Genomic DNA, 247,724 nt, shown 5'->3' with positions numbered 1-247,724 from the left:
TTGAAGAATCCTCTACAGCTAAGATCTGAAGACAAGTGAGGGGGAGCTTTTAATAAAAGATAAAAGAATAGAGAAGAAAATGGATTTGCTTATAAATGGTTTGGCTTCTTTCCAGCCTGGCAGTTTTATTTAAGATGGTGAAGAGCAAGCTCTGTTAAGAAAGAATGTAAATCCAGAGAAAACAAAATTTTTTTATCTCACACACACACATCTAAGGACACTTTCTTCTCCTCCTCCCACCCCCATATTTCCTAATATGACATTAGAGCCTCACAGGGAGCAGTGCAAACCCCATGCTATTCCCTTCTGGGTCAGGCTGCACCCTAAAACCACAGGTACATAAGATTTTTCATCATTAACTGTTTCACCTTACCTAACAGTTCTGATCCTGAAAAATCATGTGGAAATGAAATCTGGTGGATCATATCAGATTGTAAATGCACCAAGACAGCTTGATGATTTAAATAATCCATTTTGTAAATAGTAGTATTGATATTGGATACAGAATAATCATGCTTTCACCCCTCTTTACTCCCTCCCCCACCCAAACACACTGTGCTCTCCACAACATACACACACACTAGTATTTTCCTTTCTATAAACCCAGAATTTTATTTACTTACAGTTGAAATAGGGGAACATCATCACGAATTTTCATCTTCCTTGATCATCTACTTACTTTCGTTTACTCAATCGTTCAACAGACACTTCTTGAATCACTATGTATCCCAAGTATATGCCACTGTTACCAAGTGCTAGGAGTTGAAGAGACAAAAAGCACTAATAGCACAACTTTGCCCTGAGAAAGCTCATGACCCAGTGGGGAATCCTATATTAAAATGACCGCAAAATAGCAAGTGAGAGAGGTTGCAGCATCACTGAAAACAAATATGAACTCAGTCCCTGAGCACTGGGAAATTTTTGATAAAGGAGGTAAAATCCTTTTTTCTAATTGAAGTAAAAGTGGCATGTAACATTACAGAAGTTTCAGGTGTACAACATTATAATTTGACATCTGTATACATTACAAAATGATCAACACCAAAGGTTTACTTACCATCCACCACCATACAATTGACCCTTCACCCATTTTGCTGATCCTCCAACCCCCTACCCCTTTGGTAACCACCAATTTGTTCTCTGTATCTACAAATTTGTTTTTGTTTTGTTTTCTTTGTTCATTCGTTTGTTTCAGATTCCACATATAAGTGAAATTGTACAGTATTTGCCTTTCTCCTTCTGAGTTATTTCACTTAGAATAGGACCCTCCAGGTCCATCCATGTTGTCACAAGTGCCAAGATTTCATTCTTTTTATGGCTATTGCTGAGTAGTATTCCATTGTGTGTGTGGTATATACATATATATGGTATATATACCACATATATATATATATACACATGACACCTTCTTTATCCATCCATCCATGGATGGACATGGGTTATATTCACATCTTCACTATTGTAAATAATGCTGCAACAAACATAGGGTGTATATATTTTGAATTAGTGGCTCCGCCAATTTACAGTCCCACCAGCAGTGTAAGAAGGATCCCTTTTCTCCACATCCTGGCCCACACTTGTTAATTGTTGTCTTTGAGAACAGCCACACTAACAGGTGCAAGGTGATATTTCATTGTGGTTCTGATCTGCATCTCCCTAAAAGTGATGTTGAATATGTGTTCATGTGTCTGTTGGCTATTTGCATGTCTTCTTTGAAAAATGTCTATTCAGATCCTCTATTTTTTGAATCAGGTTGTTTGTTTTTTGTTGTTGAGTTGTATGAGATCTTTATATATTTTGTATATTAAGCCCTTATCAGACATTTGATTTGCAAATACCTTCTCCCATTCAGTAGATTACCTTTTAATTTTGATGATGGATTCCTTCACTGTGCAGAAGATTTTTTGTTTGATATAATCCCTTTTGTTTACTTTTGCTTTTGTTTCCCTTTGGAGTCAAAGCCACAAAAACATCGCTAAGACTGATGTCAAGGAGCTTACCTCCTATGTCTTCTTCTAGGAATTTTATTGTTTCAGGTCTTACATTCAAACCTTTAATCCATTTTGAGGTAATTTTTGTGTGTGGTTTAAGAAAGGGGTCCATTCTCATTCTTTCCATGTTGTTGTCCAGTTTTCTCAAACAACATTTATTGAAAAGACTGCCCTTTCTCCATTTTGTGTCCTTGGATCCTCTGTCATAAATTAATTATCCATATATATGTCCATTATCTAATGCCAGTACCATACTGTTTGATTACTATTGCTTTGTAGTAAAATTTAAAATCAAGGAGCTTGGTAACTCCAACTTTATTCTTATTCTCAAGACTGCTTTGGCTTTTGGGAATCTTTGGTGGCTCCATACAAATTTTATAATTATTTGTTCTAATCCTACAAAAAGTGCCATTGGAATCTTAATAGGGATTGCACTGACTTTCTAGATTGCTTTGGGTAGTATGGATATTTTCACAATATTATTTCTTCCCACTCACGAGCATGAAATATCTTTCCATTTATTTGTGTCTTCTTCGGTTTCTTTCATCAGAGTCTTATGGTTTTCAGTCTATAGGTCTTTCACCTCCTAGGAAGAAGGTGGTCTTTCACCACCTTCTTCCTAGCCACCTTCTTCCTAGGTATTTTTATTTGTTTGTTTTTGATTGAACTGGAAATGGAATTGCTTTCTTGATTTCTTTCTCTTGTTATTAGTGTATAGAAACACCACAGATTTCTGTATATTGACTTTGTGTCCTGCAGCCTTACTGACTTTATTAGTTCTAATAGTTTTTCGGTGTAGTATTTAGGGTTTTCTGTATATAGTATCATGTCATTTGCAAATAGTGATGGTTTTACTTCTTCCTTTCCTATGTGGCTGCCTTTTTGTTTGCCTAAACAAGACTGCTGATACAATATTGAATAAAAGTGGCAAGCGTAGGTATCCTTGTCTTGTTCTTGATCTTAGTGGAAAAGCTTTCAGCTTTCACCATTAAGTATGTTAGCTGTGGATTTGTAATATATAGCCTTTATTACGTTGCGGTATGTACCCTCTATACTCACTTTTTCCCCTCTATACCCACTTTGTTGAGAGTTTTTATCATAAATGGATGTAGAATTTTGACAATTTTTTTCTGCATCTATTAGATGATGAGATGATTGTGTGAATTTTTTCCCTTGCTTTGTTAATATGATATATCATGTAGATTGATTTACAAATGTTGAACCATCTTTGCATTCCACTTGATCATGATGTATGATCCTTTTAATGTATTGCTGAATTCGATTTGCTAATATTTTGTCAACAATTTGTGCATCTATATTTGTCAAAGGATATTGGTCTGTAATTTTCTTTTTTTGTGGTTCTTTGTCTAGTTTTGGTATCAGGGTAATGCTGACCTCATAAAATGAGTTTAGAAGCATTCTTTCCTCTTCAATTTTTTTGGAAGAATTTGAAAAGGATGGATATTAAGTCTTCTTTGAATGTTTGGTAGAATTCACCAGTGAAGACATCTGGTCCTGGACTTCTGCTTATTGGAAGAGTCTTGATTACTGATCCAATGTCCTTACTTTCTATCAGTTTATTCCAATTTATTTTTCTTCATGATGCAGTCTTGACAGATTGTATATTTCTAGGAATTTATCCATTTCTTCTAGATTGTTCAATTTGTTGGCTTATAATTGTTTATGGTAGTCTCTTATGATCCTTTCTATTTCTGTGGTATCAGTTGTAACTTCTCATCTTTCACTTCTGATTTTATTTGTGAAGTCTCTCTTTATTAATTTGTCTACCTAAAGGTTTGCCAATTTTGTTTATCATCTTTAAGAACCAGCTTTTAGTTTAATGGATCTTTTCTACTGTCTTTTTAGTCTCTATTTCATTCACTTCTGCTGTGATCTTTATTATTTCCTTCCTTCTACTAACTTTGAGCTTCATTTGTTCTTTTTCTAGATCCTTTAAGTGTAAAGTTAGATTGTTTATATGAGATCTTTTCATGTTTCCTGAGATAGGCCTGCATTGCTGTGAACTTCCCTATTAGAACTACTTTTGCTGCATCTCATAGATTTTCCCATGTTATGTTTCTGTTTTCATTTTTCTCTAGGTATTTTTTAATTTCTCCTTTGATTTCTTCAATGACCCATTGTTTAATCTCCACATTTTTTTCCAGTTTTCTTCTTGTAATTGATTTTTAGTTTTATACCACAGTAGTCAGAAGAGATACTTGATCAATTTCCTTGAATTTATTGAGACTTCTTTTATGACCTAACATGTGATCTATCCTGGAAAATGGTCCATATGCACTTGAGAGGAATATGTATTCTGCTACTTTGGGATGGAATGTTCTGTGTATATATATTAAGTCCATCCGATTAATGTGTTGTTTAAGGCAAAAGTTTCCTTAGTGATTTTCTGTCTAGATGATCTCTATCCACTGATATAAGTGTGGTGTTAAAGTCCCTGACTATTATTGTAGTGCTGTCAATTTCTTCCTTTAGGTTCATTAATTTTTTTAAATATATTTTGGTGCTCCTATGTTGGGTGCATATATATGTATAAATATTATATTTTTTGCTGAATTGAACCTTTATCATTATGTAATGCCCTTCTTTGTCTTTTATTACAGTCTTTGTTTTAAAGTGTATTTTGTCTGATATGAATATACCTATGCCAGCTATTTTTTTCTTTACATTGTCATGGAATATCTTTGTCCATCCTTTCATTTTCAGTTGAGTGTGTCCTTACTTTTGAAGTGAGTCTCTCATAGGCAACATATAAATGGGTCTTGGTTTTTTATCCATTTAGCCACTTTATGTATTTGATTGGAGAATTTAATCCATTTACATTTAAAGTAATTATTGATAGGTATGTATTTACTGCCATCTTATTTTTTTTTTTTGACCATTTTTGTAGTTCCTCTCTGTTCCTTTCTTCTTTTTCTTTCTTCCCTTGGGATTTGATGGCTTTCTTTAGTGTAATGTTTAGGTTCCTTTCTCTTTTTCTGTGTGCATTTACTATACATTTTTGATTTGTGGTTACCATGGGGTTCATCTATAATATCCTATGTGTATAATGGTCTGTTTTAAGTTGATAACAACTTAAATTTGAACACATTTTATAACTTTACATTTTACTTCCCCCACCACAATTTATATTTTTGACATCACCTTTTACATGTTTTCATTTAATGCATCCCTTAACTAAGTATTGTAGTTTCAGTTTATTTTACTACTTTTGTCTCTTAAGCTTCATACTTGTTTTATAAGTGACTGATTCATTACCTTTACTATGTAATTATCTTTTCCAGTGAGATTTTTACTTTGGTATTTTTTTTTGTTATTAATTAGCACCATTTCTTTTTAATTTAAAGAAGCCCCTTTAACATTTCTTGTAAGACCAGTTTAGTGGTGATGAACTTCTTTAGCTTCCACTTATTTGGAAAACTCTTAATCTCTCATTTAATTCTGAATGATAACTTGCTAGATAGAGAATTCTTGGTTAAAGGTTTTTTTTTTTTCTTATGGACACTTTGAATATATCATGCCATTGCTTTTTGGCCTGCAAAGTTTCTGCTGAAAAATCTGCTAATAGTCTTATGGGGTTTCCCTTGCACACAGCAAGGTATTTTTTTTTTCACTGCTTTTGAGAGTCTCTTTTTATCTTTAACTTTTATCATTTTCATTATAATGTATCTTAGTGTGGATCTCTGTGCGTTCAACTTGCTTGGAACTCTCTGGGGTTCCTGGACCTTGATGTCTGGTTCCTTCCCAAGATTAGGGAGGTTTTCAGCCATTTTTTTCTTCAAATAAGTTTTATGGCCCTCTGTCTCTTTTCCATTTGGGACCACTAAAATGTGAATGCTATTCTGCTTGATGTTTTCCCAAAGGTCCCTTAAGTATCTTTACTTTTTAAAATTCTTTTTTTTTTCTTTCTGCTGCTCTGAGTTCCATTACTTTGTCTTCCAGCTCACTGATCCATTCTTCTTCTTTATCCAGTCTGCTGTTGAATCCCTCTAGTGTATTTTCCAGTTCAGTTATTCTTCCACTCTGTAACTTCTGTTTGGCATACTTTCTTATATTTTCTGTCTCTTTGTTGAAATTCTCACTATGATTATCCATTCTTATCCCAAGCTGAGTTAGTATCCCTATGATGAATAGTTTGAACTCTTCATCAGGTAGATTGCTGATCTCCATAGTAATAAGATTTTTATCTAAGGTTTTGTCTTGTTCTTGTATTCAAAACATATTCCTCTGTCTCCTCATTTTGCCTGACTCTCTGTGCTTGTTTTTATATATTAGGCAAATTAGCTACTTCTCCCAGTCTTGAAGAAATGGTCTTGGGTAGATGTTCCATGGAGCCCAGAAGCACACTCTCCCCTGGCTACCAGAGCTGGTGTGCAAGTGGTGTCCCCTTTGTGGTCTGGGCATGCCCACTTGCTGTGGCATGGGTGTGGGTATGGGGGGGGTGCTCTCACTTAGCTTGGCTGTGACATGCAGCTGTGGCATGTGTATGGGTGGGGCTCTCAACACGGTCCACCTCCCAGAACTAGCACATTAGAAGGAGAGTTACAAAGTGGCTCCCACCAGCACTGGCATTAGTAGGTAGAATAAGATCACAAAATGGTACCCACCTATGTCTCTTTCCCAGAGAGAGTCCCAACAGGGCCCTGCCTCTCCAGCTGATGCTTTAAGGTTAGTAAGTGGGTCTCCTTCAAGTACAATCCAGGCACTTTTCAAACCGGTGTTTTTTGCTCTGGATCCCAGGGTGAGTGAGTCCATGCATGAGCCCTTTAAGAGTGGATTCTTCTTCCCTTACATTACTATGGTTTCCTTGACCATAATCCCCATTGTTTTTCAAACCCAGGCATTTGGGGGCATCATCTCTCCTGTGCAGGACCTAAGGGTTGAGATTCCTGATGAGGAAAACAAACCCCTCACTCCTTAGGGGAAAATTCCATGTTTTTTAAGATAACCTCTCTATTTTGAATCACTGCTTCTGGAGTGAGGTTGTGTGTGTGTGTGTGTGTGTGTGTATGACTGCTTCTCCTATCTGTCTCAGTGCTGCCCTTTTATCCTTTGTTGTGGAGTCTCTGTTCAGTCTTCAGGTCTTTTTCAGAGGAAACTATTCCATGTATAGTAGTAGATTTGTTGTGTCCAACAGAGGAGGTGAGCTCAGGATCTTCCTACACCACCATCTTGAACCAGGAACTCTCAAGGAGGTAAAATCTTAAAGGATGAATAGACACCTACCAAGAGAACAAACAGGTACAGTGCATTTGGAGCAGAAAAGACAACAGATACCATGAAAAAAGGTAGAGGAGAATATTTCAGGAACCATAAGTTTAGTTCTGGAACTCTTTCACTTTGCGAATATTCATTGGTGACTTTTCTACCACAAGCCCTGAACTGATCTCAGCACATAACTATGGCAGAGCAAGACCAGGTCCCTGCAGCCAGGATCTTACATGCTGCTGGGGAGACAGATACTAAATATGTCTACAAGAATAAATGGTATAATTTCAGTTGGAATTGTTATTTTAAAAAATACAAAAGAGAGTAAACTGTGCTAGAAGAAGGGAGAAGTGGGTTTAGAGGCTGATGTAGACCAAGGGGTCAGAGAAGGCTTATCTAAGATGGTAAATTTTGACTCAGACAAGATGAGAATGAAGAGGTAAGATTGATGGGTGGTACATTAGAAAAGCCTGATGGGGAAGTTGAAGCTTGAGTAACTGAGTAAATGGTGATACTTTCTAAAATGTCAATTAGGAGGACCATGGGGGAGGTGATGAGTAGAGGATTTTGAAAATCTTTGAAAGAGTTTGGAATTTACTCTGGCTGTTAAGCAAATGAGTGAAGAGTTTAAGGCCAAGAATGACTTTTTAGATGTGTCTTCAGAAAGATGAATCTGGCATTTCTGGAAAGATGGATTGATGGATTTGATAAATATGCGTACATATATGCATACAACTGAGACAATCATTTCAGAAGACAGTACTTACCCATGTAAGTGTGGTGCAGTCCATTTTCTGTTTCATTCTATTACATTTTTTAGTGATGTGATCAATAAAATAAACTGACTTCAGGACCACCTAATGGGTTGCAACACATGGCTTGAAAAACATTGGATTAGAATATAGTAGGCACTAGAAATACCAAGAGATATCTTTCCTCTTATTTCCTGATATGGGGCACAATAGTTGGGATGCCCATAAAACTCATGAATGGTAGAACAAGTTCCTTGCTTTTAACACAACTATTTTTTTTAGAGAGTATTCTTTTGAAGGGAAGTTCCTGTTAACTGACAACATTAATTAAAGGTGCCATGACTCCCATATTTAATTACGTTATAGTTTAAAATGAAGAAGAGGCAGTTTAAAAACTAGTTTCCTAATAGTATCTAGGTTTAAGTTTTCTTCCCTCTCTCCTGTCTTTAAAAATAAAAGACCCAAAATGCCTAAGAGCACATATCAGTTGTGTGAGGATGCCGCACATTAGCCACCGCAAGAGCCTGAGATTTATCCCAGAAATCTGGCTGAGAGGCTGATTAACAATCAGAGAGTTGCTAAAACTAGGACTCCCACAGTTTTGCATTGGGTTCAGTTTTTACTGTAAAGAAGTTTCACCACAATCAAAGTTCTATTTTTAATCTGCTTATTTTGGTTCTATACTTGTAATCATAGTCTAATCAGATATAGCAAGCAAATAGAGCCCCAAGATGACAGCCATTTCTCTCTGAAATCACTCACAAATAAATATGTTCTTGCCGTGGACCATTAATACAAGAATGTGTTATTTAACATAAACCCTAGCCCCACCCCCAAGCCTTTCAGTGTCTTACTTTTGCTTCCTCTAAAATATGAGCATTTCCATTTCCCCAAGAAGGAGAAAAATCAATTCTCCTTCATATATGTGCTTCCAACACATATTGCTGCATCTGCCGCCTTGTGGGTCTTTAGTTTGTCGCAGCTGATAGGTGTCCTGAGCCTCTTCTTCTAATTTCAAGAAACTTCACATTCTGGTCCCTCAGCATGTTTTTCTACATACCATAATCTCCTTTTCTAACAGCTGTTTCCAAAGCTACACCATTCCCATTTCTAACAAGCTTCCGGATGCCGCGGGTGCTACTGGTCATGAAAGGCTGCGCGTGAAAGTAATGTTTGCAACCCCATTAAGCTACCCCTGTCTTTTACAGCCGACATTGATTGTAAGCATTTAATAAGTAACTGCAGAATAAATTTTTCAAATAATTATCAGTTGAACTCAGAAGACCTACAGGAATTTTCATGCTCGTGAATAAAAAAACTGTACTAATTTCCTTATTGGATATGTATTAAAGTAATTTACTTGAAATTAAATGAAGTACAGGAACCCAAGCTTTCCCTTCTGTACTATTATCAACTATCAACCAAAAAATAGAAAGTGCTTTCCTGAATTCCATGTTACCTTTTATCAATAATATGTAGAAAGATTCTCGGTTCTGAAATTGTTCTTTCTCTTGTATGAAAGAAGCCTTAAATAAACATTGTTTAATGTTACATCCCACAAAATTTTATATGCATTCACTCATTTCCACAATCTGGGAAAATGTTTTGTCTGCACTAGATGGCAGTGTGATCCTGAAATCTGAAACCTAAGCTAAGGCATCAGACTAGAATCTGATTTCCAGTCTTTAAGCAGACAACTTTGATTTCATGCAAATATTCCATTCTCGGTTATTTTCCATAGGTATATATTGGAGTATTATAATTGATTCCATGTGGGGTTGCTCTCAGAATAAATGTGTATACACAATGCGCTCTGATTATTCAGAAAGTCTTTTGAAGGAGAAAGACATTAAATGAACAATTAGGTTTAACTCTGCCCCAAGAGGTGAGCCATCCACTCTGTCCCCCTCACCACCACCCAGCTGAGCCTTACAACTAAGCAGGCCATCCCCAAGGTTAAGAGTGTGTGGGCTTTGGAGCCAAACTAGTTAGGTTCAACTCTCAGCACTACCCGTTTCTAACTGGGAAACCTCGCAGAGCTCATTAATCTCCCCGTGACTCAGTTTCCTCATGTGTAGATATGAATAATAAAAGCATCCACCTTATAGGTATATTATGAGTTAAGCTAGAATTTAACATGGTGCCTGGAACTCAATAAATTTCAGCTACAAATGTTTTTGTTACTGTAACTCACTCTCCTTAATTCTCCCACTCAGTCCCACTCTGCTGGGGCAAGCGGTGGCTCTGGCTTGCTGAGATCTCCTTAGAAAAGCTTTCCTTGTGTGGGTCCTGTGGTTGTGCTAGAAGCTGAAAACTCCTAGACAATATACAACTACTGGAAAGCCCACCTACAGCTATCAAAGTAAACCCATTAAAAGCCCCCTCTCCCCCTCCATACTCACATCTTTGGCTGTTTGCTACACTTTTATGATTCTTCCTCCTACAAAACTGCCCTTAATAAGCCCTTTAAGCTCACTTCAGCATCAGTAAAACCTTCTCTATCATAACGCTCTGTGGTTTTTCGAGAATGTCTGTCATCATAACCTCCTTTGTATCTCACAGCAATCCAACAAGACAGAGGTGTCAATTCTGTTTTCCTGGTGAAGAAACGGGTGAAGACAGAAGAGAGCTGCCTGAGTCCATGGTGACAAAAGAGGTACCCCAGTCTATGGACTAAATCTTGAATAGATACAAAGAAAAGGCAATGCCACCCATCACTGTAAAAACAGTGACATTGCTCTTTACCCTCACTATGTATAATCAGTTTCTCATTTTAGAACTAATATGTGATCATTGCAGAAAAATAGAAAGTAGACATAGAGAAAGAAAAAAGAAAAAAATCACTCAGTGAGACAACTCACTATTACCATTTTAGGACGTTTTTTCCAGTTCCTTTTTCAAGCGCAGGCTGTGATCATATTCTACAGTTTCACAACCTCTGTAAATGCATGTCACAAAGAACTTTCTTTCCCAAAATTTAAATGAAATGATGTGGCATGTACAGAACAGAATGCGAAGCCCAAATGTAAGAACACAGCCCCGAAGTCAAGATTACAGCTTTTAATTCTAACTGCTGTAACCTGGAAAGAGAAGACAACTGCAGAGAAAGGAACATTTGAGTAACTGGGACAGATTCCTCCAGCAGCTCATGGTTTTTGAAATACATTCCTTTTCTCACCCAAAGCCATGTGAAACCATAAACTCGCAACCAACCGACTAACCACCAAGCAGCAGAGGCGTGGCAGACATTCCAGAGGCACCCGAGGGCCACCACAGGGAAGCCTTGCCTCCTGCTGTCCCTGCATTTCAAATATCCCTGAAGACACAACTGATGCCAGGAATAGCAATGGCAACTCACACGTGGGCAGGTGATAAAGAGTCTTTGTCCTTAAGGGCTGACCTTAGAGTCCCCACAGGCTGAAAGGGCTCTAGCATTAGCGCAGTCAGTGATTCCAGGCACTGGTCCATCCAGGGTGGACCAGCAGGAGTGAACGGGTGGGAAACGAGTGCAAGGATGCTGACAAAGGCTCAGGATCAGGACCACTGGTGTCATCAGAGTCTGTCTGGACCAAGGGCTTCTTCCCAGGCTTCTGGGGCTTTTTCTAGAAGTGCAATATAAGAACGATGTGGGAGAAGGGATCTCTCTACTATGCCAGGAACTGCTTCATGCTTTAAAAGGACATCATCCCCTTCAATCTACACAACCCATTGCCATTTTATAGGAGAGATAAGTGAGGCTCAAGGTGTTAGAAAACTTGCTAAGGGACACAGATGGCATGCCAACCCTAAGTTTGGTTTATCTGACACCAAAGCCAATGTTCTTCATCTAATTTGTTGTTTCTAAGTCCATACACATACACACACACTCACACACATGCACAATGAGCTTAAGTACATTTTCCATCTCACTCTGCATCTAATCCTGTACGATTATTTTCCTTTCTTCATCAACCCCCAAGCTAACATGGTGATACAATTATTTCCCAGTTTCCCTCATTTGTCCACATTTTTAAAAGTAAAAACATAGTCTGTATTTATTATTTTTGGCTGTGTTGGTTCTTCATTGCTGCACACGGGCTTTCTCTATTTGCAGCAAGCGGGGGGCTACTCTTCATTGCAGTGCATGGGCTTCTCATTGCAGTGGCCTCTCTTGTGGAGCAGAGGCTCTAGGCACTCGGGCTTCAGTGGTTGTAGCACACAGGCTCAGTAGTTGTGGCTTTTGGGCTTAGTTGCTCTACGGCATGTGGGATCTTCCCAGACCAGGGATCTAACCCATGTCACCTGCATTGGCAGGTGGATTCTTAACCACTGTGCCACTAAGGAAGTCCCTGGAAATTTTAAAAATGAAAAAATAAACCCTGAAGCTAAGAAGTCCTTCAAGAGCTGATAAAATTTGCCCTAGTACAGGTCACCAACTTGGTGCCCCAATTGAGTGAGCTGTGTCCAAAGGTTTACCTCACCGGTGCTTTGCTAAAAGCCACAAAAAGTAGTGGTAAAGGTCTTTTCTATATTTTCACGTGGTTCTACTCATATCCAAATTTGTCTCAAATTTTAAACTCTCACAGGTTAGGGACCTCGATGATTTACATCTCTCTTCCTTTCTGGCCTCCTGTAGCCAACATCCGTATACTCCTCAGCAGTCAGAACTTCAGCCAGCACCATAGTTACCACACATTGCTGGGCACTAAGGGAATTTCAGAGCCAAATAACACCTTATCTGCCCTCAAGGAAGAAGGACACACACACACATGCAACACATACACCCCAAAACAGAGCAAGGCACACTCTGACCGAAAAGGACCCCTGAATGAAAATAAGTAGAACCACAAAGTAGTCTAGAGACAGAAAGGCAAAAGTAACTGATGCTGTCCAGGAGATTCAACAGCATTTCAGAGATAGATAGATGGTGATGATAGATAGATGATAGATAGATGATAGATAGATAGATAGATAGATAGATAGATAGATAGATGATAGATAGACACTTTTTTAAATATTCTATCTCTGAATCACTTTGCTGTACAGCAGAAATTAACACAACATTGTAAATCAACTATACTTCAACGGAAAAGGTAGAAGTAAGAGTTTCCATTGTAGGGTGGTACGGTTCCAGGAGACACTTTTTGTTGTCTGCTAAGGCTTCTCAGTTTGAGAATTCCATCAAGACATAAGGACCAGCAGGAGCCTGATACCAGGAGCAAGGGTAAAGGGAGCTCAATGTCTTCACTGGGACACAGAAGTTATTTGCTACCACTTAAGTTACAAGTTATTTTTTCCCTTTAATATCAATATCAGGCTACGAAGCCTGCCGTAAGTCAGGGGCTAGGAAGGGTCAATGGCATAACCAGTTAGCAATGCTTTCACTTCCTTGGGGGAAAGCTGATCAGTAAATAAAGATCTACGTTACTTTGAAAAATAACGGTCCAAGAGAATCCCAGGTACATACTAAGCGATGGCCTCAGGCTGCAAGAGGGAAGGCACACAGCCAAGAACAGATGTCCTGTGTGCAGGGAAAAGATTTGAAATTGAAGTTGCTCTGAACAGTGAAATGGGCTCTGGAGTGAAGCTCGAAAGGGAGATGGGGAAAATGCAGAGTGTAGCCGGAGCAACCCAAATGGAAATCAGCATGACCCTGGCGGATCTCCTAAAGCATATTCAGTCAAGTAGAACAAAATAGTAAAGAAGCAATAAAAGAATAAATGACCTGGAACTATTGGCCTCTCTAAGCAGAACTTGCTAGAGAGGGTTGGTTTCAGAAGCGGATATGGAGAAATTGCAGCCCCACAAGGCTGGCATCCCTGTCGATGTTCTTATAAGTTTTGTTATCTGACAGGACGCTGTTGAAAGCCAGAAGAATGTGCAAAACATTATTACAAGAGTCACAGGAGTAACCACTAGAAATCTGTCTCTTGGTACAATACTGGGAAATGTCATTTGGCTACAGATTTGTACCATAATAAAGCTGTCCGTAAACATACACTATAAACACAGAAGGCAAGAAATAAATAACTTTGATGTTATGTCCAGAGGCTAAATGATAGCTCCTTGGTGTGTTATTGTGAGCATTTATTTTAAAAGAAAAAGAAAATCCACGAAGTTAGGTGACCCTCACTGGACTATAAATAACCAGAAAAAGATTTTTTTTTTAAGAAATTGAAAGATTATAAAAAGCCTCAGGGTTTTGCTGTGTTGCCCACAAAGTAGACCGTATTCATTTCCGTCACTGTGTCCAGAGTCACACTGGCAACAGATTCAACTGTAATTTGTACAGTTGCCATTCACGTGTTTCCTTTAAAAATAAATGTTTCCTGCCAAGCCTGAGTACCACTGTTTTCTCAAATGAGAAATAGTGGAAGTAATTTTAATACAAGACTTTTCCCTTCATGGACTACATTTTCCCTCTGAGCGTCCTTCCATCACACCCTTCAGAACTCTTCTCAGCAAGTCCCACCCCCTCCGCAAAGCTCTTCCTACCCCGAACCTCCAGCTGGGTGTTCTGCAGGGTTTTTTGAGGGTTTTTTTTAAATTGAAGTATAGTTTATTACAATGCTGTGCTAATTTCTGCTGAACAGGAAAGTGATTCAGAGATATAGTTACATAGATAGATGATAGATGACAGATGATGATAGATGATAGATAGATAGATGATAGATAGATAGATAGATAGATAGATAGATAGATAGATAGATGATAGATGATAGGTAGATAGATAGATGATAGATAGATAGATGACAGATAGATAGATAAACATTCTTTTTTAAATATTCTTTTCCATTATGGTTTATCACAGGATATTGAATACAGTTCCCTGTGCTCTACAGTAGGACCCTGTTGTTTATCCATCCTATATATACTAGTTTACATCTGCTAACCTCCAACTCCCAATCCATCCCTCCTCCACCCCCCTCCCCCTTGGCAACCACAAGTCTATTCTCTATATCTGTGAGTCTATTTCTGTTTTGTCAATAAGTTCATTTGCGTTCATTTAGATTCCACATATAAGTGATATCATATGATATTTGTCTCTGTCTGACTTACTTCACTTAGCATGATAACCTCTAGGTCTATCCATGTTGCCACAAATGGCTTTATTTCATTCTTTTTTGTGGCTGAGTAGTATTCCATTGTATATATGCACCACATCTTCTTTATCCGTTCCTCCGTTGATGGACATTTAAGTGGTTTCCGTGTTCTGCATTCTGATTGCTCATGGGAAAAGCTATTTTCACAGAATGATGTCACACCCCGTTCCCTAAGCAGGAGGGTATAGTGGAAAAGGCAGGGGCGTCTAAAATCAGGAGACTTGGACTTGAGCCCCTCCTCCTTCCACCAGTGGTGTTCTTCACTGGTCTTGAAGCACTGAGCTGGTTTCCTTTTCTGTCCAGTGGAGACACCCTTAGAGGTTCACTGTGGAACCCAAGCTCGTTCATTCGGGAAAGCTTTTCAAGTGTCAAGTACTCTGCAAAGGTAATTATTGTTTCAGAAGTATTTAGGGAGCACCTATGATGTGCAGGACCACCGATCCAAGCACTGAATAGTAATCATGATGAAGACGGCAAACTCCCAATTCTCAAGGACCTTAAAATGGAGCACAGAAGTGAAGACATATATGCCTTACAGGGTAGCAAACAGTAATTTCCCTAAGCAATACCCCAAGACTTCAACTCATTTTGACAAACATCCATGAAACAGGCTCTTGAGATACAAAAGTAAACACAGTGCGTCACTGTCACCTGTCTGGCAGGAAGGACAGACCCACAATGATGGTGTCAGTACAAGCAGATGGTGATAAACTCGGTAAAGAAAGAGCTTACTGGGAATGGGTTATGTCTGGGTAGACAGGCAGACAGGGAGGCTTAAGCCTAGATGCCCACAGGTAAAGTCTGATGGAAATGGCAGAGTGTGGAGTGTGTTTCCAAAGACTGGGTTTTTATTTCCAGAAAAAGTGAAAAGACCAGACGTGGCATCGGATGGACCAGCGCAGTAAGGCAGGCGGATGCTGGCAGGGGGCGTGGAGGTGGCCATGGAGACTGGGCGGCTCTGGGGAAGCGTGGAGGTGGGTTCGCACCGCCTCCAGCAGGAGGCTGACCACCCCCGGGAGGGAAGAGAACAGTGTCGACAGAGGTCAGGGAACCAGGGATGGGAGAACAGGGACAGTGGGTCCAGGAGAACAGGATCTACCGAACGGTTTTCTTGTTTCTTTTTTAAACATAGCAAGTGTATGGTGTTTGCTACATGCTGGGCATTCGTCTAAGCATTTTATCTATGTTAACTCATGTAATTGCACAGCAACCGAGAGTGGCAGGCGCAGGTACCCCCGCTGGAGGGATGAGGAAACTGAGATGCCAGGAGTCTGACCACATTTGTGGGCTGAGAAGAGGGAGCCAGCACCCAGACAGAGAGCGAGGATGCTATCTCAACTCAAAGGAGGGGTTGCTCTGGGATTAAGGATGATGGGTATGTTCCCTTCCACGTTTTTTAACTCCTAACTTCTCTACCACAGGCATTATCATCTTTGCGATCAGAAAACTAAACCACACCAAAATAGGCAATCACTTTAGTGAATTACATGGTTTTTAAATTAGTCCTTATGTCTTCTACGTAAAAATAAGCTATCTAATAAGAGAGTTAGCATCCCAAGGGTAGGAATGGTCCCTTATCTCTCCTTCCCCACCCCCACCACCTGCACCTGGGACGTGTGTGTGTGGCTTTTAAAGGGAACAAAATCAAACCCAGCCAAACTCAGACCCTTGTTAATAATGCCACACGCTAACTACCCTATGTTACTGTCCTTAAGCACCTTTAGGATGTGCTTCAATTCTTTTTCCTTCCCCCTTCCATTATCCTATCTCCCGCCACCACTACCTAAGGACCTTAGGGAATAGACACACTCCTCTGGGCTTGTCCAGATGGCAGATGTGTCCTGACATTGGCTCTTGTTGTCGTGTGTTGGGGATTCACAACTTCCCCCTGCAACATCACCTGGATACCCGAGTGAGAACTGGAACATACTATCATATTTGTTTCCTTGTCATTTTCATAAGCTGAGTTATAAATTACATTGCAGTCTTTTACATCAATCTTTCTTTCTTTCTTCCTTTTACAGTAGATTCTTGTTGGTTACTTATTTTATTTTTTATTTTTTTATTAGTAAATTTTTTTCATATCTTTATTGGAGTATAATTGCTTTACACTGTTGTGCCAGTTTCTGCTGTACAACAAAGTGAATCGGCTGTATTTATACACATATCCCCCTACCCCCTCCCTCTTGAGCCTCCCTCCCACCCTCCCTATCCCACCCCTCTAGGTCATCACCAGTCATCTAGTTGATCTCCCTGTGTTATGCAACAGCTTGCCACTAGCTATCTATTTTACATTTGTAGTGTATGCATGGCAATGCTATTCTGTCACTTAGTCTCAGCTTCTCCTTTCTCCCCTTCTCCCTCCCCCACCCCCCGTGTCCTCATCTATTCTCTACATCTGTGTCTTTATTCTTGCCCTGCCACTGGGTTCATCCCAGTGTGTACATGTCAATCCCAAACTCCCAATCGGTTAAGTTACACTCAATCTTAATGTAACTTTCCTTCAAATTATTGATTTTTTTAAGCTTGTTGTTATTGCTGATCTTGTTGTTTTTGGAGAGAAGAGAAAGCAAAAATGTCATTTTTCCTATATTTTGATATTCCTTCCTTTCTTCTCCTTCCCTCTTAGCAAACCCACCCCTGAAGTTCATGTTTCTCTTCTTCCTATGAAAACTCTTCCCCTTGGTTCCCTCAGTGGTATACCTTAAAACTTCAAGGGAGGAAGCCTGAACTCCTAGGTCCATTCATGAGAAGCACTTCCTCCCAAGTTCAGCGCAGGTCCTGTAGGGCTTTGTCGGGTAAGGGGACAGTCGCAGGGGAGGAAGAAAGGTAAGTATCAGCCTGTCTCTGTGCACCGGCCTGTGTGGACCTGCATTCAGCACATTACAAAAGATGAAGATGTTGTCTCCAAGCAGGAAGAACTGCTTCCCACTTCTTCCAGAAGTGCAGTCAAGAGAGGTCCCAGGAGGAGGGTGAAAAGAGAAGCCCCTTAAATCCTTAAACAGAATGCAGGTTCTACTCAATAAAAAGAATATGTGTGTGTGTGTGTGTGTGTATCACTTAGCTGTAGAGCGGAAATTAACACAATATTATAAATAACTATACTTTGATTAAAATAAAAGATTAAAAAAAAAAGCTGTCACACAATGCCTGATATTCTGGAACTATTTATCCTCTGAATATTTGATCCATTAAAGACATTATGGCTAGTGAAGGCTGCTGCCATGTCTTGCTTGCTGTCAGCTACACATGGTGGGGTGTAGCTCCAGGACCTTGCTTCAGACATGAAACAGTTGGCATCATCCACAAAGACATGTTAACCAAGAAGAAAGACAGCTTTTAACTTCAAGTCCATGTGTGGACCTCTTTCTGCAGAGACTGAGAAGAGGTTGATCTTTGCCAACTTAAAAAACTAAGGGACTAGAGAGAAAAAGATGGCGGCGAAGTAGAGAGACGTGGAGTGCATCCCTCTCCACAGATGCATTGGGAATGCACGGAAGGACGCAGTCATTCCCACAGAGAACCAGCTGAACACCAGCAGACGGCCTCGGACACCAGAAAGCACTGCGGGGAGCCCGACATAGCCGACTGAATATTCGTCTAATCCAATACTTGGACATTAGTCTGAGGCTTGGACAGTCTTCTATAAACACCTCTATCACCAGGACAAGCAACCCCAAAAGCTTGGACAACCATGAGGAAACAAAGAAACACCATGCAGGCAAAGGAGCAGGAAAAAAACCCACAAGACCAAATAAATGAGGAGGAAATAGGAAAAATGCCTGAAAAAGAATTTAGAGTAATGATAGTAAAAATGATACAAAATCTCGATAACAAAATAGAGAAAGTACAAGAAACAGTTCATAAGAACTCAGAAAAACAAACAGCAATGGATAACAAAATAACTGAAATTAAAAATACTCGAGATGCTCTAACCAGCAGAATGACTGAGGCAGAAGAACGAATAAGTGAGTTGGAAGATAGAATGGGAGAAATAAACACCACAGAGCAGGAAAAAGATAAAAAAATAAAAAGACTAGAAGACAGCCTCAGAGACCTCAGTGATAACCTTAAACGTACCAACATTCGAATTATAGGCATCCCAGAAGAAGAAGAAAACAAGAAAGGGTCTGAGAAAATATTTGAAGAGGTTCTAGTGGAAAACTTTCCCAACATGGGAAAGGAAATAATTCACCAAGTCCAAGAAGCACAGAGAGTCCCATACAGAATAAACCCAAGGAGAAATACACCAAGACACATATTAATCAAACTAATGACAACTAAACACAAAGAAAAAATATTAAAAGCAGCAAGAGAAAAGCAACAAACAACATATAAGGGAAAACCCATCAGGATAACAGCTGACCTTTCTACAGAAACTCTGCAGGCCAGAAGGGAATGGCAGGATATCCTGAAAGTCCTGAAAGAGAGAAACCTACAGCCAAGAATACTCTACCCAGCAAGAATCTCATTCAGATTTGAGGGAGAAATCAAAAGCTTTCCAGACAAGCAAAAGTTAAGAGAATTCAGCACCACCAAACCAGCCTTACAACAAGTGCTAAAGGAACTTCTGTAAGTAGGAAACACAAGAAAAGGAAAACACCTACAAATACAAACCCAAAACAATTAAGAAAATGGTAATTGGAACACACATGTCAATAATCACTTTAAATGTAAATGGATTAAATGCTCCAACCAAAAGACACAGACTGGCTGAATGGATACAAAAACAAGACCCTTCTATATGCTGCCTACAAGAAACCCACTTCAGACCAAGGGATACATATAGACTGAAAGTGAAGGGATGGAAAAAGATATTCCATGCAAATGGAAGTCAAAAGAAAGCTGGAGTAGCAATACTCATATCAGACAAATTAGACTTGAAAGTAAAGACTATTACAAGAGACAAGGAAGGGCACTACATAATGATCAAGGGATCCATCCAAGAAGAACATATCACAATGGTAAATATCTATGCCCCCAATATAGGAGCACCTCAATACATAAGGCAAAAGCTAACAGCTATAAAAGGGGACATCAACAGTAACACAATTATAGTGGGAGACTTGAACACCCCACTTACATCAATGGACACATCATCCAAACAGAAAATAAATAAAGACACACAAGCTTTAAATGACACATTAGACCATCTCGACTTAATTGATATTTATAGGACATTCCATCCAAAAACGACAGACTACACTTTCTTCTCAAGTGCACACGGAACATTTTCCAGGATAGATCACATCTTGGGTCACAAATCAAACATCAGCAAATTCAAGAAAATTGAAATCATATCAAGCATCTTCTCAGACCACAACGCCATGAGACTAGATATCAATTACAGGAAAAAAACTGCAAAAAATACAAACACATGGAGGCTAAACAATTCACTATTAAACAACCAAGGAATCACTACAGAAATCAAAGAGGAAATCAAAAAATATCTAGAAACAAATGACAACGAAAACACAACAACCCAAAACCTATGGGACGCAGCAAAAGCAGTTCTAAGAGGGAAGTTTATAGCAATACAGTCCTACCTTAAGAAACAAGAAAATGATCGAATAAACAACCTAACCTTACACCTCAAACAACTAGAGAAAGAAGAACAAAGAAACCCCAAAGTGAGCAGAAGGAAAGAAATCATAAAGATCAGAGCAGAAATAAATGAAAAAGAAAGGAAAGAAACCATAAGAAAAATAAATAAAACTAAAAGCTGGTTCTTTGAGAAGATTAACAAAATTGATAAACCATTAGCCAGACTCATCAAGAAAAAAAGGGAGAAGATGCAAATCAACAGAATTAGAAATGAAAAAGGAGAAGTCACAACGGACACCTCAGAAATACAAAACATCATGAGAGACTACTACAAGCAACCATATGCCAATCAATTGGATAACCTGGAAGAAATGGATACATTCTTAGAAAAATACAATCTTCCAAGACTGAACCAGGAAGAAATAGAAACCATGAACAGAGCAATCACAAGTACAGAAATTGAGTCAGTGATTAAAAATCTCCCAACACACAAAAGCCCAGGACCAGATGGATTCACAGGCGAATTCTATCAAACATTTCGAGAAGAGTTAACACCTATCCTTCTCAAACTCTTCCAAAATATTGCAGAAGGCGGAGCACTCCCAAACTCATTCTATGAGGCTACCATCACCCTGATACCAAAACCAGGCAAAGATGTCACAAAAAAAGAAAACTACAGACCAATATCACTGATGAATATAGATGCAAAAATCCTCAACAAAATACTGGCTAACAGACTGCAACAGCACATTAAAAAAATCATACACCACGATCAAGTGGGGTTTATCCCTGGGATGCAAGGATTCTTCAATATACGCAAATCAATCAACGTGATACATCATATCAACAAATTGAAGGATAAAAACCATATGATCATTTCAATAGATGCAGAAAAAGCTTTTGACAAAGTTCAAGACCCATTTATGATAAAAGCTCTCCAGAAAATGGGCATAGAAGGAAATTACCTCAACATCATAAAAGCCATATATGACAAACTAAAAGCCAACATTGTTCTCAATGGAGAAAAACTGGAAGAATTCCCTCTAAGAACAGGAACAAGACAAGGGTGTCCACTCTCACCACTGTTATTCAACATAGTTTTGGAAGTGTTAGCCACAGCAATCAGAGAAGAAAAAGAAATTAAAGGAATCCAAATTGGAAAAGAAGAAGTAAAATTATCACTCTTTGCAGATGACATGATACTATATATAGAAAACCCTAAAGACTCTACCAGAAAACTGCTAGCACTCATTGATGAGTTTAGTAAAGTAGCAGGATACAAAATTAATGCACAGAAATCTCTTGCATTCCTATACACTAACAACAGAAGAGCAGAAAGAGAAATTAAGGAAACTCTCCCATTCACCATTGCAACCAAAAGAATCAAATACCTAGGAATAAACCTGCCTAAGGAGGCAAAAGATCTGTATGCAGAAAACTTTAAGACATTGATGAAAGAAATCAAAGATGACACAAACAGATGGAGGGACATACCATGTTCCTGGATTGGAAGAATCAACATCGTGAAAATGACCGTACTACCCAAAGCAATTTACAGATTCAATGCAATCCCGATCAGATTACCAATGGCATTTTTCACAGAACTAGAGCAAGAAATCTTACGATTTGTATGGAAACGCAAAAGACCCCGAATAGCCAAAGCAATCTTGAGAAGGAAAAATGGAGTTGGTGGAATCAGGCTTCCTGACTTCAAACTATACTACAAGGCCATAGTGATCAAGACAGTATGGTACTGGCACAAAAATAGAAAGGAAGATCAATGGAATAGAATAGAGAACTCAGAAGTAAGCCCAAACACATATGGGCACCTTATCTTTGACAAAGGAGGCACGAGTATACAATGGAAAAAAGACAGCCTCTTCAATAAGTGGTGCTGGGAAAATTGGACAGCAACATGTAAAAGTATGAAATTCGAACACTTCCTAACACCATACACAAAAATAAACTCCAAATGGATTAAAGACCTACATGTAAGGCCAGACACTATAAAACTCCTAGAGGAAAACATAGGCAGAACACTCTTTGACATACATCAAAGCAACATCCTTTTTGACCCACCTCCTAGAATCATGGAAATAAAATCAAGAATAAATGAATGGGACCTCATGAAACTTAAAAGCTTTTGCACAGCAAAAGAAACCATAAATAAAACTAAAAGGCAACCCTCAGAATGGGAAAAAATAATTGCCTATGAAACAACGGACAAAGGATTAACCTCCAAAATATACAAGCAGCTCATGCAGCTTCATACCAAAAAAGCAAATAACCCAATCCACAAATGGGCAGAAGACCTAAATAGACATTTCTCCAAAGAAGACATACAGATGGCCAACAAACACATGAAAAGATGCTCAACATCACTCATCATCAGAGAAATGCAAGTCAAAGCCACAATGAGGTATCACCTCACACCAATCAGAATGGCCATCATCACAAAGTCTGGAAACAACAAATGTTGGAGAGGGTGTGGAGAAAAGGGAACTCTCCTGCACTGTTGGTGGGACTGTAAGTTGGTACAGCCACTATGGAAAACAATTTGGAGGTTCCTTCAAAAACTACAAATAGAACTACCATATGATCCAGTCATCCCACTCCTGGGCATATACCCAAAGAAAACCATAATCCCAAAAGAAACTTGTACCATAATGTTGATTGCAGCACTCTTTACAATAGCCAGGACATGGAAGCAACCGAAATGCCCATCAACAAATGAATGGATACAGAAGATGTGGCATATATATACAATGGAATATTACTCAGCTATAAAAAGGGATGAGATGGAGCTATATGTAATGAGGTGGATAGAACTACAATCTGTCATACAGAGTGAAGTAAGTCAGAAAGAGAAGGACAAATATTGTATGCTAACTCACATATACGGAATCTAAAAATGGTACTGATGAACTCAGTGACAAGAACAAGGAAGCAGATACAGAGAATGGACTGGAGAACTCGAGGTATGGGAGGGGGCGGGGGGTGAAGGGGAAACTGAGAAGAAGCGAGAGAGTAGCACAGACATATATATACTACCAACTGTAAAATAGTCAGTGGGAAGTTGTTGTATAACAAAGGGAGTCCAACTCGAGGATGGAAGATGCCTTAGAGGACTGGGGCAGGGAGGGTGGGGGGGATTCGAGGGGGGGGGCGTCAAGGAAGGGAGGGAATATGGGGATATGTGTATAAAAACAGTTGATTGAACCTGGTGTACCCCCAAAAAAATAAAATAAAATAAAATAAAGACATTATGGCTGTTCAAAACAGTATATCAAAATTACTTGGGGACTTTTGTAAAAATTGAAATGCTTGGATCTACCTACAGAAACTCAGGGTGGATTTAATTGCCTGGGCATCAGTATTTTCTTAAATCCCCTCTCCCTATCCCCTCTCATCCTCCACACCCACCCCCAGTGATTCTAACATGTAGCTGGGTTGGAAGCCACTGTTATACAGCCAGTCCCAAAGCCTAAATATTTTACGCATGGTTGAACATCTATGTATTTCACTGGATCTTGAAATACATTCTAGATCTAGTTCTTTTTAATTAGATAAAAATTACATCTGAAGTTGGAGTCAAAGCTCTTCACCAAATTATCTTTTCTTTTCCTACAAACGTGCACAGAAATATTAAACCAGAAAAGCACCCCCAGGGCTGCTCAGGGGACTAACCAAGGAACCTGACCTCGTTATCTTCACACCAGCTGCTTGTGACATTGCTAAACTTGCTAACGAGACAGCAAAGTCATTCGGGAGGGAAAATTATCTTTTCAGTCTAGTAAGACTCTAAGCCAAGAAAGCAAAGAAGCATATTCTGCTGAAAGTAATTAGGGCAAGACATCACACTCTTAAATAAACATCTAGTCAAAGAGATTGCAAAACTCCAGCCTTGAACATCAGAATATATGGGAGTTTGGGGATGTGGAGAGCCATTTCCTGTTGCAATTCCTAATTTCCAAGTCTGGAATACAGCAATATTCAGGTGCTCTAAATACAGTCTGTTCATATTCAAAATAACAGCACCTTTCACGTTTCAGTTACTAGTGAAACCTGAAGAAGCGCACCCCAATGTAGAGGACAGAAACTATAAGAAACCACGCATCAGTTTTAACTACGAGCAACTGCAGCCGTGGTCTCTCCTCACTTCATTCCTGGTTGGTTTCATTTTCAAGTTAGGCAACTAGATTGAGACCCTCTCCTCAAAGGGCAAGAACTTTTTTCCTGCAACATACAGAGGACAGTGAAACACGATTCTCCTGACACTCAGTTTGAGAGGCTCTTTGTCTTATGAAACATCTAAGCTCAGTTTCATGTCACACACACGACATTGTCTTTGCAAAGATTCCACAGTTCATCCTCAATAATATATAAACCAAATATCTAGGGTGACCAACTCATCCCACTTTGCCCAGGACTTTCCTGGTTTTAGAAAACCTGGCGTCCTAGGAACCACCCTCCCATCCCAGTCCCAAGCAAATCAGGATGGTTGGTCACCCTGAAAACAACCAAAATCAGAATCCAGCCTGGAGTGGACTTTGAGCTGTTGGAGCCATCCTTCAAGCCAGTGGTTCTTTCCTGATAACAGTCAACAGGACATGCGGAAGAAGGTCGATTGATCCACCAGCCCCCACATGGAAGCTGCTACCACGCTCTGTATATATTATATGGAATCCTCCCAACAATGTAGAGAGTAATTGTCCTTGTCCCAATATTATAATATAAAGAAATAGAGGCTCTAGTAAATTAAGTGACCTGACCAAGACCACACTAGTGGTACCTGATAGGGCTGAAGCCCATCACCCCGAATACATTTGAAGAACTACATAGAGCAGATTTTATAAGAGCTAAAGCAAAACTAAGCAATAAAACATGGGGGAAGAGTGGAAATAATAAAATATCAGAATGTATATGAATTCAATCAAGTGCGAGGCATAAACAAGACAATCTGCAGCTAATTGATGGATCACAAATCACCCAAAGCCAAATTCATAAGCTTCTTTATAATATCCTCCCAAGTATTCAAATAAATACCATGACCTTAGGCAAAAAAAGATTTTTCTATTCAAATGTATGAAATATTTTGTTCCTAATTATATCTCCTTAGAGTGAAGAATAATGTCTAGTATAAATAGGATTTGTTGCCTAAATTTTTGTATTTTGATTTATCCTATATGTTTACAAAGAAAAATAGGATCATAAAGCTGCTATGTAAGAACTGTCTAAAAGGGGCAAAAAACTGTTGATTTATAATTATCTTAGCTGTGTGTATTTGTTCTCAGCATATATTTAAATCTGATTTAAATCAGCACATGTTTTGGGACCAACATAATTGCAAGGATATTCCTAAAGCAGTTCATATCTGCTTTTACTTGACATCCTTTTACACCCCTAATTTTCCCTATATGTCAGTCCTATTATCGGCCTCCTTACAGTGGATCTTTGGAGAAGCACAAACCAAAGGAGATTTCATTCTAGTAGCTACACATAGAGGAAAGTAACTGCCACCCATCAGTGGTAATGAGAGCAAGTCTTGATGATGTGTGACAGCCAATGGCAGGGTCCCCGTGTGAATCTCTCAATAGAATGGCAGAGAGGCAGATTTTTGGCTCTGACTTTTCATTAATATTTTTATGTGTGCTCCTATGTTATGCCATCTTAAGGTTGTTCAGCAGCTTAAGAAAATTAAAATACTTTTAACTGTGGTCAAACAACCAGATTTACAAGTGGCAGAATCAACAACCAGACCTAGAATTGTCAGGGTCTCAATTATTTCCAAAGTCACCAATATTGTGGGTTATCAAACACTGCTGACATCTGGAAACGTTTTATATGTCTTTACGATACCATTTCCATTCATCTTTAGGGTATCTTTTTTTTTTTGGCTGTGTTGGGTCTTCGTTACTGCAAGCGGGCTTTCTCTAACTGTGGCGAGAGGGGGCTACTCTTCGTTATGTGCATGGGATTCTCAGTGCAGTGGCTTCTCTCACTGCAGAACACTGGCTCTAGGTGTGCAGGCTTCAGTAGTTGGGGCTCGCAGGCTCTAGAGTGCAGGCTCCCTAGTTGTGGCACACGGGCTTAGTTGCTATGCGGCATGTGGGATCTTCCCCGACCAGGGATCAAATCCATGTCCCCTGCATTGGTAGGCAGATTCTTAACCATTGTGCCACCAGGGAAGTCCTGGGGTATCTTTTTTTTGAGGTATAGTTAATTTACAATGTTGTGTTAGTTTCGAGTGTACAGCAAAGTGGTTGAGTTATACATATATGTGTTATATATGTGTGTGATGTGTATATATATATGTTATATACATGTGTGTATATATATGTTATATATGTGTGTGTATATATATATGTTATGCAAGTATGTGTGTATATACACTTTTTCATATTCTTCTCCATTACAGTTTATACAAGATATTGAATATAGTTCCCTGTGCTGTACAGTAGGTCCTTGTTGTTTATCGATTTTATATATAGCAGTGTGTATTTGTTAATTCCAAACTCCTGATTTATCTCTGCCACCCCCTTTCCCCTTTGGTAACCTTAAGTTTGTTTTCTACGTCTGTGAGTCTATTTCTGTTTCATAAATAAGTTTGTTTGTATCATTTTTTTAGAGATCTTTCGCTGAGGAAACCCTGTAAAGCCTTTATGTTGGCATGGAAATGAGAGCCCACTGAAATGCCACGCTCTGTCAAAAATGGACTCAAGTACTACATGCCGGTTTTTATCAACTGGCCGCGATAGAGCAGAAGGCATGTAATGTAGCCTCTCTGAATTAGATAGTCTCTAATCTAACGTAGGATGTGCAGGCGGTGAGGATGGCTTCCTTTGGACTTTCTGTGTAAACTTAATGGATTCTGCCACGGACTGAATTTTTGTGCCCACCTCCTCCCCCCCGCCCCACCCCCCCACCACAACTCACATGTTGAAATCTTCACCCCCAGGGTGATGGTATTAGCCGGTGGGGCCTTTGGGAGGGGATCAGTCATGAGCATGGAGGCTTCGCAGTCGGGATGGTGCCCATGAACTAGAGGACCAGAGCGCTCCCTGGCCTCTTGCACCACGTGAGGTCACAGCCAGAAGACCACAGTCTGTGAACCAGGAATTAGGTTCTCACCAGACATCAAATCTCCTGGCACCTTGGCCTTCCCAGCCTCCAGAAAGGTAAGAAATAAATTTCTATTGTTTGTAAACCACCCAGTCGGTAGTAACTTGTTATTACAGTTTAAACTGACCAAGACAGGCTCTCACAGCCTCTTTTTTTTTTTTTTTTTTTTTGCTGGTTTTCTCTTTGAAAGTTTATTATCATTAAAAAAAAAAAAAAACCCTCTACTTGTTACATTCACCTCTCAGAACATGTAATGTACCAGTTAATGACATTATATAAAAAGCCCACTTACATTCACCTCTCAGAACATGTAATGTACCAGTTAATGACATTATATAAAAAGCCCACCAACTGCTTGAAATGGCTGTAAGTTACCATTATTATTTTTTGCCATGTTCTGGTATTAAAGTGGTTTAAACTCTTTGGAAAAAATAGTGTAACATTAAGTACCGAGATCTCAAATTCCCAGATTAGAAACAAAATTTTTATATCAGGAGGGATTTTTGTAAAAAATCCAAGGTTAAAGGAAGCAATAGAAAAACAAAAACAAAAATATTGTAAAAAATAGGTCTCACAGCCTCTTAAACTCCTATTTGTGAGCGTGAAGAGTCAGGACTGGGAACTCTTTGACCAGCTAATGAGGAACATAAGAGAATTAAGAGTAAGAGAAAAAGATTTAGCTGCTTTTATTTTAAATTAGGTACCATATGGATTTAGCATAATCTAATAGTGTGGCCAGATTTTCTAAAAAAGAAAAAAAAATTCTTATAACTGCTTCACCTACACTATCAAAGGAAAAATGGAAAAGAATAATCTGAAACAAAAGCAAATCAAATTTTATTATAATTGTAATACCTGTAAGCTCCTGAAAGTCTCAGTGGTTGTATTTTTTTAATTTGCCTGATAAATATGCAGATGACTTTCTTCTTTGGTTATATTCTGTTTTATCATCAATGGGAAAAAAGTAACAGGCAAGCTTCACTTTACTCTCCAAACTCATGAAAAACAGATGGACATTCGGAATTGTGATACCAATTGAGTCATAAAAGCAGAAAGACCCCTCAAATAAGTAAATAATGCTTTTGCACAAAACCTCTAATCAAAGGTTAAAAGCTTGGCACTGTTTCCGAATACGAATTCAGTACCAGCCAGCAGAAGTGTAATTATCAATTCCAGGTAATGTTTACTATTTACATATACTCTGCTCTTTCCTGCACCAATCACTATACATTAGCAAGACAAGATTGAGCACAAATGGACAAGTTAATTGACAGTACCATTAGGATTCCTGTAGTTCTGTAGTGTGAGTGAAATTGCAAATTAAAACTACTAATTTGTGTATTTTTTGAAAGGTCATGTTGTTATACAGGAACTTGAAAGCAGAGAGAACTGAAATAACTCTCAAGGTAATTGTTGAGTGGGGAAATTGGCTTTTACAGTTTCCATTTTGTAGAAATCTTTACACACATCTTTTTTTCCCCAGAAATTTAGACATTGTGTGAAGCTGCAGTGGCATGAGGTAGGGGAGGAGGTGATCTGGAGGAATCCTGGGTCAAGTGTTTCGGAATTCTCACCAGTAGCAAAACTAGCCAAAACTAGGTTGAAAGATTCTCAAAATCATCTTATATCTGCTAGCAGCAAACTGTGAGTCACGTCTATTTTTTGATCCTCTGCAAGAGTACAAAACAGGAAATAATTTTAGAATCTAATGTTTCTTTCCTGTTACTTAGAGAGTTTTGACTTTAAAATTCCAATCTTTTCCAGTTTCACATAAATACCTTCTCCATATCCTGAATATGAACTGTGTCATAACGATCGCCTAGGAGAGACTCATTAAACAAAGGGTCACCCCCAGGCAAGCCATATAACACGTATGACATGATGACTCACAGCAGCCAAATCTAAGGAAGCCCAGAAAGACTCAAACCTAATTCAAAGTAGGTTTCAGTATCCATGTGAGATGGTAGCAGCCACTAATGACAAAAATTATGCAATCTAAACAAAAAGATAAAATGATGATATAGTGACCCCACCTAAATGTACAAATGTGACAAAAAAGATTAAAACTAGGCACTACTATTAACACAAAATCCAGTTATTGATACACGTGTGCATCTAGAGATTTTATCGCCCCATCCTTTATCCTAGAGACATTGGGAAACAAGGCAGCGAGAGATGCCAGAGACCTAGTCAAAAAGGTCAGGGGCTGTTCCTCCTCCAGCGCCCCCTGCAGTGAGGAGAGCATGGAGAGGCTGAGGCCGTGCTTGCTGGTGCCTTAGGTGACAGTCGTATCTTTTAAAGTACTTCAGGGCTCAAGCTGAGGAATATGAAGAGCATTTCCAAACCATACTGACTGTTGAGACCTGTCAAGGTTCTAAAATTCTACCCTCCTTATAAGCTAACCAGAAAGGCTGCCGTGTATTCACAGATGCTGGCAGAAGACACGAGATTCCTGGGTCGGAGACAAAGGACAGTTTACTATTCATAAACAGCAGCTCCTGGAGCCAGAGAATCAGCTTCTGCATCAGGGCCCTGAGCTCCGGCTCCCACAGGGGATGTGAAGAAGGCCAGGTGATGCCTGCACGTAGAGTGGGGCGTGTTGCAGGAGAGCTTAGGAAGCCCCGATCTTTTAGAATGAGCAGTCAGCCAGGCAGACCTTGCCCTGGAGGGAGACAAACCTATTATACTAGAGAGTAAACAGACCTGACCTTCCTCCAGGTAGAGACACTATCTCTACCTTCCAAGGTTGCTCAGCACGGCACCCTCCTCCTCAGAAACTACTTCACCACCCCAGTCCCAAATTGCCCATTTTTCCTTCTCCTTCCCAGTGGTTTCTCCATATTCAATCCAGTCCTTGCTTTTGCTCTGGTGCCTGGACTACCTGCTCCCAGCCCTGGCTCTTAAATTCACCTCTGAGCCGTGTGCCTGAGGCAGAAAAGACAGGGTGAGGCCCAAGGACAGCCTCCTGCTATACAGGCATTAAGCAGAAGGCAAAGCCACCTCCTTGTTTTGCACTTAATGAGGCCCCGATGCACAGAGGAATGGCATCTGAAACAGAGACTCTGCAGCATCTGAGCAAGAAACTCTGTCCTTGAAAACTGTGAAACAAGCACAAGTGAAAATGCACAGGTTGTTGATGATTTGGGTAAGAGACAAAGCAATCCACCGCAGCCCCTTATTTTTGTGGTCAAGGAGACTTCCCAGCCTGACACATGCGCAGAGGGGATCTCAAGTTGTCTTCTAGTAACCTTGACCCCATTGTAATATCATTATAATATCACTAGCATTGCAGTTTTGACCCCCTACCCCCAGCGGGGGGTTTTGCTTAGGTGCTCACAGGAAAAATTCCAAATGGTGCCTGGTGGAAGCCCAACTAAGGAATTGCAGACAACTCAATTGTAGGGGAGGGAAAGGGGAGTCACCCTCATCCAAACCTCAGAAAGTTAACCCCATGCTAACAACCTAAGCTGCCCCATTGGTTAAGATGCCCACACTCTTCTCTGAGTGTATAACTTTCAGTTCTGCCCTAAACAAACTGCTTCTTTTGTGTGCTTCTAATAAACTCTGTGCCTGCTTTCCAATCTTGGTCTCTTTGTGGAGTTCTTTCTTTAAAGGAGACAAGGAATGAGGCCCTACAACCCCCCGAAATCATGCCTAGCTCATGCTCCTGGCCAGATGATCTCACAAGTAACCTGCCAGTGACAGCTTCCTAACCTCGCTCGTACTGGCACTCAAGGACAACCCTGATAAGGAACCCCGTAACCCTCAGAGAGCACATACTGGCCATGAAATTGCTTATTTCTAGGGCTGGGTAGGACGGACAGCCTGTAGGTGGCTGGATAATTGGGTTCAGTCTGCTCTAGGTTTTATTTTTTTCTTTTAATGAGCTTTCCAGGGAAGGCGGGGACTCATCTCATGCATATGCAATTTTAGTTAATGCTATTTGGAATAGGCTTTCAGTCTGTAAATCCAATATGTTGCCATAGAAACAGATCTCTATCTGAACTGCATCCAGTCAATTCTGAAATTATCATTCAGAACACCATTATAAACTGGAACAAATCCAACAGGTACCCAGAATATCAGTATTTAGGCAGTGAGCTGCATTGTCTCATTTTCAAGTCAAAAAAATGAAGAGAGAAGAACCCAACTTAGATATCCATAAAAATTCAAACATATTCAAAGTAAGAACATTTCTTCTTTATTATTCTTGAAGCAGCATTAAAATAGAGCTATGTATACCATTTGGAAACAACAGGTATGTTTCAAATGCCTAAATAGAATGCAATATGGGGAAAATGGTTCATTTAAGCAGCATTATTCTTCTTAGCAAAGAAACCTGTAAATTTATTTATTGGAAGAACTCCAATTTTCAGTAAATTTTTAATAATCTCTTGCACCTATTCTCTCCTTGAAAATATTTTAACCACTTAATACTCCCAAATGGAAACATTGTTATGTAGCCCATGACAAGGGAGTCACAGATCTGAAATAAGGATCCAAAATTTCCAGAATTTAGGGACAAGATCAGAAATCTTTCCCATATGGAATTTATGATAAAAAGAATAAAAATAAAATTAATTAAATGATCCTTCAGTTAAATTAATCTATCCCAAATGATTGTAAGCTCATGTGTTGGCAGTTAAGTGTTTCCCAAATCTCTTCCTGGAGTTTATGTTAGTCTACTAAAATTTCGTCAGAAAAACACTGGTATAGTCTGTAGAGCAGCACTGTTCTAGGGAATTTTCTGTGGTGATGGAAGTAAGCTGTACGCAGTGCTGTCCAGGATGGTCGCTGTGACCACATATGGCTATCAGGCACTTGAATGGGGCTAGTGCGACTACAGAGCTGAACTTTTAAGAAATGTTAGTTAATTTACGTTTGAATTGTGACATGTGCCTAGAGGCAACCGTAATAGACAGCACACCTTTATATCTTAATAGTCACAGTTAAATACTCAGAGTAGGAGTCATACTGACAAGGTTCAAACTCTGGCTTCACTCCTTATTCTTATTACTTTTCTCTCCCTCATTGCTGGGTGGATGTGAAGATTCAATGTGTTACGTGACACGCTATATAAATCTAAGCAATTGTGTTTTTTTTTAGTTTGTTTTTATTGAGGGATAGTTGATTTACAATGTTGTGTTAGTTTCAGGTGTACAGCAAAGTGATTCAGTTACACACACACACACACACACACACATTCTTTTCCAGATTGTTTTCCCTTATAAGTTATTACAAGATATTTTGTATAGTTCCCTGTGCTATACAGTAAGTCCTTGTTGGTTATCTACTTTATATATAGTAGAGTATATACGTTAATCCCAAAATCATTCGAAAAAAATGATACAAATGACCTTATTTACAAAACAGAAATAGACTCACAGACATAGAAAACAAACATATGGTTACCATAGGGGATGGGGCAGGGAGAGATAAATTAGGAGTTTGAGATGACCAATTATTATTATATCCCAGTTCGATGATTTACTAGCCTTATGGTCAAGTTACCTAAACTCACAGTACATGAGTAATTTCATCTGCAAAACAGGGTTAATAATCCTGCTGCCTAGGGTTGTTCTGAGGATTAAATGAAATAATGCATGAAAGTGCTTTGCACACGCCCATCACGTGGAAGCACTCAATACGTGTCAGATGCTATTATCCAGTTGTGATTGAAGTCGTGATTTAATAAGGGAAATTTTTATAACTTGTAGAAAATAGGAGGGAAAACAGGGTGAGATTATAATGATTTACACTGGGTGAGCCAATCACAGGGAGGGAAATCAAATCTGTTCACCATCAAATGTAAGACTTTAAAGCTGGAATGAGTCCACCAAGATTTAAAAGACACATGAGATTCACCCCAACACAGTCTGTCAACTTTTCTTGTTCATGGTTGCAGCCTCATTAGCAAAGGAAAAAAGGTACATTATATATATATATAATATGTATATTATATATATTTATATGTTCTATGTATGTATATTCTATATTATGTATATTATATGTCTATTATATATATATATATATATATATAAAATACTTATTCCCCTCATCTTTCTTAGTATGGTGTTACTCTTTCCTTATTTCCACTACCTGGTAGCACAGGAAAATTAAGTAGAAGAAATATATCACAGCAGGAAATCCTGTTTCAAATTATTTCAAGATGTGCAGCCCCCACCAATGACATTCCCAGCTCCAAAAACAACATATTTATAGCCACGGCTTTACACATCTCAAAAGATTTCTTAACATGATGTTCAAATAAACCAGTAACTCCCACACACGTGTTAACTCTCTCTAATTATATCTTAACTACAGTACCAAATGATAAAACGGCTAAAATTTAAGAATTTAGAGAATTGTTTAACACATTTAAAAAAACGTTTCTTCAAATGTTGCAGAAGTACATGAAGTCTGGAAAATCCATGTAGGAATGCTGCTAGTTGTGGCTTAAAACACTTTTATCATATAAATGGACCTAGTGTGCCTGTCTCATCATTTTTCTGGCATCTCCACAGCAGACAAGGAAAGTTCTTGTTTGTCCGGCAGCCTCCTTGGTAAAGTCTAAGTAGGTCAGGGCAAGAAGCAAAAAGCTTTTCTTTCAGTGAGAAATTAACAACTCAGAACCCCCTTTATATTTAAGACGACTTTGACTGTACAGTTGCTTAAAAGCAAACACGGAGCAGACCCCTTGCTCCCAGATGTGTGCTCACAGATCCTAAATACACTACAAACTTTCAGTGTTGGAATTACAGAGTTCCTGGAATATTCCGGACTCTGCTGATCACAGTTTGCGAAACTGTCACTGCCGTGTCAAAGGCGTGGCCACGTGTGCTGATGCTCAGCCGTGGCCCCTGAAGGAGCAGTTAGCTGTAATTCAGACTCCACCTCTGGGAGACAAGGCAATCTGGCTTCATGTAATTTTCAAGTACAGATTGGAGTAACAGGACAAAGGTATGAGGGTTGGAATTCGATTCAGAGGCAGCAGGGGGATGATGTGAGTCTGAGTTTCAAAGTCCTCCCAGATTGGACCACAGTGTCTGGAGCTGACTGTCAGGATAGGCAAGGAACACATCTGTGCTGAGTCCTTTCACAGGGACGATGCTTCTGCTGATCTGAACTTTTGACTTACACCAGTGTCTGATGATATCTGTTCTGACAGTGACGTTTAAACACTTTATTGTGTTAACAGGCATAATACAGATGGTAACTGGGGTCTCTCCACTCCCTGAGTTCCTGCTGAAACTGCCCTGCTCTGCCCAAGGCCAAAGCCCTCCCCAAGGACATTGCTGATTAGGCGGCAACTATATTCCCAAGCCTCCTCTGCCTTGGCTTCCTGCATCCACAGATGTGTCTCTACATCACTAGGCATCAATCTGGACAGAAAATACAAACCTTTCATCAATTTCCACCCCAAAAAAAGACTCATTCACAGAGAACATTCACATGATTCGTAGAACAGACTGAAGGTTTCCATGGCAGGGGTGGGGGCGGGGTGGGCTCATCCGAGGAACGATCACCTCAAAATTCAAGGCCATCATTTTAGGTAAGCAAAAAGATAGACTCTCGCCCACTCCCCAGCCCCATTCCACACTGTCCTAGGTGATCACGGCACAATGAAGAAACGTTACTTCCACATAAGACTAAATGGTATTCTGGGATGGAGTTCAGACACAAGATTCCGAAAGTATGTACAAGCATATATAAGCATTAAGTACTGCATCTTTAAGAAAAACATAAATGAGAAAAATGGCCAATAAGCTCCCCGCAAGCCCCCCCCACACACATAACTTTATTACCACACCAGTCTTTATTTCACCACCAAAAACAAAAAAGAAAAGAAACCTTTCAGTAACTACTGTGGCCCAAGACCAAATTCTTGATAATTGGAAATTCTTTTAAATTTAAGATTTAGTTTCATGATTAAATGCATTGTGTGAAGTACCTGATTCTGACTTGTTTCAAATTTTAAATTGCTTTTCTTTCCCACTATGTAAGGGATTTGGAAAGAATCCCATTTAGAAAGCAAGCCATCAGGGCAGAGGAAGGAGTAGTAACTCACTAAAGTCACTACATATTCTTAAGAGGGCCTGTAGCCTTGATTTAAGTGCTAAACTAAATATGGTATCTCATCCTACTTCTGTGCTTGCCAGCCAATGACGCAGAAAAGCAAACGGACATGAATGAGGTTCTTTGATTAATTTTCTAGTATGAGAAAGTTTAAATATCACACTGGAGATGTAATTTAAATTAAGCAGAAGGAAATGGCAGAGTCCTTAAATAGATTCCTGCACACTCGTCCAGGATTCAGGAGTCTTTTGTTTGAGTACCAGAGCCTGTCTTAATGTGAGTTACTTGTAGATATCAGCTACTCCTATTGAGCTGCCAGGTCAGAGGGAGGGTGACTCCCGTGACCCAGATGAATGATTCTACTGCAGAAAAAATCCATATGCAACCACCATACGGCTACTCTGACAGGCGGTGGTGGCTGTTATGGCTGTGTTCTAACCAGGTAACGTTTTATCTGACACCCTAACAGGAGTTCTCCCAGTGAATGTTTTCTGGGAATTTGATGCTATTGGTTTATGACCCACCCATACCCCCACACTCACGAGAATGTCTGCAAGATGAGACAAGCATGCCTAGACTCTTACCACAGAACTAAATTAACACACTGAGTTACCGTAACACAGCGGGGTTCAGTGTTAGTCTGTGAAGCCGACCTCTCTCTCTGATCTCACACTGTCCGACTCATGATCAGACTTGCTCGTGATGACTAAAGATATGGGCATTATTTTTTCTACTTGGACTTCCTTGCTGCCTACGTTGGCCTTCCTGGTTCAAACCAGAAGGGCTTTCCTGGGTTTGTCAGATGCTGAGCAGCTGCTCGTCACCCCCAACCTACATAGTTGCTGTGACACCTGTGGTCCATACGATGCTGGATGAGTTCCAACTTCCTCTGGTTCCCTGGAGCTGTTTCCTCTTCAGCTGCCATCTCTCCCCTCTCTTATTCCTATCTGTGACTTGATAGATACATCGGGTTACACTCTGTTGGGAGGCAGAATAATGGTCCCCCAAAGACTTCCGTATATTAGTTCCCAGAACCTATGAATGCTATGTTACATAGCAAAAGAGATGTTAGAAATGTGATTGAGGGTATGGATCCTAAAATAGAGAGGTTATCTTGGATTAGGAAAGTGTGCCCATTCTAATCACTTGAGAGCTTAAATGTAGAGAGATTTCTCTGGCTGGGGTGAGTCTGAGAGATGAGACAGAAAACAAGAGGCAGAGGGGAGATGAGACAGAAGGGGAGGTGAGAGAGATTCAAAACCTGAGGAGGGCCTGACCCACTGTGGCTGGCTTCGAGGAGATCCTCTTGTCATGAAGACACGTATAGAGAAAGAGCCCAGGTGTGTCTGTAAAACCATTTTGCTAATACCTTAGCTCCAAAGGTCAGAATAGTCAGTTGCACAAAGGACTATTTGAAGAGACTGAAGGTGTGACTCATAGATCCCTTCAGCCATACCAGCAGAAGCCAGAAACAGAGACGACATGATCTAGCAAAGATGTGCATACAAGGTGAATACCCATGACACGCATGGGAGACGCACAAAGTTCTTGAGAATGTTACGACAGCAGAAACACTGCCACCTAGGACCAAAAGAGCCAGAGCGAGTCCAAAAGGAAAACCACGCAGGTGCAAACATGTGCTGCCTTTCGTGAAAAAGAAAGCATGACTCAGAGGAAGGAAGCAAGAGCACAGAGGGTGTAACCCAGAACCACAGAGGGTATTGTTTTCCCCAAACCTTGAAGTCTAATGGAATTTGCATGGCTGGATTTCAAAATTGTTTGGCACCAGTGACTCCTTTTCTCCCTTTTAAGCAGAATGTCTAACTGTTATTCAATGCCTGTCACATCACCGTAGGTTTGGAGCAAATAACTTGTTTGTTTAGTTTCACAGGTCTAAAGATTGAGAGGAATTATGCTCCAAGAAGAATTGTAAGAAGAGTTGTACTCATACTTGATTTAGATGAATCAGGTGATTAGATCTAGGACCTTAGAGGAGATGAGATTTTGAATTTAAGTTGATGCTGTAATGGGAAAAGATCATTGGTGATCTTGGTATGAAATGAATGTATTTTTTTAGGTGGGATGGACACGAATCTTTGAGCACCAGAAAGTTGCCTGTGTAAGCAGAATAGCAATCTCCCAAGGATTTCCATGTCCTTATTCCCAGAACAGTGTTACTCTACGTGGCAAAATGGAAGGCAATTTTGTCAATGTGATCCTGCTTATGGACATTAAAATAGGCATACTATACTGGATTATTCAGCTGGGCCCAATATATTATCAAGCAAGAAGCTTAAAAGTAGGAGAGGAAGGTGGAAGAGTTAATCAGAGAGATGCAGCAGAAAAGAAGGCAGGAAAGATGAGGCAAAAGGAAAAGTCACAAGAGATAAGTATGAGAAGGACAGGACCACCATTGCTGTTTTAAAGATGGAGAAAGAGGCCCACAACCCAGGGATGCAGACTGGAGCACACTGATGCTTTAAGGATGGAGAAAGAGGCCACAAGTCAGGGAGGCAGGCAGCCTCCAGAGGCAGAGAACAACCCTCAGCCAACAACCAGCTCAGAAATGAGGAACTCAGTGCTGTACCACAGGAAGCTGAATTCTGCCAATGACCCAAATGAGCGTGGAAGTAGATTCTCCCTCCAGGTAGTATCCTAGGCTGACTGGCACCTTGATTTCAGCCTATAGCACCTATAACAGGGAAACCAACTGAGCCTTCCAGTTCCTGTAAAATAATAAATTTGTGCTATTTTAAGCTGCTGAGTTTGTGAAATATGATGAAGAGCTGCTCAGTTTGAATCTGCAGATCTGGTAGGCATCAATGAGGTATGAGAGGTGGGCGGATGCTGGGAGGAGAGTGGTCCAGCAGGCTCAGCCTGTCATGTTCTATATGCCACGTGCTACGGCATCACTGTCCTGATGAACTCGGTGACCTGATGAACAATGGCCCACAATGGTCCATACATGGGCTTAGGAGAATTCACACCACTTGCTGGCAGTGTTACCTCTGAGGAGGTTTATCTGGAAAGAGGGGGAGCTGAGAGAAGCTCATAGAGTTTAAGGGCACGGAGGTTCTGGTTAAACTTAAATCAAGTCCTGACTCTGCCACTTGTTGGCGGTGTGTTTTCTCTAGATGCCTCGTTTTCCTCATCTGTAAAATGTGTATATGTGTCCAAATGCTTCTCAGGACAGATCTTGGCACACAATACACATTATATAAATCAGCAAGCACTGTACCAATGTTTATCAATGTTATTGCTAAGGACTGAATTGTGTCCCCCCTCCCCCCCACCCCACAAAGTCATACAGTGAGGCCCTGACCCCCGTTGTGATAGTAACTGGAGATGAAGCCTTTGAAGGCACTTGGGTTTAGATGAGGTCATGAGGGTGGAACCCTCTTGATGGGATTAGTGTCCTTCAAGAAGAGACACCAAAGAGCTTGGTCTCTGTGTCCACCCCGCAGGCACCCAGCAAGAAGGCGGCCACCTACACGTCAGGAAGGAAGCTTTCGCTAGAACCCAGCTGTGCTGGCAGCCTGATCTCAGACTTCCCGCCTCCAGAACTGTGAGGAAACAAATTTCTCTTGTTAAGTCTATGGTATTTTGTTATAGCAACCTGAGCAGACGAAGACAAATATCAAGGAAGAACTTCAGTTTTTGCTCTGTAACTACTATTTTACTTAACTTTCTTATGAGACTATAGTAACGTATTTTTTTATAATTTAAAATAAAGTCACAGGAGGGAGGGGATATGGGGATATATGTATAAATACAGCTGATCCACTTTGGTGTACCTCAAAAAGTGGTACAAGAGTGTGAAGCAATTATAGTCAATAAAGAGCTTAGAAAAAATAAAAAATAAAAAAATAAAACCAAATCAAGAAAAAAAGCCCGATAGCCCATTTACAGTGATACTTTCGGTTTTCTCTTAGACTCAGAAGCAGATCAGCTGCAGGTTGAACGAGCCACCAGTGAAAGACATCAACTGTCCATTTCATCAATACTCACTCTCAATTTGGAAGATGCCTCATTGATCCACTTGTCTGCTTTAAAGCAATGCAATTAACAAATACTGCAGTGAAGAGATCTTTTAGAGCAATGTCAAAAATTCAAGAGAACACTAAAATGTGGCTCTTCTGATAACATTTAGAAACACATATAAAGCTCAGGAATTACTTTAAAGGATGACTTTATGAAAAAGAAACGTTCATAAAGTTCAAGAAATTCAGACCTTGTAAATTATCTGTAGAACTGCTCATATAATATTAGAGAAAATACTTAGAGTGAAATTATAAGTTGCCAAATTAAATATCTCTTTTAAAAAAGACAACTGTATGCCTGTTATCAAAATATAATTTAAAATGCTCCTCAACAAGAGAAGCTACTGCAATGAGGAGCCCACACACCACAACGAAGAGCAGCCCCTGCTTGCCGCAACTAGAGAAAGCCTGTGCACAGCAACAAAGACCCAATGCAACCAAATTAAATAAAATTAAATATATATATATCATGTACATATAATTTAAAATGTAATTGTTGCTGTCTTGGTGCTTACAACTTAGCGTGCCAGACAGGTATTATTAAATAATCAAATAAATTAGCATACAACTACAAACAATAATATGGATTTTATTTTGTCTATACTCTCTAAGCAATTTGTCCACAGTACTTTTTAGCTATTGCTACTAATCTCGCTTGCTTAGACCCTACATCAGCCTTTCAACCTCTCTGTGTACATAAAGAGTTGTACACAATGGAAAAATTATTACATAAGGCACAAAGCCCCGGCCTGAAAGTCAGTTGAGTCCCAGCTCTGCCACTAACCAAGTGAACTTGCAGAGCCCTTTAGACTCTGTAAAATTAGGCCATGCCATAGACATCCCAGAAGGGTTCTTTCAATTTTAAAATCACATGAAAAATATCTTTCCAATCCCAGCGTTATTTTATATTCCAACAATTCATTGTTTCATAACAAATAAAGGCTGTATCGTCCAAAGGGAAAAGGACTTGAAAATATTCATGTATAAAGAATTCACACAAAGAAGGAATAAGAAAAACTGTGAGAACACAATAGGCTTGGCTTTAAGGAATATGAAGTAAATATGTTACACTACCAACTGTAAAATAGATAGCTAATGGGAAGTTTCTGTATAACAAAGGGAGATCAACGTGATGATGGGTGATGCCTTAGAGGGCCGGGACAAGGAGGCTGGGAGGCAGTCGCGGGAGGGAGGGCATATGGGGATATATGTGTAAATACAGCTGATTCACTTTGGGGTACCTCAAAAGCTGGTACTAGAGTGTAAAGCAATTATATTCCAAAAAAGAGCTTAAAATATATATATATAAAGTAAAGAATGTTCAGTATAATCAATAATGTACAGGTTTAGTTGTGACCAGAGGATGGTTGACCTGTGTGATGTTAACATCTTTCTCTGGAGGTCTTTAGAGACAAAGCAGTCGCAGTGGGATGGTGTAGGAAGGAAGAGGGCTGGGATGACATGTCCGGCATGTCCCACACCTCTGAACAGTATCTGAGTCATGTTCTTCAGAACTCAAGTATTTTTTTCTATAAAGGAAGAGCTCTTTTTAATTATCCATGGACGTACATTATTAATCAAACTATCTTTGAATCATAACTCATGCTAAAGTCCCTAGAAGTTAAGAATGTGTATAAGAATTTGAGAATTTGAAAACTCCACACAGAGGTCATTGCAAGGACATTAAAAGGCATTAACTTTGTTTAAATGGAATGTACTTTATGATTAGGGCTGATTCACACCCTCTGCAATACTCCAGGGGAATTAAACACATTAATCTAATTATGAAAGTTTCACTGCACTCTTAGCAGAAAGGCTTTCACCAAACATTTTTTAGAAGATCTATCTTTGAATTTAATTTAAAATGTGATTAAATTTTCTTTTATCTAAACTCATGTAAAGTCATTGTTTAAGCTTATTCAAAACCAAATGAATATCTTTATTAGCTTTTGGTTCCTTCACGTAGCCCACATTTAACAACAAAGCATTGCAGTTTTATTTATACCTGATGATATTATTCTCCAAACTAAACACAGGTTTTATATTGGACAGTCTTGAACCCAATAAGGTACAAACATTAAATAGTTTTTTTTCCCAGTCATTGTTAACAAACATACTTTGTCAAAACTTTATTTCCTGACCCTTAATAACATCTCAGGCAGAACCCATAGCTTTATGGTGACTTTGAATATTAAAATATCTACCCCAGTGTAGGTCAGTTTAAAATTTCAAATCTTTATAGCACAGGGAACTATAGTCAATATCCTGTGATAAACCATAATGGAAAAGAATATGAAAAAGAACATGTGTGTATACACACACACACACACAAACACACACACATATATATGTATTTATAACTGCATCACTTTGCTGTACGGCAGAAATTAACAGAACATTGTAAATCAACTATACTTTAAAATTTTTTCAAATCTTTTATTCAATTTAGTATTCACAGCCTCACCTTCCAAAGCACTGCCAGGTGCAGCCTGAAGGCCATGGCGTGTACCCAGGTCATGATCTGCTTTTTTCTCTCCTTCAAAGACATGCAACAGCAACACAGCATTGAGGAACTGGGGATACGCCACCCCCCGTCAGCCCTCATGGTTTCCCAGCCCTTGTGCATCAGGGTGGGGACGGTGACTGGTTCTCACCAGCGGAAACTAAGGGGAGTGAGGTGTCTCTTCCCACCTGGGCAGGGACAATCAAGGGTCTCTCCCACACATACACTCTCTCCCTTGGCGGTGGCGACTCTAACAGGGCCAGGTGGAGCTAGATGCAACCGAGGTCTCTGGGTCAGACACGGGGAGACTGGGGGCGATGCGTCAAACTGTGCCATGGACGGACGCCCGTCTCTGTTTTGCTAAAGCCACGGAGAGCTCACACGTATTTCTTTTCACAGCATAACCTGTCCTGCATCCTGATTAATACAAAGTTAGACTGGGAGGTGGGGCAAAAAGAGTAGGTTACACTGGGTCTGACCCAAACAAAGAAGAAGAAAGAGAGGGTGATTGCGTGAAAAGACAGTGAGCCCCTTCGAGTCCACTGGAGCTTGTTTGTACCCAGGAGAGAAGAAGCCAACAAAGAGAGACTCTGGCAATGGACATAAAGAAGACAGGATGCAACGGAGGGACCAGCCTTCACGAAGACAAGTGAAAGACTGAGATTCAAGTCACCAAGGAAGAGAGAAGTCTTGGAAGGAAGGTTTGCTCAGAGACAAGAGCAAAGGAAAAAGTAAGATGGGAGAAGAAACAAAGAAATTAGAAGGGAAATAAAAGTAGAAAACCTAATAATGGTAAAACCTTTTCATCTCCTGATAGAGATGTAATCAAAGAAATTTCCAAATGACTGAGCTTGTATTAATCTTCTCTCACATACTTAAATGTATTCAGCTTCAACCCCACAGACTACACTTAATATACCTAGTTTAATTTACTCCAAGCCTGATGTCTCTGAACTCTTACACACTTTTCACGCATTTCTGGGCAGTCACTCATGCTCTGTGGCCACTAGCAATCTCACACACTTAGATGAGGAGCTGCAGGATGGGAGGAGAGTTTACCAACCCGACTCCGTGGAAGCACAAGATCGTTACGCACAGGTTTTACAGGCAGGCATCTTGTTTGAATTAAACACCAAACATAAGAAAAAGATACATTTCATTTTTTTTAAGTGGTTGGAAAAATGTAATTTACAGAAAAGTGTGTTCTGCTTTATATTAAAGAGACGGGAAGAAAGGGAGGGAGGGAGGGTTGCCGTTCTAAAATTCTGGAAATTTCTGCTCTCTCCCACTAAGTTCCTAAACCAATAATGTCCAAGTCAGCAGATAATTGGGCGTGCAAATCTACTACTCCCAACAAATGAGGCAACAGATTTGGAAATACTCATTTATTTTAAGTGTGCCAGTATCACTCTTTAAAGATAAGTGATGGTTATTGTGGCAGTCTGTCTAGAGCACAGAATCATTATTGGCAGGTTCCTCCGTATAGGTGATAATCAAGCCCCCCTAGTCTTCCTTTCCTGGGCCTCCTTCCTCATCCACCCTGCACCACACTCTCTCTCAGCCCCTCCTCACCTTAAACCCAGACCCTCCAGCTCCTCAATTCCCAGCTTCCAGTCCACCCTGAACCTTAATCCATCATCTTCAACCGCGTGTTTTCCAGACCTAAAAACTTTCAATGTCTCCTCATTGTGTGTTACATTACAAATGCTATTTTGTGGCATTCATGCACGGGCTTCAAAGGGAGTTTTGAAGGCACTGAAATTCTGTGCTAACTTTTGTATGCTGTGCATTATTTTGCTGGTAAAAATATCCAGTTTTTTTCCCATGCTCCTTGAGGTCCAAAAAAAGGTTGAGAACCTCCAATTTTTAGGGCAAAATTCAAACTCCATGACCAACATGCAAGAAATGAGATCAAGCCTGCATTCTAAGTGGGTAGGATCTTCTGCTAGATCAGTTCTCCTCACCCTATCTGTTCATGTATTCACTCAATAAACATTCACTGAGCACTTCTGTGTTCCAGACATGATGATAAACACTGAGGATACATAAGTGAAAAAAGTTTCTTCCCTAAAGCATTTCCAAGCTCTCATGAGAACTCCGTGCTCAGGCAGGTAAGGAATTAGGTCTGCAGCCAGGCTTGGAACTTCAGGAATTGAAACAAGGTATGGACGTGGAATAACGGAAATAGCCCTTGGGGTCAGGGGCAAAAGGGGAAGCAAAGTAACATCCAAAGGGCTCCCATCAAGTCCAAAGGGGCGTGCTGGGCAGAGAAGTGAAGATCAAGCAGTAGCTGAATCCAGAGCTCACCCAAGCTAAATGGAGCACATGAGCTCAAGAGCATAACATGGCAGATGGACCAACAGAGACCTTGGAGGACCCTCACCTGCAGCCAGGTTTCCTACGCATCCTCCAGCCATGCCAGGCAGAGGGCCGTCGGGACCCTGAGAAGCAGCACAAGAGGGTGCCGGAGGGTACTGAGAGCCATGGAGGGCCTTACAGTGGTGTTCACACCCGAGCTGACCCTTCAGAGAGGAGCAGGGTGGTGTCAGACGGACAGACAAGAAAGCAGGGTGATCCACAAAAAGGAACATTAAACACAAAGCCTGTTTGGGGGAACAAAAATTGGTTTAGTACAAATATAGGTTTGGGGAAAAAAATTTAGAGATGATGACTGATAACCCTAAGTGTATTGATACTCAGAGAGCCATGGAGGGCCTTACAGTGGTGGTCACACCCGAGCTGACCCTTCAAAGAGGAGCAGGATGGTGTCAGACAGACAGACAGGAGAGCAGGGCAATCCACAAAAAGGAGCATTAAACACAAAGCCTGTTTGGGGGAACAAAAAATGGTTTAGTACAAATATAGGTTTGGGGGAAAAAACTGAGAGATGATGACTGATAACCCTAAGTATATTCATACTCAGAATTCCAAAAGAAAATTAGATTTGTAATTCAGAATGCAAGAGCAGGGATAATGAGAGTTTGCTAGACCAAGCCCCTTTATTGTACAGACCAAGAAACTCAGGTTTGGTGGGGCAACTGTCTCACCCACGTTAACCAAACTGCATCCTCGTCTGCTGGCCCCAGCTTTTTTTTTTAAGTAATTTTTTTAAGCTCTTTATTGGAATACAATTGCTTTACACTGTTGTGCCAGTTTTTGCTGTACACCAAAGTGAATCAGCTGTATTGATACACATATCACCATATCCCCTCCCTCCCGTGATGGCCCCAGCTTTGATGTCACTTCTACGCGGCACAGCACAGCCCCGTGACCTGCACAGCACAGCCCCAAACCATTTAGCTTCACACCCAAACTGGGGTATTCAGAGAAAAACCATCCACACCTGCAAGGTCAGAGGGTAGGTGGGAAAATGGTAATCTTTCACTTTTGTGGTTTATAATACTGGGCAGCTTTGGAGAGTCTAATAAGAAACTACGTAGAGAAGACCTGACAAGGGCGCCGAGATCTCACCGTCTCTGCCCGCCCGGACCAGCACGAGGACCAGCCTTGAGCCTGGCATGGGGGCGGTGGTGTGCTGGCAACTGTTTAACCACCAGCATTCAGGGCAAGAAGGCAGGTGGCTCATCTGTAAAGTCTTCCAACTTCTGTGCTGTAAATATTCCCTTCATGGCCAGTTTCAAGCTACCAGTGTGATGTAACTGAGATGCTGACAGTCGGCTCTCGGGAGTCAGAACAAGCTGGTTCAAACACAGCACTACACGTAGACCTCAATAAGCCCCTCATCAGTCCATCCACAGCCAACCAACCACCACCTGCCGGGCCCCCAACCTCCTTGGCTTCAGTCAGTGGTTGAGCCAAGGCTGCCCACACGTGGCAGACAGTGAAGCAGTTCACCTATCTCGGTAGCTAGTGATGCGCTTCCGAGAAGAATAGAAAGAAACTAAACCCTGCCTTCCTGGCACAAGAGCACTAGCGGCTCCTCCCGACTCTGGCTCTCAAGCTTGAACTTGACCTCGGTCCCCCCAGTGGTGTGCCCATCACACTCCAGGAACCAGAGTGACCAAAACATAGGCCAAAATAGAGTTGGGAAATCATCCCCTTACAAATTTTCAAACAGCCTCCATGGAAGTTACAGGGTTTCCACTGCTTCTGGAGTACTTACATTGTCCTGAAATTATCAGCACCGAAATCAAGTTGCGATCAGGCAGATGGAGTTCAGCGGCCATCAGGCAGAAATCAAGGTAAAGTGTGACACCTGGGGACTGTCCTGAGCCATGATGGGCCATAGGGAAGCGTGGCGACACCCACCAGCCATGGTGAATACCACTGCTGGCTTCGTGCCCCTAACGTGGCTGAATGTGACTTACGAGCGCCAGGTGAAGCCTGGCGTCTCTTAGGATCTGGGCCACGCCTTTGCAGCCACATTATAGTGGGTATTTGAAAGGTCCTTTAAGGCCTTCTAGGCTAGGGGACCGTACAGGAGCGCCCCCTGCAGGCCTTCCCCAGTTAGCCCGCCCAGCTGGAGCTTCTGTAACTGGAGCTTCTGTAATGGCAGGGAGGCTTTCTGGCCCTCCTCCCCACTTCTCCCTGCATTCCTGGCTCCTAAATTGACTTTGATTCAACCAGGCCCCCCTGTGGCTCTCTGCTGCCCCCTCCTGTCGCCAAGTGGTAATGACTCCAGCGGCCCCATCCTTTGGACCAGAATCCAAGGTCACCCGAAATCTGTTCTTTCTCCTCCAGCTTCTGCATGTTCCTGTGAACTGTCAGCAGCTCCTTTCCCTCTCTGTACTCAGGCCTGGCTTCATAGATAACTGTCCTCCTGGATTCTTTCATAACATCTCTGTTGACACTTGTGAGTCCTTTCCTGAATTTCCTCTTCTTCCTTATTAATAATGAGCATCTTCAAAGAGACAGTTCAAGGACATCTGCTTCTTTTCTCACATACTCACTCTTGGGGAAAACCATCCCCTTACAGATTTTCAAAGAACAGCCTCAATGGAAGTTGTAGATTTCCATTACAAGACCAACATTGCGTTTTCTCTCCACCCCTGCGTTCTCTCTCTTTTCACGATCTTTATTTGTAGATTTCTGGGCTGGAGTTAATGGTTTAGCTGGCTGTCTGGTCCTGGCACTTGAATGACAAGCGTATAAGATCCAGGCTTTAAGGGACAAATCGTGTAGAGCTTTCTGAGAAAATTAAAATATTTCTTCCCATGTGCATATCCAGCAAACTTCTGCTGGAAATTCATCAGCACTGGAAAAACAATGGTTAATTAGACCCAAAGAACAGTCAAATGTGCACACAAACGAAGACCACAGGGTTTTGGTTCTTGTACATATCATGAACCATCAATGCCACCTGGGCAGGAAAAAAATGCACTAGTCATGTGGTTTTCACTAGCCTCTGCTCCCGCTCCCCTGTGCAACCCCGTTAAAAATGAACAATTTTATAATTTACAAACACATGCACAAGCTAATTGTTCTACTTTCTAAAGAGATGGAAAGATTCACAGCATGCCAGTGTCAGTTCCAGACTGAATAATCTATTGAGGATTAAGTTCTAAGCTTATCCTCTCTAAATTCATCCATAATAATGAGATTTTGGTTCAGACTCCTACGTGTCTGATGAGATTTTCTTTTAAAAAAAGTTAACATTTACTCCGAAGTGAGCTAAAATGAGACCATAAGGCAAACAAATCACCTCATTTCTATTTTAAATAATTGTACTTTATTTAACTTTTTAAACTAATCTTGGGCGTTTTCCACTTTTAATAAAGAAGTATTTTTCTGTCATTGAATAAAATCAGCTGATCTAAATCAAACTTTTGCCACCAATTTTATAAAAGCAGTCCACTCTGAAGTAAGCATAACTTATCATGAGTAATGTAATATACTTATTATAAAATGGCTTTTCAAAAGCTTCATTATAACATTGCCAATAAAGACATTACCAGCACTGAATTTTATATACCCTAAGGAATGAGACTTCCTATCTTTGACTTTCAACGTGACAAACATAATGTTATCCATCCTACAAATAACGCATGATATAGAGATCCATCGCTATCACAGGTGGGGAAATATAGCCAATCAATTAAGGCTTAGTTTAAGATAGTGAACATAACCCACATTTAATATGTGTGTGTGTGTGTGTGTATAACAGAACTTAAGAACGTAACTTGAATGCAGTTAATACAAAAACTGACAGAAACTAACAAATTCTTCAATTATCTTCTATTTACAATGCAAATAGAAATGTTTCTGTAAAATTCAGTTTGCCTCAATTATAAGTGGTTTAAAACTAGTAATAAATTAGTAAGTCCTAGGGTCTTGTATTTCAGGCAGTTACCATCAAAAAATAGAAGACTGATAAAGTCATAAAAATTTTGTATAAACATATAGCTTGGTACTTTGAACTAAAGAGTAAACATAAAGATTAGTCATTAACTTGCCAATGGTTCTTAACAGTTTCTTGGGCATCTACCAATGTCTGTGCACTCAGAGCTGTGCAGGAAACCAGTATTTCTTCAATGTTGCCACTAGATGGCAGAGACTTGGAGACTCAGCCTTGCTCTAAATTTAAACAAAACAAAACACAAAACACAAAACCCTGTGGGAATGGTAGGCATAGAGAAAAGGTGTTTATAATACTTTGGGTCAAAGAATAAAGGAATTTATAAGGAGTCTTTCTTTATACCAGATTCAGGTTTCCCATATGAACATTTAGGATACTAGAATTTTGTAATTTGGCACACGTAGGATAAGGGAAGAAAACTGGTGGTGAAAGAGAAAAATATTTTCCCTAAAATTTGTCTGTTTTTAGCTATGATAAATATTACAACAGAATAGCAATAAGGGAGAACTACAGAGGTTAAAACCTATGATTCTCCCCTCTACCCACTTTGGAATGAACTCAGATAAAAATATATCTGCCAACTATTAGGAACATACACTTACAGATTAGTAAATTAGTTGAATTTAAATTGAAGCCATCTGGTGGCGTATTGAACAATTTAAATGTCTTTAAATGTAGCTCCTTATTTATAAATCCCAATGGTAAATTTCACAAAAAAGCAACATTTTTTAACAGCTTATTGAGATAAAATTCACACACCATACAATTCAACTATTCAACCTGTACAATTCAATATTTTCCAGTATGGTCACAAAGTTACACAACCATCACCACAATCTAATTTTAGAACATTTTGTCTCCCTTAAAAGTAACCCTGTACCCACTGGCTGTCAATACACATCCCCTCCACCACCCCCACTCAGCAAACACGAATCTGCTCTGTGTTTTTATGGATTTGCCTGTTTTGGATATTTCATATAAATGGAATCATACAATATGTTGTCTTTCCAGACTGGCTTCATAAATTTAGCATAATGTTTTCAAGGTTCATCCATGTTGTAGCATGTATCAGAACTTCATTCCATTATATTTATTACTGAAAATACAAGATATTTTATATACCACTTTGAAAATATTATATAACAATAATATGTAGCCCATTTTCTGTATCCATTCATCAGTTGATGGACATTTCAGTTGTTTCCACCTTTTGGCTACTCTGAATAATGCTGCTATGAACATTGGCATACAAGTATCTATTTGAATCTCTGTTTTCAAATTGGGGTGTTTATACCAAGGGGTGGAGTTCCTGGATCATATAATTTTATGTTTAACCTTCTGAGGAAACGGCAATGTGTTTTCCACAGTGGCTACACCGTTTTATGTTCCCACTAGCAATACACAGATGTTCCAAGTGCTGTTTTCTGAAGGTTGTTTGTTTTTTCTGGCCATCCCAGAGTGTGTGAAGTGGGATTTCGTTGTGACTTTGGTTGTGTTCTCCTAGTGCTTAATGATGTTAAGCATCTTTTCATGTGCTTATAAGCCATTTGTGTATTTTCTTTAGAAAAACATCTATGTTCAGATTCTTTGCCTATGTGTAATTGTAGTATTTGTCTTTTATTATTGAGTTCTATGAGTTCTTCATATATACTGGTTATTTGTCCCTTATCTGATGTATGATTTGCAAATATTTTTCCATCATGAGGGTTGTCTTTTCACTTTCTTAATGGCACCCTTTGCAGCACAAAAGTTTTTTTTTAACATGGTTTAAATTTCCACCTTTTCATTTGTCACTTTTGGTTTTGGTGTCATATTGTCTAACTCAAGGTCACAAAGATTTACTCCTATGTTTTCCTCTAAGAGTTTGGTAGCGTAGGTCTTACATTAGGTTGATGACTCATTTTGAATGAACTTTTGTATGTGTGAAGTATGAGTCCAACTTCATTCTTTTGCATGTGAATATCCAGTTGTCTCAGCACCATTTGTTGAACAGACTATTATTGCCCAATTGTTGAAATGTCTTCGTCCAAGTAACATATTATATCTTAAATAACTTGTATGTGTTTGAAAGCAAAATTAAGAGATATTGCTCCAGATGCTTTACTGAGGCTTGAACAAAGGTTATTCATTTATACATTTCAAAGGAATTTGTGGTTTCAACATAGCACCATGCCTAGCCTCAACAGACACTCAAATTTTTTTGACAAATTAATGAATAAACATACAAACCTCTTTGTCATTTTCTATTTTCAAAAACCAATTTATGTATCTCTTCCTTCATTTCGACTTTGTACATTTTACCTACAAATTATAAAATTTTCAAATTGTATAAGACATGACATCGTTAAATTCACTAAATTCTTATTTGTATCTATTTATTTTGCCTCTTGATAAAGGTGTTACTATAAAGAAGTTTGTTTAGAAGACCACCTATATTGAAACAGCACCTGACTTCAAGTTTGCTTGAAATTTTATTTTTATTTCTCACGAGTGCTATTTCTCAAACGTGACCCCAATCTTCTCGTAGCAACTGCAGATGACACGCAAAATGCCTATGAAGTTACTCAACAAAAATGATGTACAATGTGTTGAGGACAATTACCATCCTTTAGTGAGCATTGGACCAGGCATTTTTACATATGTTAAGCCACTGGCCTAAGATGGCAAAGGTAGTAAGCTACTGAACTTGGATTCAAATCTAGATCTGTCCAACTCCAAGGACAATATGCTGGCCTCTTTATTGGGTCCTTTGGAGATAGCAGTGATTGTGTTAAATTTCCCCATGAACATTTAATACATGTGTCTCTAGACATATGTACATGATTTAGATTTATAACGGTAACACTGAGGAGACCCAGGGACACATAAAACTTCCTATTTTAAATGTAGGCCCCACCCAGTATTGTAATACAAATATAACTATAAGAAACATAACAGAATGTGAAACACGACAAAGTTTATTCATTTATTCTTCCTTTTAGTCACTCATTCAGCAAATACTTAGAGGTTGATGATTATACTCTAGACATTACCCTAGGCACTAAAGGTACATCAGTAAACAATACAAAATTCCTGCACGCATGGACCTTCCTTGCAGTGGATAGATAGAGATAAGAAATGCAAGCGCCTAAAAATAAACTTTTTTTGATGGTGAAAAAAGGTATAAAGGAAATTCAAAAGGATGATGAAATAAAGAGTTATGAGGGGGAAGGGCTGCTTTGGTTCAGAGAGTCAGAAAAAGGTCTCTGTGTGAAGGTGACATTTGCACTTACGCCAAAAAAGATGAGAAGGTGCCAACTATGCCAAGATCCGGGAAGAGAGAGCTCCAGGCAGAAGGAGCAAACACAGCAAGTGAAAACACATGGAGGTGCGAGTGAGCTTAGCTGCTGGAGGAAGAGGGAGATGGCTCCGGGGATGGGATGCAGCAGATGGGAATACGTGGTGAAGCCTGGAAACAGGCTGCCTCGGAGTCGTGTAGGCTCTTGCTGGCTGTGGTAAGAAGTGTAGGTATGAGCCCAACAGCGGTGAGAGAACATTACAGGATTAAAAGCAAAGAAATAACGGCCAGTGGATATGGTAGAAGTGGTCAGATTCAGGGCATATTTTAGAGGTAGAACCAGAAGATCTTGCTGAAGTTTCACCTGTACAGGTAACAGAAAGAAAAGAGTTAAATTCAGGAAATAAGGTCTCAAATTGTAAAACATAATTCACACTTGTATTTTTGTAAAACAGAAGAGAAAAAATGTAAATTTCCTAACAGAATTGAAATTAAAATAAAAGAAAAATTCTGTTCCCCTCTTTCCTCCTCTGAAGAATGTTACCATTACCACATCTACCACATCCGACTGAGCATTCCAACAATTTTAGTTTCACCATGTGATTCTAGGTACAGAACATTGTTCCACAAAAAAAGAAAAGAATGAACTATTTTGTCATATTCACCGAAGGGCTTCGCCTTTAAATAGTTGTGCTCCTAATGGCCGATGTGTCAGGGGGTACCTACCCTATCCTCAGACTTTGTCTCTGCAAACTACCTTTACCTATAAGCCCACCCAAAGAACTAGCCCAGATATCCATGTTTGTACCGTGTAATTTCATTCCCTACCCCCAAGACACAGGTGACTGGGCCAGGATTGCCCAGATCTGGCTAATTTATTGGCAGATCTAAAATTTGACAGAACAAAGGCAGAACCCACTTATGCTAGGTTCTGGGGCTGAAAGGCTGTGGAGAGACAGCTTGAATCTACACAGAGCAAGACAAAGCCAGTGCCTTCTGTACTTCTAGGGGAGTGGAAATTGGGAGTAGCAGCCTGGGGTCGGGCAGAGGCAAGGCGAGGCCAGTATGAAGGCAGAAGAAAGTGGCAGACAAAAAAGCAGAAACAAGAGAGCGTGCAGACTCAGAAATGGAGAAATCCAATCCTGTAGGTGGATATCTTGCAACCAGAATTCCAGCCTGAGACGCTCCTCTACTCCATTTAAAATATGATGCCATTTACAAATACTGGGCTTTATTTGACTTTTATTAAGAATAAATCTACTGCAAGGCCTGGCTGTGGGGTGGCCACAGAAGGATACTGTTGACAACTGGCCTGTCTTTTCCATTTCAGTGAAACAATGATTCTGTCTCAGGGTGAGTCTTTCAAGACAGCCTCGACTGCCAATGTCCTAAAACCCTCTGTGACTCTAGGAAAGGGAAGAAGGTTGGAAATTGCAACTCCCTTTTCCAGAAACCCTAACCGATATTCCAGGCCACTTAAAACTTCTGTGACAGCCACCAAACTAACAGTGAAAACCACGAGAGAAGGCATTTTTCGTGGCCAACTTGATTTGATCCAGCCCTCATTTGCTAGTTGAGATTAGAATATGTTTGGTGATAAGATGTGGTATATGAGAGTTACAAGTGCATTATCACATTGTGCTATATCATGGGGCCAAAATAAGAAGAAAATGTGAAGGGCAGTCACTCGAAATGTGTGGGAACCTGATAAGGAAAAGGAAGTCTGCAATGTGACCAAGTCTGCAGATAAATTCCACCAAGTGTAGCAAAACTCAAATAATAAATATTCTGGGCACCAAAAGACCTAAAATAGAAACAGGAACAATATGATGTATTTTTAACTGTATATTCCCACACAGACTATATTCCCAAGTATGTATATTCTACACATATATGTGTACACATTCCTAAAGGAAGGGCTGCAAAAAGACACACCCTCTGATGAGAGCTGTGATTGCCTCTGGCGAAGCCGGCGGGAAACAGGAGCGGTTGGAGGGAAATTGGGCTTTAGCTCTAGCGTCTGAATTTGTTTTTTTTACAGCAAGAATATGTTCATGAATTGCTTATATAATTAAACATACTTTTAACTACTTGAGGAAAATATGAAGGAAGGCTTGAAAAGGAAAAAAAGGAAAAAATACATCATAAGAAATTGTGCTAATGTGATAACAGTTGCAAAAGACAAGGGTGTGATATTGCCCAGTTACCAACCTGTGAATCTATGGAAATCGTAGCTAAAGCAGAACATATTCATGCTACCAAATTTTGATGTTAATTGTTTGCAGGTCCCAACCGTCTGTTGTCTCCCTGAAGTGGGGAGGAATAAGATGTATCTAAACCCGACACGTGAGCAAACTGCGTCCATAGAGAATGCTACATTCCACGAGAGTTTCTGTTCTCAACAGAAGATGGACTGTTCTGAGCTCTTTCTCATTGACCTTGATTAAATCTGAAAAGGTGTGCCAGTAAGAAAGTTGGTAAGAGCTTAGCTGCAGTGGTAGTACAGAGAAGGAACCCTCACTTCAAACCCTTAAAGTCTACTGTGATGAGTGAGCAGTGGACAACCAGGAAACAATGAATGACAGGTGATCTGTTCTAAATATCGCTGTTATCAAATATCAAATCATTATCCACCTTGCCATTGCTTAGTCATCCTTTCAAACCACCTGAAGTTACTCAATACATAAGTGAAGTTTCTAACCTTACACCAAAAATTTCCCCAACCGTTTATCAGAATACGAATCACAATTTCAAAACATTCTTTAAAAAAAAAAACGAAAAGATAAGGAAAAAGAATAGTGAGAAATGTACTTACTTGTGTGCCATATATCTCATGGTTTTCCAAAAGCATGACCTAATCTAAAAATGTTCTAGAAGCACAAAATGAAGTCACATTTTTTTCCCATGTACCTTACAGACATCTTGCCAACCTTATGGGAGGTGTTCAGAAGGAAAATCTGAGAGATTACAACTTTCGTGAGAGAATCAAAGGTCACTGAAAGAATACATGAAATGTTAGAGAAAGCGTCAGAATTTCTAGGAGGAGGAATATAAAAGGAAATTTCCCTTGGAATTCATTTCTTCTATTTTTGAGGTGAAAAATACAAATAATTGAAGACAATTTTTATAAAGCACTCTTTTTTTCGATGGGCTTTTGTGTACATCTCTGAACCACTATAAATAGGGTTATGAAGTTCTAATTGATTTTTCATTATTAACTACAGCTTCCCGCACTGTGTTCTTTTAGGCAGTGCCCCATAGACCCCAAACAATGCATTCTCACAATGGCAGACTCCTGGGAGGTGCTGCAGCTTCCAAAGCAAGTGTGGCTGATTGGACCATGTCAGAACCAAACCCATGACCCTGGAATTCTCAAGCCTATAATCAAAAGAGCTGATAATCAACCAATAACTGCTCAGATAAAAGCCATTTTCAAGAATAATGATGAGATGAACAGTATTTCAGAAAAGTATATTATCAAAGACTTAGCCAGCAAATAGCAGACTATAAAATGAAATTTTGCTTTCAAATCATGTCCAAAATAGTTTTTTTACTGTTTTTAAACTCAGATGGCTTTTGGTGCAATAATTTTAAATCTATTTTTTAAACCTAAAGTTTTATTTATGTGGATTTTAAAAATCTAGCCTTTCAAAAAGTAATCTGTATCAAAGCAGGTTTTTAAGACTGGCTCCCAGTCTTAAAAATTCACTTAAGAGTTCATTTCCATGGGATCTTTTTTTTTTCTTTTTTTTTTTCACTGCGTCTCAGCCTCCCCTTCACCCCCCACCACCCCAGACCTCGAATTCTCCAGTCCATTCTCTGCATCTGTGTCCTTATTCTTGTCTTGTCACTGAGTTCATCAGTACCATTTTTAGATTCTGTATATATGAGTTAGCATACAATATTTGTCTTTCTCTTTCTGACTTACTTCACTCCGTATGACAGACTCTAGGTCTATCCACCTCATTACATATAGCTCCATCTCATTCCTTTTTATAGCTGAGTAATATTCCATTGTATATATATGCCACATCTTCTTTATCCATTCACTTGTTGATGGGCATTTAGGTTGCTTCCATGTCCTGGCTATTGTAAATAGTGCTGCAAGAAACATTATGGTACATGTTTCTTTTCGGATTATGGCTTTCTCTGGGTATATGCCCAGTAGTGGGATTACTGGGTCATACGGTAGTTCTATTTTTAGTTTTTTAAGGAACCTCCAAATTGTTTTCCATAGTGGCTGTACCAACTTACAGTCCCACCAACAGTACAGGAGAATTCCCTTTTCTCCACACCCTCTCGAACACTTGTTGTTTCCAGATTTTGTGATGATGGCCATTCTGATTGGTGTGAGGTGATACCTCATTGTGGCTTTGACTTGCATTTCTCTGGTGATGAGTGATGGTGAGCATCTTTTCATGTGTTTGTTGGCCATCTGTATGTCTTCTTTGGAGAAATGTCTGTTTAGGTCTTCCTCCCATTTGTGGATTGGGTTGTTTGCTTTTTTGGTATGAAGCTGCATGAGCTGCTTGTATATTTTAGAGGTTAATCCTTTGTCCATTGTTTCGTTGGCAACTATTTTTTCCCATTCTGTGGGTTGCCTTCTTCTCTTGTTTATGGTTTCTTTCTCTGTGCAAAAGCTTTTAAGTTTCATGAGGTCCCATTTGTTTATTCTTGATTTTATTTCCATGATTCTAGGAGGTGGGTCAAAAAGGATCTTGCTTTGATGTATGTCATAGAGTGTTCTGCCTATGTTTTCCTCGAAGAGTTTTATAATGTCTGGCCTTACATGTAGGTCTTTAATCCATTTGGAGTTTATTTTTGTGTATGGTGTTAGGAAGTGTTCTAATTTCATTGTTTTACACTTAACTGTCCAATTTTCCCAGCACCATTTATTGAAGAGGCTGTCTTTTTTCCATTGTATTTCGTGCCTCCTTTGTCAAAGATAAGGTGCCCATATGTGTTTGGGCTTACCTCTGAGTTCTCTATTCTATTCCATTGATCTTACTTTCTATTTTTGTGCCAGTACCATACTGTCTTGATCACTATGGCCTTGTAGTATAGTTTGAAGTCAGGAAGCCTGATTCCACCAACTCCATTTTTCCTTCTCAAGATTGCTTTGGCTATTCGGGGTCTTTTGCATTTCCATACAGATCGTAAGATTTCTTGCTCTAGTTCTGTGAAAAATGCCATTGGTAATTTGATGGGGATTGCATTGAATCTGTAAATTGCTTTGGGTAGTACAGTCATTTTCACGATGTTGATTCTTCCAATCCAGGAACATGGTATGTCCCTCCATCTGTTTGTGTCGTCTTTGATTTCTTTCATCAATGTCTTAAAGTTTTCTGCATACAGGTCTTTTGCCTTCTTAGGTTTATTCCTAGGTATTTTAGTCTTTTTGTTGCAATGGTGAATGGGAGAGTTTCCTTAATTTCTCTTTCTGCTCTTCCGTTGTTAGTGTATAGGAATGCAAGAGATTTCTGTGCATTAATTTTGTATCCTGCTACTTTACCAAACTCATCAATTAGTGCTAGCAGTTTTCTGGTAGAGTCTTTAGGGTTTTCTATATATAATATCATGTCATCTGCAAAGAGGGACAATTTGACTTCTTCTTTTCCAATTTGGATTCCTTTGATTTCTTTTTCTTCTCTGATTGCTGTGGCTAAAACTTCCAAAACTATGTTGAATAATAATGATGAGAGAGGACACCCTTGTCTTGTTCCTGTTCTAAGAGGGAATTCTTTCAGGTTTTTCCCCATTTAGAATGATGTTGGCTGTTGGTTTCTCATATATGGCTTTTATTATGTTGAGGTAATTTCCTTCTATGCCCATTTTCTGGAGAGCTTTTATCATAAATGGATGTTGAACTTTGTCAAAAAGCTTTTTCTGCATCTATTGAGATGATCATATGGTTTTTATCCTTCAATTTGTTGATATGATGTATCACATTGATTAATTTGCGTATATTGAAGAATCCTTGCATCCAGGGATAAACCCCACTTGATCATGGTGTATGATCTTTTTAATGTGCTGTTGGATTCTGTTAGTTAGTATTTTGTTGAGGATTTTTGCATCTATATTCATCAGTGATATTGGCCTGTAATTTTCTTTTTTTGTGACATCTTTGCCTGGTTTTGGTATCAGGGTGATGGTGGCCTCATAGAATGAGTTTGGGAGCGTTCCTCCTTCTGCTATATTTTGGCAGAGTTTGAGAAGGATAGGTGTTAACTCTTCTCGAAATGTTTGATAGAATTTGCCTGTGAATCCATCTGGCCGTGGGCTTTTGTGTGTTGGGAGATTTTTAATCACTGCCTCAATTTCCGTACTTGTGATTGGTCTGTTCACAGTTTCCATTTCTTCCTGGTTCAGTCTTGGAAGATTGTATTTTTCTAAGAATGTATCCATTTCTTCCAGGTTATCCAACTTATTGGCATATAGTTGTTTGTAGTAGTCTCTCATGATCTTTTGTATTTCTGAGGTGTCCGTTGTTACTTCTCCTTTTTTATTTCTAATTCTGTTGATTTGGGTCTTCTCCCTTTTTTCTTGATGAGTCTGGCTAATGGTTTATCAATTAGGAAAGAAATCATAAAGATCAGAGCAGAAATAAATGAAAAAGAAAGCAAGGAAGCAATAGCAAATATTAATAAAACTAAAAGCTGGTTCTTTGAGAAGATAAACAAAATTTCCATGGGATCTTGAATAAATTATTGACCAGAAAAGATTGGGTAAGCTAAGGTAGGGGCAAGTTAGTAATTAATAAACTAGTAAGCCAGTAAAAACTTTTCTGATGAAACAGAAAAATAAAAGCAACCACACAGTTCAACACAAACTACCAGCAACATTTGGCTGCATAAACAATGGTTCTCTCTCCCTCAGTAGATATCTGTCAGTGCAGGAACCTGAAAAACCAGGAGTGAGGAACTGTGGTGGTTAATTTTATGTGCTAATTTGACAAGGCCACAGCACCCAGATATTTGGTCTAGTGCTAGTCTGGATGTTGCTGGGAAAATATTTTTTTTATCTCTTTATTGGAATATAATTGCTTTACACTATTGTGCCAGTTTTTGCTGTACAACAAAGTGAATCAGTTGTATTTATACATATATCCCCATATCCTCTCCCTCCCGCGACTCCCTCCCACCCTCCCTATCCAAGCCCTCTAAGCCATCACCCCTCATTAAGTTGACCTCCCTGTGTTATGCAGCAGCTTCCCACTAGCTATCTATTTTACATTTGGTAGTGTGTAAATGTCAGTGCTACTCTCTCACTTCATCCCATCTTCCCACTTGCCCCCCGCCCTGTGTCCTCAAATCCGTTCTCTACATCTGCATTTTTATTCTTGCCCTGTCACTGGGTTCATCAGTACCATTTTTTTAGATTCCATATATATGAGTTAGCATACGGTATTTTTCTCTTTCTGGCTTACTTGGGAAGGTATTTTTTTATGATATTCACATTTAAATCAGTAGACTTAGAGAAAGTCGGTTATCCTGCGGTTATGGGTGGGGCTCATCTGATCAGTTGAAGGCCTCCAGAGAACAGCCTGAGCTTCCCCAGAAGAAGAGGTGGTTCCGTCTGCAGCCTGCCTTCAGACCCAAGCTGCAGCATCAGCCCTCACCTGGGTTTCCAGCCCACGCTGCAGACTTGGGCCTACCAGCTCCCACAATCACAGGAGTCAATTCCTTCAAATCTTTCTCTTTTTATTTATCTATCCTTTATATACGTGTGTATATACAAGAACCAAAGCGAAACACTTTCTCTCCTGCCTTAGCAGGTCTTCCCCCTAAAACAAGATAGAAAGACAATACTTGTCCTATGATTACTTTTAAATATCTGCATATTCATGAAAGAGTCAAGGCAAAGACTTTAGATTCATTTACTCAATAAATATTTATGGAGCACCTACCACACTGCCCGGTTCCCATGAAGCTGCAGCAGAGAACAAAAGAGACAACCTCAGCCCCTACAGAGTTTATCATCCAGTGGCAAGATGCACATGATGGAAAAATAAACAAATGTACAATGGATTCAATTGTGTAAGTGCTGTGAAGAAAAATAGGGCAGGAAAGGGAGATGGAGAAGACAGTTGCTGTTTTATATAGATCAGGGAGGGCCAAGAGGAAATCGGGAGAGGAGAAATACCAGGTGAGAGAACGCAGGTGTAAATGTCCAAGGTGGGGGCGTGCCTGGTATGTCCACAGAGCAAGGAGGCCGGTGTGGCTGGAGCAGAGTCATCCAGGGAGAGAAGAACCGAAGAAAAAACCTTTCCCTGAGCAAGGTGAGAAACCAGCCAAAGGTTGTGAGCAAAGAGGAGACTTGATTGGACATGATTTTGAACAATTACTCTGGCTGCTCTATGGAGAGTAGATTATGGGAGGGCAAGTGTGAACTGAGGGAGACCTTGAAAACGTTACACTTCAGGCAGGAAAGGATGGTGGCTAGAGTCATCGGGTAGGAGATATACAATCCGTCAATGCATGGGCAGCAGAATTCCAAATTAGAGCTGCTCCTCTTTGGAAACATCAAGGTCTGAAGGCTACAGCTGATTGTGGCACAGAGGGGTGACCAGTGCTTATGCCTGAACCCAAGTAAGCATTCTTGGAAGTTCCTGAGTGGGGGACAGGCAAGAGGTTCTATCAGAAATGCAACCACAATGACTCCATTATAATATCACAGCTAAAATATCCAGTGTTCACGGCTGTGGACAAGGATGTAGGGCAAAGGGGACATAGTGTCTCTGCAGCCTAGCAAAGGGAGCAATGGCTTTCTAGTCTGTCTCTAGAATTATCCCAGATAGGCAACACATTGGCTGTTTTCACATTCACCTTATACGCAGATGAGTACATCAAGCTTCCTTAGCAACAGCCATTAGGATCACACACCTTAATCTCCTTATCCCTGATTCCACGCTCCACTAACAACCTGATGTGTAGCTTCCTGCAAGCAGTGAGTTCCCACACTAGCGATCAGGAACTTTACAGTTGGCTTGATAGCTATGTTTTTATTGTAAATGAATAAGTTGGTTCAAAGTTGCACTTTTGTGAATGCCGTGAGTCTAACTGATGTGAATCAATCCTCTTGAATCTGAATGCTTAGAAAATTTCAGTGTGTCTTGCTAAACTGAGAAACAGACACTGAATCCCTGGCAATGCTGCCCTGACAGGCCCGGCATAAGTGGTGGGATGATTTGAGTTGGACTTTGACAGGAGAATAGGAGTTTGTTAGGTGAAGAATTCAAGAGGAAAGCTGAAGGAACAAAATATGCAAAACCACGGGGACAGGAGAGGAAGTATTGTGTTCACATAGTTGTTTAGCATCCACGAAGCAGAGACTGAGCATTTGAGCAATGTTGAGATATGTTTGGAAAAGTCGTTTGGGGTCAGATTATCCCCTAAATGCCGCAAAGAGAAGTTTGGATTCTCTCCTAAGGCCAGGGAGAGGGGAAGCTCTCTGTAAGCAAAATTGGAATACAGAGGAATACACATTTGTTTTAGAAAAATGTCTCTGGTGATGGTGTGGCGGATGGACTGGACTGGAAAGAAACTGGATGTACTGGGGTGTGTGAGGAAGAGTCTCGGCAGGAAATGACATGAACCCAAATGAAGGCAGGGGCGATGGGTACAGAAGGGAAGTGGAACCAACAAGACAACACAAAACGAACCACATGCGAATATTAATGGAGAAGGACAGATAGATTTAGCTTAGCCAAATAATTAGACAGCAATATTGTTAACTGAAACAGGGAAGGGAATGGGACAAGCAAGTTTTGGGGGGGAGGGGGCATATATTAGGCCAGGGGACATATGTTGAGTTCAGTTTTGAACATGTTGATTTTGAAATGTTTATGAGTCATCCAAGTGGAGATGTCCGGAAGGCAATGGAAACATAGGTTTGTGGTTCAGGAGAGCTGTATGGGCAAAGGTGCAACTTTGGGATTTGCTGTGGATGACAAGCAAAGCCATACAAGTTGATAAATTAGAATATAAATTAGAATTTGGCAGTGTGAGGAAAGAGTCAAATGAATAGAATGCCAGATCAATCTTCTAGAATGCCAGTTACCTCATATGATTGTCCACTCAAAAAACTCCAATGTGAGATCAGATCTTAAAATTCTCATCACACACACATAAATTTGTAACTATGTGAGTTGATGCATGTTGACTTATTGCAGTGATCATTTCACAACATATACAAATATCAAATCATGATGTTGTACACCTAAAACTAATATAATGTTACATATCAATTGTATATCAATAAAAAATAAACAAATAAATAATAAAATTTATCTCTGCACACACACACACACAAAAGTTCAACAGTTCCTCATTCTTTCTTAAACCCTCTTCAGCCTTACAGTTGACATTTGACCAGGACAGGTCATCCTCATCCATTGATCTTATAACCACCTCCCACTGCTTCAGCCAAGATGGACTTCTCACCGTTCTCCATGCCAAGCCATGAGGCTGACGGCTACACCATCTGCCTTCTCTCAGGTAATCAACGCCACCTGTCCTTCAAGGTCAAGTTAATTTCCAAGACTTCTATGAGAAAGGAGGAAGAGAAAGTGAGAATAAACACTAGACAGTTTTGTCTATTTTACCTTACAGGTGGGGTAGAAAGAAGGCAGAAATGATTAAGGAAATATATAACAATGTCTCTGTGAATGTAGAGATCAATAACTATACACTTTTGAAAACTATCATTCAAAAGCATGTAAATGATTATTGAAGTTTCTTATTTACTTCATATAATAACGTCTTATTTTCACAGTAACATAGCAGCTCCTGGTTTCAAGGTTCACAGCTTTCTGCTAAATATGTGAACAATTGCTATTTGACAGGCTTTGGTCCCAGCTTTGCAATTCAAGCACTAGAGAAAAATACCTGGGGAGCTTTTTGAAATTACCCTTGCTCCTGGAGATTCTGTTCCACTTTCCTTGGGGGCTACTAACCCTGCCTGAGAATCCCTGGCTTGTGAGTCTTCTCACGGTGGGTGCACCACTTGCCTCAGGTGTGGGTTTGAGAATCACTGCGGAGCACGTGGGGTGGGAAAAAGCAGACCTCTCACAAAATCTCATGTTGGTTATTCCCAGTGAAAAAGGGAACTCCAAAAAGGAGAGCAATTAATTGTGTGGCTCCAGTTCCTCAGAATATAAATAATAACCCCCCCAAAGTATTAAATAATATGAGGAAATTATTCCCCCATATAGTCACAGAAAAATTTGAAAAATATATAAGAAATGCAATAACAAAGCAAAAATAAGCCAGCAGTCTGTCTCCAATCTGTTGGGTGATATATTTAGCATATTTTATAATTGAATATGCTGACTTTAAAGTTGTTTTGAGAGTCTGAACTACTTCGTTTTCCTCATAAGACTGCATGGCACTCGGTACCCTCCTCGTCGCCAATCATGTTGATGCTGCCGTGTCCTCCGAGAGGCAAGCTGATTCCTGCTATGCTGTGTTAATAGCTCTTAATGATATGGATACAGTTTCACAGTTTATTCAGTTTATGAACAACAAACAGTCCCAAGCTGGTTGATGACTAATACCTTCATGTATTATTGTCCTTCACTCAGAGCCAGGATTTACTTAGCATCTTAAATTTTAATGGCTTTGTGTTTATTAACAAAAGCAGCAGAACTCTTTGAAATAAGTAGGCACTCGACTCTGATGAAAGATACTAAGATACCAAAAGTTCAAAATCTATCCCAGAACTTTAAAGTCAGAGGAGACTCGAGGCATCCCTTGCTCTGTTGGCTCCCTCTCCGGGTGTGCAGGAGAATCATGTGGGGAGCTTGTTCAACAGACAGAGCCCCACGCTGGAGGGTTCCCAGGAGGTCCCACGATGTTCCTCGAGCTCCAGTGTGAAACTTCCTGACCCAACGCCTCACTTGCACATGATGAACCTGAGCCCCAGAGAGGGTAAAGGACTTCCCCAAAGCCACACACCTGGATAATGACTAGTGACGGCCAAGCGCAGAGCCGATGTAGCCTAACTCAGCTCTGGGCTCTTCACCCCAACACCTGCCCATCTAGACTGCCCTCCCTCTAAGTCCCCAGGGCAGTAGCAGGCCCCTCTCTAGTGCTTCCAAGAAAGGACATTCACAGACAGTTCTCTGCAGGTGCCACAAACCAGAAGGAAGTTACCTCTGTGCCAATAGCAGGAGAAAGGCTGTCACCTTAAGGGGAGGACAACGCCAACAGAATATTAAGGCCAAGTGCCAAGGGCTTGGTGAGACAGACAGAGACCACTCTGAAATGTCAAGTTCACTCATGGACTCACCCAACGTGTCTACAATCATAAAAAATAAAAATAAAAACAATCCATTTTGAATTTATTTTTCTATATGGTGTTAGAGAATGTTCTAACTTCATAATTTTATATGTAGCTGTCCAATATTACTCAGTCATAAAAAAGAATAAAATAATGCCATTTGCAGCAACATGCATGGACCTAGAGATTGTCATACTTAGTGAAGTAAGTCAAAGAAAGACAAATCTCATATGATATCACATACACATGGAATCTAAAAAATGATTCAAACGAACTTATTTCCAAAACAGAAATAGACTCACAGACATAAAAAGGGGAAAGGGAGGGACAGATAAATTAGTAGGTTGGGATTAACATGTACACCCCACTATCCATAAAATAGATAAACAGCAAAGACCTACTGTATAGCACAGGGAAATATACTCAATATTTTGTAAAAATCTATAAGGGTAAGGAATCTGAAAAAGGGTATATATACATAAATATGTGTGTATGTATATATCTGAAAAGTATATATATATATATTTCAATTAAAAAATAAAATAAAATAATAAATTTGCGCTCCTGATAACTAAATCTCAGAAAGGCCTGAACTTACTTATCTTTCTGAATTCCAGTTTCTTATCTGTAAAAGCAGTATGCTAAGATTACACACTATGCAGAATTATCAAGAATACAGCGCTATTATTTGAACAGTGTTTCATGCTGTCCTGGCACACCATAGATATTCAATAAATGTTATAATTTTTTTAAATATTATTATGTGGGGACTTCCTAGGTGGTGCAGTGGTTAAGAATCCATCTGTCAATGCAGGGGATATGAGTTCAAGCCCTGCTCCAGGGAGATCCCACATGCCACGGAGCAACTAAGCCTGTGCACCACAACTATTGAGCCTGCACTCTAGAGCCCATGAGCCACAACTATGAATCCGTGTGCTGCAACTACTGAAGCCCATGCACCTAGAGCCCATGCTCTGCAACAAGAGAAGCCACCACAATGAGGAGCCCGCACACCACAATGAAGAGTAGCCCCTGCTTGCTGCAACTAGAGAAAGCCCATGCGCAGCAATGAAGACCCAATACAGCCAATAAGTAAATTAATTAATTAATTAAAAAATACATATTATTATGTGGTGTGGTGGGAGGGCCAGGGAGATTACAATTACGAACATACCAAAGTAGAATCATTGCTCCCTCCCATCACTAAAGTGCTGTACAAATTACAAAGCATGGTAGATACAGGATGTCAGAAAGATTTAGGAGTTGCAAGAGAGCACCTGGGTATAATAACACGAATGGAGCTTATGGAATATAATGTTGAACAAAAGAAGTAGTGCTGGGGGCTTCCCTGGTGGCACAGTGGTTAAGAATCCGCCTGCCAATGCAGGCGACGTGGGTTCGAGCCCTGCTCTGGGAAGATCCCACATGCCCAGGAGCAACTAAGCCCGTGTGCCACAACTACTGAGCCTGCAAGCCACAACTATTGAGTCTACGTACCACAACTACTGAAGCCCTCACACCTAGAGCTGGTGCCCTGCAACAAGAAAAGCCGCCACAATAAGAAGACCCCGTAATGAGAAGCCTGTGGACCACATCAAACAGTAGCCCCGCCCCACCACAACTAGAGAAAGCCTGCACGCAGTAAAGAAGACCCAACCTGACGCAGCCAAAAATAAATAAATAAATAAATAATAAATAAATCTTAAAAAAAATAATAACAATGCTGAACAAAAACAGCCACTATCCAAACTATATTGTTTGGGAATGCATAGTCAGGAGGCAGAGCCAGAAAAGTAAAGAATTAACAAAAACACCAGGATAGTGGTTCCCTTTAAACGGTATGGGGTGGGGAGGTTGCCATGAGGAAAGGCACGTGGGGGCTTCTAGGGTGCTGGCCATGTTCTGTTTCTTGACCTGAGAGGTGGTGACATCGGTGTTCCCTTTAAAATACTTGTATCCTTTTGTGTTGTGTGTGTTTCTGTGTATATATATTCCACAACAAAAATTTTTAAAGGTTTTTCAAAAGCTGGAGGGAGGTACTCAGATTTCCTAGTATAGATGTTGGGTTGCTTCTCCACGTGGACTGCTAAGATTACAGAGTCCAGCTGTGCGGCAGCTTCGTGTAAATATTTGTCTGTGTACTGGCCCAGAGGACTCACGCCCAGAGGTGTCGGGATGTTTAATTGGAAGGCATTTGATGGGAGGTTGCCAGGATCCACTCAACACTAAACACAGAGCCCATCTAATTTCATAGGGCTTAAGAGTTTAGTGCTGGTTATGTTAAAAATCATCACTGTCTTAAAAACAGTCATGTTTGCTTGTGCCAACCATGTTTTCAGCCATAGTTTCTATGGTTCCCAACCAAATATGGAGAAATAATATATGCCCTAAAGGGGAAGATGAATAACTTTCTGAGTTTTAGAAGGGCAAAGGCTGTCATTTTGCCACTTAAAAAAATGTTCCTGCATTTATCTTGTTTTAGGGGTGATAAGCCAGGAACCAAATGAACACTTTAACTAAGATGTTAAAGGATGAAATTATAGTCAACATCTGTGGCTTTTCATTTCATTATTTGAATTGACTTGCACTATTTTGACATCTAGATAAGGCAGCTTTGGATGGTGTGTGCATGTGTGCTGTTTTAAGTCATAGAACAATTAGAAACTTAAAAACAATTTGGTATCAGAGTTGGTAACAACTGCTTCCACGAAACTGTATTCTTAAAATGTTTTTGATTTCTTGTGATTTAACATCTGAAGCCAGAAAATGGACCTAATTTATTAATATGCTACTTCAAAATTAATTATTTGGATTTACTTTTAAGAAATACATCATACAAACAAGAGAGTAAAATTTATATGTACAGTTTTAAAAATAATGATGAGGGACTTTTCTGGTGGCACAGTGGTTAAGAATCCGCCTGCCAATGCTGGGGACACAGGTTCGAGCCCTGGTCCAGGAAGATCCCACATGCTGCGGAGCAACTAAGCACGTGTGCCACAACTACTGAGCCTGTGCTCCAGACCCTGCGAGCCACAACTACTGAGCCTGAGTGCCACAACTTCTGAAGCCCGAGAGCCTAGAGCCTGTGATCCACAATAAGAAGCCAGCGCACCACAACAAAGAGTAGCCCCAACTCACCGCAACTAGAGAAAGCCCACACACAGCAACAAAGACCCAATGCAGCCAATTAATAAAATTAAAAAAAATAATAATAGTAATGAAACAAACACCCATGTACCCACCACACAATTTAAGATCTCTGTTCCCTTTCTCCTCCATGAGAGGCAAACATTTTTAATTTTGTGCCTATCACTCCATGCTTTTCTCTGCAATTTTACCACATGTAAGTGGTATATATAATTATGCATATTGTTTAGTTTGACATGTTTTTAAGCATTAAATCAATGAAATCATGTAGCAGCATCCTTCAATAAATTTTCTTTATTCAGCATTACATTTTTTTAGATTTACCATGTTGACAAATGTATCTGTATTTCATTCATTTTCAATGTTCTATATTCAATTCTATGAATATATACCATAAAGTATTCATTTTTATATTCATGTAAAAGGTATTTGGGTTGTTTCCAGTTTGAGGGTTTTCTTCTGTTACCAAAAATGATGCTATAAACATTGTTAGACATGTCTTTTGCCCATGTGCAAATTTCTCATGAATGAATACCTGGCAGTGGAATTCTTAGATCATAGGTACACATATCTTTAACTCGAGCATATAATGCCAAATATTTTTTTCCTAAGTGATTATACACGTTTATGTTCTTAAATGTCTGAATTTGCTTTTCACTACCACTTATTCAGTTACAAATAACACAGCAATAGTAATTTTCCCTTGCAGGTTCTCTTGGTTACAAGTACTGAATGCGAACTCTGAAAATTGACTTGTCGAGCTCACATAACCACACTACGGAAAGGGCGAAGGTAGAATTGGCCTTGGGTGTGACCAGAAGCCAGAATTTGAATTCCATCAGGTTTTGCTCTCATTCCTACCTCCCAGTGATGACGGCCTCACTCTCCCAAAGCAGCTTCTCCACTGAGGCAGCGATACTGTCGTCTGTAATTCCAGATTCACTTCCTTCCAATGTCTCAGCTCCAGACTGAAAACTCCTAACCAGAGCTGTGACTGAGCAGCCTGGGGTCCAAGCGCATTCCTTAAACTGATCATCCCTGTGACCAGTGGGCGAGGCCCCCTGATGGGCTCACACCACTTACGTGGCAGACGGGTAGGAGCTTTGTTCCCAGAGAAGAGGGATGAGACAGGGAGCCAATGTAAAATGCAAAGAATGACTATGACTGGGATGGTGGCTAAATAAAATAAATAAATATGAGCCTGGGCTTCCCTGGTGGTGCAGTGGTTAAGAATCTGCCCTCTGATGCAGGGGATACGCGTTCGAGCCCTGGTCCGGGAAGAACCCACATGCTGCAGAGCAATGCAGCTACTGAGCCCATGTGCCACAGCTACTGAGGCCATGTGCCACAGCTACTGAGCCCACGTGCCGCAGCTACTGAGCCCATGTGCCACAGCTACTGAGCCCACGTGCCGCAGCTACTGAGCCCATGTGCCGCAACTACTGAAGCCCGTGCGCCTAGAGCCTGTGCTGCACAAGAGAAGACACCGCAATGAGAAGCCCAAGCAACCGCAACGAAGAATAGGCCCTGCTCGCCGCAACCAGAGAAAGCCCGTGCTCAGTAACAAAGACCTAAGGCAGGCAAAAAATTAAAACATACATAAAATAAAAAATACATAAATTCATAATCAATCAGTCTCAGCCAAACCTTACACGATGTAAAATATCACACCTGGAGACCAGAGCACACAGGGGATGCCACACCTGAGGACCCTGACTCCTCCACTGTGAGATGCCAGGGAAGGTACACCCCTCTTGCCAGGTACTTGACGTCACCTGTGGAGGTGGCAGATGTGGGAATGGAAGAGACCTGGCAGCTGGAGCATATCTTCCATGGACTGAACTTTACCTGAAAGGACTGTTTAGCTTTAGGACTTTAGTAAGTTTTAAATGTAATAGAGTTGAAATGGGAATATTTTTCCTACTAATCAGAAGCTGGAGGCTTCAAACAAGACCAGACTTGTTATAGACAGAAATAAAGAAATCACACATGTTCAGCATAACCGCACTGTGGTGTGAGCCTGCATGGCTTTGAAGTTCCTGCTTCTGTTTTCTGGCTCAGGCGGTGCTGACACAGCCTCCTCTCAGTCCCTTCTGGCTGCAGGTCCCCCAGTCTCTGCTTGTCCCCCCTCTCTGCCCTGGTTTAGGTGTCACAGAACCTCACCATCAGGATGCCACATGGAGTTAGCATCCTTGTGTATGGGAATGAAAAGAAGACCAGGTTATGAGATGCAGTCAGGGTCCAGCCAACATTCCCTCACACTTGTCCTTTCCCTGGACACCGGCCTGACTCCAATGGCCAGTGTGGTTTTTTGGCTGAAGACTTTCTCTGGCCACCAGTGGCTACTTGTGAACACATGACAGCCTGGAAATGCCAGGCAATTAAAGCCCTTTGGGAACAGCCCCCAACCAATGACTTTCTGGGAGATAGTGGATAAAGACCCCAGCTCCTTTACCTCTGGTGTGCGGTCACCTGAGATATGTGTTTCTAAAGTACTCTCCAGAATCCCCGGCAGGGTTAGACCCCAATTACGCACATGGTAACTTGTGTGACAGCACATGTGTGAAATAATAGAAAAATATATGTATTGGTCTCTGCCCCTGGTTCCTGGCACAGGGCTCCTGAAACCCTCGTAATTTCCTAAGTGATAAGAGCACTAGGAGCATGTCTGCACTAATATTTGGTCTTTGAGTCTGGTTCCTGACATAGGGACCCTGAGACCCTTGTAATTTCCTGGGTGACGGGAGAGTCTTTAGTTCCGATGAGGTGACTCTGAGTGAGCCCCTGGATGGCTCCTAGGTGGGGGCTGGTCACCAAAAAGAACATCCATGATTAGAAGCTTGGAATTTTCAGCCGTACCCCCACATTCTCTTGGGAATGAAGAGGAGCTGGAAATGGAGCTCATGATCATCAGGCCGATGTGATGAAGCCTCCTTAAAAATTCCAACAGTAGGGGTTTTGGGGGGCTTTCAGGTTGGTGAACACATCCACATGGGGAGGGGGATGAGGCAGCCCACCTCCACAGGGAAAGAAGGTGCTGTGCTAGGGACCCTCCCAGGTATCTCTTTATCTGGCTGCTCACCTGTATCCTTTATCACATCCTTTAAACTAGTAAATGTACGTGGTACCCTCAGTTCTGTGAGCTGCTCTAGAAAAATGATGGAGCCCAAGGAGGGGGTCATGGAGGGCCCTAATTGGCAGCCACATCAGACAGACGTTGTGGATACCCTGAGGACCTGCTCCTTGCAATTGGTACCTGAAGAGGGCTGGGGCGGTCTCCTGGGACTGAGCCCTTAACCTGGGGGATCTGACACCATCTCCAGTACGCAGTGGCAGAATTCAGTTAAGTTGTAGGGCACCCAGCCGGTGTCATGGAGAATTGCTTGGTACATGGAAACCACCCCACATGTTTGGTGACCAGAAGCGTCAGAGTGAAGAGTTCCGTGTGAGACATGCAGGAGACACACAGGAGAAGACTGTGGGTTCCTCCAGCACTGCACTGTTATTGGCTTTCTTCCTTTATGTTTAACTTCTCCACTAACCTACTGGTGTTTCCTGGGAACGTGCCCCAGATAAATCCTCCTGTACCCAAATCCTTTCCCTGGTTCTGCCTCTGAAGAGTCACAAATTACGACAATAGGGAAACACAACTTAAAGAGCCTCTAAAAGCATGACTGTGCTGAACGTAGGTTGGTGTGGCCATAGCCCAGATTTCTGCAGGAGAGTCTGAGGTAAGCTCCTCTCAGAATCCCAAGTGGCGAGTGGAGTCAAGAGCCCTCCACCCCTTCACCCTCATTGTTACCCTTGAGTAATCAGTGCAAAGTTAGGACACATGTTTCCTGAATCTCTTCCCTCCCTGGCTTCTCTCTCCTCTTTTCTTTGCTGGAACAGACAACTTTTTCTTGGATGTTTCCTATATCATATCTTCCTTCTATGTTGGGAAAGTAGGCCTCCTGCTTGTAGATTATAAAGGTTTTCACTACCATTGGCTGATATCTGTGTGCTAGGTCATCCAAGGTTAGCCCTGGGTATGTTAAAGGGAAACGATTAAACTATTTACAAAATTCTTTCTCAAAGCTTGTTGTATACACTTTTTTTTTTCATTTCAGAAGCTTTCGCCTGTTTTTATCCTTCATTCTTTCTGAAACATCCCTTTCCCTGATGGAAACACAGCTACTGAATTAAAACAGAGAGGAAAGAAACAAACAAAAGCCAAATGAAGATCACAGAATTTCAGGACCTTTCCTAGCAAAAGAAGTCCAATTCAAACAAATAGTTCTCCCAATAGTCAAAAAAACTAAAAGCAAGTTGCCCTTCCTGAAAAAAATGAGCCTGAAAGACGAACAGGTGATCAAAAAAGAGATGAAGAGTGAACAGGGGATGAAAATTGAGTTTAGGAAGCTCACGAATGAGTAGAAGAATAAAATGAAACTATCACAGACGTGAACCTCTCATTAGACTCAACAAAAAGTAAAACAGATATGGATAAAAGCATAGTCAGGTACAAAGAGAATAGGCTTGAGGAAATAACAAAATGAAATGAAAAACTACAAGGAGATAAAATAAGAGAGAAGAGGGCAAATAGGGACAACATACAAATAGTCCCTATTCTGGAAGCAAAGAGCACATGAGATGGGGCAAAATCAAATATATAATTGAGTAAATGTTCCTGAAGTAAAGATTCAAATCTATAGATTACAAAGACACAGTTTAGCCAACACGCCAGAAAAATTGACTAGGACTGATTACACAGACACATCCCAGAAAATGGATTTGGGGAGGGAAGTTGTAGTAAGTCACACAGGCAAGAAATAAGGAATCACATGAACAAAATCTGCTGAAACGAGAAAGAATAGGAGGAAATGAATGCAGGATATTTAGGGTCCTGACATGTTGGAAGGCAGCAGAGTGTGGTTGTTGAAAGCCGGCTCTGTAGTTAGACCCCAGCCCTTCCCTTTATTACCCTGCGTCCTGACGAATTACTTTGCCTCTCTGTGCCTCAGCTTTCTTCCCTCTAAAATGGTGATAGTAACAGCCACCCACATAACACAGTGACTCTGAAGATTAAGATGATATATTTAATCCTGTTAGAAAAAATGCCCAGCCCATACGAAGCATGATTAATTACTATTAAATCCAACAGAGCTTTGTGATTTTCTGAAGATGGAGAGTCAGAGAGAAGGAAGAAACAAAGATGACTCCTAGGCTTCAAGACTGGACAATCATAGCCCCATTCCTTATCAAGGAGAATACAGAAGAGAAGATTATAAAAATATCCCCAATTATGGATTCATTTTGAACACTTTATGACAGAGGCATCTTTACACAGACAGGTAGAGCTGTCCTGTGGACACCTAGAGCTCTCAGAAGAGCAGTCAGGGCAGGAGGCAGATGCAGACATCTTTAGTGTGAGCTTGAAGCCAGGGATGTGGGTAAGATCTCCTTTGTGATGTACACAGGAGAGAAGGAAAGGGGTGAAAGTTGAACTGCAGAACATTCTCATTTAGGCGATATGCAGAGGGCTAAGGTCTGTGACAAGGGACCATGGGGACAGTAATGGAGTGAAGGCACCAGGGCTCTGGAGAGCCTGTGGTCAGGAGCACAGATAAATGATTAGCTTCTGTCACAAGAAGGACACTCCTCCCACAAGAAAGAAAACTGTAAGGATGTGTGTGGGAGCAGATAAGCTCTTAGACTATAGTTGGTAAAGCTGAAGAGAGTTCCCATCTGGTGCTTCAGTTTTGTCTACAAAGTAAGAGCAAGGCCACCTGTGGCCAAATACAGGAAGTCAGTGCAGGAGTAAGGGTTAGGATTGGTTAATGATAGGAGGGTGGCCAGAGGCATCCCTTCTCGAAAAAAAAAAAAAAAGCCTCATCAAGGACCCAGTGGATATAGAATGAAAAGTATAAAATATAGTATTGCAAGTAAAAAGAAATTTTTTTGCCAAGGTTTTTCCTCAGCAATGTTTCCAGTGTTCCAAATGTAGAAAAAAGATCCATGATGGAGAATTTGAGCTAAGACGTGGCATGCAAAATTTATTACATGGCTACTTTTACCATAAAACAAGGTATAAAATAGCTGAAGTCCATTTCAAGATTTACCTGGTACTGTGGTTTTGGCTTAGGATTCAAAATACCTGTATCCTGCCTTACATCCCTATTGTCTATTGAAATGATTTTAATCCTTTAATAAAATCACTTGTAGCATACAATGGAAAGTATTTCCTAGAATTTTTTAAAACTAATGAGAAGGAAGCTTGAATATGCTGATTAACATGTAAACTAGTTATTGGGAAAGGAAAGATTATTGTTTTAATATCCTTTCAGTTACTCTAAAAGATTCCAAAACTGATTGTATAACACGCTATATAAAGCACAAGGCTTAGTCATAGAAACATCAATCTCATACCTAGATTTTCATACTTAGTATAAACGTCTGGAGGATTTTTTGTATTCTCCGCCTGAATGGTTTAAAACTCCCAGAAAGCTCATTACACAGCATAAATAGTCATCTTAGAAATAATTATTTCAAATCGTTTATGCAGATAAACTCATTTCTGTTCACTTTCAACATTCAGGAGTTTGTTGTAAATTGGTTGGAGTGTAACTGGGAAATCTCTCCAATGATCATTTCAAAGATACAATTTATTAAATACTTTAAACATCATTCACAAAGCAACATTAGGACATGAGATGGACAGTGAAGCTCCCTAGTCGATAGAGTTGTTACTTTCCTTCTTTCCAAGGAGTCAGTTGTCAATACAGAAAGTACTCGTATGTTAAAGAAACGGGCCAATGAATGAGGGGCAAGACAATTTGTCGAAGGGTAATGAATCAAACTGAGTCAAACCAAAAAAAGGCGGGAATGAAGATTAGTGATAACAAGTGGATTAACGCAAGTAAAAGCAGGGTGCATTTTATAAACAAACTCTCAACAACGAGTATATGAAGAGCTGCCCCTGGACACCAGTTTCAGACCCACGTTCACTAGCTCTGGAGGCATCAGCGGGCTCCGCACCAGGGAGAACCCCAAAAGCGAAGCCCCGCCTCAGGTCCTTTCTCATTTCCTCCATTATTTGACTTTGTATCTGAAAACACATCCGGTCAATGAAAAACAGTGAAAGGCCACGTGGGAAAGAGTTCATGATAAGACAACAGAGGTCTTCTGTGTCTAGAAGAAGAAAAGGGAAATACGGGTCCTGTAAAGAGCTAGACTGGGAAGATAATAACTTAGCTAGAAACGTTGGGCAAAGATGCTCACTCCTCAACACCGTGGTGTTGTTTGTGTGGCATGTGATGACTTCTGGGAGCCTCTTGCTGTGGGTTAGATGTGGGTGGGTGTAAACGATTTTTGGAATCATGTTCTAAGTGGATATCGTATCACAAAAACCAATGGCTCTCCAATAACTTGTCACATATGTGGCATCTCTACCCATTATAGGGGGAGAAACTTGCTCTGATTTGACTAAGGTGAAATATAAAACATGCCTTTTTTATTCTACAGGAACCCATTCCTCCTTACTAGTTAGGTTTTCCTAATTACCAACACTTGTTTTTCTGAAACCTATGCAATCATTCCTTTGTCAGTTCCTTACTACTATTATATGAATTTAAGAAAGTTGCAATGCAAAGACAATTTAGGTTACAATTATATTTGGAGATGACAGTACTGAAAAATCTATGGATATATTTGAAAACCTGGCAAATGGCTGGCTGTCAGTTGCTTTCTCTACCTTATTTGATGCCTAGTCAACTCAGCTGGGTGCCCAAAACTCCCTATCTGTTTATTCTCAACTTCTATTATACAAACTATTTTAATTTTTAGCCTCTATTGTTCCAAGTTCTTGGATTTTTTCACATCACAATTCTCCAGTTTCCAGTGTGTTATTTCCTGTTATGAAAGGATTCAAAGTAGTTTGTTTTCTTATTATTGTTTTTCAAAGAGAGGGAGCCTGGCTGATGGTACTTGGGGATGTTTCACAATGCTATTTCCTTCCTGTACACACACACACACACACACACACACACACACACAGGCCCTGGGTAAGAAGTTGCCAAATTTCTAAAGTCTTCAAACCACCCTTTCTGGCTCTTTGCTCCTCCCTGTGGAAGCACAACCTGCCCTTGGATTGTCCTGCATCCTGGATTCTCCAGTCTCCCTTACAGACTGCCCGGCATGGGTCACAGCTCCTCCTGCTCCTGGGTGACAGTGGTCCACTCCTGTAAGAATGCACACACTGGGTAGCAAAGCAAAGGGAAGAAGCCAACTGGCCCCTCAGCTGGCAGCCTCTGTCTTTCTGGGACACCAGGGCTTCTCTTTCCTACAAGTTACATCCTGTCTGTAGACAGACTGGCCCAACAACAAGGTTGTATCTGTTGAAGTGAAACTTGCCCCAAAGGGTTGTGTTGGAGCAGAGGGGTGTGCGGGAGGGGAAAGGTGAACTAGGAAATTGGATTCTCAAAAAAGAGTTAAAATCCAGCCCATCAAAATCCTATGTATACTCAGTCAAGTAAACGCTCATGACTTTTTTTTCCTGATATTTTGTTCTAGAAGATAGCAATACTAACATATTCTAGAAAAGAAAAACTTGACTTTAGTAAAATATCATTGTGAGAGATGTATGATTAAATGTTATTGACAAAAACATTATTTTGAAGTTAACTCCTACACTTAGGTTTAATGAAGTCTTAAATATAGAGATTATTACATGCACACATAAAAGAAACATGAAATAGGTGACTAGGTGGAGTTGCAAAATAGGCATTCAAATATTTTAGATTCGTCATTCCTTATATATGTTTGGTTTTTATGTGTGAGAGTGTTTGCCACCCTATTCAGAGTACAGTGACTTTTTTTATTTATTTTTTTAAATTGAAGTATAGTTGATTTATAATGTTATGTTAGTTTCAGTTGTACAGCAAAGTGATTTTAGTTTTATACATATATTTTTTTCTTTTTCAGATTCCTTTCCCTCATAGGTTATTACAAAATATTGGGTACAGTGCTATACAGTAGGACCTTGTATAATACAGTGACTTTTAATAGTACTTGTGGAATCATTTTTTTTTCTAGCCTGTGGAATAATTTATTGTGGAACAGCTGAAAAGTTGTTCTAACTTACTAATACTTCAAAGCATCATCTATTTTCTCAAGGAAAGAACTAGAAAGATTTGTTCCAAATTTAAAATGTCACCCTGGTAGTTTAGTATTCAAAAATGAGTAACTATGTGGAGTTATCAGTGATATTTTAAAATTCATATTCTGGCTATATGTACAGGGTTGGGTTTGGTTTGGTTTTGGTTTTGGCAAAACCATAGTAAGTATACCAAAGTGAGCTACCAGTCTTCATTTCAAAATGCTTTCCTAAATATGGCAAAAGTGTTTTTTAAAAAACACTTAAAATTTTTTTCTTAATTTTATTGAAGTACAGTCGACTTACAATGTTGTGTTAATTTCTGCTATACAGCAGAGTGACTCAGTTATACGTACATATATGTGTGTATATATAGTTTTTCATATTCTTCTGCATTATGGCTTATCACAGGATATTGAACAGAGTTCCCTGGGCTATATGTACAGTAGGACCTTGTTGTTTATCCATTCTCTATAAAATAGTTTGCATCTGCTAACCCCAAACTCCCAGTCCATCCCTCCCCTGCTCTGCCTCCCCCTTGGCAACTACAAGTCTGTTCTCTATGTCTGTGAGTCTGTTTCTCTTTCATAGGTAAGTTCATTTGTGTTATATTTAAGATTCCACGTATGTGATATCATGTATTTGTTTTCCTCTGTCTAACTTATTTCATTTAGTATGGTAATCTCTAGGTCCATCCATGTTGCTGCAAATGGCATTGTTTCATCCTTGTTTTATGGCTAATATTCCATTGTATATCTGTACTACATCTTCTTTATCCATTCTCTGTTGATGGACACAGGTTGATTCCATATCTTGGCTATTATAAAAGTGCCGCTATGAACATTCATGTTTCTTTTCGAGTTAGAGTTTTGTCTGGATATACCCCCAGAAGTGGGATTGTTGGATCATATGTAAGCCAGCATAACTCTTGACTCACACATTCATAATGCAGAGATGTATTTGCTTCGCCCTATGTTTCTCTTGCACAAGATTTTCTCTTTTTTAATTCCTGTTTCTTGAATCATCAGCTGCCTCAGGCTTGGTGTGGGACAGTCTCCGAATGACTGGGCTAGTATGTCAACCCACCTTTCAAAATATTTCCAGCGCAGGCCACTCCTTCAGCATCCCAGGTGCCCAGTGAGTCATGCTGCTCTCCCCAGCCAACTGCGCAGGATATCAAAGCCTCCTTTATCTCTCTGGGTGGATATAGAGTCATTAAGCTTAAACATGCCCTTTGCCAATAGACTTGAGGGTTGGGTTTAGTTATTAACTTGGTGAGCCTCCACCCAGCTAACTATTCTAGGAAATAATTTGGTGAGTCAGGTGTTTTTATATTCATATTTCAGCAAACCAGTAATCTTCCCTGAGCACTGTGGCTGAAGCCTGAATGTCCCAGAAAGTTTGCCATCAGGTCTCCATCTCGACAAAGCTCTGTGGCTAACAGACAGAAAGGGGTATTGTCAACAGAATTACTTTTGTTTTCTTTTAAACAACATCGCCTTGTTTGTAATAAAAGGTCAATAAGCATTTGTTCATCTCAGTTTTGATAAGGCTGTGGGCTGTTACCTGAAAGCATCTTAACTTAGGGAGTGTAGAAGTGGGGATGGGAAGTGAGAGTCTATGATTAAGTGGGACTGAAACCTGAGAAGTTCCTCCTCTGCCTGGAAGAAAAACAGCACGGGGAGCATCTGCCCTTCTTTCCACTCAAAGACTAGACTCCCTGGTATGTTTTCTTTACAGCAGCCTGTGATGGGACAGTGCTAAGTGAGACAGCTCCCAGGACACCCCTCCCTCTGGCCAGGCACACCCTGATTCATGGGAGGAGCTAGAGGGAGGAAGGAGGAAGAGGGCGTGAGGAACCACAGCAAGTTGGGAACCTCCCCTTTGTCACACGTAAGCCTCATCTGCTTGGGAGCTGCAGATGCTCATAATTCGTACAACACCATGAACAGGACTTAACTTCCTAAATACAAGGACGTAAGGAAAGTTTAATCTTCTGTACAAAAAAGTTCTCCGGAAATTAAATGAGTTAATTTGTACTCAATACTTATTGTGTAGTAGGTGCTGAACCAAGCACCTTACACGCTTTTGCTGCTAACAAAGTTCACAAGTTCAAGAAGCTGCCATTATTTCACCATTTTACAGATGAAGAAACTTGGGACATTACCTTGCCCAGAGTTCCACAGCTGAGCCAAAATTTAAAGCAAAGTTTTAATACCCAGAACAATTGACAGGTATGTTATATTGCCTATATAGTAACTGATTAAATAAAACTAATGACTAGCATGTATTTTGCATATTTAAGCTTACCATTACTTTGTACTACATGTATATGTATAACTTACTTTGATATAAAAATTTTACCATTAAAAAATCACAAAACGATGTTTCAAAGTAAATGTTCTATGACAATGAGAAATAACACTATCAAAACATGGGTAAAATTCATAATATAGGCAGCATCAAGATTCATTCAAACAAAAGCTTTACAGACAAGCAAAAGCTAAAAGAGTTCAGCACCACCAAACCAGCTTTACAACAAATGTTAAAGGAACTTCTCCAGGTGAAAAAGAAAAGTCCACAACTAGAAACAAGAAAACTACAAAGTGAAAAAGCTCACTGGCAAAAGCAAACATATAGCAAAGGTAGGAAAACATCCACACACAAAGCTAGTAGAAAGGTTAAAAGACATAAGTAGTAAAATCATCTGTATCCACCATAAGCAGTTAAGGAATACACAAAACAATGGGATGTAAAGTATGTTATCCAAAACAGTAATTGTGAGGAGAGGAGAGTACAAATGCACGGTTTTTTAAATGCATTTGAAATGAAGAGATGAGCAACTTAAAACAATCACGTATATACATGAACTGCAAGATGAAAACCTCATGGTAACCTGAAACCAAACCACTGAAAGTTATAAAGAAAAAAAAAAAGGATTCAGATTTGACCAAGATGGGTTGTGAAGACTCAGGCATTCTTTATACTTCTCTCCATATTTTTGTATAAGTGTGGAATATTTTATGTGGAAATATATTTATAAAAAGACAAGTCACTACCTGTCTGGCAGAACTTCTGGCCATTATTTTTACCTTGATGATACCCTGGGTAACCATGTGTCTGAGCTCACAAGCATCACCAAAAGTAATAAAAAGAAAATCTGTAAACTAAAAGCTTATCTTAAGTAATTTTTTTCTGGGAAAACACAAAAAGACTCTAGGGTCAGATTATTTTAGTGATAAATTCTTCTAAAATCCCATGTGATATAATATACTTTAAAAAAAAAGACTTTATTTTACAAATTTAGTAGAAACCTGATACCAATAAATGACAAATGCAAAGGAAAGGAGGGAGGGGCACAGAGGAGGAAGGGAGACAGTAAGAGAGAGAAAAAAGGAGAGAAAAGTCAACACACTATCCTTTATGAATACAGATGGAGAAATTGTTAAATAAAATTCTGCGAAATAAAACTCAAAAATATATTTTAAAAAAATCAACCTCCACCAAGGAAATTTTACTCTCATGGAATGGAAGGAAAGTTTATTACAGGCAGTAGGACATACAACACATGGCATCTACAGGTCAAAGGAGAAAATTTAAATAGATATCCAAAAGGTACCTGATAAATTTAACACCAAGGCTTGAGTTTTTCAACATCCACAGTAAACTAGGAGTAGATGGATATTTCTCAAACTTGATAGAAAATATTTTCTATTGTGTTGTTAAGGGAGCAGTACTGACTGCAACAGATAAACCCTGAAATCTCTGCAGTTTAATAAAATATATTTAGTTCTTATTCCTAGGATGTCCAACCAGTGGTGGTGTCAAGGAGGTAAGGAGAGTGTGGCTTAAGGAGGGTAACATGTGATATACTGTCCACGTGATCATTGAGGGCCTCTGTCATCTTCAGTATGTGACCTCTAAGGCCACTGGAGAACTGACATCTAACCAGCAGACAGGGAGAGGGAGAATATCACACATGGGAAACTTTTGATATGGGTTAGGTCAGGAAGCGGCACCCATCACTCCCACTGACATCTGCTAATAGAACATAGTCACATGGTTGCTTCTACTAAGGAAGGCTGGAAATGTAATGTAATGGGTACCAGGAGGAAAGAGAAACAGGTTTGAGCAGACACATGGCCGCACCTGAGTCTATTCTCCTGGGCATCATATAGTCTTTCACTCTTCTTCCCACACAGACTATTTACTGCTTCCCAAGAGAAACGGTCCAAAATCCCATTCAGTCATTGTCTCCAACTCAGGATCAAGGATCTCCAAGTGATGGCATTTCTCCATCTGGTAAGGATGTTGCCTAAGAGTCCAGATACCTATGAACAAAAATGATAAATTATTTTCCTATCTGCCTCACCTAAATACAAACACATACACATCACTGCATAAAAAGGTAGGCCCCCACTTCTTATATACAAATCTTTCTGTCTTTCATTCTCATCCTATTGTTTTGGTTCTTTCACCATTATAAAGGAATCTTTCTGCTGAAAAGCACAAAAAACAAGCAAAAAGCTCATGTCTAAACAACAACTTTGATCTCTACTGGGTGATAAGTAGTAATTCTTACCTCCAGAAAAGCCACCTAAAGCTGCCTTAAACACTGCTCCTGACCCCATTTGTACCAGGCACCCTTTTGCTCCTCTGCCAATATTATTTCCATCCCTGATTCAGACTTTCTAAGCCTTTAGAAGCCTTGCTAAGAAATCTGCACTTGACCCTAGCTAGCTACTGAAGAATTTTAATCACAAGCTTGCTAACAATGAAATTTGCATTTAGAAAAGTCACTGAGGGATGTGGAGGATGGCTTGAAGAGGCATCAACTCAAAGCTGCAGACATTCAGAGTAAACTTAAAAAAGGAAAAAGAAAAAGAGACAGAAGAAGGAAAAGAAGAAGGGTTAATTGGGGGCCTTGTTTTTATCAGTGAAACAAAATACAGTTTTAGACAAATGACTCAAGGGACCTTGAACATATCAGCTCAGGAATGTCAAAGCTCTTTTATTTGCCTTGTGGAGATGAAGAAGAAGATGGGCTAAATCACAGCATCTTCATCACATTTAAAAATCATCAATTTAAAAATTTATGCTCTCTGCCTACATGTAAGAAAAGCAGGGTATTTTTTTGTTTGCAAGGGATTCATTAGCTGATTTCAAGCAGAACTAGTTTTATTGCCCTAATATTGTGCTCTGTCTAGCAAGTCTAAAAACAAAACATTAACTCTTTAAGGATTAAAAATAGGTAACTGAGTTCTATTTCAAATTTTTTCAGAGGCCAAGAATTTTAAATTAAATATTACCCTAATATGCATTCTTTTTTTTTATTTTTATTTTTATTTTTTTTTAAACACCCACATTAGAAAGTGCATTTATTAAAAAATAAAACACCACCATCACCTCTGCTTCTAGACATTCAGCTCCCAGCTCTGACACAGCATGAACCCTTACCCTGAACCTAATATGCATTCTTAATGATATGTTTCATGACTGAGGTAAAGTATGTGACATCATAAATATAAATCACAATATTCACTGATGCCTGCTTTGTGCATGGTGGTGTGCTGGAGAGAAAGAAGAACAAGATGTGTTCTTTACCTGGAAGGAACTTTCACTTCATGTAAAACTCAGTGGAAGATTAATATCTTCCTTTGCCAGGACGCTACATATAAAGTATTGGTGATTACCCCATAAATACAATCACCTTATGGGACTTCCCTGGTGGTACAGTGGTTAAGACTCCACACTCCCAATGCAGGGGGCCCAGGTTCGATCCCTGGTTAGGGAACTAGATCCTGCATGCCACAACTAAAGATCCCACTTGCCACAACTAAAGATCCCATGTGCCGCAACTAAGACCTGCCACAGCCAAATAAATAAATAAATGTTTAAAAATAAGAGTACAATCAATCAAGCCCCCACAAATTCAGATTCCAAAACAAGGGCCTGTAAATCATCGAACAAATCAAAATAGGCCCCAAATTTAACTATTAATTGCCCTCCTGCTTAATGAGATATCCCGAGAAAATATGAAAGGCATAATGGAAGGAATGGAAGCACCAAGCTGAATAGAGCTGATGTGTCTGCTTCCATAGGAGAAGCACAGACCTGTAGGGGCTGTGATATTAGTATCCTGTTCACAATATAAAGAGGTCATCGAGGGCCAGTCTGATTATGTGGCTTGTCCGGATTCACAACATTAGAGACAGCACTAGAGTTGGAATCCAGTTTTCCAGATTATTATTGCAATAATAGTCTTTTCATTTTACCATATCAACAGGTAGAGGAACAATCCTCCTTTAGTGTTTATTTAAATAGTGAATTTTTCTGCATTAAGATATAGGCTTGCTCAAACATTTTCTACTTTATGGAAGTATCTTTGGGGAAAAAGAGAGTTTCAGAAAGAATATCTTCAATCTTTAATCCCTTCTACTTTCCTATGTTGATGCTATGGTAAGGAAAATCTAAAGTACAAATTACCTGAGAAACTGGTTCCCCTTATTTTACTAAATGACTAGAAAACTCTACATCCTTGTCTTAGTCTGTTTGGGCTACTATAACAAAAGACCATAAACTGGGTGACTTATAAACAACATAAATTTATTTCTCATAGTTCTTGAAACCTGAAGTCCAAGATTAAGATACTATCAGATTGGACATCTGGTGAGGGCCCACCTCCTGGTTCACTGATGGCATCTTTTCACTGTGCCCTTACATAGCAGAAGGGGCAAGAGCTTTCTTGGGCTGCTTTTATAATGGCACTAATCCTATTCATGAGGGCAGAGCCCACATGACCTAAGCACCTCCCAAAGGCCCCACCTCCTCATACCATCACCTTGGGGGTTGGATGTCAACATATAAATTTTGGAGAGGACAAAAACATTCGACCATAATGGTGGTATAGTACTGCATCTAGAAAAGGTGGAAGGAATCTCAGGCAGGGGTAAGAAAGTGAACCCAAGTGCCAAGACTGAAATGTGGCCAGTTTAGCTAAGACAAAGGCCAAGTTGGAAAGGTAGGTAAGTTAGGTAAGTAAGTTCTAAATTGTGAAAGGTCTTTAAGAAAAATCTAATGAACATCTGCTCAGGCCAGAATGCCCTTTACAAGGACTAGATTTACTATTCCTTTGGCCACCCACCACTTCCTGTATAAAGCAACTAAAAGATTTTTTTAATAACAAAGAAATAATGGTTTTCAAGAAGAATAATATTGGGCAATAATCCTTGAGAGACCAGAAACAAAGGAAATGAGCCCTAAAACTGCTCTAACTTACTGCATGGAGAGAGTACCCATGGTGTGGACGATAAGGGGAATGCAGGCAAAGCCCGCAGAGCTCCTGAGTTGAGGAGATGGAGCTGGAGTCAGGGAGGCCATGGTAGGTAGAAGTCACAGGGTAGAGGCCAGATAGTAAATATTTTTCTTTTTTAATTTATTGGCTGCACTGTGTCTTCTTTGCTGCGCTTGGGCTTTCTGTAGTTGCAGGAGCAGGGGCTACTGTTGCGGTGCATGGCCTTCTTATTGTAGTGGCTTCTCTTTTTGTGCAGCATGGGCTCTAGGCACACAGGCTTCAGTAGTTGTGGCATATGGGGTCAATAATTGTGGCTCCCAGGCTCTAGAGCACAGGCTCAGTAGTTGTGGTTCTGCAGTATGTGGGATCTTCCCGGACCAGGGCTCGAACCCGTGTCCCCTGCATTGTCAGGCAGATTCTTAACCTCTGTGCCATGAGGGAAGCCCAGTAAATATTTTTGGCTTTGTAGGCCTCTTAAAGTTTTTGTCATATATATATATTTTTTTAATATTCTTTTTTTTTTTTTTTTTTTGGCACACAGGCTTAGTTGCTCCGTGGCATGTGGGATCTTCCTGGAGCTGGGATCGAACCCGTGACCTCTGCATTGGCAGGCAGATTCCTAACCACTGCGCCATCTAGGAAGCCCTGTCATATATTCTTTAAAAAAAAAAAAAAAAAAAAAACTTTAAAAATGTGAAAACCATTCCTAACTCATAGATTATGTAACAAAAGCCATGGACTGTTTATGCCAGAGGTCTTAGTTTGCTACCCCTGTTCTAGGGGGGAAAACCACAATGTGAGATGAAAATTACACTGCATAGGATTAACAACAGAGTGAACACACAAAAGGAAATAGGAGTGAACTTTAAGACACAGCAATAAAAACTATCCAAAATGAAACTCATGAGAGAAAAAAAACCTAAAGAAAAATTATTTTAAAAATAATTGACTGTATAAAGCATAAATAAGTTGTAGGACTGCTCTATGCTATTTAATATACGTGAAATTGCAGCTCCCAAAGGAAAGAAGTTTAGAGAGGTATGTTTGAATAAATAGAGGCCAAAGTATTCCAAAATATGGTGAAAATTATAAACCCATAGATCCACGAACACAATAAACTTCAAGCATGAAAAAATATGAAGAAAACCACACCAGGACACATCATGATCAAATTGCTTAAAACCAGGAATGAAGAAAAGATCTTAAAAACAGAGGAAAAAGGGCACATTACACAGCTAGGAACAAAGATGAGTATAACCACAGATTATTTGCTGAAAAGAAGCAAGTGAGAAGATAGTGGAGCAGTATCTTTAAAACATTGGCGGAAAAAAATGTCAGTCTAGAAATCTGTGCTCTGTGAAAATATCTTTAAGAAACAAAGGTGAGGTAAAGACATTTTCAGACATACGGAAAGTATTAATCACCAACACACCTGCACTGTAAGGAATGTTAAAGGATGAACCTCAGTCAAGAGCAAAACGATACTAGATGAAATTCTGGATCAATACAAAGACAAAAAGAGCACTAGGCATGATAACTCTATGGGTAAATACAAAAGAGTTTCTCTATTTAAATTTATTTAAAAAATAATTGACTGCATAAAACAAAAATAAGAACAATACATTGTGAGATTTTTAACATGTAGAAGTAAAATGTTTGACAGTAGCACAAAGGCTGGGAGAGGAGAATGGAATTATACTGTTGTAAAGTTTTTATACGACATATAAAGTTGTGTAATATCACTTGAAAGTAGATGGTAATAAGTTTAAAATGTATATGACAAACCTGAAAGTAACCTCTAAATACCAGAACAAAGAGTGACAGCTAGTAATCCAACAAAGGAGGTACAATAGAATTTTTTTAAAAAATTAATGCAAAATAAGACAGAAAAAAGAAGAAAACTGAGGCAGAGAATAAATGGTACAAATAGAAAACAAACAGCAAGATGGTAGTTTAAACCTAACTGTATTAGTATTGACACTAAATGCAAATGATCTAAACACCCTAATTAAAAGGCAGATTGTCAGATTGGATAAAAAACAGAGACATATCTAAATGATATTCTCAAGAAACCCACTTTAAATATAAAGACACAAATATGTTAAAAGTAAAAGGATAACAAAATGATATACCATGATAACACGAAGTAAAAGTTGGAGTGGTTGTATCCATATAAGACTAAGTAGACTTCAGAGCAAAAAATGTCACCAAGGAAACTGAGGGCCATTTATTAATAATAAAGGGATAAATTCATTGTGAGAACTTAATGATCCCAAATATAGATGCACTTAATAAGAGCTTCAAAATAAATTAAGCAAAAGCTGATAAAACCAAAAGCAGAAATAGCAAACCCACAATTATAATGAGAAATTTCAACACCCAGTTCTCAATAATTGATAGAACAAGCAGATAGGAAACCAGTAAGATATAGACTTGAACAACACCATCAGTAAACTTGACATAAATAACATATCTAGTATGTTCCACTCAATAATAGCAGAATACACATTCTTTTCAGGTGTACACAGAATATTTATGAAAATAGTTTATATTCTGGACTATTTTAAAGTATCAATACATTTTAAAAGATTCAAGTCATACAAAGTATGTTTTCTGACCACAATGGCATAAAATTATAAGTGAAATATCTCTAAAATTATCTCAAATATTTTGAAACTAAACACGATACTTTTAAATATTCCATGGGTTAAAGATAGACTGAAATGGGAGATTAGAAGGTATTTTGAACAGAATGAAAATGAAAACAAACACATCAACATTTGTGGGATAAAGCTAAGGCAGTATTTAGGGGGAAAAAATTATACTGCTAAATACCTATACAGAAAAGAAAAAAGTTCTCAAATCAATACTTTCAATTAAGAAACTAGAACAAGAACAGAGTTCAGAAATAGACACATATATCAACATGATTTTTCAACGAAGGTGCAAAGGCAATTCAATGGATAAAGAATAGTGTTTTCAACAAATGGTGCTGGAACAAATGGATTTTTATATGCAAAAAATAAAAAATAATTTCAATCCATGTCTCATACCATATGTAGCAATTAACTCAAGGTGGATTTTAGATTTAAATGTTAAAACTTTTATAACAAAACGTAGGAGAAAATCATTGTGACCTTGAATCAGAGGAAAACTTTATTAGTTATGACACCAAATATACACTTCACAAAAGGAAAAAACTGAGAAAATAGGCTTCAAAACTTAAAGATTTTGATCTTCAAAAGATACTGTTGAGAATGCAAAGATAAGTCACAGACTCAGAGAAAATATTTGCAAATCACCTATCTGTTAAAAATGTACAGTATATCCAGAATATATAAAGAACTCTCAAAAATCAATAACAAGAAAAAAACCCCATAACAAAATGTGCAAACGATTTAAACAAACACTTCACCAAAGTTACATGATGACAAAAAAACTCATGACAAAAATGCTCCTTCCAGACATTAGTTATTAGAGAAATGTACATTAAAACTACAGTAAGAGGATTTCTCTGGTGGTGCAGTGGTTAAGACTCCACGCTCCCAATGCAGGGGCCCTGAGTTCGATCCCTGGTCAGGGAACAAGATCCCACATGCATGCTACAACTAAGAGTTCACATGTCACAACTAAGGAGCTGGTGAGCCACAACTGAGGAGTCCTTGAGCCCGCATGCTACAACTAAGGAGCCTCCCTGCTGCAATTAAGACCTGGCACAACCAAATTAATTAATTAATTATTTTTTTTAAAAAACCACAATAAGACATCATTATATACTTATTAGGATAGTAGCAATAAAAAGATTGACCGTACCATGTTGAGGAGGATGTAAAGCAACTGAAACTTTCAAACATTGCTTGTGGGAATGCAAATTAGTACATCACTGGGAAAACAGTTTGACGGTTTCTTAAACGTTAAACATACACCTACCATATGACCCATTCATTCCATTTGTAGGCATTATCCAAGAGCAATGAAAGTATACAGCCATACAAATACATGTAAAAATGTTCACTACAGCTTTATATGTAATAGTCCAAAACTGGAAACATCCACCACACCACCACCAATTCATACGTTGATGCCCTAACCCCCAATGAGACTGTATCAGGAGACAGGACTTTTAGGAAGTATTTAAGGTTAACTGAGGTCAAAAGAGTGGAACCCTAATCCAACAGGACTGGTGATCTTGTAACAAGAGGAAGAGATCCCTCTTTCTCTCTCCACCATGTGAGGACACAACAAGAAGGCAGCCTTCTGCAAGCCGGGAACAAATCTCCCACCAGGAGCTGGACTGGCCAGCACCTTGATCTTGGACTTCCCAGCCTCCAGAACTGTAGGAATTAAATTTCTGTTGTCTAAGCCACCCAGCCTATGGTGTTTTGTTATGGCAACCAGAGCTGACTAATCCATTGGAGCACTACTCAATGATAAAAAAGAATGAATTACTGGTATGTGCAACAACATAGATGAATCTCAAAATAATTGTGCTGAGTGAAAGAAGTCAGACAAAAAAGTAGGCATTGTATGATTGATTCCATTCATATAAAATTCTAGAAAATGAAATCTAACCTGTAGTGAAATAAATTAGTTCGGTGCTTGCCTAGGGATGGGCATGAGTAGGGAAGGGGACAGGATGTAGAGTTATAAAGAGGATCAAGGAAATTTTTCATGGTCATGAATATGTTCATTGTCTTCATTATGGTGATGATTTTACAAGCATCAATGTATCAAGTTGTATATGTTAAATAAGTGCAGTTTTTGCCAAATGTATCTCAATAAACTATTTTTAAAAGCTAATAAAGTTTTGCTTTAGCACTTGTAAAATTTTCACCTACAAATTGCAATCTTGACAATATAGTATTTGTATGATCATTTTAAACCAACAAAAAATTAGTAGATTTTTTTAAAGGAGTAACAATAAAATCCTCTGTCAGCTTTTAATTCTTACATTCCACATGGTGATAAAGTAAGAAAAAAGAAAAGCAACTGCCAAGAATATTTTCCCTTAACTTGTAAAAGCAAATACAAAGGCATATGTTCTCTTCAAGAAGTTTCTACAAATAGAATCACTCAAAAGCTGTTTTCTCACCTCCCAGATCACTTTAAACTGCTTTTTTTCCCCTGAATACTTAAAAAACAGTGGTTCAGGTAGCTCTTAAAAACAACGGAAATAATAAATGAAATTCATATTTCCTAGTACAAAGAAGCTTTTTTTTTTTCAATACCCAAGACAAATTTAGCAACTGTTACACGTTTCAAGTAAATTTAAGGATAAGTAAATTTTGTAGTTACCCAAGAAAAAAATAAAACATAAAGACAACTGTAATATAGAAAAAGGATTTTATTATAGTTTTTTTTTTTTTCTTTCTACTGTATTCCCATCAATGTTCCCAATGCAAAAAGTGAGAAGTGGAAAGAAGAGTTTTCTACTGAAGAGATTTTAAACATACGAAGTTAATTTTGCGTTCTCTGTGGTCTGTAAACTGACATAGGAGTTTAGAATTGTACGTGTTGTTTTTCAGGAAGAAATTAAACACTAATTATGGACGCTTATTATATGCTCAATTGATCTCAATTTTCCATTACTTTTCATTATTGCTGCCAGTGCCCAGAATAATTAGAAATGTGTACTTTTTTTTTTTTTTGGTGAAATATCTTTGTAATAATTTCACAACAACCTCATGAAGCATCTTCTATTTATGATACCCATCTTACAGATCAGGAAGCCAGAAAAGAAGCCCATGCAAATGTATAAGGTCACAGATATCAGAAAACTATTTGGAATTTTTGATTTTGTGCTCAATCCATAAAGTTGCTAATACAGCCATGGGGTTCTGGGCTCAGGAAAATGGGAAGGGAGGGTCATTAACAGACACTAGAAGGTCGGGAGGGAGATGGAGCTGTGTGTGATGGGGAAAGGGGAGCAGGATGTATCTGGGATGTTGAGTAAGAGGAGTTGCCAGGATACCTCAGTGACAGAGTCTGATATGAGACAGAAAGAAGCTTTGTGGCTGGAATTAAGGATCGGGACTCCAGATAAGAATGTGTGAGTCATTAGAAGAGTGAGATAGTTGCCCTAATATGTTTGCTCTCACAGATCAAATGGTAACTAGTATAAATATTATTTTTTAAAAAATCATGGTACGCTTCTAGCATATGAGGAAGAGAATAATTCAGAAATCATTTCATTGCTGTCACATGGTGCTAGGTGATAATTACACTTCATAGGAATGATTCAGTGGGATAGTGGTGGGAGGAACTTCTGTCTGACAGATTCTCTCTGAATGATCCAAGCAGGCACTCTGTCTTTAGGAAATCCAGATAATCTGAGCTGCAGCCACGCAGTCACTGTTTGCCCCTTTCACACTGTACGGCAAACACTTGTTTGTAGCTATCAGGGATTTTTTTTTTCTTTTTTCAGTAATATCATCATTAAAGTCTAGGTACATTTTAAAAACTATCATTTAACATAGATTCAAACTTTTTTTGTCTTTAATACATTCACTAGGTTCAAACTCAGAAGAATATACAATAAAAAGTCTTCTTTCCCTCCCCTCACCAGAAGCCCAGCCCTCCAAGTTTCCCTCTCAGAAGCAACCAACATTATCAGGCCAAAAAAAAAGAAAAGAAAAGAAAAAAACAGAAGAAAACTTTTTTTTGGAGGGTTTGCCATTACATTACAGGGAAGGAAAGCTTGGTAATTGAGTTTTATATTATGATTCCTCCAGAAAGCCCATACCTATTAAGTCATGAAATAATGTTATGACATTAAGTTGTGAAGTAATACATTTGCCCTTCTGGTTTGTAGTTGTTAGTAACCCACGAAGGAAGTCCTATAATGAAAATTTTTTTGCTCCATCTCGTATTTTTGATTATATAACTTTTAAAAAACTTGAGTACTGTGGGCACTCTCCCGAGTGTCTGCAAATGATTAAATCTATATTTTGCAAGGAGGCGAGAGTGACTGCCCCAGAAGGGGGGTTAGTATTTCATTGATACTATAATACTTTATTTATTAGATAATATTCCAATTCTTACCAAAAAATTTTTTTTGTTTAAAGGAAGTCAGAATTCCCTATACAAAATGCCAAAAAGAATTACATTCCTGGAAAAAGCTGTGGAATAATTTTGACTGTATCTTATTTTTAAGTTAAAATTTTACGGTTGAGGGACTTCCCTGATGGCATAGCGGTTAAGAATCCGCCTGCCAATGCAGGGGACAAGGGTTCAATCCCTGGTCCGGGAAGATCCCATGTGCTGCAGAGCAACTAAGCCCGTGAGCCACAACTATTGAGCCCATGTGCTGCAACTACTGAAGCCTGCTTGCCTAGAGCCCGTGCTCCATATCAAGAGAAGCCACCGCAATGAGAAGCCTGTGCACCACAACAAAGAGTAGTCCCCACTCACCACAACTAGAGGAAAGCCCAAATGCAGCAACGAAGACCCAACGCAGCCAATAAATAAACTAATTTTAAAAAAAGAAAAAAAAATTTACACTTGGTAATGACCAACTTAAAGCAACAGGAGACTCTCCTGCACTGTTGGTGGGACTGTAAGTTGGTACAGCCACTATGGAAAACAATTTGGAGGTTCCTTCAAAAACTACAAATAGAACTACCATATGATCCAGTCATCCCACTCCTGGGCATATACCCAAAGAAAACCATAATCCCAAAAGAAACTTGTACCATAATGTTGATTGCAGCACTCTTTACAATAGCCAGGACATGGAAGCAACCGAAATGCCCATCAACAAATGAATGGATACAGAAGATGTGGCATATATATACAATGGAATATTACTCAGCTATAAAAAGGGATGAGATGGAGCTATATGTAATGAGGTGGATAGAACTACAATCTGTCATACATATTGAAGTAAGTCAGAAAGAGAAGGACAAATATTGTATGCTAACTCACATATACGGAATCTAAAAATGGTACTGATGAACTCAGTAACAAGAACAAGGATGCAGATACAGAGAATGGACTGGAGAACTCGGGGTATGGGAGGGGGCGGGGGATGAAGGGGAAACTGAGATGAAGCGAGAGAGTAGCACAGACATATATATACTACCAACTGTAAAATAGTCAGTGGGAAGTTGTTGTATAACAAAGGGAGTCCAACTCGAGGATGGAAGAAGCCTTAGAGGACTGGGGCAGGGAGGGTGGGGGGGACTTGAGGGGGGGGGAGTCAAGGAAGGGAGGGAATACGGGGATATGTGTATAAAAACAGATGATTGAACCTGGTGTACCCCCCCCCAAAAAAAAAATAAAATAAAATAAAATAAAATAAAAAATAAAGCAACAGGAGTATTTTAACAATCATAAATACCAAGAAGGAAAAAGCAAGTTTATTTGCTTAGTGAATTAATGTCTAGCAACAGACAAATAAACATCTTTCCACTAGGCTATTTCCAAATTTACAGCATTCATTTCTTCTAATGTCTCAATCTTTAGCTGAGCCAATATTGTGCAAGTGTGTAGAAGTTTAAGGGAATACTCCCATTAGAGGGTTTAGTAAAGATTCAGATACATTCTATGCCAAAGTTGAATCATGTAAGCCATAGACAGTAAACCACAGGATAGAAAGGATTCCAATTTTGCAACCTTTCAGGATGCATGACATGGATAGATAATGACACATGTAACATAAAACTGAGTTTAAACGTTAAGTGTGTTAAGTGTGACACAACAGTGTTAATTAGCAGCATAGAGGCTAACTCAAAACCTGGGGAGATAAATGGGAAGTAAATGTAGAGCCATGAAATTTCTAAAAGACTTTAGATACAATATGATCTGATTCTCTTGTTATGAGAGAAACTGAGGCCTAGAGAATTTAGGATTACACAGATTACACAGACTCTTCAGATGACACAGTGTACTGCATATTTACAACTTGAATCAGGTAATCTGACACCTAGATCAACCCATTCTGCACTCTAATAACCTGTATGACAGGAGATACCATAATTTTTCTAATTTTAAGAGAGTATTTTATATTTTTCTATTGACAAATCATTTCCAGGAAGTTTTGTCTAAACTTCTAGGTTAGTTAGAAGGGAGCTCCTCTTCTGGGCTCCCAAAGAACCTTCTGCCTACCCCAATTTTAACTCTTTGGTACAACTTTTTGACTTCTGCGGTACCTGTTTCCTTTACTAGATTGTAAACTCCCTGAGAGTTGGGAGTGACTCAAACCTCCTTGTCCTCTAGTCACTAGCACAGTGCTTGGCACACACTAAATAGGTAATAAAAAAATACTAGTTAAATTGATCTTTCCTTGAAATCCTTCAAAGGCTCATCATGATCTGAATTTTGCCTGCTTCTCTAGCTTCACATCTCCAAATTGTGGCACCAAATTGCTTAGTCTTAGTTCTGTGCAAAGATCAGTTTCTCGTTGCCTGGTTTTGTTCAAGCGATCTTTTCCCCCTCTATTCCTCCTCCCCCCACCCCACCCCTAAACACACACATATTCCACTGCATTAATTCTCTGGAATCATTTCCTTCTCTAAGTCTTTCTTGACTCACGAACTCTCCCAACCTAAACTGGATTAATCCTCTTCTGAGCTCCAGTAGTTCACTGTACACACATCTCTGCACTACATACATCACATCACAAGGCAGTCACATAAAAGAGTGCACCCAAGTTCTGTTTTATTCATGTTGGTATCCTGCAAGATTAGTACACTCTCTGGCACACAGGTGAATTAAAAATGCGATTTGAACAAAAAGAATACATTAATAGGGAAGGAATCTTGGCACAGGGTGAATTTTAGGGAAGGCATAGATATGGAAATGCAAATAACTGGATACTTAGTATATCTTCCAAAGAGAGCCAGAACTAAAAAAAAAAAGGAAAAGGCTTTCTTTCAATTGTGAGGTTACAATTCAAATCACAAAATAAACAAAACTTTATATGAAAGGAGAGTAAAATTCTATTTGGCTATTTTTTAAAAAGACGAGATTAGGAACGAGGAAAGCAAGCCATTCGTGTAAATGCTAATATACTGGTTGAAAAGGCACTTACAATCATGTTAAGACATACTAAGATGAAGAAATATCAGAGGTTAAATTATATTCAAAACCTGTCCCCCAAGTGATCTACGCCACAAGGCAAGGTTTTACTCCCAAATCAGTTCACAAAGCTTTTTCTTTCCAATTCATTTTCATTGTGGTAAAATACACATAACATAAAATTTACCATTTTAACTACTTTTAATTTAAGTATAGTTGATTTACAGTGTTGTATTAGTTTCAAGTATACAGCTAAGTGATTCCGATTTATGTGTGTATATATATATATATATATATATATATATATACCTTTTTCAGATTCTTTTCCCTTACAGGTTATTACAAAATATTGAACTTAGTTCGCTGTGTTATACAGTGTAAGTCCTTGTTGTTTACCTATTTTACATATAGTAGTATGCATATACTAATCCCAAACTCCTAATTTATCCCTCCCCCGCCCTCATTTTAAGCACTTTAAAAAGTGCGGTTCAGTGCTATTAAGCACAGTCATATTGTTAAACAACTCTCACCACTAGCCACCCCCCTCAGTTGTAAAACACACTCCGCAGCCGCAACTTCCTTTTCAACTTTGCTTTTGTAACACTGTGGTTTCCGCACCACAAAAGGTTCTGCTGGGTTAGGTTCAGAAACGGGTGAGCGAAGTAGATCACTGAAGGATTATCCTTCACGGGCTCTGTCAATGGAATCTAAGAGCTACATTCAGTTAGCCCTCCAGCCCTTTAGGGCGTCAGCAACCGAGCAGTAACCACAGCAACACGGACACCTCCCACCAAATGCAGCAACCGAGTCCCAAAGGGCAGCCGTCCTTTCCCTTCCTGCTGCGCAGAGTGAGCAGCGCGAGGACCGAGCTCTTCATTCCGGACCGTGGGCAGGAAGTGAGGAAGAGGGAAGAAAGAAGGACGCTGTGAGAAATACAGCTCAAGTTCCCGCATTCTCTCTCCTGGCTCTCCTCCAGGTGCCAACCCTCCGTCACTCACGCTCCTCACTCCCGTAGTCCGGCTCTTCCAAGGCGCCCGCGCTTTTTATTGACGCAAACTTCCCGTTCTCGCGGGAGCTTGGGAGCGGGAGCCCAGTAGAGCGGACAGAGCTCTCGAAATCTCAGTCGGCGCTAGAGCTGCCGGGCCGGCCCGGGCGCTCGGAGCGCGCGGGGGGCGGGGCGCAGGCCGGGGGGGCGGGGTCTCGCTTGGAGAGGGGAGGGCGGCCGGGGGCGGGGCCTCGCGTTGGGACCTGTGGCTCGCAGGTAGCGCTGCCCGCCAGGCTCCCTCGGGACAGGGCGACTGCGCATGCTCGCTGGCCGCGCTGGGCCGCTCGCGGGGCGGCGGTGACGAGCCGGCTCCTCCGCGGCGGAGGTTGCGGTGCTGCGATGGCGATGTGAGGGGCCCGCGGCGGGATGGTGCTGACCCGGGCGGGGCCGCCTTCTTCCAGCGACACCACGGGCTCCTCCGTCCGACCGGCGGGTTGGAGGCCAAGCCGGGCGAGAGGTGAGCCCCCGACGTCCTCCCGTCCCGGCTCGCGACCCTCACGAACCGCCTCCGTGTCCTTCCCGCGGGCCCGGCGAGAAGCGGCCTCCTCTGCGCCGGCTTCGCGCTCGCCGCGCCGGCCCTCACCGGCCGCACCGGGTGGGAGCCGGCGCCGGGCGGCTGAAGGTCGGCGGGGACGGCGGTGCGGAGGCGCTCGGGGTGCGGAGCCGCTGCCCTCCGTGCCCTCCCTCCTGCCCGCCCCGCGCCCCTCTCCCCGGCCCCGGCCCCGCACTCTTGCCGCCACCCCGGCGCCCCGACTCCCCCGCCCCCGCCCCACCCCTGCCCCCCGCGCCCCCGCCCGCCCTTCGCCCTCTGCCCACCCTCGCTCCGCGCTCCCTTCCGTGCCCCCCTTCGCGGTTCCGCTCCTCATCCCTGGTGGTCCTCCGTGCGAGGCGGGGTACCCCTTGCGCCGCTGGATTTCTTCCCCCTCTGTGCATCCCTGGGCCGGCTCTTCCCGCACCGGCCAGGCTTCCTACCCTGCCGCCTCTGTCATTTCTGCCTTGGCTGTGAGCTCTTCCCATTCGCCCCCTTCAGTACTTCACCTTCCCTCTCCTGTGTGAGTTTCCGACGGTGAGTTTGGCTTTAGCATCGCTCTGCACTGGGGTTCATTCTGTGCCTCCTTCGCTCCCTGAATCCTTTCCTCTCCGTCCCTACTTCATCGCTTTCCCTCTGACGGCCCCTGTCCTCCCGTCTTTCTCCATCCTGATCCCATCCGTACTCTCTAATCTAGATCTTTTTTTTTCTCTAAAACTGTGAGGTTTTTTTTTTTTTTTTCTTTTTGCATAGGTCGAGCCTATTAACTCCAGTCCATTTTACTTTGTATTAAATCTCTGAAGAGTTCTAGTCTCTTACTTTCTACCTAAACTAGGTATCCCCTCAGTATACTTAGTTCAGTTGACAGTTTAATAAAATCTCTTCATTTTCTTTGCTCACTGACTGAAAATATCATCAAAAGAGTGCCAGTAGCAATAACCTGTTACACTTACTGATAGAAACTTTAATTTTTAAGAACTGTGTTTACATGACATGTCAAGAGAAGCAACTTGAGGACAGACCTGATGAAAATATAAAGGCTGACCTCCAAACATAAGGTTAAAATTTGGAGATTTTATTGTCCGAGAACTAATCTTAAATGAAATTTAACAAAATTTTAAAAGATAAAATTAGTTATTAATTTGATATTTTATATATTTGCTATTGCAATTGATTGCATCATTTTTGTGATGGTCTCTGTTCTCTAATAAATGCATACAGTTTTTACTAACTTATAGAATTAGTGTCCTTACTAAAGGAGAACTATCTGGGCACAGAAGTATTTTTGAATTGGGTAAAAGAACTTTCTAAACATTTGTGTAGGTTTCTTCCTCCATTTCATTGTGATCAAGATTTGGCTTACAAAAAACTCTACGTAAATAACGTTGTAGGATCTTATTTTCAAGGCATCTGCGGAAGCAGTCACTCTCAGTGAAGTTTGCCTTTATTCTAGGGCCGAAGATCAACTGGATTATGTATTTCATTCTGGAATCTCAAAGCAGTCCACAAACAGTAAATTCTTCCTTACGTTGTCTATGTCAGGTAGGAATTAAATTTTTCTGTTTCTGTTGTACAGAAGGGAAGCACCAAGACAAAAATGTGTAGTTCTTATTTGAAGTGATATTAGAGGTAAAAGTAGGAGACACTGTTTAGGGTCTGAGGTCATGCAACCACACCTCTTGGAAGAACCAGCAGTTACTGTATATGGTAGGAGGTGATGAACTCCTCAGCTTTTTTAAGATTTTTTTTGAAATGATTTTTCCAATGCAAATAGAGATAACTGCTGCTTTTGAAGGAAGTCTTCCTGTCTTTCAAAGGCAAGTCCATTTCTAGGTAGCTATTCATTAAAAAAGTAAATTATTACAAATTCCTCTTGGTATTTATAGTGAGTTGATTCTGTGCTCTTAAAAATTAAGATAAAGTTTCATGGTGGACAGTGGGCACAGGGTTAGAAGTCAGAAGATCTACACTCTTATGATGAATCATGACATTAGTATGTGGAAGTCATTTAACCTCTATACCTTGGTGTCTCTCCCAATAATATGTGAGTAAACAAGTGGCTACCCACTAACCTTTCAAAAGCAAAGTAAGCCCTAATCATTTAAACATGCTTAGGGCCACCACAGATGAAAATTGCTATATAAACACTTAATTTTTATCTCTTTTAGACTATGTCGTAAGAATATAATTGAATGCTTAAATCCCAGATCACAGCAATTTAGATTTTTTTTTTTAATTTCAGACTTCTGTGAGAGTTTAGTAGCATGTGCCGTGAACTATGGACTAGTTTAATGTTCATATGCAGTGAAACAGCTGCTGCAGCATTCAGTATGTTTGCCCTATGCTTGCCAAGATTTGACACTAAAAATGTAAAGTTAACAATATTTTGGTTATTTCCATGAATTTCTGTTGTCTTATATTTTATCTTTGTTTGCTGTTGATATAGACCCTTGAGAGTGGAGGTTCTTTAGGGGATAGAAAGGGCAAGGATTTCCTTTGCTTTGATTCAGAGTATTAAGAAAAAACTACTTAAAAGTGAGTTTTGTGATATGTTCATTATGTATTTAAATAAATGGATGAAGATGGGAGCATATAGACCTGAAGTGAGTAGTGTTTTGTTTTTCCTTGTTTGTCAGAAAGAAGGTTTAGACATGAATACGAGTAAGAAGCAGAGTGGTAAAACAGAAAAAAGCATTCCTCATGGGCCCAGTGGATTTTTTAGAAAAGTTAGAAAGCACAAGTTTTTAGACAGGTCTAGATTTTTCAGGGAGTAGGTGAAACAACTTCACAGTGAGTTTTACCGTTTTATTTTCAAAGATTGCCATTTTTTAACAAGTTCATACTTGGTTATCAATGATGTGCTAAATTTAGTAAAAATTAGCCCCTTTTTTCTTAATGATAATATAAAAGTGTCAGGCCCTTTTGACCTAAGAATTATAAATATTATTTCCATTTGAGAAAACTGAGGCTTAGAGAGTCTGAATTAGAATCCAGGTCTGTCTGTTACCAAAGTTAACAGTACACTGAAGAAAGCAAGAAAGCATAAACCGATAAGAAAACATTGTCTCTTAGAATATTTTTCAGAGAGAAGATTGTACCTTCTGTTCTGGTTCTGAGTTTTGTTCTCTGTTGAGATAACTAGTAAGATGAAATATTTTCAGGAATGCTGGGCAGATCCCTGAACTAGGTAATGGATAATGATTGTGGTTCTTTCTGAATTTGTCTTTATGTTAAAAGGAGTAACTAGTTTTGGTAGTTTAAGCTATTCTGGGATTTTTAAGATATATAATAACATGATGTATTCAAAGACATTCTGTATTATGTTACTGGAAGGTTTGTTTTGTGGCATATACATCTGAAAAGTTTATATGAACTGCTTGTAATAAATTAAACCCTATTTTCCATATAACGTCAAAAGTATCTTTTACTAAGTGTTCCATAATGAGCAAGAAAAGTTCTTTCTCGGTTTCTTTACTTCATTCATGTAGTAAGTCAACCATCGAAATACTGTCAGAAGTTACTAACATTCTTTCTACGTTATGTTTAAAGATTATTTTTTCTATGGATTTTTCTATCATATTAACACAGTTATCCAAAATTAACAGTGTTCTGGGAGTGTTTCTTAATCTAAGCGTCGGTTCTAAAATGAGTAATAATATATTTCTCTTTTGTTAGACACAACTGTTTAAACCAAAATTTTTAAGAAATTAGAAGATAGCAGTGCCTTTAAACTTCAGATCTTGTATTTGTGGGTGTGCGGAATTTGAAGATTTCATGATTAGGGAATAATGTTAATTACATGGAAAACTGAATATAGTTAATTTATCAAGTGTAATTTTTTTCATCAATATTTCATTCTGATTTCAGATTTTCTTTTAGTAGGGGCATATTTATCTCATGGCTTGATGACTGTTGAATCTATTTCCTAAAGCAATTAAGGTGGGACTTTAGAATTATATGTTTAAATATAGGCCATGAAGTTCAACACTTTTGAGGGTTTTGTCCTTTTTCCATTATTTTCTAACTGTGTGACCTTGGATAAGGTATGTAAACTTTTTGCTTCTTAGTTTCTTCACCTGGAATAATAATAGCTCTTTCAGATTTTTATGAGAATTAGATGAAGTAATAAATGGAATAATAATAGCTCTTTCAGATTTTTATGAGAATTAGATGAAGTAATAAAAGTTCCTGGTATGAGTTAGTGCTCCAGAAAGTTCTCAGTGTCTGTATTTGATTTGTATTTGATATTGCTATTTGGTCTGTATTTGGTATCAACAGGGAAACATATAGGTTTTTAAAATATAGTTTGTCTACCAAGCTATTCTGCCTATCTTTCCTTTGGAGGATCTCCCTCTTACCCTCCCCCCAAGAAGAGAAGAACTTAGTACTCTATTCTCTTCTTAAGTATTTCTGTAATTTGTGCAGGATGGTATGTGGCCCTTAGGAGTTCATTTCGATGAGTGATGAGTGGCAGCAAAAGGTTCTAGACCAGTGATTTTCCTCACTTTACATGTTCCCTTTACTCTAGCAATTCTCTTAAGCTCATCTTCATTGTGAATCACCCTTTAAGATAAGAGATGTTACTGATGAAAAGGTTTTGTGTGTGTGAATAATTGTGAAGGTGAGAAGATTAAATGCCATCTGAGTGATGGTGATCCTCAGAGTCAGGAGAGTGCCCGGTGGCTTGGCCGTTTCAAAGTGGGATATGATCCAGTGACTTAGATGCTTCGCCCCTAAAAAACAGAGCTTCCAGAGCTGGGCAGGATGTTGAGGCCTCAGTCAGTCCCGAAGGGAACTGAATGTAGGTCAAGAAACAAGACCATAGGCCAGATATTTAGACTGAACCAGCCAATGCAGACTTGACAAGCTTAGGTGGCCAGAATCACACCAGATAGCAGGATGAGAGCTGCGAGACTAGTACACACATCACTGGCTGGTTGTTCTTAGTTTATGGCTGTCTGGTTTGACTTGGTCGAGACTAGCTCAAAGACTGTAAGGGTCTGAGCCTCATGGATTGGAGTTCTGCTGTGCCCTAAGTGAGTGGTACTTAGGGAAGGTGGCAGCTGAACATACTTTGGCCAGGAGACCCATCAGCCTACTCTCCTTGGTTTGCTACATAACTTAGGTGTTACTGGAATCTTTTATTTTCTCAAGGTTATGAGAACAGCATTCTGAAGTCTTCCGGGGTGTCCCTATTTGGGGCTACCTGCTTTTTCACTGGGAGAAGGCCCAAAAAAATGGACCCAAAATTGGCTAACTAGTATTAAATGGATTGAGTTAACCTCCTTCTAGATCTAGAGGATTTCTTTGTTCCCATCATATTCCTTTTTAACAAACTTGAATTTAACTGTGCATGTCAGATGCCCTTCCTTTCACTGGTCTCAGATCCCAAATGTCAGCCTCAGTCACCAGGTATCTGTCATAGTGTGAGTCGCTCATCTGGTTGGGCTTGAATTTGATGTTCCTTCATTTGGTATCAGTTCCTGTGTGTCTGTCATAATGTGAACGTCTCACTACACTGAGTGTGAACATTTAAAGATGTGTAGATTTTTGTACACTATGGCCCGTAAGTGCAAGTTTACTACATTATCTAGTGTTCATCTGGCGAACCAGTGAGTTTTTCCCTAAAGCTGGAAGAAAAAGTGAATGTGCTTTACTCATTGAGAAATGATGTATTGATTGCCAGCATGGAGCCTTTCTAAGGGTAAGTTGGTCCATAGGTGATTTTTGCCTTATGTGGTATCTTTAGTACCTAACTTCTGCATATGATTGGGCATCATTATCTGAACTGTCAGTGTTACAGGCTCTGAACCCATTTGTCCCATGGCTGCTGACTTGGGAATGGAATTCAGAAGTTGGAGCCGTTGGCTCCATAATTGATAAAAGTGGTCCCTTTATTTCTTAGGTTCACAAAGGGAGTGTCAGAAATCTCCAGTTTGTTCAGTGTCTTTACCCTTGGCCTTAGGAGAAAGAGCATCATCAAGACATCTATTTTGGGTTCATAGTTCAAGAGTCAAGGCTGTTATCTCTTTGATTTCTGAGAGAGGATCTCATCATCGCCTGTGGTACATAGTTTATTTTAAGAAACCTCTGAACTATGCCTCTTAGTTTCAGACATTTCTGTGTCCTGTTTCAGGTTTCTGAGACACTCAGGAGTTCAGACTGAGTTCAGAATGGTTAGCTACTGTTTTAGGGTGGGTGTGGGGGGAGCAGGAGCATCTCCCACATTTTTCACGATATCCATGCCCAGACTCCCCTTGCGGATACTGGGAGGTCTCAGCTGGTCTGATGGGAGTGAGCATCCCTGGTCTTAGAAGCTAGGCACAGGGTTTACGCACCCAGCACTGTTTCTGGGGCAGTTACTGTGCACTCTAGTGGTTAAGGAGATGGCTTGGCATTCCAGAAATACGTGGGATACGTGTTATTAAACATATCCTAGGAGCTACATTTTAAAAAATAAAAACAAACAGATAAAATTAATTTGTATAATATATTTTATTTAACCTAGCATATCCAGAATATCTAGCATATTTCAAGATGTGATCAATATAAAAAACATAGTAATGAGATATTTACATTCTTTTTCTGTACTAAGTCTTTGAAACTTGGTGTGTATTTCTCAGTCACAGCGTATGTCAGTTAGTACACTGTCTAGCAGTTAAAGTAAAATACAGTCCTATCAAAACAATAAAGTTATGTTTAATGAAAAAATATCTATACTGCTTCAGTGTTTGGATGTAAATGGAAATGACTTTAAGCATTAAAAATTCAGTTCCTCAGTCACACTGGTCTCATTTCGATTGTTCAGTAACCAGTGTGGCTGGTGGCCACCGTGTGGGATGTAGCAGTTGCGAGGGCGAAGGCTGATTTTCAGACTAATAGGTGACCGCCTTTCTCTGGGAGTGGGCTGCCTTTCCCTGAGATGTTACAAGGGATCGTTGGACTTGAGTGTCAGAGAAATCCCTCTTCAGATCGAAAAGCCCGTCAGCATATGTTTCTCACTTAGTATCAGGGCAGTTCCTGTTTGAGGTTTCCCTGTGGCGTCTTTGGATTGAGGTTTGTAGTTTGCTCAGTTCTTTCTTAGGGACCTAGGAAGTGGTCCAGGCAGGGGCCTTACTTGAATAGACCTTTCAGAATATTCTGTTCAGGCTACTTTGCCAGGGCCAGGAGAAGAGTGGACCACCATTCTCAGGTAAGCCAGGGTTCCCGTAGCTTCAGAGGCTCAGATGAAAGTGACAGATCTAATCCGTCTAGCAGGCTGTGGAGGAGGCCATGAAGCTCACAGCTTCTGATGGTGCAGGGAGTTCCTGGCAATGAAGAGTCTCCCAGGCACGTCTGGGTAAAAGGAGAGAAGTCCTTTCTTCAACTTCTTTCATCCTTGAGAGAGGACAGGCCAGGATTTCCCTATTTCATGAAAGATTCTTTGCTTGCTGAGCTGAGTGGCATGAGAATCTGTGGAAGTCAGAGATTCCAAACTTTGAATGAATTTGCCCTGTAGAGGAGTTTTATTTTCACTACACAGGTTTTGTTTGTGTTTGTTTTTTAACTAGTTGGTAACATCTAAGATTTAGGAGAAATTTAGGTGAAAATCTTTAGAAAAAACATTTTCAATACCTACTTGAAAATTAGAAGCCTCTGATCACGCTAGGGCAACAAGGATTGTGTGGAGCTGTGTAGCAGTCACTCCCTATGATGAGAAAGAGCGGTTTATGAGGTGAGGGTCCCACAGATCCCCCTGGACTCTTGAGAGTCTTCTGAATTTTTCTTTCCTTTCTCTTTTGTCTACTCTCCTTTTCCTTTAGTCTCTTCTTCTTTGAATTTTTTTCTTCTACCAATGTATAAAAATAAAAATAATTCTCTTTTGTTTTTGGGGGGGAATGAAAAATAGATTTATCAGTATTACTCTGTATATATCTGTACATGCATGTTTCTACTTAGGGGATAATCAGTAAAAAGGGATCAATTGAGGAAAATTAGGCAGCAAAAAAAGAACAAAAAGCACTGCAGGATATGAGAGGAAAAGCGAAGGAAATTGCTAACAGACCTTGGACTTATACTGGTAAAGGAATTTTATCATAAAAGTTTATTCATGCATGTCTGTTTTCAATATATCAGTGTAATAATTCCTTTCTTCAAGTCGGTTGGGTTTAAATAGGAGAAAAATCATAATAGTTAATATTCATGGAATATTTAATGTTAATTATTAAGCATTCCTTAAAATCTTAAATTAAGTGCTTGCTGTGTGTCAGGCAATGGGGATACAGCTGTGAACAGAGTAGTCAGAATTTCCTGCCTTCATGAAGCTTACATTTTACTGGGGGGAAATAATGAGTAAAATCTTTAGTTTGTTAGATGGAGATTAGTGCTGAGAAGAAAAAATAAAGGAGGGAAGAGATAGGGGTGCGTCAGAAGAGGAGAGTCCTATTTTAGATGGTGTGGCCAGGAAAGGCCTGTTTGAGAAGTTAACATTTGAATCAAGACTAGAAGGAGGTAAAGGAGTGAGTCATTTGGATGTTCTGGAGGGAGGAGTGTTCCAGGGAACCACAGCAGATGCCCTGAAGCAGGAATCTCTTTGGTATGTGTGAGGAATAACAAGGAAACCATGTGATTGGAGTGGGCAGACTGATAGGAGATGAGGTCAGAGAAGTGATGGGAGATATAGATTCTGTAAGGTCGACATACAGGCCATTGTAAGGCAGTACTGCCGAACGTGGTGGAAAGCTGTTGGATTTTGGAAGAGAACAAGGAGAGACAATTTGAATTATTTTCAGACAGTGTATATTATTATATAGCATTTTATGTTACACATAATAACAATATTATATATAATATATAATTATTAATTAATATGTGTAATATATGATATAAAGGATCATCTGCCTGTGTCTTTGAAAATAGCCCAAAGGGGGGATATATTACTTAGGGTATAGGTTAGGTGCAGTTGCTGTAATAAAAAGTTATATAAGACATAAAAGTCTGAGCAGTGTAGATAAGTTCAACATCTGTGGTCTATGAAACCATTCAGGAATCCAGAATCTTTCCATCTTTCTGTTTTACCATTCTTCAGGGTTTTGTCCTAATCTGTGTGGTCAATACTAGGTCACTATGAAGAAGGTATTCCAGCCTGTAAAAAAGGGAAGCAATGAAGTCCAGGGCAAAGAATTGCGTTTTAAAAAAGTGAGGCAGTTTGCATTCCTCAGAAAGGATTGATTGGCCCATACCTGCCTCAAGGGTGGTTGGGAAATGTAGTCTCAGGCTGGGTGACTTTTTGGCAAGGAAGAAGAGGAAAACAAATGACAAGTAGTCAACCACAGTCTTGCAATTCAGCAACCCAAATGTCCATGTGTATCCTTCATTCTACCTACTGAAAACACTCCAGCTCCTTTCCCCAAAGGAGACAGCCTAGGTGCCATCCTCTTGTTGCACTAAGCCAACTGAGGGATCAGTACTTCCTGTCAGATCCGCAAGTTGAGAGACCTGTAGATAAAACACAGTTATTTGTTCCTTCCTTACCCCTCCCACATCGACCCAACATATCGTGATGGATCAGAAACAGGAAAAGAGTAATAAAATTTTCCATTTGGGTTAGCAAACAATGAGAAACACATAGAGGTCCCTGGTTGAGAGTAATGCTGGGCAGTAACCGTGGAGCAGCTGTTATCTGCTTTCTGGTAAGAATGCCTACGTTCATTGCACCATGACCCCTGTCTTTGTTGTCTGGGTGTTTCTTCCTTATATGAACCTCCATGGTCACATCTGAAGTTGCTGTTGAAAATTTTCCCACTTTGGAGGGCATATAGTTTTCATAGTTTCCTGCTACTGCAGGCTTGCCATCCTGCAAGTTGCACAGTCACAGGTGTTTGCAGGTTAGCTTATAATTTCTTTGACAAATACAGTTCTCTCAAATATATAGTAGGATTCATTTATGTTTGTCTCCATTCAGTTCTGGTGCCAGTGACTGTAGCAAAATTCTTTCCTGGTGTAGTTCTCAAGCCTGTCTTATTTATTGCTCTCTGTGCACTCACCACTTTCTCTCATTCTAATGTCCACTGTCTTGAAGCCATCTGAAACAGCAGGTGGGGGGACGAGGGAGGAGGGGGGATGGCAGCACCTTTATGTAGTCTTAGCCACAGTGCTGGTTTCCTTCATTTCATCAAGAATTCTTAAAAGTTCTGTGAAAAATGCCATTGGTAATTTGATAGGGATTGCATTAAATCTGTAGATTGCCTTATGTAGTATGGTCATTTTCACAATATTGATTCTTCCAGTCCAAGAACATGGTATACCTTTCTATCTGTTTATGTTGACTTCCATTTCTTTCATCAGCATCTTATAGTTATTGGAGTACTGGTTTTTTGCCTCCTTAGGTAGGTTTATTCCTAGGTATTTTAGTCTTTCTGATGCAATGGTAAATGGGATTGTTTCCTTAATTTCTCTTTCTCATTGTTCATTGTTAGTGTATAGAAATGCAACAGATTTCTGTATATTAATTTTGTATCCTGCAACTTTACTGAATTCATCGATGAGCTCTAGTAGTTTTCTAATAGCGTCTTTAGGGTTTTCTAGAACAAAAAAATTTAAGATTTGTATGGAAACACAAAGGACCCCAACTATTCAAAACAATCTTGAGAAAGAAGAGCAGAGGTGAAGGAATCACACTCCCTGACTTCAAACTATACTACAAAGCTACAGTAATCAAAACAGTATCTTACTGGCACCAAAACAGACACATTGATTGATGGAACAGGATAGAAAGCCCATAAATAAACCCACACTCTTATGGTCAATTAATCTATGACAAAGGAGGGAAGAAAAGACAGTCTCTTCAATAAGTGGTGCTGGGAAAACTGGACAACTACATGTCAAAAAATGAAATTAGAACATTCTCTAATACCATATACAAAATAAACTCAAAGTGGATTAAAGGCCTAAATGTAAGACTGAATACTATAAAACACCTGAAGGAAAACCAGAACACTCTGACATAAATCACAGCAATATTTCTTTTGGATTCCTCTCCTAGAGTAATGGAAATAAAAGCAAAAATAAACAAATGAAACTTAAGCTTACAAGCTTTTGCACAGCAAAGAAAACCATAAAAAAAAAAAAAAAAAGACAGCCTACAAAGTGGAGGAAAATATTTGCAAATGATACAATTGACTAAGGGCTTAATTTCCAAAATATACAAACAGCTCATACAACTCAACAACAAAAAACCAAAAAACTCAATTGAAAAATGTGCAGAAGACCTAAATAGACATTCCTCCAAAGAAGACATACAGATGGCCAACAGGCACAGGAAAAGATGCTCAGCATCACCAATTATGAGAGAAATGCATATCAAAACCTCAATGAGATATCGCCTCATACCAGTCAGAATGGCCATCATTAAAAAGTCTGCAAATAGCAAATGCTGGAGAGGGTGTGGAGCAAAGGGAATCCTCCTCAGAGCTGGTGGGAATGTATGTTGGTGCAGCCACAATGGAAAACAGTATGGAGGTTCCTCAGAAAACTAAATATAGAATTATCACGTGATCCAGCAGTCCCACTCCTGGGCACATATCTGGATAAAACCATAATTCAAAAAGATACGTGCACCCCTATGTTCATAGCAGCACTATTTACAATAGGCAAGACATGGGAACAACCTAAATGTCCATTGACAGATGAATGGATAAAGAAGATGTTGTATATATATACAATGAAATGTTACTCAGTTATAAAAATGAATGAAGTAATGCCATTTGCAGCAACACAGATGCAACTAGAGATTAACAGACTAAGTGAAGTAAGTCAGAGAAAAACAAATACCATATGATATCATTTATATGTGGAATCTAAAATGTAGCACAAATGAACCTATCTATGAAACAGTAACAGACTCACAGACATAGAAAACAAATTTATGGTTACCAAAGGGGAAGTGGGGGAGGGATAAATTAGGAGGTTGGGATTAGGAGATATGAAAACTATTGTATGTAAAATAGATAAATAACAAGGACCTATTGTATATAGGACAGGGAACTATATTCAACATCTTATAATAAACTATAATGGAAAAGAGTCTGAAAAAATATATAAAAAGAATCACTTTGCTGTATACTTGAAGCTAATACAACATTGTAAATCAACTATGCTTCAATAAAAAGTTGTTTGTTTTGAAAAATAAAGTCTTAGGAGAAGTCTTTGAGAAAAGTACTAATGATCTTATCTCCTGATAATGCAGGTATTGAAGGAGTTGACCACAAGGACCCACGTTTCTACTCTCTATATTTCCTTCCATCTTTCCTTGCAGACTGGCCAGTTCTTGCCTGAGTATACGCAGCAAAGAACCACTGATGCACATGAATATTGTGGTTCTTTTCATCTACTTTCCCTGAAGTTCTGGGCTTTTTATGGGCACCAAGTTCTGTAAGTTATTGTAGGCAATAGTTTATGGAATGTTTTGCTCCAGTATAACAAGGGTCACCATTAGTCTAGTAGTATCTGTTTCCCTGTTGCCTGCTACCCAGTGACTTAGCCAGTGCCATGTATTTTATATTTTAGGATTTTGTGGCAGTACTCTGATTCTGGTATTAATTTCTGTGTTAAGGTAAAGGCTGCTGTAAAGGGATCCAGAATTAAATGGCTTAAATGAGAAAAAAGTTTGTTTCTTCCCCAGATAACAGACCTACTGATTTAGGTGGTAGGGATGCTATGTTCCATGAAGAAAATGAAGACACTAGGGGTAACTATCAAAATGCTGGCTCTGGGGCTCAGATCCTAAGCCTTGTTTTAACCATTGTTCTGTGCTTATATATATTTATCTCTTCTTGGTGGCTAGTGAGCTCTTTGAGGAGTCAGGAACTTGGCTATGCCTTGACCTCTTGCATTTCCTCGCTTATAGTAAGTGTTCAGTAAATGTTTGAATGAATGAATACCTGTTTTATATCTATGTAAGTTAAGGCATAGAGACCTAACCAAACTTGACTCACAGTCAGGGCTGGAACATGATCTGAACCCTGCACACAAGAATATATGTACAGGGAAAGCTATCTTAGAGAAGAGGCTACCTCTGTGAAATGGGAAATACCTTATATAAAGTAGTATCATTTTGATCTCCTTAGAAATAGTTACTGTAAAAATCTTTTGATGTGACTTTTAAGGTTTAAAATAACAATTATGGAAGTAAAGAAGTAAAGACGTCTATATCTGTTTGATGGAGATAAGAAGAAAAAACCTATGAAGAAGAGTGAATGTAGTCTTTATTCTGACCTTTTTAGTACCTAAAATAATTATGTCAAAGGCAAAAGACTTTTTAAATTTAAGCAATGAGTGTTTGGAGTGTGAAAAAACTATCCATAGCATATCCAGGCAACCTTTTTTGTTAAAATATTTTAAATAGCTCATAGCATACATGTGTATATACATGCACATATTTCACATATTTATGTATGTGTATGTGTGTGTGTGTGGGTGTGTGTGAAGTTTTAGAAATCACTCTGCCAAGGGAATTACATATTTTTTAATTAGTTTTTATTGGAGTATAGTTGCTTTACAGTGTTGTGTTAGTTTCTTCTGTACAGCAAAATGAATCAGCCATACATATACATATATCCCCTCCCTTTTGGACGTCCTTCCCATTCAGGTCACCACAGAGCACTGAGTAGAGCTCCCTGTGTGTATAGTATGTTCTCATTAGTTATCTATTTTATACATAGTATCAGTAGTGTATGTATGTTAATCCTAATCTCCCAATTCCTCCCACCCCTTCTCCCCCCATGGTATCCATACATTTGTTCTCTACCTCTGTGTTTCTGTTTCTGCTTTGCAAGTAGGATCATCTATACCATTTTTCTAGATTCCACATATATACGTTAATATACGATATTTGTTTTTCTCTTTCTGACTCACTTCACTCTGTATGACAGTGTCTAGGTTCACCCATGTCTCTACAAATGACCCAGTTTCGTTCTTTTTATGACCCAGCAATCCGACTATTGGGCATATACCCAGAGAAAACCATAATTCAGACAGATACATGCACCCCAGTGTTTATAGCAGCACTGTTTACAATAGCCAGGACATGGAAGCAACCTAAATGTCCATCCACAGTGGAAGGGATAAAGAAGATGTGGTGCATATATACAATGGAATATTACTCAGGAATTACATATTTTAAAATGGTGAATTTTACATCTTAAAAATTAATGTTTATACTGTTTTGGGTATTCATGAAGATTGTTTCCGAGCCACTGAACTAAGAAAGCACTCTTCTGTTATTGTACTTTGAAGTATACACAAGTGAATCATAACAAAGATATAAATTTATACTGATATGTGAAACTGTGAATGAAAACAAATCTCTAAAACTTATTCCTAAGTCTTATGAAGAATATGGATATTTTAGATAAATTTTAAGTAGTAAGTAGCTAACAAAGCATAGGTTTCCTTAAAATGGACATTTTTAAGTCTGCTGTTTTGTTTGAGATGTTATTTTTTTCTTTTTCATAGGGGGAGCAGTATTTTTTTAGCAAGGATCAGTAACTGGAAGTACTACATTGGTTGTTTAATGATATTAAAATGAAGTTTTGATCAGCAGAGGTAAGAATATGGCATTTCTTTTGCATTTAAGTCATAATAGATCAAAATATTTGCCAGATTTCCATGAGGAACTATTTAAAGGACTGTGAAGGGTCTGAGATTTTATCCCACTTGCAAAGTAACAAGTTAGCCTGCTGCAGCACCATGGATATGGGCAGAAGACGTGCGACTCCTGGATTAGAGAAAAGAATGGTTTAAACGCACGGCGGTAGCAGTGGCTAGAGTACCAGGCTGCCCGCGTAGGAGTACAGGAGAATTCCTGAGCTGAGGAACCCAAATCTTTTATGATGGACAGTGAGCCTCCTGACTTATGCCTCAGGGGAGGCTTTGTCTCTGTTACAGAGATCTGCTGTTAATTCCAGTATGAGACAGTCTCTGACTCCTAAGATTGTTTGCTAAACATATGTCCTTGAAAAATAGCCTGGAAAAAAGGCAGTCAATGTCTCTGCTTACAAGACATGCAGAAACACAGGACTCTCAGAATTTTCTTTCAACACTCTCTTACTCCAAATTGCTTTTTAAAGCATGTAGCATTGATAAGGATAGCTTTTTTGAAATAGTGTGAAGATGGAACCCACTGAAATACCCAACAGTAGGAGATTGTTTAAATTATAGCATTCACAGTATAATAGTTATTAACATAGATGTTCATCAAAAATAAATAAGTGAAATAAGCAGATTATAAAATGTACATGTAGTTTGATCCTACTTTTATAGAAATTGTTCAGATGTATACATGTGTGAAGAATATATACCAAAGTATGTATTTCAATGGATAGAATTGTGAATGTTTTCTTTTTGCTTGTCTATTTTTTTGTAACCTCTTGAAAATGAAAAGGCTTTTGTAATGATGGAAATTTTTTTTTTGAAATGTAAAAATGAACAGCTATTTAAGAACTTCACCTGACAGAGAAAAAGCTTCATGAATTTATGTGGGAATTAAAGAATGTTAATTCTTTTTTTTTTTGACTCTGTAAGTTGCCTTTATGTGCAGTGTAGAACTAGAAGAGAATAGGTAGCTTAATTTTTTTCTTAAAAAGTTAGTTTTATCCATGATAAAGTCAAGAGTTACTTTTAGCAATTTTCTATATTATTTATTATCACAAAGTTGTCACGAAGGGAAACAAATCTTAGAAAAAGCATTCTAACAGGGTGTATCTTCTAGAGTAGCGCTATTTAGTAAGTATTTCATTAGGAAGAATATTTAGTGAGTATAGACTGTGGTGCTATATAGTCAGGTCAGGCTAAGTGAGGTATACTGAACTAATTGGCTTCATTTTTATTTCCTGCCTATGTATCATACTCTGAAATATGTTTAATATTAATGATTTTCTCAGCTGGCATTTTTATTGTGCTTCTCATGATTTTTTTCCCCTTCTTTAACCAAGGTGCTGTTACCAGATTTGTCTTCTGAGTATAAATTAAAAATGACTGAAGTTCAAGCAATGGTAGAATTCTCCGTGGAGCTAAACAAGTTCTACAATGTGGATTTATTTCAGAGAGGGTTTGTATTTTAATGTGAAAATTATATATTTTGCATAAGATAAATTGTACAGTTTTCATATAAATTTAATTACATACTTTTGTTCTAGCATATATAAGGAAAGCAGTGAGCTATGTTCAAGTATTTTCTCAGAGAAATTTTATTTCTTAATAAATATTTGAGTATATTCGTGTGGATTTAATGATAATGCTGGATATATTTAACGTGTTTATGAATTTGTACTGAGCATTGAGAGGACTTTAATGAAAATGTTTACGATCTAATTTCTGCTTTTTTAAAGCTGACAGTGTGTGGGGAAGATAAAACATATATACACAAAACAGCTAAGTGGGAACAGAAAATGATGAATCCTCAAAAAGTGTATATAGAAACTGCTCTGGGAATCAGCACAGAAAGACATCTTTCTGGGCTGGTACGTTAGGAAAAGCACTGTGGAGGGATAGGATCAAGGTATGGATCAGATTGATAGGCAGAGGATAAGGCGAAAGACCCTCTTAGTGGGAGGGTGCATCATGAATCAAGTCAAGGGTAGTAGGAGGTTGGGTATTCTCAGTCAGGTTGTGAGAAGATAGTGAAGAGAGGAGATGCTATGTCTGTGAAGGGCTTCTGATGTCTGGAGGGGTTTGCGTAGCCATTGATGGTTTCCAGGGAAGGATGAAACGGTCACTGTTGTTATAGTCAGTGCTTACTGCATGGTGAAGAGCATGATGATATTGGTTGGATGGTTGTGTAGAAGAAACAGAGACACGGTGCGGTGTGGAGGTGCTTACGATGTCTCAAGATACAAACCCAAATTTCTGTGCTGGCAGTGGTAGCGGTGGGTGACTGACCAGGGTAGGATGAGAGAAATCTTCTGTTGTTTGTCTGTCTTGGCTTTGCTGTCTTGTTGAAAGCAACAAAGACAGTTCTGCTCTGCTCTACTCTGCTCTGCCCTGCCCTGCTCTGTATGGTCTCTCGGGATAGCCTGGGCTTGTTCTCATGGCAGAGGCAGGAGTCCGAGAGAGCAGAAGATGCAGGGTCCCTTGCATTGGCACACTTGTTACCTCACTGCATTCTTCTGGCTAAGCAAGTTACAAGGCCAGGTCAGGTCTGGGCTGGTGGCTCTTTGGCCATTAAAATATACTGTAAAACTTTATGGAGGTTCTGCATGTCTGATATAGTCCATTCCATGCTCTGAAACCCACACCCACAATTGTTTATTGAGACATGACTACTCTCTAGATGAATCACTACTGTTTGGAGATCAGAAATCTGTGGCAATCATGCCCTTTAACTTCCTAAAAGCCCATTTGTCAAGCTGAGCATGTCTACCTAGGCACTGCCCTTAACTCCTTTGGAAATCTTAAGAAAGGGATTTACAGCCACGCCCTTGATTAGATCTTTGTAAGCATTTTTATTTCCCACTCCAGGAAGTCTTGGTTCCTCTCTGTTTCCTCGAGATTCTGCTTGTAAAATGACCAGGTCATTCTTTAGCTCAGCTTTGTCTTGTAAAACCTTACTATACTTGGCTAGGAGCAGCCAGGTGACATTTCCAGCATTCTTCCAGGAAATAAGCTTGCTCTAGTCCAAAAGTTTCTTAGGTAAAGTGTCTAACTTACTTCTAAGTTATTGTTTGAAAGTATATTGACCAAAAGTTTATCACTACAAAACATGGGTCACTGTTTTTCAAGTCTCCTGTAGTTTCCTCATTATTTTTCTTGCCTCTGTAATTGTAATTGTTACTTTGGTCCCAAAGTCGGTGCTACGAATTGTAAATTTTGTTAGTACCCATTTCCGTGTTAGTTACTTAATGCCGCAGTAATGCTGCTAACAACGAACACAAAGCCTCAGTGACATCACAGCAGTGAATGTTTATTTTTGCTCACAGATCTGTGGGTCAGCTGAATGGTTCTGCTGATCTGGGCCGGGCTGGCTCATCTTGGCTGCTCACTCATGAATTCACAGTCAGCTAGCAGGGTGCTGCTGGTGCAGAATGGTCCCACCTGGGTGCACTCAGCTCTGCTGTGTCATCTCTCATCCTCCACCGTATTCTCATAGAGGAGGCAGGGATCCACAGAGAGAGAAAGAAACTGTACAAGAAGACCTTTTAAGGCCTAAGCTTGGAACTAGCTCACTGTCATCCCTGCCACATTGGACTGCCCAAAACAAGGCCAGCCCAGGTTCAAGGGGTGGGGAACTACACTCCACTTCCTAATGGGACCTCATTGCGAGAGGTGTGGATACAGGGATGGGGGAAGAATTGAGGACATTTTAAAAGTCAGTCTACCACACACTTTAACGTTTTTTGGTTTTTGATATTAATTTCTGTGAGGCATTTTGGGGAATAAAGAGTAGGATTCAATGACTGACTCCATGTGGAGGATGATACAGAGACAGAAAAAGCATTAAAAAAATGTATATGTGGAGGTGGGAATTTACATGATGATGTGTAGGATTATTCTGAAATAGCTCAGCAAAGAAAAAAATTATGTATGAATCAAATATGGCAGAATCTTTTTCATTGATGAAAAATGGGCAGTGGGATATGGGTCCATTGCTCTACTTTTTGCAAATTTGGAATTTTTAATAAGAAGAAATCTAAAAGATAATGCTGAAGTTTTGAACCACATTGACTTGGGCAATATTAGTGATACTGAAGTAAGTAACGAAGCTGCAGGGGATCATGGTGTGAGAGTCAGAACTGGTTCATTTCCATATGTTGAATTTGAGGTAAGATACCAAGTGGAGACAGTTCATAAATGATTGGAGGTTTGGAAATGGAGATGAGGACTAAGTGAACTGTTGTCCCATTTTATTGTCAGCCATCGTAAACATAGCATGTATGATTGCTGCTTCCATTAATTTTCTGTTATTCTACAAGCTAGTTTCCACATCCATTGAGGACTTTTGAAGAATATTGTTAATGTTACTGATCTTTCAAAAATCTAATAATTAGGGGCTCATTGTTTTTAAATATATTGCTTGACTTATTTGTAAGAATATTTTCAAGGACATAATTTACTCTTTTTTCTACTCTGATTTATCAGTTCCTACCTTTTAAACCTCCTCTTTATGCTTCTTATTGAGTCTTTACTACCTTCGCCATAAGCCAGTTAATTTAGTGCTTGTGTTTGGCTGTTATGCTAAATAACTGTCAGTTTTGATAGATAAACAGATAAATTTATCTAAATTTATATTTAAATGTTAGGTAATAAAATATATCTTTTCCAGTTTACTTTCTGATGTATGAAATGACTGTTCAGGAGACTGAGGTCAGTAACTTACAAATTCAAGTCATGAAATTCAGGCAGACCTTGGAGATGCTGCAGGTTCAGCTCCTGACCACTGCAGTAAAGGGTATTGCAGTAGAGTCACATGAAGCTTTTGGTTGCTCAAGTGCATATAAAAGTGATGTTTCTATTAAACTGTTGTCTGGTAATTGTACAGTAGCATTGTGTCTAAAAACACAATGTACATACCTTAAATAAAAAGCACCTTAATTCTAGAAAATACTAACATCGTCTGAGCCTTCAGCAAGGCATAATCTTTTTACAGTAGTAACATCAAAGATCACCAATCACAGATCACCATAGCAAATATAATAACAATGAAAATGAAATATTGTGAACATTACCAAAATGTGACACAGAGACACGAAGTGAACAAATGCTGTTGGGAAAATGGCACTGATAGGCTTGTTCAGCATAGGGCTGCCACAGACCTTCAGTTGTAAAAACACATGATCTGCGAGGTGCAGTAGATGAAATGTAATAAAACAAGGTCTGCCTGCAGTCTTGTGCAATATTTTACTTCAGTGTTTTAAAAATAACATCAATAAATATGTTACCGAATAGCACTGGAGTCATAGCCCAGCAAGAACTAAATGGAGGTAGAGAATGAGGAAGCACTTCTTGCGCGTGTTTGGTGATGGTCCCTGTCCTGCACGTCCACAGTGCTGAGTGTTTAATTTTGCCACTGTTGTTGTTATACAGTAAGGACCTGTTTAGACAGGGCCTAAGCTCTAGGCAGGCGCAGGAGAGAGAACGTGCTGCATCTGGGTAGGTCTGTTTTTACTATAATTACATTGTTTTTCCTTAATGGTAAACAAATAGTCCAGATACTAACAATCTAAAGAAAAACTAGAGTGGAGGGCGAGCATAGGTGGGACAGCTGGCAAAAAAAAAAAAAGAAAAAAAAGAAAAACTAGCTTTATTTTCATTTTAATCTACTCTTTTTTTTAATATGGTGGATTGTAAACTCTGAAAACAAAATGGAGACTCCAAAGCATTGATCATAAATTCAATGTTATTAAATGGTATGTGGATGTTATGTCTTATAAATGAGTGGTTTAAGAACTCAGTATAACTAACTTGTTTTGAGTTGTTTTTTATACTAGAAGTACATGATTACGAGATGGTGGACTTCCCAAGTGATTCTATTCAAAATTCATTTGTCAAGAGGGCTCCAAAGAGGGAGGAAATACTGCCTTTTATATTTATAGCGAAAAATGCTATTTAAACACCTATTCTCAACAGCATAAAAGTTGAGAGTGGGATTAATTTGAAGCTGTAGCAATTTCAGTAGGTATTAAACTGGAAGGGAAGTTTCCTCTCTTTGTAGACCATTGCAAAATTATTAGAACATCTTTTTCTGGAATTTTTTAGGATATTGCTATTCAGAGTACTCATCTGCATAGTTTGTTACTGATTCAAGAAGAGGAGAGGCACTTGCCAGAATATAAATTAATGCAATGCTTTCTTCAGTGAGGAAGTCTTGCTATGGAAAAAAAAAAAAAGCTGGCTAAAGTAGTGTGCTCTGAGATAAGAGTCAATTTGCTTTATTTCACTGCAGATTGGTTACATGTCGCAGAGATGCGCCAGTGTACATACCGCAGTTTAAGGAACACAGCTTTAGAATATCAGTGAATAGCTTCTTGAATGGAGTTGTGTTTAATTCATTTCAGAAGGAAACAAATGGACTAGCATTAGGTATTCTCAAATATTTAGAAAGTGTGGGAACTTGGGGCAAGTGTTATATGTTTTAACATTCTTTTGTAAAGCAAGTGAAATGTTATCAGAGTTTGGTTTGTTTCCAGGTGTGTTTGGGACAGTCAGCAATCCAGCATACTGCCGACACTAGAGCAAGTAACTAGGGAAGCTCGAAATGATGATAGTAGTATTTTGTTATTTTTTATTTTCTTTCATATGTGGGTTCCCATAAAACAGTTTAATTACATACCTGTAGCTACAACTGCTCTCCCTAGTCAGTCCTACCAAGGTGAATAATATGCTGTGATTTGGAAATAAAGAAGAGCAAGGATAGAACTTAGAAATTGTTTTCTTAAATTTTAGTAACATCACAAAACCATGGAGCTGAAATCCATTTAGGGAGGCCTGTAGAAGCCTAGCAACCATGTTCCATACAACAGTTTTTAAAGCCTCTGAAGAAAATAATCTTAAATCCCTTCTGTTTATGGTTCTGAGGTTGTTAGACTCAGGGGAAGTTTTATAGTTTGATTTAAAAATGACTGTCAGCCAAAAGAGTCAGAAAATTTCATGCTGAGTTTTTGGATTATTGACATTGATTCCAACCTTGGAAAAAATGAACCCTTGTCTCTAATGTCATGTATATGTTGTATAAAGTTCACAAATTGAGAAACTCTGATTGGCTGATTGGCACTCACAAGAAACCACCTCAAGTTTTCTTTAAGGCCTTCAAAACTATTTAAAATTGTTGCTTCAGTAACGTGTAAGAACTGAGAATAGTGCCTAAGAAGTTCATCAGTTTCTCAGCTTTAAATTAATCAATCACTCTGTAGTCAGAAAAATTAGTTTTCTCACAGCAGTTTACATCAGTTATTAGATGACTTCTAAATCTTTAGATTTCTCTCATTGTTATGTCCCACCTCATTTTTAAAAATTGATGCCATAGTATATAGGTCTGCCATTTGTGGCCTATGTGAGACACGATCTCCGCATCCTTAGAAGCATTACAATGATGGAGCATAGCAGTCAGTAATGGAGCTCATACTGATTGGGTATCCCAACAGAAAGCCAGCACTGGCCTTGAATGCACCTGCATTTGAAGTATAAATGAATAGAAGAAGTCAGATTAGGAACTGTGAAAAAAATCTATAGAAAACAGAAAAAAAATAGTTTAATATTAATGTTGTCAATTAAGTAGAAGAAAAGCTTTCTGTTAAAAGACAGTTGTTATTATGAGAAGTGTCTGTGAAAAAGCATAAATGTCGTGATTTCAGTGCAATGCAAACACTGAAAAGAAACTTATGAATTTGTGTACCCATTAACAAAGTGTACAATAATGTGTTTCTGTATTAATGTAATTTATGAAACAATTTGCATAAGGATGAATTTATGGGTCAAATATTACTTAACCAGAGACTACCTGTATGAATTTTATGAGAGTTCCTCCTATCAATAAAAAAATATTCTCAAAGAGGTAACCAGTAAATTCAGCTAGATAATAAACAATAAGAATGGATCTTTCCTGATCTTGATAAAGACTTTTTGAGACAGCAAGTGAGTTCATTGTTTTCTTGACAAAAGTAAACAATGGATTTTATTTTTATTTTTTTTATTTATTTATAACAATGGATTTTAAAAGTTAACATTTTGGGGTAAAATGTTTATGTTTCAGAAATTGAAGAGTTCTGTAAGTATCCAGTTCTAAAAGGAAATAAGAATCTGCTCTCAAACTTTTTTCTTAAAATTATTCATGATACTGTAACAGCATCTTTGGAGCTTTGCAGGAAAGATGTAGTGACCCAAATATTCTGTCTTTTGTAGGAAAATATTCTAAGAAAATACAGAGTCTTAGAAAATACACTCTTTATGTATGCTTTTTAAATAAATTACTTGTGACATGTTCTTGAACAAGAGAGGAAGTAAAAATTTTAAAATCTAAATTAAGGAAGTTGTAATAGGAGAATGGCTTTTAAAAATGATAGAAATAAATCAAAATAATAAATATATTTACAAAATTAAATCTTAGAGTTTTAAAAAAAACTATGTCCATTTCGAACAGATTAGTGAGTTGGTTCTCCAGAGTTATTAATAAAATATGGAAAAAGAGAATGATGGTGGGGGATGTAATTGTTAAATTCTGCATCTTACATAAATGGAAAGCAAAATTTTTTAAAATGTCTTTCTGTAAAAACCTACACCTATACACTAATGTTTTTGAAAAATTTATTTGCCCTCTAATGGAATTAGAAACTATATGTGGTTATTGGGGAAAGAAAAAAAAACAGCAAGTTAACTGGAGTCAACATAGTAAATGAAAGAATGGAAAAAGTAAACAACATCAAAAACAAAAAACATAGAATAAGATGATAAGTAAAAACATTTAAAATTATTGTGACCATAAAACTCAAATATTTTTAAGTTCTCCTATTTAAAGGCAGACTTTTGGATTTTAAATCCAGTAATTTTCTGTTTGTAACACATATCCCATGTTTTGAGAACAGATGCCTACAAATTAAAAATTCTTATTTGGTGAATAATAAGAATTTCAAAAAAATTCTTATTTGAAGCTTTTATCATTATGAAAAGACTTTTATATCCTAATAATGCTCTTTAAACTCCATTTTTGTCTAATATTAATATTGTAACATCAGCTTTCTTTTGGTTAACATTTGCAAAGTGTTCCTTTTACCATTATTTTATTTGCAGATTTTCTCTATCCTTGTATTTTAGATTTGTCTGTTGTAAACAATGTACAATGAGATTTATCTTTTTCATTCTCTAGAGCAGGGGTCCCCAACCCCTGGGCCAAAACTGGTACTGGTCCGTGGCCTGTTAGGAACCAGGCCACACAGCAGAAGGTGATTCATAGGCAAGCAAGTGAGGCTTCATCAGTATTTACAGCCAGTCCCCATTGCGCTAGTGTTACTGCCTGAGCCCCGCCTCCTGTCAAATCAGCAGTGGCATTAGATTCTCAGAGAAGCGCAAACCCTATTGTGAACTGCACATGCGAGGATCTAGGTTGTGCTCCTCATGAGAATCTAGTGCCTGATGAGGTGGGGCTGAGGCGGTGGTGCCAGTGCTGGGGAGCGGCTGCAGATGCAGATTAACGTTAGCGGGGTGGTCTGACTGCACAGAGACCATCGTAAATCAGTTGCTTGCAGACATATCAAAACTCCATCAGTGAGTGGCAAGTGACATTTAAGCTGCATCTGGTGGCAGGCTTTGTAGTGGCAAGTGACTTGATGTACTTCAGTGGTACAGCTGCATCTGGTGGCAGGCGTTAAGTCAGAATCCAATGCTTACTGTAGTCTGTGCGTGGCCTGCCCATTATTATGTTTACCACTTCAGTCCACGCCTCTTTCCCCGCACAGCACCCTTGTCTCAGTCACAGTTTTGCTAAGCTCACAAGTTAACCCTAGCCAAAATGAATAAAAAACAAATGCAGCTGGAGAGCTTCTTTGAAAAAGGGGAAAGACCCAATGATGAAACAGTAGAAGACTCTAAGAATGCCAACAAAAAGAAAGTTGCATTTAAAAGAAAATACCAAGAGTCGTACTTAAATTACAGGGTCGTTGCAACAGGTGATTCACATTCTCCATTCCCACTTTGTATAATATGTGGCGACCAGCTGTGCAACAAAGCAGGAAACCTTCAAAATTGCTTTGCCACATGGAGACCAAGCACCCTGCATTGAATGACTAGCCTTTGAAGTTTTTCAAAAGAAAAAAATGTGACCACGAAGAAGAGAAGCAATTATTGAAGGCCACCACTTCATCAAATGTGTCTGCACTGAGAGCATCACTCTTAGTGGCTAACAGCATTGCTAAAGCTAACAAGCCCTTTACTGTTGGTGAAGAGTTGATCCTGCCTGCTGCTAAGGACATTTGTCGTGAACTTTTGGGAGAGGCTGCAGTTGGAAAGGTGGCACGTGTTCCTCTTTCAGCTAGAACCATAACTAGATGAACTGATGAAATAGCAGAGGATATTGAGGCACAATTGTTAGAGAGGATCAGTGAGTCACCGTGGTACGCAATCCAGGTTGACAAGTCGACCGATGTTGACAGCAAGGCAACAATTGCTTTGTGCAATATATTTTTCAGGAGGATGTACATGAGGATATGTTACGTGCACTTTTGTTGCCAGCCAACACCATAGCTGCAGAACTATTCAAGTCTTTGAATGATGGCCTATCAGGAAAACTGAATTGGTCACTTTGTGTCAGTATATGCATGGACGGAGCAGCTGCCATGACTGGATGGCTTTCTGATTTCACTACTCAGGTCAAAGACGTCGCTTCTGAATGTGTCTATACACTGTGTCATCCATAGAGAAATGCTGGCTGGCTGAAAAATGTCACCTGAACTTAATGTTTTGCAGGATGGGATTAAAATTATCAACCACATTAAAGTACACGCCCTTAACTCACGTCTGTTCACGCAGCTCTGTGAGAAGATGGACGCAGAGCACACGTCTTCTCTTATACACAGAAGTGAGATGGCTTTCTAAAGGTAGATCAACTGGCCAGGGTTTTTGAGTCATGAGAGCCACTCTAGAGATTTCTTTTAGAAAAACAGTCACGACTGGCACCATATTTCAGTGACACAGAATGGGTCGCAAAACTTGCTTACTTGTTTGACATATTCAGCCTGTTCAATGAGCTCAGTCTGTCACTTCAGGGGAGAAAGACAACTGTGTTCAAGTTGGCAGATTAAGTGGCTGCATTCAAAGCCAAACTGGAATTATGGGGGGCAACGAGTGAACATCGGGAATTTTTGATATGTTTCAAACATTAGGAGAGATTTTGAACAAGACTGAGCCAGGGCCTTCTTTCTCCCAGCTGGTAGGTGATCACCTAGCTCAGCTTTCATAAGAGTTTGAGCCCAACCACAAAAGACCCCTGAACTGGGAAGGAATGGATCTGCGCCCCATTTGTGAATAAGCCAGGTGGATTGACTTTGTGCTAGAAGAGGATCAACAGCTTGAGATCTCAAATGATGGTGGCCTTAAAAGTGTGTTTGAGAGAACTTCAAATCTCCATGCGTTCTGGATTAAAGTCAAGGTGGAATATACTGAGATTGCCACAAAAGCACTGAAAAGCCTGCTTCCATTTCCATCATCCTATCTTTGTGAAGCAGGGTTTTCTGCAGTGACGGAAACCAAAACAAGATTACGGAGTAGACCGGACATAAGCAACACGCTTCGGGTGTTACTGTCTCCCATCACCCCCATATGGGACCATCTAGTTGCAGGAAAACAAGCTCAGGGATCTCAATGATTCTGCATTATGGTGAGTTGTATAATTATTTCATTATATATTACAATGTATATAATAATAGAAGTAAAGTGCACAATAAATGTAATGCACTTGAATCATCCTGAAACCATCCCCCACCCCGGTCCATGGAAAAATTGTCTTCCATGAAACTGGTCCCTGGTGCCAAAAAGATTGGGGACCGCTGCTCTAGAGCATTTAGTCCATTTGTATTTTAATGTAGTTGCTGACATATTTGTGTTTATATCCATTATTTTATATTTTGTGCTTTATATGTACCCTCTTCTTCTTTTCTCCCCTGTGCATCTCTTTTTTTTTTGTTTTTGTTTTTTTCACGTTCTGATTTCTGCCAAGATCTTCAGGTTTATTCTTTGAGAAAGATTTTCCTTTTCTTGTGTTTGGCCCTTTGCGAAATACCAGTCTAGGACCACTTTTTGTTTCTTTAAGGAAAAGCTTAAAACATATGAAAGTATAGTAAACACACATATACCAGCACCTAACCAACAATTATCAAAGTTTCTTCCTCATTTCACCTATTACCCCTCTCCCCAATCTTTTTTCAATATCTCTAATATAGGAAGACTTGTTTTTAAAAATCTGCAAAACCATTATTGCACTTAAAGAAATGTTCAAAGTAATTTCTTGGTATCAAATAAAATAGTCAGTGTTCTCATTTCTTCAATCATCTTATAAATGTGGTTTTTAAATTTTATTTATTTTATTTTTTATTTATTGGCTGCGTTGGGTCTTCGTTGCTGCATGTGGGCTTTCTGTAGTTGCAGAGAGCAGGGGCTACTCTTCATTGTAGTGCACGGGCTTTTCGTTGTGGTGGCTTCTCTTGTTGCAGAGCACAGGCTCTAGGCACGTGGGCTTCAGCAGTTGCAACGCTCAGTAGTTGTAGGCTCAATAGTTGTGGGCTCAGTAGTTGTAGCTCGTGGGCTCCAGAATGCAGGGCCAGCAGTTGTGGCGCACAGGCTTATTTGCTGCGGGGCATGTGGGATCCTCCCAGACCAGGGATCAAATCCATGTCCCCTGCATTGGCCGGTGGATTCATAACCACTGCAGCACCAGGGAAGTCCCATGATGTGTTTTTATAGTTTATTTGTTTGAATCAGTGGCTTTATTTGGGTGTTCTGTCTCTTAGATTTTTTTTTAATTTATAATTGCTAGTTTGATCCAAAGGCTTGATTAAATTCTAATAGAGTTTTTGAGAAGAATCCTTCATAGGTGATGCCGTGTCCTTCCTGTTATATTATATTTGGAGACATAAAATGTCTGTCTCTTTTCATAAGATTGACTCAGGTATTGTCAGTCTGATGCATCCATTTTAAAGTTCCCCATCAATTAATTGATGGTACCCATTCAAAACTGTTGTCCAGAGTCATTGTTTTCTTTTACTAGGGCATACAAAATGGTGATATTCTAATTCTGTTATTCCTTCTTCATTTATTAGCTATCTTTCTGTGGAAGAAGAATTTTGCCTCATTAACTATTTGGTTACTCTGAAATACACTTTATACAGGAAAGGCATGGCAAATGTTTTATTCTTTTCCTTATTTACTAGTTTTCAGAATACTGTGTTGTTGCCCTGGCATCTTTTAAATATCATCAGTTTTTATTTAGTACAGACATATCTTGGAGATATTATGAGTTCAGTTCCAGACCATCGCAGTAAAGCGAATATCACAGTAAATAGGTTCATAGGAATTTTTTGGTTTCTCAGAACGTGTAAAAGTTATGTTTACACTGTACTGTAGTCTAAAAATTAAATATGCAATAGGATTGTGTCCCCAAAAATGCATGTACCTTAATTTAAAAATACTTTATCACTAAAAAATGCTAACCATCATGTGAGCCTTCAGTGAGCTGTAATCTTTTGGCTGCTGGAGGGTCTTGCCTCAGTGTTGATGGCTGCTGACTAATTAGGATGATGATTGCTGAAGGTGGTAATAAGACAAAATAAGACAATGAAGTTTGCTGGATTGATTCTCCTTTCACGAACCATTTCTCTGTAGCATGCAGCACTGTTTGATATCATTTTATCCACAGTAGAACTCCTTTCTAAATTGGAGTTAATCCTTTCAAACCCTGTCCCTGCTTTATCAACTAAGTTTAATATTCTAAATCCTTTGTTGTCATTTCAGCAGTCTTCACAACATCTTCACCAACAGATTCCATCTCAAGAAACCACTTTCTCTCTTCATTTATAAGAAGCAGCTCCTCATCCATTAAAGTTTCATCATGAGATTGTAGCAATTCAGTCACATCTCAGGCTCCACTTCTAATTCTAGTTCTCTTGTTATTCCCACCACATCTGCAGTTACTTCCTCCACTGAAGCATGAACCCCTCAAAGTCATCCATGAGGGTTGGAATCAGCTTCTTCTGAACCCCTTTTAATGTTGATATTTTGATTTCTTCCCATGAATCATGAATATTCTTAATGGCATCTAGAATGATGAATTCTTCTGAAAGATTTTCAATTGACTTTGCCCAGATCCACCAGAGGGGTCACTGTCTCTGGAATCTATAGCCTTATGAAATGTATTTCTTAAATCATAAGACTTGAGAGTGGAAATTTCTCCTTGATCCATGGGCTGCAGAATAGAGGTTATATTACCAGGCATGAAAACAGCATAAATCTCATCGTCCATCTCCATCAGAGCTCTTGGGTGACCACGTGCATTGTCAATGAGCAGTAACATTTTGAAAGGAATTTTTTTTTTTTTTTCTGAACAGTAGGTCTCAACAGTGGCCTTAAAATATTCAGTAAACCATGTTGTAAACAGATGTGCTTTGTTGTTCCATTTAGAGAGCACAGCAGAGGAGATTTAGCCCTAGGATTTTCAGAATGGTGAATGAACAGTGGCTTTAAGTTAAAGTCACCAGCTGCATTAGCCCCTAACAGGAGAGTCAGCCTGTCCTTTGAAGCTTTGAAGCCGGGCATTGACTTCTTCTTTCTAGCTATGAAAGCCCTAGGTGGCATCTTCTTCCAATAGGAGGCTGTTTTGTCTACATTGAAAATCTGTTGTTCAGTGCAGCCGCCTTCATGAATTCTCTTAGGCTTCTGGATAACTTGCTGCAGCTTCTACATCAGCACTGGCTTCACCTTGCACTTTTATGTTATGAGGATGGCTTCTTTTCCTAAACCTCATGAACCAACCTCTGCTGGCTTCAGACTTTTCTTCTGCAGCTTCCTCACCTCTCTCAGCCTTCATAGAATTAAAGGAAGTTAGGGCCTTTCTCTGAATTAGACTTTGGCTTAAGGGAATGTTGTGCTGGTTTGATCTTCTATCTGGGCAACTAAAACGTTCTCCATATCAGCACTAAGGCTGTTTCTCTTACTTATTGTTCGTGTGTTCACTGGAGGAGCACTTTTAATTTCCTTCAAGGCTTGTCCTTTACATTCACAACTTGACTAACTGTTTGGCACAAGAGGCCTAGTTTTCTACCTCAGCTCTAAGTGTGCCTTCCTCATTAAGCTCAATCATTTCTAGCTTTTTATGTAAAGTGGAAAACAACTCTTCCTTTCACTTACAGTTAGAGGCCATTGTAGGTTTATTAATTGGCCTAATTTCAATATCGTGTGTCTCAGGGAATGGGGAGGCCCAAGGAGAGGGAGAGAAGGGAGGATGATTGGTCAGTGGAGTAGTCAGAACACACACAACATTTGTTAGGCTCACTGTCTTATATGAGTGGTTCAGGGAGCTCCAAAACAATTACGAGAGTAGCATCAAAGATCACCGATCGCAGATCATCGTAACACATCATAATAATGGAAAAGCTTGAAATATCACAAGGATTACCGAAATGTGACACTGAGACGCAAAGTGAGCAAATGCTATTGAGAAAATGGTGCCAGTAGACCTCCTCAGCGCAGGGTTGCTACAAACCTGCAACTTGTAAAGAACAAAGTATCTGTGAATAAAGCATGATAAAAACGAGTTATGCCTGTACCAGTATGAACTCATGGATTTTTAACGTATTTGATGGTAATACGGCATCATTAGTCTTTTTGATGTTCAGGCTGATTGCTGTGAACTTCTCGTGGGGTGATCCAGGCAGGGTTTGATAGCTTCCTTGTTCCCTACTGTCACCAGCTGTTCCAGACTCTAGCGTATTCCCTGCTCTAGATTTGGAATCAGCCAAGGGCTCTAGTTCCTTTTAGTGGGAAATAGTGTTTAGAGACCGTAGTATATGTGTTAAAGGTACACATTTGTATTGAGTCATTGCTTCTAGGCCTTCTCAGTTGACACAGATAGAAAATACATTTTTTTTTTTTTGAGAAAATACATTTTTTAAGAAAAATGCATCATAAATTTTTAGTATTTCCCTATTCTAATTTTAGATTACAAGGATTTTACTTTTTTAATTTTATGTTTGTATCTCTTTTCACTTACACTGAAAATATTGGTTCTTAGTGACATAATTACTTGCTTTATTCATGTGTGTGTAGATATGACTAAGATAATTTCAAAATAATAGTAGCAACATCATCACCAACAAGACTATAAATGTTGTTTAAAACTTCTTTGGGGTTCTCTTTTATTGTAGAATATATCCCATGAGGAATAGGCACTTAAAGTACTATGTTTTAAAAATCACTTGAAAGAACTCTGTGAAACTGCAATTAAGTAGATACACATTCAGTTGTTTTAGGGTGGTTTAGGGGATTGCTTTTTTAAATTTAATTTATTTTGTTATTATATAAAAAGATTTTATGGTTGCAAAATCAAAACTCTGAAATGCATACATTGAGAGGCCTTGTTTTCATCCCTGTCCCTTCTCTTGAAGCCCCCCACCTATACATAACCATTTTATTTTTTATTAGTTTTGCATATGTCCTTCCCTTTTATTACTTTTTAAAAAGGCAAAAAAATATATAATCATATCCTTTCTTCTTACATAAAAGTAGCATAGTATACATGTTCTGTACTTGTTTTGTCAGTAAAAAATGTATCTTAGAGATCACTCCTTTGCAGTATATAGAGATATACTAAACATATGAATATAACAATATAGGTATAGGTACACTAAAAAAATACATATATATAAAAGATTACTTTTTAAAACTGTGTGGTACTGCATTGTATAGTTGCACCATAGTTTATTCAGCCAGTCCCTTACTGATGGACATTTTGTTTTTTTCTCAGGTTTTCCTGTTGCAGTTAATGCTGCAATGAATAGCCTTGTGCTACCTCATTGAATATTTTTGCTAAAGTATCTTTGGGAAATAGTCTTTAAAGTGGGATGCTAGGTTGAAGAGTAAATGTCTGTATGTCTTTACTCTTTATTGCTAAGTTCCCCTTGTATGGGGGTGCACTGTTTTACCTCACCAGCAGTACAAAATTCCTTTTTGCCCAGAGCCTCACCATAGAGTATTTTGTCAAACCTGGATTTCTCTTGATGTGATAGGGGAGAAAGGATATCTCGTTATAGTTTTAATTTGTAGTTTTTAAAATTATAAGTAAGATTGAACATTTTTTCATGTATTTAAGAGACATTTGCATTTCTTTTTTGGTGAACTGTTTATTAGTATCTTTTTTCCCCCCAGTTTTTTAGGTGAATTGGTCTTTTTCTTCTCAATTTGTAGATGCTCTTTATATATTAGGAATATAAGACAGGCTTTTGAAATCGAAAGTGAGGTTTGTCAGAGTGGGTCCGCAGATGCCCTCTGGACAAAAACAGCTTCATTGCATGGCCTGCCTGACTGATTTTGTTTGATAACTCCATGCTATTGGGCTGGCCAAAAAGTTCATTCAGGTTTTTCTGTAAGAAGTTATGGAAAAACCCAAATGAACTTTTTGGCCAACCCAATATTTTGTTACCTCTTCAATAATTTTATAAAGATATATTTTTATACTTTATTTGGCAGTTTTAGTTGTTTTTTTTAGCAGGAAATTGTTCTAAATAACCTAGCTCACCATAGCCCTTAAAAAGGAAATATTTTATCCTTTGTTTTTAAAACTTTATCTCTTATTTGATATCTTATGTAAAAAATAGTTAACGTGCACATTTGAGTTTTGTTCATTTTTGAAGATTTATGCCTTTAAAGTACCATTAATTCTAATTTTTAAAATGTATTTGCAGTCGTAATAGACTGCTTTTATAAATGCGAAGTAAACGTTGCTTAAATAATGTATGTAATTACTTCCAGTGGTTTGTTTTTCCTGTATCCCAGTACTTAGCCCAGTGGCTAACACATAGGTGGGTCCTCAGTAAGCGATGAGTTAATGGTATGTGTGTGTATATGTACACACGCACATTTAACTTTGGGGAATTTTAAATTAAGATACTCTGACTGTGTACAATAAATGCAGAGTATTGTTTAAATGTCTCCGAATTTACGTGTGCAAATCATTATTTAGGATTGTGGGTGTACACTTATAAATAGGACATAGTTCTTGCGCCTAAGTTTAAAATGAAATGTCTATCAGTCATTTATTCTTAAGCTCTTATAGTGCGTACCTGAATATTTTAAAATAGCATTATTTCCCTTAATCTTTAATTAAAATTAAAACTTTGCTCTCCTTTGGTCCCAAGCCTTCTGCTGTTTCCACTTTGACTTTTGTTCTGTCATCTCATGTTTTCAAGGTGGCCTCATCTTAATCTCAATTCAGCGTCTACGTCTAAGGAGTTTTGCCATGTCTTTTTAAGGCCAAATTGTAATTTTGAAGGTTCTAAGTTTAATTGACTACTCTTTCATTCACTCTTTATTTCTGGCTTTGTGATCTGACCATATGTTCTCTCCAAGGCCACACCTTCCTAGAAATAATAGTAATAAGTATATTTATGTATTTTAATCTTTGTATTATTTACAAATTTAATATTTAAACTACCATCTAGGAAACTATTAAAGAAAAATAAAGATTAAATATTCAACTACCTAGTGTCCATCTAAACTCATCTCTGATTTATAATCTTCATTTAACTTTTAGTAACTGTGTGTGTGTGTGTGTACACATAGATACATGTATCCTCCATTACATACACAAACTTGTAGTGCAATGATGTTAAAATGCAAGCATATTACGATGCTTTTATCTCATAATTTTTTTCTATTTAAACTGATATTATTAATGACTGGTAGAATATGTATTTTCTTAATCTTGTGGAATAAATAAGCAAGTAAAAGTGCATAAACTAAACAAAATAACTCTGACCTTGAAAAAATATTGAATTTTTTAAACCAAATTCATACCTTATAGCATGAAACCAATTTTTAAAAACTATTTGCTGTTAATCCTGTATTTTCTTAAAATTACGCTTAAGAATAATTTGTTATCTTTTAAAAGAAAAAAATGAATAAACCAAATTAAGCAGTGAAACTCTTAGAATCATTAGTAACTCCTGTGGTTGCTGTGACATTCTCTCATTTAAAGTAAGAGTCCTCAGGACTTCCCTAGTGGCGTAGTGGTTAAGAATCCACCTGCCAATGCAGGGGACACAGGTTCAATCCCCGCTCCAGGAAGATCCCACGTGCCACGGAGCAATTAAGCCCGTAAGCCACAACTATTGAGCCCGTGTGCCACAACTACTGAAGCCCACATGCCTAGAGCCTGTGCTCTGCAACAAGAGAAACCACTGCAGTGAGGAGCCTGTGCACTGCACTGAAGAGTAGCCCCCGCTCGCTGCAACTAGAGAAAGCCTGTGTGCAGCAACGAAGACCCAATGCAGCCAATAAATAAATAAATAAATTTAAAAATAAATAAATAAAGTAAGAATTCTCTCTCTTTAAAGTAAAAATGTTTCTCTCATTCATCTTTACACATGCGTGTTTCCCTTTGGGTTTTATGCCATGCTAATATTTGATCTGGGTGTGGATCTGATACTGTTTTCCACCAGTAGTAAATACTATGGGAGACTGATATAAACAAACCAACTTTATCTTTTAATACGTATAGATATATAGAAATTGGGGCATTGCATATTTTTTAAATGTTTTGAAGTGACTTCTTTGTCTCTCTTGCTTTAGTTTTTACCAGATACGTGCATCTATGAAAATTCCACCAAGAGTTCCCCACAGGGTAGAAGCTAGTTTGTTACATGCAGCAGGTAAGCCAAGGAATATTTTCAACTTAAAAAAAAAAATCTGAAGCAGTATTACAATGACCATTAATAACTTTTCATACTTTTATCTCTTAATTGAAAATACAAGATGCCAAATAGCATCATTCTCATATCTCTCATAAGAAATCTATTTGAGGCCTCAGTAAAACAGGCTTGATTATAGATTTCTTGTCTTCTTCTTAGGTTTCTTAGGATAAGCAAGTAAAAGAATGTGAAATTTCTATGAAAACAAACATAAGTAGGGGTGATATAAATTATATCATGTAAGATATAATTTTAACAAATACACAGTGAATGTGGACACGTAATTTGACATATGATCACAGAGGTGTTTTATGATAAAGTTTTATAGTAGATGTTTTGAGAGTATCTTTTCAACCACTTTTTTTCTCTAGTTGATTACTATAATTAGAAAACAAAGGGCCAGAAAGTATAAAATAGACACGTTATAGCAACTCTTTTATTTACTCATATTCGAAGGAGGCACACTAGCATTAAAGTATTTGAGCCAGAACTGGTGGCCCTGACATAATCACTGGGTATTTTTTCAGCTTTCCTGATACAGTATATTCTGTTTTAGTCTAAGCAGTTAGAAAATAGAATTGTTAATGAAACATACTAGAGAGTTATCTTACATTTCTAATACGAATTACTAGTTTTGAAAGCATCATAAATAATAAAGTATACCTAACATTAAAGCTATGTTGAGCACAGTTCAGTTCATTTTGAAATTTAAAAATATATTCTGGGAATTTGAAGTGTTGAGGATTATCTTTCTTAGTGTACTATGGATACGAAAACGGGCTGGTTAATGTTAAAGTTTAATGAATTGTACATAATGGAGAGTTTACTCTGTCTTTCTGAAGATTGTCAAAATGCTCAAGGAGGCTTATGACCGAAAATATGTATATTTTTTCATTTAAAAAGAAAATATAAATTTTCTTCTTGGCCTGGTGTACATGTTAATGTATATATTTATTGTCAATAGGTCTTCTGTAAGTCTACTTTCTAGGAAACAGAGGTTGAAACAACGAATGTTACAAGACAGTTTGGTACTTCCTTAATCTAGCAGACTAGAAGTCTTGCTCTACTGTATCTCCTAAAGTTGCCAGTTGAAAAAAATTAGAAAGACTTCTTTATTCTGGACTACGTTTTTATTTATTTATCTTTTCAGGTTCATCAAGGAATAACTGACAAATATAATTTTATATATTTAAAGTGTGCAATGTGATTTCTTATACATATACATTGTACAGTACATATACATATGTGATTTGTTATACAGATACAGTGTGAAAAAATTGCCATGTTCAAGATAATTAAAAAGACTCAAGTAGTTAGTCTTTTTGTGTGTTTGTGGTAAAGAAGCCTTAAGATTTAATCTTAAATTTCAACTATATAATACTTTATGACTGACTATAGTCACTATCCTGTGCATTAAATCCTCAGAATTTATTTTTCTTATAACTAAAAGTTTGTACCCTTTGACCTGCATCTCCCCATTTCTCCTATACCCCAGCCCCTGGCAACTACCATTCTACTCTCTGTTTCTATGAAACTGACTTTTTGTTTTTATTTCCGCATATAAGTGATAACATCCAATATTTGTCTTTCTGTGTCTGGCTTATTTCATGTAGCGTAATGCCCTCCACGTTCATCATGTTGCTGTAAATGACAGGATTTCCATCTTTTTATGGCTGAATAATACTCCATTGTGTATATACACAGTGCATTTTCTTTATCCGTTCTTCTTCTGACAGACACTTGGGTTATTTCCATGTCTTGGCTATTGTGAATAATGCTGCGATGAAAATGGGAGTGCAGAATTTTCTTTGAGATCCTGATTTCATTTCTTTCAAATATATATCCAGGAGTGGGATTGCTAGATCATATGAAAGTTCTATTTTTAACTTTTTGGGGATCCTCCATACTGTTTTCCATAGTGACTGCACCAATTTACATTCCCACCAACAGTGCACAAGTGTTCCTTTTCTCCACATCCTGGCCAACATTTGTTATCTCTGGACTTTTTGATAATAGCCATTCTAACAGGTGTGAAGTGGTATCTCTTTGTGCTTTTGATTTACATTTCCCTGATGATTAGCAACGTTGAGCACCATTTCATGTACTTGTTAGCCATTTGTATGTCTTCTTTTCAAAAAAAAGTCTGTTCAGTTCCTCTGCCCATTTTTTTTAATTTTTTAATTTTTTTAAGAACTTTTATTGAGAATACAATTGACATACAGTAAACTGCATATATTTAAAGTGTACAGTTTGAAATTTTTTTTCTCATTAGTAATGTATGTATGGCGATCCCAATCTCCCAATTCATCCTACCCCAACCTTACCCTCCCACCCCCCGCCCCGCTTGCCCCACTTAGTGTTCATATGTTTGTTCTCTACATCTGTGTCTCTATTTCTGCCTTGCAAACCGGTTGATTTGTACCATTTTTCTATATTCTGCATATATGTGTTAATATACGATATTTGTTTTTCTCTTTCTGACTTACGTCACTCCGTATGACAGTCTCTAGGTCCATCCGTGTCTCTACAGATGTCCCAAGTTCGTTCCTTTTTACAGCTGGGTAATATTCCATTGTATACATGTACCACTTCTTTTTTATCCGTTCATCTGTTGATGGACATTTAGGTTGCTTCCATTTCCTAGCTGTTGTAAATAGTGCTGCAGTGAACACTGGAGTGCATGTGTCTTTTTGAATTATGGTGTTCTCTGGGTATATGTCCAGTAGCGGGATTGCTGGGTCATATGGTAACTCTGTTTTTAGTTTTGCAAGGAACCTCCATACTGTTCTCCGTAGTGGCTGTATCAATTTACATTCCCACCAACAGTGCAAGAGCGTTCCCTTTTCTCCATACCCTCTCCAGCATTTACTGTTTGTAGATTTTCTGATGATGTCCAGTCTAACTGATGTGAGGTAATAGATACCGCACTGTAGTTTTGATTTGCATTTCTCTAATACTTAGTGATGTTGAGCAGTTTTTCATGTGCCTCTTGGCCATCCATATGTTGTCTTTGGAGAAATGCCTATTTAGGTCTTCTGCCCATTTTTTTATTGGGTTGCTTGTTTTTTGATATTGATCCTCTACCATTTTAAAATCAGATTGTTTATTTTTTTGCTATTGAGTTGTTTGGTTCTTTATATATTTTGGGTAGTATCTCCTCTCAGATATATGATTAACAAATATTTTCTCCCATTCAGTACACTGCTTTTTCTTTTTTGGTGGTGTCCTCTGCTATGCAGAAGCCTTGTAGTTTAGTGTAGTCCCACCTGTCAATTTTTGCCTTTGTTTTGGTGTCAGATCAAATAATCATTGCCAAGACCCATGTCAGGGAGCTTTTCCCCTCTGTTTTATTCTAGGAGTTTTGTGGTTTCAGGTCTCAAAATTTAAGTCTAATTCATTTTGAGTTAATTTTTGTGAGTGATATAAAATAGGGGTCCAGTTTCTTTTGCATGTGGATATCCAGTTTTCCCAGCACCATTTATTGAAGAGAATTTCTTTTCCTTATTATGTGTTCTTGGCACTTTGTCAGTTATTAGTTGACCATAGGTGTGTGGGCTGATTTCTGGGCTCTTTTTTATGCCATTGATCTGTGTGCCTGTTTTTATGCCAATACCATATTGTTTTAATTACTGTAGCCTTGCAGTATAGTTTGAAATGAAGTTTTGTTCTTTTGTTCTTAAGATTGCTCTGACTATTGAGGAACTTTTGTGATCTCATACAAATTTTAAGATAACTTTTTCTGTTTCTGTGAAAAGTACCATTGGAATTTTGATAGAGATTATATTGAATTTGTAGATCACTTCGGATAGTATGGATATTAGCAATGTAAATTCTTCCAAGAACACAGGTTATCTTTCCATTTATTGGTGTCTTCTTCAGTTTCTTTCCTCAATGTCTTATAGTTTTCAGTGTACAGGTCTTTCATCTGCTCTGGTTAAATTTATTCATAAGTATTTTATTGTTTTTGATGCTATTGTAACTGGGATTTTTTTCTTGATTTCTCTCTCAGGTAGTTCATTGTTAGTGTATAGAAATACAACTGATTTTGTGTTGATTTTGTGTCCTGCAACTTTATTAAATTCATTGATTACTTCTAACAGCTTTTTGGTGAAGATTTTAGGGTTTTCTATGTATAAGATCCTGTCATCTCCATACAAAGATGATTTTAATTCTTCCTTTCCTATTCGGATTCCTTTAAATTCCTTTTTTTTCCAATTTGTTGTGGCTAGGACCTCCAGTACTTTGTTGAACAAGAGTAGTGAGAGTGGGCCTCTTTGTCTTGTTCCTGACTTGAGAGGAACACTTTCAACTTTTTACCACTGAAGATTTGTGGGCTGTGGGCTTGTCATAAATGGCCTTTATTATGCTGAGGTGCATTCCTTCTGTAGCTAATTTATTGAGAGCTTTTACCATGAAAATATGTTGAGTTTTGTCAAATATTTTTATGCATCTGTCGAGATGATCATCCCCAGTGTGGCTACCTTTCAAGTGTGTTGTATTCCACAGCTTCTGAACCATCCTCTGAAACCTCCATTGGTAATGTAAATCTGGCATCCCAATTGTACTTCCTGCCAGGGTACCCCAGAATAGCCTGTTTTGTTGAATGTTTAAGTTCATATGAAAATTATGGAGAATAATTGTTGATGGAATGTGGTGACTTACTAGAAGCTCACAGGTGTAGTAGATCCAAAACAGTGTTCTCATGTTCAGGTGAGTTTCCTCACCAGCAATCTGAAAAACAAAGAGCAAAGAAAGGCAACCAGTGTATTCCAATCTAAGAGGTGTTGATTCTTTTCTCTTTTTATGTCCTTCCTCCCCCCAAGATTTGTTTCATTTTAAAATGGTATTTAATAGTTCTGGGAGTGTGTGTATCTTTTTAGTGTTAGTAAATTTGTTAAGAAAAGGTATCCTTCCAAAGTTTTTCTGCCTCCAGAAGTTACTCCTATGTATTTGGCTGACTTTGTCTTAATAATTATGTATCACTGATTTCTAGACTCCTCCTTGTTAGCAACATAAATATCTTTACATTAAGTCTCTTTTCACTCCTGTTCCTTAGCAGTTCACTTTTTCTTCCAAGGGTTTGAATTTTCTCTATACTTTTTATCAGTACCCTGTTTTTCTTCTAGTTTAGATTTGTACTTTCATCTCATGACCTTTTCTTTCCAGCTCTGTATTCTACCATATATCCTACACCTTATGTATATTTCTGGAAAACTTTTAGGAAGAAGAGAAAAAAATGATGATTTTGTCTGTGAGTTGCAGTAGGTCAGATTAGATAGGTTGGGAATTAGATGGTGTTATACAGCTTATTGCAACATGTTTAAGTTATTTCCAGCACGAGATTGTACTGACAGTAAGAGGTTTGAGTCAGCACATAGCTGTCCTCTGTAACAACATCAGTCATGAAAGACAGTGAGTATTTAATGGGCTGTTGAAAATGGAATAATAAGAGTGCATTCAGCAATTTCTACAACGGAGAAGTCATTGCCAGTTCTGGGAAGCTGGCCCCAGTTTGAAATGTTAGAGGACCGTGTACAATTTTGATAAGAAGTTCAGTAACAACTCCCCATTTCTAATAGTGATAGTAATTTTTAAAGAGAAACATATGCTGTTTTATTTGCTTTTTAATATCTATCATCCCTTTTCACTGAAAAAAATATTTTTATGCAAATAATACAGGCAAATAGTTAAAAGATCCATTAATCCAGAAAGATTAGTAGTGAAAACCATAGCTCTTTCTCCAGATGCATCCACTTTTAACTATTTCTTTAGTCCTAATGGTTTCTTCTGCATGGACATCCCACATCCTGTGATGATGAATCTCAATGTATGTCACACCGCTTCCTCCCTCCCCCCTTCTTTTTCAAAGAGATACCATTATTCCCACATCTCTGATCATTACTGGAGCTTCAGATGATATATTTAAAGCTTCATTTCCTATTTCAGCAAATGTGACAGATCCCTCATTTTGTAAAGTAAGGCTATGCGCAATCTTACCTCTTTATTCAAATTTTCTTTTTCTCTCCACCTCCCAACCTGTTAGATATATATCTTTTGTTTTATATTATCAAGATTACTAATATTCATATTTGGATTTGTAACTGCAGTTAAATCTTGTTTGTTTTGCCTATGGGTTTATTCCAAATGTTGAAAACAAGTAAACAGCATTTTGCATTTTTCTGATAACACAAGAGGGAAAGGCTTATGAAATTGAAATGACTATCCAGCATAAAGAAGGAGGACCTTAAGTTTCTGGCAAGACAAGGCAAATCTAGTTCCCATTTTGATATTGATGTGGATCTCCTGTGGATTCGAGATAGCTTTGGGTATATCTTAGGTATTTTAGTAGTTGTAGAGTCAAAGATGCAGCTTTCTTGTGGTTAACAAAGTAGTTACTTGGAATCAGGATACCGGCTTCTTTTATGTTACCTTGGAAAACTCAGCCTCTAAGAGCTTCAATTTCTCATCTGTGAAATGTGTAACATGCTTTACAATAAGTGAAAGTTCAGAGCAAACTGTAAAGGGCCATATATATGTAGGATATTGTTATTGGGCTTATAGTAATACAAGAAAGAATAGGAGGGAATCAAGTTTTGACTCATTTACTGTGCTATTTTTGAACCATTTACTGTTGTAAAGAGCTGAAACATTAATTTGGTGTTTTCCTATGATTTGTATAATTTCTATTATGCAACATAGTAATTAAGCACATAGGATAACATCTCATGTTAATAAGTAAAGCTCAAATTATTTTTAAAATTCAGTAAAACCATTTCTTCGATAAGAAGCATGAACCAGGATGACCAAAGTCAAGAAGGGAAAACTGAAGGGAGGGAGAAACCTCAGAAAAGACCCTGCACTTTATAACTTACGAAGGAAATTTGGGTACCTGGGTTTCTATTTCTCTTTGTAGAAGATTAGCTTAATCTATAGAGACTGTTTGACTTTAGACATAACTAGTTTCAAGTCTTGTTCTGCCATTCACTAAGTATATGGTCTTAAGCAAATTAATCAGTTTCTCTGAGCCTTTCCTAATCAGTGAAGTGGAAATAATCTGTTTTTTACAGTGTATTTTTTGAAAATAAAATGAGAAAATTGGGTCAAGAGGCTGAGTGTAGTGCTCAGTAAATATTGGGTATGTTGTCCTGGCTTCCTGTTCTGTCTTAATTGCCACATATGTTAAAAAGCTGAAATAAGGTGACCTCTAGGATCTCAGCACCTGCTTGATGTAAGGAGAGACAGTCCCTGAAGAGGGAGCTCCTGGAGCCATTTGTGTGCCTCTTCTTTCTCAGTGTTTAAGGACTGGCCTTGCTTGTGCACAGGATTGCTGATTGATGTGGTCCACCCTCTTTAGACCTTTCTTTGGGTCTTTTCTTCCCTCCTAGTGTGGGTGTTCTGCGGTAAGTGTAAGAGTGAACTGCATATATGTGTTTGAACTAGTTTATCAGTGTGGCATGAAAGACCAAGCACAGGCTTTGGAGCAAACAGCAGTGGCATTTACTTCCTGGACAAATTATTTACGTTATCAGTCTTGGTATCTATAAAATGGATATATTGATCCCTGCCCTATAGGATTACCTAAGGGATTAATAACCGTGTACATGAAGCTCAGTGCCTGGCACATAGTCAGTGCTCTATAGATGGTAGCTGGTAGTAGTAGTGAGAAAGAGTAAAAAAATAAGTAATAAGTAGTAATTAAAAGGGAGCTATTTTTTCTTTTTTATTAATAAATTTGACATTTTTATTGAATAAATGTAACATTATATAAATTTAACATTGCATACAATGTGTTACTTTGATACATTTATATATTGTACTATGATTGCCATTGCAGTGATACTTATCACATTACATAAATATCACATGTTGTACAGTGTGTTGTCTTTATTCATCATACTGTGCATTAGATCTCTGTGACTTAGTTATACTCATTGCAAGTTTGTACCCTTACGCTACATCAATCTTATCTTTCCACTGCCCATGCCGGAGGGTGGGGGGTGTGGGAGAGAGAAGATTGTTCTTATTTTACTCTCTATTCTTTATGAGTTTAACTTTTTTTTAAGATCCCACATATAAATGATATCATACAGTATTGTCCTCTGTCCAGTCTATTTCACTTAGTATAATGGGCTCAAAAGCCATCCACACTGTCACAAATGGCAGGATATCCTCCTCCTTGTGGCTGAGTAATATTCCATTGTGTATATATACACCACATCTTTTTTATCCTTTCATCCGTTGATGGGCACTGAGATTGTTTCCATGTCTTGGGTGTTGTGAACGATGCTGCAGGAAACACAGGAGTGCATATATCTCTTCAGAGTCCCTCTTCCAGTGCCTTGGGTATATACCCAGAAGTGGAGTGCTGGAGCTTATGGCAGATCTATTTGTAATTTTTTGATGAACCTCCATATTGTTTTCCACAGTGGTCAGACCAGTTTACATTCTTACCAGCATCATGTGAGGGTTCCCTTTTCTCCACACTCTTGGTACCACCTGTTGTCTCTTTTCTTCTTGATGATGGTCCTTACGACAGGTGTGAGGTGATAGCTCACTGTGGGCTTGATTTTCATTTCCCTGATGATTAGCCTTGTTGAGCATCTTTTTATGTGACTGTTGGCCATTTTAGCATCCGCTGTGGAAAAAAAAAAATCTGTTTAGTACTTCTGCAGGACTGCTGTTTATGAGGAGAAGGAAAGGGAAATCGCACAAAATTCAAGCAGTAACATGCAGGGAAAGTCTTATTACTAAAAAAGTAATTCTCCACTTTGATAGAACCTTTACAACTAAACATTTGGACTAATAAGAAATCAACCCTGGTTGAATCAAAAGGAAATTTCCAGCTGTTTGTATTTGCCCAGGATTTTTCTAAGGCCATCTATTCTGGTTAGTATTCTTTGTATGTACACATATTGCATTCTTCTTCCTAGCTACCACCACCCAGTGCTTTTATACAGGTGTTAATTGTTAAAAGAAAAAAGGAAGTCTGGAAATAAGGGCTGGTTATCAAAGTAAGGAAGGGTTGGCCCAGGTGCTTTGCCTTGGTAGCACCTAAGTAGACACTTGTGATAAAACATCAGTATTTTGAAATGCTGCTAGAACCATCTCTTTCTCCCCTGTTAGTTGTCTCCTTAAGCTTTTCCTAGACGCCAACCTTTGAGGGCCACTGAAATGTTGTGATAGAAGTTCACCCTCATCACCCTCATCTTATGAGATGCCACAACACTCTAACCTTCTCTGTAACACTTAGTACAAATGGAATTTACAGAATTAGATCAGAGCAGGGAAAGTGGTTGGTTTGTTGTGGTGTGGTGTGGTCTGGTCTGGTCTGGTCTGGTCTACTTAGCTTAAAACAATGCATGACGTATACAATGCAATAAACATTTAAAATTTTATTGTGAAATGTACCGGACATTTTTGAAGATAATATAAAACATTATTTTATTAAGTGATAAAATAAACACCCAGGTTGGCACCCAACCCTTTGTTTAAGAAATGGAACATTATTAGTACCATAAAAGCGCTCTGCCTACCCCTCCTGACTTTTGTTGTCAATCATCCTTTTGTTTTGCTTATAGTTGCACTACCTATGAGTGTATGCCAAGGGGGTGTCTGGTAGAGTTTGGAAAAACTGAGTAGAAAGCACATGCCCAGCTGTGAGGGAGTGCTGCTGCCATGAGGGAGCTGAGCAGGGCCTGGGCTGTGGTGTGCTTCTGTGACCGAAAGCGTTCGGGATCCCTGAGGGGAGTTAGTGGGCGAGGCCAGAAGGGGCTTGTGTGGAGCCACGGTTGTAGTGTGATGAAGTATTGAATATCCAACGTATGGAAGAGGCTGGTTTGCGTCTAAACTTACCGTTCAGCTCTCCTTCCCTCATCTCTTAGGAGTAGGGCAAAGCAGAAACCTCTGTGAGGTGAAAAGACTGCCCTCATATGATCTAGGCTCTAGGGCAGGAACTTCCTTAGTCTGCCGTCAAACTCATCAAGTGTTGAAAGGAATCTGGCCAAGCATTTAATCTGGCACCATGGCAGCAAAGGCCTTTCAGATGATAGACCTCAATGTAGCTGTCTGTTGAGCACACTGATCCAATCTTCATCAGTCACCTCCGTATCTAAGACAGAGGACCTCTTTGGAATCTTCCTTCCCGTCTTCCTAGGGATTCCCTTTGCCTCCTTTGTGCATTGGGTCCTGTTTCCTAACACCTGTTCTCTCTCCTGGTTTACTCTCATTTTGGTGGCGCCTATTCTCCAATATCTTGTTGGGGAAAGTGGCATAAGAAGTAAATATTTCTGAAACCTTTAATGTCTAAAAATGTCTTTTCTGCTCTTCCACTTGTTTAGCTAAGTATGAAATTCTAGGCTGGAACTCTTTCCTTCAGAACTTTGACCATATTGCCCCATTGTCTTTTGGGCTGAGCTTTGCTGTTGAGAGTTCCAAAGCTATTCTGCTTACTATTCCTTTATATGTGGTCCTTTCCCCTTTTAAGAATCTCATAGAATCTTCTCTTTGTGTCTGCTGTCCTAATGGCACATGACGATGGAACTCTGGTCTCTGAGTGCTCATTGGGCCCTTTTCATCTGGAAATAGATGTACTTCAGTTCTGGGAAATTTTCTTAGTTTGTTAATCATTTTCTCCCATTTGTCTTCTCTATTCTCTTTATGGAACTGCTCTGTCATTTAGACGGTGTATCATCTTCACTGGTTCTCTTAATTTTTAGTTTTTTCCCTCTCCTTTTATTCCATTTCTGTCTTTTTGCTGTATTTACTAGGTTATTTCTTCAACTTTCACCCCGTTTTTGAACTTTCTGCTTTTCTCTGTCTTTCTCCCTTTTTCTTTCTCTTTCTCCCTCTTCTCTTGCCTCTTTTTCCTCACTCCCTCTCACGCCATTTTTTTCTTTTAAAATTCAAGTGCTCTTTTGTACTGTGACTGTTCCTTTGTTATAGCAATATTTTCCTGTTTAAAAATTTATTGTACTGAAGTGTAGTTGATTTACAGTTTGTGTTAATTTCTGCTGTACAGGAAAGTGACTCAGTTTTATATATATATGTGTGTGTGTGTGTGTGTGTGTGTGTGTGTGTGTGTGTACACATACACACACATTCTTTTTCATATTCTTTTCTATTATGGTTTATCACAGCATATTGAATATAGCTCCCTGTGCTGTACAGTAGGACCTTGTTGTTTATCCATTCTGTATGTAATGGTTTGCATCTGCTAACCCCAAACTCCCAGTCCATCCCTCCCTCGCCCCCCAGGGTTAGCAACATTTTCTTTTTTCATGAATGCGATATCTAAGAACAATGGTGATAGATTTTTAAGCTTTATTTCTCTCTACAAGTTGCCTTTTCTGTGTTTTGGGTTTCTAACCTGCATGTTAGAAGCTTTCTTCGGACATCTGATAGTCCTCAGTTGTCTGCATGTGAGTGAACGGAGGCTGATTGGACGTTCCGAGAGCGTACATGGGACGTGTGTCTTGGAGCGTCACATTAGGGTAATGTTGGTGAGCTGATTGCTGGGAATCTGTGAAGTCGGTATCTGTAGACCTTATCTAATAAAACAGATTTACATAATAGATCTGTTATAGATATATTGGCCTGGTCAGATTCCCCATGTCAAAAATTGTGAAGAATCTGAGATTTTACCCTCATGTTGGTGAACATAATTCTCCATGGTTTCTCAGTTTCTGTATATCTCGTGAGCAAAGACACTGAAAAGCTTTTGTTCCAGACCATCTTTTTTAAGGATGTTGCTGTAATGAAGAGCTTTGGGAGGTGTAGGTAGTGTCTCTGTCTGGAGCGGAAGGTGGATTTGTTTACTGTCCAGATGACAAAGATAAGGTCTCCCTCCGGTTCAAAGCTTAGACAGGTTTTCTTATAGCCCCTTAAAAAAAACTGAGGTTTCCTAAGCTTAGAGTTCTTCAACTGTGACCAGAACCCCGCTGCATGCATAGTATCCACCTGTGTCACCCCATGTGACTTGGGGGAGCGAGAACAAGGGGAACTGAGGTGACTTGAAACTCAGGCCGCTGCTGCATATCTCTGACCCAGGAGGCCCACGTCTCCTGCCAGCAGCCATGACGCTGTGGCCAGCTAGCTTATTGGCCTGCAAGTAGGATTAGATCTTAGACTCTTGACAGTTTTTGAAATGCCAGAGATGACTCTAGCCTGTTTCCTTCCTGGAGAGTGAGACTAACTGCCAGCCTTCTGGGAACCCAGTAGAGGAAGAGCTCTGCGAACCTGTGTGTTCAGGGTTCAGAATGCCTCTGCTTACACCTTCATGCCCTTGGCTTTGCCAGGTGACTTCCTGCTCAGAGTGCCTCTGTTCTGTCCTCTCCAGGGAACAAACCTCCAGACTCCTCAGGTGAAGGAGACCTGTAGCTGGGAGAGGACATGGGGGTGTGTCCTGGTCCTTGTTGAGAGGTCACCTTCTCAATTAAGCATTGCCTGACTTTTCTGTTTAGAACTGCTACCTTTCTTACCCTCTTTTCACTTCATCTTTCTGCATAGCACCTGTTACCTTCAAACATACTGTATCATTTTTCTTGTTTACAATTTTTATTCTCTGTCACCCTTCCCATTAGGATGTAAACTCCAAAAGATCAGAGATTTTTATCCCTTTAATTTTACTGTTTATCTCTTAACACCTAGAAAGTGTCTATTATGTGCCTATTTATAGACTATCTGTTATAATAATAGCTGTTGTAATAGGTGTTCAGTAAATATTTGTTGATTGGATGAGGGAATGAATGACTGGGAGGAATTTGCACACCTTTTGCCCTTGGTTCCTGGTTTGAGAATAAAATTTGATAAGTGTATTATCTGTAAGTCATTGGTACATCTTTTTAAAAGCTTTAAATATTGATGTTAATTGAGGACATACATTCTGTGCGTCACATTCTGTGACTCTCACAGAAGGTTAATTATTGTCATTCCAAAGCAATTCAGGATAATTTGTTTTGTGTACAGTTTCTTATCCTGTGCTTTAGAATGCCGTTCAGGGCACCCCTAACAGCAGTGTCCTTTGTTTCTGTTTGAGTATTTCTGTTTGATCATTTAAGTCTCTGTCGGACTTCTCCACTGTAAAGTTACTCTTTTTCCCTTCAAACCTCTGGGTTTATTTGTTCATATCAGGGTGGATTTGTGAATTTCTGTATTATTGAATGCATGTTAATCCAATTCTGTCATAGTTTACTTAGATGCTCAGTTTATCCCAGATGTGACCAGGGGTAGCCTCTTCAAGCTGGCTTCTCTGTCCTTTTGATGTGTCCCTTCATTCTTCGAGCACTTTCTTACTTTCTAGTATGAAAAGACGGTCCAGATTTATATCGTCCTCTGTGTGCCCCAGCTCTGGAGTCAACCATTTCTCCAAAGCCCTGGTTCCTCTTAGTGGAGAATAGTGTTGGAAACCAGTAGTGAGGGCTGTGTTCTCAGGACCTGTGAGTGGACAGAGCTAGTGACTACATGTGTATACACATACATTTACACATACCTGTACACATTTACACCTGTTTTCCTTTATCTAAACATATAGGAAACACCAGGAGTTCACATCAGTATTTCTAGGTTTAGTCCAGTACCTCAGGATTCGTTTTATACTTGTATCTCCTCTCCATCTTGTGTACCTCCTCTCCCTGAAAGGTTGCAGTAGGGCACCTGGCTCTCGTGATGCTGGTGTGTTTTCTCGCTTGATCAGTCCCCTCCAGAACCAGCTCCTGTCACTGCCCCTGCTTCCTCACGGTGCACCCGTACGCCTCTTGGGCTTCGGCACCTCCTGCAGCCCAATTCTCTGTGTGACATGCTCCTCACCTCACCCGGACTCACTCAGCCCTCCTGCCAGGAGCTCCTCCTGCAGGGACATTCTCCTCCCTTCACTGGGGCTTCACTGGAGTGTATCGCCCTGCTGCTGCCCACACCCACCTCGCCCCCAGAGAGAAGTTCCTCTCATCCTTTTGGGGCTCTTGTACCCTGTACCGGGCTACCCCTCTGCCAGGACCCCCTCGTCCCCTCCTCCATAGGTCCCCTCCCATGTGGTTGCCCCCTCATCTTGCTTGGGCTCCCAGTACCTTGCTCTACCTAGATTGCCCTCCCCACCTGCCCAGGCCCTGGCATCAGGCCACTCCTCACCGGGACACCCTCCTTACTCCAGATGGACTCTAGTGTCACACTCTGGGCTTCCTGCCTGCAGAGATGCCCACCATGCATTGTCTCTAGCTTAAGCGGCTCCAGGTTCTTTGACTCCTTTTCCCATCATGTTATTTCTGGAGGGTAGAGTAATAAGACAGCAAATGGGCTGTTGGGATGACCTGATGCCAGCAACTGGAGGTGGCCCACTTCCCAGGTAAAGGACACAGTTTTCCATGAGACTGCTCTCACCTCAGACACCAGCTGCAGCTTGAGGATCCACAGGCTGCCCTCACTTCTGATCACATGGCTACAAATTGGGAGTTACTCTTACCCCCTCAGGTTCACTAATTCACGAGAACAACTCACAGAACTCAGGAAAGCACTCTACTTATTATTTAAGTTTTGTTATAGCAAAGGGATACAAATCAGAGCCATCCAAAAGAACAGATGCACAGGGTCAGGTCTGAGAGGGTCCCAGATTTATGATGCTTCCCTTGTTATCCTCCCCAGGGGTCAGGATGCATTACCCACCCAGAAAATCTATGTGTGGCAATATAGAGAGTATTACCAACCAGAGAAGCTCCCCCAAACCTCAGTGTCCAGCATTTTTATTGGTGTTTCATTACACAGGCATGACTGACTCATCATCCACATGGCTTAGTCACCAGCCCCCTCCCCCGCCCTGGAAGATGGGCTTACAGCATGTAGCTCAAATCCCCACCTTTCCAATCACATGGTTGGTCTTACTGGTGTGGCCAGCCCCTGTCCGGAGTCACCTCCTTACCGTAAACTATCTGGGCCACCATGAGTAACAGAGACACTCCCGTCACTGGGAAATTGTAAGGATTTAGAGGCTAGCTTTCAGGAATTAGGGACAAAAGCCAATCAAATTCTTTATTCCAAGAGTTTAGAAGTTACTTTCCAGCAACGAGGACAGAAGCCAGATTCTTCACTATGCAGTTATGGATATCTAAACTGCTTTCTTCTGTGGTATATAGATCAATTGTTCACTCTTAAAATATCTATCTACTTTGAGGGAATTCCCTGGCAGTCCAGGGAATTGAACCTGGACCAGTGAGCTCCAAGCTCTCACTGCTGAGGGCCTGGGTTTGATCCCTGGTCTGGGAACTAAAATCCCACAAGCCCTGCAGTGTGGCCAAAAAAAAAAGAAAAACCTACCTTGAGATTTCTCCTTTACCTTCTCAGATTAAGATAAGTTGTACAGAAGTTCTATAATGATTATCATGTATTTATTTATTCATTTTTTATCATCATAATAAACTTTCAGAAATATTCTAACACCGCTATATAAAATTATGGCATTGGAGTAATATAATCAAATATGTAGTACTTTAAAGAAAAAGTGTTAATTGTGTTATATTTTGCCTTTTACCTGTTAATTACACATCTTATCTGTTTTAGGTATGACTTTAGCCTTTCCAGCTTCAGTTCATGATTCTCTGATTTGCAGTAAAACATTTCAAATTCTATATAAAAATGAGGAAGTTGTTTTAAATGATGTCATGATCTTCAAAGTTAAAATGTTGTTGGATGAAAAAAAGGTAAACATTTCTTCATATATACAGATACATATTTTTTGTAAAGCCTCAAGGCATATTTCTAACTTTTTATAAAATATTCAAAAGGTATCTCATATAATTTCTCTTCAGATTGAAGAAACCCTTGAGGAAATGAATTTTCTATTATCCTTGGATCTACACTTCACAGATGGAGATTATTCGTAAGTAGGGTAATCAAACAATTAAAAATCTTTAGTTACTCATGACTGTTATCAGTCCTTACTAGAGTCCCCATTTTCTTCTGTGAACCCAGTCTACCCTCCTCTTGTTTGTTTTGGACTACTTCTCCCTTCTGGGAGAGTCTCATGGCAATGGTTAGGCCTGCTCTTTTGTGCCCACGCTGATTCTATGAACAAAGTCAGACAAGTTGAAGAAACATGAAACAATTTCCTAGACTCTAGAAATTGCACTGTTGATACGATACCACTGCCTCGAGGCATTTAGGTGTAACTGAGCTCTATTCCACTGCATCACTGGCTCATCTTTCTTGATGACGTGAGTGGTGCCGTCTTCAGGTGGGACTCTTGATATTCAGAGAGTTATCAAGACTGATGACTCTTAGACTTGACAGTGGTTTCCAGTCCATGAAGAAGTTTTAGGACTGGCTACCCTGAACTTGTCCATACATCTGGATGTGCAGTTGTACGTTTTAGGGACAAACTGTGTTTGTATTCATTTAAAACAAGAATCAGAGATCCATTTTACTATTTTACTTTTGTAGGTTTTTTTTTTTTCATTTCGCATGCACTTGTAGAAATACTTCTTGAAAATTGTATGTAAATTCAGACTGCATGTGGGGTAAATGTCAAAGCAGTCACATAGCTCAAATGTCTGCTTGTGAGATGTTGTCCTCTTTACTACCATGGAGGGATAAGAAATTTTTTACGTGGTAGCTGCTGCTCCTCTGTAATACTTGTGTATTGCAGAGAATTCCTTGAAGGATTCTTTTTTAAATCAAGTCAGAATTCTGTAAGGGGATTAAGCTGGAGTAAATAGTTCATTAGCCGTAGGTAATTATAATGTATGTATTGGTTAAATATGTATATATATATATATATATATATATATATATATATATATTTGGACATCATTTCCATGGCATTGTTTGAATTTTTGTATGTGTAAATCTAATGACAGATTAAATATCTATAATACAATATATACCAATTATTGATACTTGCTTATTTTTGAGCAACATTTAATAACAAAATTTTGTACCATAAAAACAATTTTAAATGCCAAAAGATTTATTATAATAGAATTTGACCTACATTGTACTGCAACTTTATTATAGACAGTATTCCCTATGGAGTAAAATTTTAAGATGAGAGTATTTCCCTAAGTATCGAAAAGGACTCGTTTTGTAGGGACATAGTGAAAAACAGTCTATTAACATGGAAACTATAAGTATAGATAGGAAACTATAAGTAAGGTCTGGTTATTTCCTTATTGTTAGATTTCATATTGCTGTCTAATGCAAATGTGATGCTTTAAAAATTATTTTCATTCTGTTTTTTAAAAGTAGTTAAGTAATTTATTGTTTTGATAGTTTACAAACTATCAAAGTTCTAGTTGGTCTTTACTAATTTTCTGAACTACTATGCAAATGTATTGTTTTCACAGGGCAGATGATCTGAACACCTTGCAACTAATAAGCAGCCGAACACTGAAGCTGCACTTTAGCCTCCAAAGAGGGCTCCATCACCATGTCAATGTCATGTTTGATTACTTCCACCTTTCTGTCGTGTCTGTTACAGTCCATGCATCATTGGTTGCACTACACCAGCCACTAATAAGGTAAATTTAACCAGTTCCCTGATCCTTATTAATATAATGTCTTTTATTTTTATAATGAAAACATATACTTTGATAAAGATAACTGAAATAGGAATTTCTAAAGTCACCCTTATTTAATACTTTCATTTTTATACTAAAGCATTAATAAAATTTAAGAGCATGGGAACATTAGGTTGATGACTTTTTTATTACAGAAATATAGAGCTTTCTTTGTCAAGTAAACTGACGAAGAAAATGCAATCTGGAAATAACCATACAGCATTGTTTGTTCTGCACCTGTGTTTTTTTATGCAGTGCTGTACTGTAATTATTCATTCTCTGCGAAAGTGTATTCATTTTTTCATAGTTTTTTTTTTTTTTTTTCTCTAGATGGGCTAATTTTATCTTCTTAAATCTATACTATACAGTACGAGTCAGAAGTTATCTTCACTCTTCACTTATATTAAAGCTTCTATAAATTCTACAGCCAGAGTGCAGATAGTTTTTGACTCACCCTCGTTAATTCTTGTTTTCTAAGTTATTAACCAGTTTTATGGATCTTTATGAAATAAGCCATTTTAAACTATGTCATTTTAGCCTAAAGGTACATAATATTCTGGATCAGAATAAATTTATTGGGATAATTGTTTTTTCTGCTCACTTCCATGGTGAGACAGTTTGTCTTTCATTAATGTAAGAATACAGGTCAAGCTCGTTAGTTCTTACAATAAGGCATCGTCCTTGTGGTATGGGCAACAGATAGACACTTTTAAATCAGTAGCTTATGTGAAGAGATTCCAAATTGACTTGATTTCTGAACTACTTTACAATTTTTGACACGAATCTTATTCCAGCAACTGATACTAGGAATGATGCCTATGGGTTATGATGTTAAACTGACTTATCAGAAAACTAAGTAGGTGATTTTGTAGAATTACCCTCACAGCTTATAGAAAACCAAGATGATTTAACATATTTTCGCCAAGTAACAGCCTGTTGTATATCTTTACATTGCTATAAAAATTGTGAGCACCTGTTCCCCTTGTTGTCCCGTGATGTCTTTAGAGCACGGGGCCAGGAAAAAGTCTGCTTCTCCTGATGACCTGCTTTGCCTTTCTTATTCTATAGTAAGACCTGGAACTAGTTGTTTTGCCATTTTTGTCTTTCCTCTTAGACCTTTGAGAGCCTGTTTTTAGTTGCTATAACTTTTGTAAACAGAAAAATCTTCCTATTATTATATATAATTTTATTATAAACTTCTTCAAAATTATTTTAGATGTTGATTAAACAAATTAATATTTAACAACATGATAACTCAATGAAATTTCTATGACAGGAAAGTGTGTTTTTTTGAAACCTAACTTTCAAATAAGTAGTATACAGTATCACTTTTATATGAACTGAACATTAGGTTTTAATGCTAAAAGTTTTTACCTGTTTATAAAATACATTCCTGTAGTTTTCTGAATTTCTTATTTTTGTAATTTCAATAAGAATCTCAACTAAACTAGTCCAACCATTCCTTTTTCTTTATAAAAATGGTTTAGTTTCTTTTCTGAAGAAAATGTACGAACAGTTCTTAGAAGTTAGCTCGGGTTATTAGTGCTGCTTTCCAATCCCTGATTATGTAGAACTCATCCTGGTGACTTCAATGTGTGCTTCCTCCTGCAATGCAGCAGTTTTTGCCACAGACTAGTAGGGGAAAGAGGCAGCTCATCTCCTAGAGACCGTTTACTGCAAGGAGAAGACATTTTTGGCTCAGAATCAGAAGCCAAGAGGATTAGCTGTTGGCTGTGGTTAGTGACGGGAGAAGAGACTGAGAAGCCTGCAACAGCTGAGGTTGCTGCTCTTTCCACGCTGCCCTGGGCTCTCTTGTCCCCTCCCTTGCTGCTAGAGCTGTGCCTTGAAGGGAGCAGTGCCTTGCCCTGCCTTTGTTTGCCTGTAAACGAGAGGGCCTGGAAGGAAAGCAAGGAAAGGGGAAGGAAGGCTTTTTGCTGGTGGCACGCTGATAGAGGGGTCTTTTTAACGGTAATATTCCTCACTATTTATGCTTCTATAAATATAGGCTTTTCCCTGAAGTTTTGTTATAGCTGGACTTTTTAATCCTCTAAACTAAAGAAAAAAAAAACCTTTAATTTACAATATTACATCTTTAAATAATACTTTTATGTAAAACAATTTCTATGATCAACCCAACTATAGACATTAAATCAATTATTTAAAGCAGCTGGGGTTAGGATTTCTTTCTTTGCTTGTTTTTTGGATAACCCGTTTCTTATATTTGAATTTTTTAAATACAACTTCTTTGATTCAATTCTGAGAAACATGTCATAGCAGGTGGAATTTACCATTGACTTGCAACACCCTCTTTGCTAGGATCTAGATATTTCATTTTTGCCAAGCAAATTGATTTTGCAAATGAAGGCTGCAGTCTGCTTATGGTACATCTGATTTACTTTCCTGTCTTTTCCTTTTTGCCAAACTGCCAAATAGTCAAATGCTTTGGACTTCTTATAATTAACCAGTACTTTATCTCAGAAAAAATTGTTTATGATTTTTAAACATTCAAACAGAATTTATGGTGTATTAAATGTAGCACTAATACTTACAGCAGTGGTTCAAACACTATTTGATTGAGGTAGTGCCTTGAAGCACTTACTAAGGTTATCTTAATAGAGTTTATAGATATTTAGTGAAGAGAAGGGAAATATTTTGTTTTTGAAAAATAGAGGCAGCAAGTAGACTCAGTGGTTTTTATTTTTCTGCACTCAAGTGGGGGCTCTTTATTTGTAAGTAGCGCCCATATTTAATTAAGTGTTAACTTTGTGAACTTGGTCACCAGTTCTGACAGATCAATATTTCCAAATTAAAGCTTGACCTTCATTTGTCACTTAGCTGTTCTGGATCCCACCCTGTTTTATCTTTAGACTCCTTTGAGGCTCCCCAAAGCCCAGTCATAAAGAAGTAATCCCAAGCATCTAATCTTAGTTTTTTAATAATAATTCAAATTATTAATGGAAAAATTATAAAATTACCTTAAGAATACTTTAGAAATCATAACCTTGCAAAGCCCTTTCTATTCTATTCCTTTAAGACTTTCTTTTGTAAACATTTAACCTAACACCATAAATTGACTATTATGACAATAATAACGTGATGCTTGTTCCTCCAGCTTTCCTCGCCCTGTGAAGACTACTTGGTTAAACAGAAATGCACCAGCACAAAACAAAGATTCTGTGATTCCTACTCTTGAAAGTGTGGTCTTTGGTATTAACTACACAAAACAGTTATCACCAGACGTAAGAACTGATACATTTGTAAATCCTCTTTTCTCTCTTATTTTGAATGAAATGTGTTTTTTAACTGTTATATCTGTGAATGTGATTGCTCTTTTAATTATTTGAGCTTAACAACTTACAGATCTAAATATGATCTTAACAACTTGGTTGGTTCCAGTTGTTTTTTATGAAAACAACTTCAAGATTGTACAAGCTTTAATGAGTAGAGATCTTTGACAGCCAGGGCCTTTTTTAACTTGTTCCTCTCACCTCCTGTTCCCGTAACAGAACTGGTAGAATCATTCCAAAGAGCCTGGAAAGAACCGCTGCCAGAGTTGAGACCTAATTTGCGGCAGTATGAGTACAGCCATTACTCCCCTAAAAGGAAAGGGAGTTCATAATATAGAAGTAGAGTGTCACTCAGTAGAAGTTTCCTGTGTTTAAATAACTTGTATGAATGAGAATAACTGCCTAAGATATTGCTAGATTTCTTTTATATATAAGAATAACCATGATTAGGAAATCCTCTATTTTTCTAAGCTTCAAGTGTGCTATTTTTAGATTCTTGGTTACTAACAGTGTGTCCCAAACCTACTCCTTGTTTAGGGCTGCAGCTTCGTCATTGCAGACTCCTTCCTGCGTCACGCCCATCGTTTCCATTACACGCTCTGCGCCACCCTGCTGCTGGCCTTCAAGGGGCTGCATAGCTACTTCATTACGGTAACAGAAGAGCTTCCCTCTTGTCAGAAACTAGAACTGGGTATGTTGAAAGCAGCCAGACCTCTGCGTTAGTTCAAGGCACTCTCTTCATTCTCATATTGCTAGTTATCAGCTTGGCCATAGTTTCTAAACTAAAATTAGGTTTACATGCTTCACTTTTACTTCTCTCTCAACTCCATCTTTTTCAATCTTTGCTAATTACTTTCTGAAATTAAAAAAAAATTATGATGTTGAGAAATAATTTCTTGGTTCTAAGTTCGAAATGTCTTTTGATAGTTTTTTTTTTAAACAGCATGTCAATATACTATTTCTCTTAGAATATAGCCAGAAGGTCACTGGAAAACGAATGTAATTATCCGTAGAATTATTAGGTAGGGAAGAAAAATTAGATAGATTAGGTAAGATAAATTAAATCCATACTTCTGAATATTTAACAGTCTAAGCAGATTGTAGGTACTTGGGACCTTTTTTTAAATAAATCTGGTTGTAAGTGATCTCAGATCTTATTTCTCTTATTTCACTTCAGAAAATAATAACAGTACTCAGTTTTAACATTTTGAAAATTATTTAAATAATTTTTAAAAATCAATCTTTAGTTTTAGTCCATTAATATCTGCGTGTATGATGTAATACATAATAAAAAATCATATTGCCTTGATTTTATATACCACTTATAGTTTGCAAAATACATATATCATTTCACAAAAGATAAACTATTGAGATTTGCAAAAATGTTTTTATTCAGACATTTTAATGAAAGTTTTATAAGCATTTACTTTCAGGTATCAGCTAATAGCTCATCATAAAAAGCACATTTTAATTATCTCTTTAGAATAAATTATTTTCATCATTACATAATTGAATAAATCAGAAATTACTTTTTAAATTTTACTGAAATTAATCATTGTTCTTATTTATTTCTTTGTTCCTCAAGGATCTCAGTCTTTTAACAATATTGATGTACTATCAAAAATAGTCACTGTTACTGAGAATAATTCTTGGATTTGAGTCTAAATAGCCCATTTTTATAATTTTCTTTCTGGGATACAAAAGAATTGTAAGAAAGTGAAGTGATTTGAACCTCACTTAAGCACAGCTGTGAGAACAGGCTGGCTGTCCATCAGCGGCGGCTCCCGTGATTAAATTTGATTAAATTCCATTATCAGTCAGTTCAGTTCACACTTTCCTGACTTGACTAGAAATAGATATCACTCAGTTGACTATTTAGAATGCTTAATTCAAGGATCCTAGTGTGTCTCCAGTTTTACAAGCAGTAGGAAAATGTTTGTTCTTCTTCGCTCATGTATTCTTCCTCAAGACAAAAATGGTAGTATGGAAACCTTTTGATTATTATTCTCTGAAATATTCTTTTTCCTTGTTTTTTCATGTACTTAGAAGTGTAAACTTTTAAAAATGTTCTTTTTTGAAAATGAAAGAATTGTTTGTAGAGTAGAACTAATTTAGGCTATCACTTATCCTCAATTAATGAAAAAATTATGCTCCATATAATTTTTAATTTGGTTCTTTGGAATTCAAACACATTTTCTTAGGAGAATTATATAGTAAGTTTTGGTTAATTTAGGCTTAATGGTCAGACCACAAAACTATTAAACCCTAATATTAATGAAGAGCAATACCATGTCCCTGAGAAGTGGTCGTGTGATACAGAAGCCATGTTCAGTGGCATTTCTCCAGGAGAATGTGTTAGCAATGTGGGTGTTGGATTCATGGAGCATCAGCATGTAGTGCTCAGGACTGCAGGTTTGAACCATTGTTGTCACCTCCTACCTGTCAGTAACTGGGACTGTGTGTACACACTGGTTTCCATTCTAAGGGCAGGAGGATTGAAGGGGTCCAGAGTGCTGAATGCATCAGGAAGGAAAGATGAAGGCATGCAGAAAGCGGGGGTGTGAGGAAGCTCCACGAGGAAGACTTGTTCATGGAGGAATTCCCTCGGGCTGAGCAAGGTGCTGAGGAGAAAGCAGGTCTCTGTCTTTGAAGAGCTTTGGCATCCCCGTTGCCTTAATAGGGAATCAGTTCAGCATTGAGGGAGGCCAGAAAACTCCCCCAGACAGGTGGGATTCTTGTGGTTTTAGTACAGAGAGGCCCTACATAAGGTGGGCCTGTTCATGCCTGCATGAGGAAGATGTCCATCTCCATGGCATTTTCAAATAGTTTTAACATGTAATGAATGAAAAAACATTTGAACCACATTTTAACTTAGAAAAAAATATTTCTCTACAAAAGGAAATCATTTTCAAAGAAAACAAGCGTCTCTTTTCAAAGGCAAAGATTTATTTCAAATAGCTTAGACAGTATTAGCACTTTATGACTAATTTATCTGGTTTCAGCATGACAGTCCATTCATTTATAAGGCTGTTAGCTGTCCCTCAGGCGAGGATGGCTCTTTTGGAACATATATATTACTTCAGGCTTATAAAGGTAATGTAGAAAATACCATAATTAAAAGAGCTCTTACATTTCATTTCAGGAGTCAGTTACTAAATGAATATCAATTTTATTCCAAATTATTTGCTTAAAATATTTGATCAGATAATACAATTCTGAAACAAACCCAGACTTCAGTTTTAGATAAGTAAATAATAGTGATAGAATAAAATTATTAGTACCTTACACATGATATTTACTCAAAATATATTTGTTGAATGGTTGAATGAATGAAATAGCACAATACAGTTTTTGTTGATAATTGAGAAGTGCATAGGCATCAGCACATACTTTATAGTAGTTTCCTAGGGATTTTTAAAAATCAAGATTCATCTTCAATAAATACTTATCAGTAATACTTTGGATTATTCTTACACTTTTCATTATATTTCATCATATTTTCTTTTCTATTTATTGTAAATTTTAGTTTATTCTTGAATTCATCTTCTAGGAAGACATCTAAAAATATTAAGTATTCACAAACTATAGAAATGATCCCTGAAAGAATAGTCTTAATATTAAGTATTCAAAATAAAACTATTGCATATTCTGTTTATAAAAAGTAGTTCTTGATTAGAGGATATATTCTATTTCCTTCTACTATTTAGCACTTTTCTTGAGTTTTCAAATAAGTATATATTTAAAAGTCTTCAATTCCACCATGCTGTGAAGAGTGTATCTAAACTCTATTCCTTTTTTAAAAATAATGGCTTGAATTCCATTCTTCTTGTCTTTTTCTTTTCTCATAGATGAATGATGTACATTTTTTTGATGACATACAGTTAATTATTGGTTTGTGCAAGGAACTCTTACTGAAAATGGGTATCAGGAATTCTGAAACATAGGCTTTAGCAAGTCATGTAACCTTTCTGGGCCCCTGTCTCTGCACTTGTAAAGGTAGGAGGTTGACCTAGCTAATCTCTGAGACCCCTGCCAAATCTAAAATTCTGAGTTTAAGAAATTAAAACATAAAAATAATATTGGATTATGAAATGTTGAGTGGCACATACACTTAAATAGAAAAAAGAAAAAAGAACAATGTAACATAAACTTGAATGTACATCATTTGTAATTCTAATAAGCTAATTAACAAACTGAAAGATTCTGCTCTAGTGTTCTAATCTAACTGCACTATCGGATCAATACTAAATCTATTAATAACAAATTGGAAAATTCTAGTAAATTTTATTGTAAAAGGAGTATAGTAACTAGTGCTGTGTGCAATCCTTATAACTAGCCAAGGCCAACATGCAGGTCCTTTATGAGCGCCTTCTCAGAAGAAAACAGCCACCAACCCAGAAAGACACCTGTCTAGGTATGTTTACAAATAGGTTAAGTAAATAATCCCTTTTAATTAGTATGAAACTTTGCTTTAAATTAGTGTCAAATTTCACAAATATGTATTTCTTAATATTGTATGTTCCTACCACCCTTATTTAAGAACTTACTTATAGAATCAGTTTGGTTTGTAGATAAACTTTGGTTAATTCTTAATTAATTTTAATATTGAGGTTTTTATTTAAACTGAAAATGTTAAACGCAAAGATTTCTTTGGCTTTTTTCATATTCATTTAAGAGTTCCTACAAAGAGCACTTTTTGGAAACCATGTTCATTGCCAGAATTTGTTGGTTTAATAGTAATGCCTTAAATTTGCTCAAAGTCAGTTTGTCTCTGGGTAGGGCTGAGGATAATAAAATGTGGTTTAAAAACTGAAGCTGGGTTCATACATTACAGAAGTAAAGAGAGAAACATCTTTAGTATCTGGTCTTGTTTTTTGAGTCAATTTGCATTTATTTTTTATTGTTCTAAATTTCAAAAGCAAAATACAGTAATATCAAATCACCACTATCCAGGTATGCTACATATTTGAAAGGAAATATTCTGATCTCATTTTATTTTATTTTATTTTTTATTTTATTTTATTTCCCTGTATGTTTTAGACTTTTGTTCTTGAATAGCAATAGTACCTTAATTTATTATCTTTCCATAAGTATATTGAAAGTTTTTACTTGGTGTTGAATAGACCATCACAATTACATTTTTTTAAAGTTATGAAAAGCTATAGAAATAAGAAATCAAATCAAATCATAGTATTTGTTTCTCAGTTTTCAGAAGTATGGACAAAAGAAAATTAAGGAGCCAAAATCTTTCTCCACATTACTCAAATGAAAACTAGCTCAGAAATACTTATATTGGGTCATTTTTCACTAAAGTTATTAAGCGAGAAACTCATCAGGAAGGAAAAAAGAAAGATTGAAGATTTATTTATGGTCATTATTTTGGAATATAATTTTATATTTCCATTAAGTAACTTAACTATAATATTAAAGAATTCATGGTGTGAAATTATGGTCATTTATGACATGTTTTAGTGTTCTTTTAGCAATAAAAATATACTTCTCATTAACTGTTGTATTGCCAACCTATCAATTTAGATGTGAGCATGCTAAATAATTTTTAAAAATGCTGCTCATTTAATAAAGCCTATATAAAGAAGGGTCCAGTGTTTGGCTGGGTGGGAAAAGACTTGACTCAAAACTAAAACATAATGAAGTTAGTTAAATAATACTTTTTTTGAGATATCTTTTATCCTTAACTCCTAGCATTGTGTCGGCATTATCTGAACTACGCTCTGAATATCTGTTGAATGAATAAGTAGATGAGTGGGTGGATAGATTTAGAAAATAAATTTAAAATACATTTACTCTTTGACCTAGCAAGTCCATTTTTGCTCATCTGTAGCATAGAGAGGAGTACTAGTATTAACGGTATATGTACATGCACGTTGATTGCAGTATTCTTAGTGGCAAAACACTGAAAACAAAGATAAATGCCCATCACTTCCTAGGTGACGCAGTGGGTAAGAGTCCGCCTGCCAATGCAGGGGACACGGGGTCGATCCCTTCCCCAGGAAGATGCCACATGCCACGGAGCAACTAAGCCCATGCGCCACAACTATTGGGCCTGAGCTCTAGAGCCCATGAGCCACAAGTATTGAGCCCATGTACCACAACTACTGAAGCCCATGTGCCTAGAGCCCGTGCTCTGCAACAAGAGAGGCCACCGCAATGAGAAGCCCACGCAACACAATGAAGAATAGCCCCTGCTTGCCGCAACTAGAAAAAGCCAGTGTGCAGCAACAAAGACCCAACACAGCCAATAAAATAAATAAATAAATAAATAAATAAATAAATAAATAAATAAATAAATTTATAAAAAGATAAATGCTCATCATTCAGCAAAGAATGGACTGTGAGAGGAATTACCAAGAAATGTTATGCAGCCATTTGAAAAAAGTGCTTTAGGGTTGCATATCAGATTTATATGGAGTACTACTGAGAGAAAAAAAGCAAATTACAGAAAGTTTGTGAAATACAACCCATTTTTGTAAAACAGTGACTCCACATCTCGTATATGTATATATTTGAAAATATGGAAGGGTGTGTTCTAGGCTGCCACCTTTGATTAGCAGGAGGAGCCAAGTTAAGAAAAGTTTGTAGGGGGTTCCCTGGTGGCCTAATGGTTAGGATTCCAGGCTTTCAGTGCTGTGGCCTGGGTTCAGTCCTTGGTCAGGGAACTGCGATCCCACAAGCCGTGTGACACAGCCAAAAAAAAAAAAATTGTAAGAAAATAATAACCTGTATACATTTCTATAAAATTGTATAAATAGATATATAGGAATTTTTAAAAGAAAAATTAAACTCAGTTAAAATCCTAAATGATTTTGAAATCATTTCAACTCAAAGGTTTTGAAATTAAGTTTGGCATTTAAGCATCCCTGAAGGTGTTTGCGTTCAAGTAGCTCTCATGAATCATGATGCAAATGGACCAGTTTCTGTATTTAGGCTTTTGTATGTAAAGATGAGAAAAGTGTATCAAAACTCTAAAAAGTTTACTTTCATTTTTAAAAAATTCATAGGTAGAATATATAACCTACTAAGACCAATTTTGCTGATTTTCTTCTACCAAAGGAAAACATCATAAGTGATGTGAAAACATATGTAGGCATGTGGAAGTTATGATTTTAATACAGGGTCAGCCACATTTCTTTTTTTTTGGAAACCTAACATTAGAAAACACTGATTTATCTGACAGTGAAATGATTTGTGAAATCTCAGCAGATTTCTTTAGTTATCAGTGGATTATTTATATATTTTGTGAATTACAAAACATTTGTGTGTTCTGCTGGTTTTAGTTACCAATAGAGTATTTGCTGTTCACATCATAGCTTGGTTGTGTTCACCATGTGAGTGAAACTGCTTATTTTATGAAATTTAAATGTTTACCATTCTTTTTATCAAGTAGTAATCACTCAGTATACCTTATGAGATACTGAGCTGAGGAATGAATTCAGGGATGTCACAGAATGTATTCTTGCCTTTGTGTGAGAATGATCAGCTAAACTCCCTTATAGCAACAAGATAATGGAATTTTGTTTGCTGACAACTATTCTGTTAGAATTCTCTTAGGAGAACTCATTTTAGTTTGATTTCCAAAGAAAAATTAAGTATACCTAAACATGATACTTTAGGCTTTAGCGAAATTCCTTCCCTGCAAAAAATAACTAATAAATCTTTCTATTCTGTTAGTTTCTATATTCCTTTGTAAATATTACCATTTTAATTGTAAATTAATCTGCATCCCCCCTTTGTAAATGGTTATAGCAGGCATTAAATAAGTCAGGGTTATATGAACAAAAATTGCCTCAGTTTTAGACTATCTTATAGAAAACCGAATTTATTAAACTAAAATATAAACTTACTTTTTGTTGAAAAGGATTTTGTCATTCATTTCATTAAATAGCTTATATTCCAGGTATGCTTTAAATATGTTTTGGTTACAAAAGTTATTTCGGCTTGAACTGTAGCTACTGTAAAAAGCGAAGCTTTTGTAAAAAGCAAAGCATGTACATATGTAATACAAAATACTAAGATTACTGGAACTTATGTGAGATGAAATAAAACCATAGTTATATGTTTTATCTTTTTCATGATGCAGTTGTGCAAGTTACTTGAGGTATATAGTCAGTATTTCCTTGACACTGTTAGCCTCTTATGAGGACTGAAACCCGCTGCTTAATACAGGCATACCTCACTTTATTGCACTTTACACATACTGCGTTTTTCACAAACTGAAGATTTATGGCATCCCTACGCCAAGCAAGTCTGTTGGTACCATCTTTCCAACAGCATTTGCTCACTTTGTGTCTTTGTATCACACTTTGATACAATATTTCAAGATTTTTCTCACAATATTTCAAGATTTTTCATTATTATTATTATTTGTTATGGTGATCTGTGATCAGTGATTTTTTATGTTACTATTGCAAAAATATTAAACACACTGAAGGCTTAGTTGATGGTTGGCATTTTTTAGCATTAAAGTATTTTTTCATTAAGGTATGTACATTTTTTTAGACATAATGCTATTGCACACTGAATAGGCTACAGTATAGTGTACATGTAACTTTTATATGCACTGGGAAACCAAAAAATTCATGTGACTAGTTTTATTGCAGTTTTTGCTCTATTGCAGTGGTCTGTAACCAAACTGCAGTATTTTTGAGGTATGCCTGTAATCAGAAATAGAATTTAATAATTATCACATTACCTGCATGATTAACGTGTTTATGAAAATATATTACGTTGAAATTTAATGTATTTAATATAGTCCAGATATTTTGCAACCTTCTGGTTTTCTTAAGGTAACTTTATGTAATTTCAAAAGTAGTTTTCAGATCTAACATTGAAATACTTCCTCTAATTACTCTTTACTCCTTTCAGAGGAAATGGATGTAGAAGCTCGACTTACTGAATTATGTGAAGAAGTTAAGGTACTTGGACTTTTAAAATTCACATTACCGAGTTATTTGAGTAGATTCTGTTTTCTTTTTGAAATATTTTGTTGAAAAACACATTAATTATTTATCCTTTCTAAAATGCAAAGATAAAATTGTTGATCTAGGTAGAAACACAACTTAGTTGATCAAACAACATTTGACTTCAGTGTGAAGTTAAATTATCTTTAAAATGTATATTGTTATGCATATAAATGAAATAGCAAAGACAACTGATCAGAAGTATGCTTTTTCTCTTATTAGTTCACTCAGAATTTCTGGAGAAATTTTTTAAAGTATTACTTAAACCTACATATTTTTATCAAGTGATATTGTTTAGAAATGAAATTTGATTTTATTTCAGGAGATCAGTTTGTCTCAGACCGTTTTTTCCACCAGTTAATTCTTGCAATTAAATTGAATAGATTTTTATTTTTCCTTTTTCTTCCCCATGGAGCTGAATGTTTTGACTATTTTAGGATCCCTATGTATTTCACTCTGGATTACCTACATTAATGGAAGAAATCAGAGACATGAATCAAACAAAAATATATATTTGACTTTGGGATGTATTTCTCTATGTAAATTTAAATGAGGACTTGACCCCTTTGAAAAAGGTGTTTACCTTCTCCTTGTAAAATTATACATAGGCAGGATAAACAATTTTGTATACTATCCTAGAGGCTTTCCCCACGGTTCAAGTAAGATAAGTGTTTTCTTTTAAAAAATCACTAATGTCATTGTAATAGTGGCCCCCAAAGAACTTTATACACTTAGAAATAATCCTGATGTTTGCAATTAATATGGAAAAAAATCTGCAGTGTTTCACTGACATATTAAAGGAAATTTGTATGACTAAACATATGATACTCCCAGATGGAAAGGTAAATGACCATTGAAAGATACCCAGTTTTTCTCAAGTTCATAATATTAATGCATCTATATCAAGATCCTGTTGGAAATTTTTTTTTAAGAACTTTTATTGAGATACAGTTAACATACAATAAACTGAATATATTTAGAGTGTACTATTTGGTATCCCAATCTCCCAATTCATCCCCCCCCAACCCTCCCCGCTTTCCCCACTTGGTGTCCATATGTTTGTTCTCTACATCTGTGTCTCTATTTCTGCCTTGCAGACCGGTTGATTTGTACCATTTTTCTATAGTCCACATATATGTGTTAATATACGATATTTATTTTTCTCTTTCTGACGCACTTCACTCTGTATGACAGTCTCTAGGTCCATCCATGTCTCTACAAATGTCCCAGTTTCACTGCTTTTTACATCTGAGTAATATTCCATTGTATATATGTACCACTTCTTTTTTATCCATCCATCTGTTGATGGACATGTAGGTTACTTCCATGTCCTGGCTATTGTAAACAGTGCTGCAGTGAACATTGGAGTTCATGTGTCTTTTTGAATTATGGTGTTCTCTGGGTACATGCCCAGCAGTGGGATTGCTGGGTCATATGGTAACTCTATTTTCAGTTTTTCAAGGAAACTCCATACTGTTCTCCATAGTGGCTGTATCCATATACATTCCCACCAACAGGGCAAGAGCGTTCCCTTTTCTCCAGACCCACTCCAGCATTTACTGTTTGTCGATTTTCTGATGATGCCCGTTCTAACCTGTGTGAGGTGATACCTCATTGTAGTTTTGATTTGCATTTCTCTAATAATTAGTGATGTTGAGCATTTTTCATGTGCCTTTTGGCCATCCGTATGTCTTCTTTGGAGAAATACCTATTTAGGTCTTCTGCCCATTTTTTGATTGGGTTGTTTCCTTTTTTGATATTGAGCTGGATAAACTGTTTATGTATTTTGGAGATTAATCCTTTGTCTGTTGATTCATTTGCAAATATTTTCTCCCATTCTGAGGGTTGTCTTTTCGTCTTGCTTATAGTTTCCCTTGCTGGGCAGAAGCTTTGAAGTTTCATTAGGTCCCACTTATTTTTGTTTTTATTTCCATTACTCTAGGGGGTGGATCAAAAAAGATCTTGCTGTTATTTACGTCAAAGAGTGTTCTTCCTATGTTTTCCTCTAAGAGTTTTATGGTGTCTGGCCTTACATTTAGGTCTTTCATCCATTTTGAGTTTATTTTTGTGTATGGTGTTAAGGAGTGTTCTAATTTCATTCTTTTCCGTGTAGCTGTCCAGTTTTCCCAACACCGCTTATTGAAGAGGCTGCCTTTTCTCCACTGTATATCCTTGCCTCCTTTGTCATAGATTAGTTGACCGTAGTTTATCTCTGGGCTTTCTCTCCTGCTCCATGCTCTATATTTCTGTTTTTGTGCCAGTACCATACTGTCTTGATCATTGTAGCCTTGTAGTATAGCCTGAAGTCAGGAAGCCTGATTCCACCAATTCCGTCTTTCCTTCTCAAGATTGCTTTGGCTATTCGGGGTCTTTTCCGTTTCCATACAAATCGTAAAATGTCTTATTCTAGTTCTGTGAAAAATGCCATTGGTAATTTGATAAGGATTGCATAGAATCTGTAACTTGCTTTTGGTAGTATAGTCATTTTCACAATGTTGATTCTTCCAATCCAAGAACATGGTATGTCCCTCCATCTTTTGTGTCATCTTTGATTTCTTTCATGAGTGTCTTATAGTTTTCTGAGTACAGGTCTTTTACCTCCTTGGTTAGCTTTATCCCTAGGTATTTTATTATTTTTGTTGCAATGGTGAATGGGATTGTTTCCCTTAATTTCTCTTTTTCATCTTTCATTGTTAGTGTATAGAAATGCAAGAGATTTCTGTGTGTTAACTTTGTATCATGCAACTTTACCAAATTCATTGATTAGCTCAGGTAGTTTCCTGGTGGCATCTTCAGCATTTTCTATGTATAGTATCATGTTATCTGCAAACAGTGACAGTTTTACTTCTTCTTTTCCAATTTGGATTGCTTTTATTTCTTTTTCTTCTCTGATTGCTGTGGCAAGGACTTCCAAAACTATGTTGAATAGTAGTGGAGAGAGTGGACATCCTTGTCTTGTTCCTGATCTTAGAAGGAATGCTTTCAGTTTTTCACCATTGAGAATGATGTTTGCTATGGGTTTGTCATATATAGCCTTTATTATGTTGAGGTAGGTTCCCTCTATGCCCACCTTCTGGAGGGTTTTTATCATAAATGGGTGTTGAATTTTGTCAAAAGCTTTTTCTGCATCTATTGAGATGATCATGTGGTTTTTATCCTTCAGTTTGTTAATATGCTGTATCTCATTGTTTGCTTTACACATATTGAAGAATCCTTGCATTCCAGGGATAAACCCCACTTGATCATGGTGTGTGATCCTTTTAATGTGTTGTTGGATGCTGTTGGCTAGTATTTTGTTGAGGATTTTTGCATCTAAATTCATCAGTGATATTGGTCTGTAATTTTCTTTTTTTGTAGTACCTTTGTCTGGTTTTGGTATCAGGGTGATGGCCTCATAAAATGAGTTTGGGAGTGTTCCTTCCTCTGCAATGTTTTGGACGAGTTTGAGAAGGATGAGTGTTAGCTCTTCTCTAAATGTTTGATAAAATTCACCTGTGAATCCATCTGGTCCTGGCCTTTTGTTTGTTGGGAGATTTTTAATCACAGTTTCAATTTCATTACTTGTGATTGGTCTGTTCATATTTTCTGTCTCTTCCTGATTCAGTCTTGGAAGTTTATACGTTTCTAAGAATCTGTCCATTTCATCCAGGTTGTCCATTTTATTGGCATATAGTTGCTTGTAGTAGTCTCTTATGGTGCTTTTTATTTCTGCGGTGTCCGTTATAACTTCTCCTGTTTCATTTCTAATTTTATTGATTTGTGTCCTCTCCCTCTTTTTCTTGATGAGTCTTGCTAGAGGTTTATCAATTTTGTTTATCTTTTCAAAGAACCAGCTTCTAGTTTTATTGACTTTTGCTACTGTTTTCTTTGTTTCTATTTCATTTATTTCTGCTCTGATCTTTATGATTTCTCTCCATCTACTAACTTTGGGTTTTGTTTGTTCTTCTTTCTCTAGTTTCTTTAGGTGTAAGGTTAGATTGTTTATTTGGGATGTTTCTTGTTTCTTGAGGTAGGATTGTATTGCTATAAACTTCCCTCTTAGAACTGCCTTTGCTGCATCCCACAGATTTTGGATCGTTGTGTTTTCATTGTCATTTGTCTCTAGGTATTTTTTGATTTCCTTTTTGATTTTTTCAGTGATCTCTTGGTTATTTAGTAGCATATTGTTTAGCCTCCATGTGTTTGTGTTTTTCACAGTTTTTTTCCCGTAATTGATTTCTCATCTCATAGTGTTGTGGTCAGAAAATATGCTTGATATGATTTCAGTTTTCTTGAATTCACCAAGGCTTGATTTATGACCCCAAATGTGATCTATCCTGGAGAATGTTCCATGTGCACTTGAGAAGAATGTGTAATCTGCTGTTTTTTGGATGTAATGTCCTATAGATATCTATTAAATCAAGCTGATTTATTGTGTCATTTAAAGCTTGTGTTTCCTTATTAATTTTCTGTCTGGATGATCTGTCCATTGGTATAAGTGGGGTGTTAAAGTCCCCCACTATGACTGTGTTACTGTCGATTTCCTCTTTCATAGTTGTTAGCATTTGCCGTATGTTTTGAGGTGCTCCTATATTGGGCGCATATATATTTATAATTGTTATCTCTTCTTCTTGGATTGATCCCTCGATCTTTATATAGTGTCCTTTCTTGTCTGTTGTAACATTTTTTATTTTAAAGTCTATTTTACCTGATATGAGTATCGCTACTCCAGCTCTCTTTTGACTCCCATTTGCATGGAGTATCTTTTTCCATCCCCTCACTTTCAGTCTGTATGTGTCCCTAGGTCTGAAGTGGCTCTCTTGTAGACAGCATATATATGGGTCTTGTTTTTGTATCCATTCAGCCAGTCTGTGTCTTTTGGTTGGTACATTTAGTCCATTTACATTCAAGCTAATTATCGATATGTATGTTCCTATTAGCATTTTCTTAATTTTTTTGTTTTTGTTTTTGTAGGTCCTTTTCTTCTTTTATGTTTCCTGCTTAGAGAAGTTCCTTTAGCATTTGTTGTAGGGCTGATTTGGTGGTGCTGAATTCTCTTAGCTGTTGCTTGTTTGTAAAGCTTTTGATGTCTCAGTCGAATCTGAATGAGATCCTTGCTGGGTAGAGTATTCTTGGTTGTAGATTCTTCCCTTTCATCACTTTAAATATACCATGCCACTCCCTTCTGGCTTGTAGAGTTTCTGCTGAGAAATCAGCTGTTAACCTGATGGGGGTTCCTTTGTATGTTATTTGTTGTTTTTCCCTTGTTGCTTTTAATAACTTTTCTCTTTCTTTAATTTTTGTCACTTTGACTACTATATGTCTTGGGGTGTTTCTCCTTGGGTTTATCCTGCCTGGGACTCTCTGCGCTTCCTGGACTTAGGTAGCTATTTCCTTTCTCATGTTAGGGAAATTCTCAACTATAATCTCTTCCAGTATTTTCTCAGGTCCTTTCTCTCTCTCTTTTCCTTCTGGGACCCTTATAATGCGAATATTGGTGTGTTTAAAGTTGTCCCAGAGGTCTCTTAGGCTGTCTTCAGTTCTTTTCATTCTTTTTTCTTTATTCTTTTCCCCACCAGTGATTATCCCCATTCTGTATTCCAGGTCACTTATTCGCCCTTCTGCCTCAGTTAATCTGCTATTGGTTCCTTCTAATGTATTTTTCATTTCAGTTATTGTGTTGAATATCTCTGTTTGTTCTTTGATTCTTCGAGGTCTTTGGTAAACTTTTCTTGTAACTTTTCGATCTTTGCATGCAGTCTTTTTTCAAAGTCCTGGATCATCTTCACCATGATTATTCTGAATTTTTTTTCTGGAAAGTTGCCTACCTCCACTTCATTCAGTTGTTTTTCTGGTGTTTTTTCTTGTCCCTTCATCTGGTACAAAGCTTTTGCCTTTTCACTTTCTCTTTCTGTGGCTGTGGTTTTCAGTTCCACAAGATGAAATACTGCTGATACTGCTTGATTCTGCTGTCTGCCCTCTTGTTGAGGAAACTATCTAGGAGGCTCGTGGGTGCTTCCTGATGGGAGGGACTGATGGTGGGTAGGGCTGGATGGATGGAGCTCAGTAGAACTTTAATCTGATTTGGTCGGGCATAGCTCAGTGACACTTTAATCTGCTTGTCTGCCAATGGGTGGGGCTGTGTCCCCACCTTGTTTGGTGTTTGGCCTGAGGCAACCCAGTGCTGGAGCTTACAGGCTCTTTGGTGGGGCTAATGGCAGACTCTGGGAGGGCTCAAGCCAATGAGCACTTCCCAGAACCCCTGCCGCCAATGTCCCTGTCTCCTCGGTGAGCCACAGCTGCCCTCCCCCTGTGCAGGCAACCCTCCAACACCAGCAGGTAGGTCTGGTCAGTCTCCTATGGGGTCACTGCTCCTTCCCCCTGGGTCCTGGTGAGCACACTTTTTTGTGTGCCCTCCAAGAGTGGAGTCTTCATTCCCCCCAGTCCTGTGGAGGTCCTGCAATCAAATCCAGCTGGCTTTCAGAGTCTGATTCTCTGGGGATTCCTCCTCCTGTTGCTGGACCCCCAGGTTAGGAAGCCTGACATGGGGCTCAGAACCCTCACTCCAGCGGGTGGACTTCTGTGGTATAACTGTTCTCCACCTTGTGAGTCATCCACCCAGCATTTATGGGATGTGATTTTAATGTGATTGCACCCCTCCTACCGTCTCATTGCGGCTTCTCCTTTGTCTCTGGATGTGGGTTGTTTTTTTTTTTTGGTGAGTTCCAGTGTCTTTCTGTGGATGATTGTTCAGCAGTTAGTTGTAATTCCGGTGCTCTTGCAAGAGTGAGTGAGCACACATCCTCCTACTCCGCCATCTTGATTCCTCCTCCGTTGGAAATTTTAAAATTAAACTTAAAGATCACTTCAAGAGCCCCACCTCCTAGAGTGATGGAAATGAAAACAAAGATAAACAAATGGGACCTAATGAAACTTAAAAACTTTTGCACAGCAAAGGAAACTATAAGCAAGACGAAAAGACAACCCTCAGAATGGGAGAAAATATTTGCAAATGAATCAACAAACAAAGGATTAATCTCCAAAATATATAAACAGTTTATCCAGCTCAATATCAAAAAAATAAACAGCCCAGTCAAAAAATGGGCAGAAGACCTAAATAGGTATTTCTCCAAAGAAGACATACGGATGGCCAAAAGGCACATGAAAAGATGCTCAACGTCACTAATTATTAGAGAAATGCAAATCAAAACTGCAGTGTGGTATCACCTCATACTGCTTAAAATGGGCATCATCAGAAAATTGACAAACACTAAATGCTGGAGCGGGTGTGGAGAAAAAGGAACGCTCTTGCACTGTTGGTGGGAATGTAAATTGCTACCGCCACTGTGGAGAAGAGTACGAAGGTTCCTTGCAAAACTAAAAACAGAGTTACCATATGACCCAGCAATCCCACTGCTGGGCATATACCTAGGGAACACCGTAATTCAAAAGGACACATGCACCCCACTGTTCATTGCAGCACTATTTACAGTAGCCAGGTCATGGAAGCAACCTAAATATCTTTGACAGACGAATGGATAAAGGAGATGTGTACATGTATACAGTGGAATATTACTCAGCTGTAAAAAGGAATGAAACTGGGACATTTGTAGAGACACAGATGGCCCTAGAGACTGTCATACAGAGTGAAGTAAGTCAGAAAGAGGAAAACAAATATCATATGTTAACACATATATGTGGAATCTAGAAAAATGGTACAAATCAACAGGTTTGCGAGACAGAAATAGAGACACAGATGTAGAGAACAAACATATGGACACCACCAAGCAGGGAAAGCAGGGTGGGGGGGTGTTGGGATGGGATGAATTGGGAGATTGGAATTGCCATATATACATTAATATGTGTAAAATAGATGACTAATAAGAAAAAATATCAAATTGTACACTTTAAATATATGCAGTTTATTTTATGTCAGTTATATCGCAGTAAAATTCTTTTTAAAAAGGAAAAAAAGAAATTAAGAAAAAAAAGACCACTTGAAGAAAGGTAAGGATGACTAAGAAAAACTTTTAAAAAATAATATAGAGAAACTTGCCTGAGCACATACTAAAATATATATAAAACTACAGTAATGTAAATAGAGTAGGATTTTTCTAAAAGAATAGAAAGACAGATCAATGGAACTATATAGCACTGAAACAGTCATTAAATATATTTAAGAATTGAGTATATGATAAAATATCACAAACATGGGGTTACATAAATGGTGTGGTAAAATACCATGCTATAGAAGCAAATTCCAAATGGACTTGAAGGGTTAAATTTCCAAAAAAATTTGAAAGACAAATTTACATATACACGTATATATAAACAATCTGATCTTAGAATATGAAATAACCGCTTCAGAGTAACAGCAAAATACAAAATAAGTTATTGATGTTTTGAAACTTCTTTAAAACAAAATATAATATAAAGTTGAAAGGAAGCAATAGACTGGAAGAAAATGTTTGCACTACTTAAAAGCAGCAAAGGATTAATACGCACAATATATAAAGAGCTCCTATGTATCAGTTTTAAAAAAACCCCAGAAAGGGAATTCCCTGGGGTACCAGTGATTAGGACTCCGTGCTTTCACTGCTGTGGTCCTGGGTTCCATCCCTGATCGGGGAACTAAGATCCCACAAACCATGCAGTGCAGCCAAAAACAAACAAACAAATAAAAAACATCCCCAGGAAAAAGGTATACACATAGAGGCAATGTACAAAAATGCAGTTCTTAGCAGAACATGTTAGCTACTTAGATGACGCTAATTCTTGCTGAAAACCAGGGAAATGTGTATTTAAACAATAAATGGGTTTTTTTGACCATGAAATTTGCAAAAATGAAAGTGACTGCTAATCTACATTGTTGATAAGGGTGTAGGGAAACTAGTATTTGCACATGCTTTTGGTGAGGGTAGAAATTGGTACATTTTTTCAGTCAGTTCATCACTCTGTTTTAAAAACATCTATTAAAAACACATGCTTTGCAACTTAACAGTTTTTATTTGGAAATCTATCCCACAAAAGTGCTGATACTTTTCAATAAACATAAATATAAAGAATTATCAACTCTCATGTAGCCATTCAAAAGGATTTAGGTGAATCTCTGTGCATTGACATGGATTCTTTAATTCAAGAAATATGTATTCATCTATGATGCAAGGTACTGTTTTCATGCTGAAAAGCTCTTTAGGATATATTAATGGAAAAAATAAATTGGAGAAATATATAGATATAATTTTTATATGTTAAAAGCTATATATATATTTGATCATGTTTATATAATTAGGTTACATATAAAAAATTTGAAAGGATATATATACATACATATGCACATTTCAGACTGTTAACAATAATACAGAAAAGAATAGCATGAAGGATGGGGCTGTAAAGGAAAATTTTTATTCTTTACTCTAATCCATCTAGACTAAGTTTTAAAAAATAATACATATGTATTCAAATGTTACTAATAAATTTTTATGTACTCATTTAATTTCAGTATTTAAATGGACAGCATAGAATTTAACATAAACTAAGGTGAACTTTGACAACAGAGTAGAGAAAAGATGTTATAATATTTAAAGAATTCTTACAAACCAATAAGAAAACCTGTCATTCCCCATTTTTCATTAGTATAGCTTAGACACCTGATTACAAAAAATGCTAATAAGTTTATGAAAATATTAATCTAATTATCAAAGAAACAAAAATTTAAATATTCTGACATCACTTTTTTTTTTTTTTTTAATTTGGGATTTTTTTTTTTTTTTTTTATTTCTGACATCACTTTTAACCTATTAGATGAGCTGGGATTTTTTCAGTAACATAATGCTTATTGAGATGCAGTAAGATACAGATTCTCAGAAGTGAGTTTGGCAGTATGTAGCCAAAGCCAAAAAGAGTATTCCTTCTCAGTGTATACCAAGTAAACAAGCAGAATTTATATATAATGTAATTTATAACATTGTAAAACAGTCACCTAAATAAATATACCCAACAATAGGACAGTGGTTAAACAAAGCATGGGACACTCATAATCTAAAAAAGTTGTACAACCTTAAAAGTGATGCTTTCAACAAATGTTTGATGATGTAGGAAAATGCTCATACTGTGTCAGTGAAAATGGCATAAGACTGTATATGATTCTGGTTTTTTCCCCTCTATCACAAAAAAAAATTGAAGGCTATACACTAAAGTGAATTTTCTTTTTTTTCTTTTTTGCTTTCCCCCATTTTCCAAGTCTGTTACAGTAAGCACCATTTTATAATCAAACAAGATCAGTTAATGCTATGAAAAAGTATATATCTATATAGGACAAAATAATGAATGTTATTTGAAAAAATATCCTACAAATGTAAGGTCTTATTATTCCTTCATTTATACATTTATACTTGTCAAACTTAATTCTAATTTCCTTTTTAATATAAAAAAGAATTATTATTTATATTTTGACACTTATAATAAAGAGTTATGTAAACCAAAGAAGTAATTTGTTTATACTTGAAGGGATGCTTTTCCCAATAATGAAAATATTCAAGTCCTTTCTCAGAACCTTGGTGCCATTATCACTGAGAAATACAATTAATAAATACAAGGTATCTAGACAGCCTTGCTCTCTGGGGGGGAATTACTTCTACTTGTGTGTAGATTATACTCTGCGTAGTATTGCTTGCCTTACGCAGTGCTATCTAATTACTGTCAAATAGTTATTCTAGTCTTCTTTTCCTAACTCCATTAAAATCACTCTTGAAATAATACTGCAGGTTTCAGCTTATTTATAGTACATTTTAATCTTCCGTGTGTTCTTAGGAGACATGAAAAACTTGTTAGCTTCATTTATAATAACATTTATAAACCATTTCCTGGGGCAGAATGCTTCTGTAGAAATTCAGTGTTTGTTGATTAATCAATATTTATCATGTTTTGACTCTATTAGCTTCCATTCCAGAATTCGGGAATTTGTTAACGTTTTCTGAGTTTGTCCTTGTATTCTGGGAACTTTTTCCTTATCTGAGGTCTGTAATTCCTTATTCATTCATTCCTTTATTTGTTCAGTATTTATTGAGTGACTGCTGTGTACTGGTAACCAGAGTCAGAAAAGTGAATAAGACGTGATCCGTTCCCTTCTTAATAATGTTGCTGAGTTTTTGTTTTATGTGTTCTCTGAGTTAAGATAAATGGCAGCTTGGTTTAGATTGGGGAACAGAAGGCTCCTGGATTGCAGACTTCAAAAAGAAGTCAGCACAGGCAGAGAAAGAGTGTCATATGTGATAGGCAACATTTGGGGGTTTGTTTGGTTTTAGAAAGGGAGGGTGCATGTATGATGAGTACAGATTGGGGCCTGTTGAACTGTCAAGTACGGCCATCCAGTATGTGTTGGGTCTAGAGCTGGGGGTGACGTGATCCAGAGACATAAATGTTGCCGTCATTGGTGTGTAGGTGGGAATGGCTGTCAGCTTCAATCTGAACAGACGATGTCTCCTGTGTTTACGGTAGGAAAATGAGATCAGCATCCATGTATGTATTTAAAGTAAATTTCCTAGTATTACTAGTAATTAAAGATAGATTGTTGCATCAAGATATCTGCCTGAAAACTGACTGCTGCCTCAGTGGATTGCAGACAAGCCTGTACTCGTGATAAAAATGCTTGACCAGAGAGAAACATCATTCTGATTTATAGTCTTTATTATTCTTTGTTCAGAAGTTCTTATTTTGTCAATTCAAGAATACCAAATGCCTTTTAGAAGATTGTACATCTCATTCAGTCCTCTTAACATCTGTCATCAGTTTAGGTGAATATCTAAATAAATGGGATAATTTAATACCACTATTAGAACACTCATAATAGTATAATTGTTTACCCACTTTTCTTTCCTCATTAGACTGTGAGCTTTTCACGTTAATTGCGGTGTCTGTAGAATGTAGGCCCTACATGTAAAATGTGCTCAGTAAATACAGGGCATGAATTGTGAATACTGTGAATGAATTGTTAGAAAATGGGAAGAAAGTGTTCAATAGCTCTGTGAAAGGATTCCCGCAAGCAAAATAAAATCTAGGAGCGTAGGTGTGAGGGAAAAGCAGTACTTTAGAGAGTGTCTCAGTCCTCTGAGGAGTTAGGGATCTTTTAAGTACTTTACTTAACTGGGAAAAAAAAATCAGATTTTAAGATTTCATCATCTTTCAGAATTTTTATAACTTTCATCATGGTTTGTACATTGTGTTTAAAATTCCCAGTATTTTAGTGTTTGAATTTGATCATGTTCTATGGAATCCTGATTTGTAATTTTAGACTATGATATTATTTCAGTAACAAGATACCTTAGATATTGAAATATTGGTTAAATTGTCGAAAATTGCTATAATAACTATGAGATAGAAAAAAGCCATCGGTCACTTGGTCTGTCTCTACACACACATTTTTTAAAACTAAAAATTTGCCTCTATTAATTTTCTCGGTAATATATTTAGATGTGTTATGGTAATTTTCAGAGAACAGTGAGATTTTTTTCTTTATCGTTTCAGAAAATAGAAAATCCTGATGAACTGGCAGAACTTATAAATATGAATCTTGCACAACTTTGCTCACTTCTAATGGCTTTATGGGGACAGTTTCTGGAAGTTATAACACTACATGAAGAACTAAGACTATTACTAGCACAAGAGCACCATACTTTGAGGGTAAGTTTAAAAAAAGTGATGTTAGACCATTTTAAAGAGTACAGTAAGTCCCCTATACATGCATCTTCAAGTTGTGAACTTTCAGAGATGCAAACGTGTGTTCCCATGTCCAATCACATAGGTTAGTTCATGTCTGGTGTACGTTGTCACGTGCGTGCATCCTCTACAAGTGGTTGTGCTTTTGTGTACTTTACTGTAGAGCACTGTATAGACTACAGTAGTACAGTATCTTTATTTCAAACCTAGGATGTCAGGAAGCAAGCGTAAAAGCAGGCGATGTAGCTGGTACTGCTAAAAAGCGTCTGCTGTTGTACCTGCCGTACTTTTCAAGGTACTGTACTGTAAGATAAAAATGTTTTCTTTATCTTTTGTGTTTATTTTTATGTATTATTTGTGTGAAAAGTATTATAAACCTATTACAGTACAGTACTATATAGCCGATTGTGTTAGTTGGATACCCAGGCTAACTTTGTTGGACTTACAAACAAATTGGACTTACGAAACTGCTCTTGGAATGAAACTCATTCGTATGTATAGGGACTTATTGTATTGCTTTCTATTTCACTCTTCAGATCTGTTAGTATTTGCTTAATATACTCATGTGTTCCAATGTTGGGTACATATATATTTACAGTTGGGAATTCCCTGGAAGTCCAGTGGTTAGGACTCGGTGCTTTCACTGCAGTGGCCTGGATTAAGTCCCTGGTCAGGGAACTAAGATGCTGCAAGGCATACGGTGTGGCCAAAATAAATAAATAATTTTAAATAAATAAATTAGGTCAAGTTGATTGACAGAGGTGTTTAATCAGTATTCTGGATTGACTTCTTTTTTTCCAGTATCAGTATTTTAAAGACATACCTTTGTCATCTGTCCTCCATAATCTCTGGTGAGAAACCAGTTGTCATTTACATTGTTGTTTCCCTCCAGCTGCAGTTATAATTTTCTCCTTATCTTTGGTTTTCAGCAGTTTGACTCTGATGTGCCTTGTAGTTTTCTTTATATTTATCTTGTTTACAGTTTATATATTTTCTTTATAGTTATCTAAATATTTATTTATATACTTTCTTTATATTTATACTTATTTATCTTGTGATTTGCTGAGATTTTCAGATCTGCAGGGTGGTGTTTTTATCAAAATTTTAGCCATTATAACTACAGATTTTTTTTCTGCCCCAATTTTCCCTTCTACTCTCTCTCTGGCACTCTTAATTTCACTTATGTTACAGTTTGACATTCTTTTGTTTCTTAGTATTTTTTCTCTGTGCTCTTCAGAGTGAATAATTTCTGTCATTCCATCTTTAAATTCACTGATTCATTTCTATAGTGTCTAATCTGCTCTAAATCTTATCAAATAAAATTTTCATTTTAGATATTATACTTTTTACTTCCAAGATTTCCCTTTGGTTCTTTTCTTTCCTTTTCTTTTTTTTTTTTTTTCAGTACTGGGTCTTCATTGCTGCTTTCTCTAGTTGTGGAGAGCCGGGGCTACTCTTCGTTGTGGTGCACAGCCTTCTCATTGTGGTGGCTTCTCTTGTTGCAGAGCACGGACTCTAGGCTCACGGGCTTCAGTAGTTGCAGCATGCAGGCTCAGTAGTTGTGGCGCGCAGGCTTAGTTGCTCCACGGCATATGGAATCTTCCTGGACCAGGGATTGAACCCGTGTGTCCTGCATTGGCGGTGGATTCTTAACCACTGTGCCACCAGAGAAGCGCTGTTTTCTTTTATTTAATGGTCTCATTTTTCTGCTGAGGTTCCTCATCTCTTCATTCGTTATAACCAGCTTCTTTCAGTCATTGGCCAGTTTGTAATTATTGCTTCAAAGTTCTCGCCTGGACTTCTGGTTTCTGATCTGGCTTGTAAGAGGCTTGGACTTCATCACTCCCTTTCTAAGAACAAGAAGATAGCTGAATAAACCAAATATCAACACATCTTTTTAGGTCCATTAGAGAATTGAGGCCACAGAATAAACTCCTGATCCCCAGATTGGAGAGACAGATAGTCAGTTACAGAGAATCTCATCTTACCAAAGCAGAAACCAACCCATGAACAGAAGTCACCAGGAGCAGTACCAGGGGAGCAAAACAGACTGTAACTGATGAATTTCTGGAGGCTCAGCGTGGACAAACTTGACTTAATAACTCCAGGAGAGCCCAGTCTTAGGGCTTCTCACACTTCTGTGAGTTGTAGCTCCAGGAACCCTGCCAGATTCACATAGTGAAGATGAGAGAAATCCCCTCATGCAGGGAAAGGGAGAATAGCCATTTGTAAATACATCCAGAGCATTCTGTCCTTAACAAGACCTTCCTCCTCAGAAACTGTCTTTCTAGAGCCCGACTGACCTGGGGGACCCATCTCCAGCCCTCTCTAGCCTTTCACTTTGGGGGAAGGAAAATAGCCAACTTATACATTATTAGGGAGTTTGCAGAATAAAACAACAGTGAGATACAATGCACACCTGTAAGAAAACACTGACAACAGCAAATATTGGTGAGGATGTGGAGCAACAGGAATTCTCATCTCATTGCTGGTAGGAATGCAAAACGGTACAACCACTTTGGAAGACAGTTTGGCAATTTCATATAAATCTAAACATCCAGCTACCATGCTCTTTAGTATTTACCCAAATTAGTTGAAAACTTAGGTCTGCACAAAAACCTGCACTCAGATATTTACAGCAACTTTTTTAAAATAATTGCCAAAACTTAGATGTCCTTCATCAGGTAAATGGATAAACAAACTGTTGTATATTCACACAATGGAATATTTTCAGTAATAAAAAGAAATGAGCTATCAAACCATGAAAAGACAGAGAGAAACCTTAAAAGTATATTATTGCTAAATCAAAGAAGCCAATCTGAAGAGTTACCTCTATATGATTCCAACTCTGTGAAATTGTGGAAAAGGAAAAACTGTAAACAAATAATCAATGGTTGCTAGGGGCCCAGGGGAATTGGGAGAGAGTCAAGTGGGTGGAGCATAGGAGATTTTTAGGGAAGTAAAACTGTTCTCTATGATATTGTAATGGTGGATACATGTCATTATACATTTGTCAAAGTGCATACAGTGCGCAAGACCAAGGGTGAACCTTAATGTAAACAGTGGACTTTAGTTAATAATAATGTATTAACATTGGTTCATCAGTTATAACAAATGCATCACAGTAAATACAAGACAAATAATAGGAGAAACTTCGGGGTATAATTGGAACTCCCTACACTTTCTGATCAGTTTTTCTCTGAACCTAAAACTGCTCTGAAAAACTTAAGTTTATTAATTATATTAAAAAAAGAAAAGTACTTGCCTGCTGATTCTAACACCTGGATTATTTTGGAGTCTGTTTCTATTAACTGCTTTTATCTCGACTGTAAGTTAAATTTTCCTGCTTCTTTGCATGTCCTTCAGTGCTTGAAACAGTTGTTCATGTGTTTTGTACAGTTTTGTAAGTTGTTTTCAGTAGGGTCAGTCTAATACCAGTTTCTCTGTTGTGGTCTAAGTAGAAGTTAAATACTCCTTTTCAACCTTGGCTGTACATTAGAATCACCTAGGGAACTGTAATACTTACCAGTGCTGAGTGGGGCCCAGGCATGATAATTTTTTTTATGTTTTCCAAGTGATTTAACAGGGTTAGGCTTTTCCTTGAACAAGAGCATTCTGCTCAGGGGAGTGGGAACTGAAATCTGGCCTGTCCTCCCTGCACACAGGTTGTATCTGCCTGTAAAAGGAGCACCTTTTTGTTTTTGTGTCTGTTTTTTTCTTTCACAGGATATTGAATGTAGTTCCCTGTGCTGTACAGTAGGACCTTGTTGTCTATCTGTTCTGTATGTAATAGTTTGCATCTGCGAATCCCAAATTCCCAGTCCTTTCCTATTCCCCTCCCCCTCGGCAACCACAAGTCTGTTCTCTACGTCTGTGAAGTCTCTGTTTCTTAGATAAATTCATTTGTGTCATATTTTAGATTCCACATATAAGTGATATCATTTGCTATTTGTCTTTCTCTGTCTGACTTCACTTCATATGATCATCTCCATGTCCATCCATGTTGCTGCAAATGGCATTATTTCATTCTTTATTATGTCTGGGTAATATTCCATTGTATGTATGTACCACATCTTCTTTATCCATTCATGTTTCGATGGACATGTTACTTCCTTGACCTGGCTGTTGTAAATAGTGCTGCTGTGAACATTAGGGTGCGTGTATCTTTTTGAATTAGAGTTTTGTCTGGATGAATGCCCAGGAGTGGGATTGCTGGATCGTATGGCAGCTCTGTTTTTAGTTTTCTGAGGAATCTGCATTCTGTTCTGAAGGAGCACCTTCGTGAATTTGCCCTGAGAGCCTCCATATGCATCAGCAGGGCCCTATATTCTAACATGTAGCCACTACCTTCCAGTGACAAGGGAGAGGGTCAGGCATTCTTACTAACTTTCACAGAGATTTTAAGATCATAACATATTAAACTCTATTGATGCTTTCTGTGCTCTAGAAGAGGGGAGGAGTTAGAAATAGCTTGTATAGCCATCCTTTCCCACTTAAAGAGTTCTTTACATTGATGTATTCTCTATTCAAAACATTATGAAGCTTGCATTTTTAAGAAGCAGTCATCTCTAAAACTACTTAATCTGATATTCCTTCAGTACAACATCAATGAACCTTAATATATTAAGCTATATTTTTCTTAGTAAAGTAGAAGTACTTTCTGAGAACATATTTATTTATAATATCTAATTTGATGCTATTTATTTCCTATTTTGCAAGGTTTATGCAGACTTCCATTGTTAATATAATAACATAAAATGTATCATAGCTTTTATGTGTATATACACAAAACCTACCCAGCATTTTCAGGAAGTAATTCTGCCCAAAAGTAAATTTTGTTATTATCCAATATGTGCTTTTTAAAGAGCTAATTTTTTCCTTAAATTATTTTTTATAAATTTATATGTATTTATTAGCAGCATTGGGTCCTTGTTGCTGCACACGGGCTTTCTCTAGTTGCGACGAGTGAGGCTACTCTTCATTATGGTCCGCGGGCTTCTCATTGTGGTGGCTTCTCTTGTTGCAGAGCATGGGCTCTAGGCATGCGGGCTTCAGTGGTTGTGGCTCACAGACTCTAGGAATGCAGGCTCAGTAGTTGTGGTGCACGGGCTTAGTTGCTCCATAGCATGTGGGATCTTCCCAGGAGGCCCACGGATGGAACCCACATCCTCTGCATTGCCAGGTGGATTCTTAACCACTGCACCACCAGGGAAGTCCCCTCCTTACGTTATTTTTGACCACTGTAAGTGGAAACTTTCTGGTGTGTTTCATGATTCCCTACTTTCTGAAGTAGAGTGTACGGAACCTATTTTAGCCCTTTCAAAATGACTTAGTTATCATTATGAATCTTGTGTAATAGGCTCCGCTTTAATAGTACACTGGTGTCCTGTGCTGTCAAAGGTGTCTGGATAGTAGATCCTCCATTAGACAGGCATAATTTATATTAATTTTTTATTTATTTTGTCTGATTTTTATGGGAATGTTCTAGTTTTTTTTTAAGGGGGGGCCTTTTTGTTTCAGCATGAAGTTCTCATTCCTTTTCCCTAGTATGTTTACGTACGTATAATGCCTCTGTAAACAACCTGTACTCTGTCATTCTCCTTTTCCCTTGGTTTCATTTGCTCTTTTAATGTATTGTGGACTGAGAAGCCAAATAACTTAAACCAGTTAGAACTCTATCTAATAGTAAGCATAAATCAGCTTTGTGTAAAAAGTGGGCTTTAAGGTATCCTACTGTGAGCATAATGCAGGAACACTTGTTCAATAAACATTTGTGAGGTGCCTTTTCTTCAAGGCAACATAGATAATATGTCGCATATTTAGACTCTGCACTAAAGATTAGAATCTAACCTGGATGAGCATGTATAAAATTATTATAGTAAATGTTACATTATAATAATGTGATTAACATTAAATTATGTTAGTAACAAATACTACTAATTAAAATTATTATACTAAGCATTGTTCAGCAGTTTAAACCACATATTAGGGTGAACACAGATAAAGGAGCATTTAACTCTGTAGAGCACTATAAATATCCATTTTGAACCCTTGGAGGCTTTTTTTAGCCTCCTAGCTAAATTTTGAATAGTTGATATTGTCAGATAAGTGGTTTCTTTAAAAATAGGGTACATACTCAAAACTTGTTTTACAATTATATATACCAAAGTATTAATATCTATTACTCATATCCTGAGTTTGAGTTTATAAATTTAACACTTTTTCTACGTATGCCTTTTGCCCAGAATTCAGCTATGCTGCCATCAGGTGTGGCGCTCATGAGGTGGTGGCCTCAGTACCGTTACCTGCTTTTTTCATCACATGTTGGCACTGCACGGAAACCGGGGCAGGAGAAAGTTTAGACAGAGAACCTCATCCAGGTGTAGAGAGGAAGGGAAAGACTTTTCTGGTAACAGGGAGTCTTGACGCAGAAGGGAAGAGATTAGTGGTTGGAGCACAAGACTTGACACTTTTCTCAAATCTCTATTTGAATTCCGTGTGTATCACAGGCCAGCTATGTTGCCTTGGCCAAGTAATTAACTTCTTTGTGCCTGTTTCCTCACTTATTAGATGAAGATATATCCACTTCATAGGGCTCTTTCATCAAAGAATGAAAAAGGTAAAGTGCTTAGCGTAGAGCCTGGTGGGGGGATGCTGTCCAGACATCATGGCTCTTATTGTAGGAATCAGGGAAGGTGGGGAGGCAGGCCCAGCTGCAGCTGTAGGAATCCAGATGAATTCAGGCTGACTTTCTTCACACTTTACAGCCCTTAAGGAAAATATCTCTAACAGACAGACAGACAGGCAGATAGTCCTCCTCATGTCTCCCTTAGTGTTGGAGAGGAACAAGGGGCCGTTGGCAGCATTTGAAGGTGAAGACAGTTGCGTCCTTGTCACTGACGTCTCCTTCCGCTCCACACCCCACCCCCTTGTTGACTTGTCCCTCTGAAGACCCAGTCTCACCAACTCAGAGAGACAAGCTTAGGAAGTCAGGAACTCAACTAGCTATAAGTTGATGATGAATAAGACATTTCTCCAGTTCATTGTACATTTAAAACCAAAGACCTCTAAGTCATATTTCCCTTTAGAAAAAAATCTTAAGTGTAATATCATTTCCCTCTCCTCCACATACCCTCCAAACAAAATATCTTTTCCATCCCCTTATTGTTGCTTCAATTGCTGCAGCAGCTGACAGAGCCCTTCTTTGCATAATTAGAAATGAAAGGGTCAGAATACAAATATGATGGAAGAAATATTCAAGTATATTTGACCATATTTACCAAATACTTGCTTCTATAATGTACTAAGACATGTTTTGGGGGGATAGCAAAGATCATCCAAAACACAGTTCCTATGCTAAAAGAGCATCACATATTAGGAGGGGAGACAACTCACATATATAGTTATTTTAAGAAAAAGTGTGGTGAATGCTACAATGGTAATTGTAATAGCTTATATTTATGTACACAATAAAAAACTGCTATCAAATACATTATCTTATTTATTCTTTGCAATAACCCCATATATAGAATAAGTATTAAGTGTGATTGAAAAAGAGCCATTGAGGCTCCAAGGTGAAATGCCTGAGGTTGCAGTGCCAGTGAGTCTGCCGTCAGCTCATCTGGCGTGTCCTGGATGCCTGGCACACAGCTGCGGGGGGCGGGTGGCGGCTGCTAGCTGATCCTGCCACTCTTCCATGTGCTGCCACTGTTCCACTCTTCTTGGGGTGGGGGATGTAGTGCTGAATAAGACAGACAGAATCCCCATCTTCAGGGAGCATGAATGGTGGATCCATGACGTAAACGGGAATTTCGTACACTACATTCTGTTCTTTCCTTCAGCTCATGCGGTAAGTACCAAAATACAGTGCTTTGGCGACACTGAGGAAGGAGAGTGATTCTCACAAGGATGGTTATGGAGAGCCTTGCAGAGGGGTTTATTTCCCTGCCACCCAATTCCTGATTGACTTTTAAACGTGCCATGTTATTTATTCTCCCTTTTGGAATTTTTCAGGTGCGCAGGTTTTCTGAGGCATTCTTTTGTTTTGAACATCCAAGAGAAGCTGCCATTGCATACCAGGAGCTTCAGTGAGTAGAATAAATCTAAAATTTAAATGATTCTCTTTCCTTTTACATAAGACATCATCTCAGAATTTATCAGCAACGGAATATACAATATTTACAGCAAAAGAAATTAGGGGAGTTTGAAATTCAGGAATCTCCTGTTTAATCAAATTGCTTTTAATCATATGAATTACTTCATGAAAGACCTCTCCCTGACATAAAGAATCGTACTGCACTGTTATCCCCTCCACCACATCAGATCTACCCTACCCTTGGGAGTCCCACACGGCCCTGACCCCAGCTCTCCATTTGGCCACCTTATTGCATCTTTGTTTTCACAGGTCAGAATCGCTTATGTTTATCGTTACATATTACAGGTTCTCACACGCAGTCTTACTGGCACTTCCTGCTGTTATGTAAAAGATTTATAATTCACATATCCAGAGTAGATGTATTCCATTTGCCCTACTAAGTACATTTAGATCTGATGATTTTCTTTGGCTTTAAAGAATATTTTGAGGACATTATGCTGAGTGAAGTCAGACATAAAAGAGTAAATAATATATGATTCTGTTTATATGAAGTTCTGGAACACGTACAACTAAAGTGAAGAAAGTCAGAACAGTGGTTGTCTTGGTGCTGACTTAGGCTGGGAGTTTGCCTGGAAAGACATGGACCAGTGGAAATGTTCTGTATCATGTGTCCATTTGTCAGAATTGTGCAGCTAAGATTTGTTTGCTTCAGAGCATGTGAGCTATGCCTCAGAAGAAAACTAAATACTCATGGGGCGTGCGGGTGGGTAGTGAGTGGAGGTACAGACAAAACAAGAAGGGAAAATGTTCATTGCTGAAGCTCAGTGATGGGGCTTATGGTGCTCTTCTGTGTGCTTTGATATGTTTCAAATTTTCCATAAGACACCTTTTTTTGACGAAACTTTGGTATTAGAAAGTTATGCACCTTTTTAAATACTTCAAATAGCTGTTGGTTGTGTTTATCATTACTTCAACACTGTCATCAAATCACTAGTAGGCATTTGCACATTTGGTCTTTCTCCTCTGTGCTGTCCTCAGCCCTTAGGAAGTTCAGACATTAAGCACAGATAACTCACTTTGAAATAACATTTAAAAGTATAGAAGAGTATAATAGATATTAAGTAAGTAATTGATCAATAAACCATAATTTCATAAGTCAATCATTTTTCTCAACAAACCATAATTTTCATTGCACCAGTTTGATCTCTGACCAAGGAGCTCTTTCATAAGGAGGTTGTGTCTTGAGGGGGCGGGGCACAGGACTGGTGAAGGGATGGGCCGGGGGAGACTATGAGGTGGAATTGGTGTGCTTGTCTAGATTGCAGTCTGACGTAAGACGTATTTTTCAGTGCTCAGAGTCATCTCCAGATGTGCACCGCTATCAAAAATACTTCCTTCTGCAGCTCTCTCCCACCCCTGCCTATTGAATGTAGTGAATTAGATGGAGATCTCAATTCATTACCTGTAATCTTTGAAGATAGGTATTTAGATTCAGTTACTGAAGGTAAGTGTAACCTAACTAAAATATGTAAGCTGTGTATGTTATTTTCAGTATATTCTGCCTAATGTGGGGCTGTTTTCCCCCTCCAGTTTTATTTATTTTTGAGGATATTAGAAAGTTATAGTCAGAAAAAGTAGTCTTAATCATATGAGTTCTTACACCTTGTTTTAAACCTGAATTTCTTTTTCTTTGGATAAAAGACTTAGATGCACCCTGGATGGGAATTCAGAGTCTTCAGAGATCAGAGTCCAGTAGAATGGATAAATGTGAGACTGAAGAAAGCTCTCTAGCTGGACTTTCCAGCCCAGAGTTGAAAGTCAGACCTGCTGGGGCCTCCAGTTTTGGGTCTACAGAAGGTGAAAAGCAGCTAACAAAGTCTCTGAAAGGAAAGAATGAAGAATCAAATAAATCCAAGGTTAAGGTTACTAAGCTCATGAAAACAATGAAACCTGAAAACACAAAAAAATTAATAAAACAGAACTCTAAGGATTCTGTGGTTTTGGTAGGCTACAAATGTTTGAAAAGCACAGCATCAAATGATCTCTTTAAAAGCTTTGAAGGCAATCCTTCACATAGTCAGAAGGAAGGTCTGGACCCCACAATATGTGGATATAATTTTGACGTAAAGACCTACATCAGACAGACAAGTCAAAAGGAAGCTAGCTATTTGCCAGCTAATACAGAGAGAACTGAACAAAAGACTCCAGATATTGAAAATATGCAACCAGACCTGTTTGATCCTTTCAACTCTGGCAGCCTAAATCTTTGTGCAAATTTGTCCATTTCAGGTAAACTTGGTATCTCCCAGGACGATAGTGAAATTGCACAAGTGGAACACAGTGTGGCATCCAGAAGTTCATCAGACGATTGCCATGATCTTCAGACTGCCCCCACTTCGGGACTTAGGACAATTGAAGTAAAGCCCTGTAATAAAGACCCTTTCAGTGGAGAGAAAATAACTGTCAAAATAGGACCTTGGACAGAGCTTCGACAAGATGAAATATTTGTGGATAATTTACAGCTACCCAACTTTGAGTCCTTAGAATCTAACGGTAAATCTAAATCTATAGAAATAACACTTGAAAAGGAAGCTTTGCAGGAAGCAAAGTGTCATTCTATTGGAGAATCATTAGCTAAGCTAAGAAGTAACCAACCTGCTCCTTCCACAAGAGAGCTTCATGTTGTAGTGAGTGGAGACTCTATTAAGTTACCAGATATTAGTGCCACATGTGCCTCATCTCGGTTCTCAGATTCAGGTGTGGAAAGTGAACCAAGCTCTGTTGCAACACATCCAAACCCTGACGTAGTCTTTGAAACTGTGCAAGGGCAAGGTCTTTACAGTAATGAAAGGTTATTTCCTCAGCTTTTGATGAAGCCTGATCATAATGTAAAGTTTTCACTAGGCAGTCACTGTACTGAGAGTACAAGTGCTTTCAGTGAGATCCAGTCATCCTTAACATCCATAAACTCTCTGCCTTCTGACGATGAGCTGTCACCTGATGAAAATCCTAAGAAATCTGTTGTACCTGAATGCCACCTAAGCGATAGCAAAGCCATGTTGAATCTAGGAACAATTGATGTGCCAAAATGTGACGATAGGAAAAAGTCAAGTATTATTTTGCAACAGCAGAGTGTCGTATTTTCAGGGCATTTGGACAATGAAACTATAGCAATACATTCCTTAAATTCAAGCACTAAAGACCCTTTACAATTTGTTTTTTCAGATGAAGATACTTCCAGTGATGTGAAAAGTAGTTGCAGCTCCAAACCTAAATTGGACACTGTGTGTAAAGACTCCCAGAGTCCTGATAAATCTAGTGACTCTGCAGGGACTGCAGTTCCGTTAAGTTCAGAACGGTTTTGTTCAGGCGCTCCTTGTGTTGTTTCAGGTTCCGTTTCTACCAGGACAGACGTCAGTGAAGATAGAACTGTGAAAAGAAAAAATAGCGATGCATTAAATCTCAAACAAATGTATTCAGAAGCCCCTACAGTTAAAGATGAAACTCACCTGGACACAGGTGACCCTTTTTCAGCCAGTCCTGATATGGTAAAGCAAGGGCTTGTGGAAAATTATTTTGGCTGTCAAAGCAGTACCGATACTTCTGACACATGTGCTATTAGCTACAGCAATTCGGTTAGCCCACAGAAGGAAATTTCTGAAAAAGAAATTAGTCATCTTCAGCGGGAACAGGGTAAAGATGAGGAGGAGGAAGAACAGGATCAACAAATGATTCAAAATGGGTATTATGAGGAGACAGATTACTCAGCTTTGGATGGAACAGTAAATGCTCACTGTACAGACAGAGGTGCCCTAGAAGAAGAAAGACTTATCAAATCTGAAAAAATTAGCAGTGACTATCTGAGGGATGGTATAACTATGCCTACTGTCTGTACTTCCGGCTGTCTGTCTTTCCCATCTGCACCGCGAGAGTCTCCTTGTGGTGTTAAATATTCTTCTAAGAGTAAATGTGATGCCATTACAAAGCAGCCAAGCAGCGCTTCTTACAACTTCACCTCATCACTGTCCTGGTATGAAAATTCACCAAAACCTCAAATACAAGCGTAAGTAATGGAGCACAGTAGCATGTGCTACTAAAGAGAGAGAACATATATGTATATTTCTCTGGTAACATACATATTTCACGTTCTCTGGTTTCTGTAATACAGAGAGTGCTTCTTTGAATAGCTGTCTGAAATGGAGACGTGAAGTCAGTATGCTCTTTGACAGACAGACCTGTAGATTGCCCTGTGCTGTAGGCTCAACATTCCTGATATAAATTTTCCATTGGTAGTTTTATGGTAGAAGCATGGAGTGATCGAGGTTAAAACCCTTTTTTTTCTGCATCAGTACCTAATTTCTCCCCCATCAACTCCCAGATGAAAGTTAGGTTTTATAGGTACATCTAGCAGATAAGGACAATATTAGATAATTGCTAGAAACTTCCTAGGCCTAGCAGACGCAGATTGCCTCAGCTAAGTCATTGGTTCCAGAATTGGGATTTCATGGACCAGTAGAAATACAGAAAATTTTGAGAATGACATAGGTTTACTAGCATGGCACTGGTTTTCTCCTGCCTTATTCCAGATGGAATTATAATCCCTGGAGTGAAATGTCTGGGCATATCTACTGTAGGTTTTTTAAGTTCCCAGATTATTCTAATGTATACACACAAGTAAGATCCATAGTGCCTACAGCTAGAGAACCCAGCGAGGTGAGAATAGCCCATTGAAGAGTTGTAATGGGCTAGGAGGCTGAAGGTGTACCACCTCCTGGGCACCATAGACCCTTCTGAGTCATTAATGAAAGCAGTGGTCTGTATTCTTCACCCAGGGTGCCCCACTCGGTTTAGTGCTCATCCGCTTCTTTGAGTTTTACTTTTATGAATCTAAATGATACAGTATTATAGTAGTTAATAATTTTTGATGTCCTCAATCCCCAAGTTGATTAGCTGTGCCACTCTTTCTATTAATAAATGAGTGTATGCCACCAATTTTACTTAATCACATCCCCCTCTTAGTTCTGTTCCTTCTTATTGGTATTTTTAGAGAAAAATACAGATAACCTCATCTAAATACTATACCTGCCCTTCTCACTGGTACACTGTGTACAGTAGCTCCCTGTTTTCCATTTATGTAAGATTGAAAAGGAGTAAAGAGGGTAAGATTTGATCACAGGGTCAGCATCAGACTGTCCTCTTTCCAGTACTTCTTCTGGCTTTTCTATGCATACAACACAAAATTCAATAGAAAGCATAACTCCATTCCTAATATTTTCTTAGTGTGTTTCAAGTTTGAAAGAATATTTTTAAGTGATGTCAGGTTTTAAATACTCGTTGTATTTGATCAGAATATGTACTAAAAAATAGTAAAGAAAATTACTTTGATTTCTAAGCCATTTAGGTGAGCCCATATATTTTCCATTATTTTAAAATCAAATATTTCTGGGTTTCCTCTTCTCCAGTTCTCTAAATTGAGTAGATTATCTTTTTGGTTCTAAAAACTGAATATAATACTTGGTAAAGAGTATCTTTTAAAATATTTTACTTCAGCTTCCTCCAGGCAAAAGAAGAATTGAAGCAGCTTAAACTCCCCGGGTTCATGTACAGCGATGTTCCTCTGCTGGCATCCTCAGTCCCTTATTTTTGCGTGGAGGAGGAGGAGGAGGACCGTTCCGAAGACGGAGTACATCTCATTGTGTGCGTGCATGGCCTAGATGGTATGTAACATCTGTGGATGTAACCCGTAGCAACTCAGTGTTTTCTTTTCCTAGCAGATCCTATTTAGTTTCATTTAATCTTTGACCTGAAAAAACATTTCTAAATTGCTGATGTTAATTAAATTTTAAATACATTCTAAAACAGAGATATGCTTAATTTTGCTGAGTATAATATTGGATTTCTTTTTAAAGTAAATTTTCCATGAATTGACATCCACATGCCAACATTTTTTTTATTTTAACTTAGGACTTCTGTGTCTTCTCTCTTATTTTTGTCAACCGTCACCTCATGGCAATCATTTTGTCTCCCTTTGGCCGTCTGTCTGCTTCCCTTTTAGCTTGGTGCTTTAAACCTTATGGACAAGAAAGACGAATAACTAAGAATTAAAGACTCACTGATTAATTAGGGTATAATTTAAATTCTTAATACCTGGTTTTACTGCTATGGTTTTATGACAGCCCTTTTGGTTACTCAACAGCCTATTTTTCTTGGTTCAGAACTATGTTATAAGATACCAAACATCTCTAGACTAGCAGAGTATTACTGTGTTATAATGTGATTCTGTAGTAACAAATTGACAAAAGATTTTGTGGGTTATAAAAATGCTAAGCACAGGCCTGAGCTAGTAAGTTCTTATGAAATTGGAGATTTTTCTTTAAAAAAAGCAAAACCGTGACTCTCCAGACATAAAATATCTCTAATACTAACCTCTTTCCCCCTACTAATAAAACTTTCAAAGAATTATCCTCCAAGAAAGGCTTCTTGGTCCAGTAGAATCTGGTAAATTCCTCTTTGAAATTTTCAAGATACACACTATCCCATGTTGTATAAATTGGTCCAGAATAATAGGGAAAAAGATGGAATGGAGCCTATTTTATTCTTTAAAGTTAACCTAACCTTGTTATTAAATCTGAAAAAGATGTAAAAGCTACACTCCAAAAAAAAAAAATTAAAGCTATCTAACATAAATATACTTAATAAAACTCTAGTAATATTGCAGAAAATTAATTGATTAATTAATTAAATGTCCCCAAAACCCTCTAGAAAATGAATCTGTATTTTAAAGTAACTACAGCAAATAGGATTTAACTCCCAGAAATGCAAAAATAGGTAAATATAAGGAAATTTATTAATAAAATATACTATATCAGTAAATTAAGTGATATCGATAAAATTCAATATTCATTCCCAATTATGACATCTAAGTACCCAACTTTAAGCCTTAAATAGCACTAGTCTAGTTCATTAATTTAATTAAGCATATATACTTCCAGCCCATGGAAAACATACCTAGTAGTGAGATGCTAGAGGTATTTCTTTTAAAGTCAGGCATAAAACAGTTAATTCTGTCTGTGCATGACATAGCAAACGATATAAAGTAAATATTGGAAGGGTAAAGTAAAAGTTCAGCAATTGATAATGATGTATATATATTCCTAAGTAAGCCAAAGGAATTAACTGAAAAGCCACTAATATTTAACAATACTAATTATCTATGTTTATGTGTTATATCTATGTTATAAATATTTTGTATTTGTAGATATCTTTGAAGTTAATAATTAAAATTAACTACCTTAGGTTATTTAAATGAATCATCTAATCTAGTACCACCAAAGGGAAAGTCAGCAGATTAAATCAAAATCTAAAATGGGTAGGTTAAATGACCTTCTAGAGGGTGACGGTAAAGAGTTGTTGGGTCAGTCACTGACAGCTGCCACCACCAGCGGTCAGCAGATTGCGTGCTGATGGGGAGACAGACCCCATTAGGTGGGGGAGCTGGGGCGAAAGTATCAGTGCCACTGGATGTCTTGAAGAAACAGGCTGCTGGAGGGCATTGTTTGCAGATGGAAATCAGCTGTGAAATAAACACTGAGGATTCTGGTTCGCAGGGCCTTGTCTCTTCACAGCTGGCAAAGGCCCTACACTTGTCCTCAAGAAGTGTAACAACATATGAGGATGCACATTGTACCTTTTGCTGTATCTCGCCCTTTAGGCATAATTTTCATTTTCTTCATTTTCTAGGTAACAGTGCAGATCTCCGGTTAGTAAAAACTTACATTGAACTTGGACTGCCTGGGGAGAGAATTGATTTTCTTATGTCTGAGAGAAATCAGGTACAGATGGCTGTGTTTTCAGTGGAAGCACACATTTTTCTATTCGTTTCTACCTAAACATTTGCTGACTAAAAAACACCTGTAGTAGTAGAAAAAATTTTTCTGATTTCTGTAAAGTTTAACATTAATGCACATCCTAAGGAAGTAGAGTGGTTTACAATTCGATTTATGAACTTTTTACATGTGCAAAATTTCTAGAATTTCGCATTTCTGTGCAAATATTTCATTATTAAACCATTATGAATAACATTATGTTCAGTGCTGATAGTGGGCTAAACAGTTATCTAAATGAAGTGTTATTAAGAACACTGAGCCTTTTGTTCCCTAGAAATTCACTGCTTGTTCATTTTAATGTGTTACATTCACTAACTTCTCCAAAAAACACTGGTTGTTAACCATATTTTCAATACCTAAATTAAAAATAATGTTTATATTCAGTGTTTTATGTAATTATACATATTCAGTATATAATATGTCTATTTTGCTTTTGTTTAGAATGATACTTTTGCTGATTTTGATAGCATGACTGATCGTCTTCTGGATGAGATAATACAATATATTCAGATATATAGTCTAACGGTCTCAAAAATAAGGTAACTTTTATAATATTACATAACTTGTTTTTCTATCTTTATGAATTATAGAAAAATTACACAGAATTTCTGGTAATTTTGTTGTCCTATTCTGAAATATAGGAGACCACAACTCAAAGGGAAAAAATTTTTTTTAATTTTAGGGAAAGACCACATATTATATAATTCTCTTTATATTAATTGTCCAGAAATGGCAAAATTATAGAGATAGAAGTAGATCACTTAGGGCTGGGGAAGATGGTGGGGGAGGTGATAACTAAAGAATGTAGGGTTTATTTTATTTGAGGGGGGTCTTCTTTTTAAGGTGGTGAAATGTTCCAAAATTGCTTGCAGTAATAGCTGAACTACTCTGTAAATACACTAAAAAGCATTGAATTGTACGCCTTAAATGACTAAATTGCATGGTATGTGAATTGTATCTCTACAAAGCTGTTACCAAAAAGAAAGATTTTGGGGAAATGGATATATATAAACAATTGAAACTGTAAAAATACTTTCAAAGTGTCATGACTGTACTCTGAGAGTCAGCTTTCCACAAGCAGGAGATGATGACTGAACCACTGTGTCTGATTGTTTAATCACAGATGTTGCAAATAGACACGAGAAAGAGAAAGTATTTGTTTCTTCTGGGCCAGTAAGAATTAAAGAAAAATCAAAACTAATCTTCCTGCCTCAAAAAGAGCAGAATGAACTGACGGCTTTCTCATCCCAGCTAGGTTAGAGGAGGAAGCTGGCTCTTTACGCTGTAGGCTTTTAAAGGGTTTGCTCCCAGTTTGAAGTGTCGGGCAGGGGCAAAGAACGAAGAGAAGCAGGGTTTTCTTTGAAGTCATTTTTTAAAAACAGATTTTTGTAAAATATGGTGGGAGATGCAAGTATGGGGGGGGTTGTTTTCTTGTTCTGGTTTTTCTCTTCATTTGTGGATTTTAATCTGTTTACTAAATTTTCTGAAGTCATCTTGTATTCCTTTTATTAATTTGTTATTTTATGATGAGAAAATAAGTCTGTTTCAGTTTTTTCATTCATCCACAAAAGTCTGCTCTCTTTTAGATTGAATTGTCAGTTATAATTACCCGTTATCCAAAAGCTTGATCTGGTTGATGGACTGTTCGTTATCAAACTTTACTTCACAGCTGCAGGAAGTCTGCAGCTCCTCTCTAGTTATGTCCGTAAACCACTGTTAGGACAGCTTTCAGGCTCTCTTCTTTCACTGTTAGTTGTCCCCAGGGATTCGTACATTGTCTATCATAAAATAATGGTAAGCAAGAAGGCTCTTTTGGTTTAAACTATTCCTTAATAAAAGTGAAATGCTTTATAAATATTATTCTTTTGGTATAATCTTAGACTTATAGTCAGAAAATGCACATATTTTTCCTGTGGCTTGAAAGTATTTAGTCAAAGAACTCCCCCACCTTGGACGGTGGACCAGAGAATAGGAGAAATTGGGATATAATGTCTCCTAAATCATCCTTATACATATAATTTCATTATTTTGTTTTAAATCATGACTTAAGTAAACAATTGGTGTGTGTACCTAAAGACATATTTATCATCTAGTCAATATATTAGTACTTTAAAAATATATTTCTTTCTAAGCAATTACAAAGTAAGAGTAAAAATTTTCTAAGTAATATCTTGTTTCTATAGAGTAAGTATATAAATTATATAATAATAGGAATTTTCTGCTACATTCTCACATTTTTTCCTTCAAAATGGAAGTGATGTTACTTTAAAGTATCAAAGCATAGTTTTAAAACATATTGGGGCATTTTAAATTCTCAGTATTTCACATCTATGTATAGTGGTAGCAGCTTTGATTTTTGTTTTTAAAACTAATGCTATGGGAGAAATGTCATTTTTTTTCTCTTATAGCTTTATTGGACATTCGTTGGGCAATTTAATAATCCGTTCAGTGCTTACAAGGCCACGCTTTAAATATTACCTCGACAAACTTCATACCTTTCTATCACTTTCTGGACCTCACCTTGGTACACTTTATAATAGCAGTGCTCTTGTTAATACAGGTAAGAAGTTTTATTGTTCAGTTTAAAAAATGTGTGGAGAAAAGATTTAAATACAAATTTAATATTTTCTGGTGTTTATTTTCGAGCAAATTTGTCACATACTTGGAATTTCATGAAGCAAAAGATGTATCTATTTTTCTGTTTTGTCATGCACATGAAATAAGCTGATAAAACTCATTTCAGAAAATGATATCATATTGAGACATTTGTCAAGTCACAAGAGAATTTTTTTCCTTTTTATCATTAAACTTTAAATATTTTCAGTAAATGTTAATCTTATAAGCAAGCTATTTGGTTGTTCCATTAGTTTAGCAGATAAGAAATAGATATCTATACTTAATATATTATAAAATTATAAAATATTTTATATAGAATGTTAACTGATTTTGGCTTGATAATGATAAAGGGATATTATGAGAAAATAAATTATAAACTTTTTAAAGAATTTAAAAATTAAGACCCCATTAATTTATTTATTTATTTATTTATTGTCTGTATTGGATCTTCGTTGCTGCACACGGGCTTTCTCTAGTTGCAGCGAGTGGGGGCTACTCTTCGTTGTGGTGTGTGGGTTCCTCATTGCCGTGGCTTCTCTTGTTGCAGAGCACAGACTCCAGGCGCATGGGCTTCAGTAGTTGAGGCACATGGGCTCAATAGTTGTGGCACACGGGCTTAGTTGGTCTGCGTCATGTGGGATCTTCCTGGAGCAGGGATCGAACCTGTGTCCCCTGCATTGGCAGGCAGATTCTTAACCACTGCGCCACCTAGGAAGTCCCAAGACCCCAATTTTGATTAGAATAAATATTCTCATTAAGAAAGATCTGATACTTCATTTGCCCTTTTTTTTGGCTTTGTTTTTCCCTTAGAATTTTAAAATGGCTTTTATATTTTAGTTAGTTGATTCCCATTGTAAGAATTAGGTTTCATTCTGACTTTTTCCACTGAGCCTTGAAACTTATTTCCATTTTCTTTTCTACTTCTTTATTGACAGATGAGCCATACCATTTTCCTTTGTATCCCATTTCAAATGGTGGTATTCAAAAATCTAGCTAGTTGTAGATTTTTACAGTTTCAAAAAGAGGGCGTGAGGAAAATGAAATCCACAAATAATACAGAATAGAACCCAATATGAATAGGATGCAGTACTTTGAATTTTTCTTTTGAATTTCTTTCTTCACTAAACCTTTCCCCAAGTAGACTTCCAGTTGACAGCTTTAATCAGTTGAAGGGTTTTTTCCTCTTTTCCTCCCCTGTTCACCTCAGTAATATTAGAATCAACAAAAGTAGAAATGAATAGTCTGCAATCTTGAAAATCAGCTCTAGAGTGATTGAGGTTTCACTTAAGGGGAAGATACATTTAAATATGGGTAACTGATAATATAAAGAAATGAAATTAAATATGACAACTATATTCAGCTGTTAGTAGAAAACATTATCCAATTGCTCATCCTAAGAGTTGGTCCTTATACAGTTAGTCTCCCATGACTGACCTGCGATTGTCTGCAAAGCCTCAGTGCTCAGGTGTGTGGATCTACTATTGTGTTTGAAGTTTTTTCTCCCTCTGCTTCATTATAATTTGAACAACTGTATCTAAAGGTGTAACTTTCCCAAATTTGTTCCTCATAGACCATTACCTATTTCATTACTGAATGAGGTAGAAATAGAAGCCCTCTGTCAACCACTGTTAACCCATCATTAACCTCTGTGTGTCTGTGTATGTTTATATTTGTTACCAGAAAATGGAAATATTTTGCAAATATATTTTTTATTTGTCAACAAAATGCTAATTTGGGAGATACCATGTTTTGAAGTGAAATATATATGTTAAAGTGAATAACCTTGGTATATGGTACTATATATTTCCAGTTTATAACTCTCACATATCACATACTGTTTGTAACTCTCTAGGTCTGTGGTTTATGCAGAAATGGAAAAAATCAGGTTCTCTTTTGCAATTGACATGTCGAGATCATTCAGACCCTCGCCAAACTTTCTTATACAAGCTTAGTAATAAAGCAGGTAAGTATATAGTAACAGTTTTGAAAACATTTACTTGAAAACTTTTTTCAAAATAAACCTTTAGCAAATTATCAATATGTCTTTCTGGTGATTAAAAAAGTATCGGTTCTAATTTCTTAATAATGAAATAGACTCACAATTAAAACTAAGCAATGGATAGCATGGTGTAATTTTTTTTTTACATGATTGTATTTATTTTTTGTGAGCTGCACAGCTACTTTGAAATTATCCCCCAAATTTTAGCATGTGTAATTCATACGAGCTGTCAGTCAGTCGGGTTTTGAACTAGGCCTGTGCATGTCCTGGCCCTCCTGTCCTTCTGGCTGCCCCCAGCCCCAATCCTCAGCCCTTGTTTTAAACTGCCACATATTTTTTTTTACTTTCCCATTATAAGCATTTCTGAAAGATGTCAGAAACTAAACTGTTAATAGTTATTCCTTCTACAAATCCCACCACTAGATGAATCTTGTTACTCGTCTCTCATTAACCATTATTAAATATATTCCCTGTCCTACATGTATATTCTAAGCTTTTACTCCCAGAAGTCCCCAGCTGGCCCTTTGCCATTCGTTCTCACACTCTATATGCAACCTCACCTCTGACCTTTCGTCTCTCCCAGACTCATCCTCACACTCATGTCTTCCGGCACATTCTTTCCACTGCGTCCTTTGAAGTCTCCACTTGAGGAGAACAGACTGCCCTCATCTGTGTCTTCCTCAAAGAATGTGGTGTCCACTTCCTGCTGAAAGTGGAGCCGTAACTGAAACCCAGATATTCTGCAGCCTGCCCCCACCTCCCCACTCCCCCTGGCTATAGAGAAGAGGCTGGCAAACTTTTTTGCTAAATGGCCAGATAGTAAACATTTTGGCTCGTGGGCCATAGGGTCTCAGTTGTAACCACTGAACATACCATTGTAGCACAAAAACAGCTGTAGATAATACATGAGCTAATGAGTGTGGCTGCATTTCAAAAACACTTTATTTACCAAAAAAAAAGGCAGCAGTGCAGGTCACACAGGCCATACCCTGCCACCCCTGCTGTAGAAGAGCTGGGTTTTTCGATCTCTCATCTGCTGAGGCCCACTCAGGCGGAAGCCTGTCCTCCAGCTCTCCATCCCACCCAGCTGTGACCCCTCCACCATCACAGGAAACTGCTTCCTTTGAGGCTCGTACCACCAAGCTCTGCTGCCTTCTCATCTTCTTTAATGTAATGATCTTCTGGTCCCTCCTCACATATTCAGTGAGAACTTTGAGAAGAGTTCATTGACAAATATTTGTTACATGATTATGCTTAGGAAAAGATATTTTTCTTGAATCTTAATATACTTAATCCTGGCATCATTTTTGGTAATTTGATGAGCCGACCCTTTAGATGATTCGCCAAGCATTATGGAGCCTTTCTCAACTCCGGTAACCTTCCATTCCCCTCTGCTGTGAACCCTTACCCATGGCTACACTCCACCCAGTGTTCCATTCTATAATAACCTGTTCTCCTTTCTCTCTCACTCCCTTATTCTCACCTACTTTCTAGACTCAGTTAAGATCCCTACTCCATCTTCCTAAGATGACCGTGCGTGTCATGGTTTCATCCCCTTCCTGATCTGTCATCATTCCCACACTGTCACCCTTGTTTTCTATCCTAGCTATCTAGCACACCTGTGCTATGGCTTCTTCACGTGTCCTGCTGAGCTCTGCCACGAAGGACATGCAGACACGCACGTGGGTACCGCTGTACATCTTTGGCTTCCCCGTCTGGTTATCTCTTAGTAGCTTCCTATTCATTCCTTTTAAAGTTTTTCACCTCTTTTCCTCAGACTTCAAACTACCTTTGCTGCCTTCAGTTCCACAAATGACTCTGCTTCCCGTCCTGTGAAAGTCAAGGCCGTCAAGCAAGGACTTTGCTACTTCCTTCTGTTTGCCTGCAAACATTAGCATATCTAGGCCTACGTGTCCCGCTGCCTACTGAGTATATTTACTTAGATGTCTCATGGGTGCCTGAAGTGCATTGTGTTCAGACACCTCTTCTTTCCCCTCAGATTTACTTCTCTGGGTCTCCCCAGCCAGAAACTTAGAAATTGTTCTTGATTCCTCTTTCTCCCTTTCCCCACAGCTACTGAGTTACTGGTAGCTGGTGGAGCCTCCCTTTCCTTCCTTTGTGACTGCCTTGGTTCAGCCTTCATCACTTTCACTTAGATTAGTACTCTGGCCTGCAAACTGGTTACCCTGCCTCCTGTATGCCCTCTTCTCCGCAGTCTCACTTCCACATTGGATGAACTGATTTTTTAAAAGTTAAATCAGACCATATTGCTTCTGTTTAAAAATCTTCCAGAGTACCTTATAGTTTTCAGGGTGAAGTGTAGATTCCATGGCTTAGGGCATCAAATCCTGTATATCTGGTTCCTGGTTCTTTTACGTGCTCTGTATCCTCCTCTTTGCACACACACATCCTTTGCTGTAGTCACATCACACGTGTTTGTGCTTCCTCGCCTTCACCATGCTTCTTCTACCGCCATTCCTCCCCATGTGTCTGCCCACCTTTGTAGCAAGGATTCTCTTCATCTTCTAAAATTACACTCCAGCACCAGCGGCTGTTCAAGGCATTCCTTGATGCCGTATCTGATTTAATGCCCCTCTGCTGTCAGAGACCCCATATATAACTTCATATCCCAAGTCTTATGTCTCCAGGACTGACCTCAATAATGAACTCCACTCCTCATTTGCCTGCTTGATATCTGTGCTTATATTTCAAACTAAACGTGTCTAAAATTGATAGTTTCTTTTTTTGCTACCTTTTGACCTTTTCTAAATGGTACTCCATTCTCTAGACTACTTGATTTGAAACACCTCAGTGTCATCTTTGATTGACCCCTCTTCTTTGCGAACCACATCCCAAGATTGTTAACGTCATCTCTGAACTGCTGTAACATTATATATGAACCTCTTTTATTGTACTCATTATAGCTTATTTCATTCAGTCATTTTTATGTATCTGAACCTTTTTTCCTTAAGTAGGCTCTCTCATGGCAGCCGTTTCCCACCCGCCGTGTACCCTCAGCATTTACTGTAGTTCTTCTTAGTAGGTGTTGGCTGTAAACCCATTGAATCAATGAATGATCTTTTCAGTGATTATGTTCAGCATCCAAAAGCAGGTCAAATGTTGTATGGTGAGCTGAAAATCAGACCCATATGTTTGGTGAAGGCTGAAGTAGCTTGAACTTGTAAATATGAACCGTGGCCTTTTACGTCTATTTCTCATCTTCTTTCCATCCTCTCACCATGTCCTTCATCCTGCTCTTGAGACATTTGATGTGAACACGAGACAGGTTTAGTCACTGAATACAGCCCACTTCATTTGAGTCTTGTTTTAACCTTTTCAAGATTCTGCCTTAAATACTGCTATTAATATTAGAGAATTGGGAATGGTTATTTCATGTGTTGTCTGTTATTAGAATCAGTGAAAGAAAAGTTCTTTTGTAAATGGAGTTTTGTGATTTTGTTTCTAAGGGTACAAAGAACAACAATAAGTTATTTACAGTACACAGAAATATATACCTGATTCACACAACCACAAGATATTCCTACAAAATCAAATACATCACAGTTTTCATGTGAGAAAAACTTACGCTGACTAGAACCATTGTGTGTAGCTACGTGTATTGTGTGTAGCTACATGTATAACATTGTGTGTAGCTACGGGTATAGCATTGTGTGTGGCTACATGTATTGTGTGTAGCTACGTGTATAGCATTGTGTGTGGCTACATGTATTGTGTGTAGCTACGTGTATAGCATTGTTTGTGGCTACGTGTATTGTGTGTAGCTACATGTATAACATTGTGTGTAGCTATGGAGTTTGTACCAGTGCTGCTGACAGGATGGGAAATGTATAAAAGGCAAAACTGTATGTAAGTGTTCCCTGGGATCTGTGTATTTTATACTGAATTTTCCAAAGTAAGATTTAATTAGCAATAGCACTAATAACAACATCACAAAATAAAAACACTAAAGAAAGCATAACTACAAAATTACTACAAAATTTTACTTTAAAAATTCTGTAATCCATTTCATTTCCCATCTGAACAGATATTTGTATCATTAAGTTTATAATTATTTGTGGATATGAGTAGATCTTTTGTATTTGAGTTATTTTTTAAGGATTAGTTAAAACTTTTGCTTATAAGTTATTAATTTATTATTTGCCTTTTAATACATGGCAGGACTTTCATCTCCCCTCTGGTTGTACCAATGTAGCACTGTTTAAAAGACAAACTTTGAAGGTACATGTAGGTATTAGTTTTAGCTGAAACCCTGGCAAGGTTACTTGATCTAAACATTAAATACTTCCGTTTCTTCATTGGTAAAATGGGAATAATAGTATCTTCCTCACAAGACCATTAAAGGTTAAGTGAGATAATTCATGTAAAATGATTATCGTTCTGAATAGCAAGAAACTCAATAAATATTTGTTGGTAATAATAGCTCTAAATGTTATTTTCCATAATAATAATAATTCAGTTTGGGTGTATACTAATAAATTCATTTCTAGTTACAAGTAGAAATCTTATAACAAAGATAATTTTAATAATTGATTTGAATAATTTTTATAGCTAGTAATATTGACAGTTCTGCTAAAAAACATCTAAAATAGGTTTAGGATGTTAATGTGAAAGCAAATTTCTATAATCTATAATACTAATATTATTTTAGTTCAGGTACCTCTTCATTTAGAGCTGTCGTACACGTGGGTGTGTTTAACCTTATGAAGTAGGAGCCCTGTTGCCTCACTTTGCAGGTGAGGACACAGATGCACAGAGCGGCCAGGCACCACCTCGGCCCAGAAACTAGTACCGCAGCCATTGTGCATGGTCAGACCAGGTCATGTGAAGCCAGTAATGTGTGTTTTCAAGAACTTGAGAAGGTGTTTCTAATTGTAGTTTTAAATATCAACAAATATTCATTAATTGATTTTAAAATTATAATGTCACAGGAGTTGAAACAAGTCTCTCTGAGCTATGTTTTTTTCTTTTTTTTTTTATCATTTAAAGAATTATGAGAAATGAGTAGCCAATTCCTAGGAAACTGCTACACCTGTATATATACATAAAATTCTTTATACTCTGCTAAAGCTACAAAGTCTTTGATGCCCTGATCCAATTATTGCTTTCTGTTTCATCTGAACGGCCAATTTCCTATTCTTTTGAGAAAGCCTAAAATCACCTGTCTAAAGCAAAATCCAGCCTTCTACCCTCTTCCCTTGTTTATTTAAGCAAAGCCTCCCCATGGGTCTTCATTTTGAAACAGTCTTTTTCTCTGCAGCATATCATTGGTTAACACCTTTCCTTAATCAAAAGCTATTCATATTTTAAAATTAAGAAAACCTAAAATAATTTGAATGATTTCTAAAGCAATTAAGAAATGCTATCTTTTTTGTAAAAATCAGATATTTATTAAGTGTGAATTGCCTTTGTTGTTGTTTGAACACAACAGGTATTGTAAAGAACTATAGAAATGTTACTTTTAAAAGGAAATTATCTTTTTTGATTAAGGCATTACAATTATAAACAATGATTAAATTTTTAAAATTTTTTATTGGAGTCTAGTTGATTTACAATGTTGTGTTGCTTTCAGGTGTACAGCAAAGTGAATCAGCTATACATACACCATATATCCACTCTTTTTTTTAGATTCTTTTTCTATATAGGCCATTACAGAGTATTGAGTAGAGTTCCCTGTGCTATACAGTAGGTCTTTATTAGTTATTTATTTTCTATATAGTAGTGTGTATATGTCAATCCCAGTCTCCTAATTTATCCCTCTGCCCACCCCTTACACGCTGGTAACCATAAATTTGTCTTCTATATCTGTAACTCTGTTTCTGTTTTGTAAGTAAGTTCATTTGTACCCTTTTTTTAGATGCTACATGTAAGTGATATCATATGATAATAATTAAAATTTATAGCAGCCTTTAACTAAAAAACCTATAGCATTCTACCTATTGCTGATAGGATATATAAATAATTTACACAGTATAGTTGCAGCATACTAGCATGTCCACATTGACTATCAAGGGAAAGAAAGATGAAGGAACTAGTGCAATGTGGAAAGTAAACGGTGAACTATATCTAGATTAGGTGACAGCAGTGCTGAGTAGTCAAGATTCCATAGAGAGAAGGACCAGGGGCGCTCCTGCATTCCATGATGAGGGCTCGAAAATAGCCAAAGAACGATATCCTTATTTTAAGATCTTCCTAAAAACATCTGCTTAGAATGTCTTTACCAGCTTTTGATTTCTGACAAGTAAAATATAACAATTAAAGAAGTCTCCTGCTGTGCCACTATGGTATGAGATAATCTTTTCTTCCAGCAGATTAGAGGTGTTTAATAATAGGTATCACTTGATTTGTAATTAACATTTGTATTTTGTTTCTGAAAGTGTAGGAAAGCATCAGCATCAGCACACAGTATTTTAGGAAGCAAATTCTTTCAAATGTATGTAAAATAAATGAGTAAAAGTAAGAATAGTTTAATATTGTGTAGACTTATGTCCATTTAGAAAGCACAGGGCCTCTCAGCCTCAGCACTTTGACATTCTGGGCTGGATATTCTTTGTTGTCAGGGTCTGTCCTGTGCACTGTAGGATATTTAGCAGCATCCCTGGCTTCTGCCCGCTAAATGCCAGTAATGCACACACCCCTCAACACCTCGCATGCCCCACCCCTGCTTGTGAGAAACAGCATTGTCTCCAGACACTGCTAAATGTTCCCCGGGGTGCAAAGCCACCAGTTCAGAACTGCTATTTTTGCCAGCTGCAGAAAGTAAACAGAAATGAGTCAGTGTGAATTGATTTAAAACTCATTAAATTTTTCAGAAAAAAAATTAGCAGCCAAAAATATCAGGAAGACTAAGATAATGAAGATGAAAGTTGCCATTACAATGTTGATTCACACATAAATCATGTAATTATACAGTTCAGAAAAATATTGAACATTTACTTTCATCTTTTTCTTAGCAATCCTGAAAAGTAACTAAAATATTTAGAAACTTTTCTAGTTAAACTGTCTCATTCTATAGATACGGAAATTGTGTTACTTTCCCAAGTTAGAGGTAACTTTTCAACCAAGAATTAGTCACCTTGGGCTGAGTGAAATGCTAACCCGAAGGCCAGGGGATGAGGCCATCTCTGAGCAGGTAGAATCAGTGCAGGTGCAGAGAGGATGAACCCACAGTACCAGGCTCCCCAGACAGACCTCAGACATTGTCATCAGCTGGACTTCAGCTCGGTGAAGTGCTGTCATGATTCCCACCAGCACTGCCCCTCGGGGACTACCGTGTTTCTCTCTGAGTTTCTGCCCCCTCCAGCCAGCTCTGCTACACAGGAATGGAAACCAGAAGACTCAAAAGAGGGCCAGAGTCTGTTCAACTTGGTTGTTGGCTAATATAAAAAGCAAACCTTCCATAGAGAAGCACAGTATTAGTAATAATACATTATTGTTGGAAAAAGTATTATTAAAATAATTACTAAATTTAAAATGCATTTTTAAAGTGCAGTGCTATCTTGGGAATCACATTTAAAAATATAATATCGTTTATTGATATCAGTGTCAGGATCTGTGATTGTATCTCTTCTATCATCATGGAATCTGAGAGTTAAAGGGTATCTTGGATGTCCCCCTCCTCTCCCTTTGTTGGTTTGCATGCTTCCTCTCCACTGAGCTGCCTAAACCTGCGGAGACACAGATGCTCCTCTTCAGGATCTCAGTCTAAAGCAGTGAATTCTCAGCCTGAGTGTCATTTCTCTGTGGAAGCACAGCAGAATCTCTGAGAGGAGTGATTATTTTGAAAGATATATTTAATTTTTAATGTAATGACTATATCACTTTTACAATATAAACCATAGAAATAGAGCAGTGCCAAGAAAATGGGGTGGTAATTGGAGGGGAGTATAAAGTCCAAGGAAAGAGTCATTCAGTGATTGATTTTTTTTTTAAGACGGGAAATATACTACTATAATATTTTACGTACTGACAAGAATGATCCATCCAGAGGAGAAAATTGTTGATGCGAGAGAAGGATGGGACAGCAAGCAACTAGAGGCATGTCCTTAAGCAGACAGAAGGAGTGGGACGTAGTGTAGGAGTGAGAGGGCTGGCCTGAGGCAGGAGTAGGGGCAGGAAGAGAAGGTACAGCCGTGAGAGGCGGGTTTGTGTTAAGGTAGGAGTCTGTGGAAGTTCTCTCCTGATGCTTCTGTGTGCATGAGACAGGAAGGTCAAAGTACAAGTGAAGAGAAGGTAGAAGATGCTGGTCGCTTGAGGCAAAGTACAGAAATACCCATTCCTGAGCAAGGCTGCCACCGGCTGTGCGGTGTCATTCCTGTCGATGTGATGGTTGTGATGCCCCTGGAGCTGTGCAATGTGGTCGCCTTTATGGAGGACACATATAATACACCTTTTAGATAAAAGAAAAAGCCAACTGTGCTGTTACTTGGCTGGTTTCATGCAGTTTGGGATAAAATTTCAGTTAACAGCATCATACTTAGATTCAGAAAGTACAGTACCTAAACAAACTAGGTTGGAAGTGAAGATGATGTACCAGAGGACTGTGGCTTTCACATTTTTGGTTCGTTTACCCCTTAAAAGAATTTTGGGAAAGTTTGTATCCTGTTGTATAATTTTATGGTGACACCTAAGACTATTTTGTATAATTTTAAATAGTTGCAAAGGATATATTTTCTGGCATATGAGGTAGTATATATTTACTATAATTATATTTTTATAAAAATATAAAGACAACTCATTCAATTGGAGTCACAGACTTAGCTCATTTAATTTGTGGAAAATATGTGCCATAAAATCCAATTGGCCTGTTGTACAGCAGAAACTGACACAACAGTGTAAAGCAATTATACGCCAATAAAGAGCTTAAAAAAATCTCATTGGCCATTTCTTATTGTCAAACAACCGGTCAAATCAAACTTACTTTTTATAAGAGAAAGTAAGACTTCATTTATATTTTGCTTGGTTCTCCCAGAGATTTTATATCCCTGGGCCATACACCATAGAAGATCTGAAATAGATTGGAGAAATGTCTTTCTCTTGTAAAGTAGGAAAAGGAAAAGTCATTTTTAGAAAAGCGCTCACATGGAAGTCGGGATCTGGAAATCAATTTTCTTAAAGCTGTAAATGCCCATCTACACCATGGAGAGTCTTAAATTACCCCTGGGGATAGGTACCAGTTCAAAGACCTCTGCTCTAGGACACACAGATGATTCCCAAAGTAGCACCAATGAAGACATTGTCATCAAGTATTGCCAAAAGGGGAAGAATTTGTCTCGTGAAATGTGAGGACGGGAAAAAAATTATCTTAATCTTTCTAAAATATTTTAAACATGCTTATGCAACTGAGTTAATTCCTCATTATAGACATTCTGTTATTTCACTTATATCTCTAGAATTTTATATATTCAGGAGGCCACAAAGTTGTATCTTCTCATTGGGAAAAGGGGGGATGACCTTATATTTGACCCGGAGGGTATATACCGTTTCACTTGGCTGTGTGTCAGCCTCAGCTCTTCCCATCATTAGGCTTCTTAAGTTCCAAGGAAGACAGGGAGCAAAGTCTACAAAGGTTTCCTGTATTCTGGGTCCACCGTAGTGCCCACAGTTGCCCTGTCTCTAAGAATCTGAATTTCAGTGCACATAAAGTATCAAAATTTTATTCTTGAATGTTCCAGAACAAAATTCTGTGTACTACACACCCAATTCTAATGTCACCATTATTAATTTGTATCTTATTTAATGATCATATAAAATTTTGATTTTGTATATACTAGTCTGAGCCAAATAGTAAAACCAGAACATTACTGGTATTAAAGAGGTGAAGAATGTGGTTTCGGTACTTAAATGAATTATTTAGCAAAGTATCCCAAGGACACAAGCCCTAAATTCACCTAATTTACTGAAAAATAAATTAAAAGAGACCTGAAAAAAGTCTGTTGGGTGGATCACAAAAATTCGTTATTTTTATTGGCAAAATCAAATGTTTATCTTCTTGACATCATGCTTAAATGAGAAAATGTAAGTAATATTAGGCAAGAGTCAAATGAAAACTTAAGATGTCAGCTTTAAATGATTTAAATAGGGTATTTTGTTTGTTTTTATGGAAGAATATATTTTTGTTATTTTGGGAAATAATGCTAAATATTGATGAATATCCTTTGGAAAGTAAAAATGTCATGAAATACTTGCTGTAGAATTTTAGTCCACCTTATCCAATTTCTCCCTTACCCCCACACCACTATCCTTGCTTTCACTCGGTGCAAACACACATTTCTCATATCAGCATAAATTACATACAGTGAAGCTGCGGGTTTTGGTAGCGAATATATAGAAATTGGAGAGCGAATTCACAGGTATTTAAAAAGACATAAGCTGCATACTACTGAGGAAATAAAGTTTATGGTCACTTAATATGATGCTAATAAGTTACTGTAGATCTGGTTAAGTATTGCATTGTAACATAGTATTTTTTCTTCACAGGGCTTCACTATTTCAAAAACATTGTACTAGTGGGTTCCCTGCAGGATCGCTATGTTCCTTATCATTCTGCCCGCATTGAAATGTGCAAGACAGCTTTAAAGGACAAACAGTCAGGTAACAGAGTAAAGCAGAAGTATTTCAAAGGGTTATGTCTACACATGAGTTTCTCCCACATTTTTCTTGCACTCATGTTCTCTCTTTCTCTCGTCCTCTCTTTCCTTTGACTTCCTTTTCCACATGCTGATAGTAACAGCTATCCTTCCTCTATTTTTCTTCTTTCTTCTGCTGTGTAAGATATTTTGGCCAATAACACAGTAGTTGTTCTTTTGAAATCTTTTTTTCATCTAATTGCAAATGCTTCTCCATTTTATTGGCTCAGACGTAATCCATGCTTTAATTTCCTCCGGATTATTGGGATTGGTGGTTGCAGTAATGGTTGTGCTGCACGTTCAGCTGCTCTTTAGTTTTAGTCAAACATGGCAGCAAGCAGACTTATCAAGAAATGAAAGAAGAATAGTTACAGCATCTGACACCACAAAATACAAGGATCATAAGAGATTGCTGTGAACAATTATATACCAATAAAATGAACAACCTACAAGAAATTAATACATTTCTAGAAGTTAAAATTTCCAAAGACTGAATCAGGAAGAAATATAAAATATGAACATATGATTACCAGTAATGAAATTTAATCAGAAAAAAAAAAAAAAAAGAACCCTCACAACAAAGTGTAGGACCACACAGGTTCATTGGTGAATTCTACCAAAAATTTGAAGAGTTAACAATATCCTCAAACTATTCTAAAAAATTGAAGATGAAGAAAGACTTACATTATTCTACATCACTCTGATACCAAAACCAAACAAAGGCACCACAAAAAAAAGAAAATTGTAAGCCAGTATCATTGATGAACATAGAAGCAAAAATTCTCAACAAAATATTAGCAAACCAAATTCAACAATGCATTAAAGGGGTCATGCACCAAAAGTGGGATTTATCCCAAGGATACAGGGATGGTTCAGTATCTGCAAATCAATTAATGTGATGTACCACACTAACAAAACAAAGGATAAAAATCACATGATCATCTCAATGGATGCCAGAAGGGACTTCCCAGGTGGTCCAGTGGCTAAGACTCCGTGCTCCCAATGCAGGGGCCCCAGGTTTTTTTTTGGGGGGGGGGGGGGGAGGTGGAGGGTTTTTGTTTGTTTGTTTGTTTAAGTGCACAATTTGATATTTTTTTCTTATTAGTAATGTATATATGGCAATCCCAGTCGGGGGCCCAGGTTTGATCTGGGGTGAGGGAACTAGATCCTACATACCACAACTAAAGACCTTATCAATATACCAATGGCATTTTTCACAGAACTAGGACAAATAATCCTAGAATTTATATGGAACCAAAAAAGATCCCAAATAGTCAAAGCAATCTTGAGAAAAAAAGAACAAAGCTGGACAATCTCACTCCCTGACCTCAGACTATACTATAAAACTACAGTCATCAAAACAGCATGGTACTGGCACAAAAACAGCCACATAGATCAATGGAATAGAAAAGAGACCCCAGAAATAAACCCATGAACCTATGGTCAATTAATCTATGACAAAAGAGGCAAAAACACACAATGTGGAAAAGATGGTCTCTTCAATAAATGGTGCTGGGAAAACTGGAGAACTACATGTAAAAAGAAGAAATTAGAACATTTCCTCACACCATATAAAAATTAGAATCAAAATGGATTAAAGATCTATATGTAAGACCAAAAACCATACAATTCCTACAAGAAAACATAGGCAGAACACTCTTTGATGTTAAGTCATAGAGTATTTGCATCTGTCTCCTTGGGCAATGGAAGCGAAACCAAAAATAAACAAATGGGACCTAAATAAAGTTTTCAGTGTTAAAGCTTTTGCATAGCAAAGGAAACCATCAATAAAAAGACAGCCTACTGAATGGGAGAAGATATTTGCAAATGATATAACCAATAAGCCAAAATATGTAAATAGCTCATACAACTCAACATCAAAAAAGCAAACAGATTATAAAATGGGCAGAAGACCAAAACAGACATTTTTCCAAGGAAGACGTACAGAGGCCAGCAGGCACATGGAAAGCTGCTCAACATCACTAATTATCAGGAAAATGCAAAAACAAGATCACAATAACAAATGTTGGTGAGATGTAGAGAAAAGGGAACCCACGTACATTTGCAGTGAGAATGTAAACTGGTGCAGCCATTGTAGCAAACGATATGGAGTTTCCTCAAGAAATTAAAGATAGAACTACTGTACGATCCAGCAATTCCACTTCTGGGTATATAACCAAAGAAAACGCTAATTCCAAAATTTATATGCACTCCAGTATTCATAGGAGCATTGTTTACAGTGGCCAAGATATCAGAGCAACCTAAGTTGTCCATCAGCTGATGAATGGACAAAGAAGATGTATGGAATGCTACTCAGCCATAAAAAAGAATGGAATATTGCCGTTTGCAACAACATGGATGGACCATGGAGGGTATTATGCTTAGTGAAATAAGTCAGAGAAAGATAAATACTATATGATAGGGGTTCCCTAGGTGGCACAATGGTTAAGAGTCTGCCTGCCAATGCAGGGGACACGAGTTCGATCCCTGCTCCAGAAGGATCCCACATGCCGTGGGGCGGCTAGACCCATGCGCCAGAACTATTGAGCCTGCGCTTTAGAGCCTGTGAGCCACAACTATTAAGCCCATGTGCTGCGACTACTGTGGCCCACGCGCCTGGAGCCCGTGCTCCACAACAGGGGAGGCCACTGCAGTGAGGAGCCCACGCACCACAATGAAGAGTAGCCCCCACTCACCACAACTAAAAGAAAGCCTGTGCACAGCAAAAAAGACCCAATACAGCCAATAAAATTAATTAATTAATTAATTTTAAAAAATACTATATGATATCACTTATATGTGGAATCTAAAAAATAAAGCAAACGAATAAATATAACAAAACAGAAACAAACTCACAGATAAGAGAATAAACTAGTGGTTACCAGTGGGAAGAGAGATGGGGGACGGGCAAGATGGGGTCAGTGATTAAGAGATACAAACTACTATGTGTAAAATGAAGAAGCTACAAGAATATGTTGTACAGCACAGAGAATATAGCCAATATTTTATAATAACTTTAAATGGAGTTTAATCTATAAAAATATTGAATCAGTGTGTTCATACACCTGAAACTAATAAACTATTGTAAATCCACTATACTTCAATTAAAAAAAGAAAGTTTTTAAAACCGTTTTTTGTGAAATCTATATGATATTGATCCCTCTTTTAAACACCTCTCTCTTCTTTCTCTAATTATATTTCTGTATACTGTTTCCTTCTCGTCATTCCTCTCGGCTACATCCTGCCTCTCCTCTGAATACCTGCCTCCCTAAAATTCACCTCTGATGGACGTGTGTGAGCATGCATCTGTTAGTGACACAGCAATGTGTGAGCACTGAAAACTGTCTCACCCCTTTTAAGGCAGTTTGTGCTTTTATGTGATATGTATGTAACCTTTATCTTTTAGGCTTTGCATGCCTTCAATAAATCCATTCTAAGAATTAACCAAAAAAGGGAGAGAAGAGCACGACTTTGGAGTTAAAAGCAAAACCAAGCATTAAATAAACCTGCGGGTCAAAAAAAAAAAAAAAAAAAAAGAAATTTTTTTTTTTCTCAATTTGATCTTTGAGCTAAACTCACATTTTCTGATTATGGGAAGTTGCTATTCTTTCTCAAAATAATGTGGAAATATGTGGAATGATGTTTGCAAGGCAGTCAATAATGTTGACTGCCTTGCAAACTTTTTTAAAGTATTTGCTCTAGACTCGTTTTAAATTTTACCCATCAGAATGTCTCAGCATGGCTCCTTTACTTTCATAATGGGTCGTAATTGACTTAATGTTGAAGAAAACTATTTGTTATGTTCATTGCTTTTAATTAAAAATATCAAGTTGGCAAAATGTATAATAAATTTATTTTACTAGACTAGGTAATTAATGTGATTATATTTTCTCTAAAACAGCCTCAAAAGTGATATTCAAGGAAAAAAGCCTTTTAAAAGACATTTTTCTGCTTTAAATGGAAATAATGTAACTAAATTTTATAAATTATATAAAAGTTGGCATAGAACTTTTTTCAGTTCTTCTTGTGAACATTTTCCTTTTTTCTATTCGTTCCATAGGACAGATCTATTCAGAAATGATCCACAACTTGCTTCGCCCAGTTCTGCAAAGCAAGGACTGTAACTTGGTTCGATATAATGTCATCAATGCATTGCCCAATACAGCTGATTCACTCATTGGGAGAGCTGCCCATATAGCTGTTCTGGATTCCGAAATATTTTTAGAGAAATTCTTTCTGGTTGCCGCCCTCAAATATTTTCAGTAGGATTAAAAACATTGGTAGAGACTTGACAATTACCTCATTCAACAATGATTCAGATAATGTATTATATTAAACTGTAGATGCTGATAAGTTCTAAGAAATATTTATACCTTTTTATATGGAAGATAATTTATATCATCCATGTTTAGAGCTTTTTAAACATCAACTTTACTTTCTAGGTAATGTGGCTGTGCAATATTTTTTTAATTTTATCTTTTTACTTTTCTATTACTTTTTCATATATTTTGCTACATAAGTATTTCAGTGAAACTTTAAGCCCACATGTATGTCTGATTGTTTATTATTGGCTTTCCGCGATCCTTACATCAGACACATCGTATTAGAGGCCATTATTGCTAGAATAGCATGGGATTTTAAATTTTCTAGTACTGGGGTATTATTTAGTTAATCATAAATTTTACTTTTAACATTTTACTATGTTTTAACTGGAAATAAAATTATGGCTGCTAAAATATATTTTTTGAAATCAACTCTTTTGCCCTCTCAAACTGGGTAGTTCATATATGACAATGTTCTAAACGTTTTCTACAAAAAAATCATTATTACTGTTGCTAGTAAACATATGTCATGCCTATTAAAATATATTTTCTACTGGTGATTTCAACATTATTTCTCATATTGACTTTTATTACTGGAACTTTTCATGTTCATGTTAGCAGCATCTAGAGATTTTTGAATGTTTGAATGTCCTCTGCCTTGATTGGGTTGGAATTTAGTTAAATTTGGAAATGTTGCTTGAACTTTCTGACTACATTTCTTTAACTTTTTTCATGGACTTCCTTGTATGTACATAATAATTAAATGTTGAAATTTATGAACTACTTTTATGAATTTAGATAATTTTTAAATATTGTTAAAACTTGTTGAACTAAAGAGTAATGTAAATAAAATAATTCATGTTTCAAATGGAACAAAATCATTAACTTTACGTGTTCAGTGATACAGATGCAAATGTTTTGATATATGGAAATGTTAAGTCTCTTGACTTTATTCAAGGTGCTGAATAGCATTAAATTCACTATTTTCCTTTCCTGTTTTACTTGTGAAAATAATAATGCACTAAGGATAGGTAGAAGGTGTATTTGCATTTGCCAGTTGTGATAGACAGAAGGCTTTTGTAAGTACCTATTGTAAAATTGATGCATGCTTATTTTTAGCATTGTGTTATTGCCTCTGCTGCTAATAAATGAACAAATGACTATCTGGAGGAACAGCTAAAACACTTGCTTATTTTCAGAATACTAGAGGTATATTTTTATTTATAATTGGATAGACTATATTAACTAACTTTATAGACCAGTGTGATTGTATAACTTAGAGCCTTTGTATTTTTATAATTTACATCATTTGCATATATTAAGTGTAGTTAAAAGGTATTTCATCGATTGTGCTCCATAATTCGCTTTCTAAAAAATACATGAAAATTTTTGAATTGACTAAGCAATAATATACCAAGTGCATTATAACTGGAAAATGTAAATATATGCATTATTCACCATGTATTTTTGCTACACGCATTTTTCATCTTCACCTTCCTTAGTCCTGACTTTGAAATATCATACTTTTTTTCTTTTATTTCTTTTCATTTCTTTTTTTTAACTAAAAAAAGAAGTTTAACTTATTTTAAGTTTGAATAATCTTCCAGATTTATCAAAGTATTCATTCTTGTTCATAATCATATCATTCTTTTTAAGGGAAAATTGCTCTGATGATCATAGTTGGTTGGTTGGTTGGTGTTTTAATACAGTTTTAAAAACACATCAGTGATTACGGTTTCAAGTCTAACAGATTTAACTTCTGATTTACCAGGGAAACTGTCATACGCTCTTCACCTCCAAATTCAGAGTGCAGGGGTGGGGCCAGATTATGAGGGAGGGGGAAATGATCATCCGAAACAGTACAACTGACTCTTAGAGAATAAATCTCATTAAAGTGTATACCAGCAAGAATTCTGGGTTGCAAACAACAAAAACCATTGTGATTAACTTCAGCAGAAAAAGAATTTATTGGAAGAATATAGGGAGTTCACAGAATCGACAGAAAGGCTGGAGAACCACTCTTGGGAAACCGGTGGAAACTGGGAACGCTAGATGTGGTCATCTGACCAGAGTTATAGCCACGTCCCAACTCCAGGGGAGCTGCAGGTCTGTGCATGTTTCTGCTGGCAGGGATGCCTCTGAAAACTGGATTCCAAACATCTGCTTACTTGCATCACTCATTCCAGATTCAAAGTCTGGTGAGATCGTAAGACTGACAAGGCTTAGTCTTGTGCCAGCACCCAGACTGTCAGGAACCCAAGACAGTGAGTATGTCGGACTTTGTCAGCGTCCCCAACAGAAGATGGGACCGTTTCTCCTACCAGAATTCACCACATCTATGGAATGGGTTTGATGACTGAGCACCAGATAGAAAAACACATCACAGGTCTACTGCAGTCCATCTCTTTGCCTTTCCAACATCACAAGTATCGCCAACATCACAAGTATCGTATTCACACATTTTTTTACATGCTTCCTCCTGGCATAATACTATTATCCCCCACCCAGTTTTAAGTCCAGGATCTCGATGTTATATCCATTTCTCCTCTGGTTTTGTAATGATCTTGCCTTAGTGCTGTGCAGCCCACAGACAAAACTGTGTCTTCATCACCTCTCCCACCCCCCATATACATGGAAAGAAAAATTATTAGCTCCATAAGCACAAGCATGAGCCAGGAGGAAGAAACTACAGCTAGAGCAGTGCTTTGCAAGCTTCCTTGGTGAATTCCAGGGCCCCACGACAGACCAACTGAAGCAGAATCTCCAGGGTAGGAGATAGGGAGCAGCACGTTTTATGTTCCAAAGCTCTCTGATTTCAAAATGAAACGAAACTATGGTAAATACAGCCCTCAGTTCTGCCGCTGGTCATGAGGCTAGATGGTTATGACCTGTTACCACTGCCACTTATTCCTTGGTCCTTTGTGCTTGACCAGCACCTCAGCTGATCAGATTTCTTTACCTCGTGTGTGAACCAAGGGTCTGAGGCTTGGGTGGTCTTGCCTGTATATGGTTGCAATAGTCTTAGCTTAATGTTTACAATTCAGCATGATGTTGTGAGCAGGTTATCCAGGAGACAAGATCCCCCAAGGTCTAGACAGAGTCCTCTCCCTACTCCCTTTTCCCCCATGGTCATCAGGGCCCATCGCTACAGCTGGCACCTAAACCACTTTTGCTAACTCCTTACCTAGGGGCATGAGCTACAAACGGCCAGGAGGCAATCCCAACTTCCAATTCAGAGGAAACACTGTATCCCCTTATAACCCACTCTGGGTACAAAAATTGGCATAGAGCAGCACCTGGAATCTTGGAGATGGATGGCAAGCAAGGAAGGGTCTGAGATTGTATCTACTTGTCTTGCTTGCAGTCTTGCTGCTGTTTCATGGACGCACAGAGACAGGAGACTCCCAGGTCAAGAGACAAGAGACTTTATTATGGCAAAGTCATGGCCTAAGTGTCAGTACATTCACAACATTTTCTAGAGCCTTAGTTCCTACAGTGATGCAGAGGGCCAGGTGTCCCATGTACATTGATGCAGTGCCAGGGACAAGCAGTTTGGGTTGCATTACAGGAGAAGAATCCAGGGCTGAGGGCCAAGTCGTTTTTGAACAAGGAGCACACAAACCAGTTCTTTTCCCCAGAAGAGCAGCAGTTAAATGGTAGCAATGCTGTGGTTGCCTTGACCCACTGAGATGCCCATATGACCAGCTACAGAAACTGCCTGCTCTCAGGCAATGAGTTGCAGTTGGCATACTCAGCAGTAACATGCAGGGATAAATGCTCGAGACCCATGGCAGACTGTGTCCTCCCACAATGGAAAGCAAAACATGTGGGGTGCCAGACATCACAAGGTGTGAATCCCTCTGCTACTCCTTGGAGCCTGTTATTCTGTCAACAGAAGAGCTATCACTGAATACTGTTAACTCACTTGGAGCATATGCCAGATATTTATGGGTTTTTAGATAATATTTATTTATTTATTTATTTATTTATTGGCTGCGTTGGGTCTTCGTTGCTGCACACGGGCTTTCTCCAGTTGCGGCGAGTGGGGACTACTCTTCATTGTGGTGCTTGGGCTCATCATTGTGGTGGCTTCTCTTGTGGCGCATGGGCTCTAAGCACATGGGCTTCAGTAGTTGCGGCATACGGGCTCAATGGTTGCGGTATGTGGAATCTTCCTGGAGCAGGGATTGAACCCGTGTCCCCTTCATTGGCAGGTGGATTCTTAACCACTGCGCCACCTAGGAAGTCCCTGCCAAATCTTTTAGAACAGCATCCCAAAGTGTACTTTCTCACCCGGTTGCAAAAATAAACCTTCAATATGGCTGTCCTACAACACCAGTTGCTTCTTGTCTGATGGGATACGTGATGAGACTGGTTTATCCCACAGGCATCTGTACCCACAGGACACAGTGTTGTATGGGATGCTACACGAAGTGTACAGAATATAAGGTATTCAGTAAGTCCACAGGTGAAGTGTATAAAAGAAGCATAAGTCAGGGAAAGCAATCCAAACCCAGAATGATTGTCTATTCCTATAGAACAAATTGCTACCTCTTTCATTATAGTAGAGTCCCTTGTAATCAAAGCTGCCACCAGGCTAGTGGCTATTCCACACTATATCAGGGATCAGGTTAGTCGCTGCAAGTAGCGGTACTAGCCCATCAGTCTTGGCAGAGGGGAAACTATGTTAACACATGCATGTCTCCATGCCACCATCGCTCCCTTGTTAGGGGACACTTAGCGAGCACAGCTGGGGTGAGTGGATGAGGCTGACTGATGCCTGCAGAGTGGTCAAGGTGGTCAGCAGCCTCTAAAATACCCTTCAGTGATCCTCACCTGCTGGCATTCACCCCTGGTGTAATCCCTTCTCTTTGAGGTGGGCTGGATCTGCTGATTCACTCACTCCTGATGACAGTTCAGCAAAGTGACAGGCTGTCACCTCCCAGGTTAGAGTACAGAAGGACGGTGGCTTCCATCTCGAGTAGTCTCCCTTGTCCTGCTTGTTCATTCTGTGGACATCCAGCTGCCATGTCGTGAGATGACCTTTGGAGAAGTCCCTGCAGCATGGAACTGAGGGAGGACTTCAGTCCAAAAGCCACAAGGAATTAAATCCTGCCAATTATCATGTGCATGAGCTTGAAAGCCCATCCTTCCCTAGTCAAGCCTCCAGTGAAACTGGAACCCCAGCTCACAGCTTCACTGCAACCTCATTTAACATCTAGAGCCAGAGGCACTCTGGCTCCTGGATTTTGGATACACAAAAACTATGAAAGAATAGACGTGTATTGTTTTAAGTCACAAAATGTTGGTATAATATGTTAGGCAGCAATAGATAATATACAGTAATCTTGTTCTGACTAAGAGCACTTTTGCCATGGGAGACTTCTTTTGAGCATTCAATGGGACTCAGATGTTCTCATGCTTTGGGGTCATTTGGAGAGGTCCTAATTCCAAAAAAACTGTTCCAAAACCTTTACATTTTCCCAGTCCCTGACCACTTGATTTCAGTGCCCATGAAGTGATGCAGATCTTTATCTCAAGCTATATCTCCTTCCAGACAAAGAGTATAAGATAAAGTTCTGCCCTCTGGGGGGATCTTCTTTCTCTCTTCTGTTCCTCAAGGGTCCCTGTTAAATGGGGCTCAAAATGCCAAAGCAGTCATTTGCCAGCTGGTCAGTATATTGAGCAAAGCCCTCCATAATCCAGCTTTGAAGTTTTTCCTCAGTCAACGGTCACAAGGAACTCATCACTAAGCTGTAGATATGAACTAAGGGTGAGAAGTGAGTGTGTAAGCTACCGAGCTACCTGCTAATGAAAACTGCTTGGGTTTTGGCTCTAACTCTGTTCCGTATATGCTACTTCCTCCTGGTGAAAGAAGTCCTTATCTAGCGGGACCAAAGGACTGCGGTTCATGATAAGAAACTCAGATCGTATAGCCCCCTGATGTTACTTGGTCAGACATTACCAGGGCCCAAGAGCTGGGCAAGAACTTCCTAGAAAACAAAAACAAAACAAAAAGCCTGAGGGACAACACTGTGACTCTGTGTAGACTACCACAGGTCCCAGGAAGCCTCCTGACCTGCCACGCGTTTTCCGAACACCGCAGGAGCCGCTGCACCCGGAGGGCGGATGCGCAGCGCTCCTTGCACGCAGCCGGACCAGATGAGAGCCTTCTGCTCTGCGCTGCACTCACACGTCATCTTCCAGGCCACCTGGTCAGTGGGTCAGGGTTCACTGAACAAGCAGAGATGTAAACAATTAAATGAGGAGAACAGAGCGGGAAAGAAGCCTACTGCATGGGCAAAAAAGTATAAGGGGCCCAATCTTTGCGGACTGTAACAGCGAGCTTCCAAGAGACCTTCGCCTCAGATTGAGAGGAACAGACGGAAACATACCTTCCTTCAGCTTCAGCCATGATCTGGGGTTTTCATCAACACGAGGTTCCGGGTAGTTTGGGTTGTTCTTCCTGAGAAGGCTGAGCCGCTCAACTTTTTCCCGCAGACAGCCGGGTGCCAGAGCGTGGACTCCCAGCGCTGGCTATAGAGGTCCCGCCCCCTGCCCCGCCCCCGGCTGCGCAGGCCCCGCCCCGACCCATGCAGACCCCGCCCCCGGCCTCACAGGCCCCGCCCCTCCCGCGGGGCATGCCGGGACGACGCAGCGGGCTTCCACCTCCCGCTCGGCCGTAGCGGACTTCGCGGGAGTCGGGGCCATGGCATTGTCGGGCTTCGGCTTGTTGCTGGGCCGCATCCCGGCCACAGCGTGGAGAGCGGCAAGTAAGGCTCCCGGCCCCGGGGGCGGGGTCGCGAAGGCCCGGGCGCCGCGAGAAACGCGTCCGGCGGGGCAGCTGCGGAGCCTGCGTGTCCGGCTCGGCGACAGCGCTCGTCCCCAGCAGCTCCTTCCCGCCGCAGCTCAGGGTGGGACCGGAGCTGGACGATCGCTGGGCCCGGCCGGCCGGACGCCTGCTTCCCGCCGGCCACCGCGCCGGCCACGAAGGGGGCGGACGTTCCGGGTCCTGGGGGGGCTCTCGGGACGCACGGCGCTCAGGTGCGCGTGAAGTAAAGTGGGAAAGCGGGCCCAGCGGCACTGGAGTCATCATTTACTTATTTAGTTTACTTACAGCGAAAAGGATTTATGGCAGTTTATAATACAAAATGTGGAAAAGTGCAGAATTTGGGGAAAGTGGACCGAAGGCAAGTAAGTATAGTAAAAATTAGATGAAGCCAGGAGAATTGTTTATATCCGAGAAAGTAGGCATGCTTTCAATAAAAACCAACATTTTTTTAAAACCCGTTTTTGTTGTAAAATATTCTCAGTGTATTACAGCCTTAACCCACAGAGTATGCTAAGCGTAGTTTTAATTTAGGACATCCTGGAGAAATTGTATGAATTGAAAACAGTTCCGCCCCTCATCCTAATGGGCCCCAGATTCCTATTGCAGTTTGCTTTCCTTTCTGTAATCATTTCTTCCCAGACATATTACTTGTTAATTGTAAAATTTTTAAATGATCCAGAAAGGAATAATGAGGAAAGTAAAAGCCCCATGCTGTCTAAACCTCGAGGTAATAACTGTGTAAATTTTGTTGTGTGTTCATTCAACCTTCCTTTTTCACTAGTGTCAAAAGTATTTGATACTAAAAAGTTATATAACACGTTTGTTACGAAGCAAAGCCAGCAGTTATGAACCCACTCGCAAGCAACTACCCGTGTGCTGCTTCCTGATGCAGTTGTGTGACTACGTTTTTGATCTTTGTAGAAATGGCTTCATACCATTTGTATTTACTTGCTTTTTTCAGGTAACACTGAGATTCAACCGTATTGATATGTGATCTTGTAATTATTCAACTCAATTGTGAGTGTATCATCCGTTTTTCCTTTCTGCTTCTCAGCGGACGTTGTATAATTCTAGAAGTACCAGGGTTGGCTGCTACACGTCTTGTGTATGTTGTGGATGCATTGGCACAAGGGATTGAATTGCTGGAATATATGGTATAGGCATGTCCAGGTTTATAATATGATGCCAAATTGTAAAGGCATTTTCATTCCTACTGGCAATTTATATTTCTGCCACCAGTATATTAGAGTACCTGTTGCTCCACATACTTGCCAGCATTTAATATCATAACATGTAATTTTTGTCTGCCTATAGGGTGTTAAAATGGTATTACATTACTATTTTGCATTTCTCTGATTAGAGAAGTAAACATCTTTTCAAAAATGTTTCACTTTTTTTTGGTGAAATATCTTCATTTTCTTACTAGGTTGTCTTATTTATATTCTTTACATATATTTGACCACTATACCTCTTTTACTTAAGTAAACGGCAGACAGCTCTGTTTGAGGACGGAGTGAATGAAAAGTGCTTACTGAACTGAGAAGGCATCTTGAGATGGAAAAACGGGGCAGGCAGGTCCATATAATCAGTGGATCAGTTTATCATAGGTTATCTTAGAGGCTCAGCTCAGGCGAACAACCACCAGGAAGGGTTAGCAGCTGCACTCCACACCGCCAGGGGGCCATTGGGACAGTTTGATACTTCATCTAGGGTATGGAGGCATGTGCTTGGAAACAGGAAGCACATTCCTAAGTCAAGATTTATGAGTGGGTAATTGGTCCTGTGGGCGTCGGGAATACTGCAGCGAATATTTTCATCATTTTGGGGGGACTAACAGAGTATAGAGGCCACCTGATCTTAATGATTATTAAAGAGTATCTATGAACTGCTAAGCCCTTCACAACAGAGAGTGATATACCGCACAGTATAGTCCTGGGTAGGATCAGTGGAGACTGGAGGAACTGAAGGGGCCCAAGATGGCCTCACTTATGCTGACAGCCATATCGATTTGTGGGCTGCTTTTGTTACTCTTATGTGCAGAAGTCAGCTACAGCAATAGACAGTAAAATAATGGATCTGATAATACAGTCACACTGCTTCAAAACAAAGGTGAGTTGATAAACAGATATTCATAATTTTATTAGTCTTATCTTGATCCTTTTATTTATTGTCAGTGCTTTGTGGTCTTTTTTTTTTTTAAGAACTTTTATTGAGATACAATTGACATACAATAAACTGCATATATTTAAAGTGTACAATTTGATGGGTTTTTTTCTTTTAGTAATGTATATATGGCAATCCCAATCTCCCAGTTCATCCCTCACCACTTTCCTCACTTGTTGTGTATATGTTTGTTCTCTACATCTGTGTCTCTATTTCTGCCTTGCAAACCAGTTGATTTGTACCATTTTTCTATATTCCACATGTATGTGTTAATATACATTTGTTTTTCTCTTTCTGACTCACTTCGCTCTGTATGACAGTCTCTAGGTCCATCCATGTCTCTACAATTGTCGCAATTTCATTCCTTTTTATGGCTAAGTAATATTCCATCTTCTTTATCCATTCATCTGTTGATGGACATTTAGGTTGCTTCCATGACCTGGCTATTGTAAATAGTGCTGCAGTGAGCATTTGGGTGCATGTGTCTTTCTGAATTATGGTGTTCTCTGGGTATATGCCCAGTGGTGAGATTGCTGGGTCATATGGTAACTCTATTTTTAGTTTTGCAAGGAACCTCCATACTGTTCCCCATAGTGGCTATATCAGTTTACATTCCCACCAATAGTGCAAGAGCGTTCCCTTTTCTCCACACCCTCTCCAGCATTTACTGTTTGTAGATTTTCTGATGATGCCCATTTGAACCAGTGTGAGGTGATACCTCATTGTAGTTTTGATTTGCATTTCTCTAATAATTAGTGATGTTGAGCAGCTTTTCAGGTGCCTTTTAGCCATCTGTATGTCTTCTTTGGAGAAATGCCTATTTAGGTCTTTTACCCATTTTTTGATTGGGTTGTTTGTTTTTTTGATATTGAGCTGGATAAACTGTTTATATATTTTGGAGATTGATCCTTTGTCTGTTGATTTATTTGCAAATATTTTCTCTGACTCTGAGGGTTGTCTTTTCATCTTGCTTATCGTTTCCTTTGCTCTGCAGAAGCTTTGAAGTTTCATTAGGTCCCACTTATTTATTTTTGTTTTTATTTCCATTACTCTATGAGGTGGGTCAAAAAAGATCTTGCTGTGATTTAAGTCAAAGAGTGTTCTTCCTATGTTTTCCTCTAGTAGTTTTATAGTGTCTGACCTTACATTTAGGTCTTTCATCCATTTTGAGTTTATTTTTGTGTATGCTGTTAGGCAGTGTTTTAATTTCATTCTTTTCCATGTAGCTGTCCAGTTTTCCCAGCACCACTTATTGAAGAGGATGTCTTTTCTCCATTGTATATCCCTGCCTCCTGTCATAGATTAGTTGACCCTAGTTTATCTCTGGGCTTTTTATCCTGTTCCATTGATCTATATTTCTGTTTTTGTGCCAGTACCATATTGTCTTGATTACTGTACCTTTGTAGTATAGTCTGAAGTCAGGGAGTCTGATTCCTCCAGCTCCGTTTTTTACCCTCAAGATTGCTTTGATTATTCAGGGTCTTTTGTGTCTCCATACAAATTTTAGGATTTTTTGTTCTAGTTCTGTAAAAAAAATGCCATTGGTAATTTGATAGGGATTGCATTGAATCTGTAGATTGCTTTGGGTAGTATAGTCATTTTCACAATATTGATTTTTCCAACCCAAGAACATGGTATATCTCTCCATCTGTTTGTGTTATCTTTGATTTCTTTCATGAGTGTCTTATAGTTTTCTGAGTACAGGTCTTTTACCTCCTTATAATACCTAATCCTAGGTATTTTATTCTTTTGGTTGCAGTGGTGAATGGGATTGTTTCCTTAATTTCTCTTTCTGATCTTTCATTGTAGTGTATAGAAATGCAAGAGATTTCTGGGTGTTAATTTTGTATCCTGCAACTTTACCAAATTCATTGATTAGCTCAGGTAGTTTTCTGGTGGCATCTTTAGCATTTTCTGTGTATAGTATCATGTCATCTGCAAACAGTGACAGTTTTACTACTTCTTTTCCAAATTGGATTCATTTTATTTCTTTTTCTTCTCTGATTGCTGTGGCAAGGACTTGCAAATAGTGGCAAGAGTGGACATCCTTGTCTTGTTCCTGATCTTAGAGGGAATGTTTTCAGTTTTTCATAATTGAGAATGATGTTTGCTGTGGGTTTGTCATCTGTGGCCTTAATTATGTTGAGGTAGGTCATGCCCACCTTCTGGAGAGTTTTTATCATAAATGGGTGTTGAATTTTGTCAAACGCTTTTTCTGCATCTATTGAGATGATCATGTGGTTTTTATCCTTCAGTTTGTTAATATGCTGTATCTCATTGTTTGCTTTACACATATTGAAGAATCCTTGCATCCCAGGGATAAACCCCACTTGATCATGGTGTGTGATCCTTTTAATATGTTGTTGGATGCTGTTGGCTAGTATTTTGTTGAGGATTTTTGCATCTAAATTCATCAGTGATATTGGTCTGTAATTTTCTTTTTTTGTAATCTCTTTGTCTGGTTTTAGTATCAGGGTGATGGTGGCTTCATAAAATGAGTTTGGGAGTGTTCCTCTGCAATGTTTTGGAAGAGCTTAAGAAGGATGGATGTTAGCTCTTCTCTGAATGTTTGCTAGAATTAACCTGTGAAGCCAGGTGGTCCTGGACTTTTGTCTGTTGGAAGATTTTTAATCACAGTTTCAATTTCGTTACTTGTGATTGGTCTGTTCATATTTTCTATTTCTTCCTTATTCAGCCTTGGAAGGTTATATGTTTCTAAGAATCTGTCCATTTCATTCAGGTTGGCCATTTTATTGGCATATAGTTGCTTATAGTAGTCTCTTATGGTGCTTTTTGTTTCTCTGGTGTCCATTGTAACTTCTCCTGTTTCATTTCTAATTTTATTGACTTGAGTCCTCTCCCTCTTTTTCTTGATGAGTCTTGCTAGAGGTGTATTGATTTTATCTTCTCAAAGAACCAGCTTTTAGTTTTATTGATTTTTGCTATTGTTTTCTTTATGTTTCATTTCTTTCTGCTCTAATCTTTATGATTTCTCTCCGTCTACTAACTTTGGGTTTTGTTTGCTCTTCTTTTTCTGGTTTCTTTAGGTGTAAGTTTAAATTATTTGGAATTTTTCTTGTTTCTTGAGGTAGGATTGTATTGCTATAAACTTCCCTCTTAGAACTGCTTTTGCTGCATCCCATAGGTTTTGGATTGTGTTTTTATTGTCATTTGTCTCTAGCTATTTTTTAATTTCCTCTTTGTTTTCTTCAGTGATCTCTTGGATATTTAGTAGCATATTGTTTAGCCTCCATGTGTTTGTGTTTTTCACAGTTTTTTTCCTTTAATTGATTTCTAATCTCATAGCATCATGGTCAGAAAAGATGCTTGATACGATTTCAATTTTCTTGAATTTACCAAGGCTTGATTTATGACCTAAAATGTGATCTATCCTGGAGAATGTTCCACATGCACTTGAGAAGAACGTGTAATATGCTGTCTTTGGATGTAATGTCCTATAGATATATATTAAATCTAGCTGGTTTATTATGTCATTTAAAGCTTGTGTTTCCTTTATTAATTTTCTGTGTGGATGATCCATCCGTTGGTGTAAGTGGGGTGTTAAAGTCCCCCACTATTATTGTGTTCCTGTCTATTTTCTCTTTTATTGCTGTTAGCATTTGCCTTATGTATTGAGGGGCTCCTATATTGGGTCCATATATATTTATAATTGTTGCCTTCTCTTCTTGGATTGATCCCTTGATCATTATGTACTGTCCTTTCTTGTCTCTTGCAAACTTTTTTATTTTAAAGTCTGTTTTATCTGATATGAGTATCACTACTCCAGCTTTCTTTTGATTAACATTTGCATGAAATACCTTTTTCCATCCCCTCACTCTCAGTCTGTATGTATCCCTGGGTCTGAGTGGGTCTCTTGTAGACAGCATATATATAGGTCTTGTTTCTGTATCCATTCAGCCAGTCTTTGTCTTTTGGTTGGAGCATTTAGTCCACTTACGTTCAAGGTGATTATTGGTATGTATGTTCCTATTACCATTTTCTTAATTGTTTTGTTTTTGTAGGTCATTTTCTTCTCTTGTGTTTCCCACTTAGAGAATTACCTTTAGCATTTGTTGTAGGGCTGGTTTGGTGGTGCTGAATTCTCTTAGCTGTTGCTTGTCTGTAAAGCTTTTGATTTCTCCATCGAATCTGAATGAGATCCTTGCTGGGTAGAGTATTCTTGGTTGTAGGTTCTTCCCTTTCATCACTTTAAAAATATCATGCCACTCCCTTCTGGCTTGCAGAGTTTCTGTTGAGAAATCAGCTGTTAACCTTATGGGAGTTCCTTTATATGTTATTTGTCATTTCCTCCTTGTTGCTCTTAATAATTTTTCTTTATCTTTAATTTTCGTCAATTTGACTACTATATGTCTTGCCATGTTTCTCCTTGAGTTTATCCTGCCTGGAACTCTGCACTTCCTGGACTTGGGTGGCTATTTCCTTTCCCATGTTAGGAAAGTTTTCAACTATAACCTCTTCCAATATTTTCTCGGGTCCTCTCTCTTCTCCTTCTAGGACCTCTATAATGCAAGTGTTGGTGCATTTAACATTGTCCCAGAGGTCTCTTAGGTGGTCTTCATTTCTTTTCATTCTTTTTTCTTTATTCTTTTCCAGACCAGTGATTTTCACCATTCTGTCTTCCAGGTCATTTATTCGTTCTTCTGCCTCAGTTTATCTGCTATTGGTTCCTTCTAGTGTATTTTGCTTTTCTGTTATTGTATTGCTTATCTCTGTTCTTTCATTCTTCTAGGTCTTTATTGAACTTTTCTCACATCTTTTCCATATTTGCATCCAGTCTTTTTCAAAGTCCTGGATCATCTTCACTATCATTATTCTGAGTTCTTTTTCTGGAAGATTGCCTATTTCTACTTCATTTAGTTGTTTTCCTGGGGTTTTGTCTTGTCCCTTCATTTGCTACAAAGTCAAATTTTTATTTTCTCTGTCTTTCTGTGGCTCTGGTTTCCAGTTCCAGAAAACAAAATACTGCTGATACTGCTTGATACTGCTGTCTGCCCTCTTGTGGAGGACATTACGTAAGAGGCTTGTGGGTGCTTCCTGATGGGAGGGTCTGGTGGTGGGTAGGGCTGGGTGTTACTTTGGTGGGCAGAGCTCAGTAAAACTGTAATCTGATTGTCTGACAATGGGTGGGGCTGCATTCCCACCCTGTTGGTTGTTTGGCCTGAGGCAACCCAGGACTGGAGCTTACAGGCTCTTTTGCAGAGATAATGGCAGACTCAGGAGGGCTCTCACCAGTGAGCACTTCCCAGAACCCCTGATGCCAGTATCCCTATCCCCACGGTGAGCCACAGCAGCCTCCCACCTCTGCAGGCAACTCTCCAACACCAGCAGGTTGATTCAGTCTCCTGTGGGGTCACTGCTCCTTCCCCCTGGGTCCTGGTGCACACACGACTTTTTGTGTGCCCTCCAATGGTGGAGTCTCTGTTTCCTGCAGTCCTGTGGAGGTGCTGCAATCAAATCCTGCTGGACTACAAAGTCCGATTCTCTGGGGATTCCTCCTCCCGTTGCCGGACCCCCCAGGTTGGGAAACCTGACATGGGGCTCAGAACCCTCACTCCAGCGGGTAGACTTCTGTGGTATAACTGTTCTCCAGTTTGTGAGTTGCCTACCCAGCAGTTATGGGATTTGATTTTATCATGATTGTGCCCCTCCTTCCTCCTCATTGTGGCTTCTTCTTTGTCTCTGAATGTGAGGTATATTTTTTGGTGAATTCCAGTATCTTCCTGTTGATGATTGTTCAGCAGTTGTAATTCCAGTGCCCCTGCAAGAGGCAGTCCGTGCATGTCCTTCTATTCCACCATCATGAACCATCTCCCTGTGGTCTTTCTTAAAGCCTTCCCTACTCTAAAGCCATAGAGAAATTCTCCTGTATTTTCTCCTTAAAGGTCTATAGTTTGGCTTTTTATATTTAAACCTTTATTCTACCAAGTATTGATTATCATGTATGCTGTGAGGCAGGAAACCAATTTCACTTTTTTCCCATGTAAGTAACCAGTTGTCCCAGATCCATATGTTGGACCTTTCCCCCCTCATGTAATGTAGCTGTTATAAATCAGGTTAATATATGCGTATGTACATGGGTGTTTTTCTTGGCTCTCTTTTCATTTCCATTGACCTCTTTCTTCCTGTGATGTAACACCTATCTTAATAATCATACCTTTGTAACAGCTCTTGATATTTAGTAGGGTAAGTCCTCTCATGTTTTTCAGAAGTGTCTGGCTATTCTTGGGTATCTGCTTTCCATATAAAATTCTTTAAAAAAAAAATTCATGCTGGGATTTTGTTACAACTGCGTGATATTTTTTAAGATTATTATTTTCTGGTTGCTGTATGTTTATAGAATACAGTTGACTTATTTATTGAGTTTGTATCCAGTAACCTGGCGAAATTACTTTATTAATTTAATTTCTTTGCAGATTTTGGAGGGGGCAGTGCTAGGTAGACACAAATACTGAAATGAAAATAATGAAAATCTAATTCTCCCTTTCCAATCTTTATATCTTTTTCTTTTCTCTTGTTCTTCTGTCCTCTCTCAGATTTCTAGCACCATACTGACTGGAAGTGGTGATAGGCATATTTATTTTGTTCATAATTGTAGAGGGAACATGTTCATATTTCATCATGTAATACTAGCTGTAATGGCCCTTTATTAGGTTAATGAAATTCCTTGCTCTTTTTGTCAATAGAAGGATTTGGGGGTCTTTTTGTTTATATAGGTGTCTGTTTTTTAAGACAGAATAAATCTTGAAATTTACTTAGTTCATTTTTCTTCAGCTTGTTTGTTAATTCATTTTTCTCCTTAAATATGGTAGATTGGTGAATTATAGGTTTTTCTAGTGCTGAATCACTCTTGCATTCCTAGAAAATATTCAGATTGATAAGGATAATTATATTATTAATATAATGTTGGGTTTGGTATGCTAATATTTTGTTTAGAAATAGGCCTGTAATTTTTCTCTCTTGCAATTTCCTTTTCTGGTTTTGGAAATTAAAGTTATTCTAGCCTCTTATAATGAATTCAAGCATCTTCTCATCCTTTTCTCTTACTAGTTTTTCTTTTTTAAGTTTGTATAATCCATTCCTTGGGTGTTTGCTACAGTTTGCCTGTAAAGCTATCTAGACCTCCCCTTTTCTTTGAGGAAAGATTTTAAATTATTACTTTAATTTCTATAATGTTTATTGTGGTATTTATCAGATTTTCTCTTCTTAAGTCAGTTTTGATAAGTGAAATTTTCCTAGAGAATTGTTCATTTTGTGTACTTTAAATATATAAGCATAAAGTTCCTGGTTTGGTGTTTTGCTTTTTTTTTTAATTCTTTTGCTCTGTATATAGCTATGTACTTTTTTTCCCTCATATTATTTATTTTGCCTTCTCTTATTTTTTTTTCCTTTATCTTTTTCTTTTTTTTTTCCATGCTAGCTTCACAGTAGTTTTAGTCTCTTAAGAGAACCAACTTTTGGTTTTGTTGATCCTCTTAGTTTTATGTCTTTTATTTATGTTATCATTTTCTTCTCTTATTGTTATTATTTTCTTTCCATTTTCTTTGGGTTCCCCCTTTTTTTAGAAAATGTGGAAATGGTGCATCTCACATGTCTTAGCTCAGCCTGCAATAACAAAGTACCATAGATTGGGTGGCTTAAACATCAGACATTTATTTCTCAAAGATTTAGAGGCTGGGAAGTCCAAGAGCAAGATGCCAGCACTTCTGGTCTCTCGTGAAGGCTTGCTTTCTGGTTTGCACATGACTGTCTTCCTCTTGTATCCTCATGTAGCAGAGAGCAGAAAGCCCCTGCAAGCTCTCATATCACTTCTTATAAGGACAATAATCCCACCACACAGGTTCCACCCTCATGACCTACTTGCCTTCCAAAGGCCCCACCTCCTATTAGCATCACATCAGTGGTTAGAATTTCAACCTGTGAATTTGGAGGAGGGACACAAACCTTCCATCCATAACATTGTTTTTTTGTTGTTGTTTTGGGGGTTTTTATTTTTTGTAACTATGGTTCTCTTCATATAAACAGCATATGCCTCGATTTTTTTGAGTTTTTATTTTGAAGTCTGACAGTCTATACCTTTTAACTGGAAGTTTAATCCATTTACAATTAAAATTACTGATAAAATAGGCTTTATTTCTACTGTCTTATTTTTTGCAGCTTCTGTTTGACATACTTTGTTTGGATTTAATGGTTTCTTCTTTCATTTGTTTCCTCTGCTGGTTTGGAAGATACACATTGCTTTTTATTGGTTACCCTTGAAATCTAAGTGTATGCTTAAGGAAGTCGAAAGTTAGTTACTATCTTTATTCTTCTCCTAAACAGTACAAAGCTTAAAAATGCTTTGAATTCACTCACCCTCCACCTCTGTTGTTCAACCGTTTAGGGTTGTGTGTGTGTGTGTTTTCTTGTGTGTATGTTAGGGTAGAATTGTGTAGTCACACAAATCAATGTTGTTACTACAGTTTTATATGGTCAATGTATAAAATTTTATTTTCTATTTTTATCTCACACTTTACTTCTTGGATAAGTTTCTTAAAGTACGTTGTTTAGAAGTTCCCTTTGGTGACAGTCGTGTGATAAAGTTTCTCAGTGTTGGTTTTTTTTTTAATACATATTTATTCTTAATCTGAAAATACAGTTTATTTCTCTCTTGAAAGGTGGTTTCAGTCGGTCATTTTCTCAGCTCTCTCTCTTCTGGCTTTCATTATAGCTATTGGAAAGTCATCTGTCTAATTTTTGTTCCTTTATTAGTAGTCTTTCTTTTATCTGGCTGCTTTTTAGATGTTCCTTTGATATTGGGTTCTTCATTTTACTTTGTGTCTAAATGTGTTTTGGGGATTTTTGTTTTTTGTTTTTACTTGCAGTTTTTTGTGCTTCCTACATCTGAAGATTCCTGTCTGTTGGACATCTCCTGGTCTTTTCATTATTTCCTTCTGGAACTATGATTAAACAAACATTTGTTAGGCCTCATTTTATCCTCCAAATATTTTAACATCTCTTTTATTATTTTCCTCTCTTTGTCTCTGTGCTTTTTTCTGTATAACTTCTTTAGAACTTTTTTCTGGTTCACAGATTCTCTTTTCAGCTATATCTATTCTGCTATTTAGCCCTTTTATTGAGCTTTAAATTTAAATTGTTATCTTTTTAAATTTCTGTGTGTGTATGTGGTTTTTTTGTTTTTTTTTTTATTGTTGTCCTAGTCAATTTTCACAGTCTCTTACTCCTTTCTCTCTGGCTCCTTTTTTATTTCCTTAAACACATTAAATAGATATTTTAATTTTGATTTCAGTTATTTCAGTTTATAGATCTTTATGGCCTGGTCCTAGTTCTGTTGTTTGTTGATCTTGCTTATCATAGCTTGTTTCCTTGAATGTTTTACCGGGATTCTCTCTGTGAGACTTCCATAAAACATGTGTTGAGAAAGTATTTGTCCTCAGAGGATTTGCTTCTGCTTTTGCCATGTGTCTGAGAGGACTTCAGCTTTAGACTTGGATCCACTTTATAGTCAGATGCTTCCTTGGAGGTCTTTGGACCATGCAGATAGTGTGTAATCAGGCATAAACACACATGTGGTCCGCCACTGGTTTCAAGATATCAAGAGGGACTTCCTTTGTTACCTCTCCACTCAAAACAAAGGTTGATTTCTTCCTTAACTGTTGTCTTTATTAACTAGAGGTTGTCTTTTAGTTCCTTGCTCTCTGGACCAGCAACTTAAGCATCACCTTGGAATTGTTTAAAATGCAGAATCTCAGGTCCTGCCAGACCTACTTTGGAATCTGCATTTTAACAAGATTCCCTCCCCGCAACCCCAGGTGGTTTATGTGCACATTTAAAAGTCTTCCAAATTATTCTTTTTTCTCAGTGTATGAGCCTCCCTGAGTTCTGGCCTCTAATAGGCTTTTTGTTTTGCTCAGGCTCAAAAGACTGTGCTTGCCCTGCTGTCCTGAGAGCTCTGTACCCTAAGCTCTAGGGTAGAAAGACATGGGTTATGTAGCAGCATGTGTTTCATCTTACAGGACTGCTTTGATAGTTTATCATTATTTACTGTCCTAAAGTTTCTTCCTCTGATTTATAAATGTTTTATATATTTTTTTACCTTTTTACATGTTTTATGGCTATAGGGCATCTATCAAATTGCCACAACAGACGTTTGAAAAGTTTTTTTTATTTTTTTAGTGGCGATTCACTCTTTTTCCTTTGCTTTTATTATTTCTTCTTTTAGAATGTCTCTTCTTGCCTGTAATGTATTGGTGCTTGTAAACACAATTCTAAGTAGGCTTTGGTTAAGCCCTTGAAAAAGAAGACATGAGCTTTATGGTGGGATTTCCTTATTTCTCAGCAGAAGTGCAGTATGCTATCTGATCTTGTATTGTGCATAAATGAGGGAAATTCTTTTCTTCCACATTTTGTTACACATTTACCTGACTACAAAAATAGTTCTGTTTATGGTTCCATGGTCTCAGAGTCCCTTGAGAAAACTGGTCTTTTGGCTTTTCTTTGTAACCCTTCTTTTTGTGGATAAAGTTCCTTCCTTCAGAAACCCTCAAAGCCAGACTGAGGAACCAGTTTCTCAAACTTACACGTTGCTACTGTACTTTCTTTCCCCAAAGTACACTCATGTTTTTGTTTGTTACCCGAAACCCTTATGCACGTTGACTTCTGTGTCCCACAGTTAGGCTCAAATTGTTAATACACTCAGTGTGTGCACGTGAAGACATACGCCTTGCTTCATTTCTCTGAACTGCCCTGCAAGGTAAGATAAATATCTCCATTTTTCAAAATGGAAAACAGACTCAGTGAGATACTGTAATCTCCTGAGGGTCATATTGCTAGTACGTGGTGTGGCTGATGTTGGAACCCAAGTGTGACTCTAGTGCTCTTAGTTTGCAAGTTTCAACTTTTCCATTGTATTACTTAAGGGGAGGGCCAAGCTGCTCTAACAGTCCTGCCAATGGGACAGGAATCAGGTTCTTTTCATCTTTTTGCTCCACCATCTGTAAAGCAGCACTGATAGTCAACCCATCCACACTAGTAGAGTTTTACTAGTAATTTACAGCCTATGTCAGTTCTGATTGGTTGAACTGATTCTGATTGAGCAGTGTCTATATCATACACGTTGTTAAATATTTGAAGTATCACTTGGCCCTGGGTTTTGTCCTCATCTGCAAGATTAGAGCTGGGTCACTGCCGTGTCCACATTGCAACCTGAAGGAATGAAAAGAGAAATCCAGGGCAATCAGTTTGTTGCAAAATTGAGGTGACCTAATGATGTGATTGCACACATCATTTCTAGCCACAGCCTTCTGGCCACAACTTGGATACATGGTTGCTTGGCTGCAGGGAAGGCTGGGAAATGTGGTCTCTAAGCAAGTGGCCTGGTGCTCAGCTTGATCACAAGCGAGGTGGGAGTGGGCATCCTAGAACTGAGTGAAAGAGGGGAAAGCAACTACTTAGCAGTCTCTGCCACATCTGCCTAATGTCACTTTTTCAGAAAATGATTGTGTTCATACTATATTACTATAAAATACAGTTATATGCATATAATCAGATTACTGTCAGGTTTAAATAAGGTGACATTTTTTCAGCCCCTAGCACAGTGCCTGACACATAGGAGGCACTTAACATGTAATATTACTTTTATTATTTACAGTTCTTGTATCTACATCACTTAAGAAGCAAAACTTTTAGCTTCAGATTTTGTCTACCTTATAATTGATAGCCAGGGATTTTGTGCCATTTTTATGATTTTGCATAAATGCTTACAAATTTCTACAGGGATTTGAAACATACCAAGATTACTTTTTATACTGAATATCATTTCAAGTTTCCAATAAAGGGAATTTTTTTTTTAATTTGCTAAAACATCCAAACCTAAAACAAGAAGTATTGGGTTGGCCAAAAAGTTTGTTCCGGTTTTCCATAACATCTTACAGAAAACCCGAACGAACCTTTTGGCCAACCCAATACTAATTTTATTGTGTTGTGTCAAGGCTGAGTACATAGTAATAAATGGCTGCTGGTATCTATTAAATATTTGCTGAATTTTAGACTTCAAATTAAGTTACTTAATATACAATAAAATAGACTTAATTAGTAACCAAATGCAGAAATTACTCATTAGCCAGAGTAGATATAAAAAAAAGTCCACATTTAGAATCTACTTTGTTAAAATTCTCCTTTCTATGTCTGTATTATTACTGAACTGTCATGACTTAGCAAACAACCTTTAATGCATCACAAATTGCTAATAAATTTGTTGATGGATAGAAAAATTGGACATCAGATGGTGGACAGAAGTTTCTATTGTGGAGGCTGGCTGAACTTGCTAAATTGGGATATAATATTGTCATATTCTACAGAAGCCTCTATTTCAGATAGCAAATGACTGATACAAATCCTGTGATTTGGGGCTGAGAATGTCTTTCAGTTGTGCATGGTTTATATTCACTGACATTTTCAATATAATATTTTTCTAAATGGTCAACCACAGTAAACCAAGAACAGATTATTATCTGAAATATGTTAATAAAATCAGAAACTCATATTTCTGTTACCCATATAGCTTCTTAATAAAAATAAATGCCACCTTACAAGATATTGTTGCAGGTTTTTTTCTTTTGATTTTTAGTATATGTTTAAGTATTATGAGGATATAATTAAAAATAAAATATGTGCTTAAATATTGAAGTGAAAGTTTGAAGGCAAAATGGTCTGTAATCAAACTCAATAAATACTTTAAAATTTTAGATGTGTTTTGATTTTAATATGTATAGCAATTTTTATTGATTCGTAGATTTTTCTCAGCCAATTAGTATCATAAATATGAAGTATTTTATATAAGTGAATATGTAGATGAGAAGAGACTATATTAATTCTGTAAATTGTAGCTTTATTAATACATTCAGTTATATATTTCTTTAATCCTTGAATTTTGTGGGCCTTGCATTGTGGGATAAGACTAATTTGCATTATAATTGGTCATTCAGACAATCAATAATGTTGCTAGTCACTGAGATATATACAATGGATGTGCAAATGAACAGTCAGATGTACTATTTTGAAATTGTTAATGCAATTTGTTTGTGATGTCATCTTTATGTAATCTTACAAACAAGTCTTATGTAAATTCCAAATTGTCTGTGAAGGGTGTATATGTATACACAAAGACATATATACATACAAATAAATACTTGTGTGCATATATATATATTTGCATGTGTGTGTATACATATAATTTTTTAAAGCATGGGAGGGATTAGGGTGATGTCATGATTGTTAGAATATGAATCAAATACATGTAATGAAAGAAAATTCTAATTATATGTAAGACTATCAGGAGCTTCCAGATAATTCTATAATAATAATAATAGATACAGTTTATCACTATGCTAAGTGCTTTGCATGAATTGTCCTGTTTAATCTCTTTAGTTTACCTCATGAGATAGGTACTGTCATCTACAATTTAGAGGGAAAGAAACGGATTTAGAAAGGGTAAATAACTTGACAAAGGTCAAACAGCTGGTGTTTGTTTTAGTTTCCTATTGCTGATGCAATAAATTACCACAAACTTAGTGGCTTAAAAATTCTTACAGTTCTGGAGATGAGAAGTCTGAAATGGGTCTCTCTATGCTGAAACCAAGGTCCGTTACAGTTTTGTGTCTTCTGGAGGCTCTAGGGGAGAATCTGTTTCCTCCCTTTTGCAGCTTACAGAGGCTGCCCAAGTTCCTTGACTAGGTGGCCCTTTCCTCCATCTTTAGAGCCAGCAGCATCATCAAGTCTGTCTCACATTCCCACCTCTCTGGTTCTGTCTTCCAGTTCTCTCTTCTGTTTTAGAGGATCCTTGTGATTACAGTGGACCCACCCAGATAATCCAGGACAGTCTCCCTAGTTCAGGATCATCTGATTAGCAACCTCAATTCCATCTGCTACCTAATTCTCCTTCACCATGTGACCTAACCTACACATAGGTTCCAGATACTAGGTTCTAACCCTCTTTGGGGGCCATTACTGTGCCTGCCACAATGGTGTGACAAGAACTGGTACCCAGCTCTGTCTGCCTGTAAAGCCATTCCTTCAGGAAGTTGAAAACCACCAGCCCTGAGGTCATTTTTCAGAGTGATTTTGCCCTTATTGAACATTATCTCAACAAGGTTGGATAACTTTCGTAATACTGAAAGCTTACCTTTCTCATTGTAACCTAGAAAGTGATCTCATTTATACATTGCAGGTGCCAGATACATTTTAAAATATTTAATTGGCAGAAAAAGAGGACCATGATTAGTGTTTAAATATAAGAATACTAAATACAGTACCTTGTGACTTCTAGAGAAGTAAATACTAAATATTGCCATTGAAAACTTCCTACTACTTAGTTACCCTTAATGACCTGATTCCTGGTATTTTTAGCATTGCTTCAGACAGAACTCAGTATTTGTATCTGTTTTTATAGTTTTGATAATGGTTAACTAACTTATTTCAAAGCTGTTCTTTTCAAACTGATAGCATTTGTTGCCTCCAAGGAAGCAAATTGGCTGTCTGAAAGACAGGGGCAGAGGGAAGGGTTGTCACCGTGTGTCCTTTTGTACTTTTTCATTTTGATAGATGTGAATGTGTAAGCTTAAAACAAATAAGTAAAAGTATTAAATTTTGGAGCAGAATAAATGAACAGCTCCTATTTTTTCACTGTCTTCACTCTGCTAGGATCACCCCTTCTGTGTCATTCTTTGAAGAAAATAAGTTCTCAAGGAGAAAAATCTGAACCTATCAAACAACCCCTTAAGAAGCCAAAGTTACCAGAAGGTCGTTTTGATGCACCAGAAGATTCCAATTTAGAGAAAGAACCACTGACAAGTGAGTATAGTAAAGCTCCTCTTAATTTTTGAGGTCTCAAAGTGTTTTAGTCATTGAGAAAAAAATGAAAGAAGCATGTTATTATTTATAATTGTTCATTGACAGTAATAAAGACTATTCCAACAATGAATAAAATCACTGTAGTAAGTACCCTACATACAAACAAGTTCCGTTCCGAGAGTGCATTTGTAAGTCTAATTTGTTTTAAGTTCAACAGAGTTAGCCAAGATACCCAAGTAACACAATCAGCTATATAGTACTGTGCTGTAATAGATCTATAATACTTTTCACACAAATAATACGTTAAAAACAAACACAAAAAATAAAACATTTTTAATCTTGTAGCACAGTACCTTGAAAAGTACAGTAGTACAGTACAACAGCTGGCAGATGGGCTGGCATCGAGTGAACAGGCAAGAAGAGTTACTGACTGGAGGAGGGAGAGGAGGTGGGAGATGGTAGAGCTGAAGGGTCATCAGCAATAGGAGACGGAGGGCGAGCTGCAATTTCATTCACGCCTGACGTTTATGGAATGCACATTTGCATCTTTGAAAGTTCACAACATGAAGGTTCGTATGTAGGGGACTTACTATTTTGACCATCAATTTGTATGGGTTAAAAAAAATATATTTCCAGGCCCCTGGCAGTGATTGGTTATGTTTGATTACTTTATTTATTATACCCCATTATTCACATGACAGAATATTTGAATTAAGATGCAAATAACAGAAACCTACTTGAACAGACTTAAGCAGAAGGTAGGGAATGTTGTTATTAAGTTACAGGGAGCAAGTGAGGCTCTCTAGGGCAGTAAAGCTGCTGGGCCTTAGAAGAAGACTGGGACTTCAGGACTAAACACTATATGGAAATCAGGATATTCTCCCTCCTCTTGTCTCTGGTCACTATTCTGTGTTGTTTTCTGTCTCCATATTCCCTTCTGAGTTCACTGGGCAGAAGGTAACTGCTCCTAGCAGCTACTCAGTTCAGGAGAACAACCAGACTGGAAATACAGTTTCTTAGTCCTAATTTCAAATTCCTTGAGAAGAGAGCTCCTTGGCCCAGCTTGAATCAGGTGTCCACAGCTAAATCAACCAATGGCCAGTGGCCAGGGTCACAGGTGAATGTGGCAGTTGTTCTCACATAACCACGTGGTTGGGTAAAGAGAAGGGAAGGTTTTGGAGAATAAAGAGGTTTTGGGGGCAAAGAGGGATGATAGACTAAACAGTATTTTGTATTCAGTATATACAGAAGTTGGCTGATGTCTTAAAGCTCTGTTGTTGTTTTTTTCTTAAAGTACTACTTTATTTTCATGCTATATCCTTTTGTATCTTTGAATTGTGGAAAATGTGCAAATATTAGCTATTCAAAAAACAGCATGTCACACAGCATAAATATAAACATACCACTTTGAAACTTTGACAAGGCTGCCCTGCTTTTCTGATTTTCTCCAGTCTCATGAGAGCTAACCCACCTAGGAAGTGAAGCATTCTAGGCAAGAAGATACCAGGAGAGGATACAGAGACCTGTGTCTCGAATTCTTTCTAGAAAATAAAAGCTTTGGGGTTTTGCTCATTCATTAAATATTTCCATTTATAACACTCCACCGAGCCCAATCTAATAACCAGATCAACCAGCCAAGATGGTGGAGACTTTTTAAAAAGCCGTGATAATCTGGAGGTAAAATTTTTCTGCAGAGGTTTTAGCTAAGCACAAAAATCTGAGAGGAAATATTTCCTTAAAACGTCTCACACAAAAGCAGCAGTCTCAGAAATAAACACCCACGTATATACTTAACTGATTTTTGATAAGGTTGCCAAGACCATTCAGTGGGGAAAAGGACAGTCATTTCAATAAGTGGTGCTGAGAAAACTTAATATCCACATGTGAAAGAATGAAATTGGACCCCTTACCTTACACCATATTCAAAAACTAACTCTAAATATGTCAAAGACCTAAACTTAAGAGGTAAAACTATAAAACTCTTAGACGAAAATTGGGGAAAATCTTCATGTCCTTGGATTTGACAATGATTTCATGCATATGACACCAAAAGCACAAGCAACAAATATTAAGATACATAAATAAAAAAAAATCATTGAAATTAAGAAATTGTGTTCATGTGAGAACGTTGTCAAGAAAGTGAAAAAAATGACCTACAGAATGGGGGGAATATTTGTAAATCATATATTTGAGAATTAATACCCAGAATACATAAAGAACTCCTACCACTCAACAACAACAAAAACAACCCAATTCAAAAATGGGCAAATGACTCGAACAGACATTTCTTCAAAGAAGAGAGAGAAATGACCAACACACATTTGAGAAGGTGCTCAACATCGCTAATCATTAAGGAAATACAAATCAAAACCACGGTGACACTCTACTTCACACCAAGTCAGATGTCTGCAATTTAAGAAAAACTGGAATATGACAAGTGATGGTGACAATGTGGAGAAATTGGAACCAGGCTTTTCTGGTGAGAATGTAAAATGATGCAACTGCTACGGAAAACAGTTTGGCAGTTTCCCAAAAAGTAAAATATAGAACTACCATGTGACCTAGCAATTCTGCTTCTAGGTATAAATCCAAAATAATTGAAAACAGAGACTTGAACAGATATCTGCACAGCCATGCTTTATTTACAATAGCCAAAAGATAGAAACAACTTAGACGTCCACTGATGGATGAATGGATAAACAAAGTGTGATGTGTACACACAGTGAAGTACTATTCAGTCATAGAAAGGAATGATACATGCTACAACATGGATAGACCTTGAAACATTATGCTTAGTGAAATAAGACAGTCACAGAAGGACAAATATTATATATTCTATAATACCACCTGTATTAGGTACCCAGAGTAGGCAAATTCATAGCGACAGAAGGTAGATTAGAGGTCATCAAGGTCTAGAGGGAAGGGGAAAGGGAACTTATTTTTTAAGAACTTTAATTGAGATATAATTGACATACAATGAACTGCATATATTTAAAGTGTACAGTTTGATTTTTTTTTTCTTATTAGTAATGTATATATGGCAATGCCAATCTCCCAATTGAGAACTTTTTTATTTAATGGGTACAGAGTTTATACTGGGGATGATGAAAAAGTTTGGGGTATAGTGTAATGGTTATACAGCATTGTGAATATTTAATGCCACTGAATTGTACACTTATAAATGGTTAAAATGATAAATATTATATATATTTAATACAAAGGAAAAAAAAAGCATATTTCAAAACGCAGTCATCTGTCTGACACAATGCCAGGCATCCATCTTAATTTTTGAGTTACTGGAGTTTATGTTGAAGATGCATTACCAAATCCAGCAGGTGCTTTGCAATCCTCATTTTATCTGAACTATCCACAGCCTTTGACAGTATTAACTACTGCTCCTGGAATTCTTCTGTTTTGATTTCAGTTATGCTTTCTTCAGTTTCTCATCCTATTTCTTCAGTCGTTTGTTCTTAGGCTCTTTTTTAAGCTCCTCTGCATCTGCCCAACTCTGAAATGTACATATTTGCCAAGCCTTTGTCCTGAGCCCCCTAAGCATTCCTCAAAGAGCTCATATCCTCCTGAGATTATCTGAAGGATCACGTATGTGTTGATGGTTCACATGTTTATACCTCTAGTCAGACCTCTCTCCTGAGCCACTCCTGTCTACCACTGCAGCATCTTTGTTTGCATATTCCAGATACATCTCAAAGTATTACATCTAAAACTGAACTCATCCTCTTCTCATTGTTCACTTCCAACAGCCCTACCCCAATCCACTTCCTTCTAAATTCCCAGTCTGCCCCATCTACCAAGTCATCCAAGCCTGAAATCTGGGGGTAATCCTTCATTCCTGCCTCTTCCTCTGTCCTGGATCCAATCACTAACCAAGTCTTGTTGGTTTTACCATCTTAACATCTGTCAAATTCATCTCCTCTTATCCATCCTCTTAATAAAGCCTGAATTCAAACTGTCTCTAGTTCTGTTGGTGTCCTAACAAGAATGTATTCTTCTTTGTTGTCTTCCTTCTAACCTAGTCTCCCTGCCTCTAGTACATACTTTATTCTAAGAAAAAATTATAGGTTGTACCTTTGCAGAGAGTAGTTTTTGTTAGTAAGATGATATGATTTTATGCAACTAGGCCCCCTGTTTGATGCAAAGATGAATAAGGAAAGGAAAATGGAATGCCTACATAACTATGAACAGGACATTGTGTGGTAAATGATGTGAGAGATACACAGAAAAAGGTCAGAGAGAGGTAGACAAAAGAGAGAACATTTGAGCTGGGGTTTAAAGCAACACTGAAATTGTGATGAGTTGATAAGAAGTTGGGGAGATGTTTCCAAAGAAGAGAGAAAGGAATGTTCAGAAAGAAAGAGGCTGGGAACATGACACATGCAAGACTTAGCCAATGTGTAAAGTGTGTATAGTGAAGTAATAGAAAATAAGGCTATAAAAGTAGATTTGGTTCAAATGTGAGAGGGCCTGAAGTATATTGGCTTTTTGCACTGGACAGTGAGGAAAACACTGAATGTTCTTGGATGGAGATTGTTTAATCAGCTTTCTTAAAGTATAACCCACATATAATAAAATTTACCCATTTTTAAATTCACCCATTTTAAGTGAACATTTCAGTGAATTTTAACAAATGATTACAGTCATGTAACCAACGCAAAGTCTAACACAGTTCTACCCCCCAAAGATACCTCGTGCCTCTTTATACTTAGTCTCATTTTCACATCCCCCTGGCAACTATTTATCTCTATCACTATAGTTCTGCCTGTTTTTTAGGATTTTAACTAAATTGGATCATACATTACATAGTCTTTTGTACCTGGCTTCTTTCACTTAATATAAGATGGAGGTGGGACTCTTGTTTTAGAAACATTAATTCCGCTTTCTGTGCAGGTTGGCTGGAGCCATGAAAGTCAGAAAACAGAGATGAATTAGAAATCTATTGCATTTTTCTAGAATGAGACCCAGAGCATGATTCAGTGTTGAAGTAGTGGGAATAAAAAGTTGTAGAAAATTACAGGATATAATGAGGGTGAAGATTAGGTTAAACACACATGAGGAAGAAGGGAGTTGGAGGGATGGATAGGAGGCTGTGGTCAGAAAGAAGAGCGCTCAAGAGTATGGGATTTGGAGAAGGAACATATACAAAAAATAATAAAACCCAAATGGATGACAGAAGTGAAGATGAAGATTGCTAGGAAAGAGGATTGAGGACATTTGTGGCCCCAGTATGTGATGTTCTTAATGTGAGTGTTGATATTAAGGCCGATGGGATGAGAGATGAAACTATGAACAAATATTGATCCTGCCCAAGAGGATAGAAGAGTCTTTGAGTTTCTTACAAGACTGGAGAAAACATTGGAGAAGTAAACTATGGAATTCAGAAGCAGAAAGCCTGTAGAGGTGTGGTGGTAGAATGAGAGGCTGGAAGTAGCAGTGAGCAGCAGAGACATCTTCACCCTTTCCTTCTTCCCTCATGCTGTGGATTGAATTGTGCCCCCCATAAATCCATATGTTGAAGCCGTAACCCCCAATGTGATGGTATTTGGCGTTAAAAGCCTTTGAGAGATAATTAGGTTTGCACGAGGTCATGAGGGTGGGACCCCATGATGGAATTCGTGTTCTTATAAGAAGGGACAACAGAGACCTTCTTGCTGTCTTTTTCTCCCTGCCATGTGAGGACACAATGAGAAGGGACCATCTGCAAGCTAGGAGGAGAGTCCTCACCAGAACCCAGCCTTGCTGGCATCCTGATCTCAGACTCTCAGCCTCCAGAACGGTTTCAAAATTAATTTCTATTGTTTAAACTACCCAGTTTCTGGTATTTTGTCATGGCAGCCCAAGCCGACTAAGACACCAGTGAGCCGCAGAGATATGGGAGAAGAAAAACTTCTGCTAGAGAGGCTTTCAGAGGAAGTCAAAGCAAGGAGTCCTTTAGAAACAGAATAATGATGAGGGTGGGACACAATTTATTCACAGTGGAGATAGAATTTTTAAATGAATATTTGAAAATTTTCAAGGTAAATTCTGTGTCTGCTTTCTTTTGCCCATGTGATTTTGGTGATGTTCGTTTAGTTTTCTAAAGAGACACAGTTTGGGGAGATTGACCAAGATGGTGGAGTAAGAGGATGTAGAGCTCACCTCCCCCCATGAACACATAAAAAATACATCTATGTATGGAACAATTTCACTGAAAACTAACTGGAAACTGGTAGAAAGACTGATACAACCAAGGCTGTAAAAAAGATCCACACATAATGGGGTAAGAAGGGAAAAAAGTGATCAGAGTCAGGACCTGTGTCCCTGGGAGGGGACTCAGAGGAAAAGGGAGAATATGTGGCAGAGACACACCATGGGGAGTGAGTGGTGAGAACCAGATTGGGTCCCCTGGTCCTGAGATCCTATGCAGGGGAGACGAGCCTCCTTGGCTGGTTGGAGGATGACTGGAACTAACAGGAAGGCAATGGGAAACCTAGACTCCACTTGTGAGGAGGGCGCACACAGGCTTGGCCCAGAGGCAGTGCAGAGAGGTCTGTTCCAGCAGCTCCAGGTTTCCTGCGACTGCCTATTGGATACCGCAGCCCAAGCCAAGACAACTCTCTAACCCCACTTGTTCCATGTCACGTTGCAGCCCTGGATCTGGGGCAGCCACTACCAGGAAGAAGACTCGGCCATGGGATGCAGAGGTGACCCAGTCCCAGGGTGTAGTCTGGGTGGGGTGGTGGCAGCCATTGTTGGCACTTACTCAAGCAGCACAGCAGAAGTGACCCAGACCTCTGACAGCAGCTGCTCTACCATGGCTCACCACGATACATGCTGAGAGTCCACTTGGGCCCCCGCAGCTCTGCAGTGTGGCTCCAGAGCAGTGATCAGCTGAGAGAGTCAAAGGCTGCATCTGAGTGGAGCACAGGAAACAAATATGGGCAACTGAACAGGCAGTGAATCAGAGATAGCTCAGATCTCTGTTTGCAGCTGACATGGGCTGAGAGCCCGAAAAGGCCCCACTCGCTTCAGCACTTCCCGCTCTGGTGCAGGGAGGGAGGAAAAGACACTTAAAAGGAACAAAGCCAGCTCATGCCTGACCCTGAGGGCTTCTGCTCCAGCAGCCTGGGCTCAGACGCCATCCCCAGTATGGCAGTGACAGCCACCTAGCAGAGGGGAAGTCCTACCTCACAGCTGGCTCTAGCTCTAGCCTCTCCACCTCCAGGCCCACCTCCTACTGAGGAGATAGCTATCAGCACACCCTGAGGAAAGGCATGATTTGCATCCATGTCAAGTTCAGTTTTTCCACAAAAAGCATTGGGCACGTGCAGTCTGTATAGGGACACTCCTACATAAGAACACTCCTTCAAGATAACTGTTTCACCTAAATTCATAGAGGCAAAAAATAAGTTAAGCAAAATGAAAAGGCAGAGGAACTTCTCTCAATTGAAAGAGCAATAGAAAACCCTGGAAAAAACAACTAATGAAACGGTTGACTAGATAAGGAATTCAAAGCATTGGTTATAAGAATATTAATTGGATTAGGGGAAAGAATACATCTACACAGCAATGTTTTCAACAAAGAACTAGGAAATATAAAAAAGACCCAATCAGAAATGAAGAATTCAATAGTTGAAATAAAAAACACACTAGAAGGAATGAATAGCCAGCTAAGTGACACAGAAGAATGCATAAGTGATCTGGAAGATAGAATAATGGACATCATCCAATCAGAACAGCAAAAAGAAAGGCCAATTTTTAAACGTGAGAACAGCCTAAGAGATCTCTGAGATAACATATAAGGAGCCCAGAAAGAAAAGAGAGAGAGAGAGAGAAGGGAATTGAAAATGTATTTGAGGACATTGTGACTGAAAACTTCCACAGTCTGAAGAAGGAAACAGATGTCCAGGTACCAGAAGAGGGTCCAAACAAGAGGAACTCAAACAGGCACACACCAAGACATATCATAATTAAAATGGGAAAAGTTAAATAGAGAAGTCTGAAGGAAGCAAGAGAAAAACAAAGTGTTGTATACAAGGGAATTCATATAAGTCTATCCCCTGATTTCTCTGCAGAAACTTTACAGGCCAGAACAGAGCAGCATTCAAAGTTCCGAAAGGGAAGACCTGCAACCTAGGATACTCTACCTAGCAAGATTATCATTAAAATAGAGGGGGTGATAAAGAGCATCTCAGATAAGCAAAAGCTAAGAGTTCATCAATACTAAACTTACCTTAAAAGAAATATTGAAGGGACTTCTCTAAGTAAAAAAGAGGTAAGCTATAGGAAAGGGGAAATCCTGCTAGGAAAGGCATATGTATAGTAAGGACTGAGGATCAACCACTTTAAAAATTGTAAAAGCATTTGGTTAACTGTTGCCTGCAGTGACCTGGGCATAGACCTCCACCTACCTAATGAACTTGTAGCTGTAAGGAAAGGGCTGGAAAATAGAACCTCAGTAATATCTGTTGCTTGTTATTGACTGTTTGGCAAGAAATTAAAAAGAAAGAGATGAACCAAAAAAAAGTTTATAGAAGCAACTATAACTAGCATAAACAGTTAAGGGATGAATATGAAGATGTAAAATATGACATCAAAAACATAAAAGGTAGGGGAGTAAAAAACGTAGTTCAAATGTTTTTGAATTTAAATGACTATCAGTTCAAAACAAGTAGATATAGTTATAGGCCAACATGTATGAATCCCACAAATCAAAAACTTAAAATAGATAAAACTAAAAAGAATACAAGCATACTACTAAAGAAAATTGTCAAACCACAAGAGAAGAAACAAAAAGAAGCAATGAACAGAGAAGAACTAGAAAAACAATCAGGAAGCATATAATAAAATGGCAATAGGTACATACCTATCAATAATTACTTTAAATGTCAAAGGACTAAATAATCAAAAAACATAGGGTGGCTAATTGGATAAAAACGTTGCCCTTCTATATGCTGCCTACAAGAGACTCACTTCAAAGCTGAAGACTCAGACAGAGTGAAGGGATGGAAAAAGTTATTTCATGCAAACAGAAATGACAAGAAAGTGGGGATAGCAATACTCAGATAAAGTAGACTTTAAACAAAGACTATAACAAAAGACAAAGAAGGGCACTATATAATAATAAAGGGATCAATACAAAAAGAGGATGTTATCATTAGTATGTAAGTACCTGATACAGGAGCACCTAAATAGATAAAGCAAATACTGACAGGCAAAAGGGGAGAAATTGACAATAATACAATAGTAGGGCACTTTAACACCACACTTACATTAATGGGCAAATCATCCAGACCGAAAATCAATAAGGCAACCGTGGTCTTAGACACAATAGACTTCTTGGACTTAAGAGATATGTACAGGACATTATATCCAAAAACAGCAGAATACACATTCTTTTCAAGTGCACATGGAACATTCTCCAGCATAGATCACATGCTAGGCCATAAAACAAGTCTCAACAAATGTGAGAGGATAGAAATCATACCAAGCATTTTTTCCAACCATAGCAGTATGAAACTGGAAATCAATTACAGAAAGAAAAATGGGAAAAAAACAAATACTTAGAACTAAACAACATGCTACTAAAAAACCAGTGGGTCAATGAAGAAATCAAAGGGGAAATCAGAAAATACCTCAAGACCAAATAAAATGGAAATCCAACACTCCAAAATCTATGGGGTACAGCAAAATTAGTTCTAAGGAGGAAGTTATAGCAATGCAGGCCTTTCTCAAGAAAGAAGGAAACTCTCAAATAAACAACTTAACCTACCACCTGTAAGAATTAGAAAAAGAATAAACAAAGTCCAAAGTCAGCAATAGGAAGGAAGTAAAGATCAGAGGGGAAATAAATAAAATAGAGATCAACAAAACAATAGAAAAGATCAATGAAACCAAGAGCTGGTTTTCTGAAAAGATGAACAAATTGGTAAACATTTAGCAAGGATCACCAAGAAGAAGAGAGAGAAGACCCAAATAAGAAATGAAAAAGGAGAAATAACAAAACTACAGAGATACAGAAAATCATGAGAACACTTCTAACAGTTATATGCCAATGAATTGGACAACCTGGAAGAAATGGATAAATTTCTAGAAACATACAACCTGTCAAGACTGAATCAAGAAGAAATAGACAGCTTGAACATACCAATCACTAGTAGTGAAAATGAATCTGTAATTTTAAAACTCCCAGCAAACAAAAGCCCAGGACTGGATGGCTTCAAGGAGAATCCTACCAAACATATAAAGAAGAGCTAATACACAACCTTCTCAAACTATTCCAAAAAATTGAAGAGGACAGAACACTCTCAAATTCATTCTACAAGGCCACCAATAATTACCCTGATACCAAAACCACACAAAGACACTACAAAGAAAGAAAATTACAGGTCAGTATCTCTGATGAATATAGATTCTAAAATCCTCAACAAAATACTAGCAAACTGAATCCAAAAATATATTAAAAGGATTATATATGGTGATCAATTTGGATTTATTCCAGGGATACAAAAATTGTTCAGTATTTGCAAATCAGATAATGTGATACATTAACAAAAGGAAGGATAAAAACCAACTGATCATCTCAGTAGATTCAGAAAAAACATTTGACAAAATTCATCCTCCATTCATTATAAAACTCTCGTTAAGGTGGATATAGAGGAAACACATCTCAACATAATATAGGCTATTTATGACAAACCCACAGCTAACATCATATTCAACAGTAAAAGCTGAAAGCCTGTCTTCTAACTCAGGAACAAGACAGGGATGCCCACTCTTTGCCCCTTCTATTTAACATAATATTGGAAGTTCTAGCCACAGGAATCAGACAAGGAAGATAAGTAGGTATGCAAATGTGAAGGGAAGAAGTAAAACTGTCACTATTTGCAGATGCATGATACTATATATAGAAAACCCTAATGTCTCCACCAAAATACCATTAGAACTAATAAATGAATTCTGTAAAGTTGTAGAATACAAGATTAATATACAGAAATCTGTTTCTTTTACATACACTAATAATGAACTATCAGAAAGACAAGGTAAGAAAAAAAATCCCCTTTAAAATCACACCAAAAAGAATAAAATACCTAGGAATAAACTTATAGGTGAAAGACCTTTACTCTGAAAACTATGAAACAATGATGAAGAAAATTGAAGATGATAAAAGAAATGGAAGGATATCCTGTGCTCTTGGGTTGGAAGAATTAATATTGTTAAAATGGCCACACTACCCAAAGCAATCTACAGATTAAATGCAATCCCTATCAAAATACCCATGACATTTTCCACAGAACTAGAACAAATAATCCTAACATTCATGTAGAACCACAGAAGGCCCCAAATTGCCAAAACAATCTGGAGAAAAAAGAACAAATCTGGAGGTATTAAGCTCCCAGACTTCAGACTAGACTACAAAGCTACAGTAATCAAAACAGCATGTTACTGGCACCAAAAAAACATGCACATAGATTAATGGAACAGAATAGAGAGCCCAGAAATAAACCCACACACCTATGGTCAGTTAATCTTCAACAAAGGAGACAAGAATATACAATGGAAAAAGACAATCTCTTCAGTAAATTGTGCTGGGAAAACTGGACAGCTATATATAAAAGAATGAGATTAGAACATTTCCTCACACCATATACAAAAATAAACTCAGTGGATTAAATGTCTAAATGTAAGACCTGAAGCCATAAAACTCATAGAAGAGAACATAGGCAGAACACTCTTTAACATAAATTGTAGCAGAATTTTTTTGGATCTGTCTCCTAAGGCAAAAGAAAAGCAAAAATAAACAGATGGGACCTAATTAAACTTAAAAACTTTGCCACAGCTAAGGAAACCATGGACAAAATGAAAAGACAACCTGTGAATGAGAGAGAATATTTGCAAATGATATGACCAACACAGGGTTAATATCCAAAATATATAAACAGCTCATACAACTCAATATAAAAAACAAGCCAATCAAAAAATGGGCAGAAGACCTGAATAGACAGTTTTCCAAAGAAGTCATACAGATGGCCGATAGGCACATGAAAAAATGCTCAACATCACTAATTATTAGAGAATTTCAAATCAAAGCTACAGTGAGGTATTACCTCACTCCAGTCAGGATAGCCATCATCAAAAAGTCAATGAATACTAGTGAAGATGTGGAGAAAAGAGAACCCTCCTGCACTGTTGATGTAAATTGGTGCATCCAGTATGGAAAACATTATGGAGGTTCCTCAGAAAACTGAAAATAGAACCACCATGTAGCCCAGCAATTCCACTACTGTGTATATATCCAAAGAAAATGAAAACACTAATTCGAAGAGATACATGTGTCCCAGTGTTTATGGCAGCATTATTTACAATAGCCAAGATATGGAAGCAACCTAAGTGACCAGTGGATGAATGGATAAAGATGTGTATACACACACACACGCACACACACACACACACACACAAAATAGTACATGTGTATTATTCAGCCAGTAAAAAGAATGAAATCTACCATTTGCAACAGTGTGGACGGGCCTCAAGAATATTATGCTTAATATTCTCTGAAAAAGGTCAGAGAAAGATACTCTATTTTATCACTTATATGTGGAACCTAAAAAATAAAACAAACAGTGTATATAGCAAAACAGTAACAGACTCACAGTATAGAAAACTAACTAGTGATTACTACTGGGGAGAGAGAAGGGGGGGCCAAGATACGGGTATGGGATTAATAGATACAAACTACTGTGTATAAATTACATAAGCAACAGTGATATATAGCACAGGGAATTATTGCCTTTATCTTGTAATAACTTTTAATGGAGTATAGTCTGTAAAAATACTGAATCACTATGCTGTACACCTGAAAATAATACAATATTGTAAATCACATATACTTCAATGAAAATGAATGAATGACTAGACATTGTTTAAGAACTTTGATTCTTTCAAATAGGTGGTTCCTCTCCTGTTCCTCCCATGTACAGATCAGTACAGTGTACGGGCTAAGAGCAAGACTGCAGCCAGAATGTGTGAATTCAAACTCAGTTTCACCACTTAGTAGCCGTGTGACCTTGAGCTCTTTGTGTCTCATTTTCCTCGTCTATAAAATGGAGGCAATAATTGTTCCTGTCCCAAAGGATTATTATGAGGGTTAAATGAGTTAATATGTATAAAGTCCTCAGAATTGGGCCTGACTCACAGTGGATATTCCTATAATGAACACACAGTGTAAACAGTAACGGCTCCTATGCCCATAAATGGCAGTTTCAGGTAACCCGTTGCTGAAGGCAAAGCCATATGATGAGGAAGGTTAATACTCATAGCTAAAATTAATTGAGCATCCCTTTGTACCTGGCACCGTGCTAGAACCTTTATAGGCATTCCTTTTTTTATTTCTCAAGATGGTGAGGCAGGTATAATTGTTGTCCCCACTTCAGTGATACGAAAAATAAGGCATTGAGTCAAAGTAATCTTCAAAGTGATCTTGTCTCAAAACCTTCCAAACCCTGTGGATCTGTAGTCTGTATTCTCTGCACCCCTTGCCTTCTGTTCTAACCCAGCCACTCTCCAGATGAGGGCCTGAGAGGGCTCTGAGAATTCTAAGTCACTAATGCAGGTAATAAAGTTGATTGGATACGAAGATTGTATCTTAAAGTGATCTCTCAAACTGGGGAGAAGCCCCACTCTCTGGGGAGAGGCCCCATTCCCCAGGGTGAGTTTAAGGACTGCATAGTAGTGGCCTCATCAGTAGCAGCCAGCTTGTTAACTGTCAGCTCTGCAGCCTCGTCTGCAGAATTGACCATAATGCTTTTCCCATCTCCTTTAATTGCTTTTTTTTTTTTTTACATCTTTCTTCAGAATTTCCCGATGATGTTAATCCTGTTACCAAAGAAAAAGGTGGACCCAGGGGCCCAGAACCTACCCGATATGGAGATTGGGAACGAAAAGGACGCTGTATTGATTTTTAAGCCACATATTCTTTAACTTCAGTATCTTTTTCTGATTGTGAACATCTGAATTAACTTATTTCTGATTATTTTCTTTCTGTATATCCTTTAAGTCATCTAATTTCTACAATGTGTTTAAAAATATATATGATAGCTTTGGAAGAAAATATGCTGCTATAAATTAAGAAAGGAAATATTTCTACATTAGCACATCAGTTTTTTAAAGTAAATGTATTGGGGTATTTAAGTGTTGATTAGAGCTGCAAACTTTTATTTCATCATGTTTCAGTTTATGTTAATCATTTGCTTATAAGATGCAAATTAAACAACCTTTTTTGAATGATTTTATTGCCATGTGCTATGAAATAGTGGCTTTTAAAATGTGAGTTAAGCAGTGTATTATAGTTTGGTAAGGCCACAGTAACAACAGAAAATCTTTAACTGGAGCCAGATTAATTGGGTTCAAATCCCAGCTCTGCTACTCACTAGCTTATGTGACCTTAAGTAAGTTATTTAACGTCCCTGTGCTTCAGTATCCTTATGTGTAAATTGGAGTTCCACCTCATAGGACAGATGAGAAAATTAAAGGAGTGAATATGTGTAAACTGCTTGGAGTAGTGCATAGCACATACCTCTCAGTAAGTGTTAGCAATCCTTACGTCATAAATGTGTTTTCCCAAGTCCCGAGGCTGCCTGGGGGGAAAGATTAAGAAACCGACATTTGAAATACTTGAGTTGAAATTGGTTGGGGGTTTTTTTGGCCGCCGCTGCACAGCATGTGAGATCTTAGTTCCCCAACCAGGAATGGAACCTGTGGCCCCTGCAGTGAAAGCATGGAGTCTTAACCACTGGACTGCCAGGGAATTCCCTGAAATTGTTTTATATGAATATAGCATTTTAAAAACTCATTAGTTGGAAAATTAGTGATTATTTGCATGGTGAACTAAGGTGAAATATACTTTAGTTTGTTAAACATAAAATTCAGGCTAATATAAGAAAAACAGGGCATGAAACGGGCCAATTTAGTCAGTTTTGATCACTCAAAAGCTCCTATCCTGTGGTCCTTGGATAACTGGGTCAGGAAAAGTCAAGTCCAGTTTATAGAGCTGGACTGAAGGAAGGACAGGAACTGCTAGCCTCCTGTAAGGCATCCTTTGCTGTCCTCTGGCCTCACTCAGTCACTGAGATGGGCCTTTCAGCCCCCAGGCACTGAAATCACTTAGGAAGGAAGGGTTTGCAGAGCATGTAGAGTGCAGTAGGCTGGTAATTGTGTGATGTGAATTATAAGTGCAGTATTATTTGAGAAAATTGTAGGGAGACTTATTTAAGACAATAAACTTTTTTTAAAGGGTATTCTCCAAACAGACTAACCAGTGTGGTAACTGGGATTAGTTACTCAGTCTTTATATCAGTTGTCTCTCTCAGTCAGCATTTGTTCTTCTAATTGCAGTTACTGTGTATGCTGTTAAGTAGGAACCACATTCCTTTAAAAACACATAGACATATATATACTACCAACTGTAAAATAGATAGCCAGTGGGAAGTTGCTGTATAACAAAGGGAGTTCAGCTTGATGATGGATGATGCCTTGGAGGACTGGGACGGGGAGGGTGGGGGTGAGTCGAGGGAGGGAGGGGATACAGGGATATGTGTATAAATACAGATGATTGACCTTGGTGTACCCCAAAAACTGGTACATGAGTCTAAAGCAATTATATTCCAATAAAAAAAATACTGTATAATTTAGTCAACCTCCAGTTCTTACTGTTAACATTCCAGAAATATTATGTTAAATTTTTTCATTAACATTAATTTATTTATGTTGTTTTGTACTGTATAGTTTTACTTGTGTTCCACACTAGTCGTCATATGTGATAAAGATAACTTATGTACTTCAAAAACTAATATAAAATATGTTACAACAAAGTATTGTATTAAAATAATAGAATCCTTAACCTCCATTAATAGTAACATGTTTCAGGACAGCTATCAAATATTAGAGGTGAAATTTGGTGGCATAAAAACATTTGTAGTCTTTATGACCATCAAATATTAATGAAAGAACCTAAAG

The 247,724-nt window shown here is 38.2% G+C and overlaps 2 protein-coding genes across 13 annotated transcripts; both read left to right on the top strand.

The window, feature by feature from the left end:
- Positions 1-95,164: 95,164 nt before the first annotated feature.
- Positions 95,165-209,026, top strand: FAM135A (family with sequence similarity 135 member A). Of its 12 annotated transcripts, none has more exons than XM_057739294.1 (24): positions 95,165-95,304; positions 96,830-96,918; positions 109,870-109,959; positions 111,348-111,463; positions 129,673-129,752; positions 145,335-145,474; positions 145,583-145,653; positions 147,116-147,289; positions 150,441-150,567; positions 151,153-151,306; positions 154,952-155,029; positions 159,499-159,548; positions 172,098-172,253; positions 180,303-180,376; positions 181,734-181,888; positions 182,674-182,937; positions 183,610-184,447; positions 185,935-186,101; positions 188,125-188,216; positions 188,712-188,809; positions 190,679-190,830; positions 192,739-192,849; positions 203,383-203,496; positions 207,592-209,026. In XM_057739294.1, the coding sequence occupies exons 4-24, from the start codon at positions 111,387-111,389 to the stop codon at positions 207,795-207,797; spliced, it is 3,378 nt and encodes a 1,125-aa protein (XP_057595277.1). In that variant the 5' UTR covers positions 95,165-95,304; positions 96,830-96,918; positions 109,870-109,959; positions 111,348-111,386; the 3' UTR covers positions 207,798-209,026. The 12 variants fall into 12 exon arrangements, 11 of the variants coding, with proteins under 11 accessions (XP_057595277.1, XP_057595274.1, XP_057595269.1 ...); XM_057739291.1 differs by having other exon boundaries at positions 182,086-182,937; XM_057739286.1 differs by adding an exon at positions 97,619-97,704 and having other exon boundaries at positions 182,086-184,447.
- Positions 209,027-214,494: 5,468 nt separating this feature from the next.
- SDHAF4 (succinate dehydrogenase complex assembly factor 4) lies at positions 214,495-245,988 on the top strand. Its single transcript, XM_057739730.1, has 3 exons — positions 214,495-214,626; positions 231,567-231,716; positions 245,565-245,988. The coding sequence occupies exons 1-3, from the start codon at positions 214,563-214,565 to the stop codon at positions 245,672-245,674; spliced, it is 324 nt and encodes a 107-aa protein (XP_057595713.1). The 5' UTR covers positions 214,495-214,562; the 3' UTR covers positions 245,675-245,988.
- Positions 245,989-247,724: the final 1,736 nt, after the last annotated feature.

The sequence above is a fragment of the Hippopotamus amphibius genome, chromosome 6 (genome assembly GCF_030028045.1).
Source record: "Hippopotamus amphibius kiboko isolate mHipAmp2 chromosome 6, mHipAmp2.hap2, whole genome shotgun sequence".
Lineage (NCBI taxonomy): Eukaryota > Metazoa > Chordata > Mammalia > Artiodactyla > Hippopotamidae > Hippopotamus > Hippopotamus amphibius.
This window is presented reverse-complemented; position numbering and strand designations above follow the sequence as displayed.

Coding starts and splice junctions, on each gene's coding strand:
- FAM135A (XM_057739284.1), top strand. CDS start 111,387: ATGACTGAAGTTCAAGCAATGGTAGAATTCTCCGTGGAGCTAAACAAG. Junction 150,568..151,152: donor CAAAACAGTTATCACCAGAC/GTAAGAACTGAT, acceptor CTCCTTGTTTAG/GGCTGCAGCTTCGTCATTGC. Junction 186,102..188,124: donor GTGCGTGCATGGCCTAGATG/GTATGTAACATC, acceptor TTCATTTTCTAG/GTAACAGTGCAGATCTCCGG.
- SDHAF4 (XM_057739730.1), top strand. CDS start 214,563: ATGGCATTGTCGGGCTTCGGCTTGTTGCTGGGCCGCATCCCGGCCACA. Junction 214,627..231,566: donor CACAGCGTGGAGAGCGGCAA/GTAAGGCTCCCG, acceptor TCACTCTGCTAG/GATCACCCCTTCTGTGTCAT. Junction 231,717..245,564: donor AGAGAAAGAACCACTGACAA/GTGAGTATAGTA, acceptor ATCTTTCTTCAG/AATTTCCCGATGATGTTAAT.